Raw genomic sequence first — 288358 nt, 5'->3', positions numbered from 1 at the left:
TTCTTCTAAACTCCAGCGAGTACAAGCCCAATCGACCCAATCTCTCCTCATACGTCATTCCTGCCATCCCAGGTATCAGCCTGGTGAATCTTCGCTGCACTCCTTCCATGGCAAGAACATCCTTCCTCAGATAAGGCGACCAAAACTGCACACAATACTCAAGATGTGGTCTCACCAAGGCCCTGTACAACTGCAGCAAGACATCCTTGTTCCTGTACTCAAACCCTCTCGCTACAAAGGCCAACATACCATTTGCCTTCTTAACCGCCTGCTGCACCTGCATGCTTACCTTCAGCGACTGGTGCACAAGGACACCCAGGTCTCGTTGCACTTCCCCTTCTCCCAATCTATTGCCATTCAGATAATAATCTGCCTTCCTGTTTTTGACACCAAAGCGGATAACCTCACATTTATCCACGTTATACTGCATCTGCCATGCTTCTGCCCAATCACCCAACCTGTCCAAATCATACTGGAGATTCTCGGCATCCTCCTCACAGCACACACGCCCACCCAGCTTTGTGTCGTCTGCAAACTTGGAGATATTACATCTTATTCCCTTATCTAGATCATTAATATATATTGTGAATAGCTGGGGTCCAAGGACCGATCCCTGCGGTACCACACTAGTCACTGCCTGCCACTCGGAAAAAGACCCGTTTATTCCAACTCTTTGCTTTCTGTCTGCTTTGCTTTCTTTCATAAAACCATGCTGAGTCTACTTGACTATATTATGATTTTCTAAATGTCCTGCTACCACTCCTTTAATGATGGACTCCAGCATTTTCCTAATGACAGATGTTAGGCTAACTGGTCGATAGTTGCCTGCTTTCTGTCTCCCTCCAGAAGAATGACCAGTCCATTGATATCGTCCTGTAGTCTGCAGCTTTCTTCTTCATTACCAACCATACGGCCAATTTTTGTATCATCTGCAAACTTCTTAAACATACTGCCTACATTCAAGTCCAAATCATTGCTATATACCACAAAAAGCAAAGGACCCAGTACTGAGCTCTGCGGAACCCCACTGGAAACAGCCTTCCAGTCACAAAAACACCCTTCGACCATTACCCTTTGTTTCCTGCCTCTGAGCCAATTTTGGATCCAACTTGCCACTTTGCCCTGGATCCCATGGGCTTTTAACTTCGTGAGCAGTCTGCCATGCGGGACTTTATCAAAAGCCTTGCTATAATCCATATAGACTGCATCAAACGCACAACCCTCATCGACCCTCCTTGTTACCTCCTCAAAAAATTCAATCAAGTTAGTCAGGCACGACCTTCCCTTAACAAATCCATGCTGACTGTTCCTGATTAATCCGTGTCTTTTTAAATGAAGATTTATTCTGTCCCTCAGGATTTTTTCCAATAATTTTCCCACCACCGAGGTTAGGCTGACTGGCCTGTAATTACTCGGTCTATCCTTTTCTCCCTTTTTAAACTACGGTACCACATTAGCAGTCCTCCAGTCCTCCGGCACCACACCTGTAGCCAGAGAGGATTGGAAAATGATGGTCAGAGCCTCTGCTATTTCCTCTTTTGCTTCTCTTAACGGTCTGGGATACATTTCATCCAGGCCTGGGGATTTATCCACTTTCAAAGATGCTAAATAAACCCCTTAATACTTCCTCTCTCACTATGCTTATTTCATCTAATATTTCACATTCCTCCTCCCTGATTGCAATGTCTGCATCGCCCCTCTCTTTTGTAAAAACAGACGCAAAGTATTCCTTAAGAACCAAACCCATCTCTTCTGCCTCCACACACGGGTTACCTTTATGGTCCCTAATAGGCCCTCCTCTTACTTTAGTTATCCTCTTGCTCTTAATGTATTTATAAAACATCTTTGGGTTTTCCTTGATTTTACTTGCCAATATTTTTTCATCCCCTCTCTTTGCTTTCCTAATTTCCTTTTTAATTTCACCCCTGCGCTTTCTATACGCCTGTAGGGTTTCTGCAGTATTGAACGCTCGGTATCGGTCATAAGCTTCCCTTTTTTTCTTCATCCTACCCTGTATGCCCCTTGACATCCAGGGAGCTCTAGATTTGTTAGTCCCACCCTTTTTCTTTAAGGGAACATACTTGCTCTGAACCCTCACTATCTCCTCTTTGAATGCCTCCCACTGCTCTGACACTGATTTACCTTCAAGTATCTGTCTCCAGTCCACTTTGGCTAAATCACATCTCAGCTTAGTAAAATTGGCCTTTCCCCAATTGAGAACTTTTATTCCTGGTCTATCCTTGTCCTTTTCCATAACTACGCTAAATCTAACTGAATTATGATCACTACCACCAATATGCTCTCCCACTGATACCCTTTCCACCTGCCCAGCTCCATTCCCTAAAACTAGGTCCAGAACCGCCCCCTCTCGTTGGGCTTGCTACATACTGGCTAAAAATGTTCTCCTGAATGCATTTTAAGAATTCTGCTCCCTCTAAACCTTTCCACTAATTTTATCCCAGTTAATATTAGGGAAGTTGAAATCCCAGACTATTACTGCCTTATTTTTGCACGTCTCAGAAATTTGCCGACATATTTGCTCTTCTATCCCCCTCTGACTGTTTGTGGGTCTGTAGTACACTCCCAGCAGTGTAATTGTCCCTTTTTTGCTTTTCAGTTCAACCCAACCCATATGGCCACGTTGGATGATTCTTCTAAGATGTCATCCCTCCTCACAGCTGTAATTGTTTCTTGAATCAATATTGCGATTCCTCCCTCTTTTATCCCCCTGTCTATCTCGTCTGAAAACCCTGTAACCAGGAATGTTGAGCTGCCATTCCTGCCCTTCTTTCAGCCATGTCTCAGTAATAATAGCTATAATATCATGCTCCCACATGTCTATCTGTGCCCTCAGCTCATCTGCTTTATTCCCTAGACTCCTTGCATTGAAGTATATCCCATTTAGCACTGCCAAACTCCCTTCTTGTCTATTTTATGGCCTTTATTTCCTCTGCCTTCCAAACTCGCTTACTAATTTTCTGCCTTCCATTTCCAGCTTTGCTTCTCTCCCTTCTGAATCTACTCTCAAGTTCCCATCCCCCTGCCAAGCTAGTTTAAACCCTCCCCACAGCACCAGCAATCCCCCCCGCAAGGATATTGGTCCCGGTCCTGTTGAGGTGCAGCCCGTCCGGCTTGTACAGGTCCCACCTCCCCCAGAAACGGTCCCAATGCCTCAGGAATCTAAAGCCCTCCCTCCTGCCCCATCTCCAGCCACGCATTCATCTGCTTACCCTCCTATTTCTGTACTCACTAGCACGTGGCACCGGTAGTAATCCGGAGATTACTCCCTTTGAGGTCCTGCTTTTTAATCTCTTGCTCCCTAAAATCTGCCTGCAGGACCTCATCCCTCTTTCTACCTATTTCGTTGGTACCAATATGGACCAAGACCTCTGGCTGTTCACCCTCCCTCCTTAGAATGTCATGCAGCTGCTCAGTGACATCCTTGACTCTGGCACCAGGAAGGCAACATACCATCCTGGAGTCACGTCTGCAACCGCAAAAACGCCTATCTGCTCCCCTAATTATCGAATCTCCTATGACTATTGCTCTTCCGCTCTTCTTCCTCCTATCATGTGCAGCTGAGCCACCCATAGTGCCGTGGACTTTGCTCTGGCTGCACGCCCAAGAGGAAGCATCGCCGCCCCCCCCCACCAGTATTCATAGAAACATAGAAGATAGGAGCAGGAGTAGGCCATTCGGCCCCTCGAGCCTGCTCTGCCATTCAATGAGATCATGGCTGATCATCCAAATTCAGTACCCTGTCCCTGCCTTCTCCCCATATCCCTTGATCCCTTTAGCCTTAAGAAATATATCTAACTCCTTCTTGAATATATTTAATGAATTGACCTCCACTGCCTTCTGCGGTAGAGAATTCCACAGGTTCACCACTCTCTGGGTGAAGTAATTCCTCTTCATCGCTGTCCTAAATGGCTTACCCCTTATCCTTAGACTGTGACCCCTGGTTCTGGACACCCCGACCATCGGGAACATCCTTCCTGCATCTAGTCTGTCTAGTCCTGTTAGAATTTTATAAGTTTCAATGAGATCCCCTCTCATTCTTCGAAACTCCAGCGAGTATAAGCCCAATCGATACAATCTCTTCTCATACGTCATTCCTGCCATCCCAGGTATCAGTCTGGTGAATCTTCGCTGAACTCCTTCCATGGCAAGAACATCCTTCCTCAGATTAGGCGACCAAAACTGCACACAATACTCAAGATGTGGTCTCACCAAGGCCCTGTACAACTGCAGCAAGACATCCTTGTTCCTGTACTCAAACCCTCTCGCTACGAAGGCCAACATACCATTTGCCTTCTTAACCGCCTGCTGCACCTGCATGCTTACCTTCAGCGACTGGTGCACAAGGACACCCAGGTCTCGTTGCACTTCCCCTTCTCCCAATCTATTGCCATTCAGATAATAATCTGCCTTCCTGTTTTTGCCACCAAAGTGGATAACCTCGCATTTATCCACATTATACTGCATCTGCCCAATCACCCAACCTGTCCAAATCATCCTGGAGTTTCTCGGCATCCCCCTCACAGCACACAGGCCCACCCAGCTTTATGTCGTCTGCAAACTTGGAGATAATACATCTAGTTCCCTCGTCTAGATCATTTATATATATATTGTGAATGAATAGCTGGGGTCCTAGCACCGATCCCTGCGGCACCCCACTAGTCACTGTCTGCCACTCGGAAAAAGACCCGTTTATTCCAACTCTTTGCTTCCTGCCTGCCAACCAGTTCGCTATCCAAGACAGTACCTTACCCCCAATCCCATGTGCCTTAACTTTACACGCTAATCTCTTATGCGGGACCTTATCGAAAGCCTTCTGAAAGTTCAAATACTTTCAGAGCTAAAAACCGATTAGCGAGCGAGATGCACTCAGGGGATTCCTGCTCTACTGCCTGGTCCTCCTCTTCTGTCTGGCGGTCACCCATTCCCTCTCTGCCTGCACACTCTTAAGCTGCTGGGTGACCACCTCTTGAAACGTGCTGTCTACGAAGTTCTCAGCCTCACGGATGCACTGCAGTGACTCTAGCCGCTGCTCAAGCTCCGAAACCTGGAGCTCGAGCTGCTGTAGCTGGCGACACTTCCTGCACATGTGGTCGCCCAGGCCACGAGTAGAGTCCAGGACTTCCCACATGGCACAGGATATACATTCTATGGGACTGAGCTGCCCTGCCATGCCTTTACTTTATAGACTATTAACTAAAAACTAGAAACACTTACCAGCTACTCCCCAATCAGCTCCTTCCCTTGTGCTGACGTCACTTTTTAATTTTGACGTCACTCTTCCAAATTCTGCATTTGTTGAGTTGCTCCTGTTCAGGTCCGCTGCCGCTCCTCTCGCGCTCTATGTAGCCCCGCTCCTCTCGCGCTCTATATAGCCCCGCTCCTCTCGCGCTCTATGGAGCCCCGCTCCTCTCGCGCGCTATGTAGCCCCGCTCCTCTCACGCTCTATATAGCCCCGCTCCTCTCACGCTCTATATAGCCCCGCTCCTCTCGCGCTCTATGTAGCCCCGCTCCTCTCGCGCTCTATGTAGCCCCGCTCCTCTCGCGCTCTATATAGCCCCGCTCCTCTCACGCTCTATGTAGCCCCGCTCCTCTCGCGCTCTATATAGCCCCGCTCCTCTCTCGCTCTATATAGCCCCGCTCCTCTCGCGCTCTATATAGCCCCGCTCCTCTCGCGCTCTATATAGCCCCGCTCCTCTCACGCTCTATATAGCCCCGCTCCTCTCGCGCTCTATATAGCCCCGCTCCTCTCGCGCTCTATATAGCCCCGCTCCTCTCGCACTCTATGTAGCCCCGCTCCTCTCACGCTCTATATAGCCCCGCTCCTCTCACGCTCTATATAGCCCCGCTCCTCTCGCGCTCTATATAGCCCCGCTCCTCTCGCGCTCTATGTAGCCCCGCTCCTCTCGCGCTCTATATAGCCCCGCTCCTCTCGCGCTCTATATAGCCCCGCTCCTCTCACGCTCTATATAGCCCCGCTCCTCTCACGCTCTATGTAGCCCCGCTCCTCTCGCGCTCTATATAGCCCCGCTCCTCTCGCGCTCTATGTAGCCCCGCTCCTCTCGCGCTCTATGTAGCCCCGCTCCTCTCACGCTCTATATAGCCCCGCTCCTCTCGCGCTCTATATAGCCCCGCTCCTCTCGCGCTCTATATAGCCCCGCTCCTCTCGCGCTCTATATAGCCCCGCTCCTCTCGCGCTCTATGTAGCCCCGCTCCTCTCACGCTCTATATAGCCCCGCTCCTCTCGCGCTCTATATAGCCCCGCTCCTCTCACGCTCTATTTAGCCCCGCTCCCCTCGCGCTCTATGTAGCCCCGCTCCTCTCGCGCTCTATATAGCCCCGCTCCTCTCGCGCTCTATATAGCCCCGCTCCTCTCGCGCTCTATATAGCCCCGCTCCTCTCGCGCTCTATATAGCCCCGCTCCTCTCGCGCTCTATATAGCCCCGCTCCTCTCGCGCTCTATATAGCCCCGCTCCTCTCGCGCTCTATGTAGCCGCGCTCTATGTAGCCCCGCTCCTCTCGCGCTCTATGTAGCCCCGCTCCTCTCACGCTCTATGTAGCCCCGCTCCTCTCACGCTCTATATAGCCCCGCTCCTCTCGCGCTCTATATAGCCCCGCTCCTCTCGCGCTCTATATAGCCCCGCTCCTCTCGCGCACTATATAGCCCCGCTCCTCTCGCGCTCTATATAGCCCCGCTCCTCTCGCGCTCTATGTAGCCCCGCTCCTCCCGCGCTCTATATAGCCCCGCTCCTCTCGCGCTCTATGTAGCCCCGCTCCTCTCGCGCTCTATATAGCCCCGCTCCTCTCACGCTCTATATAGCCCCGCTCCTCTCGCGCTCTATGTAGCCCCGCTCCTCTCGCGCTCTATATAGCCCCGCTCCTCTCGCGCTCTATATAGCCCCGCTCCTCTCGCGCTCTATGTAGCCCCGCTCCTCTCGCGCTCTATATAGCCCCGCTCCTCTCGCGCTCTATATCGCCCCGCTCCTCTCGCGCTCTATGTAGCCCCGCTCCTCTCACGCTCTATATAGCCCCGCTCCTCTCACGCTCTATATAGCCCCGCTCCTCTCGCGCTCTATATCGCCCCGCTCCTCTCGCGCTCTATATCGCCCCGCTCCTCTCGCGCTCTATATAGCCCCGCTCCTCTCGCGCTCTATATAGCCCCGCTCCTCTCACGCTCTATATAGCCCCGCTCCTCTCGCACTCTATGTAGCCCCGCTCCTCTCACGCTCTATGTAGCCCTGCTCCTCTCGCGCTCTATATAGCCCCGCTCCTCTCGCGCTCTATGTAGCCCCGCTCCTCTCGCGCTCTATATAGCCCCGCTCCTCTCGCGCTCTATATAGCCCCGCTCCTCTCGCGCTCTATATAGCCCCGCTCCTCTCGCGCTCTATATAGCCCCGCTCCTCTCGCGCTCTATGTAGCCCCGCTCCTCTCGCGCTCTATGTAGCCCCGCTCCTCTCGCGCTCTATGTAGCCCCGCTCCTCTCGCGCTCTATATAGCCCCGCTCCTCTCGCGCTCTATATAGCCCCGCTCCTCTCGCGCTCTATGTAGCCCCGCTCCTCTCGCGCTCTATGTAGCCCCGCTCCTCTCGCGCTCTATATAGCCCCGCTCCTCTCGCGCTCTATATAGCCCCGCTCCTCTCGCGCTCTATATAGCCCCGCTCCTCTCGCGCTCTATGTAGCCCCGCTCCTCTCGCGCTCTATGTAGCCCCGCTCCTCTCGCGCTCTATGCAGCCCCGCTCCTCTCGCGCTCTATGCAGCCCCGCTCCTCTCACGCTCTATATAGCCCCGCTCCTCTCGCGCTCTATATAGCCCCGCTCCTCTCGCGCTCTATATAGCCCCGCTCCTCTCACGCTCTATATAGCCCCGCTCCTCTCGCGCTCTATGTAGCCCCGCTCCTCTCACGCTCTATATAGCCCTGCTCCTCTCACGCTCTATATAGCCCCGCTCCTCTCGCGCTCTATGTAGCCCCGCTCCTCTCACGCTCTATATAGCCCTGCTCCTCTCGCGCTCTATGTATCCCCGCTCCTCTCGCGCTCTATATAGCCCCGCTCCTCTCGCGCTCTATATAGCCCCGCTCCTCTCGCGCTCTATGTAGCCCCGCTCCTCTTGCGCTCTATATAGCCCCGCTCCTCTCGCGCTCTATGTAGCCCCGCTGCTCTCGCGCTCTATATAGCCCAGCTCCTCTCGCGCTCTATATAGCCCCGCTCCTCTCGCGCTCTATAGAATTCCATTTATTCTTTTGTCCGATCGCAGCCCTGCCTCCGATCTAGTTTCTTTTCTTTCCAGTTTTGAAGAAGGGTCCAACCCGAAACGTCAACTCAAATTTCTCTCCACGGATGTTGCCTGACCTGCTGAGTTTTTCCAGCATTTTCTGTTGTTATTTCGGATTTCCAACATCTGCAGTATTTTGCTATCCTCTGGGTGAAGAAATTTCCCCTCAAATCCCCTCTAAACCTTCCCCCAATTACTTTAAATCTGTGCCCCCTGGTTTTTGACCCCTCTGCTAAGGGAAATAGGTCCTTTCTATCCACTTTATCTAGGCCCCTCATAATTTTACACACCTCAATAAGGTCTCCCCTCAGCTTCCTCTGTTCCAAGGAAAACAGACCCAGCCTATCCAGTCTTTCCTCATAGCTAAGATTCTCTACTCCCAGCAACATCCTTGTAAATCTCCTCTGTACCCTCTCTAGTGCAATCACATCTTTCCTGTAATGTGGTGACCAGAACTGCACGCAGTACTCTAGCTGAGGCCTAACCAGTGTTTTATACAGTTGAAGCATAACCCCCCCGCTCTTGTATTCTATGCCACGGCTAATAAAGGCAAGCATTCCGTATGCCTTCTTAACCACCTTATCTACCTGGCCTGCTACCTTCAGGGATCTGTGGACATGCACTCCAAGGTCCCTTTGTTCCTCTACACGACTCAGTGTCCTACAATTTAATGTGCATGTGAATGTCTATGGATGTTATTTACATGGACTTCCAGAAGCATTTGATGAAGTCCCACATAAGAGACTGTTAACTAAGGTAGAAGCCCACGGAATTGAGGGCACATTATTGACCTGGTTAGGAAATTGGCTGAGCGACAGGAGACAGAGAGTAGGGATAATGGGCAGGAACTCAAATTGGCAGGAGGTGACTAGTGGTGTCCCGCAGGGATCTGTGTTGGGGCCTCAACTATTCACAATATTTATTAACAACTTAGATGATGGGATAGAAAGTCATATATCCAAATTCACCGATGACACAAAGATAGGCGGCATTGTCGGCAGTGTAGATAAAAGCATAAAATTACAAAGGAATATTGACAGATTAAGTGAATGGGCAAAACTGGCAAATGGATTTCAATGTACTGTAGTCAAATGTGAGGTCATCCACTTTGGACCTAAAAAGGATAGAACAGGGTACTTTCTAAATGGTGAAAGGCTAAAAACAGTGGCGGTCCAAAGAGACTTGGGGGTCCAGACACACAGATCATTAAAATGTCATGAACAGGTACAGAAAATAATCAATAAGGCTAATGGAATGCTGGCCTTTATATCTAGAGGACTAGAATCCAAGGGGGTAGAAGTTATGCTGCAGCTGTACAAAACCCTGGTTAGACCACACCTGGAGCACTGGGAGCAGTTCTGGGCACCACACCTTAGGAAGGATATATTGGCCTTGGAGGGAGTGCAGCGTAGGTTTACCAGAGTGATACCCGGACTCCAAGGGTTAAGTTACGAGGAGAGATTACACAAATTAGGGTTGTATTCCCTAGAATTTAGAAGGTTAAGGGGTGATCTGATCGAAGTTTTCAAGATATTAAGGGGAACAGATAGGGTAGAGAGAGAGAAACTATTTCCGCTGGTTGGGGATTCTAGGACTCTGGGGCATAGTCTAAAAATTAGAGTCAGACCTTTCAGGAGTGAAATTAGGAAACACTTCAACACACAAAGGGTGGTAGAAGTTTGGAACTCTCTTCCGTAGACGGCAATTGATGCTAGATCAATTGTTAATTTTAAATCGAAGATTGATAGCTTTTTGTTAACCAAAGGTATTAAGGGATATGGGCCAAAGGAGTTTGGTCGCAGATCAACCATGATCTCATTGAATGGCGGAACAGGCTCGAGGGGCTGAATGGCCTCCTCCTGTTCCTACATCCTATGTCTGCTCCACTGACACCCAATCCTCTTATTTTGCAGGCTTCTCACCAGTCAGCTAACGGCACCTGTCACTCACAGCTTATTTGGACAGAGACCCAGTGAAAATAAGCAGCAACTGTGGGCTATAAGTAAGGGTTCTGCATGAGGTGAGCTTTTTTAAATTAGTTTTTATGGGATGTGGGCGTCTCTGGCAAGGCCAGCATTTCTTGCCCATCCCTAATTGCCCTTGAGAAGGTGGTGGTGAGCCGCCTTCTTGAACCGCTGCAGTCCGTGTGGTGAAGGTACTCCCACAGTGCTGTTAGGGAGGGAGTTTCAAGATTTTGATCCAGCAACGATGAATGAACTGCGATATATTTCCAAGTCAGGATGGTGTGTGACTTGGAGGGGAACTTGCAGGTGGTGGTGTTCCCATGCGCCTGCTGCCCTTGTCCTTCTAGGTGGAAGAGGTCGCGGGTTTGGGAGGTGCTGCCGAAGAAGCCTTGGCGAGTTGCTGCAGTGCATCTTGTAGATGGTCCACACTGCAGCCACGGTGCGCCGGTGGTGGAGGGAGCGGATGTTTAAGGTGGTGGATGGGGTGCCAATCAAGCGGGCTGCTTTGTCCTGGATGGTGTCGAGCATCTTGAGTGTCGTTGGAGCTGCACTCATCCAGGCAAGTGGAGAGTATTCCATCACACTCCTTACTTGTGCCTTGTAGATGGTGGAAAGGCTTTGGGGAGTCAGGAGGTGAGACACTCGCCGCAGAATACCCAGCCTCTGACCTGCTCTTGTTGCCACAGTATTTATGTGGCTGGTCCAGTTAAGTTTCTGGTCAATGGTGACCCCCAGGATGTTGATAGTGGGGGATTCGGCGATGGTAATTGCGTTGAATGTCAAGGGGAGTGGTTAGACTCTAGCTTGTTGGAGATAGTTATTGCCTGGCACTTGTGTGGTGCGAATGTTACCTGCCACTTATCAGCCCAAGCCTGAACGTCGTCCAGGTCTTGTTGCATGGACTACTTCATTATCTGAGGAGTTGTGAATGGCGCTGAACACTGTGCAGTCATCAGCGAACTTCCCCATTTCTGACCTTATGTTGGAGAGAAGGTCATTGATGAAGCAGCTGAAGATGGTTGGGCCTAGGACACTGAGGAACTCCTGCAGCGATGTCCTGGGGCTGTGATGTTTGATCTTCAACCACCACAACCATCTTCCTTTGTACTAGGTATGACTCCAGCCAGTGGAGCATTTCCCCCCTGATTCCCATTGACTTCAATTTTACTAGGGCTCCTTCATGCCACACTCGGTCAAATGCTGCCTTGATGTCTAGGGCTGTCACTCTCACCTCATCTCTGGAATTCAGCTCCTTTGTCCATGTTTGGACCAAGGCTGTAATGAGGTCGGGAGCCGAGTGGTCTTGGCGTAACCCAAACTGGGCATCAGTGAGCAGGTTATTGGTGAGTAAGTGCCGCTTGATAGCACTGTCGATGACACCTTCCATCACTTTGCTGATGATTGAGAATAGACTGATGGGGCGGTAATTGGCTGGGTTGGATTTGACCTGCTTTTTATGGACAGGACATACCTGGGCAGTTTTCCACATTGTTGGATAGATGCCAGTGTTGTAGCTGTACTGGAACAGCTTGGCTAGAAGCGCGGCTAGTTCTGCAGCACAAGTCTTCAGCACGATAGCCGGGATGTGGTCGGGGCCCATAGCCTTTGTTGTATCCAGTGCACTCAGCCGTTTCTTGATATCACGTGGAGTGAATCGAATTGGCTGAAGACTGGCTTCTGTGGTGGTGGGGACCTCAGGAGTCGGCCGATATGGATCATCCACTCGGCACTTCTGGCTGAAGATGCTTCAGCCTAATCTTTTGCACTCATGTGCTGGGCTCCACCATCATTGAAGATGGAGATATTCATGGAGCCTCCTCCTCCCGTTAGTTGTTTAATGGTCCACCACCATTCAGACTGGATGTGGCAGGACTGCAGAGCTTTGATCTGATCCGTTGATTGTGGGATCGCTTCGCCCTGTCTATAGCATGCTGCTTTTGCTTTTTAGCATGCATGTAGTCCTGTGTTGCAGCTTCCCCAGGTTGGCACCTCATTTTTAGGTACGCCTGGTGCTGCTCCTGGCAAGCACTTCTACACTCCTTATTGAATCAAGGTTGGTCCCCTGGCTTGATGGTAATGGTCGAGTGAGGATTATGCTGGGCCATGAGGTTACAGATTGTGGTGGAATACAATTCTGCTGCTGCTGATGGCCCACAGCGCCTCATGGATGCCCAGTTTTGAGCTGCTAGATCTGTTCTGAATCTAACCCATTTAGCACGATGGTAGTGTCACACAACGCGATGGAGGGTGTCCTCAGTATGAAGATGGGACTTCGTCTCCACAATGACTGTGCGGTGGTCACTGCTCCCAATACTGGCATGGACAGATGTATCTGTGACAGGTAGATTGGTGAGGACGAGGTCAAGTAGGTTTTTCCCTCGTGTTGGTTCTCTCACCACCTGTCACAGGCCCAGACTGATAGTTATGTCCTTCAGGACTCAGCCAGCACGGTCAGTAGTGGTGCTGCCGAGCCACTCTTGGTGATGGACATTGAAGTCTCCCACCCAGAGTACATTATGTGCCCTTGCTACTCTCAGTGCTTCTTAACATGGAGGAATACTGATTCATCAGCTGAGGGAGGGCGGTAGGTGGTAATCAGCAGGAGGTTTCCTTGCCCATGCTTGACCTGAAGCCATGAGACTTCATGGGGTCCGGAGTCAATGTTGAGGATTCCCAGGGCCACTCCTTCCCGACTGTATACCACTGTGCCACCACCCCTGGTGGGTCTGTCCTGCTGGTGGTGATGGAGGAGTTGAGGACATTGGCTGAAAGGTATGATTCTGTGAGTATGACTATGTCAGGCTGTTGCTTGACTAGTCTGTGGGACAGTTCTCCCAATTTTGGCACAAGTCCCCGGATGTTGGTGAGGTGGACTTTGCAGGGTCGACTGGGCCGGGTGTGCCATTGCTGTGTCCGTAGCCGGTGCCAAGGTCGATGCCAGGTTGTCCATCTGGTTTCGTAGCGGTTTGTTATAACTGAGTGGGTTGTTAGAACATTTCAGAGGGCAGTTTAGAGTCAACCACATTGCTGTGGGTCGGGAGTCACATATCGGCCAGACCGGGTAAGGACGGCAGATTTCCTTCCCTAAAGGACATTAGTGAACCAGATGGGTTTTTACGACAATCCGATAGTTTCATGGTCACCATTGCTGATACTAGTAATTATTCCAGATTTATTTAATTAACTGAATTTAAATTCCCCAGCTGCTGTGGTGGGATTTGAACTCGCGTCTCTGGATCATTAGTCCAGGCCTCTGGATTACTAGCCTAGTGACATTACCACTACACTACCGTTCCCTTTGGACGGTCTTAACCTCGCTCCAAACCTACAGCTCAAACTGATCATTAATTAGCTTCTTACTGAGCACAAAAATAAACATTCTCAAAACAAATACACAGCTATACCCCTTTAATCCAAGGGGTAGAGTCTCAGGCCTCATGATTTAGACGCAACTCCCGGATATCTCAACAACTTACATTTATATAGTGCCTTTATCATAGGAAAATGTCCCAAGGTGCTTCACAGGAGTGTTCTCAGACAAAAATTGACACTGAGCTACATGAGCAGATATTAGAATAGGTGACCAAAAGCTTGGTCAGAGAGATAGGCTTTAAGGAGCATCTTAAAAGAGGAGAGAGGTTTAGGGAGGGAATTCCAGAGCTTAGGGCCAAGACAGCTGAAGGCACGGCCACCAATGGTGAAGCGAAGGGAATTGGGGATGCACAAGTGTGCAGAATTGGAGGAGCGAAGAGATCTCGGAGGATTGTAGGGCTGGAGGAGGTTCCAGAGGAGCGAAGAGATCTCGGAGGATTGTAGGGCTGGAGGAGGTTCCAGAGGGGCGAAGAGATCTCGGAGGATTGGAGGGCTGGAGGAGGTTCCAGAGGGGCGAAGAGATCTCTGAGGATTGTAGGGCTGGAGGAGGTTCCAGGGGGGCAAAGAGATCTCGGAGGATTGGAGGGCTGGAGGAGGTTCCAGAGGGGCGAAGAGATCTCGGAGGGTTGTAGGGCTGGAGGAGGTTCCAGAGGGGCGAAGAGATCTTGGAGGATTGTAGGGCTGGAGGAGGTTCCAGAGGGGCGAAGAGATCTCGGAGGATTGTAGGGCTGGAGGAGGTTCCAGAGGGGCGGAGAGATCTCGGAGGATTGTAGGGCTGGAGGAGGTTCCAGAGGGGCGGAGAGATCTCGGAGGATTGTAGGGCTGGAGGAGGTTCCAGAGGAGCGAAGAGATCTCGGAGGATTGTAGGGCTGGAGGAGGTTCCAGAGGAGCGAAGAGATCTCGGAGGATTGGAGGGCTGGAGGAGGTTCCAGAGGGGCGAAGAGATCTCGGAGGATTGTAGGGCTGGAGGAGGTTCCAGAGGAGCGAAGAGATCTCGGAGGATTGTAGGGCTGGAGGAGGTTCCAGAGGAGCGAAGAGATCTCGGAGGATTGTAGGGCTGGAGGAGGTTCCAGAGGAGCGAAGAGATCTCGGAGGATTGGAGGGCTGGAGGAGGTTCCAGAGGAGCGGAGAGATCTCGGAGGATTGTAGGGCTGGAGGAGGTTCCAGAGGGGCGAAGCCACGGAGAGCTATTAACACAAGGTTGAGAGTTTTAAAATGGAGGATTTACTGGACCCGGAGCCAGTGTAGGACAGCGGGCAGTAGATAGGTGAATTTTACTTAGTGCGAGCTAGGATACAGGCAGCAGTGTTTTGGAGGAGCTGAAGTTTGTGGAGGGTAGTAAATGGAAGACTGGCCAGAAGAGCACTTGAACCGTGTGGAGGTAACACAAGCACGGGTGAGGGTTTTAGCAGCAGTGAAGCTGAGGCAGGGGCGGAGTCGGGCGATGTTATGGAGGTGGAAGTAGGCGGTCTTGGTGATGGAGGGGATATGAGGTTGGAAGCTTAGCTTAGGATCATATAGGACATAGAGGTTGCGAACAGTCTGGTTCAGCCTAAGATAGTGGACAGGGAGAGGGATGGAATTGTTTGTGAGGAAACGGAGTTTGTGGCGGGAAATTAAGGTAATGGTTTTGGTCTTCCCAATATTTAATTGGAGAAATTGCGGCTGGATGTTCGACAAGCAGTCTGACTACACAGATGCAGTTGAGAGAGGTGGGCGTGAGGTAGAATTGGCGTTGTCAGCGTACATGTGGAACCTGACATCATATCTTCGGATGATGTCACCGAGGGGCGACGTGTAGATGAGAAATAGGAGAGACCAAGGATAGATCTTGAGGGACTCCAGAGGTAACGATGCGGGGCAGGAAAAGAAGCCATTGCAGGAGATCCCTTGGCTACGATTGTATAGTTAAGGGTGGAACCAGGCGAGGGCAGACCCACCCAGCTGAACAACGGCGGGTTGTTGGAGCAGGATTGTGGGAAACCATGTCAAAGGATGCAGGCATGTTGTGAAGGATGAGGACAGAGGGCAGCAGATTTTAATTAAGGTTGTTTCAGTGCAGTGGCAGGGGCAGCAACATGATTGCAGAGGTTCACACACAGAGTTGCGGGAAAGCTGGGCACAGATTTGGGAGGTGACAACACGTCAAGGACTTTGGAGAGGAAAGGGAGGTTGGAGCTGGTCTTTTGCAAGGCCACAAGGGCCAAGGACAGGGGTGATGACAATAGATTTGAAAGGGTGGGGGACAGTACCCGAGGAGAGGGAAGTAACAACAGAAAATGCTGGAAACACTCAGCAGCATCGAGGAGAGAGAAGCAGAGTTAACGTTTCGGGTCGGGGACCCTCCGTCAGAACGGGGAGAGGGAACCGTTTACAGTATCAGCTAGCATGGGGGGGGGGCCAGGAAAGGAAGTTGGGTGTTCAGCAGTTTAATGGGAATGGGGCCGAAGGAGTAGGAGGTGGGTCTCATGCTCAAGATGAGCTCGGAAAGAGAATGAGGAGATTGGAGAGAAACTGGAGAAAGATGCGAGTTCAGGACTAGTGCAAGGGTGCACCTTGGGGGAAGCTGGGCTTGGAGGGAATGGGATGGATGTGGCAGAGGCAGCTGAATGGATATTCTCCGCCTTAGTGACAAAAAAGTCCATGAGTACCTTGCACTTGCTGTTGGAGGTGATGGTGGAGGGGGACAAGGAGAGGGGTTTCAAGAGACGGTTGATGCTGGGGGGTGTGGGGAGGGGGGGGAAAGCCAGGGTTTATCCTCTGCATTCCAGGTGAGAGGTTTGACAGAGGAGAGCAGGGTCCGATAGTGCTTGATGTGGTCCAGCCAGATCTGGAGATGAATGGCTAAATGTGCACCATTTTGGTTCAAGTCTACGCCCCTTGGACTTAAGGGAGTGAAGGTGGGGGGGTCGTACCATGGGGAACAACCAGGGTGGGAAAGAGTAAGGGTTGTATTGGTGATCAAGGCATCAAAAACAGAGGTGAGGTTGTGATTGAGCAGATCGATAGCTGCAGAAGTATTGTGGCAAATGGGGAACTAAAGGCTAGTCAGTTTGTAAGTGCCGTTGGAGGAGTGTCTTTTCCAGGGGTGGAAGGGGGAATGTGAGGGCTGCAAGAAAGTGATCAGAGATGGCCTTGCCTGTGATTGAGATGATGGGAATCGAGAGATGGCAAGGTCGAGGGGTCGGAGAGTTTATATGGAGGGAGAGGTTAAGGGAGGACAATGAACTCAGGAGAGAGGGCAAGGGGAGTCGAGATGGAGGTTGATACCACCGAAGATGAGAAGTCACTCGGTGCAGTAGTTGAGGGAGGAAAGGAGTGAGGATTTCTCAGTAAACAAAAAAATTGCATTTATATATGGCATTTCACCACCTCAGAATGTTACATACAAGGCTTACATACACAGAATTTACAGCATAGAAACAGACCATTTGGCCCAACGGGTCTGTGCCAGTGTTTAAGCTCCACACAAGCCTCCTCCCACCCCTCTCCACCTAACCCTATCGGCATATCCTTCTTAAATTCAATGCAATACTTTGAAGTGGAGTCACTGTTGTAATATAGGAAACACGGCAACCAATTTGTGCACAGCAAGCTCCCACAAAACAGCAATGTGATAATAATTAATAATTCAACTTTATTGTCATTGCACAAGTACATGAACAACGAAATGTGATCTTGCAAGCTCCCATGACTGGGAGAAGCAAAGCCGCTGCATCTGTGCGCGCCGCCATTCCATTTCCACCATTCCTCCTGTCCGACAATCTTCAGCCCAACGCCCGGGCCTGCTCACCAGCCGCTCCTCCTTCCGTGACCTTCTCACCAACCGCCCCTCTTCGGGGCTCCTTCCGTGACCTTCTGCACCTGGTTTTCCCTGATGGTCACCCCTCCAGGTACTAACCAGGCCTGGCTCTGCTTAGCTTCCAAGCCTTGCCAGTGACCCTGTTTTAGTGATGTTATTTGAGGGATAAATATTAACCAGGACACCGGGGATAACTCCCCTGCTCTTCTTCAAAATAGTGGCCGTGGGATCTTTTATGCCCACCTGAGAGAGCAGACAGGGCCTCGGTTTAACGTCTCATCTGAAAGACGGCAGCTCTGACAGGGCAGCAATCCCTCAGCACTGCACTGGGAGTGTCAGCCTGGATACTGTGCTCAAGTCCCTGGAGTGAAACATAGAAACATAGAAGATAGGAGCAGGAGTAGGCCATTCGGCCCCTCGAGCCTGCTCCACCATTCAATGCGATCATGGCTGATCATCCAAATTCAGTACCCGGTCCCTGCTTTCTCCCCATATCCCTTGATCCCTTTAGCCTTAAGAAACATATCCAACTCCTTCTTGAATATATTTAATGTATTGGCCTCTACTGCCTTCTGTGGCAGAGAATTCCACAGGTTCACCACTCTCTGGGTGAAGAAATTCCTCCTCATTTCTGTCCTAAATGGCCTACCCCTTATCCTTAGACTGTGACCCCTGGTTCTGGACTCCCCGACCATCCGGAACATCCTTCCTGCATCGAGTCTGTCCAGTCCTGTCAGAATTTTATAAGTTTCAATGAGATCCCCTCTCATTCTTCTAAACTCCAGTGAGCACAAGCCCAATCGACCCAATTTCTCCTCATACATCATTCCTGCCATCCCAGGTATCAGCCCGGTGAATCTTCGCTGCACTCCTTCCATGGCAAGAACATCCTTCCTCAGATAAGGCGACCAAAACTGCACACAATACTTGATGGGCCTTCAATAACCACAAAACTAGAAGTTATAGACTTAAACAAGTTGGCTTTTAATCACTAAGATCAGAGCTAACATCTCAACACGCCGACTGGTTCACAGGAATGAGTCATACAGATCCTGGGATCTTTATGTAAGAGAAGTCAGGGGCGGAGCCAAGGGTCAAGACCTGGAACCTCCCAGGTTAGTCGGGAAAGAGGAAGTGAAACTATACACAGTGGGGGAGGGTAATATACATGAGTGCAAAACGAATACAGGATCAAGACAAACAGATTTCATTACATTCACCCCTTCTATAGATTTAGTCCATCGGGTGATGTTTCTTAAAAGTTGGTATAAGTGAGTCTGTCAGGAGGTTTTGCAGTTCTCAGTGATCGGCGCAAAGCCGGTTGGGGTGCCTCTAGGGGAGTGGATTCTGGTTCCTCCGCTGTCCGGGCCTCCGCAGTGTCTTCCAGGTTATCTGCAGTATCCTCCAGGTTAAAGTTGGGTATTGATACCTCTGGGCGTCCTGTCTCTTTGTAGCGTAGGTCTTCATCGGGTAGTCTCCCATCGTTCTCTCCGCTCCCCGAGGGAGCGAGGTCTTTTATGGAAACAGTGTCCTCTCGCCCGTCAGAGTATTCGATATAGGCGTACTGAGGGTTTGCATGGAGGAGCTGTACCTTTTCCACAAGGGGATCCGTTTTATGGCCTCTCACGTGCTTCCGCAATAGTACTGTCCCCGGAGACGTCAGCCACGCGGGTAGAGATATGCCCGAGGTGGATTTCCGGGGGAAAACGAACATCTTTTCGTGAGGGGTAGCGTTAGTGGCAGTACATAACAGAGACCTTATGGAGTGGAGCACGTCTGGGAGGACTTCCTGCCAGCGGGAGGTCGGAAGGCCTTTTGACTTTAAGGCTAACGTGACAGCCTTCCAAACAGTAGCATTCTCCCTTTCCACTTGCCCATTACCCCGGGGGTTGTAGCTAGTGGTTCTGCTAGTGGCTATCCCCTTCGAGAGCAAGAACTGGCGCAGCTTGTCACTCATGAATGACATCCCCCTATCGCTGTATATGTAGTTCGGCATGCCAAACATGCCGAATAGATTACAGAGACACTTGATGACCGTGGCACTGGTCATGTCTGGGCAGGGAATGGCGAAGGGGAAGCGGGAATATTCATCAATGATATTGAGGAAGTATACGTTACGGTCGGCAGAGGGAAGGGGTCCCTTGAAGTCCAGACTTAGGCGCTCGAATGGCCGTGTGGCTTTGATAAGGTGTGCACGGTCAGGCCTGTAGAAACGAGGCTTGCATTCCGCACAGATGCGGCAGGCTCTGGCCATTGCCCTGACCTCCTCGATGGAGTGGGGCAGATTGCGGGACTTTATAAAACGGTATAGTCGGGTGACCCCTGGGTGACAGGTCGTTGTGGAGACCCTGTAATTTGTCGGTATGAATGCTGGCACACATTCCCCGCGATAGGGCGTCTGGGGGTTCATTAAGGGCTCCCGGCCTGTACATAATATCATAGTCGAATGTGGATAGTTCGATCCTCCACCTGAGTATTTTGTCATTCTTGATTTTCCCCCTTTGTTATTAAACATGAAAGCCACCGACCGCTGGTCGGTGAGCAGGGTGAAACGTTTGCCGGCTAGGTAGTGTCTCCAGTGCCGCACTGCCTCCACTATAGCCTGTGCCTCCTTCTCGACAGAAGAGTGCCTGATTTCAGGTCCCTGAAAGGTTCGGGAGAAGAAGGCCACAGGTCTCCCAGCCTGATTGAGGGTCGCAGCTAAGGCAAAGTCTGACGCATCGCTTTCGACTTGAAAGGGAATGCATTCGTCCACTGCACACACTGCAGCCCTTTCAATGTCCTGTTTAATACTGGTGAAAGCCTCCCGAGCTTCAGCTGATAGTGGGAAGGACGTCGAGTTAATGAGGGGTCGGGCCTTATCAGAGTAATTGGGCACCCATTGGGCATAATACGAAAAAAATCCCAGGCACCTTTTTAAAGCTTTGGGATTGTGTGGCAGGGGCAGTTCCTTTAGGGGGCGTAATCGGTCAGGGTCCGGTCCAATTACCCCATCTTCCACCACACAGCCGAGGATACAGAGACGGGTTGTGTTGAAGACACATTTGTCTTCGTTGTAGGTTAGATTCAGCTTTAGGGCAGTTTTTAAAAATCTCGCAAGATTTAGATCGTGGTCTTGCTGGTTGTGCCCGCAGATAGTGATATTGTCCAGATAGGGGTAGGTAGCTTGTAGTTTATTCTCGTCAGCCATGCGGTCCATCTCACGTTGGAAGACCGAGACCCCATTTGTTACCCCGAAGGGCACTCTGAGAAAATGGTAGAGGCGCCCGTTCGCCTCGAAGGCGGTGTATGGGCGGTCCTCCGTTCTAATGGGGAGCTGGTGATACACGGATTTGAGGTCGATAGTCGAGAAGACTCGGTATTGCGCAATCTGGTTGACCATTTCTGATATGCGGGGTAAAGGGTAGGCGTCCAGCTGGGTATAAAGGTTAACAGTCTGGCTGTAGTCAATTACCAACCGTTTCTTTTCGCTACTTTTAACTATGACTACTTGGGCACGTCACGGGCTGGTACTGCATTCAATAATGCCTTTCCGCAGGAGTCTGTCCACTTCCGCCTTGATAAAGTGTCTGTCTTCCGGACTGTACCGTCTACTTTTGGTCGCTATGGGCCTACAGTTCGGAGCGAGATTAGCGAATAAAGAGGGCGGGCTGATTTTTAAGGTTGATAGGCCACAGACTGTGAGTGGCGGCTGGGACCCGCGATATGCTAGCGTGACACTTTCGTGGTGGCACTGGAAGTCCAGGCCCAACATTACATTAACACAGAGTTCTGGCATCACGAGGAGTTTAAAATCCTTGTAGTCCGTGCCTTTTACAGTCAGTGTTACCACACAGTAGCCCAAAATGTCCGAAGTGTGGGGCTTAGCAGCCATAGCAATTCTGCTCCGTGTAGGGGTTACTGTTAATGAGTGCCGCCGTACCAGGCTAGGGTGGATAAAACTCTCGGTACTCCCACAGTCAATTAAACATTTCGTTAAATTCCCGTTTACCTGTATGTCCATCGTGGATTTTGTCAACGGGTGTGGCCTGGATTGATCCACCGTGATCGAAGCCACTGTTGGGCCCTGGGCGGCCGTTGAGTCGGGAAAGGATGGCAGATCCCAAGATGGCGGCCCACACGAGGCGGTGACGGAGTTGGAAATCGGATTCCCCCTGCAGACTTTGCTAAAATGCCCCTTTTTCTTACATTTGAAGCATGTAGCGTCCTTCGCTGGGCATCGTTGTCTGGGGTGCTTGGCCTGGCCGCAGAAGTAGCATTTCAGGCCTCGAGACATTGCCGCTGTAGTAGGACTCCTGGGTGAACTTCTGTGTGGGGACTCCGGCGGCGTAGAGCTGGTCTGAGACCTGGATGGGGAAGATGGCTGATTCCAAGATGGCGGCCCCCTCGGCGCGCACGAGGCGGTGAGGGCCGCATGGCCGGAAGAATAAGAGTCAGAGTTTTTCTGGGCCACGTCCAGCGATCGCGCAGTGGCCACTGCCTTTTTTAAGTCCAGGGCCACCTCCTCCAGCAGTCTCTGCCGGATATAATTCGATTTGAGGCCCGTGATGAAGGAATCGCGGACCAATTTGTCAGAGTACGCGTTGGCCGTCACGGCCTTGCAGTTACAGTCCCGGACCAGGTCCTTTAGGCCCTGTAAGAAATCGTCCATTGATTCCTCTGGTCGCTGCCTGCATGTAGCCAGCAGTTGTCTGGCGTACACTTCGTTTACCGGCCTCTGGTATTGGGCCTTCAGGATAGCGATGGCCTCCGTGTAAGAGGTGGCGTCCCGGATGAACGAATAAATCCGATGACTTACGCGAGTGGTCAGTGACTCAGTTTATCTACCTCGCTAGCGGATAAGGCCCCCGCAAAGAGTTCGAAGCATTTGAGCCAGTGTCCAAATTGATTTGATGCTTCAGCAGAATGTGGATCCAAGTCCAGACGCCCTGGTTTTAGGAGTCGATCCATCCTAGTATTCTTTAGTGATTAAAATTGATGGGCCTTCAGTAACCACAAAACTAGAAGTTATAGACTTAAACAAGTTGGCTTTTAATCACTAAGATCAGAGCTAACATCTCAACACGCCGACTGGTTCACAGGAATGAGTCATACAGATCCTGGGATCTTTATGTAAGAGAAGTCAGGGGCGGAGCCAAGAGCCAAGTCCTGGAACCTCCCAGGTTAGTCGGGAAAGAGGAAGTGAAACTATACACAGTGGGGGAGGGTAATATACATGAGTGCAAAACGAATACAGGATCAAGACAAACAGATTTCATTACAATACTCAAGATGTGGTCTCACCAAGACCCTGTATAACTGCAGCAAGACATCCTTGTTCCTGTACTCAAACCCTCTCGCTATGAAGGCCAACATGCCATTTGCCTTCTTAACCGCCTGCTGTACCTGCATGCTTACCTTCAGCGACTGGTGCACAAGGACGCCGAGGTCTCGTTGCACTTCCCCTTCTCCCAATCTATTGCCATTCAGATAATAATCTGCCTTCCTGTTTTTGCCACCAAAGTGGATAACCTCGCATTTATCCATGTTACAGGAAACTTTGGTTTATCTGGCGGTTGTATGTCCGGAAACCTCGATCTAACAGCAGAAATCAGCAGCCGTTTTGGTTAGGTTTTTTTTCTTCTCCTAGCATTTTTTTAATAGTCAGGCTCTGGAAAGCGTCTCTGTAGCTTAGCAATAGCTTCTGAGACGCTTCCAAGGTACGGGCCGAGTGTTTACAAGCTGTTGCTAAGCAACAGTGTTTGTTGTCAGATGAAAACCTCCGTATCCTTCAACATTAGCGCTGGTCTATCCGGAAGTTTTGATAGATCGGCAGCAGCTCGGTCCCGTCGGTGCCGGATATCGCCAAGTTTCCTGTATATTGCATCTGCCATGCTTTTGCCCAATTACCCAACCTGTCCAAATCATCCTGGAGTTTCTCGGCATCCTTCTCACAGCACACACGCCCACCCAGCTTTGTGTCGTCTGCAAATTTGGAGATATTTCATCTAGTTCCCTTGTCTAGATCATTATTATATATTGTGAATAGCTGGGGCCCAAGGACCGATCCCTGCGGTACCCCACTAGTCACTGCCTGCCACTCGGAAAAAGACCCGTTTATTCCAACTCTTTGCTTTCAGTCTGCCAACCAGTTCTCTATCCAAGTCAATACCTTGCCCCCAATCCCATGTGCCTTAACTTTACACGCTAATCTCTTATGCGGGACCTTATCGAAAGCCTTCTGAAAGTCCAAATACACCACATCCACTGGTTCTCCCTCATCTATTTTACCAGTTACATCCTCAAAAAATTCCAGTAGATTAGTCAAGCACGATTTACCTTTTAGAGTCATAGAGTCATAGAGTTTTACAGCACAGAAAGAGGCCCTTCGGCCCATCATGTCCGCGCCGCCCATCCATCCCTGTCCTGTCTAATCCCATTTTCCAGCATTTGGTCCATAGCCTTGTATGCAATGGCATTTCAAGTGCTCATCCAAGTGCTTCTTGAATGTTGTGAGGGTTCCTGCCTCTACCACCCTTTCAGGCAGTGAGTTCCAGATTCCAACCACCCTCTGGGTGAAAAAGTTCCTCCTCAAATCCCCTCTAAATCTCCTGCCCCTTACCCTGAATCTATGCCCCCTTGTTATTGACCCCCCTACTAAGGGGAAAAGTTCCTCTTTATCTACCCTATCTATGCCCCTCATCATTTTGTACACCTCAATCAGGTCCCCCCTCAGCCTTCTTTGCTCCCAGCTTGTTTAGTCTTTCTTCATAGCTGAGGCGCTCCAACCCAGGTAACATCCTGGTGAATCTTCTCTGCACCCTCTCCAAAGCAATCACATCCTTCCTATAGTGAGGCGACCAGAACTGCACACAGTACTCCAGCTGTGGCCTCACCAGCGTTTTGTACAGCTCCATCATAACCTCCCTGCTCTTATATTCTATGCCTCGGCTAATGAAGGCAAGTATCCCATATGCCTTTTTAACCACCTTGTCTACCTGTTCCGCTGCCTTCAGAGATCTATGTACATGTACCCCAAGGTCCCTCTGACCCTCTGTACTTCCTAGGGTCCTACCACTCATTGTGTATTCCCTTGCCTTATTTGTCCGTCCAAAATGCATCACCTCGCACTTTTCAGGGTTAAATTCCATTTGCCACTTTTCCGCCCATCTGACCAACCCGTTTATATCGTCCTGTAGCCTGAGGCTTTCCTCCTCGCAATTTACCACCCCACCAATTTTCGTGTCATCTGCGAACTTACTGATCATACCTTTTACATTCTCATCCAAATCATTTATGTAGATCACAAACAACAAGGGACCCAGCACCGATCCCTGAGGTACCCCACTGGACACAGGCTTCCAGTCACAAAAGCATCCTTCGACCATCACCCTCTGCCTCCTGCCCCCTGCCACTTTTGTAAATCCATGTTGACTTTGTCCGATCCTGTCACTGTTTTCCAAGTGCTCTGCTATTACATCTTTTATAATGGAGTCTAGCATTTTCCCCACTACCGATGTCAGGCTTACCGGCCTGTAATTCCCCGTTTTCTCTCTACCACCTTTTTTGAATAGTGGGGTAACATTAGCTACCCTCCAATCCATGGGTACTGTTCCAGATTCCATCGAATGCTGGAAGATGATCAGCAAAGCATCAACTATTTCCAGGGCCACTTCCTTAAGTACCCTAGGATGTAGATTATCAGGCCCTGGGGATTTATCGGCCTTCAATCCCATCAATTTCCCGAACGCCATTTCCCTACAAATACTGATTTCTTTCAGTTCCTCCCTTTCATCAGACCCTATGTTCCCCGACATCTCTGGGAGGTTATTTGTGTCCTCCTTTGTGAAGACAGAACCAAAATATATATTTAATTGGTCTGCCATTTCTTTGTTCCCCATTATAAATTCCCCTGATTCTGACTGCAAGGGACCTACGCTTGACTTCACCAATCTTTTTCTCTTCACATATGTATAAAAGCTTTTACAGTCAGTTTTTATGTTTCCTGCAAGCTTACTCTCATATTCTATTTTCCCTTTCTTAATTAATCCCTTTGTCCTCCTTTGTTGAATCCTAAACTGCTCCCAATCCTCAGGATTATTGCTTTTTCTGGCCAATTTATATGTCCTCTCCTTGGATCTTATGCTATCCCTAATTTCCCTTGTTAGCCACGGTTGAGTCACCTTTTTTGTTTTATTTTTATGCCAAACTGGGATGAACAAATTCTGTAGTTGATCCATTCAGTCTTTGAATGTTTGCCATTGCCTATCCACCGTCAACCCTTTGAGTGCCATTCCCCAATCAATCCTACCCAACTCGCGCCTCAGACCATCGTAGTTTCCTTTATTTAAATTGAGGACCCTAGTCTCTGAGTCAACTACTTCATTCTCCATCTTAATGAAGAATTCGATCATATTATGATGGGACTTGAACCCACAACCCTCTGACTCAGAGGCGAGAGCGCTACCCACTGAGCCACAGCTGACACTGTTCTCACCTCGGTTTTCACCCTCCCCTTCCCTTAGTCCCCACTCAACGTCCTCATTGCGAACCACTGTGAGGGGTGCTTTGTACATGGGAGTTGTTTTTGTTATCTGTTATGTGAATGAAAATGGGTCATTGTTTGACTTGTTTGACTCCCACAAGAAATGACCTTGTGTGTTCCTCGTTTATCACTCCCTGTGGGTATAGCGTGCGCTCGCAGGCCCCCCGCCAGTCTACCTGCTCTAACAGAGCACTTGTAGCTGGCGCTACCGTCAGATGCAACCGCAATCCCACCTCCTCCTTCACCCCTCTTCCCTCCGACTGCTCTTCATTCGTTACTTTATTTTGTACATTGTGGTTAAGTTTCTTGCATCAAAAGCCAGGCCCTTCCTAGTCTTCCTGTGCCAGCCACTGCACCAGACTGAGGATGGGTGCAGCAGTGTTCCCACGCTGTTGGCTAGGTGGGGTACGCGCCGTTGGGTGGGTGGGGGGTTGGGGACTGGCTGGAGAAAGACTGTAAACTTGTGTAAAATAAAGCTCCTGGGTCAAACGGTTACCAGGCCACGGTTGCCATGTCCTAGTTCCAAAGATGTGCGGGTTAGGTTGATTGGCTATGATAAATTGACCCTTAGTGTTAGGGGGATTAAATACGTGGGGTTACGGGGATAGGGTGGGATATGTGTTGGGTTACGGGGATCGGGTGGGATATGTGTCGGTGCAGGCTCGATGGGCCGAAATGGCCTCTATCTGCACTGTGGGGTTTCTGTGATTCTGTGATTCCAGTGTCCTACTTATAGCGCCGCCGTGCTGCACTTGTACTTCATCATTCCTCTTCTCCCAGCCAGCCCTTTCCACATAGGAAGTCTCTGGTATGAGTTATGCTATGAATCGGGTACTGCAGCCTAGTGGTAATGTCACTGGGCTAATAATCCAGAGGCCTGGACTAGTAATCCGGAGACATGAGTTCAAATCCCACCACGGCAGCTGGGGAATTTAAATTCAGTTAATTAAATCGGGAATTAAAAAAAAAGCTAGTATCAGTAATGGCGACCATGAAACTACCAGATTGTTGTAAAAACCCATCTGATTCACTAATGAGGAAGGAAATCTACCGCCCTTACCCGGTCTGGCCTATATGTGACTCCAGGCCCACAGCAATGTGGTTGACTCTTAACTGTCCTCTGAAATGGCTCGCCACCACCTTCTCGGGGGCAATTAGGGATGGGCAATAAATGCCAGCCTCGTCAGTGGCGCCCACGTCCTGTGAATTAATTAAAAAAAAAAATTAATTTTCAGCCCGTGTGTTATTCCGACCAGCAGTCCCGATATTTTCCACTCTTCCAAAGGCACGGACTCTTTGCTGGAGGGCGGTTCCATGGGCTGCGCCTGCACTCTGGTACCTCACTGTTGAACATGGAGGCATTACACCCCTATCCAGGTGGACCCTGCCCATACTGGCACGCCTTTCAGCAGGGTGCCACGGACTGGCGATGAAAGCTGACATTTCCTGTAGAGTCTTTCCCCCGTTTGCGTCATTTTAATTTGGGAGAGCTTTAAATTCAACAACAGCAGCTTGCGTTTATTCAGCGCCTTTCAGGTCGGAAAACGTCCCAAGCACTTTACAGGGGGTGTACGCCAAAGAAATGGACGCCAAGCCGAAGGAGGGGATATTCGGAGGGGTGGCGAGCGCAGGGGGGTTTAGGACGGTCTTAAAGGCGAGGTGAGAGAGGTATTGGGGAGGAAATCAAGAGCATTGGGCCAAAGTGGCTGAAGGCACGGCCGCTTCAGTGCTGCCGTTGTTTGCCACACACCTTTTGGCAGGTGGCCAGGACGTGCTGTGAAACCACCGATTTGTTCCTGGCTGGCTGAAGCCATTCTCTCAGTGGAGAGTTTTATGGTCAAATCAACCTTGTGAAGGACACCTTGAACCCCTTTCTCTATTCCTTTCTCGCTGTACGTTACATCTATTCCCTTCCCCATATATTGCACACTGGTTCCTCCTCTCTCCCCCTGCCCCGCCCCGCACCTTTGTGGATCAGGATGAAGGAAAGCTCTTTGCCTTACCCCATCTGTTCATCTCAAACAAACCAGCAGTCCCCACATCATCGTGTTTCTGAAACAATTCCAGGCTTTTTATCTCCACTACATTACATTTTATAGTTCTATCTGAAGATGAACAATAGATGACATTGCTGAGTTCAGCAGGTCTGGTGTTTTGCATTTGCATGGTGCTGTGCACCCACTCACTTCATGTGCTGACATGCCTGTTCACTGGGAATACCCACTCTGTACAGGTAGAACACATGCAGGCTCCAGCCAGTTGTGGTGTCCCACCTGAGGCGAAATGAAAACCACACACAATTACATCCAATTTACAGCATAAACAGGCCATTCGGTCCAACGGGTCCATGCTGGCGTTTATGCTCAACACGAGCCTCCTCCCACCCTCTTCATCTCACCCTCTGTCAACACGAGCCTCCTCCCACCCCTCTTCATCTCACCCTATCAACACGAGCCTCCTCCCACCCCTCTTCATCTAACCCTCTATCAACACGAGCCTCTTCATCTAACCCTCCATCAACACAGGCCTCCTCCCACCCCTCTTCATCTCACCCTATCAACACGAGCCTCCTCCCACCCCTCTTCATCTAACCCTCTATCAACATGAGCCTCCTCCCACCCTCTTCATCTAACCCTCCATCAACACAAGCCTCCTCCCACCCCTCTTCATCTCACCCTATCAACACGAGCCTCCTCCCACCCCTCTTCATCTCATCCTATCAACACGAGCCTCCTCCCGCCCTCTTCATCTCACCCTGCTCATCTCGCCCTGTCAACACGAGCCTCCTCCCACCCTCTTCATCTCACCCTGTCAACACGAGCTTCCTCCCACCCCTCTTCTCTAACCCTCTATTCCTTTCTCCCTCGTGTGTTTATCTAGCCTCCCCTTAAATGTATCTATACTAGTCGCCTCATGTGGTAGTGAGTTCCACTTTCTCACCACTCTCTGGGTAAAGAGGTGTCCCCTGAATTCCCAATTAGATTTATTAGTAACTATCTTATACTTCTGGCCCCTAGTTTTTGAAGTCACTGCTATTAGCCGGCCAATGTCGAGCAGGAGAGCAGCACCAGCGGCTCATCTCCGGCTTTCTTCCTTCTCTTTTTTCATTCCCCCTTCTGTTCTTTTCTCTTCCTCTCCTGAACGCGCTGACTTGCTGTGGAGGGCTCCGCGGGGATCGGCAGCCCCCTCGTACCCCGCCCTAGTGCCTACTCTTCGACTGTCTGCAGGTTGCTCGACAGCCAAGGCCTCACCCGAAGTTCACGCTTTCCAGCAGGGGACTCTGGCCTCTTGCACCGCCCTGATTTTTAATCGCCCCCACCATCGGCTGCCGTGCCTTCAGCTGCCTCGGCCCTAAGCTCTGGAATCCTAAACCTCTCTACCTCTCCTCCTTTAAGACGCTCCTTAAATCTACCTCTTTGACCAAGCTTTTGGTCACCTGTCCTAATAGCTCCTTATGTCAAATTTTGTTTGATAATGCTCCTGTGAAGTGCCGTGGGACAATTTACTTCCTTAAGGCACTATATAAATGCAAGTTGTTGTTGGAGTAAGATGAGGCCATTCAGCCCCATGTGCCCGTTCTGCCATTCAGTGACTGTACCTGCTACTGTTCCATAGCTCTTGATACCCTTACACAACAAAAATCTATCAATCCCAGTCTTGAAAGCGCCGCAGCCTTTTGTGGGAGAGGGTTCCAGATTTCCACGACCCTTTGTGTGAAAAAGCACTTCCCAAAATCACCCCTGGACGGCCTAGCTCTAATTTTAAGGTTATGCCCCATTGTTCTGGACTCCTCCACCCCCACCCCCGGTCACAAGAGCAACTAGTTTCTTTATCTACCCTATCGAATCCTTTTATCATTCGAAACACCTCAATCAGATCACCTCTTAATCGTCTAAGCTCAACAGAATACAAGCCAAGTTTAGAAAGACAGACTTGCATTTCTATAGCGTCTTTCACGACCACCGGATGTCCCAAAGTGCTTTACAGCCAATGAAGTACTTTTTAAGTGTAATCGCAGTTGTAATGAATGAAGTTTATGTAATCTGTCCTTGTAATTTACTGAGAAACACAGAAGATAGGAGCAGGAGTAGGCCATTCGGCCCCTCGAGCCTGCTCCGCCATTCAATGCGATCATGGCTGATCATCCAAGTTCAGTACCCGGTCCCTGCTTTCTCCCCATATCCCTTGATCCCTTTAGCCTTAAGAAATATATCTAACTCCTTCTTGAATATATTTAATGAATTGGCCTCTACTGCCCTCTGTGGTAGAGAATTCCACAGCTTCACCACTCTCTGGCTGAAGAAATTCCTCCTCATTTCTGTCCTAAATGGCTTACCCCTTATCCTTAGACTATGACCCCTGGTTCTGGACTCCCCGACCATCGGGAACATCCTTCCTGCATCCAGTCTGTCCAGTCCTGTTAGAATTTTATAAGTTTCAATGAGATCCCCTCTCATTCTAATAAACTCCAGCGAGTATAAGCCCAATCGACCCAATCTCTCCTCATACATCATTCCTGCCATCCCAGGTATCAGCCTGGTGAATCTTCGCTGCACTCCCTCCATGGCAAGAACATCCTTCCTCAGATAAGGCAACCAAAACTGCACACAATACTCAAGATGTGGTCTCACCAAGGCCCTGTACAACTGCAGCAAGACATCCTTGTTCTTGTACTCAAACCCTCTCGCTACGAAGGCCAACATACCATTTGCCTTCTTAACCGCCTGCTGCACCTGCATGCTTACCTTCAGCGACTGGTGCACAAGGACACCCAGGTCTCGTTGCACTTCCCCTTCTCCCAATCTATTGCCATGCAGATAATAATCTGCCTTCTTGTTTTTGACACCAAAGTGGATAACCTCGCATTTATCCACATTATATTGCATCTGCCATGTTTCTGCCCAATCACCCAACCTGTCCAAATCGTACTGGAGTTTCTCGGCATCCTCCTCACAACACACACGCCCACCCAGCTTTGTGTCGTCTGCAAACTTGGAGATATTACATCTAGTTCCCTCGTCTAGATCATTAATATATATTGTGAACAGCTGGGGTCCTAGGACCGATCCCTGCGATACCCTACTAGTCACTGCCTGCCACTCGGAAAAAGACCCGTTTATTCCAACTCTTTGCTTCCTGTCTGCCAACCAGTTCTTTATCCAAGTCAGTATCTTGCCCCTAATCCCATGTGCCTTAACTTTACACGCTAATCTCTTAGCTAACCCTCTAAGCCCCGGTATCATTCTGGTAAATCTGCGCTGTACCCCCTCCAAAGCCAGTATATCCTTCCTGAGGTCCGGAGTCCAAAACTGAACACACTACTCCAGAACGAAGTTCCCTTTAAGGCCGCGCAGCGCTCCAGAGATCCTGCGCAGCAGACTTGCCAGCTTTTCAATGTAAAACCGTGCGTGCGCGGTATTTTGAATGGCCCGTGCAGCCCCTTAAAGGAGACGCGCGGCACTAAAAAAATGAGTGGGAGCATTGCTCCAGAGGAGGTCTGACCAAGGCTCTGTGTAACTGAAGTCAGTAGATTACGATTAGGAGGAGTGACCTGCTCGCCCAGCCGAGGGATGCTGCTGCTAATTGTCAGTGTCACTGCTGCCCCAACTGGGATCAGCTCACTCAGCACAGATTGGTGCACCGCAGGGATCGGTGCTGGCTCCTTTGCTGTTTGTAGTGTACATTAATGATTTAGATATGAATGTAGGAGTTATGATCAGTAAGTTCGCAGATGACATGAAAATTGGTGGAGTGGTAAATAGCAAGGAGGGAAACCTCAGGCTACAGGACGATAACGTTAGTGGGTGTGATATATAGGCCTCCAAATAGTAATATGGAGGTGAGGGAAGGCATAAAAAGGGAAATTAGAGAAGCGTGCGATAAGAGCACAGCTGTCATCATGGGTGACTTTAATTTACATATTGATTGGACTACCCAAATTAGTAAAAATTCTGAGGAGGAGGAATTCCTGGAATGTTTTCGGGACGGTTATCTGGACCAATATGTCGAGGAGCCGACTCGAGATCAGGCCATTTTAGACTGGGTATTGTGCAATGAGAAGGGACTTATCAGCAATCTTCTTGTACGAGGCCCCTTGGGTCAGAGCGATCATAATATGATCGAGCTCTCAGTCGAGATGGAGAGTGAGGAAATTGAATCAGAGACTAAGGTCCAGAACTTAAATAAAGGGAATTACGAGGGTATGAGACGGGAATTGGGTAAGATTGATTGGGTGGCGTTTCTGGGGGGATTGACAGTGGATAGACAATGGCAAGCATTCAAAGATAGAATGGAAGAATTCCAGAACATGTTTATACCGGTTTGGCATAAAAATAAACCTAAAAAGGTGACTCAACCGTGGATAACGAGGGAAATTAGGGACAGCATAAAATCAAAAAAAAGGGCATATCAACTGGCAAAAAAAAGCACCAGACCGGAAGATTGGGGGCAGTACAGGATACAGCAAAAGAGGACAAAGGGATTAATCAGGAAGGGGAAAATAGAATACGAAAGTAAACTTGCAGCAAACATAAAGACAGACTGCAAAAGCTTTTATCGGTATATCAGGAGGAAAAGACTGGTAAAATCCCAAGTCGGTCCCTTGCAGTCCGATTCGGGAGAATATATAATGGAGAATAAGGAAATGGCAGACCAATTAAACTCATACTTTGGTTCTGTATTCACAAAGGAGGACACAAATAACCTCCCAGGAATATCGGCAAACATAGGGACTAATGAGAGGGAGGAGCTGACAGAAATTAGTATCTCTAGGGATACGGTGTTGGGTAAGTTGAGGGGACTGAAGGCCGACAAATCCCCGGGGCCTGATAAACTACATCCTAGGGTACTTAAGGAGGTGGCCCTGGAGATAGCAGATGCTCTAAGGATCATCTTCCGGAACTCCATTGACTCGGGAACAGTACCCGTGGATTGGAGGGTAGCTAATGTTACCCCAATATTTAAAAAGGGGGGTAGAGAGAAAGCAGGGAATTATAGACCAGTAAGCCTTACATCGGTTGTGGGCAAAATGCTAGAGTCCATTATTAAGGATAAAATAGCGGAGCACTTGACAAATGGGGAAAGGATCGGACAGAGTCAACATGGATTTACAAAGGGTAAATCGTGTTTGACTAATCTGCTGGAATTTTTTGAGGAAGTAACTGGTAAAATAGATGGGGGAGAGCCAGTGGATGTGGTGTACCTTGACTTCCAGAAAGCCTTCGATAAGGTTCCACACAAAAGATTATCATGCAAAATTAAGGCTCATGGGATTGGGGGCAAAGTATTAACGTGGATAGAGAACTGGCTGGCGGATAGAAAACAGAGAGTTGGAATAAACGGCTCGTTTTCGGAGTGGCAGGCAGTGACCAGCGGGGTGCCGCAAGGATCTGTCCTGGGACCCCAGCTGTTCACAATATATATAAATGATCTGGATCAGGGAATTGGATGCAATATTTCCAAATTCGCTGACGACACTAAACTAGGAGGAGGGGTGGGCTCTGATGAGGATGTCAGGAGGCTACAGTGCGATTTGGACAGGTTGGGGGAATGGGCGGATACGTGGCAGATGCACTATAATGTGGATAAATGCGAGGTTATCCACTTTGGGGGTAAAAACAGGAGGGTGGATTATTATCTAAATGGCAATAGATTGGGAGATGGGGAAGTGCAGAGGGACCTGGGTGTTCTTGTGCACCAGTCACTGAAGGAGAGCATGCAGGTGCAACAGGCGATTAAGAAGGCAAATGGTATGTTGGCCTTCATATCAAGGGGGTTCGAGTATAGGAATAGGGATACCTTACTACAGCTGTACAAGGTGCTGGTGAGACCGCATCTGGAGTATTGTGTACAGTTTTGGTCGCCCCATCTGCGGAAGGATGTTCTTGCCATGGAAAGAGTGCAGCGGCGATTCACCAGGCTGATACCTGGAATGGCGGGAATGACCTACGAGGAGAGATTGAATAGTTTGGGCTTGTACTCACTGGAGTTTAGAAGATTGAGAGGGGATCTCATCGAAACATATAAAATTATGGCAGGCCTGGACAGGCTGAATTCAGAGAGAATGTTTCCAATGGCAGGGGAGCACAGAACCAGGGGCCACAGTCTAAAAATAGCGGGCAAATCATTTAAAACAGAGATGAGGAAGAATTTCTTCACTCAAAGAGTGGTGAGCCTGTGGAATTCCCTGCCACAGAGGGCTGTGAAGGCTAATTCAATAAATATTTTCAAGAGAGAATTGGATATATTTCTGAAGGCTAAGGGGATTAAGGGTTACGGAGAAAAGGCGGGGACGGGGTACTGAACTGGTAAGATCAGCTATGATCTCAGACGAAGATCAGCCATGATCTCATTGAATGGCGGAGCAGGCTCGAAGGGCCGAATGGCCTACTCCTGTTCCTATCTCTATGTTTCTATGATATAGACAGGTTGGTTAGATGGGCAGAACAGTGGCAAATGGAATTTAACCCTGAAAAGTGTGAGGTGATGCATTTTGGGAGGACTAACAAGGCAAGGGAATACACAATGAACGGTAGGACCCTAGGAAGGACAGAGGATCAGAGAGACCTTGGTGTGCATGTACATAGATCCCTGAAGGCAGCAGGATAGGTAGATAAGGTGGTTAAAATGGCATATGGGATACTTGCCTTCATTAGCCGAGGCATAGAATATAAGAGCAGGGAGGTTATGATGGAGCTGTACAAAACGCTAGTTAGGCCACAGCTGGAATACTGTGTGCAGTTCTGGTCGCCACATTATAGGAAGGATGTGATTGCATTGGAGAGGGTGCAGAGGAGTTTCACCAGGATGTTACCTGGGCTGGGGTGCTTCAGCTATGAAGAGAGACTGGACAGGCTGGGGTTGTTTTCCTTAGAGCAGAGTAGGCTGAGGGGGGACCTGATTGAGGTGTACAAAATTATGAGAGGCATAGATAGGGTAGATAGAAAGGAACTTTTCCCCTTAGTAGAGGGGTCAATAACCAGGGGACATAGTTTCAAGGTAAGGGGCAGGAGGTTTAGAGGTGATTTGAGGAAAAACTTTTTCACCCAGAGGGTGGTTGGAATCTGGAACTCACTGCCTGAAAGGGTGGTAGAGGCAGGAACCCTCACAACATTCAAGAAGCATTTAGATGAGCACTTGAAACGCCATAGCATACAAGGCTACGGACCAAGTGCTGGAAAATGGGATTAGAATGAATAGGGCTTGATGGCCGGTGCAGACACGATGGGCCGAAGGGCCTCTTTCTGTGCTGTATAACTCAATGACTCTATTGTAACAAGCTGAAGCAGGCCCAAGACCCAGTGGTCACTTAGACACGCAGACTAAAGCTTAAAACAAGTGCGGTTTATTCACCCACAGCAGTTGTGTCTTTAAGTGCAGCGATCAACAAGACAATAACAGGGATTACTTTCCAGCAAACATCTTCTCACTCTCAATTCCTTCCTCTCCCCAACTGAACTTAGTTGCCTGTCTTTTCTGCTTAGAGGCTGGGATTCGTTCCCGATTAAAGGCAATTAAGGTCAACGTTTTCTTAAAGCTATACCACCTTGCCTTGGTCATTCTGACACATTTTATATAACATCTTAAAGTTGTACCCGGATACAAAGTTCTCAAAGGCCTATGCCTTACATATCGTCCCTCTCTGACAGGGTAGATACCGAGAGGTTGTTTCCTCTGGCTGGAAAGTCTAGAACTCGGGGAGCACAGTCTCGGGATAAGGGGTCGGCTGTTTAGACTGAGATGAGGAGGAATTTCTTCACTCCAAGGGTTGTGAATCATTGGAATTCTCTACCCCAGAGGGCTGTGGATGCTCAGTCATTGGGTATATTCAAGGCTAAGATTCAGGAAACTTTCTGGTATCCGGCACTGACGGGACCGAGCTGGTGCCGTACCATCAAAAGTGCCGTAGAAACCAGCGCTAATGTTAAAACATACGGAGCTTTTGAGCTCCGTGTGAATCAACAAACCCTGTCAGCTTCAAAACAGTCGGCCGCAGCTTAAAAGCGTCTCTGTAGCTAAGCAACAGCTTCAGCTAGACCTTGCAGAGCCTGACTGGAAAAGAAAAGCAACGAGAAGTAAAAAAACTTAAAGGAAACGGCTCCTGAATTTTGCCAGTAGATAGAGCTTTCCGGACATTTAACCTCTGGTTAAACGAAAGTTTCCTGTAGATAGGTTTTTGGACGCTAGGGGATTCAAGGGATATGGGGATCGGGCGGGAAGGCGGAGTTGAGGTTGAGGATCAGCCATGATCTTATTGAATGGCGGAGCAGGCTCGAGCACCCCTTTGGCCTACTCCTGCTTCTAATTCTTATGTTCTTATAATCTCATTTGGTTACAAGATCAAGATGGAAGCGGGGACCTTCTGGGCCCTTTGGCTCAGTGCCAAAACCCCTCGGCCATCGGTAGAGCTTGACCTGCTCTCCTGGTCAGGAAGGAAGGCAGTTTGGAATCAAAATGACCTAATGGATGGAGGCATTGAACAGCGTTTTTAAATGTAGACTTTTGGGTCTGTGCTTTGTTTCCCAGTCACCCGACATGGCGGCGGAGGAGGTGTTGGTGGACCAGGTTCATGAGGTACCCAGCCACTACAAGGTGGTACTGGACAGACTGAACGAACAGCGGCAGCAAGAGCAATTTACCGACATCACCCTTATCGTGGACGGTCAGTACTCCCGTACTCGCTTCTCGTGCTTAGGCCTGTTGGAGAACCACGTTCTTTGGTTGGGGGCAGGATGTGGGGTCTTGTGTTCGATCTTTTGTGGTGTAAATAACAAGCGTTATGTAATTTTAAAAAAAAATGATTTATTCAAAACTGCATGAGCAGTAACTTGTGTACTTGCCTACCAATCATCTGGGCTCAGTTGGTGGCGCTCTCGCCCCTGGGTCAGCGGTCATGAGTTCAGGCACATAATTCTCAGTGCAGTACTGAGCGAGTGCTGCATGGTCGGAGGTGCCGTCCTCCTTAAACTGAAGTTCTGTCTGTCCCGGGTGATGTTAAAGAATGGCTGCCTTCCTTCATTCTTGCACTTTCCCAAGAAGATTTGAGAAAGGCCAATGACCTTGCCGAAAATCCTCCCTCACCCCCGTAACCAGTATCACAAGAAACTAACCCTAACCCTCAACCAACATCACCAGAAATTGGTCCAATATCCCCCTCAACATCACCAAAAACTGGCCAAATATCCCCCTCAACCCATATCAGCAGCCTATTTCTTCCCATCCTTCCAGAATACCATCCCGACCATCCTCCCATTGCAGCTTTTAACACTTAGTGGAAGAGACAGACAGGACCCAGTGTAATCGCAGCAGCACTCCCTCAGTACTGCTCTGGGATTCCATCCTAGATTACGTTCTCAGGTCTGTGGAGTGGGACTTGAACCCACCACTCGACTCAGAGAGGTTAGACTGCTCTGCCAACGAAGGCGATATGATGATTGTCATTCACCTCAGCGCTGGGTGTGGGATAAGAACCTAACAACATAAGAAATAGGAGCCGGAGTCGGCCATTTGGCCCCTCGAGTCTGCTCCGCCAGTCATTAAGATCGTGTCAGATCTTCTACCTCAACTCCACTTTCCTGCACTATCCCCATATCCCTTGATTCCCTTAATATCCAAAAATCTATCGATCTCTGTCTTGAATATACTCAACGACTGAGCCTCCACAGCCCTCTGGGGTCGAGAATTCCAAAGATTCACCACCCTCTGAGTGAAGAGATTTCTCCTCATCTCAGTCCTAAATGGCCGACCCCTTATTCTGAGACTGTGACCCCTGGTTCTAGACTCCCCAGCCAGGGGAAACATCCTCCCTGCATCTACCCTGTCAAGCCCTGTAAGAATTTTGTATGTTTCAATGAGATCACCTTTCATTCTTCTAAACTCCAAAGAATATAGGCATAACCAGAAGTGCCGAGTGGATGATCCATATTGGCCTCCTCCTGAGGTCCACACCATCACAGAAGCCAGTCTTCAGCCAATTCGATTCACTCCAGGTGATATCAAGAAATGGCTGAGCGCACTGGTTAAAAAAAGACTATGGGCCCCGACAACATCCCGGCTCTTGTGCTGAAGACTTGTGCTCCAGAACTAGCCGCACCTCTAGCTGTTCCAGTACAGCTACAACACTGGCATCTATCCGACAATGTGGAAAACTGCCCAGGCAGATCCTGTCCCCAGGACATCGCTGCAGCAGTTACTCAGGACAGTGTCCTAGGCCCAACCATCTTTAGCTGCTTCGTCAATGACCTTCCCTCCAAAATAAGGTCAGAAATGGGGATGTTCGCTGATGACTGCACAGTGTTCAGCGCCATTCACAACAACTCTAATAATTAATCAGTCCATGCCCGCATGCAACAAGACCTGGACGACGTTCAGGCTTGGGCTGATAAGTGGCAGGTAACATTCGCGCCACAGAAGTGCCAGGCAATGACAATCTCCAACAAGCGAGAGTCTAACCACCGTCCCTTGACATTCAACGGCATTACCATCGCCGAATCCCCCACCATCAACATCCTGGGGGTCGCCATTGACCAGAAGCTTAACTGGAGCAGCCACATAAATACTGTGGCAACAAGAGCAGGTCAGAGGCTAGGTATTCTGCGGCGAGTGTCTCACTTCCTGACTCCCCAAAGCCTTTCCACCATCTACAAGGCACAAGTCAGGAGTGTGATGGAATACTCTCCACTTGCCTGGATGAGTGCAGCTCCAACAACACTCAAGAAGCTCGACACCATCCAGGACAAAGCAGCCCGCTTGATTGGCACCCCATCCACCACCTTAAACATTCACTCCCTCCACCACCGGCGCACCGTGGCTGCAGTGTGTACCATCTACAAGATGCATTGCAGCAACTCGCCAAGGCTTCTTCGACAGCAAATCCACGACCTCTACCACCTAGAAGGACAAGGGCAGCAGGCGCATGGGAACACCACCACCTCCAAGTTCCCCTCCAAGTCACACACCATCCTGACTTAGAAGTATATCGCCGATCCTTCATCGTTGCTGGGTCAAAATCCTGGAACTCCCTCCCTAACAGCACTGTGGGAGCACCTTCACCACACGGACTGCAGCGGTTCAAGAAGGCGGCTCACCACCACCTTCTCAAGGGGCAATTAGGGATGGGCAATAAATGCTGGCCTTGCCAGTGACGCCCACATCCCATTAATGCATTTTTAAAAAAGTCTACTAAATCTCTCCTCATAGGACAATCCCCCCAATCCCAGGAATCAGTCTGTTAAACCTTCATTGCACTCCCTCTATGGCAAGTATATCGTTCCTTAGGTAAGGAGACCAAAACTGTACACAATACTCCAGGTGTGGTCTCACCAGGGCCCTATATAATTGCAGTAAGATGTCTTTACTCTTATACTCAAATCCTCTTGTAATAAAGGCCAACATACCATTTGCTTTCCTAATTGCTTGTTGTACCTGCATGTTAACTTTCAGTGATTCGTGTACAAGGTCACCCAGGTCCCTCTGAACACCAACATTTCCCAATCTCTCACCATTTAAAAAATACTCTGCTTTTCTATTTTTCCTACCAAAGTGGATAACTTCACATTTCTCCACATTATATTCCATTTGCCATGTTCTTGCCCACTCACTTAGCCTGTCTATATCCGCTTGAAGCCTCTTTGCATCCCCCTCACAACTTACATTCCCACCTTGGATATTTTTGCCCAGAAATTCGGGTCGGGGGCTTCCCGCGGGTGCAAGCCTCCGACCTGCACTTACCTAGCGCGCCGGCCGTTGAGCTGTGGGCCCGCGTTGGATTCCGATCCTGGGCCTGCTCCAACTGCCGGCGCGCAGTGCTTGCGTATCCCAGGGGCGCAGTTAGTTCGAAGCGTCCCCTGGGATCACGTGGGCCATGGAGAGCCAATGGTAGCAGGGAATCTCTATTCATAGATTTGACAGGAAGAGCTGTCAAAACTATGAATACAATTCAGCCCCAAAACATCACTAAAACTTCAAATAATTTTTTTTTTAAATCACATTTTTAAAATAACTATAAATTACATAAAATAACTATTTTAAACAATTTAAATTTTTGAAAAAATTAATTACAGTTTCTAACGGGGCTAAAAATAAACTTACCTTTCTTTAAAGTATTTTAAAAATAATAAACCTGTGGAAAAAATGTTTTAATTTTACTTAATTCACCACTTACCTTGTTAAAAGCAGGCCTTGCGACTGCTTTTTAAAAGTGTAACTCCTGGAGACTTAACCTCCCGGAGAAACCTGTTTAAAAAAAAAAAAAAATGGAAGTTCGATGCGCACGCGCTGCCTCTCCGGCGCACGCGTTCGACCTGTGAAGCCCTTCCTTTAAGGGAACGGAAGTTCCGGTTTCCCGCACATGCACAGTGCATGCACGAAACCGGCATTTTCGTTGGGCCTACGCGTGAGTACCCAGCGTGTACTCACCCGTGGGGACCCGAAGTTCTGGCCCATTACATTTGATCCCCGCATCCAAATCATTGATATAAATTGTGAATAGCTGATCCTTGCGCACCCCACTAGTTCCAGCCTGCCAACCCGAAAATGACCCGGTTATTCCTACTCTGTTTTCTGTCTGTTAACCAATCCTCAATCCGTGCTGGTATATTACCCTCAATCCCATGAGCCCTAATTTTATTTAATAACCTCTTGTTTTGTTTAATACTGTAACCTCTTGCTGCTGCTACTGCTGAGTGATGGCTGCATTTCCCTACTTTATTTCAGTAGTTCATTCGGTGAAGTGATGCGATGCAAAATAAATGTATTTCTTTTAATATTGGACAACTTATGTACTTTTTAAAGTATTCATGGTATTGACAGGGAGCTGGCGCCAGCTAGTACTCCAAGCTTATTTATGGTATTGGTATCCGTGTCCGATAGCAAAAAAAACACATCCCAGCTGATGGGCTTTAATGTATTAGTAAGAAAGAAAGAAATTGCATTGATATAGCGCCTTTCGCAACCTCAAGACATCCCAAAGTGCTTTACTGCCGATGAGTGGAGTCGCTGTTGTAATGTAGGAAACGTGGCAGCTAATTTGCACACAGCAAGCTCCCACAAACAGCATTGTGATGGTGATCTGTTTTAGTAAAGTTGCTTGAGGGATAAATATTGGCCAGGACACCGGGGAGAACTCCACTTCTTCAAATAGTGGCCATGGGATCTTTTACATCCACCTGAGAGGCTTAACGTCTCATCCGAAAGACAGTGCAGCACTCCCTCAGTACTGCACTAAAGTGCCGACCTGGATTTTGTGCTAAAGTCTCTGGAGTGGGACTTGAACCTTCTAACTCCGAGGTGAGCGTGCTACCCACTGAGCCTCACTGCTCGCCCACTGCTCCCACCAGCAGTGCCTAGCAAGCCACTCGGTTGTTGGGGATGGGCGGTAAATGCCGGCCTTGCCAGCAACGCCCCTGTCCCGAGAAACATTTTAAAAAAATAAAATGAAGGGATTTATCTTTGCCACTTCTGTTCTGCAGGTCACCATTTCAAAGCCCACAAAGCCGTCCTTGCCGCCTGCAGCCAGTTCTTCTGCCGCTTTTTCCAGGATTTCAGGGAGGAGCCCTTGGTTGAGATCGAAGGTGAGTTTTCCCAACAGCAGCAACTATTTTGCAGAGATGAGCTGAGGTGTGGAAGGCTATTTGGTCCTCGTGGCTCCTCCCTGCTTCGAGACCCATGATCCCCCCCACCCCAGCACAGCATCCTCTTGAAAGACTTCAGAGCTTTTGCCTTTGCTGCCGACCCGGATCCCATTCCGGGTATTGGGCACTCTCTTGGCGTGATGACGTGCCTCCTGGCATCAGTCCGAAATTTTCTGTTTACCCATTTGCGCAATAAATCATAGAATCATAGACAGTTACAGCACGGAAGGAGGCCATTTCGACCCATCGTGTCCACGCCGGCCAACAAAGAGCCATCCAGCCTAATCCCACTTCCCAGCTCTTGGTCCGTAGCCCTGCAGGTTACAGCATCCCAAGTGCACATCCAAGTACTTTTTAAATGTGGTTAGGGTTCCTGCCTCTACCACCCTTTCAGGCAGTGAGTTCCAGACCCCCACCACCCTCTGGGTGAAGGAATTTTCCCTCAAATCCCCTCTAAACCTTCCACCAATTACTTTAAATCTGTGCCCCCTGGTTTTTGACCCCTCTGCTAAGGGAAGTAGGTCCTTTCTATCCACTTTATCTAGGCCCCTCATAATTTTATACACCTCAAGAAGGTCGCCCCTCAGCCTCCTCTGTTCCAAGGAAAACAGACCCAGCCTACCCAGTCTTTCCTCATAGCTAAGATTCTCTACTCCCAGCAACATCCTTGTAAATCTCCTCTGTACCCTCTCTAGTGCAATCACATCTTTCCTGTAATGTGGTGACCAGAACTGCACGCAGTACTCTAGCTGAGGCCTAACTAGTGGTTTATACAGTTGAAGCATAACCCCCCTGCTCTTGTATGCTATGCCACGGCTAATAAAGGTAAGCATTCCGTATGCCTCCTTAACCACCTTATCTACCTGGCCTGCTACCTTCAGGGATCTGTGGACATGCACTCCAAGGTCCCTTTGTTCCCCTACACTACTCGGTGTCCTACCATTTAATGTGTATTCCCTTTCCTTGTTAGCCCTCCCCAAATGCATTACCTCACACTTCTCCGGATTGAATTCCATTTGCCACTGTTCTGCCCACCTGACCAATTTATTGATATCTTCCTGCAGTCTACAGCTTCCTTCTTCAGTATCAACCACACAGCCGATTTTAGTATCATCTGCAAACTTCTTAATCATACCCCCTATATTCAAGTCTAGATCGTTGATATATACCACAAAAAGCAAGGGACCGAGTACTGAGCCCTGCGGAACCCCACTGGAAACAGCCTTCCAGTCACAAAAACACTCATCAACCATTACCCTCTGCTTCCTGCCTCCGAGCCAGTTTAGAATCCAACTTGACACTTTGCCCTGGATCCCATGGGCTTTTACCTTCGTGACCAGTCTGCCATGTGGAACCTTATCAAAAGCCTTGCTAAAGTCCATATACACTACATCAAACGTACTACCCTCATCTACCCTCCTTGTTACCTCCTCAAAAAATTCATTCAAGTTTGTCGGACACGACCTTCCCTTAACAAATCCACGCTGACTATGCTTGATTAATCTGTGTCTTTCTAAGTGAAGATTTATCCTGTCCTTCAGAATTCTTTCCAATAATTTTCCCACCACCAAGGTTAGGCTGACTGGCCTGTAATTACTCGGTCTATCCTTTTCTCCCTTTTTAAACAAGAGTACCACATTGGCAGTCCTCCTGTCCTCCAGCACCACACCTGAAGCCAGCGAGGATTGGAAAATGATGGTCAGGGCCTTTGCTATTTCCTCTTTTGCTTCGCTTAACAGCCTGGGATACATTTCATCCGGGCCTGGAGATTTATCCACTTTTAAAGCTGCTAAACCCCTTAATACTTTCTCTCTCACTATGTTTATTACATCTAATATTTCACACTCCTCCTCCCTGACAACAATGTCTGCTTCGCCCCTCTCCTTTGTGAAAACAGACGCAAAGTATTCATTAAGAACCCGACCGAAATCTCCCGCCTCCACACACAGATTACCCTCATGATCTCTAATAGGCCCTACCCTTTCTTTAGTTATCCTCTTACTCTTAATATATTTATAAAACATCTAAATGAAAGGGGTTTGATTGGGTAGACGTAGAGAAAATGTCTCCACTTGTGGGGGAGACCAGAACTAGGGGCCATAAATATAAGATAGTCCTTAATAAATCCAACAGGAAACTCAGGAGAAACTTCTTTACCCAGAGAGTGGTGAGAATGTGGAACTCGCTACCACAGGGAGTGGTTGAGGCGAATAGTATAGATGTATTTAAGGGGAAGCTGGATAAACACATGAGGGAGAAAGGAATAGAAGGATATGCTGATAGGGTGAGATGCAGAGGGGTGGGAGGAGGCTGGTGTGGAGCATAAACACCGGCATTGACCAGCTGGGCCGAATGGCCTGTTTCTGTGCTGTACATTCAATGTAATACACGTGCACTTGTATATCTGAAGCATTTAACAACAAACATCATAAGGTGTTTCAGCAGGGGGAGTAGGGGAATTACACAGCAAGCAGAGATTTCGGAGCGTGACCACAGGTAAGGTGGATGAGGGGAGCGTTGAGTTTGGCACGTGTTAGGGTTTGTGTAGGGTGATGTTTGGGAGGCAGGCGATGAGGGAGTGGCGGAGAAGCTGAGCCTGGAGACGGTGACAGCGTGGATGAGGGTTTCTGCAGGGGTGGAAGGCGGCGCTTTCGTGCAATTTCCAGCCGCCATTTTTGGAACAACAGTGGCGAAGGCCTGGGGGCATCTTATCCGCCAACACCCTGGGGCTCCCAATCACCAATCCTGTGCTGACCATCTGCTTGTCCAGCGCCAATGTCTGAATGGGCCTGAATTTCTGCAGCTCGACGTTGGCAAGATCGGAGCCAGCAGTGATGGGTTCCCAGCAGGAATAGTTGGGAATGGATGGCCTTGGTGATGGGTAGGATGTAGGGCTCCAAGCTCTGCTCGCAGTCAACCTAGGCATGCTGTTGTCAGCTGGAAGCAAATGATTTACAGTGGCGGTGGAGGGAGGGCGGTGGCAGTGGAGGGGCTAAGGTGTGAAATATCTGGTGGGAATTGAGCAGGTTGGCTGCTGTCTTGCCAATGGAGCAGTTTCTGGCTCCTCCATGCCTTGGTGCTGGGTAAGCAGGCGGTTGGTGTAGGAAGAGTTGTGTAGTTAAGGCTAGCGGCAGGGACGTGGACTTGGGTCCTGTCATTTTTCACATGGCGACCTACTGTAATTTTCCTGATTAAATTTCACTGCCACATTGTTCACTCCCACTACTAACGTGCTTCCTACGTCCACCTGCAGCTATTCTAATAGGCTGACCAGAGAGAGTTGGGTGAAAGGACCGCATTTCAATTTGAGTCTGACTCAAACCCACAAATACCCAGTGCACTCCGAACAGCACCAATATCAATTGTGCGCTTTGCTGCTTTGTCCATTAATGCACAGCAAGGGATTGAACTGTACCTGCCCTGGGAGTGTTTGATGGGACAGTGTAGAGAGAGCTTTACTCTGTATCTAACCCGTGCTGTACCTGCCCTGGGAGTGTTTGATGGGACAGTGTAGAGGGAGCTTTACTCTGTATCTAACCCATGCTGTACCTGCCCTGGGAGTGTTTGATGGGACAGTGTAGAGGGAGCTTTACTCTGTATCTAACCCGTGCTGTACCTGCCCTGGGAGTGTTTGATGGGACAGTGTAGAGGGAGCTTTACTCTGTATCTAACCCGTGCTGTACCTGCCCTGGGAGTGTTTGATGGGACAGTGTAGAAGGAGCTTTACTCTGTATCTAACCCGTGCTGTACCTGCCCTGGGAGTGTTTGATGGGACAGTGTAGAGGGAGCTTTACTCTGTATCTGACCCGTGCTGTACCTGCCCTGGGAGTGTTTGATGGGACAGTGTAGAGGGAGCTTTACTCTGTATCTAACCCGTGCTGTACCTGCCCTGGGAGTGTTTGATGGGTCAGTGCAGAGGGAGCTTTACTCTGTATCTAACCCGTGCTGTACCTGCCCTGGGAGTGTTTGATGGGACTGTGTAGAGGGAGCTTTACTCTGTATCTAACCCGTGCTGTACCTGCCCTGGGAGTGTTTGATGGGACAGTGTAGAGGGAGCTTTACTCTGTATCTAACCCGTGCTGTACCTGCCCTGGGAGTGTTTGATGGGACAGTGTAGAGGGAGCTTTACTCTGTATCTAACCCGTGCTGTACCTGCCCTGGGAGTGTTTGATGGGACAGTGTAGAGGGAGCTTTACTCTGTATCTAACCCATGCTGTCCCTGCCCTGGGAGTGTTTGATGGGACAGTGTAGAGAGAGCTTTACTCTGTATCTAACCCGTGCTGTACCTGCCCTGGGAGTGTTTGATGGGACAGTGAAGAGGGAGCTTTACTCTGTATCTAACCCGTGCTGTACCTGCCCTGGGAGTGTTTGATGGGACAGTGTAGAGGGAGCTTTACTCTGTATCTAACCTGTGCTGTACCTGCCCTGGGAGTGTTTGATGGGACAGTGTAGAGGTAGCTTTACTCTGTATCTAACCTGTGCTGTACCTGCCCTGGGAGTGTTTGATGGGGACAGTGTAGAGGGAGCTTTACTCTGTATCTAACCTGTGCTGTACCTGCCCTGGGAGTATTTGATGGGACAGTGTAGAGGGAGCTTTACTCTGTATCTAACCCCTGCTGTACCTGCCCTGGGAGTGTTTGATGGGACAGTGTAGAGGGAGCTTTACTCTGTATCTAACCCGTGCTGTACCTGCCCTGGGAGTGTTTGATGGGACAGTGTAGAGGGAGCTTTACTCTGTATCTAACCTGTGCTGTACCTGCCCTGGGAGTGTTTGATGGGACAGTGTAGAGGGAGCTTTACTCTGTATCTAACCTGTGCTGTACCTGCCCTGGGAGTGTTTGATGGGGACAGTGTAGAGAGAGCTTTACTCTGTATCTAACCCGTGCTGTACCTGCCCTGGGAGTATTTGATGGGACAGTGTAGAGGGAGCTTTACTCTGTATCTAACCCGTGCTGTACCTGCAGTAAGTAGAGCACACTCTTACAGTATGCAGGGGCCTTTTACTGTCAGAGTGAGCTGTGAAATATCCACCACACATTGGTGAAAGAAAGAATCCATCAAGACTTGAAATACACAGCGGGTCCGTCAGCTCGTGAATTGGGAAGACACCGGTTAACGGTTCAGCTGCGGGCTCCTTGTAGGAACTGCGTGGCCAATGATTTGAATGACTCTTTTGTTGAGAACCCAAAGCACAGAAAGTAGTGGTTCGGAATGGTTTAGAAGCTTTTTCACCGTAGGGGGAAGGGAAGGCTTCTCGCAGTGCTGATCTCCCAGCTCCATCCCTGATCATCATCAGCCCACCCAAAGCGCCCGTGCCCACACCCTGCCCCATTTGCCCAGTACCACTCCCTTTGTCCACCTCCTGTTGGCCCCTGTCCCTCAGCACATCAAATTCAAAGTCCTTGGAAATATTTATAACTCCTTCCGCAGCCTCAGCACCTTTCCCTGTGCAACATCTCCAGCTCCCTGTCTCAGCCCCTCCGTCTTACACATCATGTACTTTTTAAAAAATTCATTTATGGGCTGTGGGCGTCGCTGGCAAGGCCAGCATTTATTGCCCATCCCTAATTGCCCTAGAGAAGGTGGTGATGGGCTGCCTTCTTGAACCGCTGCAGTCCGTGTGGTGAAGGTACTCCCACAGTGCTGTTAGGGAGGGAGTTCCAGGATTTTGACCCAGCGACGATGAAGGAACGGCCGATATATTTCCATGTCAGGATGGTGTGTGACTTGAAACATAGAAGATAGGAGCAGGAGTAGGCCATTCGGTCCCTCGAGCCTGCTCCACCATTCAATGAGATCATGGCTGATCATCCAAATTCAGTACCCAGTCCCTGCTTTCTCCCCATATCCTTTGATCCCTTTAGCCTTAAGAAACATATCCAACTCCTTCTTGAATATATTTAATGAATTGGCCTCTACTGCCTTCTGTGGTAGAGAATTCCACAGGTTCACCACTCTCTGGGTGAAGAAATTCCTCCTCATCTCTGTCCTAAATGGCTTACCCCTTATCCTTAGACTGTGACCAATGGTTCTGGACTCCCCATTCATCGGGAACATCCTTCCTGCATCTTGTCTGTCTAGTCCTGTTAGAATTTTATAGGGAGGGGAACTTGGAGGTGGTGGTGTTCCCATGCGCCTGCTGCCCTTGTCCTTCTAGGTATTAGAGGTCGCGGGTTTGGGAGGTGCTATCTCCACCCCCCCCCCCACCCCCTCCCCCAACCGCACACACATTCCTCTGCTGGTGGCAGTGCCTTCAGCTGTTTCAGCCATACTGCCTGCAGCTCCCTGTCTAACCCTTCCCCCTTGCACTTTCTCTCCCTCCCTTGTTTCCCTCTCTCTGCAATATTCTCTCTCTCAATAATCCCTCCTATTATCGCTCAGCTTCTGTGAAGCACCTTGGGATGTGAACTGCATTCAACGAACTTGTGCAGTAGACCCCACATAATAGCAGTGGAGGCATACATAAGAGCAGGAGTAGGCATACATAAGAGCAGGAGTGGGCCATATGGCCCCTCGAGCCTGCTCCGCCATTCAATAGAAATTTCAATTAGAAAATCATAATATAGTCAAGCAGAGTCAACATGGTTTTATGAAAGGGAAATCATGTTTGACAAATTTGCTGGAGTTCTTTGAGGATGTAACAAGCAGGGTGGATAAAGAGGAACCAGTGGATGTGGTGTATTTGGATTTCCCGAAGGCATTTGATCAGGTGCCACATAAGGTTACTGCACAAGATAAGAGCTCACAGGGTTGGGGGTAATATATTCGCATGGATAGAGAATTGGCTAACTAACAGAAAACAGAGAGTCGGGATAAATGGGTCATTTCAGGTTGGCAAACTGTAACTAGTGGGGTGCTGCAGGGATCGGTGCTGGGCCTCAACCATTTACAATCTAGATTAATGACTTGGATGAAGGGACCGAGTGTAATGTAGCCAAATTTGCTGATGATGCAAAGATAGGTGGGAAAGCAAATTGTGTGGAGGATGCAAAGAAACTCCAAAGGGATATCGATAGGCTGAGTGGGAAAAAATCTGGCAGATGGAGTTTAATGTGGGAAAATGCAAGGTTATCCACTTTGGTAGGAAAAATAAAAAAGCAAATTATTATTTAAATGGGGAGAGATTACAAAATGCTGAGGTACAGAGGGATCTGGGGGTCCTTGTACATGAATCACAAAGTTAGCATGTAGGTACAGCAAGTAATGAGGAAGGCAAATGGAGTGTTGGCCTTTATTGCAAAGGGAATGGAGTGTAACAGTAGGGAAGTCCTGTTACAACTGTACAGGGCACTGGTGAGACCGCACCTGGAGTACTGCGTACAGGTTTGGTCTCCTTATTTAAGGAAGGATATACTTGCATTGGAGGCAGTTCAGAGAAGGTTCACGAGGTTGATTCTGGAGATGAAGGGGTTGTCTTATGAGGAAAGGTTGAGCAGGTTGGGCCTATTCTCATTGGAGGTTGAAGAATGAGAGGGGATCTTATTGAAACATATAAGATTCTGGAGGGGCTTGACAGGGTAGACGCAGAGAGGATGTTTCCCCTCGTGGGGGAATCTAGAACTAGGGGGCATAATTTCAGAATAAGGGGGCACCCATTTAAAACGGAAATAAGGAGGAATTTCTTCTCTCAGAGGGTCGTGAATCTTTGGAATTCTCTTCCCCAGAGAGCTGTGGAGGCTGGGTCACTGAATATATTTAAGGTGGAGATGGACAGATTTTTGAAAGGTAAGGGAGTCGAGGGTTATGGGGAGCGGGAAGGGAAGTGGAGTTGAGGCCAAGATCAGATCAGCCATGATCTTATTGAATGGCGGAGCAGGCTCGAGGGGCCGAATGACCGACTCCTGCTCCTATGTCTTATGTTCTTATATTAATAAGATCATGGCTGATCTTCAACCTCAACTCCACTTTCCTGCCCAATCCCCACATTCCTTGATTCCGCTAGAGTCCAAAAATCGATCGATCTCAATGACTGAGCATCCACAGCCCTCTGGGGTAGAGAATTCACAATCCTCTGAGTGAAGACATTTCTCCTCATCTCAGTCCTAAATGGCCAACCTGTTAGCCTGAAACTATGACTCCTAGTTCTAGACTCTCCAGCCAGGGGAAACAACCTCTCAGCATCTACCCTGTCAATCCCCCTCAGAATCTTATGGGGGAGAAATTGGGTGGAGCGGCAAACGGGGCGCCAAGCTCGCCTGGGCGCCGGATTTAGCGCAGCGTTTGGAGCAGTAGCGACCGTCGTAAATTCAGCTTGGGCGCCCCAAGAGGGACACGGGGCGAGGCTCAAGGCGCTCGGCGTCCCTCTTAGGGCGCTGAAATTGAATATCGCAACGCAACATGCCGCAGTGCCACACGCTGCGGCACGGCGCGCTGCGGTACTGCAGGCCTTCCTCCCCTTCTTAAGGGGGAGGGGCCTGCACCAGCGCGATCGGAGATCGCGAGTGCCGGCAAAAGAGCCCGGCACTGAGGAGAAGTGCCGGGCTCTCGGGAAACAGCCGGCAATGCCGCGGGGGGCGATCAAGAGGCCGGGGACGGAGGTGCTGGCAGGCGGCCGCCGGAAAAAACGGCCGCCCCGCACCTCCACCTTAATTTGCGCCACAGGAAGGCCCCGTGAACCGGGCGCCATTTGCGAACGGCGCTACAGAGGCGGTCGCTGCCAAATATCTGGATCGGGGCGCTGCGCACACCGATGACGTCATCAGAGGCGGCGCAGCGCAACAGGTTAACGCCGCCATTAGCGCCCCAGCTCAATATCGCGGGAGGCGCAGCCAGTGGCGCTAAAGCCACTGAGTGCCCTCTTTAGGCGCTAACTGGTGGCGCAGCCCACCGAATTTCTAGGCCTTATATGTTTGAATGAGTTCACCGCTCATTCTTCTAAACTCCAGAGACGCCCAATCTACTCAACCTCTTCTTATAGGACAAACCCCTCATCCCAGGGATCAATCCATGAAGTATCACTGAAGAAGCAATTGGAGGTTACAATAGGGAGGCGGCGGGCTCCTTCTCGCTGGGGGAGCTAAGCTGGGGCCCCCGTGGCCTTACACTGCTGTAACCTCCCTGCGTTTCTAAATGCAGGTTATTTGGTAAGAAACTCCGCAGTCTTGAGGCCCAGGGAAAAGAGTGAGTTTGAGCAGGTTGCAATGAGGCTTCATTTGAAGCAGTGTAGAGGTGGCTGTACTGAGTTTTTGACACTGGTTGCTCTGTGGTCTCAGGGGTGAGTAACCTGGCGTTCCGACACCTGATCGAGTTTACCTACACTGCCAAGCTGATGGTGCTGCAGGAAGAGGAGGCGAGCGATGTGTGGAAGGCGGCGGAATACTTGCAGATGGAAGAGGCGATGAAAGCACTCAACAACCGGTAACAAAGCGCTTGCGCTATTTCTCTTCCGTCGTTTACTCTTCCTCCGGAGGCTCGGCTGGGGTACAGGCTCGATGGGCTGAATGGCCTCCTTCTCTGCTGTATCATTCTATGAGTTCAGTGGCTGCTGGCAGCCCTCCTGCTCAGGAAGCCACTCTTGGTGTGTGTGTGATCCCAGCTACTAAAGCCTAGGGTTTTCAGATGGGCACCATTTTAGTGCAGTGGGAAAATCCAGGCTCGTTATAGAATGATACAGCACAGAAGGAGGCCATTCGGCCCATCGTGTCTGTGCCGGGAAAGACTTGCATTTGTGTAGCACCTGATCATATTGCTCAAATGCCCCGCAGTGCTTCCCAGACGTTGAATTATTGTGGAGTGCAGTGACTAGTTATGCAAGCACATGCGGCTACCAATTTACGCATAGGAAGAGCCCACAAGCAGCAGTGGGGTGAATGACCTGTTTTGGTGGTGGTGTTTGAGGAAGGATGTTGGCCCAGGTCATCAGGAGCAGGCTCTGGTTTGAATGGGTCATTCACCTCATTGTTGTTTTAGGGATCCTACAAAAAATCACCGCACTTCAAAGCCATTCACTGGAGATGTTTGAGAGCGGTGATGTGACGCTCCATCAATGCATTCTTCCTTTTCCCTAGCCAAGTCCCATTTTAATTAAAGATATTTATTTGCACTTTCAAGTTTGGCGATATTCTTCCTTCCTCTGCAGTGTTCTTGTGCTGTGTTTCTGTTCCCTGTCCCACTCACTGCCCTGCTGTGTTCCTGTGCTGTGTTACTGTTCCCTGTCCCACTCACTGCCCTGTTCTGTGTTCCTGTGCTGTGTTACTGTTCCCTGTCCCACTCACTGCCCTGTTCTGTGTTCCTGTGCTGTGTTACTGTTCCCTGTCCCACTCACTGCCCTGTTCTGTGTTCCTGTGCTGTGTTACTGTTCCCTGCCCCACTCACTGCCCTGTTCTGTGTTCCTGTGCTGTGTTACTGTTCCCTGTCCCACTCACTGCCCTGCTCTGTGTTCCTGTGCTGTGTTACTGTTCCCTGTCCCACTCACTGCCCTGTTCTGTGTTCCTGTGCTGTGTTACTGTTCCCTGTCCCACTCACTGCCCTGCTCTGTGTTCTTGTGCTGTGTTACTGTTCCCTGTCCCACTCACTGCCCTGCTCTGTGTTCCTGTGCTGTGTTACTGTTCCCAGTCCCACTCACTGCCCTGCTCTGTGTTCCTGTGCTGTGTTACTGTTCCCTGTCCCACTCACTGCCCTGCTCTGTGTTCCTGTGCTGTGTTACTGTTCCCTGTCCCACTCGCTGCCCTGCTCTGTGTTCCTGTGCTGTGTTACTGTTCCCTGTCCCACTCACTGCCCTGTTCTGTGTTCCTGTGCTGTGTTACTGTTCCCTGTCCCACTCACTGCCCTGCTCTGTGTTCTTGTGCTGTGTTACTGTTCCCTGCCCCACTCGCTGCCCTGCTGTGTGTTCCTGTGCTGTGTTACTGTTCCCTGTCCCACTCACTGCCCTGCTCTGTGTTCCTGTGCTGTGTTACTGTTCCCTGTCCCACTCACTGCCCTGCTCTGTGTTCCTGTGCTGTGTTACTGTTCCCTGTCCCACTCACTGCCCTGCTGTGTTCCTGTGCTGTGTTACTGTTCCCTGCCCCACTCACTGCCCTGCTCTGTGTTCCTGTGCTGTGTTACTGTTCCCTGTCCCACTCGCTGCCCTGCTCTGTGTTCCTGTGCTGTGTTACTGTTCCCTGTCCCACTCACTGCCCTGCTGTGTGTTCCTGTGCTGTGTTACTGTTCCCTGTCCCACTCACTGCCCTGCTCTGTGTTCCTGTGCTGTGTTACTGTTCCCTGTCCCACTCACTGCCCTGCTCTGTGTTCTTGTGCTGTGTTACTGTTCCCTGTCCCACTCACTGCCCTGCTGTGTGTTCCTGTGCTGTGTTACTGTTCCCTGTCCCACTCACTGCCCTGCTGTGTGTCCCTGTGCTGTGTTACTGTTCCCTGTCCCACTCACTGCCCTGCTCTGTGTTCCTGTGCTGTGTTACTGTTCCCTGTCCCACTCGCTGCCCTGCTCTGTGTTCTTGTGCTGTGTTACTGTTCCCTGCCCCACTCGCTGCCCTGCTGTGTGTTCCTGTGCTGTGTTACTGTTCCCTGTCCCACTCGCTGCCCTGCTCTGTGTTCCTGTGCTGTGTTACTGTTCCCTGTCCCACTCACTGCCCTGCTGTGTGTTCTTGTGCTGTGTTACTGTTCCCTGTCCCACTCACTGCCCTGCTCTGTGTTCCTGTGCTGTGTTACTGTTCCCTGTCCCACTCGCTGCCCTGCTCTGTGTTCCTGTGCTGTGTTACTGTTCCCTGTCCCACTCACTGCCCTGCTGTGTGTTCTTGTGCTGTGTTACTGTTCCCTGTCCCACTCACTGCCCTGCTGTGTTCCTGTGCTGTGTTACTGTTCCCTGCCCCACTCACTGCCCTGCTCTGTGTTCCTGTGCTGTGTTACTGTTCCCTGTCCCACTCGCTGCCCTGCTCTGTGTTCCTGTGCTGTGTTACTGTTCCCTGTCCCACTCACTGCCCTGCTGTGTGTTCTTGTGCTGTGTTACTGTTCCCTGTCCCACTCACTGCCCTGCTGTGTTCCTGTGCTGTGTTACTGTTCCCTGTCCCACTCACTGCCCTGCTCTGTGTTCCTGTGCTGTGTTACTGTTCCCTGTCCCACTCACTGCCCTGCTCTGTGTTCCTGTGCTGTGTTACTGTTCCCTGTCCCACTCACTGCCCTGCTCTGTGTTCCTGTGCTGTGTTACTGTTCCCTGTCCCACTCACTGCCCTGCTCTGTGTTCCTGTGCTGTGTTACTGTTCCCTGTCCCACTCACTGCCCTGCTGTGTTCCTGTGCTGTGTTACTGTTCCCTGTCCCACTCACTGCCCTGCTCTGTGTTCCTGTGCTGTGTTACTGTTCCCTGTCCCACTCGCTGCCCTGCTCTGTGTTCCTGTGCTGTGTTACTGTTCCCTGTCCCACTCGCTGCCCTGCTCTGTGTTCCTGTGCTGTGTTACTGTTCCCTGTCCCACTCACTGCCCTGCTGTGTGTTCTTGTGCTGTGTTACTGTTCCCTGTCCCACTCACTGCCCTGCTCTGTGTTCCTGTGCTGTGTTACTGTTCCCTGTCCCACTCGCTGCCCTGCTCTGTGTTCCTGTGCTGTGTTACTGTTCCCTGTCCCACTCACTGCCCTGCTGTGTGTTCTTGTGCTGTGTTACTGTTCCCTGTCCCACTCACTGCCCTGCTCTGTGTTCCTGTGCTGTGTTACTGTTCCCTGTCCCACTCACTGCCCTGCTGTGTGTTCCTGTGCTGTGTTACTGTTCCCTGTCCCACTCACTGCCCTGCTCTGTGTTCTTGTGCTGTGTTACTGTTCCCTGTCCCACTCACTGCCCTGCTCTGTGTTCCTGTGCTGTGTTACTGTTCCCTGTCCCACTCGCTGCCCTGCTGTGTGTTCCTGTGCTGTGTTACTGTTCCCTGTCCCACTTGCTGCCCTGCTGTGTGTTCCTGTGCTGTGTTACTGTTCCCTGTCCCACTCACTGCCCTGCTCTGTGTTCCTGTGCTGTGTTACTGTTCCCTGTCCCACTCGCTGCCCTGCTCTGTGTTCCTGTGCTGTGTTACTGTTCCCTGTCCCACTCACTGCCCTGCTGTGTGTTCCTGTGCTGTGTTACTGTTCCCTGTCCCACTCACTGCCCTGCTCTGTGTTCCTGTGCTGTGTTACTGTTCCCTGTCCCACTCACTGCCCTGCTGTGTGTTCCTGTGCTGTGTTACTGTTCCCTGTCCCACTCACTGCCCTGCTCTGTGTTCCTGTGCTGTGTTACTGTTCCCTGTCCCACTCGCTGCCCTGCTCTGTGTTCCTGTGCTGTGTTACTGTTCCCTGTCCCACTCACTGCCCTGCTGTGTGTTCTTGTGCTGTGTTACTGTTCCCTGTCCCACTCACTGCCCTGCTCTGTGTTCCTGTGCTGTGTTACTGTTCCCTGTCCCACTCGCTGCCCTGCTCTGTGTTCCTGTGCTGTGTTACTGTTCCCTGTCCCACTCGCTGCCCTGCTCTGTGTTCCTGTGCTGTGTTACTGTTCCCTGTCCCACTCACTGCCCTGCTGTGTGTTCCTGTGCTGTGTTTCTGTTCCCTGTCCCACTCACTGCCTTGCTCTGTGTTCCTGTGCTGTGTTTCTGTTCCCTGTCCCACTCGCTGCCCTGCTCTGTGTTCCTGTGCTGTGTTACTGTTCCCTGTCCCACTCGCTGCCCTGCTGTGTGTTCCTGTGCTGTGTTACTGTTCCCTGTCCCACTCACTGCCCTGCTGTGTGTTCTTGTGCTGTGTTACTGTTCCCTGTCCCACTCACTGCCCTGCTGTGTTCCTGTGCTGTGTTACTGTTCCCTGTCCCACTCACTGCCCTGCTCTGTGTTCCTGTGCTGTGTTTCTGTTCCCTGTCCCACTCACTGCGCTGCTCTGTGTTCCTGTGCTGTGTTACTGTTCCCTGTCCCACTCACTGCCCTGCTCTGTGTTCCTGTGCTGTGTTTCTGTTCCCTGTCCCACTCGCTGCCCTGCTCTGTGTTCCTGTGCTGTGTTTCTGTTCCCTGTCCCACTCACTGCGCTGCTCTGTGTTCCTGTGCTGAGTTACTGTTCCCTGTCCCACTCACTGCCCTGCTCTGTGTTCCTGTGCTGTGTTACTGTTCCCTGTCCCACTCGCTGCCCTGCTCTGTGTTCCTGTGCTGTGTTACTGTTCCCTGTCCCACTCGCTGCCCTGCTCTGTGTTCCTGTGCTGTGTTACTGTTCCCTGCCCCACTCGCTGCCCTGCTGTGTGTTCCTGTGCTGTGTTTCTGTTCCCTGTCCCACTCACTGCCCTGCTCTGTGTTCTTGTGCTGTGTTACTGTTCCCTGTCCCACTCGCTGCCCTGCTGTGTGTTCCTGTGCTGTGTTACTGTTCCCTGTCCCACTCACTGCCCTGCTGTGTGTCCCTGTGCTGTGTTACTGTTCCCTGTCCCACTCACTGCCCCGCTCTGTGTTCCTGTGCTGTGTTACTGTTCCCTGTCCCACTCACTGCCCTGCTCTGTGTTCCTGTGCTGTGTTACTGTTCCCTGTCCCACTCACTGCCCTGCTGTGTGTCCCTGTGCTGTGTTACTGTTCCCTGTCCCACTCACTGCCCTGCTCTGTGTTCCTGTGCTGTGTTACTGTTCCCTGTCCCACTCACTGCCCTGCTCTGTGTTCCTGTGCTGTGTTACTGTTCCCTGTCCCACTCACTGCCCTGCTCTGTGTTCCTGTGCTGTGTTACTGTTCCCTGTCCCACTCACTGCCCTGCTGTGTGTTCCTGTGCTGTGTTACTGTTCCCTGTCCCACTCACTGCCCTGCTCTGTGTTCCTGTGCTGTGTTACTGTTCCCTGTCCCACTCACTGCCCTGCTCTGTGTTCCTTTGCTGTGTTACTGTTCCCTGTCCCACTCACTGCCCTGCTGTGTGTTCCTGTGCTGTGTTACTGTTCCCTGTCCCACTCACTGCCCTGCTGTGTGTTCCTGTGCTGTGTTACTGTTCCCTGTCCCACTCACTGCCCTGCTCTGTGTTCCTGTGCTGTGTTACTGTTCCCTGTCCCACTCACTGCCCTGCTCTGTGTTCCTGTGCTGTGTTACTGTTCCCTGTCCCACTCACTGCCCTGCTCTGTGTTCCTGTGCTGTGTTACTGTTCCCTGTCCCACTCACTGCCCTGCTCTGAGTTGCTGTGCTGTGTTACTGTTCCCTGTCCCACTCACTGCCCTGCTGTGTTCCTGTGCTGTGTTACTGTTCCCTGTCCCACTCACTGCCCTGCTGTGTGTTCCTGTGCTGTGTTACTGTTCCCTGTCCCACTCGCTGCCCTGCTCTGTGTTCCTGTGCTGTGTTACTGTTCCCTGTCCCACTCACTGCCCTGCTCTGTGTTCCTGTGCTGTGTTACTGTTCCCTGTCCCACTCACTGCCCTGCTGTGTTCCTGTGCTGTGTTACTGTTCCCTGTCCCACTCACTGCCCTGCTCTGTGTTCCTGTGCTGTGTTACTGTTCCCTGTCCCACTCACTGCCCTGCTCTGTGTTCCTGTGCTGTGTTACTGTTCCCTGTCCCACTCACTGCCCTGCTCTGTGTTCCTGTGCTGTGTTACTGTTCCCTGTCCCACTCACTGCCCTGCTCTGTTGTTCAGGAACAATGCAGCTTCACCGACGGCCAAAGCCAAGACATCTGGCAAGAGGAAAGCCAAGAAGTGGACGATAGCGGAAACGTCAAACGTCATTACGGAAACCCTGCCGTCCATCCAGGAGACGGAGACGGTGGAGATCGACCAGGAGAACGTCTTCGCCACGGAAATCGTGGAGATCGACGCGGAGGCGGAGGAGATGGAAGATGAGGCCGCCGCCGCCGCGGTGGAGAACCTGTCGACGGCAGACGAGTCGACGCAGCCGTCTGGCGACGTGGTGGGCTCGGAGCAGCCGGCGGAGTCGGCGCTGGCCCTGCTCGCCGACATCACCAGCAAGTACCAGCAGGACGAGCTGGACAAGGAGCTGGAGAAGGAAGGGGAGCGGGAGCCCGTGGCCCAGCCCCGGGAGGAGACGGAGGCGTCCATGGCGCCGGAGGACGGGATCCACATCGTGGAGGTGTTGGCGCAGGGCGACAAGCTGTTCTGCTGCGAGAAGTGCAATCGCTCCTTCAGACTCTTCTATCACTTCAAGGAGCACCTGAAAGTGCACTCGGGGGAGCACTACGTGTGCCACCTGTGCAGCAAGCAGTACACGCGGGAGAGCGCCTGGAAACAGCACCTGTACACCCACCGCGAGGAGGAGGGCAGGAACAAGAAGCCGCGCTGCGTCCGCAAGGTGCACGTGTGTCAGTACTGCGAGAAACAGTTTGACCACTTCGGACATTTTAAAGAGCATCTTCGAAAGCACACGGGTAAGAGGTGTCGGCGACGCTGGGATCTTAGCCCATATCACAGCATCACTGAATCTTACAGCAGAGAAGGAGGCCATTCGGCCCATCTTGCCTCCCCCGGCTCTTTGAAAGAGCGATCTAATAAATCCCACTCCCCTGCTCTTTCCCCACAGCCCTGCAAATTTTTCATTTTCAAGTATTTATCCAATTCCATTTAGAAAGTTACTATTGAATCTGCTTCCACCGCCCCTTCAGTCAGCGCATTCCAGGTCACAACAACTTGCTGTGTAAATAAAAATGTTGCCAGTTACCTTAAATCTGTGTCCTCTGGTTACCGACCCTCCTGCCACTGGAAACGGTTTCTCCTTATGTACTCTATCAAAACCCCCTGTAAATATTGACCCACTCCCGGGGACCCCCTGTAAATACTGACACACTCCCGGGGACCCCCTGTAAATACTGACACACTCCCGGGACCCCCTGTAAATACTGACCCACTCCCGGGGACCCCCTGTAAATACTGACCCACTCCCGGGGACCCCCTGTAAATACTGACCCACTCCCGGGGACCGCCTGTAAATACTGACCCACTCCCGGGGACCCCCTGTAAATACTGACAGTCTCCCGGGGACCCCCTGTAAATACTGACCCACTCCCGGGGACCCCCTGTAAATACTGACCCACTCCCGGGGACCCCCTGTAAATACTGACCCACTCCCGGGGACCCCCTGTAAATACTGACCCACTCCCGGGGACCCCCTGTAAATACTGACCCACTCCCGGGGACCCCCTGTAAATACTGACCCACTCCCGGGGACCCCCTGTAAATACTGACCCACTCCCGGGGACCCCCTGTAAATACTGACAGTCTCCCGGGGACCCCCTGTAAATACTGACCCACTCCCGGGGACCCCCTGTAAATACTGACCCACTCCCGGGGACCCCCTGTAAATACTGACCCACTCCCGGGGACCCCCTGTAAATACTGACACACTCCCGGGAACCCCCCTGTAAATACTGACCCACTCCCAGGGACCCCCCTGTAAATACTGACCCACTCCCAGGGACCCCCCTGTAAATACTGACCCACTCCCAGGGACCCCCTGTAAATACTGACCCACTCCCGGGGACCCCCTGTAAATACTGACCCACTCCCAGGGACCCCCTGTAAATACTGACCCACTCCCAGGGACCCCCTGCAAATACGACCCACTCCCGGGGACCCCCTGTAAATACTGACCCACTCCCGGGACCCCCTGCAAATACTGACCCACTCCCGGGGACCCCCTGTAAATACTGACCCACTCCCGGGGACCCCCTGTAAATACTGACCCACTCCCGGGGACCCCCTGTAAATACTGACCCACTCCCAGGGACCCCCCTGTAAATACTGACCCACTCCCGGGGATTCCCTGTAAATACTGACACACTCCCGGGGACCCCCTGTAAATACTGACCCACTCCCGGGGACCCCCTGTAAATACTGACCCACTCCCGGGACCCCCTGTAAATACTGACACACTCCCAGGGACCCCCTGTAAATACTGACCCACTCCCGGGGACCCCCTGTAAATACTGACCCACTCCCGGGGACCCCCTGTAAATACTGACCCACTCCCGGGGACCCCCTGTAAATACGACCCACTCCCGGGGACCCCCTGTAAATACTGACCCACTCCCGGGGACCCCCTGTAAATACTGACCCACTCCCGGGGACCCCCTGTAAATACTGACCCACTCCCGGGGACCCCTTGTAAATACTGACCCACTCCCGGGGACCCCCTGTAAATACTGACCCACTCCCGGGGACCCCCTGTAAATACTGACCCACTCCCGGGGACCCCCTGTAAATACTGACCCACTCCCGGGGACCACCTGTAAATACTGACCCACTCCCGGGACCCCCTGTAAATACTGACCCACTCCCACGGACCCCCCTGTAAATACTGACCCACTCCCAGGGACCCCCCTGTAAATACTGACCCACTCCCGGGGACCCCCTGTAAATACTGACACACTCCCGGGGACCCCCTGTAAATACTGACACACTCCCAGGGACCCCCTGTAAATACTGACCCACTCCCCGGGACCCCCTGTAAATACTGACCCACTCCCGGGGACCCCCTGTAAATACTGACCCACTCCCGGGGACCCCCTGTAAATACTGACCCACTCCCGGGGACCCCCTGTAAATACTGACACACTCCCCGGGGACCCCCTGTAAATACTGACACACTCCCGGGGACCCCCTGTAAATACTGACCCACTCCCGGGACCCCCTGTAAATACTGACCCACTCCCGGGGACTCCCTGTAAATACAGACCCACTCCCGGGGACCCCCTGTAAATACTGACCCACTCCCGGGGACCCCCTGTAAATACTGACCCACTCCCGGGGACCCCCTGTAAATACTGACCCACTCCCGGGGACCCCCTGTAAATACTGACCCACTCCCGGGGACCCCCTGTAAATACTGACACACTCCCAGGGACCCCCTGTAAATACTGACCCACTCCCGGGGACCCCCTGTAAATACTGACCCACTCCCGGGACCCCCTGTAAATACTGACACACTCCCGGGACCCCCTGTAAATACTGACCCACTCCCAGGGACCCCCTGTAAATACTGACCCACTCCCGGGGACCCCCTGTAAATACTGACCCACTCCCGGGGACCCCCTGTAAATACTGACCCACTCCCGGGGACCCCCTGTAAATACTGACCCACTCCCAGGGACCCCCTGTAAATACTGACCCACTCCCAGGGACCCCCTGTAAATACTGACCCACTCCCAGGGACCCCCTGTAAATACTGACCCACTCCCAGGGACCCCCTGTAAATACTGACCCACTCCCAGGGACCCCCTGTAAATACGACCCACTCCCGGGGACCCCCTGTAAATGCGACCCACTCCCGGGGACCCCCTGTAGATACTGACCCACTCCCGGGACCCCCTGTAAATACTGACACACTCCCCGGGGACCCCCTGTAAATACTGACACACTCCCGGGGACCCCCTGTAAATACTGACCCACTCCCGGGACCCCCTGTAAATACTGACCCACTCCCGGGGACCCCCTGTAAATACTGACCCACTCCCAGGGACCCCCTGTAAATACGACCCACTCCCGGGGACCCCCTGTAAATGCGACCCACTCCCGGGGACCCCCTGTAAATACTGACCCACTCCCGGGACCCCCTGTAAATACTGACACACTCCCAGGGACCCCCTGTAAATACTGACCCACTCCCGGGTACCCCCTGTAAATACGACCCACTCCCGGGGACCCCCTGTAAATACTGACACACTCCCGGGGACCCCCTGTAAATACTGACCCACTCCCGGGGACCCCCTGTAAATACGACCCACTCCCGGGGACCCCCTGTAAATACTGACCCACTCCCGGGGACCCCCTGTAAATACTGCCCCACTCCCGGGGACCCCCTGTAAATACTGACCCACTCCTGGGGACCCCCTGTAAATACTGACCCACTCCCAGGGTCCCCCTGTAAATACTGACCCACTCCCGGGGATTCCCTGTAAATACTGACACACTCCCGGGGACCCCCTGTAAATACTGACCCACTCCCGGGACCCCCTGTAAATACTGACCCACTCCCACGGACCCCCCTGTAAATACTGACCCACTCCCAGGGACCCCCCTGTAAATACTGACCCACTCCCGGGACCCCCTGTAAATACTGTCCCACTCCCGGGACCCCCTGTAAATACTGACCCACTCCCGGGGACCCCCTGTAAATACTGACACACTCCCGGGGACCCCCTGTAAATACTGACACACTCCCGGGGACCCCCTGTAAATACTGACCCACTCCCCGGGACCCCCTGTAAATACTGACCCACTCCCGGGGACCCCCTGTAAATACTGACCCACTCCCGGGGACCCCCTGTGAATACTGACCCACTCCCGGGGACCCCCTGTAAATACTGACCCACTCCTGGGGACCCCCTGTAAATACTGTCCCACTCCCGGGACCCCCTGTAAATACTGACACACTCCCAGGGACCCCATGTAAATACTGACCCACTCCCGGGGACCCCCTGTAAATACTGACCCACTCCCAGGGACCTCCTGTAAATACTGACCCACTCCCGGGGACACCCTGTAAATACTGACCCACTCCCGGGGACACCCTGTAAATACTGACCCACTCCCAGGGACCTCCTGTAAATACTGACACGCTCCCAGGGACCCTCTGCAAATACTGACCCACTCCCGGGAACCCTTTGTAAATATTGACCCGCTGCCGGGGATCTCCTACGCTACTTTCCAAAGGGCCATGTTAGACACCAGAAGGAACACTCTGATGATTTTGCAGAATTTTATGTTTTATTTTGTGTACAGCAACCGAAGTAGCACAGTAGTAAGTCAACAAATATTGGAAAATTGGGCCATCAGAGGGCTGGAATCAGATGATGGGAACTTCCGGGGATCCTCTCCGATCCTCCAAGCTCCTGAGACCTCCGATTGAAGCAACAACAGCTTGCATTTATATAGCGCTAAAGCGCTCCAGAGGAGCGTTATCAAACCCAAATCGACACCGAGCCAAGAAAAGAAAGACTTGCATTTCTGTGGCGCCTTTCATAACTTCAGAATGTCCCAAAGCGCTTTACAGCCAATGATGTACTTTTAAAGTGCAATCCCTGTTCTAACGTGGCTCAGTGGGCAGCACTCTCGCCTCTGAGTCAGAAGGTTGTGGGTTCAAGTCCCCCTCCAGAGACTTGAGCACAACACTCTAGGCCGACACTCCCCGTGCAGTGCTGAGGGAGCGCCGCACTGTCGTAGGTAAACCGAGGCCCCGTCTGCCCCCTCAGGTGGACGTAAAAGATCCCATGGCACTATTTCAAAGAAGAGCAGGGGAGTTTTCCCCAGTGTCCTGGCCAATATTTATCCCTCAATCAACATCACTGACATGAATCTTGTCATTCATGTGGAAATAACTTATGAAATGATACTGGGCGGCCTGCTGGTGGCGCTGTCCAGGGAGAGTATAAATACTCGGGCACAGGCCCAGCTTGCTCGGGACATTCTTTAACAGGAACTAGTGAAGGACACAACTAGATCTCCATGTTGTGAAACAGTTGATTAAAGCCTTGTTTAATACTCAGACCAAGTGCCTAGTAGTTTTCTTACATCAATTACTAAAACAGATTATCTGGTCATTATCACATTGCTGTTTGTGGGAGCTTGCTGTGTGCAAAATTGGCTGCCGCGTTTCCTACATTACAACAGTGACTCCACTTCAAAATGCAAGTCTCTTTTTTACTGTAAGAAATGTAGACAAAGAAGGAGATATCAGGATGGGTCACTAGCTTCTGATTGATCCTCATTCAGAGGAGGGTAGAGTTACTCGCTGGCGTCATTTCTGTTTCCACCAGTGTAAAATTTATAAAACATTTTATTTTGGGAGGGAGGGCATGACACATGGAATGTTTGACCGGACTACGGCAATGAGGGTATCAGGACATTAAATGGAACAATCTACTCTTTTCCTTCTCCAGGTGAGAAACCCTTTGAGTGCCCGAACTGCCACGAGCGATTTGCCAGGAATAGCACACTGAAGTGCCACCTGGTGGCGTGCCGTACGGGTATGGGCGCAAAGAAAGGAAGGAAGAAGCTGTACGAGTGTCAGGTACAGTGCACCGAGCCACCCAGGCCACTTGCTTCCCTGAAGGCCAGAGTGAACAACAACAACTTTTGTATAGCGCCTTTAACGTAGTAAAACGTCCCAAGTGCTTCACTTTGGAGCGATTATCAAACAAAATTTGACACTGGGCCACATAAGGAGATATTGGGATAGTGGACCAAAAGCTTGGTCAAAGGTTTTAAGGATCATCTTAAAGGAGGTAGAGTGGCGGAGAGGTTTAGGGAGGGAATTCCAGAGTTTAGGGCCTAGGCAGCTGAAGGCACTGCCGCCAGCGGTGGAGCGATGAAAACAGGAGATGCGCAAGAAACCAGAATTGGAGGAGCACAGAGATCTCGGAGCGCTGTAGGGCTGGAGGAGGTTACGGAGCTAGAGAGGAGTGAGGCCATGGAGGGATTTGAAAACAAGGATGAAGGGTGTCGAGTGATTTTTACGTTTGCATGCTATCAGGGGTATTGGGAAATCACTGCCCACATATTCCGATCCACAACTTTTAAAATTTGTTGCTAGGATGTGGGCATCACTGGCAAGGCCAGCATTTATTGCCCATTCTCTAATTGCCCTTGAGAAGGTGGTGGTGAGCCGCCTTCTTGAACCGCTGCAGTCCGTGTGGTGAAGCTACTCCCACAGTGCTGTTAGGGAGGGAGTTCCAGGATTTTAACCCAGCGTCATTGAAGGAACGGCGATATATTTCTAAGTCTGGATAGTGTGTGACTTGGAGGCGGTGGTGTTCCCATGCGCCTGCTGCCCTTGTCCTTCTAGGTGGAAGAGGTTGAGGGTTTGGGAGGTGCTGTCGAAGAAGCCTTGGCGAGTTGCTGCAGTGCATCTTGTAGATGGTACACACTGCAGCCACGGTACGCCGGTGGTGGAGGGAGTGAATGTTTAAGGTGGTGCCAGTCAAGCGGGCTGCTTTGTCCTGGATGGTGTCGAGCTTCTTGAGTGTTGTTGGAGCTGCACTCATCCAGGCAGGTGGAGAGTATTCCATCACACTCCTTACTTGTGCCTTGTAGATGGTGGAAAGGCTTTGGGGAGTCAGGAGGTGAGACACTCACTGCAGAATTCCCGGCCTCTGGCCTGACTTGTGCCTTGTACTAACCCCAGTGTTGTTATTTTCAATCCCAGGTTTGCTCCAGTGTCTTCCCCAGCTGGGACCAGTTCAAGAACCACCTGGCGGTCCACACGGGCGAGAAGCCCAACCACTGCACCGTCTGCGACATGTGGTTCATGCGTGCTGGCGAGCTGCGGCAGCACGTCAAGGAGGTCCACGGCGCCGCTGAGCAGGAGGTGGGCGAGGTGACGGAGATCATGGTGCCCGTGGAGATGATTGACACCGAGGAGATGGAGGGCGAGACCCTCATCGAGCAGGTGACGGTGTAGGTGACCGCCACCGAAGGTGGGGAGGGCGGTTTGAGGCCCAGATCAAATTCTTCCACGCCTGACCGGCCGAATGCAAGCAAGTGCGAGGAGAACTTGCTGACCAACGGTGGAGGGGGTGGCGGGGGTGGGGAGTGGGGGTCGGCAACGGGACAATACAAGGACACAGACAGCAGCCGTGACGGCACCCGTGCCAGCGTGGAGACCGTTTGACAGCCGCATTTCCACCCCCGTCGGACTTTCATGTTTTAAGTTTTTACGATCGATGGCCAATTTCTTTTTTACCTCCCGACTTAAATAGAATTGCAGTTGAAGACTGTGGAATTAAAGTCTTGCCCGAGAGCATCGGGACCTCCGCAGGTTGCTGAGGGCGCGCCCTCCAACCAGGCTGCCATCATTTGGTCCGTGGATGCGCTGGCCCAGGGTTTTATCGGGAGCCGTAAGAGACAGGAACTCGCTTTCCGCCACTGGCTGAAAGTTCCGGCCCTCTGGCTTTGCAAGTCGCAGAGGAGCAGCAATGGACGCACCGTGGATTACGCACGTGGCACTACCGCTGGAACGCCCCCGCCCATGCCCACGCCCCCCCATCGCAGTTAGGACTCGAGTTCACGGTCGTACGCGTACCTGAGGTCTTTGTCACTGTTGACGTCGATAGTCCGTGTTTTATACGTAGCTGGTGCTGTCTGGCTGGCCTGCCAGAAAGTGCTGGTCCGCTGGACCTTTTTTATGGGGGATGTTGGATGCGAAGCGGACAGGAACCCACACATCCTGGAGTTGTTCCAGTCACCCAGCTCCACTTGACTTCTGTAAATGTTCACAATGAATGCACAGCAATTAAATCCATTTTACAGGCCTGTTAATAAAACAGTGGCTGATTCTGGAGACACCACATATGTCGTCTTTCATTAACGTCATTTTACATCGCTGCCTGCACCCACTTTTTCCTCGCCCGCCACCCGATGACTTAGCTGGTGACTAACAGACCAGGAAGGTCCCAGCTCTGTGGGGCTCTCAGCCATGGCTGGGTTAGGGATGCTGCAATTGGTCTCGGCTCCCCCTGCACTAGAAAAGGACAAGATCAGTCAGGGTTCTTACTCCTGATCTCTATCCAGTGACTCCAAATAACAACAACAACTTGTATTTATATAGCGCCTTCAATGTAGTAAAACGTCCCAAGGCACTTCACTGGAGCGCTCTAAAACAAAATTTGACACCGAGCCACATGAGATATTAGGAGAGATGACCAAAAGCTTGATCAAAGAGGTAGGTTTTAAGGTGCGTCTTAATGGTGGAAAGAGCGGTAGAAAGGCGGAGAGGTTTAGCCAGGGAATTCCAAAGGGCCTAGGCAGCTGAAGGCACGGCCACCAATGGTGGAGCGATTAAAATCGGGGATACTCAAGAGGCCAGAATTTGAGGAGTGCAGATATCTTGGAGGGTTGTAGGGCTGGAGGAGGTTACAGAGATAGGGAGGGGCAAGGCCATGGAGGGATTTGAAAACAAGGATGAGAATTTTACAATTGAGGTGTTGCTTAACCGGGAGCCAATGTAGGTCAGCGAGCACAGAGGGTGATGGGTGAACGGGACTTGGTGCGAGTTAGGACACAGGGCAGCAGAGTTTTGGATCACCTCAAGTTTACGGAGGGTGGAATATGGGAGGCCAGCCAGGAGTGCGTTGGAATAGTCAAGTCTGGTGGTAACAAAGGCATGAATGAGGGTTTCAGCAGCAAATGAGCTGAGGCAGGGGCGGAGTCGGGTGATGTCACGGAGGTGGGAATAGGCGGTCTTGGTAATGACGTAGATATGTGGTCGGAAGCTCATTTCACCGTTAAATATGACACCAAGGTTGCGAACAGTGTGGTTCAGCCTCAGACAGATGCTAGGGAGAGCGATGGAGTCAGTGGCTAGGGAACGGAGTTTGTGGCGGGACGAAGACAATGGCTTCGGTCTTCCCAATGTTTAGCTGAAGGAAATTTCTACTCACCCAGTTTAGAGACAGTGGGGGGGTCGAGAGAAGTGATGGTGAGGTAGAGCTGGGTGTCACTGACGCTGTGTTTTCGGATGGTGTCGTCAAGGGGCAACATGTAGATGAGAAATAGGAGGGGGCCAAGGATAGATCCTTGGGGGACACCAGAGGTAACGATGCGTGAGTGGGAAGAGAAGCCGTTGCAGGTGATTCTCTGGCTACGATTAGATAGATAAGAATGGAACCAGGCGAGTGCAGTCCCGCCCAGCTGGACGACGGTGGAGAGGCGTTGGAGAAGGATGGAGTGGTCAACCGTGTCAAAAGCTGCAGACAAGTCAAGAAAGACGAGAAGGGATAGTTTACCTTTTCCACAGTCACATAAGATGTCATTTGTGACGATGATAAGTGCCGTTTCAGTACTGTGAAGTGATTCAAACATGGAGTTCCTGGAAAGATGGGCACGGATTTGGGAGGCTTCTAGAAAGTGCATGAGTGTGGTCATTGAGTTCGTATGTGCCGTATACCGTCTGTTTTTGATGTATCCTGCCACCTAATTTTACTGATGTGTCAAACTCTTTACTGATTTAAGCTCATCAGGGTGAAGAATGTCAGTGCTGGGGAACATATCATTTACCACTTACTGCACCCAGTACCCCCAGGGCAGGTACAGCACGGGTTAGATACAGAGTAAAGCTCCCTTTACACTGTCCCATCAAACACTCCCAGGGCAGGTACAGCACGGGTTAGATACAGAGTAAAACTCCCTCTACACTGTCCCCATCAAACACTCCCAGGGCAGGTACAGCACAGGTTAGATACAGAGTAAAGCTCTATCTACACTGTCCCATCAAACACTCCCAGGGCAGGTACAGCACGGGTTAGATCCAGAGTAAAGCTCCCTCTACAGTGTCCCATCAAACACTCCCAGGGCAGGTACAGCACAGGTTAGATACAGAGTAAAGCTCCCTCTGCACTGTCCCATCAAACACTCCCAGGGCAGGTACAGCACGGGTTAGATACAGAGTAAAGCTCCCTCTACACTGTCCCATCAAACACTCCCAGGGCAGGTACAGCACAGGTTAGATACAGAGTAAAGCTCCCTCTACACTGTCCCATCAAACACTCCCAGGGCAGGTACAGCACAGGTTAGATACAGAGTAAAGCTCCCTCTGCACTGTCCCATCAAACACTCCCAGGGCAGGTACAGCACGGGTTAGATACAGAGTAAAGCTCCCTCTACACTGTCCCATCAAACACTCCCAGGGCAGGTACAGCACAGGTTAGATACAGAGTAAAGCTCCCTCTACACTGTCCCATCAAACACTCCCAGGGCAGGTACAGCACAGGTTAGATACAGAGTAAAGCTCCCTCTGCACTGTCCCATCAAACACTCCCAGGGCAGGTACAGCACGGGTTAGATACAGAGTAAAGCTCCCTCTACACTGTCCCATCAAACACTCCCAGGGCAGGTACAGCACGGGTTAGATCCAGAGTAAGCTCCCTCTACACTGTCGCATCAAACACTCCCAGGGCAGGTACAGCACGGGTTAGATACAGAGTAAAGCTCCCTCTACACTGTCCCATCAAACACTCCCAGGGCAGGTACAGCACGGGTTAGATACAGAGTAAAGCTCCTCTAACTGTCATAAGAAATAGGAGTAGGCCATACTTCCCTTCGAGCCATTCAATAAGATCATGGCTGATCATCGACCTCAACTCCACTTTCCAACCCGTTCTCCATATCTTTTGATTCCCCATGAGTCCAAAAATCTAGCGATCTGAGGCTTGAATGTACTCAAAGACTCTGCATTCACAGCCCTCTGGGGCAGAGAATTCCAAAGATTCACAACCCTCTGAGTGAAGAAATTCCTCCTCATCTCAGTCTTAAATGGCCGACCCCTTATCCTGAGACTATGCCCCCTGGTTCTAGACACTCCAGCCGGGGAAACAACCTCTCAGCATCTACCCTGTCAATCCCCTTCAGAATCTTGTATGTTTCAATGAGATCACCTCTCATTCTTCTAAACTCCAGAGAGTATCGGCCCATTCTACACAATCTCTCCTCATAGGACAGCCCTCTCATCCCAGGAATCAATCTAGTGAACCTTCGTTGCACCCCCTCTAAGGCAAGTATATCCTTCCTTAGATAAGGAGATCAAAATTGCACAGTACTCCAGAGACTGGATTTTCATTCAGGAGTCGGGTAGGAGGCGGGACTACAACTTTCGGGGTTGTAGTCCCGCCTCCATCGAGATGTGGCCAATCCACACAATTTTAACTTGATTGACCTTGTTGAGCCCGCCCAGCGGGCTCAGCAGGCCAATTAAGGGCCACCTGGCAACAGGTGACGTCACAGACTGAAATTTCATATGTCAAGAGGTTTTGACAGATGAAATATCAGTGTTTCACAGCTGTTTGAAGCTGTCAAACACTGACAGTCTTACTTCTAACCTGAGTCCTTCTCCACAGACTCAGTTAGAAATCTCTCCTGCACAGAAAGCTGAAGGCTGTCACTTTTGACAGTTCACAGCCATTCTGCTTTCTGTGCCGGTGAGGTGAGGGACTCCTGAGACCTAAAGGAAGGAAGGCTGTAAAGATAAGAAAAGGTAATTTAAATTTCTTTAAACACACCAAACACACTTCTTACCTTTGCACTCATGCACACATTACTCACTTGAACACCAACATCTCGACCCCTCCAAGTCCTTCAACCCGACGGCCCGCCTCGCTAACTTGGCGTGGTTTGGAGCCGTCGGGAATCCCACACTTCAGCATTAAAAATAGGGATTAGGCTAAAAACTGTCTGTTAACTACCTGTTAACAGGCAGTTAATTGGCACTAATCCCTTCTAGCCTCGGGTAGGCGAGTCCCAGTGCGGGCCTCCTTTGAAACTGGCATGGAGGCGGGATGGGGTCGGGACCCCTGATTTGGGGATTTTTAACCCCCCACATGCCTCCAATCCCGATTCCACGGCCCAATGAAAATCCTGCCCCAGGTGTGGTCTCACCAAGGTCCTGTACAATTGTAGAAAGACTTCCTTACTCTTATACTCCAACCCCCTTGCAATATACTCCATCTGCCACCTTCTTTCCCAATCACTTAACCGGTCTATTTCCCTTTGCGTCCTCCTCACAGCTTACGTTCCCACCTAGCTTTGTATCGTAACAAACTTGCATACATTATACTCGGCCCCATTATCTAAATCATTGATACAGATTGTAAATAGCTGAGGCCCAAGCACTGAAATTTGCGGCATTCCACTAGTTACACCCTGCCAACCCAAAAATAACCTGTTTATTCGTACTCTCTTCTGTCCGTTAACCAATCCTCAATCCATGCTAATATATTACCCCAAATCCCATGAGCCCTAATCTAGTGTAACGACATCTTTTGTGGCACCTTACTGAATGCCTTCTGAAAATCCAAATATACTACATCCACAGGTTCCCCCTTATCTACCTTGATAGTTACACCGTCAGAAAACTCTTATTAGATTTGTCAAATATGATTTCCCTTTCATATAACCATGTTGACTCTGTGTAATCATGACATAATATTCTAAGTGACATGTTACCATGTCCATAATAACAGATATAGCATTTTCCCTACTACTGATGTCAGGCTAACTGGTCTGTAGTTCCCTTTTTTCTCTCTCTCTCCCTCCTTTCTTGAATAGCGGGGTTACATTTGCTACCTTCCAATCCGCTGGGACCGTTCTAGAATCTCAGGAATTTTGGAAGATTACAACCAATGCATCCACTATCTCTGCAGTCATCTCTTTTAGAACCCTAGGATGTAGGCCATCAGGTTCAGGGGATTTGTTGGCTTTTAGTCCCTTTTAATTTCTGCAGTACTTTTTCTTTGCTAATATGAATTACTTTAAGATTCTCACTCTCATGAGACCCTTGGTTCCTCACTATTTCCAGTATATTTTTGTGTCTTCTACAGTGAAGACGGATACAAAATATTTGTTTAACGTCTCTGCCATTTCCTTATTCCCCATTATAATTTATCCTGTCTCAGCCTCTAGGGCATTAGCGACTAAGGCCATATCAGGGAAAAATAGTAAGAAGTTCAAATTAACGGTGCTATATCCAATTGCACGAAATGTTCGTAACAAGATAGATAAACTAATGGCACAGATAGAGATAAATGGGCTTTTGCTACTCTCTTCCTTTATACATACTTGTAGAAGCTCTTACAATCTGTTTTTATATTTCTTGATAGTTTACTCTCATTCTATTTTCTCCCTCTATCAATTTCTTGGTCATTCTTTGCTGATTTTTTAAATCCTCCCAATCTTCAGGCTTACAACTCTTTTTGGCAACATTGTAAGCCTCTTCTTTTAATCTCGTACTGTCCTTTGTCTACAATAGCAAAATACTGCGGATGCTGGAAATCTGAACTATCAACAGAACTGCCTGGCCTGCTGAGTGTTTCCAGCATTTGCTGTCCTTTCTCGAGTTAGCTACGGTTGGACCATTTTTCCAGTGGAGTTTTTAATTCCTCAAGGCAATGTATACTTGCTAAGAATTATGAATTATTTCTTTAAATGTTTGCCATTGGTTATCTACTGTCATATCTTTTAAACTAATTTCCTAATCTACCTTAGCCAACTCGCCCCCATACCTACCTAATTGGTTTTGTTTAAATTTAAGACCCTAGTTTCGGCTTAACCACATCGTTCTCAAACTCAGTTCTATCATATTATGATCACTCTCCCCAGAGGATCCTTTACTGTAAGATTACTAATTAACCCTGTCTCATTACACAATACAAGATCTGAAATAGCCTGTTCCCTGGTTGGTTCCTCAACATATTCTTGAAAACTGTCTCGATGCGTTCCATGAACTCGTCCTCCAAGCTACTTTTGCCAATTTGGTTTGCCCAGTCTACATGAAGATTTAAGTCCCCCACGATTATTGCATTATCCTTGTTACATGCTCCTCCAATTTCCTAATTTATACTCTGTCCAATTGTATAACTACTGTTCGGGGTCTATAAACTACTCCCACCAGTGTTTACCGTCCTTTGTTCATAGAATCATAGAAATGAATGGCACAGAAGGAGGCCATTTGGCCCATCGCATCTGTGTTATTTCTTAGCCCAGAAAATCAGGGTGTAGAATCATTGGGTGGTGCTAATATCCTTTCCCACTACTGCCTTTAGCTCATCCTTTATTATCAGGGCTAACCCAGCTCCTTTTCCATTTTGCTTATCCTTCTAAAAGTCAAGTACCCTGGAATATTTAGTTCCCAACATTGGTCACCCTGCAACCACGTCTCAGTAATGGCTACTAGATCAAACCCATTTATCTCTATTTGTGCCATTAGTTCATCTATCTTGTTACGAATGCTTCATGCATTCAGATATAGCACCTTTAATTTGAACTTCTTACTATTTTCCCCTGATGTGGCCTTAGTGCCCTGTTAAATGCTGTGCCCCTTTCTGACTCAATCTGTTTGATTTTACCCAAATCGCTACTCTGCTCTACTGCCTTGACTTTCCTACTCAGACTTGCAAATTTACCCTTACCTGAACCCTCCCTCCCCCTTATTGGTTTGAAGCCCTATCTACCACCCTAGTTATTCGATTCGCCAGGACACTGCCAGGTTTAACTGGAGTCCGCCCAACGGAACAGCTCCCTCTTTCCCCAGTACTGGTGCCAGTGCCCCATGAGTTGAAACCCCCTGCCTCCCACACCAGTCTTTGAGCCACGCATTTAAACCTTTGTTTGTCTCTATGCCAATTTGGTCATGGCTCAGATAGTAATCCACAGAGGTTCTGCTTTTTAGAAGGATCCTCCACCTCCTGCTCCAAGTTATTCTCCAGCCACGAGGAGATGTCCTTAACCCTGGCATTGGGCAGGCAACGCAGGCTTCAGGACTTCCGGTTGCGGCCGCAGAGAACAATATCTGTCCCTCTGACTATACCACATTTCTTTTCGCTCCCCCCACTTGAATGCCCTCCTGCACCATGGTGTTGTGGTCAATTTTCCCATCCTCCCTGCAGTCTTTGTTCTCATCCACACCGGTAGCAAGCACCTGTTGGACAATGTCAAAGGCTGAGGCTCCTCCCCAGCACTGCATCTGCAGTCCCCTGGTCTGCCTGACTTGCAGTCGCATCCACCTGTCCCTGACCACTAACCAAATCTAAACCACTGACCTAACCTGACATGAATCAATCATTCATGAAAGAAAGACTTATGAAATAATACCGAGCAGCCCGCGGGTGGCGCTGTCCAAGGAGAGTATAAATACTCGGGCACGGGCCCAGCTTGCGCAGGACATTCTTAACAGGAACTAGTGAAGGACACAACTAGACCTCCATGTTGTAAAACAGTTGATTAAAGCTTTGTTTAATGCTTAGACCAAGTGCCTAGTAGTTTTCTTACGTCAAGGGGTGTGACTGCCTCCTGGGTCAAAATGTCCAGGTAACTCTCCCCCTCCCTGGCTTTTTTTAAACTTTGTTTATGGGATCAGGGCAATGCCAGCATTTATTGCCCATCCCTAGTTACCCTTGAGAAGGTGGTGGTGAGCTGCCTTCTTGAACCGCTGCAGTCCGTGTGGTGAAGGTACTCCCACAGTGCTGTTAGGTAGGGAGTTCCAGGATTTTGACCCAGCGACAATGAAGGATCGGCGATATATTTCCAAGTCAGGATGGTGTGTGACTTGGAGGGGAACTTGGAGATGGCGGTATTCCCATGCGCCTGCTGCCCTTGTCCTTCTAGGTGTAAGAGGACGCGGGTTTGGGAGGTGCTGCCGAAGAAGCCTTGGTGAGTTGCTGCAGTGCATCTTGTAGATGGTACACACTGCAGCCACGGTACGCCAGTGGTGGAGGGGGTGAATGTTTAAGGTGGTGGATGGGGTGCCAATCAAGCGAGCTGCTTTGTCCTGGATGGTGTCGATCTTGTGTTGTTGGAGCTGCACTCATCCAGGTAAGTGGAAAGTATTCCATCAGACTCCTTACTTGTGCCTTGTAGATGGTGGAAAAGCTTTGGGGATACAGGAGATGAGACACTTGCCGCAGAATACCTAGCCTCTGACCTGCTCTTGTTGCCACAGTATTTATGTGGCTGGTCCAGTTAAATTTCTGGTTAATGGTGACCCCCAGGATGTTGATAGTGAGAGATTCGGCGATGGTAATGCCATTGAATGTCAAGGGGAGGTGGTTAGACTCTCGCTTGTTGGAGATAGTCATTGCCTGGCACTTCTGTAGCGCGAATGTTACCTGCCACTTATCAGCCCAAACTTGAACGTCGTCCAGGTCTTGTTGCATGCGGGCATGGACTGCTTCATTATCTGAGGAGTTGTGAATGGCGCTGAACACTGTGCAGTCATCAGCGAACATCCCCATTTCTGACCTTATGTTGGAGGGAAGGTCATTGATGAAGCAGCTGAAGATACATCGCAACGTCTGCACTTCAGACTCCAGCTCAGCATCTCTGAGCCGATGTTCCTGGAGTTGCAGGCACTTGCTGCAGATGTGGTTGCCTGGGCTCATGCTGCTCTCCACAAAATCCCACATGCTGCAGTTGCGGCACACCTCTTGCACTGCCATCTCTATCTAACCTTGTTTTATATATGTAATTAATTGAAGTTTTATGTAATTAATTCATTTGGTTTATTTTTAATTTTTTTTTAACTAATTAATTCTATGATTAATTTAGCTAGTTTAAATTATTAATTTAATAAAGTATTAGTTATTGGTTTAATTTCTAGTTTACACCACTCCCCTAGCTTATGAAGCAAAAACATGTATTATTCACCAGCCAATCACCAACCTGCTGTCCTGTGACGTCACCGGGTCCTGGAGTTGTTTACCGCAGCTGACTGGATGCTACTGGAAGCTTTCGTGCTTTTTTAAACCTGGCTCAGCCACAGCCACCTCTGACCATTTCCTTGTATCGCTCTGCCCCCTCCCAACCCTACTTCCTTCTGTGTCCGGCCTGGAATAAACTCTCTCGCAATTCACTTACAACTGCATGTTCAATATCCCAACTGTCTAGCCTTTGGCCCTCCATTCACCATGACATTTCTGCAGCCCCGATCTGCTCAACCATACCCTCGCCTCCAGCTTTGATGCTCTAGTCCCCATTAAAATCCTTGCTCTCACTCACCCTGGCCGTTCCCCTGGTACGGCCCTCATCTCCGCTCCCTTAAGTCCAAGGGACACAGACTTCAATGGATATGGCGGACAACTGGTTTAGCCATTCGGGCTGGACCACATAAAGTACTATCGGGTCCTGCTCTCGTCTGCTCATTATTCCAGGATCATTCTGGAATGCAACGGTAACCCCCGGCTCCTTTTCTCTACTGCAAATTGTCTTCTTAAACCCCTCTCCCCTGTGTGGTAAACCACTGTATTGTATATTGCCACCTCTGGGTGGCGCTGTGTATGGAGGCATGCCTCAGCTGACTCCACCCACCACTGTGTGGGTTTCGTTCAGACTTGTTCAGTCACTCACGAAGAAGCATGGTCTCTTCTTAGCTAATAAAAGCCTTATTCATCTCTTCTTTCGACTCATCATCTCTTCTTCGACTCATCACCTTTTATGAAGTAATTGATAAGCGTATCAATTTTATTAGCTAAAAGTTAAATGGCGACACCTGAGGAGCAACAACAGCAACGGATACAGCAGACATTGCTGAGAGCCCTCAGACCACCACGCCTGGACCTCGACCCTCAAGATGTGGGTGCATCAGCCAAGTTTGAACACTGGCTGAGCTGCTTTGAATCCTTCCTCGCAATCTCACAGGTTACAGAGGAGGATCACAAACTGAAAATTTTGACCGCCCAGGTGAGCCATCAAGTATATATGCTAATCCGGGACTCTAATACGTACGTGGCGGCCCTCGAGCTACTAAAAGGGCAATATACGCGCCCAGTGAACACAATTTACGCCCGACACCTCTTGGGATCCCGCAGGCAGCAACCGGGAGAATCGGTAGGGGCATTTGCACGGGCGCTACTGGCACTCTGCAGAGACTGCGATTGTAAAGCGGTAACGGCTGTGGAGCACGCGCAGGGACTCGCCTGTGATGCCTTCATCAGGGGCCTCCAGTCAGACCACACCCGGCAGAGACTGCTAGAAAGCAAGGAACCCGACCTGAAGACGGCCATTGCCCTTGCGCTCTCGTTAGAGGAGGCCCACCGAAACCTCGAGGCATACCCCCGTAACGGCGCCGAGACATGGCAATCGAAACCGTGGGACACGGGACCGCCGCCCCCGGCACCAACCGCTGCAGCGACCCAACCGAGACAGCAGCCTCCGGTAAGAACTGCTTCGATGCCCAGTAACCAGGCCCAAAAATGCTATTTCTGTGGCCAGTTAAAACATCCCAGAGCGCACTGCCCAGCTAAGACAGCTACCTGCTCGGGCTGCGGGAAGAAAGGCCATTACGCTAACGCCTGCAAGGGGAAGCCAGCCAGCAGCGCAGCGTGCGGGCCGTGGGAGCAGCCATCTTATCCGCCATTTTGTGTACCCCCGGCCGCATGGCATCCGCCGCCATCGTATCCAACGCACTCAACCGCCATTTCGTCACCGGAACCGACCACCGTCTCGGCGGATGACTATAGTGACTCACTAAGCCACATACTGGCCTCCGTGACACTGGATCAAGCCCTCCCTCACCATCTATCCAGCTCCATGATGGATATCGCGGTAAACGGCCGCGCCACCAGTTGCCTGATCGACAGCGGGAGCACAGAGAGTTTCGTCCACCCCGACACGGTACGTAGCCACTCCCTCACGATTCTGCCAACGCACCATCGCATTTCTATGGCGTCCAAGTCCCAGTCAATGGACATCAGCGGCTACTGTGTGGTGACCCTGTCAGTAGGGGGCACTGAATATAAAAAATTTAAACTGCTAGTCCTGCCCCGTCTTTGCGCTGCCGTCCTGCTAGGGTTGGATTTTCAGTGCCACCTTAAGAGTGTCACACTAGCATACGGTGGACCCCTCCCCCCATTCACAGTCTGCAACCAACAACTTTTAAATCGCCCGCTGCAAACCACCTGCAGCCTTTCCACATTAAAAGTCCCCCCCCCTCCCCTGTTCGCTAACCTCACCCGCGACTGTAAACCCATCGCTACCAAAAGCAGGCGGTACAGTGCCGGGGACAGAGCTTTTATCAGCTCTGAGGTGGAGCGGCTCTTGAAGGAGGGCATTATCGAAGGTAGCACTAGCCCCTGGCGAGCCCAGGTTGTAGTCGTTAAAACCACTGCAAAACGCCGCATGGTAATCGACTACAGCCAAACCATAAACCGGTACACCCAGCTGGACGCGTACCCCCTCCCTCGCATATCTGATATGGTCAATCAGATTGCGCAATACAAAGTATTCTCCACCATCGACCTTAAGTCAGCGTACCACCAGCTGCCCATCCGCCATGAGGACCGCCAGTATACTGCCTTCGAGGCAAACGGCCGCCTCTACCACTTCCTTAGGGTCCCCTTCGGCGTCACCAACGGGGTTTCGGTCTTCCAAAGGGAGATGGACCGAATGGTTGACCAGAACGCGCTGCGGGCAACCTTCCCCTATTTGGATAACGTCACCATCTGCGGCCACGACCAGCAGGACCACGACGTTAATCTAGCAAATTTCCTCCGTACGGCCCAACGGCTGAACCTAACGTACAATAAGGAAAAATGTATGTTTCACACCAAGCGCCTGGCCATCCTCGGCTGCGTGGTGGAGAACGGAGTCATCGGGCCCGACCCCGACAGAATGCGCCCCCTAATGGAGCTACCCCTTCCCCACTGCCAAAAAGCACTGAAGAGATGCCTGGGGTTTTTCTCCTACTACGCCCAGTGGGTGCCCCTCTATGCAGACAAAGCCAGGCCCCTCATCAAAGCCACCTCCTTCCCCCTGACACCAGAGGCGTGTGCAGCCTTCACTCTTATCAAGAACGATATCGCGAAGGCCGCAATGCACGCGGTGGATGAGTCCATCCCCTTCCAAGTGGAGAGCGATGCCTCCGACTTCGCCCTAGCCGCGACCCTTAACCAGGCGGGCAGACCCGTGGCCTTTTTCTCAAGGACCCTCCAGGGCCCCGAGACGAGACACTCCTCCGTCGAAAAGGAGGCCCAGGCTATTGTAGAAGCGGTGCGTCACTGGAGGCATTACCTGGCCGGGAAACGATTTACCCTGCTCACTGACCAGCGTTCAGTAGCTTTTATGTTTAATAATAAGCAGAGGGGTAAAATCAAGAACGACAAGATCTTGAGGTGGAGAATCGAACTCTCCACCTACAATTATGATATCTTGTATCGGCCAGGGAAACTCAATGAGCCCCCAGATGCCCTATCACGTGGTACATGCGCCAACGCGCAGAGTGATAGGCTGCATTCCCTCCACAATGACCTCTGCCACCCGGGGGTCACCAGGTTTTTCCATTTTATCAAATCCCGTAACCTGCCCTACTCCATCGAGGAGGTCAGGACCATGACCAAGAGCTGCCAAATCTGCGCCGAGTGCAAACCGCACTTCTATAGGCCGGACAGAGCAAGCCTGATCAAGGCCACCCGCCCCTTCGAACGCCTGAGCGTCGATTTTAAAGGGCCCCTCCCCTCCGCTGACCGCAATGTGTACTTCCTCAACATAGTTGATGAGTACTCCTGTTTCCCCTTTGCCATCCCTTGCCCAGACATAACCAGTACCACGGTCATCAAGTGTCTGAATGACATCTTCGCTCTGTTCGGGTTCCCCAGCTATATACATAGCGACAGGGGCTCATCGTTCATGAGCGACGAACTTCGGCAGTACCTGCTAACAAGAGGTATCGCCACGAGCAGGACCACCAGTTACAACCCCCGAGGGAACGGCCAGGTGGAAAGGGAGAACGCGACGGTTTGGAAGGCAGTCCTCTTAGCACTAAAATCTAAGGGCCTTCCGACCTCCCGCTGGCAGGAGGTCCTCCCTGCAGCGCTCCACTCCATTCGGTCACTGCTTTGTACTGCCACTAATGCGACCCCTCATGAGAAAATGTTCGTTTTCCCCCGGAAGTCTACATCGGGAACCTCGCTACCGGCATGGTTGACTTCTCCTGGGCCCGTCCTACTGCGGAGGCACGTGAGGACGCATAAAACGGACCCCCTGGTCGAGCGGGTGCACCTCCTACACGCCAACCCCCAGTATGCCTGGGTGACATACCCAGACGGGCGGGAGGACACGGTCTCCATACGAGATCTCGCACCCTCGGGTACCCCTGAATTACCACCGTTATCCCCCTTACCACCGTTATCCCCCTTACCACTGTTATCCCCCACCACCCCTCCCAACCCAACCCTTGCAGACGGCATGCCAAAGCCCCAGGAATCTTCGCCAACCACCCAGACACCAGACCCGACGTCGGATGCTGTAACACCACCGCCGCCACCACGACGATCAGGACGTCAGACAAGGCCTCCTGATAGACTTAACTTGTAGTACCCTTCACCCCGCCGGACTTCACATTAAACAAGGGGTGAATGTGGTAAACCACTGTATTGTATATTGCCACCTCTGGGTGGCGCTGTGTATGGAGGCATGCCTCAGCTGACTCCACCCACCACTGTGTGGGTTTCGTTCAGACTTGTTCAGTCACTCACGAAGAAGCATGGTCCCTTCTTAGCTAATAAAAGCCTTATTCATCTCTTCTTTCGACTCATCATCTCTTCTTCGACTCATCACCTTTTATGAAGTAATTGATAAGCGTATCACCCTGTCTCCTCTACCCTCACCTTCAACAACAAGTGCGAAGAGCTCATGGACTTCTTTGTCTCTAAGATTGAGACCATCCGATCAGCTGCCTCTGCCACCTCCCTTCCTTCCCCTAGCTCACCGGGCCAAACTTCCTCTAAGGTTCTGGTCTCCATATTGCAAAAAGGATATAGAGGGACTGGAGAAAGTGCCGCTGGGCGGGGCGGGGGGGAAGACTCCTGGCCAAAGGAGTGGGCGCAGAGGCCAAGAGTTCAGCACCGTGCCGAGCTCGAAATTCATTGAGAGGGGGCCGTAAGGGAATGATCTTTCGGGGTCAGAGAGGAGCAGGGCAGAGGGGATAGTGAAAGCATGACAGTGGGTGAGATTGGAAGGAAGAATGGGGTCAGAGGAAAGTCATGGGGAAGAAGGATCAGGAAAGGCGTTGGTTTCTAAGAGTTGTTGAAGCTGCCGATCCTTGACATTGGATTGCGCTATTCCAATGCAAGTCTTTGCTGTTTTTTTTTAATGGTTCAAATTTGCTGATTACTCATTTAACTGTGGTGAATGAGGAAGCCCTGCGGAGAAAATACCAAATCTGGTTGTGGTCAACCTATGGAACAAGGAGAAATTCAGAACTTCTGTAAATTTAAACTTAACTGCAAGTGAGTAATCTAAAGATTATTGTAATCTTGAAGTTGCGATCTTTGCTCTGGGGCTGTTCACCACTGTCGGACTGGTCACGGGTGCAAGGGATGAATTCTCCTTTATTGTAAACTGTCGAGTTTCCTGAGCTGGAGACGAGCAGGCGGGGCGGGGTGGAAATCAGCCTGTGTTACCCGCTCTAGTTCCTCCTGCTGCGAAGCGCATGGGTGTGGGCATCAGGGGAGGGTGGATCCAGCTCTGGGCTGTACATTCAGTTTAACAGCTTGAAAATGCGCAGCACTTGGGCAACCGTTCACATTCTTTCCAAGTGTCAGCCGTGGCTCGCTCAGTTGGTAGCACTCAGTCAGCAGGGTGAGAGTTCAAGTCCTGCTCCAGAGACTTGAGCACAAAAAAACCTAGGCTGACGGTCTGTTTGTTTGTACGAGAAGGCCTCTCATAACAACAAATGCATAATAGAATGGAAGTAACTTTGCCTAAAACGCTTATGAGGACAGGACCCAAGAGATGCTGGGCCTGGAGACAGTCGAGGGCGTGGAGGAGAGGGAGGGAGGTTGCAGGTCTCCCCAAAGACATGCACTGCAGCATAGCACAGTAAAATACATGTGATGCCAGTTAGTTGTGTTTCAGAGGGTGTATTACATAGAATTTACAGCACAGAAACAGGCCATTCGGCCCAACTGGTCCATATCTTCCACACGAGCCTCCTCCCACTCTACTTCATCTCACCCTATCAGCATATCCTTCTATTCCTTTCTCCCTCATGTATTTATCTAGCTTCCCCTTAAATGTAGCTATGCTAGTCGCCTCAACCACTCCATGTGGTAGCGAGTTCCACTCTCTGGGTAAAGAAATTTCTCCTGAATTCCCTATCGGATTAAATAGTAACTATCTTGTATTTATGACCCCTAATATTGGACTCCCCAAAAGTGGAAACATCTTCTCTCCGTCTATCCTATCGAAGCCCTTCATAAATTTAAAGACCCCTATCAGGTCACCCCTCAGTCTTTTTTTTTTAGAGAGAGAAACACCCCAGCCTGTTCAAACGTTCCTGATGGGATACAACTATCAGTTCTGGTATCATCCTTGTAAATCTATTTTGCACTTTCTCTAGTCCCTCTTTATCCTTTTTGTAATACGGAGACCAGAACGGTGCGCAGTACTCCAATCTTCGAGCCATCTTTCTGAAATGTGTTCTTCTGCTCTCGGAATCATAGAGTTTCACAGCACAGACAGAGGCCATTCGGCTCTCTGAAAGAGCTCTCCACTTAAGTCTTGTCCCCCTGAGAAGGCTGCTTCTCGAATCACTGCGGTGCAGCAGTTTTGTTACAATTGAGTGACTCTTCAGAGGGCAGTTAAGATTCAACCATGTTGGTGTGGGACTGGAGTCACGTATAGGCCCAGAGTGCTACAAAACAAAATTTGACACTGAGCAACATAAGGAGATATTAGGGCAGATGACCAAAAGCTTGGTCAAAGAGGTAGGTTTTAAGGAGCGTCTTAAAGGAGGAGAGAGAGGTAGCAAGGCAGAGAGGTTTAGGCAGGGAATTCCAGAGCTTGGGGCCCAGACAGCTGAAGGCACGGCCGCCAATGGTGGAGCGATTATAATCAGGGATGCTCAAGAGGCCAGAATTAGAGGAACGCAGATACCTCGGGGGGGGGGGGTGGTTTGTGGGGCTGGAGGAGATTACAGAGTTGGGAAGGAACCCCTTTTTGAAATGTAACCCTTTTCAAGCACTAAGGAGTGAGGGGTGTTAGAATTGGCGCTCACCGGCCTGGCCATCTCCTTTCACTGACCCCCACCCCACACCCCCACCGGCCCGGCCTGGCCTGGCCTGGACCTGCGTCTCTCCGAGCCAACTAATACCTCGCTCCTCGGGCAGCGATGTAGGCCTGGGGGAAGGGGTGGTCCCACAGATAATTATTTAATCAGAAGAGCTTGCTTGGGTATAGCAGAAATGAGTCGGGGTTACTTCACTTTAATGCGTGAAGTAGCACACTGTTCCTAGCCCTTGTCAGCTGTGGCTCAGTGGGCCGCACCCTCGCCTCTGTGTCATGAAGGTGGTGGGTTCAAGTCCCACTCAAGGGACTCGAGCACATAATGCTAGGCTGACACTCCAGTAGAGTGCTGCATTGCCGGAGGTGCCGTCTTTCAGATGAGACGTTAAACCGAGGCCCCGCCTGCTCTCTCAGGTGGACGTAGAAGATCCCATGGCACTATTTTGAAGAAGAGCATGGGGAGTCTCCCCGGCGTCCTGGGGCCAATATTTATCCCTCAACCGACATAAAACAGGTTATCTGGTCATTATTACCTTGCTGTTTGTGGGAGCTTGCTGTGCGCAAATTGGCTGCCGCGTTTCCCACATTACAACAGTGACTCCACTTCAAAAAAAATAGTACTTCATTGGCTGTAAAGCACTTTGAGACATCCAGTGGTCGTGAAAGGCGCTATAGAAACGCAAGTCTGTCTTTTCTTTTCTTCAGTTCCCTCCCCTCCCTCTCCCACGGACAAGCTGCCGTCTGAGGCGGTCCTGAGGCCTGGAATTCACGTGCGTTATTTTCTGGAGGTTGACCCTGGAAATGATAACTCATGACATCTAAGGAGGTGTCAGCCGTGGCTCAGTGGGTCGCACTCTCGAGGTGGGAGGGGCTAGGAGTGAGCAGGTGCTGCTGGTTGCTTGATTACTGCAGGGAGTTGGAGTGAGTTTGTAAAAAGTTGGTGGTGGTTTGGTTTTTGGGTTTTAGGGCCTTTTTGGTCCATAACCAGCAGCCAGATGGCTGCTGAGGAGCCCAGATGAATTTAATCAGGGGAGAAAATGTTGGGGGAAGGGAGAATAAAAGGCCTAACGATTTGGGCCGGGACCCCAGGAGGTTTGGAAAAGAAAACACGGTGGTGGTTCAGTGCGAGGATAAGGAGATACGAGCCTGGGATATTATCCAGGTGGTACGCTCATGTGGACTGCGGCGAGGGAAGCTGCTTTGCCTGCTGAATGTTGGGTTCAAGGTGATGGTCAGTGGCTAAGAGGAGGTGGAAAGACTTTTACTGAGTTTGAAGGTTGGAGATAAGTTCTTGCAGGTATTTCTGTTATACTCTGAAGAGTCTCATTCTTAAACCTGCTGGTTTATATTGAGGACGATGTGCTAATAAAAAGTTGGAGTTGTGGGACATTAAAATTTGCTTGGCAGTAAAGAGGAGATACTATCCAGGAACGCGGGTAGCAGATGGAACCCGTTATGTAAAGGTACCGTTCCCAGAGGGGGTGAAGTCATTGCCGTATAGCATGAAATTCGAGACAATGGAAGGAGTGCAGTACTTCCGGGTACTGCATGGTAACCAAGTGAAGGTTTGTTATTATTATCTTGGACACGACCATCTTGTAAGAAGCTGGCCAGATTTGTATTGTTATATCTGCGGCGAGTCTGGACAGATCGCTCGGAGCTGCGAGGCGGAGAGCTGTGGGGTGTGTCACAAAGGCCCCGCCCGCTGTGAGTGTGAGGCAGAAGGAAGCCCCTTGAGTGATGAGGAGATGGGAGCAGGAGCAGGAGGTGTGAGTGGAGCGGCTGGAGGAGCAGAGCAGGCAGAGGACACAGCTGGTGATTGGAAGGAGAAAAGAGCGCAGGAAGAGGCAGAAAATTGCAGAGCAGAGAACAGGATGGAAATGGTGGAAAAGGATGAAGACAGCAGTGGGCAGCAAGGGTCGAGGGCAGAGTCGAGCCATAATATGGCTCAGCTCTCCCTAAAGAATCTGGTGTCTGCGGGGGGAGAGGTGGCAGGAGCGGGGTGCAGAGTAAGTGTATACTCCAAAGAAAGATGGGGAGCCGGACATATCGGGGAGCAGAAGGGGGCAAGACAGGAGAAGGTGCAAGAGGCAGGAGCCTTAAAGGGGCAGCAGGACGGGAGCGGTGAGACAAAGGCGCCAGAAGGGAGCAAGATAGGTGCAGATGCGCCACTGTCCCAGAGAGAGAAGAAACGGGGAGCAAGGGTCAGCGGTGGAGATGAGGCCGAAGGGAGTGGCACTGTTGGAGAAACCGTGATAGCAGGAAGACTCTCTGAGGGAGATTATGGGCTGGATTTTGATTCAGGGGCGGGCTGGGGTTGTGTAATCCGCATTTCGTGTTAGCCACCCGATTCTAAATCGATGTGGGAGATTGATGCGATTTTAACTTAATTGGCCAATTGAGTTCCAACATGTTCCAACATGGCCAATGAGTTTTTCCAGTCTGAAAGTCGCCTCCGATGATGTCATCATTGCTGCTGCATTTAAGGTCTTCGATAAGCCTTGCTTCTTCTGCAGACTGCCAACCTTTTGGCATTTGCAGTGAGGGGGTCCTGGAGGAAGAATGGCCAGTGAATGACCTAGGTCTGCTCCCAGGTTCGATGACGTTGCCCTGTAGGCTTTAGTAGAGGGAGCAAGAGCTCATAAAGAGGTGCTCTTCCCTTCTTCAGGGAGGAAGAAGCTTCCCCAGCAGACCAAGGCTGTGTGGATCCAGGTCACAGAGGAGGTCAACTCATTGTCAGTAACCCACAGAACCTGGCTTCAGTGCAGGAAGAGATTTCATGACCACCTGTGTACTGGAAAAGTGAGTATGAATTTCCCATCACCCTCAATCTGATCCCCATTGCCTTTCCTCACCAGCACTCAGCTTTAGCAATCTCTTCCTCCACATCCCACTTGACACTGACATCCCTGCATCCTTACCCATTCCCTCTCTATGGTCACATTCACCTAACTATCGACAATGCAGCCCTCACACTCCCTATCACTGTGATGCTATGAAAACAACTGACAACACACAGGGAGGGCCCTTGGTCTTGCCGCCTCACTCCATCTTTGTCTCCTTCTAAGCATCAATGCTTGGAATTCTCTACACTCACTCCTTCATTCTCACTCAACCTCCACTTGTCTCCCTCATTGCAGGAAAAGAGAGCTCACAATAAGAGAGAAAGAGCAAGGACAGGAGGAGGGCCACCCTCAGTAGCCCACCTCACCCCCTGGGAGGATGCGGTCCTGGAGATCGTGGGAGTGGAGGACAATGCGCAAGAGGGGGACGGACAGACAGGTGCATCACAGCAAGCTAGTGACAGAATAGTTTTCCATCTCTCTCAATGACATTGCATGAGTCACTGATAATGATTCTGAAGCTCTAACAGATGGACTTATGATCATCTGCAATATGCAATGTGCATGTAACCTTGGCATCGCATCTCTGACTCTTTCCTTTACTCCTCCACAGGATCATCGCAAGCACCCATCCCCACTAGCCAGGAGGAAAAGCCTGAGCATCCAGACTCAGAGGAAGCTGCAACCTCTGAGGGCGCAGCGTCAGCAGAATTCAGCGCACCCAGCACCAGCGCAGACACTCACACCTCGGTGGGACCATCGTGAGATAGAGTAGTGTTGTCACCTGGTGTATCACAGCTCACAAGTGAGCATCAGCAGATTGTGGAGACAGGGACAGCAGTGGAGAGTCCTCGCCGGAGGGCGCAGGACTCTGCCAGCTCGGCTCAGCTGCATGTTGACCCTCTGCCTCTGGGTCCATCCACAAGATCAGTGGTGCTGGAACTCCAGGAACAGATGCAGGAGTGTCTGGCAGGTTTTGTCTCCAGGGTCGCTGCGAGTGTGGAGTGAATGGGCGAGTCCAATGCGAACATGAGCAGAGCCTTTGTGGAGTCATTGGCACATGAACGCATCACCATGGAAAGGATGGCAACCTCCATGGAGGTGATAAGTCGCCAGAGTGCAGAAAACATGGTGAGTGTTCTGAATAGAATGACATCTCTGGAGGAGCGATGGTCATCTATTGAACAGAGAAACCAGACCTTCATGGAAGTTCTTCTGAGTAGGACTGCCAGTGCAGATACGGGTCCCCATGGCCCCCCTGATGTGCAGCAAGGTGCTCTCAAGCCACTTGCAAGCGCTGATGGGGACCTGACCCATGAGAGGGAAGTTGGTGGCAGACATCAAGGAAGTGGGGGCTCCTCTCCAAGCGCTCACACTTCCATGCCACTGCAGAGCCCTCGGTCAGAGCCCCACCAGAGTCCACACCCATCTGAGATTGGCGTCTCAACCCCTGCGCAGCCGCAGGAGCAGCAGACTGTTGACGAGCCCTCACAGGTTCGCAACCCCCAGAGGACGTCCGCCAAAGGTGTCGAGACAGGAGCAGCAGGAAAGTGAGCAAGGGGCCTCCACATCTGTTGAAGCCGCAGGGGAAGCACCACGTAGGAGCATGCATAAGAGAAAGATACTGCACAAATAGTCACAAGGGTAGTCACTTGGGTGAAATTTGATGTTTTATGTTAAAAAGCCATCAGATGATTACTGTAAATAAAAAATCTGATGGCTACTGCTGTAGTTGTGGTGTGTGTCATTTCACGAATGGGACTTCCACATTGAGGGCTTAGGATTACTTGCAATTGTCAGTATGGTGGTCAGATTGGTAGGAATCCGCTGGTACTTGGCCATTGTCAATGCTCGGGTAAGAAGCTGCGAGGCAAAAGTGCTTGATTGGCTAGGCTAAGCAAATCTGGCCAAGATGAGTGCGTTCCTTGAATCCCGGGCAGCAATGTTCTCGTGTACTGCTGCCGCTGGTTGATGGGCCTCTGCAAGATGTTCTTTTTCATCCTCCTCCTCATCTGAGGAGGATATGTGACAAGCCACTTGGTCCTCAGGAATCTGCAAGCCACGACGCGGTGCCATGTTCTGAAGTGCACAGCAAACCATGACGATTCTGGAGACCCTGGCTGCTGAGCACTGCAGGGCTCCACTTGATCTATCCAGGCATCTGAAGCGCATCTTCAGCAAACCGATGGTTTACTCGATTATGGCTCTGGTGGACATGTGGGTGGAGTTGTAGCTCTCCTCAGCTTCGTTGGATGGGCTCCTCAACGGCGTCATTAGTCACGTCTTCAGGGGATAGCCCTTGTCTCCAAGTAGCCATCTGTTAAGTTGGTCTGGTGGACTGAATAGCGGAGGCACACGAGACTGGCGCAGTATGAAGAAGTCATGGCAACTGCCAGGGTACTTGGCACAAACATGCAAAATTTCCTTCTTGTGGTCACACACCAGCTGAACGTTAAGCGAGTGGAAGCCCTTGCGGTTGACAAAAATACCTGGAATGCGATGGGGTGCTTTAAGGGCCACGTGTGTAACGTCCGTGTGTAATTGAGACACGGACTGCAGAAGTTGGTTATAACAGGTGTTTACTGAATGGAGACAAAACTGGAACTACTATACAAAGTTACTACACAGGCTTATATACAGGGGTGGTCACTACTGGTACTGCAGTATACAGGGGCTGCAGTATATAGTTCCTTCTTCAAGGTACATACACTACAATTCCTCCCCTTTTAGCTAAACAGTACATAACATGCGATTAATAATTAAATAACATATTTACAATTACAGTTGCTATATACATTAGCTGAAGTTAATCAATTATAAATTCAGTCTTTGAGGAGGCTTCCTGATTCTGTCCGGATAACGCCTCTTTGGGGTATCAGGTTCTTCTGGCAAAGTTGATTCGGGATCAACGTCGTTGTTTGGTTCGTCTGCTTCCAATATCACCGATTCTGAGGTAGATGCAATTGGTACTTTGGTTTCATCACCAGGTGTATAGGATCGTGGTGTAGATTTGACGTTTTCCAGTGACTCTAGAATCTGGTCAGCATGGCGTCTTACAATGCTCTCTCCAACGTCCACGGTATACATTAGAGGTCCTTGCCATGTGCAGATCGTTCCTGGCTGCCATTTCTCTGTGCAGTAGTCCCGGGCCAAAACTGGTTGACCTATCTTAAAACTCCTGGTCGGCCTTTCATTCATATTCTGAAACTGCCTGTTCTCCACATCTCTTCTGATGTTTGGCTTAACCAAATCCAAGCGGCATCGTAGTCTTCGATTGAAGAACATCATGGCTGGAGTTTGGTTGGTAACCGCATGTGTCGCATTCCGGTAGGCAAACAAGAAGTTATCCACCTTGTGTTGTAGGGGTATGTCTTCATTACACATTGCCTTGATAGCCTTCTTGAATGTTTGAATGAACCTCTCAGCCAATCCATTGGTGGCTGGATGATATGGGGCGGATGTGTAATGCTTAACACCATTGTTCTTTAAGAACCTCCGGAACTCTTCAGACACAAACTGTGGTCCATTGTCGGAGCAAATCTGTTCAGGCAGCCCATTTCTGGCGAATATGGTTCGTAAGACTGTGATAGTTTTTTCTGTGGTGGTTGAGGACATTTTTATTACCTCTGGCCACTTTGAATGTGCATCCACCGCAATTAAAAACATCGAGTCCATAAATGGACCAGCAAAATCAATGTGTACCCTTTGCCATGGAGATGAGGGCCACTCCCATGGCTGTAGAGGGCCTTGTGGTGGGGCATTTTGGACCTTCTGGCATCCTGTACAGCTCTTGGTCATCTCTTCGATTTCTCTATCGATTCCCGGCCACCACACAAACGCTCTGGCTAAGTTCTTCATTTTTACCCCTCCCAGATGACTCTCATGAAGCTCATTGAGCACTCTATCCTTCAATTTGGGTGGAATTACTACTCTGGATCCACACATCAAGGTTCCTCGGCACACTGACAGCTGTTCTCTTCTCGGCGAGAATGCTGGCAACAGTGGTTCGCCATGTGCTGGCCATCCCTTCACCGTTAAATCATAGACCCTGGAGAGTGTCGGGTCATTTCGTGTTTCCTTATCTATATTTGCATTCGTCACAGGTAGACATTCGACAATGGTCGAGTGGAATATCTCCACAGGATCCACTGCAGGTGCTTCTTCCACCGTCGGCAACGGTAGGCGCGACAATCCATCAGCATTCCCATGCTGTTTAGTTCCTTTGTACTCGATGTCATATTGGTGTGCCCCTAGGAAAAGGGATCACCTCTGTAGCCGTTGTGCTGTCATTATCGGGACGCCCTTCTTAGGGTTGAAAATGGAGACAAGAGGTTGATGATCTGTTAGTAGAGTAAATTTCTGTCCGTGCAGGTAGTGATTGAACTTCTTCACCCCCCACACCAGGCTGAGGGCCTCTCTGTCAATCTGGGCATAGTTACGCTCGGCTGCAGTTAACAAGCGTGACGCAAAAGCTATTGGCCTCTCTGAACCATCAAGGGATTTATGTGACAGTACCGCTCCAACGCCGTAGGGAGACGCATCACACGCCAGTCTTATCGGTAGTGATGGGTTGTAGTGAGCCAATACTTCTCTTGAAGTGATCAGGCCTTTACACTTCTGAAAGGCCCGCTTACATTCATCGCTCCATTTCCATGCTACTCCAGTTTGTAGCAGGGCGTTCAGTGGGTGCAGAATTGTGGACAAATTCGGCAAAAACTTATGGTAGTAATTCACCAATCCGAGGAATGACCTCAGTTGCGACACATTTTCAGGCGCTGGAGCCTTAACTACCGCTTCAATTTTGTCAGGGGACTTATGTAACCCCTCTTCATCAATCACGTGGCCACAATACGATATTTGTTTCTTAAAAAACTCGCACTTGGGGCGATTGGCTCGTAGCCCATGTTCTCTTAGTCTAGTGAGCACCTGCTCTAGGTTGGCAAGGTGTTCACTCATTTTCACCCGTCACTAGGATGTCGTCCAAGTAACACTGAGTCCCCGGAATCCCTTGCAGGACTTGTTCCATCGCTCCAATTGCCATATAGCCGGAGCTGATGCAACTCCGAATACCAGTCGATTATACTGGTAAAGACCTTTGTGAGTGTTTATCGTGAGATACTTCCTAGAGGATTCTTCAACCTCCATCTGCAAATATGCTTGCGCTAGGTCAATTTTTGTAAAACGTTTCCCTCCAGATAGTGAGGCGAAAATATCTTCTATCCTCGGAAGAGGATACTGTACTGTGTGAAGGACTGGGTTCACAGTCACCTTGAATTCCCCACAGATGCGAACCTTCCTTGGCTCCTCAGACTTATTGTTTAACGTTTTCTTCATGACAGGAACGATGGGTGTCGCCCACTCGCTCCAGTCTACCTTAGTTAACACGTCTGCATTCTCCAGATTCTCCAGCTCTGCCTCGACGGCTGGTCAAATTGCATACTTGGGAATTGCATTCTCTTCTATTTTTATCGAGGCGGTTACGCCTTTAAGAGTTCCCAGTTCTTGTTGAAATACCTCTTTAGCGTTAGCCAAGATTTTTGACAATTGACCAGGTGTGACGTCGTCATCCTTTTTACCAGCCACAGTCAGTGCCTGAATGGAGTGCCAGTCTAAACTTATCTTTCTGATCCATTCAAGTCCCAATAACGGTGGTCCACCATCTTGCAGTATGTACAGATACAATTTCTGTATTTCCTTGCCGTTGTATTCGACAGGCACCCTTATTTTCCCTCTGGGGTATACTTTCTGCCCCGTATATGTCTTCAAGACAATGGACGTGTCTTTCAAGGGTATGTGTGAGAATAGCCGCTCGTAGTCTCGTTGATTCATGACGGTCAGGGCTGATCCTGTATCCAATTCCCTTTTGACTTGGGACCCTGCTATCATGAGGGTGACCCAAATGGTTCGGTGATCCTCTTTTGTGATTACATTGTGTAGTTTGAGACAGCTTAGTCTCGTGTTCCCGGATTCACTATCGCTCTTCTGGTCTTCGGAACTACTGTCCGTCATCTTTTGTACTTTCCTGTACTTTTCCTTAGTAGTCTTTTTGTTGTCGTTAGTCTTCTTCCCGGACCTGCAAACTCGTGCAATGTGTCCCATCTTTCCGCATTGCCTGCATGTTTTGTCCTTGGACCAGCAGTCCTTCTGGTCATGGGTTGTTCTGCCGCAGCGATAACATTTTTCAAATCCCCGTGTCATTTCATGGGTGCCGTATTCCTGTGGCTTTTGCTGTATTTCCGCAGCTCCCCTTGCTGCTGCTTCGTACGATACTGCCACGCTGAAAGCCTTATCTAGCGTCAGCTCTTTCTCTGAGAGTAACTTCTTCTGGGTTCCTTCACTCAGGAGTCCACAGACAAATTTGTCCCGTAGGGTATCTGCCAGTCCTGCTCCGAACTGGAAGTGCTTTGATAGCTTGCGTAGTTCCGTAAGGTAATCAGCATTGCTCTCATCTTTATGCTGATTTCTCTTGTGGAATTTAAATCTTTCTGCTATCAGCAGCGGTGTAGGATTTAGGTGTTCCTGTAGGATATGAACAATTTCGTTAAAACTCTTCTCCATCGGTTTGACTGGAGTGATCAGGTTCCGCAATAGGCCGTACGTTCTTGCGCCCATTAAGTTTAGTAGTACCGATGCCTTTTTCTCATCGGCTACTTCATTTGCCTTGCAATATACTTCGACTCTTTCCACATACGTGGTCCAGTCTTCTATTGCATTATCGAAGGCAGTGATATTGCCAGTCTTCGGCATCTTGGAGATCTAAGATGGCGCCTCCCGCGCTTTGCCTTCTTCCCCGATTGAACAAAATGGCGCCTCCCGCGCTTTGCCTTCCCCACTGGATTAAGATGGCGCCTCCCGCGCTTTCTGTCTTTTCCGCTGCTGCTAGCGCTGTTGCTGGCATTTTTATGCCTTGATGGCGACGCCCTATGGTCTTCGTGCACTTCCCCCACGCGCTGCTTCCAACGCCGCTCTCCGCGGTCCCCGTGGCAAACTGCAGCTCCTCGTGGCTTTCTGCGCTTCTAATTTCTTTTGTTTTAATTACTGTTCCCGTCGTCAGAGCAGACCCTATGGGACACTTTCCTCCCTCTTCTCGGGTCTGTACGCTGCCCGGCTTCGTAGCACCGGCCGCGCCCTGTGTGCTCCACCCCCTCTCTCTCTCTCTCTCCTCTTCCCGACAACGCTGCTCGGCCCCATTGAAAAGCTACCCGATCGAGCTCTAGCCCGCCGCAGCCCAGGAAGGATCAGTGTACTACCTGCCACCAGCCCGATTAGCTGGAACACCATTGACTGGATAACCAAGCCCAGCTCTCGACAGCCTCTCCTGCAAATCTTCGAATTCGATGAATCAGAGGGCGGTTGCCCACGGTCGACGCCCGTTTCTTTTGTTTGTTTTTTCTTTTTGGATTTCTTTCTTCTGGCCTCGACCTCGAACAACTTCGCTTCAGGGATGGATCCCCGTGAGGTGGTGCAGAACTGTAGGTAAGTTCAGATCTGTTCGTCGCCAGTGTAACGTCCGTGTGTAATTGAGACACGGACTGCAGAAGTTGGCTATAACAGGTGTTTACTGAATGGAGACAAAACTGGAAAGTTACTACACAGGCTTATATACAGGGGTGGTCACTACTGGTACTGCAGTATACAGGGGCTGCAGAATATAGTTCCTTCTTCAAGGTACATACACTACAGTGTGCAGTCAACGATGCCCTGCACCCTTGGAAAGCCTGCCAGATTAGCTAATCCAACCGCACGTGCTGTGACACTTGCTTGATCCTTGGTGAAATGGATGTGATTGTGCGCGATGGCAAAGAGGGCATCGGTTACCTGCGTGATGCAACTGTGTGCGGCCGCCTGGGAAATGCCGCTGATGTCTGCTGCTGATCCCTGGAATGAGCCTCAGGCAAAAAAGTTGAGTGCGGTGGTGACTGGTAAGGGTTGTCCACCTGCTCCTCTGGGCAGCAGGTCCTGCTGTAGCATTGTGCAGATGTCACCCACTACCTCTCGCGAAAGTCGGAGCCGCCTTTGGTACTGCTGCTCAGTCATGTTGAGGTAGCTGACCCTGTGTCTGTAGACCCTGTTTGCGGGGTATCTCCTGCGCTGATGGGCTTCCATGCGCTGGCCCCTTCCGGCCTGTGCAGCTTCAGGTGGTTGAGCAGCAGCTTGGCGCTCCTGTTGGTGCTGCTGGTGTTGGTGCTGCTGGTTTGGTGCTGCTGGTGTTCATGGTTCTGCTGGTGCCACGGCTGGTCTTCGTCCTCATCTAATGTCCAGAAGGGAAGGAAATAAATGGCTCCCATGCTTCTGGTATATGTCTCAGTTGAGGAAGCGCTCAGTGAAAGTGGTGAGAGGGGTTTCCCAGGAGGTCACACTGGAGATGTGTGTCAGGCTCCAAACTTTCACAGCTGTGGTTATGCCTTCTAAAAGTTCCCCCAGACCTGAGACAACAAAGTCCTGCCACCTGCAAATGATGACTGATCAAATCTTCTATTTAATGGTTGGCCTGCAGCTGATAGTCAGCAATCCAGTTGTGCTCCCGCCAGGTTTCACCATCGTGTTTCAGAACAGGCGTGCTTCACGTGGGAAAAGGGTTAAAATCACAAAGGCCTTTCAAAATGGCATTATAGAGGCAATTTAGTGCTTGTTAAGGGCCTTAATGGCCTATCCAGCCTCTTGGAGGTGGGACAGAGACAGAACCATTTGACACGATTTAATGGAAATTGCTTGGAGGCGGGATGGAGGTGGGGTTGGGCCCGCCCGCCAATTTTTGCAATTTTAACCCCCCACACACCTCCAATCCCACCTCAACGGCCTGATGAAAATCGAGCCCTATGTATCTGATGGGGAGCAAGAACAGGAGGTTATAGAAGAGCTCGCGAGTGAGGAGTCAGAGGGGGATAGAGATGTGGAACGGGGGGTAGCATCGTGTGGAAAGGGAAAGGTTAGTGAGGGGCAGAAGGAGGGAGAAGGGGCAGCTCCTCGGCCCAAACTTAATGCAAGGAAGAGGCTGAAACTGCAGGGAACGTTCAAACAGGAGGTGAAAAAGAGCCGGAGGCTGCAGGAGAAAGCAACAGCTGCCCGAAAAGTTGAAAAGGAGCATGTGAGGAGGGAAGGGCCGGAGATTAAATGATGTGGAGATTATCAGGCACAGTTCCCTTATTCAGAGCCATGATTACATTGGTCTCGATTAATGCAAACGGACTGAGTGGTGAGAAGAAATTGCAGCAGTTGTTGCAGTGTTTTAATTAAGGCACGGACTTGTGTCTGCAAGAAACCTTTTGGGATGAGGATATCCTAGAAAGAGTTCAGAAGGTTTGGAAGGGAGAGGTGTTTGCAAGTTGTGCAAACAATAACCGTAGAGGGATGGCTGTTTTGGTGAGTCCGTCCACAAAAGAGAACGTTGCCTTGGTGAACAAAGACACTGAGGGGAGATTTTTACGGCTAAGGGTAAAAGTGGAGGAATTTAATTGTGATCTCTTTAATATCTGTGCACCGAACGACCATTGCAAGCGTCGCGAGTTTTTTCGGGGGTTATTCACTGAAGTGGCAGAGGTGGAAAATCCTTGTATAGTGGGGGATTTTAATGTATTTTTTATCTCGGATGGACATTTCAGCCCAGATGACCTTTAAGGATGATAACTCCAGAGGGATGATTGTAAAAATGATGGCAAATTTAAATGAGACTTATGGAGGGATCAGAACCCCATAAAAAGGGATTTCTCCAGCGCAGGTTGGGTGGGTGATGTTTTAAAACAGAGCCGAATAGATTTTGTTTAATGCAGGAAGGTTTAAATTCTGAGGCGATGGAGATTTATTACAAAAAGTTAAGATCGGTTCAGGGGTGTGGATTTTAAACAATCAATACCTGAAAGAAATTGCTTATAAAGAAGGGATTTTAAATATAATAAAGAATGCTCGGAAGGAACCTTTATTCTTGAAACAAAGAAGAGTTTGGTGGGACAATTTCAAATGTGAGGTAAAAGTTTTTTTGGTACGTTATGGGAAAGAGAGAGCAGTAACTAACTGGCGTCGAGAAGAGAATATAAACAGATGGTTTACGGATATCTGTAAAGCAGTTGACGGAGGGGATAAAGGAGCAGAGACTATGTGGGTGGTTTTAAAGGAAGAGTGGGAATTATTGCAAGCTGAAAAATGCAAGGGGGCCATTCTCTGGGCAAAGGCTAAAGATGCATTGGAGGGAGAACGATGCACTAGATATTTTCTAGAGCAAGAGAAGCTGCGACAAAGATTATCATTAATTGGAGAGTTGAAGGTTGGGGAGAAGATCATTAATGAAAGTGGGGAGATTGTAGAGGCGGCTAGCAGCTTTTATCAAGAGTTATATACAAAAGAAGACATTTCCAATTTGGCAATGGAGAAGGTTAGTGCTTTTATTGAAGAGGGTTTAAAGGAGGATGAGAGAAGCATGTGTGACAAAGAAGTAGGATTGGCGGAAATAAAAGTAGCAATACGTGGAATGAAGGGGGGGAAAAGCCCAGGGTCCGATGGACTAAGTGCAGAATTTTATAAAGAATTTTTCAAGATTTTAAGTCCATTGCTATTCGAGGTTTTTAAGGAGATTAAGTTGAGGGAAGCCTGGCCCCATCTATGAGGAGAGGTATCATAAGCTTAGCTTATATAAAAATAAAGGGGATAGAAGGGATCTGAAGAATTGGAGGCCCATTACATTATTAAATGTGGATTATAAGGTCTTGGCAAATCGTATGAAGGAGGTGATGCCGCAGATAGTTTTGCCCTCGCAGTCCTATGGAGTCATAGGCCGGGACATTGCAGACTCTGTGGTCTCAATCCGAGATGCAATAGAGCTCATGGAAGAGAGTGGGAGGGAAGCTTATGTATTAAAGATAGATTAAGAGAAAGCCTTTGATAGGGTCTGCCAGGAGTTTTTATTGATGGTTTTGGTTTCAGGGAAAATTTCATTGAGTGGATAAGGATTTTTTATTGAAACATATTTAGCTGTGTTACATAGAAGATAGGAGCAGGAGTAGGCCATTCGGCCCTTCGAGCCTGCTCCGCCATTCAACGAGATCATGGCTGATCATCCAAACCCTAGCACCTGGTCCCTACACCGACAGCCATCCCACCCAAGCCCTATCCCCGTAACCCTGTAACCCCACGTATTTAATCCCCCCTAACACTAAGGGTCAATTTTTATCATGGCCAATCAACCTAACACGCACATCTTTGGACTGTGGGAGGAAACCGGAGCACCTGGAGAAAACCCACGCAAACACGGGGAGAATGTGCAAACTCCACACAGACAGTCACCCAAGGCCGGATTTGAACCTGGGTCCCTGGCGCTGTGAGGCAACAGTGCTAACCACTATGCCACCGTGCTGCCCTATGTTTTTTTATCCAAGTATTTTCTGATACAGAGGTCAGTGAGACAGGGTTGTCCCCTGTCCCCATTGCTGTACACATTGGTAGCAGAACCATTAGGTTACATGATGCGAAAGAAACAAGGTGTAGTTGGGATTGTGGTTCCCAGTTCTGGGCGGGTGTCGGTGATACACCAATATGCAGATGACACAACCTTAACATTGGGAAATGGGGAGTCAGTGAGGAAAGCTATGGGAATAGTGGAGGAGTATTGTAGAGCTTCAGGAGCCAGAGTGAAATATAGTAAGTCCCAATGCCTGATTGCAGGAAGGGGTAGGGGAGGAATGGTTGGAGGAAAGTCCCTTTAAGGTGGTGGAGGTTTTGGAAGTTCTGGGGGTGCATATGGGGTGCAAGACAGGGATGAAGTGGATCGATTAAATTGGGAACCGAAGGTTATGAAAATTAAAAAGATTTTGGGAAGATGGGAAAGGAGGTGGTTGAAAGTGCAAGGAAGAGTGACAGTGGTGTCTGCTCTCCTGCTATCTAAGCTATGGTACTTATTGACGGTGGAGAATATTCCTGAGTGGGCGGAAAAGTCCATCCGAGAGGCTTGTGTGAGGTTTTTATGGGAAGGGAAACCAGCCTTGGTTGCTTACAATACCATCATTGGACGGATAAATCAGGGAGGACACAATATCCCAGATATTGATTTGAAGAAAAAAAACCTTAGAATCAAATGGGTGAAGAGATTTCTTCAGAAGTCAAATACAAGTTCATGGAAGAGTTGTTTTGAGTATTTTTTAAAAATGAAGTGGGATAGGAGGGCAGGGGATATTGTATATGGAATACAATAATATGTTTTTGAAATTGATTAAACCGCTCCCTAGGTTTTATAAGGGGGTTGTAGGGACTTGGGCCCAATTTTTAAAAAGTCAGTTTATGCCCAAGGGTGCTGAGGAATTTTTAGAACAGCCCTTATTTTTGAAAGGGTGGGTCAACATTGATATTATTTATAAAAGCTGGTATTATATGTGTGAAAGATGTATTGTATGAGGTAATTCCAGGTTAGTTGCCGGAAGCGGTAGTGAGGGACATGGTGTGAGAGGAGGATCAGGATGTAGAGGAAAAAGCAATAGGGATCATGTATGAGAAGATTGTGAGGGCAATGCCACAGGATTGGATGGAAGAAATAAATGCGGAAATCTCCAAGCTTTCTGCTGGAGAAAGAGGAGGAGTTGGTCCAATTTGACAACTGTAATACTCGAGATTTCTATGAGGTATTTAGAGAATGGAGATTCAAGACACCTGCTGGTCAGGAGTTTTGGCAGAGTATATACCCACAGCTGGACATCAACAGGATATGGAAGGGAGTGTGGGCGAATTTTAAATGACCAGAGTGGATTGAACTGGATTTCAAATTGGCTCATAACCGGATTTTTACCATGATGGTCTTTTTTGAGGATGTAACTGGTAAAATAGATAAGGGAGAACCAGTGGCTGTGGTGTATCTGGACTTTCAGAAGGCCTTCGATAAGGTCCCGCATAAGAGATTAACGTGTAAAGTTAAGGCACATGGGATTGGGGGCAAGGTATTGACTTGGCTAGAGAACTGGTTGGCGGACAGAAAGCAGAGAGTAGGAATTAACAGGTCTTTTTCCGAGTGGCAGGCAGTGACTAGTGGGGTACCGCAGGGATCGGTCCTTGGACCCCAGCTATTCACAATATACATTCATGATCTAGATAAGGGAACTAGATGTAATATCTCCAAGTTTGCAGACGACACAAAGCTGGGTGGGCGTGTGTGCTGCGAGGAGGATACCGAGAAACTCCAAGATGATTTGGACAGGTTGGGTGATTGGGCAGAAACATGGCAGATGCAATATAACGTGGATAAATGTGAGGTTATCCACTTTGGTGGCAAAAACAGGAAGGCAGATTATTATCTAAATGGCAATAGATTGGGAGAAGGGGAAGTGCAATGAGACCTGGGTGTCCTTGTGCACCAGTCGTTGAAGGTAAGCATGCAGGTGCAGCAGGCGATTAAGAAGGCAAATGGTATGTTGGCCTTCGGAGCGAGAGGGTTTGAGTACAGGAACAAGGATGTCTTGCTGCAGTTGTACAGGACTTTGGTGAGACCACATCTTGAGTATTGTGTGCAGTTTTGGTCATCTTATCTGAGGAAGGACGTTCTTGCCATGGAAGGAGTGCAGCGAAGATTCACCAGGCTGATACCTGGGATGGCAGGAATGACGTATGAGGAGAGATTGGGTCGATTGGACTTGTACTCGCTGGAGGTTAGAAGAATGAGAGGTGATCTCATTGAAACTTATAAAATTCTGACAGGACTGGACAGAATAGAAGCAGGAAGGATGTTCCCGATGGTTGGGGAGTCCAGAACCAGGGGTCACAGTGTAAGGATAAAGGGTAGGCCATTTAGTACAGAAATGAGGAGGAATTTCTTCACCCAGAGAGTGGTGAACCTGTGGAACTCTCTACCACAGAAGGCGGTGGAGGCCAATTCATTAAATATATTCAAGAAGGAGTTGGATATATTTCTTAAGGCTAAAGGGATCAAGGGATATGGGGAGAAGGCAGGGACCGGGTACTGAATTTGGATGATCAGCCATGATCGCATTGAATGGCGGAGCAGGCTCGAGGGGCCGAATGGCCTACTCCTGCTCCTATCTTCTATGTTTCTATGTTTGTGTAAGATTGGATGAGTGGAGGGGGCAACTTGCCCAGTGTGTGGGACAGGGGTGAGACTCTCTCCCATTTACTGGTGTTAGGCCCGCTGTTAAAGGATTTTCAGTACTATGTTCGACAGTTGTGTGAGGTTTTTTTGCTGGGTGGGGACCGAAGAGCAGGAATGGGAATCCCGTGGGACTCAATTTTGAGATGGGGATTGCAGGAGAGTCTGCCCGAGTCTAGCGGAGCGGCAATTAATTTAATGTTCAGTTTGGCTAGACTTGTGATTGTGCAAAGAAGGAATGCTCTGTTTTTTAAGGGGAGGAGAATAAACCTAAAAAAGTATTTTAAATGAAGCTAAAAGATCATTACAAGGCTCTGTGGATGTTTTATTCAGAAAGGAATTTAAAGATAGTATTTTATGATCAATTTTTAAAGTACAATCGATTAATATATGTTACAGGAGACAAATTAAACTTCAGGTTTTGACATTAATGTGGTGGAGGAATGGCTGTGCAGAGTGGCGGAATGGATTTGTATGATACAATGGAATGATCGCGATGTTGTAAATGTTCTTAATCTTCAATAAATAACATATTAAAAAAAAGTGGGTAGCACCCTCGCCTCTGAGTCAGAATGTTGTGGGTTCAAGTCCCACTCCAGATACTTGAGCACAAAATCCAGGTTGACATTCCCAGTGCAGTGCTGAGGGAGCGCTGCACTGTTGGAGGTGCCGTCTTTCAGATGAGACATTAAACCCAGGCCCCGTCTGCTCTCTCAGGTGGATGTAAAAGATCCCACGGCATTATTCGAAAAAGAGCAGGGGAGTTCTCCCCGGTGTCCTGGCTAATATTTATCTCTCAACCAACATCACTAAAACAGATTATCTGCTCATTATCTCATTGCTGTTTGTGGGAGCTTGCTGTGTGCAAATTGGCTGCTGCGTTTCCTACATTACAACAGTGACCACACTTCAAAAAAGTACCTCATTGGCCGTAAAGCACTGTAAAGTCTTGAGGTGGCGAAAGGCGCTATATAAATGCAAGTTATTTTTTAAACTCAGTTTCCCCCCCCCCCGCCCCTCCCAGCTTAGATGATGGACACCATGCTGCAGTTTCATGACATGTTGTCTAAGCCTTAAAATGTGTTAAAATATAGTGACATGTTAATCCCTGTGACTGACCGGTGTGGAATAAACAAATTTAACACATACTCAACTTCCTTTAGCCACCAACTGCTAAAAGAAGTCTTGTCACCAAGGGTGCTGTGGGAAACAGACATGCAATTGACCAGATGGGAAGCGTGGGGATGGAAGTTGGAAGGTGCGGTTGAACGGGGTTTGCAGCAGTTTGGAAGAGTGAGGCCATGGATCCATTTAGAAACAATTTGAAGTAGGGGGGTGGGGGGAGACGGTGGGGGAAACCTGCAAATGAAAAAAAGCCTCAGCTCACTCTATACTGTCCCCAGTTCCACATCATCCTTTGTCTCATTCATCCAACTACATTTTATGGAGCAAGCTGGCGGCTTGTGCGGTGAGCACGGACTCAGTGCGTAATTTCAAGAGAGAGCTGGAGCTGGTTGGGGCAGAGATTGCATCAAAGGTACCAAACAGTATAGGTCATGGTCGATGTGATCTCCTGGACTAGTTCTGATCGCCAAGAGAGATCGGAAAGGAATCTTTCCGCTCCCCCCCGCCCCCAATTGGCCTTGGATTTTTGATCTGGCTTTCCGCCTCTCCCAGGAGACCACAGGGCACCGAGGAAGTGGGGGGTGTAAGCGAGCCTCTTGATGCATCACAATGGTATGGGACAAGCAAGAGGCAGCAGCTGGTCTTTTCCTGTCCAACATTTTTGTATGTTCGTATTTGCTTCCCCCTTTTCTCGTCTTTTGGTTTGTGTGGGCCTCTCCCCTCCCTTCACCCCATTTGCACTTTTTTTTAAGCTATGTCTCTCCCATCATCACGTCACGGGATCTTTTAGTTCATCGAGCAGTTTTCTATTAAGTCACTCTGGAAGTTATTCAACCCATTGACTCCCTCTCTGTGATTTCAGTATCTCTGTTTCTTCCCCCGCCTTTGTTTCTTCCCTATTTCTTTTAATATTACTGCAAGGAGGGAACGGTAGCGTAGTGGTAATGTCACTGGGCTAGTAATCCTAGAGGCCTAGAATTATGATCCAGTAGACGTGAGTTCAAATCCCACCACAGCAGTTGGGGAATTTAAATTCTGGAATAAAAAGCTAGTATCAGTAATGGCAACCATGAAACTACTGGATTGTCATAAAACCCATCTGGTTCACTAATGCCCTTTAAGGAAGGAAATCTGCTGCTCTTTCGGGAAGGAAATGTGTTGTCAGTTACCCAGTCTGGTCTATATGTGGTTCCAGGCCACACAGCAATGTGGTTGACTCTTTACTGCTCTCTGAAATGACCTAACAAGCCACTCAGTATTGAACTGCTAGGGAAATACCTCTTGGTTTAAGAAGGTGGCTCACCACCATCTTTCCAAGGGCAGTTAGGGATGGGCAATAAATGCTGACTTTGCCAGCAACGCCGCATCTAATGAATAAATTACATAGGATATATGACACAGAAACAGGCCATTTGGCCCAATGAGCCTCCTCCTGTTTTTCTTCATCTAAATCAATCAGCATAACCCTCTATTCCCTTTTCCCTCATGGTTGTCCAGCCTCCCCTTAAATGCATCTATACTATTCGCTTCAACCACTCCCTGTGGGAGCGAGTTCCACATTCTCACCACTCTCTGGGTAAAAAGGTTTCTTCTGAATTCCCTATTGGATTTCTTGGTGACTATCTTATATTGATGGCCTCTAGTTATGCTCTTCCCCACAAGTGGAAACACTCTCTCTGTATCCACTCTATCAAAACCTTTCATAATTTTAAAGACCTCTATTAGGTCACCCGCCAGCCTTCTCTTTTCAAGCCTGTTCATCCTTTCCTGATGTGTATACCCTCGCATTTCTGGTATCATCCTTGTAAATCTTCTCTGCACCCTCTCCAGTGTCTCTATATCCTTTTTATAATATGGCGACCAGAACTGAATGCAGTACTCGAAGTGTGGTCCAACCAAGTTTCGATACAGGTTTAGCATAACTTCACTACTTTTCAATTCTATCCCTCCAGTGCTTGGTTTGCTTTTTTTATGGCCTTGCTAACCTGTGGTGCAACTTTTAGTGATTTGTGTATTTGTACTCCGAGATCCCTTTGTTCCTCTACCCCACCTAGACTCGCACCCTCCTAGTGATAAGTGACCTCCCTATTCTTCCTACCAAAATGTAATACCTCACATTTATCTGTGTTGAACTTCATTTGCCAATTATATGCCCAATCTGCAAGTTTATTAATGTCCTCCTGTAATTTGTTGCAGTCCTCCTCAGTATTGACTATCACCCCCAATTTGGTGTCATCCGCAAATTTAGAAATTGTTTTTGATTCCAAAGTCTAAATCGTTAATATAAATTGTGAACAACAGTGGCCTCAGCACTGATCCTTGTGGAACACCACTACCCACCTTCTGCCACTGTGAATAGTTACCCTTTACCCCTACTCTCTGCTTTCTGTCTTGAAGCAAGCCAGCCACTTGTCCCCTGACTCCGCATTCCCTGACCTTGTTCATCAGTCTATTATGGGGTACCTTATCAAAGGCCTTTTGAAAATCTAGATAAATGACATCTACTGCATTACCATTGTCTACTTTTTCTGATACCTCTTCGAAAAATTCAATGAGGTTGGTCAAGCAAGACTTTCCCTTTTGAAATCCACGCTGACTATTCATTACTATGCTTTTGCTTTCTAGATGTTCTTCTATTTTCTCCTTTTAGTAGGGGCTCATTCCAACAAAGGATTGCCCAGCTATTAGTCCTCAGTTCAGAAAAGCACCAGAAAACATTAACCCATCTTTTCTCTTGACAGATTCTCACCAATCTGCTGTTCAGACTGAACTGATGCAAATGAAAATCTCCGTCATCTGCCGCCTGCAAGGCTGATGCATGAAATGAGTTTGGGCAGTCTCGGCCTGGTGGGCATGGGTCCACAGCACAAGCCTTTTTTATTCGTTCATGGGATGTGGGCGTCGCTGGAAAGGCCAGCATTTATTGCTCATCCCTGATCGCCCTTGATGAGGTGGTGGTGAGCCGCCTTCTGGAACCGCTGCAGTCCGTGTGGTGAAGGTGCTCCCACAGTGCTGTTAGGGAGGGAGTTCCAGGATTTTGACCCAGCGACGATGAAGGAACGGCGATTATATTTCCAAGTCAGGATGGTGTGTGACTTGGAGGGGAACTTGGAGGTGGTGGTATTCCCATGCGCCTGCTGCCCTTGTCCTTCTAGGTGGTAGAGGTCACAGGTTTGGGAGGTGCTGCCGAAGAAGCCTTGGCGAGTTGCTGCAGTGCATCTTGTAGATGGTACACACTGCAGCCACGGTGCGCCGGTGGTGGAGGGAGTGAATGTTTCAGGTGGTGGATGGGGTGCGAATCAAGCGGGCTGCTTTGTCCTGGATGGTGTCGAGCTTCTTGAGTGTTGTTGGAGCTGCGCTCATCCAGGCAAGTGGAGAGTATTCCATCGCACTCCTGACTTCTACCTTGTAGATGGTGGAAAGGCTTTGGGGAGTCAGGAGGTGAGACACTCGCCACAGAATAGTCAGTATCTGACCTGCTCTTGCATCCACAGTATTTATGTGGCTGGTCCAGTTAAGTTTCTGGTCAATGGTGACCCCCCCAGGATGTTGATGGTGGGGGATTCGGCAATGGTAATACCATTGAATGTCAATGGGTGGTGGTTAGACTCTCGCTTGTTGGAGATAGTCATTGCCTGGTACTTCTGTGGCGCGAATGTTAGCTGCCACTTATCAGCCCAAGCCTGAACTTCGTCAATGTCTTGCTGCATGTGGGCATGGACTGCTTCATTAGCTGAGTTGTGAATGGCGCTGAACACTGCAGTCATCAGCGAACATCCCCATTTCTGACCTTACGATGGAGGGAAGGTCATTGATGAAGCAGCTGAAGATGGTTGGGCCTAAGACGCTGCCCTGAGGAACTCTTGCAGCGATGTCCTGAGGCTGTGATGATTGACCATCAACCACCACAACCATTTTCCTTTGTGCTAGGTATGACTCCAGCCAGTGGAGAGTTTTCCCCCTGATTCCCATTGACTTCAGTTTTACTAGAGCTCCTTGAGGCCACACTCGGTCAAATGCTGCCTTGATGTCAAGGGCAGTCACTCTCACCTCACCTCTAGAATTCCAGAAACCAGCACTCAAAGGCCACAGAGAAATGAAATGATACAGTGGCGCAATAAGAGATGCTGGTCCAAGTTCAGGCTGAGGCACATTGTTGGGCAGAACTGAAGGAGCTTTACCTTGCTCTTAAAATGTGCTACAGTGTAGAGGGAGCTTTACTCTGTATCTAACCCGTGCTGTACCTGCCCTGGGAGTGTTTGATGGGACTGTGTAAAGGGAGCTTTACTCTGTATCTTACCCGTGCTGTACCTGCCCTGAGAGTGTTTGATGGGGCAGTGTAGAAGGAGCTTTACTCTGCATCTAACCAGTGCTGTACCTGCCCTGGGAGTGTTTGATGGGACAGTGCAGAGGGAGCTTTACTCTGTATCTAACCCGTGCTGTACCTGCCCTGGGAGTGTTTGATGGGACAGTGTAGAGGGAGCTTTACTCTGTATCTAACCTGTGCTGTACCTGCCCTGGGAGTGTTTGATGGGACAGTGTAGAGGGAGCTTTACTCTGTATCTAACCCATGCTGTACCTGCCCTGGGAGTGTTTGATGGGGCAGTGTAGAGGGAGCTTTACTCTGTATCTAATCCGTGCTGTACCTGCCCTGGGAGTGTTTGATGGGGCAGTGTAGAGGGAGCTTTACTCTGTATCTAATCCATGCTGTACCTGCCCTGGGAGTGTTTGATGCAGCCACTGAAATGGAAAGTGTTGTGTCAGAAGGTGCAGAGGCTGGTGGACATTCTGAGGACAATATTGTAGCCTACTGCATCATCTCTGATTCTCAATATATGCTATGGTTTATGCCCCTCTTATCTAGTAGGTATAGAAATATCTCTGATCCTGCTCAACATAAATGGACTTCCTGTTGCCTACTAAATTCAGTGATTTTGAGCAACAGTTGTCGCGGGTTTCACAGGAAGTGAAGAAACACTTTGAGCAACTTCTGTATTTCAGTGTCAAGAGACAAAAAGCAGCGAGGGAGAAGGACGGAACACTGAAGAGTTGCCGATGAATTCTCTCTACGTTTGGCTTTCTGCAGTCCTGCTGTCGGTCTCGGTGCAGGGTTTTAGTAGGTGCTTTCTAATAACAACTGTTCAAATTCATTTTGTTATCACCTAATTGTCCCCTTCTTGATTACCTCACCTTCTCTCCTACTTTTTGTTTCCAACCCTGGTGCTGTCCATCCTGATGTGCCTTGCCCTTCGCCTCGTGGTCTCTCAACCCAAGAAAACGTTTCGCTTGACAAGCAAACATCAAAGCTGGCTAACATTGCTTCACTAAAGCTACCAAAGCCGTACCAGCATAGCCCCCCAAGTAGGACGTAGCACACAGAAGCTAGTGGGAGTTTTCAGGGTGTGAGGGGAGAAGCAGACCGCTGCAGTCACTGCTAGGTTTTAGGGGGACACAGTGGCCGTCAAATAATGGTGAGGCGAATGGCGCTCAGCGTTATTTATGTGCAAATGCTACAGCAACTGAAGGCGAAGGGCAGATGTGCGGTTAAACGCGGAAATCCAAATGTTGCTGCTTCGTGAAAACGGCACCCTGCCGCCTCAGTCACCATTGCAAAGCGTTGAACGGCGTGAAGTCCAAAGATGTGCAGGTTAGGTTGATTTGGCTATGATAAATTGACCCTTAGTGTTAGGGGATTAAATACGTGGGGTTACGGGGATAGGGTGGGATATGTGTCGGTGCAGGCTCGATGGGCCGAAATGGCCTCTATCTGCACTGTAGATTCTGTGATTCTGTGATTTGCGCAGTAGCGTCGAACTAAACTCACCACAGAACGTTAAGTCTTGTCCATTTCAGTCTAAATACCCTTTTAGCAATGTGATAAGTGTTACTTCAGGTTTTAATTGTTGGTGATTTAAAAAATGTTTTAAAATGTTTTTGCTTTTCCTCTCCTTTTTTTCCCTTTCTCTTAATCCAAACTTTCTTTCCCTCTCTTGATTTGCCATTGAATTCACTCACACTGTCCTTCTCAGTCCTTCCGCTGTGAATTTTACAATCCTCCAATCTAATTGCGTGAGGGGATACACAGTTGCTTGCCTTGTTCGCTCAGCTCCCAGATGCCCGGTTTTTCGCGCTGCGCCGTGATCAGCTCGCACTTTCAGCAACATGGCCACAAAAAAATGTAAAAACCTAATCTTCAGACACTCCGGGTCTCCTGACACTGCGGAGAGAGTTCAGAAACTCTCACACACGTTACCAGCGCCAGAAAACGTCGGACCAAACCCACTCTTCAATCAAACCAAGCAGCATAATTATAAAAACTACAGACACCTGCAATCTAACCAAGGGAACAGATGATAGTTACAAACCCCCTGAACCCCTGGATTAGATTCCAGCCGGTAACTCACTCCCGGATATCTGTTATTTTATATAAACCTCCAAACCCCTGGATTAGATTCCAGCTGGTAACTCACTACCGGATATCTGTTATTTTATATAAACCTCCAAACCCCTGGATTAGATTCCAGCCTGTAACTCACTCCCGGATATCTGTTATTTTATATAAACCTCCAAACCCCTGGATTAGATTCCAGCTGGTAACTCACTACCGGATATCTGTTATTTTATATAAACCTCCAAACCCCTGGATTAGATTCCAGCCTGTAACTCACTCCCGGATATCTGTTATTTTATATAAACCTCCGAACCCCTGGATTAGATTCCAGCCTGTAACTCACTCCCGGATATCTGTTATTTTATATAAACCTCCAAACCCCTGGATTAGATTCCAGCCTGTAACTCACTCCCGGATATCTGTTATTTTATATAAACCTCCAAACCCCTGGATTAGATTCCAGCCGGTAACTCACTCCCGGATATTTGTTATTTTATATAAACCTCCAAACCCCTGGATTAGAGTCCAGCCGGTAACTCACTCCCGGATATTTGTTATTTTATATAAACCTCCAAACCCCTGGATTAGATTCCAGCCGGTAACTCACTCCCGGATATCTGTTATTTTATATAAACCTCCAAACCCCTGGATTAGATTCCAGCCTGTAACTCACTCCCGGATATCTGTTATTTTATATAAACCTCCAAACCCCTGGATTAGATTCCAGCTGGTAACTCACCCCCGGATATCTGTTATTTTATATAAACCTCCAAACCCCTGGATTAGATTCCAGCCTGTAACTCACTCCCGGATATCTGTTATTTTATATAAACCTCCGAACCCCTGGATTAGAGTCCAGCCTGTAACTCACTCCCGGATATCTGTTATTTTATATAAACCTCCGAACCCCTGGATTAGATTCCAGCCTGTAACTCACTCCCGGATATCTGTTATTTTATATAAACCTCCAAACCCCTGGATTAGATTCCAGCCGGTAACTCACTCCCGGATATCTGTTATTTTATATAAACCTCCAAACCCCTGGATTAGATTCCAGCCTGTAACTCACTCCCGGATATCTGTTATTTTATATAAACCTCCAAACCCCTGGATTAGATTCCAGCCGGTAACTCACTCCCGGATATCTGTTATTTTATATAAACCTCCAAACCCCTGGATTAGAGTCCAGCCTGTAACTCACTCCCGGATATCTGTTATTTTATATAAACCTCCAAACCCCTGGATTAGATTCCAGCCGGTAACTCACTCCCGGATATCTGTTATTTTATATAAACCTCCGAACCCCTGGATTAGATTCCAGCCGGTAACTCACTCCCGGATATCTGTTATTTTATATAAACCTCCGAACCCCTGGATTAGAGTCCAGCCTGTAACTCACTCCCGGATATCTGTTATTTTATATAAACCTCCAAACCCCTGGATTAGATTCCAGCCGGTAACTCACTCCCGGATATCTGTTATTTTATATAAACCTCCAAACCCCTGGATTAGATTCCAGCCGGTAACTCACTCCCGGATATCTGTTATTTTATATAAACCTCCAAACTCCTGGATTAGATTCCAGCCTGTAACTTTTTTTAAATTAGTTTATGGGATGTGGGCGTCGCTGGCAAGGCCAGCATTTATTGCCCATCCCTAATTGCCCTCGAGAAGGTGGTGGTGAGCCACCTTCTTGAACCGCTGCAGTCCGTGTGGTGAAGGTGCTCCCACAGTGCTGTTAGGGAGGGAGTTCCAGGATTTTAACCCAGCGACGATGAAGGATCGGCGATATACTTCTAAGTCAGGATGGTGTGTGACTTGGAGGGGCACTTGGAGGTGGTGGTGTTCCCATGCGCCTGCTGCCCTTGTCCTTCTAGGTGGAAGAGGTCGCGGGTTTGGGAAGCCTTGGCGAGTTGCTGCAGTGCATCTTGTAGATGGTACACACTGCAGCCATGGTACGCCGGTGGTGGAGGGAGTGGATGTTTAAGGTGGTGGATGGGGTGCCAATCAAGCGGGCTGCTTTGTCCTGGATGGTGTCGAGCTTCTCGAGTGTTGTTGGAGCTGCACTCATCCAGGCAAGTGGAGAGTATTCCATCACACTCCTGACTTGTGCCTGTAGATGGTGGAAAGGCTTTGGGGAGTCAGGAGGTGGGACACTCGCCGCAGAATACCTAGCCTCTGACCTGCTCTTGTTGCCACAGTATTTATGTGGCTGGTTCAGTCCCGGGTATCTGCTTTTCTATATATAAACCCCCTGAACCCCTCGATCAGATTCCAGCCTGTAACTCACTCCCGGGTATCCATTATTATTCTATATATAAACCCCCTGAACCCCTCAATCAGATTCCAGCCTGTAACTCATTCCCGGGTATCTATTATTATTCTATATATAAACCCCCTGGACCCCTCGATCAGATTCCAGCCTGTAACTCATTCCCGGGTATCTATTATTATTCTATATATAAACCCCCTGAACCCCTCAATCAGATTCCAGCCTGTAACTCATTCCCGGGTATCTATTATTATTCTATATATAAACCCCCTGAACCCCTCGATCAGATTCCAGCCTGTAACTCACTCCCGGGTATCTATTATTCTATATATAAACCCCCTGAACCCCTCGATCAGATTCCAGCCTGTAACTCACTCCCGGGTATCTATTATTATTCTATATATAAACCCCCTGAACCCCTCGATTAGATTCCAGCCTGTAACTCACTCCCGGGTATCTATTATTCTATATATAAACCCCTCGATCAGAGTCCAGCCTGTAACTCACTCCCGGGTATCCATTATTCTATATATATACCACCCAAACCCCTCGATTAGATTCCAGCCTGTAACATAAGAAGTAAAAGCAGGAGTAGGCCATACGGCCCCTCGAGCCTGCTGAGCATGAAGGACAACCACACTTACCTGTGCCTGGTGGAGTACGAGAAATGGCACGATGATCAACATCTGTTCCAGAATGAGACATGGCTGCAGGTGGTACATGGTAAGAAGCCATTCCCACATTCTCCAGAGTACCGAGGTTGTACAGTGAGCGTGTAACAGTTTCTGTGAACTTTTTGTTTATTGTATTTCATGTAATTTGCACGTGCTGATTCTGTTGGGTGCATTCTGACGTTCAGTACTGAAAGCCAACAAACCGAGTGTTGTGTGTGTGTGTGTGTCATTATACCTTCACCAAGGGAACGCAGCAGGGTTTGTGAACAGACGTCACTGGACCAGAAACTTCATAAGAACATAAGAATTAGGAGCAGGAGTCGGCCATTCGGCCCCTCGAGCCTGCTTCGCCATTCAGTAAGATCATGGCTGATCATCGACCTCAACTCCACCTTCCCGCACTATCCCCATATCCCTTGATTCCCCTAGAGTCCAGAAATCTATCGATCTCAGCCTTGAATATACTCAAAGACTCAGCATTCACAGCCCTCTGGGGCAGAGAATTCCAAAGATCCACCACCCTCTGAGTGAAGAAATTCCTCCTCATCTCGGTCTTAAATGGCCGACCCCTTATCCTGAGACTATGCCCCCTAGTTCTAGACACTCCAGCCAGGGGGAACAGCCTCTCAGCATTTACCCTGTCAATCCCCCTCAGAATCTTGTATGTTTCAGTGAGATCACCTCTCATTCTTCTAAACTCCAGAGAGTATCGGCCCAATCTACACAATCTCTCCTCATAGGACAGCCCTCTCATCCCAGGAATCAATCTAGTGAACCTTCGTTACACCGCCTCCAAGGCAAGTAGATCCTTCCTTAGATAAGGAGACCAAAACTGTGCACAGTACTCCAGGTGTGGTCTCACCAAGGCCCTGGACAATTGTAGCAAGACGTCCTTACTCTTATACTACAACCCTCTTGCAATAAAGGCCAACATGCCATTTGCCTTCCTTATTGCTTGCTGTACCTGCATGCTAGCTTTCTGTGTTTCTTGCATGAGGACACCCAAATCTCTCTGAACAGCAACATTTGAAAGTTCCTCACCATTTAAAAAATATTCTGATTTTTCTATTCTTCCTACCAAAGTGAATAACCTCACATTTCCCTACATTATACTCCATCTGCCACCTTACTGCCCACTCACTTAGTCTACCTATATCCCTTTGCAGACGCTTTGTATTCTCCTCACAGCTTACTGTCCCATCTAGCTTTGTATCATCAGCAAACTTGGATACATTACACTCGGTCCCTTCATCTAGGTCATTAATATAGATTGTAAATAGCCGAGGCCCCAACACTGATCCTTGCGGCATCCCACTAGTTACAGCCTGCCAACCTGAAAAAGATCCGTTTATCCCTACTCTCTGTTTTCTGTCCGTTAATCAATCCTCTATCCATGCTACTATATTATCCCCAACCCCATGAGCCCTAATCTTGTGTAATAACCTTTTATGTGGCACCTTATTGAATGCCTTTCAGAACTCCAAATATACTACATCCACTGGTTCCCCTTTATCTACCCTGCTGGTTACATCCTCAAAAAACTCTAATAAATTTGTCAAATACGATTTCCCTTTCATAAAACCATGTTGACTCTGCCTAATCATGTTATGATTTTCTAAGTGACTTGATACCACTTCCTTAACAATGGATTCTAGCATTTTCTTGATGACTGATGTCAGGCTAACTGGCCTGTAGATCCCTGTTTTTTCTCTCCCTCCTTTCTCACTCCCAGGTATCCATTATTCTATATATAACTGTGGTGATTATTCTTTATGTTTAGTAAGAAGTATTGTGATTGGTTGTTTGTTTCCTGCCTTGGGATATATGCTGTAATCTCATTGGTAGTTGATGTCATGTGATTTGTGGTGGCCATCTTAAATTCAGTTATTTCCAGCCTTTAGTTGGGACTGGGTGTTGAAGATGTGCTACAGGATTTTTAAGTTAATAAAGCCTAGATTAGAAAGGCAAATCTATTCTTTATTTCAATTTATTAACTTTATGTCAGAATGGAGCGATATCTTCAACCAGAACGATTCAATGCTGACCCTAATTCTGCAGGAGTGGATGATAAATGGAAACATTGGCATTGTACATTTAAAAACTTTTTGGGCGTGTTGGATCAAGAGTCTCTAAATAAGCTGAATATGCTGATCAACTACATTGCTCCGGATGTGTATAAGTATATTTTGGACTGTAAAACTTACGAAGTGGCTATTTCTACATTGGAAAAGATTTTTGTTAAACCAAAGAATGAGGTATTTGCACGTCACCTTCTATCTGCCCGTAGGCAGCAGGTGGGAGAATCTTTGGATACTTATTTACAAGCACTTCGGTGCCTTAGTGTTAACTGTAATTATAAGGCCGTGACGGCTGAAGAATATAAGGAAGAATCGGTACGGGATGCTTTTATTAATGGATTACTGTCCAGATCAATTCATCAGCGGTTGTTAGAAAATAAGACTTTGGATCTTAAGAGTGCTTTTGAGCGAGCTTCTACATTGGATGTGGCTCAGAGAAGTTTGGATTCTTATGCTCTTTTTAATCGGCCTGTGACTGTGGTTTCGGCAGTTCCGGATGAAAAGGAATTATGTGGACTTAATAGGAGTGGTTTACTAGATTCTGAAACAGTTTCTACTTCAGCGGCTGTTGCCTCTAGGATTCAGAAGTGTTATTTTTGTGGGAACGTCCGGCACCCTCGTCTGAAGTGTCCTGCTCGGGAGGCTGTGTGTAGTAAATGCGGCAAGAGAGGTCATTACGCTCGTGTGTGTAAATCATCAGGTTCAATTACCTCCTCTGTGACTATTCAGCCTTTAGATAGGGCGTTTATTGCATCAATTTCTGCTGCATTTGCTCATGGCCTAAACAAAGCTATAGTTACGGCCCAAGTTAATGGGTTGGAAGTGAAGGCCCTTATAGATACGGGCAGTACCGAGAGTTTTATAAGTCTTCAGTTTGCAAAGGAGAAGCATTTGAAAATTTCGCCTGTTTCCTATCAGGTGTGTATGGCTCAGACGACTCTCACCTCACAAGTAGCTGGTTGTTGCCTTGTGAAATTGATTCTTCTAGGTAATACGTATACTGATATATGCCTATCTGTGTTGCCTAATCTCTGTGCGGATATTTTGATTGGTCATGATGTGCTTCAGTTACACGAGTCTCTCAGTCTTTCATTTGGCGGGACTAAGCCACCTTTATCTATTTGTGGATTAACCTCTTTATCCATTTCTCCATTATCACTTTTTTCCAATTTGATGCCGGATTGTAAGCCAATTGCTACCAAGTCAAGAAGGTATAGCAGTCAGGATAGAGAATTTATTAATTCTGAAGTTCAACGTCTCTTATTGGAAGGAATCATTGAACCTAGTTGTTCGCCTTGGCGGGCACAGGTAGTTGTCACGACTAACGAGAGACATAAGAAACGAATGGTGATAGATTATTCCCAAACTATTAATAGGTATACTCAATTAGATGCGTACCCTTTGCCTAAGATTGATGAGCTTATCAATAAAGTATCTCAGTATAAGGTTTTTAGCACTATTGACCTAAAGAGTGCTTATCATCAGATTCCTATTGTTAAGAAGGATCAACCATATACGGCCTTTGAGGCTGGTGGAAAGCTGTATCAGTTTTGCCGAATACCATTTGGTGTTACTAATGGTGTTGCTTGTTTTCAACGGGCAATGGATGCTTTTATAAGTGATAACTCTCTCTCTGACACCTTTTCATACTTAGATGACATCACGGTGTGTGGCAAATCAAGGGTGGAGCATGATTCTAATTTAGAAAGATTCCTTCAAGCTGCGGAAAAAGTTGGTTTAACTTTCAATAAAGAGAAGTGTACCTTTTCGACCACTGAGGTAAATCTACTGGGGTACATTATCTCGGGAAACAAGATTAACCCAGACCCAGAACGTCTGCGACCATTGATTGATTTACCTTGTCCTACTAATTCTAAGGCTTTGCAAAGAGTTGTTGGACTGTTTTCTTACTATTCTAATTGGATTGCAAATTTTTCACAGAAGATCCGGCCTCTTATTCGGGTTACGACATATCCTCTATCATGGGAGGCCAGGACGTGTTTTGATAATTTTAAAAAGGATATCCTTGGAGCAGTTGTGCATTCTATTGATGAGCAGGTTCCTTTTGTGATTGAGACGGACGCTTCTGATTTTGCAATTGGGGCTACTCTGAACCAAAATGGAAGACCTGTGGCCTTTTTCTCACGTACCTTGAACAATAGTGAAAAAAGGCATTCTTCAATAGAGAAAGAGGCGTATGCAATAGTAGAAGCACTGCATAAATGGAGACATTATTTATCGGGGCGACATTTTACGTTGGTAACTGATCAAAAGTCTGTGTCCTTTATGTTTGATGTCAAACATTTTGGAAAGATTAAGAATGATAAAATAATGAGGTGGAGGATTGAGTTGGCATGTTACCATTTTGATATAGTTTATCGTCCGGGGAAGGATAATGTTGCTGCTGATGCGCTGTCGAGGGCTTATTGTTCTGTGATTCACGGAGATACGCTTATTAATCTTCACAATGCCTTATGCCATCCTGGGGTTACGAGGATGATACACTTCGTACGCAGTAAGAATTTGCCCTTTTGAGTTGAAGACGTCAAGCGGATGACTTCATCATGTTCTATCTGTGCTCGGTGTAAACCGAATTTCTTTAAGCCTCAACGAGCTCATCTTATAAAGGCTACTTCTCCTTTTGAACGTTTGAGCGTCGATTTCAAGGGGCCTCTTCCTTCAACTACTCAAAACCGATATATATTTACTGTTGTGGATGAGTTTTCAAGGTTCCCTTTTGCTTTTCCTTGTGCAGATGTATCAGCTGCTACAGTTATCAAATGTCTGACTCAACTTTTTGTCATCTTTGGGATGCCTGCGTATATCCATTCGGATCAGGGAAGTTCTTTTATGTCTTCCCAGTTGAAGGAATACCTTCAGAGTCGGGGAATTTCTACTAGCAGAACTACCCCGTATAATCTCCAGGGTAATGGACAGTGCGAACGATACAATGGGGTGATCTGGAAGGCAGTTATGTTGGCGTTGACATCCCGGAACCTTAAGAATACACAGTGGGAAATGGTACTGCCTGATGCCCTGCATTCCATTAGATCATTGCTTTCAACGGCTACTAATGTGACCCCCCATGAAAGGCTCTTTAACTATCCGCGGAGATCTACTATGGGATATTCGGTACCTTCATGGCTTACTATGCAGGGACCTGTGCTGCTTCAACGCCATGTTAGATTGTCAAAATATGATCCTTTAGTGGAGGAGGTGGAGCTGTTGGAGGCAAATTCCCAATATGCTCATATTCGATTCCAAGATGGGAAAGAAAGCACCGTTTCAATTAAAGACTTGGCTCCTAGTGGTGGCCAGCCCTTTTCTGAGGATATTAACAATAGTCATGATTCAGATAATGTGGATGCTGTTACAGATACTACGAATATTTCCAATCCGACTGCAGATAATTATACTTCTATTAGTCAGCCCTCGATGGATGTTCATGACCGTCCCAGTTTACCTCCTGATGGGATTTCTAATCCGGAAACCGTTGAAAATCAGGATATGGATAGCCTTCCTGCAGAAGATACTTCTGTGTCTCCTGGTGTGGGAGGGCAAGGAATTTCACCAAGGTTGAGAAGGTCGACACGAACAAGATATCCGGTCGACCGATTGAAAATTGACTTTTAAATTGATAGTAATGTTTTAAAATTGTTGAAATATTATATTATATTGTTTTAGTTGAGAGATACTTAATACTTATGTGCAATGTTACTATTTGTTGTTGCTCACTTAGTATTGTGTCATGTTGAATAGTTTTATTTTGTCTGTGCATAGTTTTAGTTGTAAATAATTAATTATAAATTGTAAAGGTTATTTAGGTTGGAGTATATTTTAAAAGGAGGGGTGAATGTGGTGATTATTCTTTATGTTTAGTAAGAAGTATTGTGATTGGTTGTTTGTTTCCTGCCTTGGGATATATGCTGTAATCTCATTGGTAGTTGATGTCATGTGATTTGTGGTGGCCATCTTAAATTCAGTTATTTCCAGCCTTTAGTTGGGACTGGGTGTTGAAGATGTGCTACAGGATTTTTAAGTTAATAAAGCTTAGATTAGAAAGGCAAATCTATTCTTTATTTCAATAACCCCCCCACCCCGAACCCCTCGATTAAATTACAGCCTGTAACTCACTCCCGGGTATCAGTTATTCTATTTATAAACCACCCGAATCCCTTGATTAGATTCCAGTCTCTAACTCACTCCCGGGTGTCCATTATTCAGTATAAAAACCACCTAAACCCCTCAATTAGATTCCAGCCTCTATCTCACTCCTGGGTATTCATTATTCTATGTATAAACCCCTGAAACCCTCGAATAGTATCCAGCCTGTAACTCACTCCCGGGGTATCTGTTATTCTATATATAAACGCCCCAAACCCCTCGATTTGATTCCAGCCTGAAACTCATTCCCGGGTGTCCATTATTCTATATGTAAACCCCCTAAACCCCTCGATTAGATTCCAGTCTGTAACTCACTCCCGGGTAGCCATTATTCCATATATAAACCCCCTGAACCCCTCGATTGGATTCCAGCCTGTCTTCTTAGGCAGTCCCTTGGTACTGAGGATGACTTGCTTCCACACTAAAAATGAGTTCTCAGGTGACTGATGAGTCCAATGCGGGACCTACAGTCTCTGTCACAGGTGGGGCAGACGATGGTTGAAGGGACGGGTGGGTGGGGTGCTTGGGTTGACGTGCGCTCCTTCTGCTGTTTGCGCTTGGCTTCCGCTTGCTCCTGGTGAAGAGACTCGAGGTGTTCGGCACCTTCCCGGATGCTTCTCCTCCACTTTGTGCGGTCTTGGGCCAGGGATTCCCAGGTGTCGGTGGGGATGTTGCACTTTTTCAAGGAGGCTTTGAGGGTGTCCTTGAAGTGTTTCCTCTGCCCACCTGAGACTCTCTTGCCGTGTCAGAGCTCCGAGTAGAGCACTTGTTTTGGGAGTCTCGTATTGGGCATGCGGACAATGTGACACGTCCATCGGAGCTGATCAAGCATGGTCAAAGCTTCGATGCTGGGGATATTGGCCTGAGCGAGAACAATGACGTTGGTGCGCCTATCCTGCCAATGGATTTACAGGATCTTGTGGAGGCAGCGTTGGTGGTACCTCTCCAGTGCTTTGAGGTGCCTGCTGTACATGGTCCATGTCTCTGAGGCATACAGGAGGGCGGGTATCGCTACTGCTCTGTAGACCATGAGCTTGGTGCTGGGTCTGAGGTCCTGGTCTTCAAACACTCTCTTCCTCAGGCGACCGAAGGCTGCACTGGCACACTAAAGGCGGTGTTGGACTTCATCATCGACGTCTGCCCTTGTTGACAGTAGGCTCCCGAGGTATGGAAAGTGGTCCACGTTGTCCAAGGCCTCATCGTGGATTTTGATCATCGGGGGGCATTACTGTGGTGGGGCAGGTTGGTAGAGGACCTTTGGCTTACGGATGTTTAGTGTAAGGCCCATGCTCTCGTACGCTTCAGTGAAGGTGTTGACAATGGTTTGGAGTTCGACCTCAGAGTGTGCGCAGAAGCAAGCGTCGTCTGCGTACTGTAATTCGACGACAGAGGATGGGACGACCTTGGATCTGGACTGGGGTCGACGGAGGTTGAACAGTTTCCCGGTTGTTCTGTAAATTAGCTCCACTCCAGCGGGGTTTATATATAGAATAATGGATATCCGGGATTCCAGCCTGTAACTCGCTCCCGGCTATCCATTATTCTATATAACTCCCCCGAACCCCTCGATTAGATTCCAGCCTGTAACTCACTCCCGGGGTATCCGTTATTCTATATATAAACTCCCCGAACCCCTTGATTAGATTCCAGCCTGTAACTTTCTCCTGGGTATCCATTATTCTATATATAAACCCCCCTGAACCCGATTAGATTCCAGTCTGTAACTCACGGGTTTCCATTATTATTCTATATATAAACCCCCTGACCCCTGGATTAGATTCCAGCCTGCAACTCACTCCCGGGTATCCATTATTCTAGATATAAACCCCCCGAACCCCTGGATTAGATTCCAGCCTGTAACTCACTCCACACTGTCCGATGTCGATGTGTAAACCATCTCAATCTGGCCGTGTGATGTTATATCTGTTGTCACTATATCACAGACTCTGTATATTGTCTGGCAGTGTGTTTTTGAAACACTGATATCTGCCCCCGTGCTGTTCTAATGTTGTCTCTCTCGCCCCACAGAGTTTTATGCTAATGGTTGGACAGTGAGCGGCGCGGATGCAGTGACTGCTGAGGAAGGGGGGTCCGCTGTCTTGCCGTGCAGTTTCACCCACCCATACCCTGATCGCACGGTCACCGGCACTGTGATATGGTACAAAGGTGACTCAGGGTCTCACAGGGTTATTTTTAACTGTACATATTCTGTTCTGGGCCATTCACGGGCCGAGCTGTGTGAGAGTGTGAGGCAGCAGGACCGCGGGAATCGATTCAGGTTCGTGGGGAACCTCAGCAACATCGATGTCTCGATAATGATGGAGCGGCTGAGCCAGGCGGACAGCGGTGAATATCGGTGTCGTGTGGAGCTCAATATTGGCAGTTTTCAAACACCACGGATAACGAGTCTGAGTCTGAGTGTGAGAGGTGAGGAACAATGTTCAGGGGCTGTAGCTGCTCCGATAGCTCAATGAGTAAAGGCTCCACCTGGTCCGGTGTGTCTCGGGGTTGATCCCTGCCCCGGGCGCTCTTAGTTGATCTGAAGCAGGAGGCAGTAAAAAGTAAAGAGAGTAGAGACTGGCATTTATAAAGCGCTCCATCACGTGTCTCCGAAACATCCCACAGTGTTTCACGTACACTCACTGATTTGACGTGTTACAAGCTCGCGTCAGTGATTCTGGGCTAAAGAGCACAAAAACATCACGGGGGATTCCAGCTCCAAGATTTCTACCAAGGGACCCCTGCTTTATAGGCATTGGCTGAGGACATGGTGGAGCTACTCCCTCCCCAGCCCCCATTGGCTGAGGACCTGGTGGAGCTACTCCCTCCCCAACCCCCATTGGCTGAGGACCTGGTGGAGCTACTCCCTCCCCAGCCCCCATTGGCTGAGGACATGGTGGAGCTACTCCCTCCCCAGCCCCCATTGGCTGAGGACCTGGTGGAGCTACTCCCTCCCCAGCCCCCATTGGCTGAGGACCTGGTGGAGCTACTCCCTCCCCAGCCCCCATTGGCTGAGGACCTGGTGGAGCTACTCCCTCCCCAGCCCCCATTGGCTGAGGACCTGGTGGAGCTACACCCTCCCCAGCCCCCATTGGCTGAGGACATGGTGGAGCTACTCCCTCCCCAGCCCCCATTGGCTGAGGACATGGTGGAGCTACTCCCTCCCCTGCCCCCATTGGCTGAGGACCTGGTGGAGCTACTCCCTCCCCAGCCCCCATTGGCTGAGGACATGGTGGAGCTACTCCCTCCCCAGCCCCCATTGGCTGAGGACATGGTGGAGCTACTCCCTCCCCAGCCCCCATTGGCTGAGGACATGGTGGAGCTACTCCCTCCCCAGCCCCCATTGGCTGAGGACATGGTGGAGCTACTCCCTCCTCAGCCCCCATTGGCTGAGGACATGGTGGAGCTCCTCCCTCCCCAGCCCCCATTGGCTGAGGACCTGGTGGGTGTAAGATCTTATTGATCTCTGAGTTCTTGGACAAGACACCAATAGGCAGCAGCCAGTATGTTTGAGCAATAGATCAAGATTTATTAAGCATACAGCGTAACATACTTAATATTAGGCGATAGTTTAATGAGTAGCTCACAGTAGCTCGGGGAGGTTTGCTAGCACTGTTGGGGGGGGGGGTTTAAACTAACTTGGCAGGGGGATGGGATACAGAGGGGAGCTGAAATAGGGGGTGATGTGCTGCCAATTATAGAGGAAAAAACAAGTCAGCTTGGTAGACAGGGCAAACATATAAGGGCAAGGCTGGATGGCATCTATTTTAATGCAAGGAGTCTTGCAAGTAAGGTGGATGAACTGAAGGTGTTGATAAACACATGGGAGTATGATATTGTTGCTATCACGGAGACATGGTTGAGGGAGGGGCAAGACTGGCAGCTCAATATTCCGGGGTACAGAATCTTCAGGCGAGACAGAGGGGGAGGTATAAGAGGAGGGGGTGTCGCAATATTAATTAAGGAGTCAATTACTGCAGTAAGGAGGGATGATATATTAGCAGGTTCCTCTAATGAGGCCATATGGGTGGAGCTTAAAAACAAAAAGGGGGCAAGCACTTTGCTGGGAGTGTACTATAGGCCTCCAAACAGTCAGGGGGAGATAGAGGAACAGATATGTAGGCAAATCTCAGAGGAATGTGCAAATAATAGGGTAATAATAATGGGGGATTTCAACTTCCCCAATATTAACTGGGATAGTCAGAGTGTGAAAGGCTCAGAGGGTGTAGAATTCTTAAAGTGCACCCAGGAGAGCTTTTTGAGCCAGCATGTAGAAAGTCCTACAAGAGAGGGGGTGGTACTGGACCTAATTCTAGGGAATGTGGCCGGCCAAGTGGAAAAAGTGCTAGTAGGTGAGCACTTTGGTGACAGTGACCATAATATGGTAAGATTTAAGGTGGTCATAGAGTCATAGAGTCATAGAGTTTTACAGCACAGAAAGAGGCCCTTCGGCCCATCGTGTCTGCGCCGCCCATCCATCCCTGTCCAGTCTAATCCCATTTTCCAGCATTTGGTCCATAGCCTTGTATGCAATGGCATTTCAAGTGCTCATCCAAATGCTTCTTGAATGTTGTGAGGGTTCCTGCCTCCACCACCCTTTCAGGCATTGAGTTCCACATTCCAACCACCCTCTGGGTGAAAAAGTTCCTCCTCAAATCCCCTCTAAATCTCCTGCCCCTTACCCTGAATCTATGCCCCCTTGTTATTGACCCCCCCACTAAGGGGAAAAGTTCCTCTTTATCTACCCTATCTATGCCCCTCATTATTTTGTACACCTCAATCAGGTCCCCCCTCCGCCTTCTCTGCTCCAAGGAAAACAACTCCAGCCTGTCCAGCCTCTCTTCATAGCTGTGTCGCTCCATCCCAGGTAACATCCTGGTGAATCTTCTCTGCACCCTCTCCAAAGCAATCACATCCTTCCTATAGTGAGGCGACCAGAACTGCACACAGTACTCCAGCTGTGGCCTCACCAGCGTTTTGTACAGCTCCATCATAACCTCCCTGCTCTTATATTCTATGCCTCGGCTAATGAAGGCAAGTATCCCATATGCCTTTTTAACCACCTTATCTACCTGCTCCGCTGCCTTCAGGGATCTATGTACATGTACACCAAGGTCCCTCTGACCCTCTGTACTTCCTAGGGTCCTACCACTCATTGTGTATTCCCTTGCCTTATTTGTCCGTCCAAAATGCATCACCTCGCACTTTTCAGGGTTAAATTCCATTTGCCACTTTTCCGCCCATCTGACCAACCCGTTTATATCGTCCTGTAGCCGGAGGCTTTCCTCCTCGCAATTTACCACCCCACCAATTTTCGTGTCATCTGCGAACTTACTGATCATACCTTTTACATTCTCATCCAAATCATTTATGTAGATCACAAACAATAAGGGACCCAGCACCGATCCCTGAGGTACCCCACTGGACACAGGCTTCCAGTCACAAAAGCAACCTTCGACCATCACCCTCTGCCTCCTGCCACTCAGCCAGTTTAGGATCCAACGCGCCAAGGCACCCTGGATCCCATGGGCTCTTACCTTCTTGACCAGTCTCCTATGCGGGACTTTGTCAAAAGCTTTACTGAAGTCCATGTAAACCACATCCACAGCATTTCCCTCATCCACCCCACTAGTCACCCCTCGAAAAATTCGATCAGATTTGTTAGACATGATTTACCCTTGACAAAGCCATGCTGACTATCCCCGATTAATCCTTGCCTCTCCAAGTGGAGATTAATTTTGTCCCTCAGAATTTTTTCCAATAATTTCCCCACCACAGATGTTAGACTCACTGGCCTGTAATTCCCTGGTTTATCCCTGCTACCCTTCTTGAATAATGGTACGACGTTAGCTGTTCTCCAGTCCTCTGGTACATCCCCTGTGGCCAGAGAGGTTCTGAAAATTAGTGTCAGAGCCCCTGCAATCTCCTCCCTTGCCTCCCACAGCAGCCTGGGATACATCTCGTCCGGGCCTGGGGATTTATCCACTTTTTGGCCCGCTAAAACCGCTAGCACCTCCTCCCTCTCGATGCTAATATGTTCAAGTATGTCACAGTCCCCTTGCCCGATTTCTATGTCTGCATCGTCTTTCTCCATAGTGAACACAGATGCAAAAAATTCATTTAAAACCCCGCCTACATCCTCTGGCTCTACACACAGATTGCCACTTTGGCCCCTAATGGGCCCTACCCTTTCCCTGGTTATCCTCTTGCCCTTAATATACTTATAAAACATCTTAGGATTTTCCTTTATTTTGCTCGCCAGTGTTATTTCATGGCCCCTCCTCGCCCTCCTAATTTCTTTTTTAAGTATGCCCCTGCACTTTTTATACTCCTCTAGGGCTTCTTCTGTCTTTAGTCTTTTGTAACTGCCAAAAGCCCCCCTTTTATTTCTAATGCATTTTTGTATATCCCTTGTCATCCAAGGTTCCCTTTGCTTGTTGGTCCCACCCTTGACCTTTACAGGAACATGTTGGCGTTGTACTCTCTCTATTTCCCTTCTGAAAGTCTCCCACTGTTTTGATGTGGATTTTCCTGTAAGCAGCTGCTCCCAGTCCACTTTGGCCAGATCCTGCCTTATCATATTAAAATCGGCCTTCCCCCAATTTAGAACCCTTATTTCCGGGCCGTCTTTGTCTTTTTCCATGACCACCTTAAATCTCACCGAATTATGGTCACTGTCGCCAAAATGCTCTCCTACTGACACTTCCACCACTTGCCCGGCTACATTCCCCAGAATTAGGTCCAGTACCGCCCCCTCTCTTGTAGGACTTTCTACATGTTGGCTCAAAAAGCTCTCCTGGATGCACTTTAAGAATTCTGCACCCTCTAAGCCTTTCACACTCTGACTGTCCCAATTTATATTGGGGAAGTTGAAATCCCCCACTATTATTACCCTATTATTTTCGCACTTCTCTGAGATTTGCCTACATATCTGTTCCTCTATCTCCCCCTGACTGTTTGGGGGCCTATAGTACACTCCCAGCAAAGTGCTTGCCCCCTTTTTGTTTTTAAGTTCTACCCATATGGCCTCATTAGAGGAACCCGCTAATATATCATCCCTCCTTACAGCAGTAATTGACTCCTTAATTCATATTGCAACACCCCCTCCCCTTTTACACCCCCCTCTGTCTCGCCTGAAGATTCTATACCCCGGAATATTGAGCTGCCAGTCCTGACCCTCCCTCAACCATGTCTCCGTGATAGCAACAATATCGTACTCCCATGTGTTCAACAACAACTTCAGTTCATCCACCTTATTTGCAAGACTCCTTGCATTAAAATAAATGCCTTCCAGCCCTGCCATATTCTCTTTTGCCTTCACATATTTGCTCTGCCTTCCCAGCTGACTTGTTTTTCCCTCTGTATTTGGCCGTAAATCACCCCCTACTATAGCTCCACTCTGTACCCCAACCCCCTGCCAAGTTAGTTTAAACCCTCCCCAGCAGTGCTAGCAAACCTCCCCGCAAGGATATTGGTTCCCCCCTGGTTCAGGTGTAAACCGTCCGACTTGTACAAGTCCCACCTTTCCCAGAAGCAGACCCAGTGATCCAGGAAACTAAAGCCCTCCCCCCTGCACCATCCCTTTAGCCACGCATTCATCTGTTCTATCTTCCTATTCCTATACTTACTAGCACGTGGCACCGGGAGTAATCCAGAGATTACAACCTTTGAGGTCCTGCTCCTTAATCCTTCACCTAGCTCCCTAAATTCTTGCTGCAGGACCTCATCCCTCTTTTTACCTATGTCGTTGGTACCAATGTGGACCACGACCACTGGCTGTTCTCCCTCCCCCTCCAGAATGCCCTGCAGCCGCTCAGTGACATCCTTGACCCTGGCACCAGGGAGGCAACAAACCATCCTGGATTCACGTCTACGGCCACAGAAACGCCTATCTGTTCCCCTTACTATAGAATCCCCTACCACTATTGCTCTCCCACTCTTTTTCCCCCCTTCCTGGGCAGCAGGAGCACCCCCAGTGCCAGGAAGTTGGCCGCTGCTGCCTTCCCCTGGTGAGTCATCCCCCTCAACAGTATCCAAAGCGGTATACTTGTTTGAAAGGGGGATGTCCGCAGGGGTTCCCTGCACTACCTGCCTGCCTTTGTTGCTCCGCCTGATGGTCACCCCCTGTGCTGCCCTACCCTGAGGCGTGCACAACTCGCTAAACGTGTTATCCACGAGCCTTTCAGCATCGCGCATGCTCCAAAATTCATCCACCCGCAGCTCGAGCGCCGCAATGCGGTCTACAAGTAGCTGCAGCTGGATGCATTTCCCGCACACATGGTCGTCAGGGACACTGGCAGCATCCCTGACTTCCCACATAGAGCAGGAGGAGCAGAGCACGGGTCTGAACTCTCCTGCCATGACTTACCCCTTTAATTACTTTAAAAATTTATTCAATACCCCAGTTACAGGTATGCTCTAGGGCGCTTTATTTACCAACTATCCCCACTACACCACAGAAATTTAACACCACAGAATTCAAGCTTGTATTGAAAAAAGAGAAATACTCACCAACCAATCACCTACCTGCTCCCTGGTGACGTCACACACTGCTTACTTTTTACCTCTCTCCCCGCTGCTGAGTTGGTCGGGCCTCGCCTCTCTCCGGTTTTTATACCGGTCTCACCACACTGCTCCCGACTGGTCTCGGGCCTCGCTGGTCGCCGGGTTTTCTCCCGAGCTGCTCCCGCTGGTCCCGACTGGTCTCGGGCCTCGCCTCTCTCCGGTTTTTATACCGGTCTCACCACACTGTCATGGAAAAGGACAGGGATGGGCCGGAAATAAAGGTTCTAAATTGGGGGAAGGCCGATTTTAATAGGATAAGGCAGGATCTGGCCAAAATGGACTGGGATCAGCTACTTGTAGGAAAATCCGCATCAGAGCAATGGGAGGCTTTCAGAAGGGAGATTGGGATCATACAATGGCAACATGTTCCCGTAAAGGTCAAGGGTGGTTCCACAAACCACAGGGAACCTTGGATGTCAGGGGATATACGAGAATGGATTAGGAAAAAAAGGAGGGCTTTTGGCAGATACAAAAGGCTAAAGACGGAGGAAGCCCTAGAGGAGTACAAAAAGTGCAGGGGGATACTTAAAAAAGAAATGAGGAGATCAAGGAGGGGCCATGAAATAACACTGGCGAGCAAAATAAAGGAAAATCCTAAGATGTTTTATAAGTATATTAAGGGTAAGAGGATAACTAGGGAAAAAATAGGGCCCATTAGGGACAAAAGTGGCAATCTGTGTGTGGAGCCGGAAGATGTAGGAGGGGTTCTAAATGAATTTTTTGCATCTGTTTTCACTATGGAGAAGGACGATGTAGACATAGAAATAGGGCGGGGGGACTGTGATATGCTTGAACATATTCACATCGAGAGGGAGGAGGTATTGGCGGTTTTAGCTGGCCTAAAAATGGATAAATCCCCAGGCCCGGATGAAATGTATCCCAGGCTGCTGTGTGAGGCAAAGGAAGAGATTGCGGGGGCTCTAACACATATATTCAGGACCTCTCTGGCCACAGGGGATGTGCCAGAGGACTGGAGAACCGCTAATGTAGTACCATTATTCAAGAAGGGAAGTAGGGAAAAACCGGGGAACTACAGGCCAGTGAGCCTAACATCAGTGGTAGGAAAATTATTGGAAAACATTCTGAGGGACAAAATTTGTCTCCACTTGGAGAGGCAAGGATTAATCAGGGATAGTCAACATGGCTTTGTCAAGGGAAGATCATGTCTGACTAATTTGATTGAATTTTTTGAGGGGGTGACTAGGTGTGTGGATGAGGGTAACGCAGTGGATGTGGTATATATGGATTTCAGTAAGGCCTTCGATAAAGTCCCGCACAGGAGACTGGTCAAGAAGGTAAGAGCCCATGGAATCCAGGGTGCCTTGGCACATTGGATACAAAACTGGCTTAGTGACAGAAGGCAGAGGGTGATGGTTGAAGGTTGTTTTTGTGACTGGAAACCTGTGGCCAGTGGGGTACCACAGGGATCGGTGCTGGGTCCCTTGCTGTTTGTGGTCTACATTAATGACTTGGATATGAATGTGAAAGGTATGATCAGTAAGTTCGCGGATGATACAAAAATTGGTAGGGTGGTAAATTGCGAGGAGGGTAGCCTCAGTCTGCAGGACGATATAGATGGGTTGGTCAGATGGGCGGAACAGTGGCAAATGGAATTTAACCCGGAAAAGTGCGAGGTGATGCACTTTGGGGGGACTAACAAGGCAAGGGAATACACAATGAATGGTAAGACCCTAGGCAAGACGGAGGGTCAGAGGGATCTGGGTGTGCAAGTACACAGATCCCTGAAGGCGGCGGAACAGGTGGATAAGGTGGTAAAAAAGGCATATGGGATACTTGCCTTCATTAGCCGAGGCATTGAATATAAGAGCAAGGAGGTTATGATGGAACTGTATAAAACACTGGTTAGGCCACAACTGGAATACTGTGTGCAGTTCTGGTCGCCACACTACAGGAAGGATGTGATCGCGTTGGAGAGGGTGCAGAGGAGGTTCACCAGGATGTTACCGGGGCTGGAGCGCTTCAGCTATGAAGAGAGACTGGGCAGATTGGGTTTGTTTTCCTTGGAGCAGAGGAGGCTGAGGGGGGACATGATTGAGGTGTACAAAATTATGAGGGGCATAGATAGGATGGATGCTGAGGAGCTTTTTCCCTTAGTAGAGGGGTCAATAACTAGGGGGCATAGATTCAAGGTAAAGGGCGGGAGGTTTAGAGGGGATTTGAGGAAGAACTTTTTCACCCAGAGGGTGGTTGGAGTCTGGAACTCACTGCCTGAAAGGGTTGTGGAGGCAGGAACCCTCACAACATTTAAGAAGCATTTGGATGAGCACTTGAAATGCCATAGCATACAAGGCTACGGACCAAATGCTGGAATATGGGATTAGATCAGACAGGGCTTGATGGCCGGCGCGGACACGATGGGCCGAAGGGCCTCTATCCGTGCTGTATAACTCTATGACTCTATGACAGCCCTTGGTCTGTGGAACCTCTCGGACACAAATGATGTCGTCTTCAGTCTGTTCCTTTGTCCTCGCAGTACGTCTGTGTGAAGTTGTTCTTTGAGTATCGAGGTTTTAACCCTTCCTTATCAAAAGTTAGTTTGGCCAGTGACCATATATGGTTTTTAACAAAATCACCTTTTATAATTGGTTCTAATGGCCAAAATACCATTGTCACTCAGACATTGTCATCCCGCCTTTCCAGTATTTTTCCACCAACTTTGCCATGTTCAGTGTTATTTTGTTTATAGTTTTGTTAAGCGAATTCTAAGTTCTATACAGCATTATAATATGTTATTTAATGATTTAACCTTCACTCGCAGTCTGTGGCTGTTTGTTGTCAAAACTGCTTTTGACTGTGCAGCTACATTTTGAACAAGTTTTCTAGTTACCCAGGAGTAATTATGGGTAATATTATTTGGTCAATGGCTACACTTGAAGTTATACATATATGATTCTCATCTACTAAATATCTAAATATCAGCCTTTCGTACATGGGACTGCTACCTCCCCAGCCCCCATTGGCTGAGGACATAAGAACATAAGAAGTAGGAGCAGGAGTAGGCCATACGGCCCCTCGGGCCTGCTCCACCATTCAATAGGATCATGGCTGATCCGAATCTAGACTCACGTCCACTTCCCTGCCCGCTCCCCGTAACCCCTAATTCCCTTATCTGCTAGGAAACTGTCTATCTCCATTTTAAATTTATTTAATGTTGCAGCTTCCGCAGCTCTCTGGGGTAGCAAATTCCATAGATTTACTACCCTCTGAGTGAAGAAGTTTCTCCTCATCTCAGTTTTGAAAGGGCATGGTGGGCTCCTACCTCCCCAGCCCCCATTGGCTGAGGACATGGTGGGGCTGCTGTGCGCAAATTGGCTGCCGCGTTTCCTACATTACAACACTGCCAACAGTCGTTGTTTAGGCTCATACATGAGGAAGGAGTCTTTGGGCCAAGTGTTGGAGTGCAGTCAGTGCCTAACAAGAGTCAACGGTCGTGTAAAGTCAGAAAGAAAATGGGTAAGAAACATGCTCCATGTATGGTGCTGATATAGCTAAGCATGAGGTTGAAAGAGACTCAAAGCTCAACAAGTCCCACCAATGCAGTGCAGCAATCAACTGAACCAGTAGAGTGTTGGACAATGTTCCCTCTCATTTTTTTTTGGGTGCGCGGCCCCTTCACGGTTAACTTACATTGAAAAAGGCTGCGTGGGACCACACCTTATAGGAATCATTGGTGTTGAAATACGTAGCCAAAACAGTAGAGAATGAGTCAGGAAGTTGTGACCAAACTGTACAGTTCACAGAATCACAGAATCTACAGTGCAGATAGAGGCCATTTCGGCCCATCGAGCCTGCACCGACACATATCCCACCCTATCCCCGTAACCCCACGTATTTAATCCCCTAACACTAAGGGTCAATTTATCATAGCCAAATCAACCTAACCTGCACATCTTTGGACTGTGGGAGGAAACCGGAGCACCCGGAGGAAACCCACGCAGACACAGGGAGAATGTGCAAACTCCACACAGACAGTCGCCCGAGGCCAGATTTGAACCCGGGTCCCTGGCGCTGTGAGGCAACAGTGCTAACCACTATGCCACCGTGCCCCCCAGTTATCTGAAAGAAAGAGAGAACGTGCTTTTCTATAGCACCTTTCACAACCTCAGGATGTTCCAAAGCGCTTTACAGCCAATGAAGTACTTTTGGAGTGTAGTTAAAAATTTTTTTTTTTTTCGTTCCTGGTTTGAGGGCGTTGCTGGCAAGGCCAGCATTTATTGCCCATCCCTAATTGCCCTCGAAAAGGTGATGGTGATCCGCCTTCTTGAACCGCTACAGTCCGTGTGGTGAAGGTGCTCCCACAGTGCTGTTAGGGAGGGAGTTCCAGGATTTTGACCCAGCAACGATGAAGGATCGGCGATATACTTCCAAGTCAGGATGGTGTGTGACTTGGAGGGGAACTTGGAGGTGGTGGTGTTCCCATGCACCTGCTGTCCTTGTCCTTCTAGGTGGAAGAGGTCGCTGGTTTGGGAGGTGCTGCCGAAGAAGCCTTGGCGAGTTGCTGCAGTGCATTTTGTAGATGGTACACACTGCAGCCACGGTGCGTCGGTGGTGAATGTTTAAGGTGGTGGATGGGGTGCCAATCAAGCGGGTTGCTTTGTTCTGGATAGTGTCGAGCTTCTTGAGTGTTGTTGGAGCTGCACTCATCCAGGCAAGTGGAGAGTATTCCATCACACTCCTGACTTGTCCTTGTAGATGGTGGAAAGGAGCTAGGAGGTGAGACACTCGCTGCAGAATACTTAGCCTCTGACCTGCTCTTGTTGCCACAGTATTTATGTGGCTGGTCCAGTTAAGTTTCTGGTCAATGGTGACCCCCAGGATGCTGATAATAGGGGATTCGGCGATGGTAATGCTGCTGAATGTCAAGGGGAGGTGGTTAGACTCTCCCTTGTTGGAGATAGTCATTGCCTGGCACTTGTGTAGCGCGAATGTTACCTGACACTTATCAGCCCAAGCCTTAATGTTGTCCAGGTCTTGTTGCATGTGGGCATGGACTGCTTCATTATCTGAGGAGTTGTGAATGGCGCTGAACACTGTGCAGTAATCAGCAAACATCCCCATTTCTGACCTTATGATGGAGGGAAGGTCATTGATGAAGCAGCTGAAGATGGTTGGGCCTAGGACACTGCCCTGAGGAACTCCTGCAGCGATGTCCTGGGGCTGTGATCACTGCAACCATCTTCCTTTGTGCTAGGCATGACTCCAGCCAGTGGAGCATTTTCCCCCCGATTCCCATTGACTTCAGTTCACATTGCTGTTTGTGGGAACTTGTGTGCAAATTGGCTGCCGCGTTTCCTACATTACTACAACAGTGACTACACTTCAAAAAGTACTTCATTGACTGTAAAGCACTTTGGAACGTCCGTTGGTTGTGAAAGGTGCTATATAAATGCAAGTCATTTTTTTTAGTGCCTTGGGATCTTTTCCGTCCACCTGAGAGGGCAGACGGAGCCTGAGTTTAACGTCTCCTCTGAAAGACGGCACCTCTGACAGTGCAGCACTCCCTCAGTACTGTACTGGGAGTGTCAGCCTGGATTTTGTGCTCGAGTCTCTGGAGTGGGACTTGAACCCACGACCTTCTGACTCAGAGGCGAGAGTGCTGCCCACTGGGCCACAGCTGACACACATGATCAGACCGCACCTTGAGTGCTGGCCATTGAGAGAGAAGAGAGACATTCAAGTACTGGAGGTCGTGCAGAGAAGAGTCACTTGGCTGATTCCCTCCCCCAGTGTCGGGGTCTGAGCCCTGAGGAGAGACAGGTGAGATTTGGGATTTTCAGTCTGCACAGGAGGTGTCTGAGAGGTGACCAGAAAGAGGTTTGAAAGATTGTAAGTGGCGTGGAAAAAATTAATCCGGCGTACTTATTTAAATCAAACCGTGCGAGTGGCACCAGGGTCACGGGTTGAAAGTGGTGAAAAGTAATGTTCGAACTGATCTCAGGAGGTTCTCCTTCACGCAGAGAGTGAAAGGAGGGGTGGGGGGCGGGGGACATTTTGATCAGGGTGAATGCTGCAGGAGAATATAACAGCCTCTTTGGAACAGCCCTGGTGAGATACGTGAGTGGAGATTTTAAGCATTCATTCTATTGTAAAGTTGAGAAACACTTAACCAATTCAATCTAAAAATTATGCAGGCTGATCTGACACATTCTGTTGTCTGTCCTTTCCTCAGCTGCTAGTGGAAGTGTCTCAGTGATGAATGGGACCGAGGGAGCGTCGGTTACCCTGCCCTGTATGTTCACACAGCCCAGCGACCACACCACCCTGAGCACCGTTACATGGATGAGGAAGGAGCCCTACCAACATGTAGTCACATTTAGAGCCCAATCAAACGGATCTTGGACAACTGTAAACGGTGGAAATCGGTACGAGCTAGTCGGGAACCCAAAGGAGGGAAACGCCTCAACCAGGATAAACCAGCTGAGGGTGAAGGACACCCACACTTACCTGTGTCTGGTGGAGTACAAGCAATGGCAAGATTATCAACATCTGATCCAGAGTGAGACACGGCTGCAGGTGGTACATGGTAAGAAACCATTCCCACATTCTCCAGTGTATCGAGGTTGTGCAGTGAGGGTGTAACAGTTTATTGTGGAGCGTAAACACTGGCATGGGCCTAATGGCCGGTTTGTACAGTCATAGGGCGCTAACGGGGCGCAAAGCAACTCGCGCCTGGGTGCGGTGCCGCCAACGCCTCCTGTGAAATTCAGCGGGAGGTTAGTGGCGACGCTGACCGTTAGCGTCCGCTCGCGCCCCGGCCGCAATCTTCGGTAGCGCCCCCTGACTTACCGCCGGACGCTATGACCGACGGGGTCAGGGGGGCTTACCTGCGGCCGGGGCGGCGCTATTTAAAGGCGAGGAGCTGGGCGGCCATTTTTGTTGCTGGCCACCTGCCTGCGCTGCCGTCCTCGGCATCCTTACCCACCCCCCCCTTAAGAAGGGGAGGAAGGCCTGCAATACTGCGTGGCGCTGCGACACATAGTGCCACGATATTCCCTCGCAGCACCCCAAGGGGGAAGCGGGGCACTTCCAGTAGCGCCCCGCTTCCCTCTTGGGGCGCTACCACTCGATTTCAGTCGCGGGGACGCAGCTTTTAGAGCCCTGGTGAAGTTAGCGCCCCAAAAGGGGCGCGACTCATTTTTTTCCCTATAGAGTCATAAAGGCACAGAAGGAGGACATTACATAGAAACATAGAAGATAGGAGCAGGAGTAGGCCATTCGGCCCCTCGAGCCTGCTCCGCCATTCAATGAGATCATGGCTGATCATCCAAACTCAGTACCCTGTCCCTGCTTTCTCCCCATATCCCTTGATCCCTTTAGCCTTAAGAAATATATCTAACTCCTTCTTGAATATATTTAATGAATTGGCCTCCACTGCCCTGTGTGGTAGAGAATTCCACTGGTTCACCACGCTCTGGGTGAAGAAATTCCTCCTCATCTCAGTCCTAAATGGCTTACCCCTTATCCTTAGACTGTGACCCCTGGTTCTGGACTCCCCCGCCATCGGGAACATCCTTCCTGCATCTAGTCTGTCTAGTCCTGTTAGAATTTTATAAGTTTCAATGAGATCCCCTCTCATTCTTCTAAACTCTAGCGAATATAAGCCGAATCGACCCAATCTCTCCTCATACGTCATTCCTACCATCCCAGGTATCAGCCTGGTGAATCTTCGCTGCACTCCCTCCATGGCAAGAACATCCTTTTTCAGATAAGGCGACCAAAACTGCACACAATACTCAAGGTGTGGTCTCACCAAGGCCCTGTACAACTGCAGCAAGACATCCTTGCTCCTGTACTCGAATCCTCTCGCTACGAAGGCCAACATACCATTTACCTTCTTAACCGCCTGCTGCACCTGCATCCTTACCTTCAGCGATTGGTGCACAAGGACACCCAGGTCTCGTTGCACTTCCCCTTTTCCCAAATGTCCCATTCGGCCCATCGAGTTCGCGCCGTCTCTCTGTAGAGCAATCTAGTCAGTCCCATTCCCCCGTTCTACCCCCGTAGCCCTGCAAGTTTATTTCCCTCAAGCACCTATCCAGTCTCCCCTTGAAAACATTGAGGCCTAGAAATTCGGTGGGCTGCGCCACCAGTTAGCACCTAAAGAGGGCACTCAGTGGCTTTAGCGCCACTGGCCACGCCTCCCACGATATTTAGCTGGGGCGCTAATGGCGGCGTTAGCCTGTTGCGCTGCGCCGCCACCGATGACGTCATCGGTGTGCGCAGCGCCCCGCTACTGCCCCAATCGTGATATTTGGTAGCGCCCGCCTCTGTATAGCGCCATTCGCAAATCGCGCCCGGTTCACGGGGCCTACCTGTGGCGGGAGTGGCGCAAATTAAGGTGGCGGTGCGGGGTGGCCATTTTTTTCGGCGGACGCCTGCCAGCACCTCCGTCCCCGGCCTCCTGATCGCCCCCCGTGGCAGTGCCGGCTGTTTTCCGAGAGCCCGGCACTTCTCCTTGGTGCCGAGCTCTTTTGCCGGCACTCGCGATCTCCGATCGCGCTGGTGCAGGCCCCTCCCCCTTAAGAATGGGAGGAAGGCCTGCAGTACCGCAGTGCGCCGTGCCGCAGCGTGTGGCACTGCGGCACCTTGCGCTGCGATATTCAGTTTCAGTGCCCTAAGAGGGACGCGGAGCGCCTCGAGCAGCGCCCCGTGTCCCTCTTGGGGCGCACAAGCTGAATTTCCGGCGGTCGCAACTGCTCCAATCACAGCGGTAATTCCGGCGCCCAGACGAGCTGGGCGCCCTGTTTGTGGCTCCACCGAATTTCTCCCCCCGAGTGTCTCCACTTCCACCACTTCCGTCGACAGTGAATTCCAGTCATCACATTTGCTGTGTAAAAAAGTTTTTCCTCACATCCCCCCTGTATCTCTTGCCCAAAACCTTAAATCTGTGTCCCCTAGTCCTTGTACCATCAACTAGTGGGAACAGCCTTTCCCCGTCTAGCCTATCCAAACCCGTCATAATCTTGTACACCTCTATCAAGTCACCCCTCAACCTCCTTTGCTCTAATGAAAACAAATCCAGCTTCTCCAACCTGTCCTTTGTAGCTAATATCCCCCATCCCTGGAACCATTCTGGTAAATCTCCTCTGCACCCTCTGAAGGGCCTTCACATCCTTCCTAAAGTGTGGTGACCAGAACTGGACGCAATACTCCAGTTGTGGCCTAACCAGCGTTTTATAAAGGTTCAGCATAACTCCTCTACTTTTGTACTCAATACCTCTATTTATGAAGCCCAAGATCCCATATGCTTTGCTAACCACTCGCTCAATATGTCCTGCCACCTTCAGGGACCTATGCACATTAACTCCCAGGTCCCTCTGTCCCTGCACACTCTTTAAAACTGTGCCATTAAGTGTTCCTTCTGCCAAAATGCATCACCTCACACTTCTCTGTATTAAATTCCATCTGCCACTTGTCTGCCCATTCTGCTAGCCTTTCTATGTCATAGAGTCATAGAGTTTTACAGCACAGAAAGAGGCCCTTCGGCCCATCGTGACTGCGCCGTCCATCAATCCCTGTCCAGTCTAATCCCATTTTCCAGCATTTGGTCCATAGCCTTGTATGCAATGGCATTTCAAGTGCTCATCCAAATGCTTCTTGAATGTTGTGAGGGTTCCTGCCTCTACCACCCTTTCAGGCAGAGAGTTCCAGATTCCAACCACCCTCTGGGTGAAAAAGTTCCTCCTCAAATCCCCTCTAAATCTCCTGCCCCTTACCTTGAATCTATGCCCCCTTGTTATTGACCCCCCTACTAAGGGGAAAAGTTCCTCTTTCTCTACCCTATCTATGCCCCTCATCATTTTGTACACCTCAATCAGGTCCCCCCTCAGCCTTCTTTGCTCCAATGAAAGCAACCCCAGCCTGTTTAGTCTTTCTTCATAGCTGAGGCGCTCCATCCCAGGTAACATCCTGGTGAATCTTCTCTGCACCCTCTCTAAAGCAATCACATCCTTCCTATAGTGAGGCGACCAGAACTGCACACAGTACTCCAGCTGTGGCCTCACCAGCGTTTTGTGCAGCTCCATCATAACCTCCCTGCTCTTATATTCTATGCCTCGGCTAATGAAGGCAAGTATCCCATATGCCTTTTTAACCACCTTATCTACCTGTTCCGCTGCCTTCAGGGATCTATGTACATGCACACCAAGGTCCCTCTGACCCTCTGTACTTCCTAGGGTCCTACCACTCATTGTGTACTCCCTTGCCTTATTTGTCCGTCCAAAATGCATCACCTCGCACTTTTCAGGGTTAAATTCCATTTGCCACTTTTCCGCCCATCTGACCAACTCGTTTATATCTTCCTGTAGCCTGAGGCTTTCCTCCTCACAATTTACCACCCCACCAATTTTCGTGTCATCTGTGAACTTACTGATCATACCTTTTACATTCTCATCCAAATCATTTATGTAGATCACAAACAACAAGGGACCCAGCACCGATCCCTGAGGTACCCCACTGGACACAGGCTTCCAGTCACAAAAGCAACCTTCGACCATCACCCTCTGCCTCCCGCCACTCAGCCAGTTTAGGATCCAGCGCGCCAAGGCACCCTGGATCCCATGGGCTATTACCTTCTTGACCAGTCTCCTATGCGGGACTTTGTCAAAAGCTTTACTGAAGTCCATGTAAACCACATCCACAGCATTTCCCTCATCCACCCCCCTAGTCACCCCCTCGAAAAATTCAATCAGATTTGTCAGACATGATTTACCCTTGACAAAGCCATGCTGACTATCCCCGATTAATCCTTGCCTCTCCAAGTGGAGACTAATTTTGTCCCTCAGAATTTTTTCCAATAATTTCCCTACCACAGATGTTAGGCTCACTGGCCTGTAATTCCCTGGTTTATCCCTGCTACGCTTCTTGTATAATGGTACTACATTAGCTGTTCTCCAGTCCTCTGGTACATCCCCTGTGGCCAGAGAGGTTCTGAAAATTTGTGTCAGAGCCCCTGCAATCTCCTCCTTTGCCTCCCACAGCAGCCTGGGATACATCTCGCCCGGGCCTGGGGATTTATCCACTTTTTGGCCTGCTAAAACCGCTAGCACCTCCTCCCTCTCGATGCTAATATGTTCAAGTATGTCACAGTCCCCTTGCCCGATTTCTATGTCTGCATCGTCTCTCTCCATAGTGAACACAGATGCAAAAAATTCATTTAAAACCCCGCCTACATCATCTGGCTCTACACACAGATTTCCACTTTGGTCCCTAATGGGCCCTACCCTTTCCCTGGTTATCCTCTTGCCCTTAATATACTTATAAAACATCTTAGGATTTTCCTTTATTTTGCTCGCCAGTGTTATTTCATGGCCCCTCCTCGCCCTCCTAATTTCTTTTTTAAGTATGCCCCTGCACTTTTTATACTCCTCTAGGGCTTCCTCCGTCTTTAGTCTTTTGTAACTGCCAAAAGCCCCCCTTTTTTTCCTAATGCATTTTTGTATATCCCTTGTCATCCAAGGTTCCCTTTGCTTGTTGGTCCCACCCTTGACCTTTACAGGAACATGTTGGCGTTGCACTCTCTCTATTTCCCCTCTGAAAGCCTCCCACTGCTTTGATGTGGATTTTCCTCTAAGTAGCTGCTCCCAGTCCACTTTGGCCAGATCCTGCCTTATCATATTAAGATCGGCCATCCCCCAATTTAGAACCCTTATTTCCGGGCCGTCATTGTCTTTTTCCATGACCACCTTAAATCTCACCGAATTATGGTCACTGTCGCCAAAATGCTCTCCTACTGACACTTCCACCACTTGCCCGGCTACATTCCCTAGAATTAGGTCCAGTACCGCCCCCTCTCTTGTAGGACTTTCTACATGTTGACTCAAAAAGCTCTCCTGGATGCACTTTAAGAATTCTGCACCCTCTAAGCCTTTCACACTCTGACTATCCCAATTAATATTGGGGAAGTTGAAATCCCCCACTATTATTACCCTATTATTTTCGCACTTCTCTGAGATTTGCCTACATATCTGTTCCTCTATCTCCCCCTGACTGTTTGGGGGCCTATAGTACACTCCCAGCAAGGTGCTTGCCCCCTTTTTGTTTTTAAGTTCTACCCTTATGGCCTCATTAGAGGAACCCGCTAATATATCATCCCTCCTTACAGCAGTAATCGACTCCTTAATTAATATTGCAACACCCCCTCCCCTTCTACACCCCCCTCTGTCTCTCCTGAAGATTCTATACCCCGGAATATTGAGCTGCCAGTCCTGACCCTCCCTCAACCATGTCTCCGTGATAGCAACAATATCATACTCCCATGTGTTCAACAACAACTTCAGTTCATCCACTTTATTTGCAAGACTCCTTGCATTAAAATAAATGCCTTCCAGCCCTGCCATATTCCCTTTTGCCCTCACATATTTTCTCTGCCTTCCCAGCTGACTTGTTTTTTCCTCTGTATTTGGCTGTAAATCACCCCCTACTATAGCTCCACTCTGTATCCCATCCCCCTGCCAAGTTAGTTTAAACCCCCCCCAGCAGTGCTAGCAAACCTCCCCGCAAGGATATTGGTCCCCCTCTGGTTCAGGTGTAGACCGTCCGATTTGTACAAGTCCCACCTTTCCCAGAAGCAGGCCCAGTGATCCAGGAAACTAAAGCCCTCCCCCCTGCACCATCCCTTTAGCCACGCATTCATCTGTTCTATCTTCCTATTTCTATACCCACTAGCACGTGGCACCGGGAGTAATCCAGAGATTACAACCTTTGAGGTCCTGCTCGTTAATCTTCCACCTAGCTCCCTAAATTCTTGCTGCAGGACCTCATCCCTCTTTTTACCTATGTCGTTGGTACCAATGTGGACCACGACCTCTGCCTGTTCACGCTCCCCCTCCAGAATGCCCTGCAGCCGCTCAGTGACATCCTTGACCCTGGCACCAGGGAGGCAACAAACCATCCTGGATTCACGTCTACGGCCACAGAAACGCCTATCTGTTCCCCTTACTATAGAATCCCCTACCACTATTGCTCTCCCACTCTTTTTCCTCCCTTCCTGGGCAGCAGGAGCACCCCCAGTGCCAGGAAGTTGGCTGCTGCTGCCTTCCCCTGGTGAGTCATCCCCCTCAACAGTATCCAAATCGGTATACCTGTTTGAGAGGGAATGGTCACAGGGGTCTCCTGCACTACCTGCCTGCTTCTATTGCTCCGCCTGGTGGTCACCCATTTCCTTTCTTCCTGTGCAACCCTTCCCTGCGGTGTGACCAACTCACTAAACGTGCTATCCACGACCCTCTCAGCATCGTGAATGCTCAACAACCCATCCACCTGTCCTGTTGCAGTCGATTGGTATCATCCTCACTGTTTGCCACACCCCCAAGTTTGGTGTCATCGGCAAATTTAGAAATTTAGAAATTCTACTCTGTATTCCAATATCCAGGTCATTTATATATATAAAAAAAAACAGTGGCCCCAGCACTGATCCTTGGGGAACACCACTGTCTACCATCCTCCAGTCTGAAAAACAGCCATTTACCACAACTCGCAGTTTTCTGTACTTAAGCCAATTCCTTATCCAAGCTGCCACTGACCCACCTATTCCATGAGCCTCAATTTTGTTAACCAGCCTTCTATGTGGTACTTTGTTAAACGCCTTCCAAAAATCCATGTAGACAACATCCATTGCATTCCCTTCATCGGTCCTCTCTGTTACTTCATCAAAAAATTCAATTTGATTAGTCAAACACGATCTGCCTTTTACAAATCCGTGTTGGCTCTCCTTAATTAGCTTAAACCTCTCCAAGTGCCCGTTAATTTTTTTCTTGATTATTGTTTTTAAAACTTTACCCATCACTGATGTTAAACTGACCGGCCTGTAGTTAGTAGGATTGTCCTTACAACCTGTCTTGGACAATGGTGTCACATTTGCCACTTTCCAATCTTCAGGCACCTCCCCCGCATCTAGGGAAGATTGGAAAATTATGGCAAGCTCTTCCACTATCTCCTCCCCCAATTCCCTCAGAAACCTGGGATGCAAGCCATCTGGACCAGGCGACTTGTCCACTCTAAGCATACCCAGCCTTTCTAGTACATCCTGTCTAGCAATTTTCACCCCTTCCATTGCTTCCACCTTTTCCACTTCTACCAATATTTTGTCAGCATCCACCTCCTTAGTAAACACTGATACAAAGTACTCTGAGTATTCTAGCCTTGCCCTCTGTCTCTAAGCATATAACACCTTCTTTGTCCCTAATAGGCCCCACCCCGCCCCTTACTACCGCTTACTGTTTACATGCCGGTGGAAGATTTTTCAATGTAATTCTATGTAACCCTGCCACATGTTCCACTGGAGAAGCAGTGGGACCTAAAGGCCCTTTGTGAACCAGGCCCTTCCACTTATTTCCATGACAGATCCTAAAAGCACCCCCACATAGCTACCTGTACGTAGTACAGGAAAGAAAGATCTTGCAGTGACGTAGCACCTCACACATCCTCAGGACGTCCCAACAGAACCAATGAATTACTTTTGAAGTGTAGTAACATTTGTATGTAGGCAAACGCAGCAGGGGTGACAGTTGGCCAGGACAGCAGGAGAATTCCCTGCTCTCCTTCGAAAAGTGCCGTGGGATCTTTTGCATCCTCCCGATCAGGAAGTCGTGGGCTCGGTTTAACATCTCATCCGAAAGACGACACTTCTGATAATGTAGCACTCCTGTTCAGTACAGTATTGAAGGTTCAGGTCTAGATTACGTGTTCAAATTATGTAGTGGGGCTTGAACCTGTGACCTTGTGACAGAGGCAAGTGTGCCACCGACTGAGCCAAGCTGGGCAGTGGCTCAATGGTGAACATACCCTGGGTTTGAGGCGTTGCGTATTAACAGTGTTCTTGCTATTTTGCAGAGAAGGACCCAAACCTCACCGCCATAATGACGCTGGTCACTCTAATGCTGATGCTACTGCTCATCCTCTTGATCCTCTTCATCATCTTCAGGAAGAAAGGAGGTGGGTTCTGCATAGGATGAGGCCAAATAAAACAATATGTTTCTGTGTTTGAAGCAACAACATATGATTACCCTGGATTATTTTTTCCTCGCCAATTTTTTCCGCTTCCCCGCCTTTTCTTTTTGGGGGGGTGCGGCCTGTTCCACAAGCGTCGGGCATCCCCTCGTACCCCACGCAATTGGCTATTTTTCAAGGAGGAGCTTTTATGGTGTCAGTAGGCTTTCAAGTGTAGGGGGCTTCACAGCCAAGCCCATTCAAACCCATTGTATAGAACTCCAATGGACTAAACCCCTTCCCATTCACCCCCACTGTAAAAAAATCTCAGTGGACTAAACCCCTTCCCATTCACCGCCATTGTATAGAATCCCAATGGGCCAAGCCTTTTCCACTCACCCCCACTGTATATAATCCCAATGCAACTGTAGGGAAACTGTAATCCAACCAAAAGGGACTGATTTCCTTGCGTCATTTCAGTATTTAAATTAATAGACAGTTTGTGACATAAAGGGGCTGGAGATGGTGGCAAATATAATCTGGGTAAGGGAGCACAGTGTAGGGGTGTTGTGGTTATTTTATTCTAATGCTGGCCTCCCCTTCAACCCTCTGCAGCTGGTTGCAGTGCTCAGGCACTCATCTGTATTGGGGCAGCCCCTAATGAAAACATTTTTCAGGGCCTTATGATCCTTGTGCAATTATCTTGCTAAAGGTCCCGTAGGGTGACAGTTACAACGTCCTAAGACACGTCCTTGTGCTGGAATGACACCTGGGAAAGAGCCCATGTAAACAAGTTAGCTTTTCTAGGAGATTTACCAGAATGGTTCCAGGGATGAGGGACTTCAGTTATGTGGAGAGATTGGAGAAGCTGGCGTTGTTCTCCTTGGAGCAGGGAAGGTTAATGGGAGATTTAATAGCGGTGCTCAAAATCATGAAGGGTTTGATAGAGTAAATAAGGAGAAACTGTTTCCAATGGCGGGGGGGGGGGGGGCGGGGGTCAGTAACCAGAGGACACAGACTTAAGGTAATTGGCAAAAGAGCCAGAGGCGACATGAGAATTTGTTTTACGCAGCGAGTTGTTGTGATCTGGAATGCGCTGCCTGAAAGGGCGGTGGAAACAGATTCAATAATAACTTTCAAAAGGGAATTGGATAAATACTTGAAAAGGAAAAATTTACAGGGCTATGGGGAAAGAGCAGGGGAGTGGGACTAATTGGATAACTCTTTCAAAGAGCCGGCACAGGCACGATGGGCCGAATGGCCTCCTTGTGTGCCGTAAACTTCTCTGATTCTTCTGAACTGAACAGTGAAAGATGAACAAGCACTTTAATAGAATCAGAGAAAGGGGAGTGGGCAAGACCAATTCAAAAGAACAGACACAGACAGAAGTAGCAGTAGAACGATTTATTTGGCAGTAAGAGTTACGTTACTCTTCACTCAGTGTTGGATGGGGGTCCCGCTGCTGGTGATCTGTTTTGGTCAATGATTGATATTGGATTGGGCTATGTAGGGCAGTCTTGAGCAAGAGAATTTAGGTATCGTATATAAAACCCTAGAAGTATCCCAATCTAATTCTGTGATGTATATATATTGACGAAAGGGGATGGTTTCACCTCAGCCCTTCCAGTAATAGAGGCTACGTATTACATTTGTCAATACAATATTATTGACACATTAAAGGCACTGTGCAGGATTTAGCATGCACTTCACACCCACTCCATTGTATAGAATTTCAATGGGCTAAATCGTTCACATTCACTCTTGGAACTTAGAATGATATGGTGTACATGGGCTATGGAAGGAGATTAAATGGGTGGGTAGAGTCCATGATAGGGGAGAGTGTTCATGGGCTGGGGGAAGAGATTAAATGGGTGGGTAGAGTCCGAGATAGGGTAGAGTGTACATGGGGTGTGGGAGGAGATTAAATGGGCGGGGAGAGTCCATGATAGGGGAGAGTGTACATGGGCTGTGGGAGGAGATTAAATGGGCGGGGAGAGTGTACACGGGCTGTGGGAGGAGATTAAATGGCTGGGTAGAGTCCATGATAGGGGAGAGTGTACATGGGCTGTGGGAGGAGATTAAATGGGTGGGTAGATTCCATGATAGGGGGGAGTGTACATTGGCTGTGGGAGGAGATTAAATGGGTGGGTAGAGTCCGTGATAGGGGAGAGTGTACATGGGCTGTGGGAGGAGATTAAATGGGTGGGTAGAGTCCGTGATAGGGGAGAGTGTACATGGGCTGTGGGAGGACATTAAATGGGTGGCTAGAGTCCATGATAGGGGAGAGTGTACATGGGCTGTGGGAGGAGATGAAATGGGTGGGTAGAGTCCATGATAGGGGAGAGTGTACATGGGCTGGGGGAGGAGATTGAATGGGTGGGTAGAGTCCATGATAGGGGAGAGTGTACATGGGCTGTGGGAGGAGATTAAATGGGTGGGTAGAGTCCATGATAGGGGAGAGTGTACATGGGCTGTGGGAGGAGATTAAATGGGTGGGTAGAGTCCATGATAGGGGAGAGTGTACATGGGCTGTGGGAGGAGATTAAATGGGTGGGTAGAGTCTGTGATAGGGGAGAGTGTACAGGGGCAGTGGGGGGAGATTAAATAGTGGGTAGAGTCCATGATAGGGTAGAGTGTACACGGGCTGTGGGAGGAGATTAAATGGGTGGGTAAAGTCCATGATAGGGGAGAGTGTACATGGGCTGTGGGAGGAGATTAAATGGGTGGGTAGAGTCGATGATAGGGGAGAGTGTACATGGGCTGTGGGAGGAGATTAAATGGGTGGGTAGAGTCGATGATAGGGGAGAGTGTACATGGGCTGTGGGAGGAGATTAAATGGGAGGGTTCAGCCCATGATAGGAGAGAGTGTACATGGGCTGTGGGAGGAGATTAAATGGGTGGGTAGAGCCTATGACCGGGGAGAGTGTACATGGGTTGTGGGAGGAGATTAAATGGGTGGGTAGAGTCCATGATAGGGGAGAGTGTACATGGGCTGTGGGAGGAGATTAAATGGGTGGGTAGAGCCCATGATAGGGGAGAGTGTACATGGGCTGTGGGAGGAGATTAAATGGGTGGGTAGAGTCTGTGATTGGGGAGAGTGTACATGGAGCTGTGGGAGGAGATTAAATGGGTCGGTAGAGTCCATGATAGGGGAGAGTGTACATGGGCTGTGGGAGGAGATTAAGTGAGTGGGTAGAGTCCGTGATAGGGGACAGTGTACATGGGCTGTGGGAGGAGATTAAATGGGTGGGTAGAGCCTACGATAGGGGAGAGTGTACATGGGCTGTGGGAGGAGATTAAATGGGTGGGTAGAGCCCATGATAGGGGAGAGTGTACATGGGCTGTGGCAGGAGATTAAATGGGTGGGTAGAGTCTGTGATTGGGGAGAGTGTACATGGGCTGTGGGAGGAGATTAAATGGGTCGGTAGAGTCCATGATAGGGGAGAGTGTAAATGGGCTGTGGGAGGAGATTAAATGGGTAGGTAGAGTCCGTGATAGGGGAGAGTGTACATGGGCTGTGGGAGGAGATTAAATGGGTGGGCAGAGCCCATGATAGGGGAGAGTGTACATGGGCTGTGGGAGGAGATTAAATGGGTGGGTAGTGTCCGTGATAGGGTAGAGTATACATGGGCTATGGGAGGAGATTAAATGGGTGGGTAGAGTCCATGATAGGGTAGAGTGTACATGGGCTGTGGGAGGAGATTAAATGGGTGGGTAGGGTCCATGATAGGGTAGAGTGTACATGGGCTGTGGGTGGAGATTAAATGGGTGGATGGAGTCCATGATAGGGGAGAGTATACATGGGCTGTGGGAGGAGATTAAATGGGTGGGTAGAGTCTGTGATAGGGTAGAGTGTACATGGGCTGTGGGAGGAGATTAAATGGGTGGGTAGAGTCCATGATAGGGTAGAGTGTACATGGGCTGTGGGAGGAGATTAAATGGGTCGATGGAGTCCATGATAGGGTAGAGTGTACACGTGCTGTGGGAGGAGATTAATTGGGTGGGTAGAGTCCATGATAGGGGCGAGTGTACATGGGCTGTGGGACGAGATTAAATGGGTCGATGGAGTCCATGATAGGGTAGAGTGTACACGTGCTGTGGGAGGAGATTGAATGGGTGGGTAGAGTCCATGATAGGGGAGAGTGTACATGGGCTGAGGGAGGAGATTAAATGGGTGAGTAGAGCCCATGATAGCAGAGAGTGTACATGGGCTGTGGGAGGAGATTAAATGGGTGGGTAGAGTCCATGATAGGGGAGAGTGTACATGGGCTGTGGGAGGAGATTAAATGGGTGGGTAGAGTCCATGATAGGGTAGAGTGTACATGGGCTGTGGGAGGAGATTAAATGGGTGGGTAGAGTCCATGAGAGGGGCGAGTGTACATGGGCTGTGGGAGGAGATTAAATGGGTGGGTAGAGTTTGTGATTGGGGAGAGTGTACATGGGCCGTGGGAGGAGATTAAATGGGTGGGTACTCACCTATATGAATCCAAGGTTAAATTCCTCCTCTATGCAGACGACCTGGTTCTGCTGTCACCAGCTAAGGAGGGTCTACAGCAGAACCTGGATCTGCTGGAGTCGTACTGCCAGACTTGGGCCCTGACAATAAATCCCCAAAAAACCAAAGTCCTTGTGTTCCAGCAAAGATCCAGACATCAGGCACCCAAAATAAATTTCACACTAGGAACAAACAAAATTGAACAAACCACTAACTACACATACTTGGGCTTAAAAATCAGTTCTACGGGAAATTTCAAACTGACTGTGAATGAACTGAAAGAGAAAGCAAGAAGGGCTTTCTATGCCATTAAAAAATCAATCCAAATAGAAATCCCAGTTAGCATTTGGCTCAAAATTTTCAAATCAGTAATTGAACCAATTGCACTCTATGGCAGTGAGGTGTGGGGACCGCTAACACAACAAGAATTTGCAAAATGGGACAAACACCCAACTGAGATCCTACATGCAGAATTCTGTAAAAGTATCCTCCGGTCTCAAAGGAAAACCGTAAACAATGCATGCAGGGCAGAACTAGGCCAATATCCATTAATAATCACTATCCAAAAAAGAGCCACCAAATTTTGGAAACACCTAGAAATGAGCAACCCCCAATGCTATCATTACGAAGCCCTGAAATGCCAAGAGAGGACCATAAAGAAGAATACCCTCAGTCAACTAGTCCTGGGACTCAGTGAAGCAACTACTAACAATAACCAGCCCCAGGACAGTGACAGCGTAACACAAAGAATTCGACCCAACACAATTGTCGCTAAGCAAAAGGAAAAATATCTGTCATTGTTGAGTCTGTGTTTTCCCAATTGTAGTTCTGCTGAATAACTGGACACAGACAACAGAATACTTAAACAGGTCTTTAGTAGTTGAGGGTCAGGGCTGAACTGAAATACAAACTGCTCCACAGTGTTTATATACCGGTGTGGTTACCACCGGTACTACAATATACAGGAGCCATCAGAAAGTAGTTCATCACCTTAAGGTAGTCTCTTAAGGTGGTACAGGTTACATGCACTACAATTCCTCCCCTTTTAGCTTAACAGTGTACACCCCAATTTAAACATAACATGGATAACATATATACAACTTTCATACAAAACTGTTCAAAGATTCAGTCTCTGAGGAGGCCTCCTGATCCAGGCCGGATAACGCCTTTCAGGGGTCTCTGGTTCTCGTTGCTGAGGTGACTCATCCATTTGATCTCTTATGGATTGAACATCATCATGTACATTCGAGTCTGAGGTAGATGCTACAGGCTCAATAACTTCTTCAACTGGTGTCTCTGCCGTAGACATGGGGTCGACCCTTGTTCTCGATTCCACAAGTTGGTCAGCATGACGTCGTATTACGTTCTCACCAACGTCTACCGTGTACATCAAGGGTCCCTGTCGGGCACGAATTGTTCCGGATTGCCATTTATCATTCCTATAGTCCCTGGCCAACACTGGTTGTCCTATTTCGAAACTCCGAGTGACCTTGTTATTTACGTGCTGGAATTGTTTGTTTTCGACTTCCCTACGCACATTGGGTTTTAACAAATCCAACCGGGACCGCAACCTCCTGTTAAAGAACATTATGGCAGGGCTTTCATTTGTCACTGCATGCGTGGCGTTCCAATATGCCATCAGGAAATTGTCCACCTTGTGTTGTAGTGGAATATAGTCTTCGCTCATGGCCTTTATCGCCTTTTTGAACGTTTGTACAAATCTCTCAGCCAACCCATTGGTAGCCGGATGATATGGGGCAGATGTATAGTGTTTCACCCCATTCTTCTTCATGAATTTCTGGAATTCTTCTGACACGAACTGTGGTCCGTTGTCTGAACATATTTGTTCCGGCAACCCATTCCTTGCAAATATGGTTCTTAGGACTGCGATCGTCTTTTCAGAGGTAGTGGTCGACATCTTAATCACTTCTGGCCATTTAGAATGTGCGTCTACCACTATCAAAAACATGGAATCCATGAATGGACCTGCAAAGTCGATATGCACACGTTGCCATGGGGTTGAAGGCCATTCCCACGGATGCAGCGGTGCAATTGGAGGTGCATTTTGAACTTTTTGGCACCCTGAGCAGCTTTTAGTCAGATCCTTTATTTGTTTGTCGATACCTGGCCACCACACATAAGCCCTAGCAAGGCCTTTCATCTTGACTCCCCCCAGATGACCTTCATGTAGTTCCTTCAGAACTCTCTCCCTTAATTTAGGAGGAATAATCACTCTTGTTCCATACATCAATGTTCCTTGACAGACGGACAGCTGCTCTCGTCTGGCTGAGAATGCAGGTAACAATGGTTCGCCATGTGTTGGCCATCCCTTCATTGTCAAATCGTAGACCCGAGACAGTGTCGGGTCATTTCTGGTCTCTCTCTCAATACTCGCATTGGTGACTGGTAAGCATTCGATGATGGTCGAGTGAAATATCTCGACAGGGTCAACTGCCGGTGCCTCTTCCGCTGTAGGTAGTGGCAGGCGTGACAGCCCATCAGCATTACCATGTTGCTTTGTACCTTTGAATTCGATCTCAATTGATGTGCCCCTAGGAAAAGGGACCATCTCTGAAGCCTCTGCGCCGTCATAACTGGAACACCCTTCTTAGGGTTAAAAATGGAAACCAACGGCTGGTGATCTGTCAGCAGCGTAAACCTTTGGCCTTGCAGGTAATGGTTAAATTTCTTAACTCCCCACACGAGGCTGAGAGCCTCCCTATCTATCTGAGCATAGTTGCGCTCAGCGGAGGTCAATGATCTGGATGCGAATGCGACTGGCCTTTCCAAGCCATTTGGCAACTTATGTGAGAGCACTGCCCTGATACCATATGGAGAAGCATCACAAGCTAAACGAATAGGCAGCGTTGGGTTAAAGTGAGCCAACACTTCCTTAGAGGTGATCAGTGCCTTGCTTTTTTGAAAAGCCCGCTTACAGTCCTCGCTCCACTTCCATGGTACTCCCATTTGCAAAAGAGTGTTCAGCGGGTGTAACACCGTGGATAAATTGGGAAGAAACTTGTGGTAATAGTTAATCAACCCAAGGAACGACCTCAACTAGGATACATTTTCCGGAGCGGGAGCTTTCACAACAGCTTCGATCTTGTCAGGTGACTTATGAAGCCCCTCCTGGTCAATGACGTGACCGCAGTACGAGATTCGCTTCTGAAAGAACTCACATTTCTGGCGATTAACTCGGAGTCCATATTCTTTCAATCTGGTGAGCACCTGCTCCAAATTCGCGAGGTGTTCCTTATCATCATCTCCTGTAATCAGAATATCGTCCAGGTAGCATTGTGTGCCTGGAATTCCCTGTAATACCTGCTCCATGGCCCTTTGCCAAATCGCTGGAGCCGATGCCACTCCAAAAACCAGTCTATTATACCGATATAAGCCCTTATGTGTGTTGATCGTGAGATACTGACGTGACGCTTCATCAACTTCCATCTGTAAGTACGCCTGCGCCAGGTCTATCTTGGTGAAGTGTTTCCCGCCAGACAGCGAAGCGAAGATATCCTCAATCCGCGGAAGCGGATATTGCACCGCGTGAAGAACCGGATTAACAGTGATCTTGAAATCGCCACAGATGCGAACCTTCCCAGGTTCCCCCGGCTTGTTGCTCAACGAACGCTTCATGACGGGAACAATGGGCGTGGCCCATTCGCTCCAGTCCACCTTTGACAGTACTCCTGAACGTTCTAGCCCTTCCAGCTCTGCTTCCACAGCAGGTCGTATCGCATAAGGTATCGGTCTGGCTTTAAAAAATTTTGGGTTTGCATGTTCTTCAACCTTAATGTTTGCCGTAATTCCTTTCAGTGTTCCCAGTCCCTGTTGGAACACCTCCTTAGCATCGTCCAATATTTTGGACAGTCGTTTAGGTTTGACGTCGTCCTCTTTACAGGAATCTACAGTTAGTGCTTGTAAGGAATGCCAGTCCATATTTATTCTCCGGATCCATTCCCATCCCAGTAGTGGTGGACCTCCCTCAGGTAACACATACAAGTCCATTCCCTGACTTTCTTTACCATTGTAGACCACCTTTACCTTTATCTTTCTGATGGGGTATACTCTTTGCCCCGTGTATGTTTTCAATACAATCTCCGTATCCCTCAGGGGAATGTGTGAGAATAACCTTTTGTACTCTTGCTTATTCATGACCGTCAATGCCGATCCAGTGTCCAATTCCATCTTCACTTGGACTCCTGCTATCCGAAGCATGACCCAGATAGTTTGGTGGTCTGCTGTGTTACCCACATTATGTATTTTTAGACAACCCAGTTCCTTACTGCTGGAGTCTGAATCCGTCTTTTGTTCATCCGAACTGTTCTCTGTCACCTTGTGTACTTTCTTGTACTTCTCCTGCGGCGACTTTTTGTTGTTGGTCTTCTTTCCTGACCGGCATACTTTCGCTATGTGACCAAGTCTGCCACATTTCCTGCATTCTTTATCTTTGAACCAGCACTGGTTCTGATCATGCGTTGTCCTTCCGCAATGATAACACTTTACTGCACCCAATGCCATTTCATTGGTGCTGAATTCCGATGGCCTTTGCTGCATTTCCGCAGTTCCTCGTGCTGCTGCCTCGTGCGATGCTGCAATGCTGAAAGCTTTGTCCAGCGTAAGATCCTTTTCCTCTAGCAGTCGCTTCTGGGTTCCTTCCTTTAGTAGCCCACACACGCACTTATCTCTCAGAGCGTCTGCTAGTCCTGTACCGAACTGACAGTACTTTGATAACTTGCGCAGTTCGATTAAGAATTCAGCGTTCCTTTCCTCTTTAAGCTGAATTCTTTTGTAAAATTTAAATCGTTCCGCTATCAGCAGCGGCATGGGGTTTAAATGCTCTTGCAGGATAGTAACAATCTCCGTGAAACTCTTTCCTACCAGTTTATCTGGTGTTACAAGGTGCCTTAATAACCCGTACGTCTTCGCACCCATCGAGTTTAATATGGTTAGTGCTTTCTTATCCGCCGGTACCTCATTCGCTGTACAGTAAACTTCAACGCGTTCCACATAAGTGGCCCAATCTTCTACATCGCTATCAAAAGCAGTGATGTTACCCGTTTTTGGCATTTTGTTGAGTTTCCTTTATTTTATTTATTTTCCAAAATGGCGGCTTCCCGCGCTTGGCGGCTTTTCCCGCGCTTGTCTTCTTCCCCCGCCGACTAAAATGGCGATTACCGCGCTGTTGCCGTTCTCGCCTCCCAGCGGTGCTTTATTTCCCCCGACGCTGCTGCTCTTGTTCCCCGCCGCTCCCGCGGTCCTCGTGGACATTAACGCTGTTCTGGCTGCTGCGCGTCTCTGCCCCGATTGCAGTCCGGCCCCTTACACCGGCTGCGGTTGTGTTCTCCGCCCTTTTCTTCGGTTTCCCTCCCCTTCTCCCACTGACAACTCGGCCGACTTTCTCTCCGTGTCGCTAGATCGGGCTTACCCGCCGCTGTCGTAGAAGGGATGATCACTGCCTGTTGCTGATGGTGGACTTCGTGGCCAGCAAATCCAACCCGGGTTCTCGATGCCTCCCGTGCGATGCGGTGCTCAGTAGGATGATGAGGGCGGATGCCCCTTTTCGACGCTCGTTCTGAGGACGAAGCTTCCTTGGATGCAAAACTGCCGCTAGGTACGATCAGACTCGTCGCCACTGTTGAGTCTGTGTTTTCCCAATTGTAGTTATGCTGAATAACTGGACACAGACAACAGAATACTTAAACAGGTCTTTAGTAGTTGAGGGTCAGGGCTGAACTGAAATACAAACTGCTCCACAGTGTTTATATACCGGTGTGGTTACCACCGGTACTACAATATACAGGAGCCATCAGAAAGTAGTTCATCACCTTAAGGTAGTCTCTTAAGGTGGTACAGGTTACATACACTACAGTCATATTGGGCAGAAACAACAAAAACCCAAAGCAAACTCAATTGCTACTTGGCCCTAAACAGACAATACAACATGGCTGATTACCTGAGCATAGCAAACTGAGAAAAACTTTGACAATGTACAGACTTAGTGAACATAACCTGGCGATCAAAAAAGGTAGACATAGACAGACCCGTCTACCAAGAGAGGACAGGATATGCTCTCACTGCAGTCAGGGAGTGGTGGAGACAGAGATGCACTTCCTCACAGCTTGTAGAAAATATCAGGGCATAAGGGAGAATTTCTACCCAAAATTCACAAAAATATGCCCGGAATTCAGAAATTTGAATGACGACCAAAAACTCCCATACCTACTAGGGGAAGAGAGAAATTGCGTAACACTAGCGGCACACTATGTTACAGCTTGCCATAAACAGAGGGACAACCACTAAATATAAGAAAAGAGTATATATAAATTATATGAAAGTATATTTATACACTCAGGGATATATCTGTTTATACACTGTATGGATAGATCTGTATTTTTGTGAACAAACATGAATGTTTTCCGATGCTTTGGCAACATAAGATGTAACTTGTCATGCCAATAAAGCGATTTGAATTGAATTGAATTGAGTGTACATGGGCTGTGGGAGGAGATTAAATGGCTGGGTAGAGTCTGTGATTGGGGAGAGTGTACATGGGCTGTGGGAGGAGATTAAATGGGTGGGTAGAGTCCGTGATAGGGGGGAGTGTACATGGGCTGTGAGAGCAGATTAAATGGGTGGGTAGAGTCTATGATAGGGGAGAGTGTACATGGGCTGTGGGAGGAGATTAAATGGGTGGGTAGAGCCCATGATAGGGGAGAGTGTACATGGGCTGTGGGAGGAGATTAAATGGGTGGGTAGAGTCTGTGATTGGGGAGAGTGTACATGGGCTGTGGGAGGAGATTAAATGGGTGGGTAGCGTCTGTGATAGGGGAGAGTGTACATGGGCTGTGGGAGGAGATTACATGGGTGGGTAGAGCCTATGATAGGGGAGAGTGTACATGGGCTGTGGGAGGAGATTAAATGGGTGGGTAGAGTCCGTGATAGGGGAGAGTGTACATGGGCTGTGGGAGGAGATTAAATGGGTGGGTAGAGTCTATGATAGGGGAGAGTGTACATGGGCTGTGGGAGGAGATTAAATGTGTGGGTAGAGTCCATGATAGGGGAGTGTGTACATGGGCTGGGGGAGGAGATTAAATGGGTGGGTAGAGTCCATGATAGGGGAGAGTGTACATGGGCTGTGGGAAGAGATTCAATGGGTGGGTAGAGTCCGTGATAGGGGAGAGTGTACATGGGCTGTGGGAGGAGATTAAATGGGTGGGTAGAGTCCTTGATAGGGGAGAGTGTACATGGGCTGTGGGAGGAGATTCAATGGGTGGGTAGAGTCCATGATAGGGGAGAGTGTACATGGGCTGTGGGAGGAGATTAAATGGGTGGGTAGAGTCTGTGATAGGGGAGAGTGTACATGGGCTGTGGGAGGAGATTAAATGGGTGGGTAGAGTCCATGACAGGGGAGAGTGTACATGGGCTGTGGGAGGAGATTAAATGGGTGGGTAGAGTCTGTGATAGGGGAGTGTGTACATGGACTGTGGGAGGAGATTAAATGGGTGGGTAGAGTCCGTGATAGGGGAGAGTGTACATGGGCTGTGGGAGGAGATTAAATGGGTGGGTAGGGTCTATGACAGGGGAGAGTGTACATGGGCTGTGGGAGGAGATTAAATGGGTGGGTAGAGTCTGTGATAGAGGAGAGTGTACATGGGCTGTGGCTTTGATTAAAACATATTTCCTGCTCTTTCTAATGCACCCGATGAGGATTTCAGTTATTAATCTAAATTTTTACTAATTGTTTTATCTCTTTAGGGTGTTCTTGTCTAATGGGGTGCCTCAGATGTACAAAAAGGTAGGATAATTGTCTGTTAATAAACATGGGGCAGCATAGCGTCTCTGCTCTGAGTTGAATTGAACATCTCTTTCGCACAGACCGAGTGCAGCATGCTGGTGATGTTTAACTGCTAACATGGTTTGTCTTTTAAAGGCTGCTGCCCCCCCGTCACTCGCTGTGATCTAAATAGGCCCTCAGGTGAATCACAGGTTAGTTGTTACTGAGTTAAATTTGCAGATTGCCAGATGCTTGTAAATCTCCGACTGCAGATCCACCTGTGAACTCCCTTCCCCAAATTAACCTGTATTTCACCTGAGTGTAACTATGACCGTCTTGCTCATGTTTGATACTTTGGACACTTTCAGATGTAATGAATGCTTGCTGGGGGGAAAGAATTTCCTAGATCGAAATGTCATCACTTGCAATGAATGTTTGAGTATACAGGAAACTTTGTGCTATCCGGCACCGACGGGACCGAGCTGTTGCCGTTCCCTCAAAACTGCCGGACACTCCAGCGCTAATGTTGAAACATACGGAGATTTTGAGCTCCGTATCTGGCAACAAACCCTGTAACAGCTTCTAAACAGTCGGCCGTACCTTGCAAGCGTCTCTGTAGCATCTCTGTAGCTTAGCAACAGCTTCAGCGAAACCTTGCAGAGCTTGACTGTTGAGAAAAAAGCAACGAAAAGAAAAAAAACCTAACGAAATGGCTCCTGATTTTTGCCAGTGGCTCGAGCATTCCGGACAGTTAACCTCCGGATAAACCAAAGTTTCCTGTAATATGGAAGTATCTCATTTTATGTTAATAGTCTTGGATCCCATTATTTTCTCCCTTCCCCTCCAAGGAGCTGAATTTCCACTGGTTGGGGAGAGGGTCTCCTGATCGTCCACCATTTTCCAGACTGTGCATTGACAAGCTATTCAACTGTGCCAAGTCTAGAATGTGCATTGACAAGCTATTCAACTGTGCCAAGTCTAGACTGAGCATTGGCAGGCTATTCAACTGTACCAAGTCTAGACTGAGCATTGGCAGGCTATTCAACTGTGCCAAGTCTAGACTGTGCATTGTCAAGCTATTCAACTGTGCCAAGTCTAGACTGAGCATTGGCAGGCTATTCAGCTGTGCCAAGTCTAGACTGAGCATTGGCAAGCTATTCAACTGTGCCAAGTCTAGACTGAGCATTGGCAGGCTATTCAACTGTGCCAAGACTAGACTGTGCATTGTCAAGCTATTCAACTGTGCCAAGTCTAGACTGAGCGTTGGCAGGCTATTCAACTGTGCCAAGTCTAGACTGAGCATTGGCAGGCTATTCAACTGTGCCAAGTCTAGACTGTGCATTGTCAAGCTATTCAACTGTGCCAAGTCTAGACTGAGCATTGGCAAGCTATTCAACTGTGCCAAGTCTAAACTGAGCATTGGCAGGCTATTCAACCGTGCCAAGTCTAGACTGTGCGTTGTCAAGCCATTCAACTGTGCCAAGTCTAGACTGAGCATTGGCAAGCTATTCAACTGTGCCAAGTCTAGACTGAGCATTGGCAAGCTATTCAACTGTGCCAAGTCTAGACTGTGCATTGTCAAGCTATTCAACTGTGCCAAGTCTAGACTGTGCATTGTCAAGCTATTCAACTGTGCCAATTTAGACTGAGCATTGGCAGGCTATTCAACTGTGCCAAGTCTAGACTGTGCATTGTCAAGCTATTCAACTGTGCCAAGTCTAGACTGAGCATTGGCAGGCTATTCAACTGTGCCAAGTCTAGACTGTGCATTGTCAAGCTATTCAACTGTGCCAAGTCTAGACTGAGCATTGGCAGGCTATTCAACTGTGCCAAGTCTAGACTGAGCATTGGCAGGCGATTCAACTGTGCCAAGTCTAGACTGTGCATTCTCAAGCTATTCAACTGTGCCAAGTCTAGACTGTGCATTGTCAAGCTATTCAACTGTGCCAAGTCTAGACTGAGCATTGGCAGGCTATTCAACTGTGCCAAGTCTAGACTGAGCATTGGCAGGCTATTCAACTGTGCCAAGTCTAGACTGAGCATTGGCAGGCTGTTCAACTATGCCAAGTCTAGTCTGTGCATTGACAAGCTGTTCAACTGTGCCAAGTCTAGACTGAGCATTGGCAAGCTATTCAACTGTGCCAAGTCTAGACTGAGCATTGGCAAGCTATTCAACTGTGCCAAGTCTAGACTGAGCATTGACAGGCTATTCAACTGTGCCAAGTCTAGACTGAGCATTGGCAGGCTATTCAACTGTGCCAAGTCTAGACTGAGCATTGACAGGCTACTCAACTGTGCCTAGTCTAGACTGAGCATTGGCAGGCTATTCAACTGTGCCAAGTCTAGACTGAGCATTGACAGGATATTCAACTGTGCCAAGTCTAGACTGAGCATTGGCAAGCTATTCAACTGTGCCAAGTCTAGACTGAGCATTGGCAGGCTATTCAACTGTGCCAAGTCTAGACTGAGCATTGGCAAGCTATTCAACTGTGCCAAGTCTAGACTGAGCATTGTCAAGCTATTCAACTGTGCCAAGTCTAGACTGAGCATTGTCAAGCTATTCAACTGTGCCAAGTCTAGACTGAGCATTGGCAAGCTATTCAACTGTGCCAAGTCTAGACTGTGCATTGTCAAGCTATTCAACTATGCCAAGTCTAGACTGTGCATTGTCAAGCTATTCAACTGTGCCAAGTCTAGACTGAGCATTGGCAAGCGATTCAACTGTGCCAAGTCTAGACTGAGCATTGTCAAGCTATTCAACTGTGCCAAGTCTAGACTGAGCATTGTCAAGCTATTCAACTGTGCCAAGTCTAGACTGAGCATTGGCAAGCTATTCAACTGTGCCAAGTCTAGACTGTGCATTGTCAAGCTATTCAACTATGCCAAGTCTAGACTGTGCATTGTCAAGCTATTCAACTATGCCAAGTCTAGACTGTGCATTGTCAAGCTATTCAACTGTGCCAAGTCTAGACTGTGCATTGTCAAGCTATTCAACTGTGCCAAATCTAGACTGTGCATTGTCAAGCTATTCAACTGTGCCAAGTCTAGACTGAGCATTGGCAGGCTATTCAACTATGCCAAGTCTAGACTGTGCATTGTCAAGCTATTCAACTATGCCAAGTCTAGGCTGTGCATTGTCAAGCTATTCAACTATGCCAAGTCTAGACTGTGCATTGTCAAGCTATTCAACTGTGCCAAGTCTAGACTGAGCATTGGCAGGCTATTCAACTATGCCAAGTCTAGACTGAGCATTGTCAAGCTATTCAACTGTACCAAGTCTAGACTGAGCATTGGCAGGCTATTCAACTGTGCCAAGTCTAGACTGAGCATTGGCAAGCTATTCAACTGTGCCAAGTCTAGACTGAGCATTGACAAGCTATTCAACTGTGCCAAGTCTAGACTGTGCATTGACAAGCTATTCAACTGTGCCAAGTCTAGACTGTGCTTTGACAAGCTATTCAACTGTGCCAAGTCTAGACTGAGCATTGTCAAGCTATTCAACTATGCCAAGTCTAGACTGAGCATTGGCAAGCTATTCAACTGTGCCAAGTCTAGACTGTGCATTGTCAAGCTATTCAACTGTGCCAAGTCTAGACTGAGCATTGACAAGCTATTCAACTGTGCGAAGTCTAGACTGAGCATTGGCAGGCTATTCAACTGTGCCAAGTCTAGACTGTGCATTGTCAAGCTATTCAACTGTGCCAAGTCTAGACTGAGCATTGACAAGCTATTCAACTGTGCCAAGTCTAGACTGAGCATTGGCAGGCTATTGAACTGTGCCAACTCTAGACTGTGCATTGTCAAGCTATTCAACTGTGCCAAGTCTAGACTGAGCATTGGCAAGCTATTCAACTGTGCCAAGTCTAGACTGAGCATTGGCAAGCTATTCAACTGTGCCAAGTCTAGACTGAGCATTGACAAGCTATTCAACTGTGCCAAGTCTAGACTGTGCATTGTCAAGCTATTCAACTGTGCCAAGTCTAGACTGAGCATTGGCAGGCTATTCAACTGTGCCAAGCCTAGACTGAGCATTGGCAGGCTATTCAACTGTGCCAAGTCTAGACTGAGCATTGGCAAGCTATTCAAATGTGCCAAGTCAAGACCGGGCATTGGCAGGCTATTCAACCGTGCCAAGTCTAGACTGAGCATTGTCAAGCTATTCAACTGTGCCAAGTCTAGACTGAGCATTGACAAGCTATTCAACTCTGCCAAGGCTAGACTGAGCATTGGCAAGCTATTCAACTGTGCCAAGTCTAGACTGAGCATTGGCAGGCTATTCAACTGTGCCAAGTCCAGACTGAGCATTGGCAGGCTATTCAACTGTGCCAAGTCTAGACTGAGCATTGACAACCTATTCAACAGTGCCAAGTCCAGACTGAGCATTGGCAGGCTATTCAACTGTGCCAAGTCCAGACTGTGCATTGTCAAGCTATTCAACTGTGCCAAGTCTAGACTGAGCATTGACAAGCTATTCAACTGTGCCAAGTCTAGACTGAGCATTGACAAGCTATTCAACTGTGCCAAGTCTAGACTGTGCATTGTCAAGCTATTCAACTGTGCCAAGTCTAGACTGAGCATTGGCAGGCTATTCAACTGTGCCAAGTCTAGACTGAGCATTGGCAGGCTATTCAACTGTGCCAAGTCTAGACTGAGCATTGACAAGCTATTCAACTCTGCCAAGTCTAGACTGAGCATTGGCAAGCTATTCAACTGTGCCAAGTCTAGACTGAGCATTGGCAGGCTATTCAACCATGCCAAGTCCAGACTGAGCATTGGCAGGTATTCAACTGTGCCAAGTCTAGACTGAGCATTGGCAGGCTATTCAACTGTGCCAACTCTAGACTGAGCATTGGCAGGCTATTCAACTGCGCCAAGTCTAGACTGAGCATTGGCAGGCTATTCAACTATGCCAAGTCTAGACTGTGCATTGGCAGGCTATTCAACTGTGCCAAGTCTAGACTGAGCATTGACAAGCTATTCAACTGTGCCAAGTCTACACTGTGCATTGACAAGCTATTCAACTGTGCCAAGTCTAGACTGAGCATTGACAAGCTATTCAACTGTGCCAAGTCTAGACTGAGCATTGACAAGCTATTCAACTGTGCCAAGTCTAGACTGTGCATTGACAAGCTGTTCAACTGTGCCAAGTCTAGACTGAGCATTGGCAGGCTATTGAACTGTGCCAAGTCTAGACTGTGCATTGTCAAGCTATTCAACTGTGCCAAGTCTAGACTGAGCATTGGCAAGCTATTGAACTGTGCCAAGTCTAGACTGAGCATTGGCAAGCTATTCAACTGTGCCAAGTCTAGACTGTGCATTGACAAACTATTCAACTGTGCCAAGTCTAGACTGAGCATTGACACGCTATTCAACTGTGCCAAGTCTAGACTGTGCATTGACAAGCTATTCAACTGTGCCAAGTCTAGACTGAGCATTGACAAGCTATTCAAGTGTGCCAAGTCTAGACTGAGCATTGACAAGCTATTCAACTGTGCCAAGTCAACACTGGGCATTGGCAGGCTATTCAACTATGCCAAGTCTAGACTGAGCGTTGTCAAGCTATTCAACTGTGCCAAGTCTAGACTGAGCATTGACAAGCTATTCAACTGTGCCAAGTCTAGACTGAGCATTGGCAGGCTATTCAACTGTGCCAAGTCTAGACTGAGCATTGACAGGCTATTCAACTGTGCCAATTCTAGACTGAGCATTGGCAGGCTATTCAACTGTGCCAAGTCCAGACTGTGCATTGTCCAGCTATTCAACTGTGCCAAGTCTAGACTGAGCATTGACAAGCTATTCAACTGTGCCAAGTCTAGACTGTGCATTGACAAGCTATTCAACTGTGCCAAGTCTAGACTGAGAATTGGCAGGCTATTCAACTGTGCCAAGTCTAGACTGAGCATTGGCAGGCTATTCAACTGTGCCAAGTCTAGACTGAGCATTGGCAGGCTATTCAACTGCGCCAAGTCTAGACTGAGCATTGGCAGGCTATTCAACTATGCCAAGTCTAGACTGTGCATTGGCAGGCTATTCAACTGTGCCAAGTCTAGACTGAGCATTGACAAGCTATTCAACTGTGCCAAGTCTACACTGTGCATTGACAAGCTATTCAACTGTGCCAAGTCTAGACTGAGCATTGACAAGCTATTCAACTGTGCCAAGTCTAGACTGAGCATTGACAAGCTATTCAACTGTGCCAAGTCTAGACTGTGCATTGACAAGCTGTTCAACTGTGCCAAGTCTAGACTGAGCATTGGCAGGCTATTGAACTGTGCCAAGTCTAGACTGTGCATTGTCAAGCTATTCAACTGTGCCAAGTCTAGACTGAGCATTGGCAAGCTATTGAACTGTGCCAAGTCTAGACTGAGCATTGGCAAGCTATTCAACTGTGCCAAGTCTAGACTGTGCATTGACAAACTATTCAACTGTGCCAAGTCTAGACTGAGCATTGACACGCTATTCAACTGTGCCAAGTCTAGACTGTGCATTGACAAGCTATTCAACTGTGCCAAGTCTAGACTGAGCATTGACAAGCTATTCAAGTGTGCCAAGTCTAGACTGAGCATTGACAAGCTATTCAACTGTGCCAAGTCAACACTGGGCATTGGCAGGCTATTCAACTATGCCAAGTCTAGACTGAGCGTTGTCAAGCTATTCAACTGTGCCAAGTCTAGACTGAGCATTGACAAGCTATTCAACTGTGCCAAGTCTAGACTGAGCATTGGCAGGCTATTCAACTGTGCCAAGTCTAGACTGAGCATTGACAGGCTATTCAACTGTGCCAATTCTAGACTGAGCATTGGCAGGCTATTCAACTGTGCCAAGTCCAGACTGTGCATTGTCCAGCTATTCAACTGTGCCAAGTCTAGACTGAGCATTGACAAGCTATTCAACTGTGCCAAGTCTAGACTGTGCATTGACAAGCTATTCAACTGTGCCAAGTCTAGACTGAGAATTGGCAGGCTATTCAACTGTGCCAAGTCTAGACTGAGCATTGGCAGGCTATTCAACTGTGCCAAGTCTAGACTGAGCATTGGCAGGCTATTCAACTGTGCCAAGTCTAGACTGAGCATTGGCAAGCTATTCAACTGTGCCAAGTCTAGACTGAGCATTGGCAAGCTATTCAAATGTGCCAAGTCGAGACTGAGCATTGGCAGGCTATTGAACTGTACCAAGTCTAGACTGAGCATTGGCAGGCTATTCAACTGTGCCAAGTCTAGACTGAGCATTGGCAGGCTATTCAACTATGCCAAGTCTAGACTGTGCATTGTCAAGCTATTCAACTATGCCAAGTCTAGACTGTGCATTATCAAGCTATTCAACTAGGCCAAATCTAGACTGAGCATTGACAAGCTATTCAACTGTGCCAAGTCTAGACTGAGCATTGGCAAGCTATTCAACTGTGCCAAGTCTAGACTGAGCATTGTCAAGCTATTCAACTGTGCCAAGTCTAGACTGAGCATTGACAAGCTATTCAACTCTGCCAAGTCTAGACTGAGCATTGGCAAGCTATTCAACTGTGCCAAGTCTAGACTGAGCATTGGCAGGCTATTCAACTATGCCAAGTCTAGTCTGTGCATTGACAAGCTGTTCAACTGTGCCAAGTCTAGACTGATCATTGGCAGGCTATTCCACTGTGCCAAGTCTAGACTGAGCATTGGCAGGCTATTCAGCTGTGCCAAGTCCAGACTGAGCATTGACAGGCTATTCAACTGTGCAAGTCTAGACTGAGCATTGGCAAGCTATTCAACTGTGCCAAGTCCAGACCGAGCATTGGCAGGCTATTCAACTGTGCCAAGTCTAGACTGAGCATTGACAGGATATTCAACTGTGCCAAGTCTAGACTGAGCATTGGCAGGCTATTCAACTGTGCCAAGTCTAGACTGAGCATTGGCAGGCTATTCAACTGCGCCAAGTCTAGACTGAGCATTGGCAGGCTATTCAACTATGCCAAGTCTAGACTGTGCATTGTCAAGCTATTCAACTATGCCAAGTCTAGACTGTGCATTGTCAAGCTATTCAACTATGGCAAGTCTAGACTGTGCATTGTCTATCTATTCAACTGTGCCAAGTCTAGACTGAGCATTGGCAAGCTATTCAACTGTGCCAAGTCTAGACTGAGCATTGTCAAGCTGTTCAACTATGCCAAGTCTAGACTGAGCATTGGCAAGCTATTCAACTGTGCCAAGTCTAGACTGTGCATTGTCAAGCTATTCAACTGTGCCAAATCTAGACTGAGCATTGACAAGCTATTCAACTGTGCGAAGTCTGGACTAAGCATTGGCAGGCTATTCAACTGTGCCAAGTCTAGACTGTGCATTGTCAAGCTATTCAACTGTGCCAAGTCTAGACTGAGCATTGGCAGGCTATTCAACTGTGCCAAGTCTAGACTGAGCATTGGCAAGCTATTCAACTGTGCCAAGTCAAGACTGGGCATTGGCAGGCTATTCAACTATGCCAAGTCTAGACTGAGCATTGTCAAGCTATTCAACTGTGCCAAGTCTAGACTGAGCATTGACAAGCTATTGAACTCTGCCAAGTCTAGACTGAGCATTGGCAAGCTATTCAACTGTGCCAAGTCTAGACTGAGCATTGGCAGGCTATTCAACTGTGCCAAGTCTAGCCTGTGCATTGACAAGCTGTTCAACTGTGCCAAGTGTAGACTGAGCATTGGCAGGCTCCTCAACTGTGCCAGGTCTAGACTGAGCATTGACAGGCTATTCAACTGTGCCAAGTCTAGACTGAGCATTGGCAGGCTATTCAACTGTGCCAAGTCTAGACTGAGCATTGACAGGCTATTCAACTGTGCCAAGTCTAGACTGTGCATTGTCAAGCTATTCAACTGTGCCAAGTCTAGACTGAGCATTGGCAAGCTATTCAACTGTGCCAAGTCTAGACTGAGCATTGGCAAGCTATTCAACTGTGCCAAGTCTAGACTGAGCATTGACAAGCTATTCAACTGTGCCAAGTCTAGACTGTGCATTGTCAAGCTATTCAACTGTGCCAAGTCTAGACTGAGCATTGGCAGGCTATTCAACTGTGCCAAGTCTAGACTGAGCATTGGCAGGTAATTCAACTGTGCCAAGTCTAGACTGAGCATTGGCAAGCTATTCAACTGTGCCAAGTCTAGACTGAGCATTGGCAGGCAATTCAACTATGCCAAGTCTAGACTGAGCATTGTCAAGCTATTCAACTGTGCCAAGTCTTGACTGAGCATTGACAAGCTATTCAATTCTGCCAAGTCTAGACTGAGCATTGGCAAGCTATTCAACTGTGCGAAGTCAAGACAGAGCATTGGCAGGCTATTCAACTGTGCCAAGTCTAGACTGAGCATTGGCAGGCTATTCAACTGTGCCAAGACTAGACTGAGAATTAGCAGGCTATTCAACTATGCCAAGTCTAGACTGAGCATTGGCAGGCTATTCAACTGTGCCAAGTCTAGACTGAGCATTGACAGGATATTCAACTGTGCCAAGTCTAGACTGAGCATTGGCAAGCTATTCAACTGTGCCAAGTCTAGGCTGAGCATTGGCAGGCTATTCAACTGTGCGAAGTCTGGACTGAGCATTGGCAGGCTATTCAACTGTGCCAAGTATAGACTGAGCATTGGCAGGCTATTCAACTGTGCCAAGGCTAGACTGTGCATTGTCAAGCTATTCAACTGTGTCAAGTCTACACTGAGCATTATCAAGCTATTCAACTGTGCCAAGTCTAGACTGAGCATTGGCAGGCTATTCAACTGTGCCAAGTCTAGACTGAGCATTGGCAGGCTATTGAACTGTGCCAAGTCTAGACTGAGCATTGGAAGCTATTCAACTGTGCCAAGTCTAGACTGAGCATTGGCAGGCTATTCAACTATGCCAAGTCTAGACTGAGCATTGTCAAGCTATTCAACTGTGCCAAGTCTAGACTGTGCATTGTCAAGCTATTCAACTGTGCCAAATCTAGACTGAGCATTGACAAGCTATTCAACTGTGCAAAGTCTAGACTAAGCATTGGCAGGCTATTCAACTGTGCCAAGTCCAGACTGAGCATTGACAGGCTATTCTACTGTGCCAAGTCTGGACTGAGCATTGGCAGGCTATTCAACTGTGCCAAGTCTAGACTGTGCATTGTCAAGCTATTCAACTGTGCCAAGTCTAGACTGAGCATTGACAAGCTATTCAACTGTGCCAAGTCTAGACTGAGCATTGGCAGGCTATTGAACTGTGCCAAGTCGAGACTGTGCATTGTCAAGCTGTTCAACTGTGCCAAGTCTAGACTGAGCATTGGCAAGCTATTCAACTGTGCCAAGTCTAGACTGAGCATTGGCAAGCTATTCAACTGTGCCAAGTCTAGACTGTGCATTGTCAAGCTATTCAACTGTGCCAAGTCTAGACTGAGCATTGGCAGGCTATTCAACTGTGCCAAGTCTAGACTGAGCATTGGCAGGCTATTCAACTGTGCCAAGTCTAGACTGAGCATTGGCAAGCTATTCAACTGTGCCAAGTCAAGACTGGGCATTGGCAGGCTATTCAACTATGCCAAGTCTAGACAGAGCATTGTCAAGCTATTCAACTGTGCCAAGTCTAGACTGAGCATTGACAAGCTATTGAACTCTGCCAAGTCTAGACTGAGCATTGGCAAGCTATTCAACTGTGCCAAGTCTAGACTGAGCATTGGCAGGCTATTCAACTGTGCCAAGTCTAGCCTGTGCATTGACAAGCTGTTCAACTGTGCCAAGTGCAGACTGAGCATTGGCAGGCTACTCAACTGTGCCAAGTCTAGACTGAGCATTGACAGGCTATTCAACTGTGCCAAGTCTAGACTGAGCATTGGCAGGCTATTCAACTGTGCCAAGTCTCGACTGAGCATTGACAGGCTATTCAACTGTGCCAAGTCGAGACTGTGCATTGTCAAGCTGTTCAACTGTGCCAAGTCTAGACTGAGCATTGGCAAGCTATTCAACTGTGCCAAGTCTAGACTGAGCATTGGCAAGCTATTCAACTGTGCCAAGTCTAGACTGAGCATTGACAAGCTATTCAACTGTGCCAAGTCTAGACTGTGCATTGTCAAGCTATTCAACTGTGCCAAGTCTAGACTGAGCATTGGCAGGCTATTCAACTGTGCCAAGTCTAGACTGAGCATTGGCAGGCTATTCAACTGTGCCAAGTCTAGACTGAGCATTGGCAAGCTATTCAACTGTGCCAAGTCTAGACTGAGCATTGGCAGGCTATTCAACTATGCCAAGTCTAGACTGAGCATTGTCAAGCTATTCAACTGTGCCAAGTCTTGACTGAGCATTGACAAGCTATTCAATTCTGCCAAGTCTAGACTGAGCATTGGCAAGCTATTCAACTGTGCGAAGTCAAGACAGAGCATTGGCAGGCTATTCAACTGTGCCAAGTCTAGACTGAGCATTGGCAGGCTATTCAACTGTGCCAAGACTAGACTGAGAATTAGCAGGCTATTCAACTATGCCAAGTCTAGACTGAGCATTGGCAGGCTATTCAACTGTGCCAAGTCTAGACTGAGCATTGACAGGATATTCAACTGTGCCAAGTCTAGACTGAGCATTGGCAAGCTATTCAACTGTGCCAAGTCTAGGCTGAGCATTGGCAGGCTATTCAACTGTGCGAAGTCTGGACTGAGCATTGGCAGGCTATTCAACTGTGCCAAGTATAGACTGAGCATTGGCAGGCTATTCAACTGTGCCAAGGCTAGACTGTGCATTGTCAAGCTATTCAACTGTGCCAAGTCTACACTGAGCATTATCAAGCTATTCAACTGTGCCAAGTCTAGACTGAGCATTGGCAGGCTATTCAACTGTGCCAAGTCTCGACTGAGCATTGGCAGGCTATTGAACTGTGCCAAGTCTAGACTGTGCATTGTCAAGCTATTCAACTGTGCCAAGTCTAGACTGAGCATTGGCAAGCTATTCAACTGTGCCAAGTCTAGACTGAGCATTGGCAAGCTATTCAACTGTGCCAAGTCTAGACTGAGCATTGACAAGCTATTCAACTGTGCCAAGTCTAGACTGTGCATTGTCAAGCTATTCAACTGTGCCAAGTCTAGACTGAGCATTGGCAGGCTATTCAACTGTGCCAAGTCTAGACTGAGCATTGGCAGGCTATTCAACTGTGCCAAGTCTAGACTGAGCATTGGCAAGCTATTCAACTGTGCCAAGTCTAGACTGAGCATTGGCAGGCTATTCAACTTTGACAAGTCTAGACTGAGCATTGTCAAGCTATTCAACTGTGCCAAGTCGAGACTGAGCATTGGCAGGCTATTGAACTGTACCAAGTCTAGACTGAGCATTGGCAGGCTATTCAACTGTGCCAAGTCTAGACTGAGCATTGGCAGGCTATTCAACTATGCCAAGTCTAGACTGTGCATTGTCAAGCTATTCAACTATGCCAAGTCTAGACTGTGCATTATCAAGCTATTCAACTAGGCCAAATCTAGACTGAGCATTGACAAGCTATTCAACTGTGCCAAGTCTAGACTGAGCATTGGCAAGCTATTCAACTGTGCCAAGTCTAGACTGAGCATTGTCAAGCTATTCAACTGTGCCAAGTCTAGACTGAGCATTGACAAGCTATTCAACTCTGCCAAGTCTAGACTGAGCATTGGCAAGCTATTCAACTGTGCCAAGTCTAGACTGAGCATTGGCAGGCTATTCAACTATGCCAAGTCTAGTCTGTGCATTGACAAGCTGTTCAACTGTGCCAAGTCTAGACTGATCATTGGCAGGCTATTCTACTGTGCCAAGTCTAGACTGAGCATTGGCAGGCTATTCAGCTGTGCCAAGTCCAGACTGAGCATTGACAGGCTATTCAACTGTGCAAGTCTAGACTGAGCATTGGCAAGCTATTCAACTGTGCCAAGTCCAGACCGAGCATTGGCAGGCTATTCAACTGTGCCAAGTCTAGACTGAGCATTGACAGGATATTCAACTGTGCCAAGTCTAGACTGAGCATTGGCAGGCTATTCAACTGTGCCAAGTCTAGACTGAGCATTGGCAGGCTATTCAACTGCGCCAAGTCTAGACTGAGCATTGGCAGGCTATTCAACTATGCCAAGTCTAGACTGTGCATTGTCAAGCTATTCAACTATGCCAAGTCTAGACTGTGCATTGTCAAGCTATTCAACTATGGCAAGTCTAGACTGTGCATTGTCTATCTATTCAACTGTGCCAAGTCTAGACTGAGCATTGGCAAGCTATTCAACTGTGCCAAGTCTAGACTGAGCATTGTCAAGCTGTTCAACTATGCCAAGTCTAGACTGAGCATTGGCAAGCTATTCAACTGTGCCAAGTCTAGACTGTGCATTGTCAAGCTATTCAACTGTGCCAAATCTAGACTGAGCATTGACAAGCTATTCAACTGTGCGAAGTCTGGACTAAGCATTGGCAGGCTATTCAACTGTGCCAAGTCTAGACTGTGCATTGTCAAGCTATTCAACTGTGCCAAGTCTAGACTGAGCATTGGCAGGCTATTCAACTGTGCCAAGTCTAGACTGAGCATTGGCAAGCTATTCAACTGTGCCAAGTCAAGACTGGGCATTGGCAGGCTATTCAACTATGCCAAGTCTAGACTGAGCATTGTCAAGCTATTCAACTGTGCCAAGTCTAGACTGAGCATTGACAAGCTATTGAACTCTGCCAAGTCTAGACTGAGCATTGGCAAGCTATTCAACTGTGCCAAGTCTAGACTGAGCATTGGCAGGCTATTCAACTGTGCCAAGTCTAGCCTGTGCATTGACAAGCTGTTCAACTGTGCCAAGTGTAGACTGAGCATTGGCAGGCTCCTCAACTGTGCCAGGTCTAGACTGAGCATTGACAGGCTATTCAACTGTGCCAAGTCTAGACTGAGCATTGGCAGGCTATTCAACTGTGCCAAGTCTAGACTGAGCATTGACAGGCTATTCAACTGTGCCAAGTCTAGACTGTGCATTGTCAAGCTATTCAACTGTGCCAAGTCTAGACTGAGCATTGGCAAGCTATTCAACTGTGCCAAGTCTAGACTGAGCATTGGCAAGCTATTCAACTGTGCCAAGTCTAGACTGAGCATTGACAAGCTATTCAACTGTGCCAAGTCTAGACTGTGCATTGTCAAGCTATTCAACTGTGCCAAGTCTAGACTGAGCATTGGCAGGCTATTCAACTGTGCCAAGTCTAGACTGAGCATTGGCAGGTAATTCAACTGTGCCAAGTCTAGACTGAGCATTGGCAAGCTATTCAACTGTGCCAAGTCTAGACTGAGCATTGGCAGGCAATTCAACTATGCCAAGTCTAGACTGAGCATTGTCAAGCTATTCAACTGTGCCAAGTCTTGACTGAGCATTGACAAGCTATTCAATTCTGCCAAGTCTAGACTGAGCATTGGCAAGCTATTCAACTGTGCGAAGTCAAGACAGAGCATTGGCAGGCTATTCAACTGTGCCAAGTCTAGACTGAGCATTGGCAGGCTATTCAACTGTGCCAAGACTAGACTGAGAATTAGCAGGCTATTCAACTATGCCAAGTCTAGACTGAGCATTGGCAGGCTATTCAACTGTGCCAAGTCTAGACTGAGCATTGACAGGATATTCAACTGTGCCAAGTCTAGACTGAGCATTGGCAAGCTATTCAACTGTGCCAAGTCTAGGCTGAGCATTGGCAGGCTATTCAACTGTGCGAAGTCTGGACTGAGCATTGGCAGGCTATTCAACTGTGCCAAGTATAGACTGAGCATTGGCAGGCTATTCAACTGTGCCAAGGCTAGACTGTGCATTGTCAAGCTATTCAACTGTGTCAAGTCTACACTGAGCATTATCAAGCTATTCAACTGTGCCAAGTCTAGACTGAGCATTGGCAGGCTATTCAACTGTGCCAAGTCTAGACTGAGCATTGGCAGGCTATTGAACTGTGCCAAGTCTAGACTGAGCATTGGAAGCTATTCAACTGTGCCAAGTCTAGACTGAGCATTGGCAGGCTATTCAACTATGCCAAGTCTAGACTGAGCATTGTCAAGCTATTCAACTGTGCCAAGTCTAGACTGTGCATTGTCAAGCTATTCAACTGTGCCAAATCTAGACTGAGCATTGACAAGCTATTCAACTGTGCAAAGTCTAGACTAAGCATTGGCAGGCTATTCAACTGTGCCAAGTCCAGACTGAGCATTGACAGGCTATTCTACTGTGCCAAGTCTGGACTGAGCATTGGCAGGCTATTCAACTGTGCCAAGTCTAGACTGTGCATTGTCAAGCTATTCAACTGTGCCAAGTCTAGACTGAGCATTGACAAGCTATTCAACTGTGCCAAGTCTAGACTGAGCATTGGCAGGCTATTGAACTGTGCCAAGTCGAGACTGTGCATTGTCAAGCTGTTCAACTGTGCCAAGTCTAGACTGAGCATTGGCAAGCTATTCAACTGTGCCAAGTCTAGACTGAGCATTGGCAAGCTATTCAACTGTGCCAAGTCTAGACTGTGCATTGTCAAGCTATTCAACTGTGCCAAGTCTAGACTGAGCATTGGCAGGCTATTCAACTGTGCCAAGTCTAGACTGAGCATTGGCAGGCTATTCAACTGTGCCAAGTCTAGACTGAGCATTGGCAAGCTATTCAACTGTGCCAAGTCAAGACTGGGCATTGGCAGGCTATTCAACTATGCCAAGTCTAGACAGAGCATTGTCAAGCTATTCAACTGTGCCAAGTCTAGACTGAGCATTGACAAGCTATTGAACTCTGCCAAGTCTAGACTGAGCATTGGCAAGCTATTCAACTGTGCCAAGTCTAGACTGAGCATTGGCAGGCTATTCAACTGTGCCAAGTCTAGCCTGTGCATTGACAAGCTGTTCAACTGTGCCAAGTGCAGACTGAGCATTGGCAGGCTACTCAACTGTGCCAAGTCTAGACTGAGCATTGACAGGCTATTCAACTGTGCCAAGTCTAGACTGAGCATTGGCAGGCTATTCAACTGTGCCAAGTCTCGACTGAGCATTGACAGGCTATTCAACTGTGCCAAGTCGAGACTGTGCATTGTCAAGCTGTTCAACTGTGCCAAGTCTAGACTGAGCATTGGCAAGCTATTCAACTGTGCCAAGTCTAGACTGAGCATTGGCAAGCTATTCAACTGTGCCAAGTCTAGACTGAGCATTGACAAGCTATTCAACTGTGCCAAGTCTAGACTGTGCATTGTCAAGCTATTCAACTGTGCCAAGTCTAGACTGAGCATTGGCAGGCTATTCAACTGTGCCAAGTCTAGACTGAGCATTGGCAGGCTATTCAACTGTGCCAAGTCTAGACTGAGCATTGGCAAGCTATTCAACTGTGCCAAGTCTAGACTGAGCATTGGCAGGCTATTCAACTATGCCAAGTCTAGACTGAGCATTGTCAAGCTATTCAACTGTGCCAAGTCTTGACTGAGCATTGACAAGCTATTCAATTCTGCCAAGTCTAGACTGAGCATTGGCAAGCTATTCAACTGTGCGAAGTCAAGACAGAGCATTGGCAGGCTATTCAACTGTGCCAAGTCTAGACTGAGCATTGGCAGGCTATTCAACTGTGCCAAGACTAGACTGAGAATTAGCAGGCTATTCAACTATGCCAAGTCTAGACTGAGCATTGGCAGGCTATTCAACTGTGCCAAGTCTAGACTGAGCATTGACAGGATATTCAACTGTGCCAAGTCTAGACTGAGCATTGGCAAGCTATTCAACTGTGCCAAGTCTAGGCTGAGCATTGGCAGGCTATTCAACTGTGCGAAGTCTGGACTGAGCATTGGCAGGCTATTCAACTGTGCCAAGTATAGACTGAGCATTGGCAGGCTATTCAACTGTGCCAAGGCTAGACTGTGCATTGTCAAGCTATTCAACTGTGCCAAGTCTACACTGAGCATTATCAAGCTATTCAACTGTGCCAAGTCTAGACTGAGCATTGGCAGGCTATTCAACTGTGCCAAGTCTCGACTGAGCATTGGCAGGCTATTGAACTGTGCCAAGTCTAGACTGTGCATTGTCAAGCTATTCAACTGTGCCAAGTCTAGACTGAGCATTGGCAAGCTATTCAACTGTGCCAAGTCTAGACTGAGCATTGGCAAGCTATTCAACTGTGCCAAGTCTAGACTGAGCATTGACAAGCTATTCAACTGTGCCAAGTCTAGACTGTGCATTGTCAAGCTATTCAACTGTGCCAAGTCTAGACTGAGCATTGGCAGGCTATTCAACTGTGCCAAGTCTAGACTGAGCATTGGCAGGCTATTCAACTGTGCCAAGTCTAGACTGAGCATTGGCAAGCTATTCAACTGTGCCAAGTCTAGACTGAGCATTGGCAGGCTATTCAACTTTGACAAGTCTAGACTGAGCATTGTCAAGCTATTCAACTGTGCCAAGTCGAGACTGAGCATTGACAAGCTATTCAACTCTGCCAAGTCTAGACTGAGCATTGGCAAGCTATTCAACTGTGCCAAGTCTAGACTGAGCATTGGCAGGCTATTCAACTATGCCAAGTCTAGTCTGTGCATTGACAAGCTGTTCAACTGTGCCATGTCTAGACTGAGCATTGGCAAGCTATTCTACTGTGCCAAGTCTAGACTGAGCATTGGCAGGCTATTCAGCTGTGCCAAGTCTAGACTGAGCATTGACAGGCTATTCAACGGTGCCAAGTCTAGACTGAGCATTGGCAGGCTATTCAACTGTGCCAAGTCTAGGCTGAGCATTGGCAGGCTATTCAACTGTGCCATGTCTAGACTGAGCATTGACAGGATATTCAACTGTGCCAAGTCTAGACTGAGCATTGGCAAGCAAATCAACTGTGCCAAGTCGAGACTGAGCATTGGCAAGCTATTCAACTGTGCCAAGTCTAGACTGAGCATTGGCAAGCTATTCAACTGTGCCAAGTCTAGACTGAGCATTGACAAGCTATTCAACTGTGCCAAGTCTAGACTGTGCATTGTCAAGCTATTCAACTGTGCCAAGTCTAGACTGAGCATTGGCAGGCTATTCAACTGTGCCAAGTCCAGACTGAGCATTGGCAGGCTATTCAACTGTGCCAAGTCTAGACTGAGCATTGGCAAGCTATTCAACTGTGCCAAGTCAAGACTGGGCATTGGCAGGCTATTCAACTATGCCAAGTCTAGACTGAGCATTGTCAAGCTATTCAACTGTGCCAAGTCTAGACTGAGCATTGACAAGCTATTGAACTCTGCCAACTCTAGACTGAGCATTGGCAAGCTATTCAACTGTGCCAAGTCTAGACTGAGCATTGGCAGGCTATTCAACTGTGCCAAGTCTAGCCTGTGCATTGACAAGCTGTTCAACTGTGCCAAGTGTAGACTGAGCATTGGCAGGCTACTCAACTGTGCCAAGTCTAGACTGAGCATTGACAGGCTATTCAACTGTGCCAAGTCTAGACTGAGCATTGGCAGGCTATTCAACTGTGCCAAGTCTAGACTGAGCATTGACAGGCTATTCAACTGTGCCAAGTCTAGACTGTGCATTGTCAAGCTATTCAACTGTGCCAAGTCTAGACTGAGCATTGGCAAGCTATTCAACTGTGCCAAGTCTAGACTGAGCATTGGCAAGCTATTCAACTGTGCCAAGTCTAGACTGAGCATTGACAAGCTATTCAACTGTGCCAAGTCTAGACTGTGCATTGTCAAGCTATTCAACTGTGCCAAGTCTAGACTGAGCATTGGCAGGCTATTCAACTGTGCCAAGTCTAGACTGAGCATTGGCAGGCTATTCAACTGTGCCAAGTCTAGACTGAGCATTGGCAAGCTATTCAACTGTGCCAAGTCTAGACTGAGCATTGGCAGGCTATTCAACTATGCCAAGTCTAGACTGAGCATTGTCAAGCTATTCAACTGTGCCAAGTCTTGACTGAGCATTGACAAGCTATTCAACTCTGCCAAGTCTAGACTGAGCATTGGCAAGCTATTCAACTGTGCGAAGTCAAGACAGAGCATTGGCAGGCTATTCAACTGTGCCAAGTCTAGACTGAGCATTGGCAGGCTATTCAACTGTGCCAAGACTAGACTGAGCATTAGCAGGCTATTCAACTATGCCAAGTCTAGACTGAGCATTGGCAGGCTATTCAACTGTGCCAAGTCTAGACTGAGCATTGACAGGATATTCAACTGTGCCAAGTCTAGACTGAGCATTGGCAAGCTATTCAACTGTGCCAAGTCTAGGCTGAGCATTGGCAGGCTATTCAACTGTGCGAAGTCTGGACTGAGCATTGGCAGGCTATTCAACTGTGCCAAGTATAGACAGAGCATTGGCAGGCTATTCAACTGTGCCAAGGCTAGACTGTGCATTGTCAAGCTATTCAACTGTGCCAAGTCTACACTGAGCATTATCAAGCTATTCAACTGTGCCAAGTCTAGACTGAGCATTGGCAGGCTATTCAACTGTGCCAAGTCTAGACTGAGCATTGGCAGGCTATTGAACTGTGCCAAGTCTAGACTGTGCATTGTCAAGCTATTCAACTGTGCCAGGTCTAGACTGAGCATTGGCAAGCTATTCAACTGTGCCAAGTCTAGACTGAGCATTGGCAAGCTATTCAACTGTGCCAAGTCTAGACTGAGCATTGACAAGCTATTCAACTGTGCCAAGTCTAGACTGTGCATTGTCAAGCTATTCAACTGTGCCAAGTCTAGACTGAGCATTGGCAGGCTATTCAACTGTGCCAAGTCTAGACTGAGCATTGGCAGGCTATTCAACTGTGCCAAGTCTAGACTGAGCATTGGCAAGCTATTCAACTGTGCCAAGTCTAGACTGAGCATTGGCAGGCTATTCAACTATGACAAGTCTAGACTGAGCATTGTCAAGCTATTCAACTGTGCCAAGTCGAGACTGAGCATTGACAAGCTATTCAACTCTGCCAAGTCTAGACTGAGCATTGGCAAGCTATTCAACTGTGCCAAGTCTAGACTGAGCATTGGCAGGTTATTCAACTATGCCAAGTCTAGACTGAGCATTGGCAGGCTATTCAGCTGTGCCAAGTCTAGACTGAGCATTGACAGGCTATTCAACTGTGCCAAGTCTAGACTGAGCATTGCCAGGCTATTCAACTGTGCCAAGTCTAGACTGAGCATTGACTGGCTATTCAACTGTGCCAAGTCGAGACTGTGCATTGACATGCTATTCAACTGTGCCAAGTCTAGACTGTGCATTGGCCGGCTATTCAACTGTGCCAAGTCTAAACTGAGCATTGGCAGGCTATTTAACTGAGCCAAGTCTAGACAGAGCATTGGCAGGCTGTTGAACTGTGCCAAGTCTAGACTGAGCATTGGCAGGCTATTCAACTGTGCCAAGTCTAGACTGTGCATTGACAAGCTATTCAACTGTGCCAAGTCTAGACTGAGCATTCTCAAGCTATTCAACTGTGCCAAGTCTAGACTGAGCATTGACAAGCTATTCAACTGTGCCAAGTCTAGACTGTGCATTGACAAGCTATTCAACTGTGCCAAGTCCAGACTGAGCATTGACAAGGTATTCAACTGTGCCAAGTCCAGACTGTGCATTGACAAGCTATTCAACTGTGCCAAGTCTAGACTGAGCATTGTCAAGCTATTCAACTGTGCCAAGTCTAGACTGAGCATTGAGAAGCTATTCAACCGTGCCAAGTCTAGACTGTGCATTGACAAGCTATTCAACGGTGCCAAGTCTAGACTGAGCATTGGCAGGCTATTCAACTGTGCCAAGTCTAGACTGAGCATTGGCAAGCTATTCAACTGTGCCAAGTCTAGACTGAGCATTGTCAAGCTATTCAACTGTGCCAAGTCTAGACTGAGCATTGTCAAGCTATTCAACTGTGCCAAGTCTAGACTGAGCATTGGCAAGCTATTCAACTGTGCCAAGTCTAGACTGTGCATTGTCAAGCTATTCAACTATGCCAAGTCTAGACTGTGCATTGTCAAGCTATTCAACTCTGCCAAGCCTAGACTGCGCATTGTCAAGCTATTCAACTGTGCCAAGTCTAGACTGTGCATTGTCAAGCTATTCAACGGTGCCAAGTCTAGACTGTGCATTGTCAAGCTATTCAACTGTGCCAAGTCTAGACTGAGCATTGGCAGGCTATTCAACTATGCCAAGTCTAGACTGTGCTTTGTCAAGCTATTCAACTATGCCAAGTCTAGACTGTGCATTGTCAAGCAATTCAACTGTGCCAAGTCTAGACTGAGCATTGGCAGGCTATTCAACTGTGCCAAGTCTAGACTGAGCACTGACAAGCTATTCAACTGTGCCAAGTCCAGACTAAGCATTGGCAGGCTATTCAACTGTGCCAAGTCTAGACTGAGCATTGGCAGGCTATTCAACTGTGCCAAGTCTTGACTGAGCATTGACAAGCTATTCAACAGTGCCAAGCCCAGACTGTGCAGTGACAAGCTATTCAACTGTGGCAAGTCTAGACTGAGCATTGGCAAGCTATTCAACTGTGCCAAGTCTAGACTGAGCATTGGCAGGCTATTCAACTATGCCAAGTCTAGACTGAGCATTGTCAAGCTATTCAACTGTGCCAAGTCTTGACTCAGCATTGACAAGCTATTCAATTCTGCCAAGTCTAGACTGAGCATTGGCAAGCTATTCAACTGTGCGAAGTCAAGACAGAGCATTGGCAGGCTATTCAACTGTGCCAAGTCTAGACTGAGCATTGGCAGGCTATTCAACTGTGCCAAGACTAGACTGAGAATTAGCAGGCTATTCAACTATGCCAAGTCTAGACTGAGCATTGGCAGGCTATTCAACTGTGCCAAGTCTAGACTGAGCATTGACAGGATATTCAACTGTGCCAAGTCTAGACTGAGCATTGGCAAGCTATTCAACTGTGCCAAGTCTAGGCTGAGCATTGGCAGGCTATTCAACTGTGCGAAGTATAGACTGAGCATTGGCAGGCTATTCAACTGTGCCAAGGCTAGACTGTGCATTGTCAAGCTATTCAACTGTGCCAAGTCTACACTGAGCATTATCAAGCTATTCAACTGTGCCAAGTCTAGACTGAGCATTGGCAGGCTATTCAACTGTGCCAAGTCTCGACTGAGCATTGGCAGGCTATTGAACTGTGCCAAGTCTAGACTGTGCATTGTCAAGCTATTCAACTGTGCCAAGTCTAGACTGAGCATTGGCAAGCTATTCAACTGTGCCAAGTCTAGACTGAGCATTGGCAAGCTATTCAACTGTGCCAAGTCTAGACTGAGCATTGACAAGCTATTCAACTGTGCCAAGTCTAGACTGTGCATTGTCAAGCTATTCAACTGTGCCAAGTCTAGACTGAGCATTGGCAGGCTATTCAACTGTGCCAAGTCTAGACTGAGCATTGGCAGGCTATTCAACTGTGCCAAGTCTAGACTGAGCATTGGCAAGCTATTCAACTGTGCCAAGTCTAGACTGAGCATTGGCAGGCTATTCAACTATGACAAGTCTAGACTGAGCATTGTTAAGCTATTCAACTGTGCCAAGTCGAGACTGAGCATTGACAAGCTATTCAACTCTGCCAAGTCTAGACTGAGCATTGGCAAGCTATTCAACTGTGCCAAGTCTAGACTGAGCATTGGCAGGCTATTCAACTATGCCAAGTCTAGTCTGTGCATTGACAAGCTGTTCAACTGTGCCAAGTCTAGACTGAGCATTGGCAGGCTATTCAACTGTGCCAAGTCTAGACTGAGCATTGGCAGGCTATTGAACTGTGCCAAGTCTAGACTGTGCATTGTCAAGCTATTCAACTGTGCCAGGTCTAGACTGAGCATTGGCAAGCTATTCAACTGTGCCAAGTCTAGACTGAGCATTGGCAAGCTATTCAACTGTGCCAAGTCTAGACTGAGCATTGACAAGCTATTCAACTGTGCCAAGTCTAGACTGTGCATTGTCAAGCTATTCAACTGTGCCAAGTCTAGACTGAGCATTGGCAGGCTATTCAACTGTGCCAAGTCTAGACTGAGCATTGGCAGGCTATTCAACTGTGCCAAGTCTAGACTGAGCATTGGCAAGCTATTCAACTGTGCCAAGTCTAGACTGAGCATTGGCAGGCTATTCAACTATGACAAGTCTAGACTGAGCATTGTCAAGCTATTCAACTGTGCCAAGTCGAGACTGAGCATTGACAAGCTATTCAACTCTGCCAAGTCTAGACTGAGCATTGGCAAGCTATTCAACTGTGCCAAGTCTAGACTGAGCATTGGCAGGTTATTCAACTATGACAAGACTTGTCTGTGCATTGACAAGCTGTTCAACTGTGCCATGTCTAGACTGAGCATTGGCAAGCTATTCTACTGTGCCAAGTCTAGACTGAGCATTGGCAGGCTATTCAGCTGTGCCAAGTCTAGACTGAGCATTGACAGGCTATTCAACTGTGCCAAGTCTAGACTGAGCATTGCCAGGCTATTCAACTGTGCCAAGTCTAGACTGAGCATTGACTGGCTATTCAACTGTGCCAAGTCGAGACTGTGCATTGACATGCTATTCAACTGTGCCAAGTCTAGACTGTGCATTGGCCGGCTATTCAACTGTGCCAAGTCTAAACTGAGCATTGGCAGGCTATTTAACTGAGCCAAGTCTAGACAGAGCATTGGCAGGCTGTTGAACTGTGCCAAGTCTAGACTGAGCATTGGCAGGCTATTCAACTGTGCCAAGTCTAGACTGTGCATTGACAAGCTATTCAACTGTGCCAAGTCTAGACTGAGCATTCTCAAGCTATTCAACTGTGCCAAGTCTAGACTGAGCATTGACAAGCTATTCAACTGTGCCAAGTCTAGACTGTGCATTGACAAGCTATTCAACTGTGCCAAGTCCAGACTGAGCATTGACAAGGTATTCAACTGTGCCAAGTCCAGACTGTGCATTGACAAGCTATTCAACTGTGCCAAGTCTAGACTGAGCATTGTCAAGCTATTCAACTGTGCCAAGTCTAGACTGAGCATTGAGAAGCTATTCAACCGTGCCAAGTCTAGACTGTGCATTGACAAGCTATTCAACGGTGCCAAGTCTAGACTGAGCATTGGCAGGCTATTCAACTGTGCCAAGTCTAGACTGAGCATTGGCAAGCTATTCAACTGTGCCAAGTCTAGACTGAGCATTGTCAAGCTATTCAACTGTGCCAAGTCTAGACTGAGCATTGTCAAGCTATTCAACTGTGCCAAGTCTAGACTGAGCATTGTCAAGCTATTCAACTGTGCCAAGTCTAGACTGTGCATTGTCAAGCTATTCAACTATGCCAAGTCTAGACTGTGCATTGTCAAGCTATTCAACTATGCCAAGCCTAGACTGCGCATTGTCAAGCTATTCAACTGTGCCAAGTCTAGACTGTGCATTGTCAAGCTATTCAACGGTGCCAAGTCTAGACTGTGCATTGTCAAGCTATTCAACTGTGCCAAGTCTAGACTGAGCATTGGCAGGCTATTCAACTATGCCAAGTCTAGACTGTGCTTTGTCAAGCTATTCAACTATGCCAAGTCTAGACTGTGCATTGTCAAGCAATTCAACTGTGCCAAGTCTAGACTGAGCATTGGCAGGCTATTCAACTGTGCCAAGTCTAGACTGAGCACTGACAAGCTATTCAACTGTGCCAAGTCCAGACTGAGCATTGGCAGGCTATTCAACTGTGCCAAGTCTAGACTGAGCATTGGCAGGCTATTCAACTGTGCCAAGTCTTGACTGAGCATTGACAAGCTATTCAACAGTGCCAAGCCCAGACTGTGCAGTGACAAGCTATTCAACTGTGGCAAGTCTAGACTGAGCATTGGCAAGCTATTCAACTGTGCCAAGTCTAGACTGAGCATTGGCAGGCTATTCAACTATGCCAAGTCTAGACTGAGCATTGTCAAGCTATTCAACTGTGCCAAGTCTTGACTCAGCATTGACAAGCTATTCAATTCTGCCAAGTCTAGACTGAGCATTGGCAAGCTATTCAACTGTGCGAAGTCAAGACAGAGCATTGGCAGGCTATTCAACTGTGCCAAGTCTAGACTGAGCATTGGCAGGCTATTCAACTGTGCCAAGACTAGACTGAGAATTAGCAGGCTATTCAACTATGCCAAGTCTAGACTGAGCATTGGCAGGCTATTCAACTGTGCCAAGTCTAGACTGAGCATTGACAGGATATTCAACTGTGCCAAGTCTAGACTGAGCATTGGCAAGCTATTCAACTGTGCCAAGTCTAGGCTGAGCATTGGCAGGCTATTCAACTGTGCGAAGTATAGACTGAGCATTGGCAGGCTATTCAACTGTGCCAAGGCTAGACTGTGCATTGTCAAGCTATTCAACTGTGCCAAGTCTACACTGAGCATTATCAAGCTATTCAACTGCGCCAAGTCTAGACTGAGCATTGGCAGGCTATTCAACTGTGCCAAGTCTCGACTGAGCATTGGCAGGCTATTGAACTGTGCCAAGTCTAGACTGTGCATTGTCAAGCTATTCAACTGTGCCAAGTCTAGACTGAGCATTGGCAAGCTATTCAACTGTGCCAAGTCTAGACTGAGCATTGGCAAGCTATTCAACTGTGCCAAGTCTAGACTGAGCATTGGCAGGCTATTCAACTGTGCCAAGTCTAGACTGAGCATTGGCAGGCTATTGAACTGTGCCAAGTCTAGACTGAGCATTGGAAGCTATTCAACTGTGCCAAGTCTAGACTGAGCATTGGCAGGCTATTCAACTATGCCAAGTCTAGACTGAGCATTGTCAAGCTATTCAACTGTGCCAAGTCTAGACTGTGCATTGTCAAGCTATTCAACTGTGCCAAATCTAGACTGAGCATTGACAAGCTATTCAACTGTGCAAAGTCTAGACTAAGCATTGGCAGGCTATTCAACTGTGCCAAGTCCAGACTGAGCATTGACAGGCTATTCTACTGTGCCAAGTCTGGACTGAGCATTGGCAGGCTATTCAACTGTGCCAAGTCTAGACTGTGCATTGTCAAGCTATTCAACTGTGCCAAGTCTAGACTGAGCATTGACAAGCTATTCAACTGTGCCAAGTCTAGACTGAGCATTGGCAGGCTATTGAACTGTGCCAAGTCGAGACTGTGCATTGTCAAGCTGTTCAACTGTGCCAAGTCTAGACTGAGCATTGGCAAGCTATTCAACTGTGCCAAGTCTAGACTGAGCATTGGCAAGCTATTCAACTGTGCCAAGTCTAGACTGTGCATTGTCAAGCTATTCAACTGTGCCAAGTCTAGACTGAGCATTGGCAGGCTATTCAACTGTGCCAAGTCTAGACTGAGCATTGGCAGGCTATTCAACTGTGCCAAGTCTAGACTGAGCATTGGCAAGCTATTCAACTGTGCCAAGTCAAGACTGGGCATTGGCAGGCTATTCAACTATGCCAAGTCTAGACAGAGCATTGTCAAGCTATTCAACTGTGCCAAGTCTAGACTGAGCATTGACAAGCTATTGAACTCTGCCAAGTCTAGACTGAGCATTGGCAAGCTATTCAACTGTGCCAAGTCTAGACTGAGCATTGGCAGGCTATTCAACTGTGCCAAGTCTAGCCTGTGCATTGACAAGCTGTTCAACTGTGCCAAGTGCAGACTGAGCATTGGCAGGCTACTCAACTGTGCCAAGTCTAGACTGAGCATTGACAGGCTATTCAACTGTGCCAAGTCTAGACTGAGCATTGGCAGGCTATTCAACTGTGCCAAGTCTCGACTGAGCATTGACAGGCTATTCAACTGTGCCAAGTCGAGACTGTGCATTGTCAAGCTGTTCAACTGTGCCAAGTCTAGACTGAGCATTGGCAAGCTATTCAACTGTGCCAAGTCTAGACTGAGCATTGGCAAGCTATTCAACTGTGCCAAGTCTAGACTGAGCATTGACAAGCTATTCAACTGTGCCAAGTCTAGACTGTGCATTGTCAAGCTATTCAACTGTGCCAAGTCTAGACTGAGCATTGGCAGGCTATTCAACTGTGCCAAGTCTAGACTGAGCATTGGCAGGCTATTCAACTGTGCCAAGTCTAGACTGAGCATTGGCAAGCTATTCAACTGTGCCAAGTCTAGACTGAGCATTGGCAGGCTATTCAACTATGCCAAGTCTAGACTGAGCATTGTCAAGCTATTCAACTGTGCCAAGTCTTGACTGAGCATTGACAAGCTATTCAATTCTGCCAAGTCTAGACTGAGCATTGGCAAGCTATTCAACTGTGCGAAGTCAAGACAGAGCATTGGCAGGCTATTCAACTGTGCCAAGTCTAGACTGAGCATTGGCAGGCTATTCAACTGTGCCAAGACTAGACTGAGAATTAGCAGGCTATTCAACTATGCCAAGTCTAGACTGAGCATTGGCAGGCTATTCAACTGTGCCAAGTCTAGACTGAGCATTGACAGGATATTCAACTGTGCCAAGTCTAGACTGAGCATTGGCAAGCTATTCAACTGTGCCAAGTCTAGGCTGAGCATTGGCAGGCTATTCAACTGTGCGAAGTCTGGACTGAGCATTGGCAGGCTATTCAACTGTGCCAAGTATAGACTGAGCATTGGCAGGCTATTCAACTGTGCCAAGGCTAGACTGTGCATTGTCAAGCTATTCAACTGTGCCAAGTCTACACTGAGCATTATCAAGCTATTCAACTGTGCCAAGTCTAGACTGAGCATTGGCAGGCTATTCAACTGTGCCAAGTCTCGACTGAGCATTGGCAGGCTATTGAACTGTGCCAAGTCTAGACTGTGCATTGTCAAGCTATTCAACTGTGCCAAGTCTAGACTGAGCATTGGCAAGCTATTCAACTGTGCCAAGTCTAGACTGAGCATTGGCAAGCTATTCAACTGTGCCAAGTCTAGACTGAGCATTGACAAGCTATTCAACTGTGCCAAGTCTAGACTGTGCATTGTCAAGCTATTCAACTGTGCCAAGTCTAGACTGAGCATTGGCAGGCTATTCAACTGTGCCAAGTCTAGACTGAGCATTGGCAGGCTATTCAACTGTGCCAAGTCTAGACTGAGCATTGGCAAGCTATTCAACTGTGCCAAGTCTAGACTGAGCATTGGCAGGCTATTCAACTTTGACAAGTCTAGACTGAGCATTGTCAAGCTATTCAACTGTGCCAAGTCGAGACTGAGCATTGACAAGCTATTCAACTCTGCCAAGTCTAGACTGAGCATTGGCAAGCTATTCAACTGTGCCAAGTCTAGACTGAGCATTGGCAGGCTATTCAACTATGCCAAGTCTAGTCTGTGCATTGACAAGCTGTTCAACTGTGCCATGTCTAGACTGAGCATTGGCAAGCTATTCTACTGTGCCAAGTCTAGACTGAGCATTGGCAGGCTATTCAGCTGTGCCAAGTCTAGACTGAGCATTGACAGGCTATTCAACGGTGCCAAGTCTAGACTGAGCATTGGCAGGCTATTCAACTGTGCCAAGTCTAGGCTGAGCATTGGCAGGCTATTCAACTGTGCCATGTCTAGACTGAGCATTGACAGGATATTCAACTGTGCCAAGTCTAGACTGAGCATTGGCAAGCAAATCAACTGTGCCAAGTCGAGACTGAGCATTGGCAAGCTATTCAACTGTGCCAAGTCTAGACTGAGCATTGGCAAGCTATTCAACTGTGCCAAGTCTAGACTGAGCATTGACAAGCTATTCAACTGTGCCAAGTCTAGACTGTGCATTGTCAAGCTATTCAACTGTGCCAAGTCTAGACTGAGCATTGGCAGGCTATTCAACTGTGCCAAGTCCAGACTGAGCATTGGCAGGCTATTCAACTGTGCCAAGTCTAGACTGAGCATTGGCAAGCTATTCAACTGTGCCAAGTCAAGACTGGGCATTGGCAGGCTATTCAACTATGCCAAGTCTAGACTGAGCATTGTCAAGCTATTCAACTGTGCCAAGTCTAGACTGAGCATTGACAAGCTATTGAACTCTGCCAACTCTAGACTGAGCATTGGCAAGCTATTCAACTGTGCCAAGTCTAGACTGAGCATTGGCAGGCTATTCAACTGTGCCAAGTCTAGCCTGTGCATTGACAAGCTGTTCAACTGTGCCAAGTGTAGACTGAGCATTGGCAGGCTACTCAACTGTGCCAAGTCTAGACTGAGCATTGACAGGCTATTCAACTGTGCCAAGTCTAGACTGAGCATTGGCAGGCTATTCAACTGTGCCAAGTCTAGACTGAGCATTGACAGGCTATTCAACTGTGCCAAGTCTAGACTGTGCATTGTCAAGCTATTCAACTGTGCCAAGTCTAGACTGAGCATTGGCAAGCTATTCAACTGTGCCAAGTCTAGACTGAGCATTGGCAAGCTATTCAACTGTGCCAAGTCTAGACTGAGCATTGACAAGCTATTCAACTGTGCCAAGTCTAGACTGTGCATTGTCAAGCTATTCAACTGTGCCAAGTCTAGACTGAGCATTGGCAGGCTATTCAACTGTGCCAAGTCTAGACTGAGCATTGGCAGGCTATTCAACTGTGCCAAGTCTAGACTGAGCATTGGCAAGCTATTCAACTGTGCCAAGTCTAGACTGAGCATTGGCAGGCTATTCAACTATGCCAAGTCTAGACTGAGCATTGTCAAGCTATTCAACTGTGCCAAGTCTTGACTGAGCATTGACAAGCTATTCAACTCTGCCAAGTCTAGACTGAGCATTGGCAAGCTATTCAACTGTGCGAAGTCAAGACAGAGCATTGGCAGGCTATTCAACTGTGCCAAGTCTAGACTGAGCATTGGCAGGCTATTCAACTGTGCCAAGACTAGACTGAGCATTAGCAGGCTATTCAACTATGCCAAGTCTAGACTGAGCATTGGCAGGCTATTCAACTGTGCCAAGTCTAGACTGAGCATTGACAGGATATTCAACTGTGCCAAGTCTAGACTGAGCATTGGCAAGCTATTCAACTGTGCCAAGTCTAGGCTGAGCATTGGCAGGCTATTCAACTGTGCGAAGTCTGGACTGAGCATTGGCAGGCTATTCAACTGTGCCAAGTATAGACAGAGCATTGGCAGGCTATTCAACTGTGCCAAGGCTAGACTGTGCATTGTCAAGCTATTCAACTGTGCCAAGTCTACACTGAGCATTATCAAGCTATTCAACTGTGCCAAGTCTAGACTGAGCATTGGCAGGCTATTCAACTGTGCCAAGTCTAGACTGAGCATTGGCAGGCTATTGAACTGTGCCAAGTCTAGACTGTGCATTGTCAAGCTATTCAACTGTGCCAGGTCTAGACTGAGCATTGGCAAGCTATTCAACTGTGCCAAGTCTAGACTGAGCATTGGCAAGCTATTCAACTGTGCCAAGTCTAGACTGAGCATTGACAAGCTATTCAACTGTGCCAAGTCTAGACTGTGCATTGTCAAGCTATTCAACTGTGCCAAGTCTAGACTGAGCATTGGCAGGCTATTCAACTGTGCCAAGTCTAGACTGAGCATTGGCAGGCTATTCAACTGTGCCAAGTCTAGACTGAGCATTGGCAAGCTATTCAACTGTGCCAAGTCTAGACTGAGCATTGGCAGGCTATTCAACTATGACAAGTCTAGACTGAGCATTGTCAAGCTATTCAACTGTGCCAAGTCGAGACTGAGCATTGACAAGCTATTCAACTCTGCCAAGTCTAGACTGAGCATTGGCAAGCTATTCAACTGTGCCAAGTCTAGACTGAGCATTGGCAGGTTATTCAACTATGCCAAGTCTAGTCTGTGCATTGACAAGCTGTTCAACTGTGCCATGTCTAGACTGAGCATTGGCAAGCTATTCTACTGTGCCAAGTCTAGACTGAGCATTGGCAGGCTATTCAGCTGTGCCAAGTCTAGACTGAGCATTGACAGGCTATTCAACTGTGCCAAGTCTAGACTGAGCATTGCCAGGCTATTCAACTGTGCCAAGTCTAGACTGAGCATTGACTGGCTATTCAACTGTGCCAAGTCGAGACTGTGCATTGACATGCTATTCAACTGTGCCAAGTCTAGACTGTGCATTGGCCGGCTATTCAACTGTGCCAAGTCTAAACTGAGCATTGGCAGGCTATTTAACTGAGCCAAGTCTAGACAGAGCATTGGCAGGCTGTTGAACTGTGCCAAGTCTAGACTGAGCATTGGCAGGCTATTCAACTGTGCCAAGTCTAGACTGTGCATTGACAAGCTATTCAACTGTGCCAAGTCTAGACTGAGCATTCTCAAGCTATTCAACTGTGCCAAGTCTAGACTGAGCATTGGCAGGCTATTCAACTGTGCCAAGTCTAGACTGAGCATTGGCAAGCTATTCAACTGTGCCAAGTCTAGACTGAGCATTGGCAGGCTATTGAACTGTGCCAAGTCTAGACTGTGCATTGTCAAGCTATTCAACTGTGCCAAGTCTAGACTGAGCATTGGCAGGCTATTCAACTGTGCCAAGTCTAGACTGAGCATTGGCAAGCTATTCAACTGTGCCAAGTCTAGACTGAGCATTGGCAGGCTATTCAACTATGACAAGTCTAGACTGAGCATTGTCAAGCTATTCAACTGTGCCAAGTCGAGACTGAGCATTGACAAGCTATTCAACTCTGCCAAGTCTAGACTGAGCATTGGCAAGCTATTCAACTGTGCCAAGTCTAGACTGAGCATTGGCAGGTTATTCAACTATGCCAAGTCTAGTCTGTGCATTGACAAGCTGTTCAACTGTGCCATGTCTAGACTGAGCATTGGCAAGCTATTCTACTGTGCCAAGTCTAGACTGAGCATTGGCAGGCTATTCAGCTGTGCCAAGTCTAGACTGAGCATTGACAGGCTATTCAACTGTGCCAAGTCTAGACTGAGCATTGCCAGGCTATTCAACTGTGCCAAGTCTAGACTGAGCATTGACTGGCTATTCAACTGTGCCAAGTCGAGACTGTGCATTGACATGCTATTCAACTGTGCCAAGTCTAGACTGTGCATTGGCCGGCTATTCAACTGTGCCAAGTCTAAACTGAGCATTGGCAGGCTATTTAACTGAGCCAAGTCTAGACAGAGCATTGGCAGGCTGTTGAACTGTGCCAAGTCTAGACTGAGCATTGGCAGGCTATTCAACTGTGCCAAGTCTAGACTGTGCATTGACAAGCTATTCAACTGTGCCAAGTCTAGACTGAGCATTCTCAAGCTATTCAACTGTGCCAAGTCTAGACTGAGCATTGGCAGGCTATTCAACTGTGCCAAGTCTCGACTGAGCATTGGCAGGCTATTGAACTGTGCCAAGTCTAGACTGTGCATTGTCAAGCTATTCAACTGTGCCAAGTCTAGACTGAGCATTGGCAGGCTATTCAACTGTGCCAAGTCTCGACTGAGCATTGGCAGGCTATTGAACTGTGCCAAGTCTAGACTGTGCATTGTCAAGCTATTCAACTGTGCCAAGTCTAGACTGAGCATTGGCAAGCTATTCAACTGTGCCAAGTCTAGACTGAGCATTGGCAAGCTATTCAACTGTGCCAAGTCTAGACTGAGCATTGACAAGCTATTCAACTGTGCCAAGTCTAGACTGTGCATTGTCAAGCTATTCAACTGTGCCAAGTCTAGACTGAGCATTGGCAGGCTATTCAACTGTGCCAAGTCTAGACTGAGCATTGGCAGGCTATTCAACTGTGCCAAGTCTAGACTGAGCATTGGCAAGCTATTCAACTGTGCCAAGTCTAGACTGAGCATTGGCAGGCTATTCAACTATGACAAGTCTAGACTGAGCATTGTTAAGCTATTCAACTGTGCCAAGTCGAGACTGAGCATTGACAAGCTATTCAACTCTGCCAAGTCTAGACTGAGCATTGGCAAGCTATTCAACTGTGCCAAGTCTAGACTGAGCATTGGCAGGCTATTCAACTATGCCAAGTCTAGTCTGTGCATTGACAAGCTGTTCAACTGTGCCAAGTCTAGACTGAGCATTGGCAGGCTATTCAACTGTGCCAAGTCTAGACTGAGCATTGGCAGGCTATTGAACTGTGCCAAGTCTAGACTGTGCATTGTCAAGCTATTCAACTGTGCCAGGTCTAGACTGAGCATTGGCAAGCTATTCAACTGTGCCAAGTCTAGACTGAGCATTGGCAAGCTATTCAACTGTGCCAAGTCTAGACTGAGCATTGACAAGCTATTCAACTGTGCCAAGTCTAGACTGTGCATTGTCAAGCTATTCAACTGTGCCAAGTCTAGACTGAGCATTGGCAGGCTATTCAACTGTGCCAAGTCTAGACTGAGCATTGGCAGGCTATTCAACTGTGCCAAGTCTAGACTGAGCATTGGCAAGCTATTCAACTGTGCCAAGTCTAGACTGAGCATTGGCAGGCTATTCAACTATGACAAGTCTAGACTGAGCATTGTCAAGCTATTCAACTGTGCCAAGTCGAGACTGAGCATTGACAAGCTATTCAACTCTGCCAAGTCTAGACTGAGCATTGGCAAGCTATTCAACTGTGCCAAGTCTAGACTGAGCATTGGCAGGTTATTCAACTATGACAAGACTTGTCTGTGCATTGACAAGCTGTTCAACTGTGCCATGTCTAGACTGAGCATTGGCAAGCTATTCTACTGTGCCAAGTCTAGACTGAGCATTGGCAGGCTATTCAGCTGTGCCAAGTCTAGACTGAGCATTGACAGGCTATTCAACTGTGCCAAGTCTAGACTGAGCATTGCCAGGCTATTCAACTGTGCCAAGTCTAGACTGAGCATTGACTGGCTATTCAACTGTGCCAAGTCGAGACTGTGCATTGACATGCTATTCAACTGTGCCAAGTCTAGACTGTGCATTGGCCGGCTATTCAACTGTGCCAAGTCTAAACTGAGCATTGGCAGGCTATTTAACTGAGCCAAGTCTAGACAGAGCATTGGCAGGCTGTTGAACTGTGCCAAGTCTAGACTGAGCATTGGCAGGCTATTCAACTGTGCCAAGTCTAGACTGTGCATTGACAAGCTATTCAACTGTGCCAAGTCTAGACTGAGCATTCTCAAGCTATTCAACTGTGCCAAGTCTAGACTGAGCATTGACAAGCTATTCAACTGTGCCAAGTCTAGACTGTGCATTGACAAGCTATTCAACTGTGCCAAGTCCAGACTGAGCATTGACAAGGTATTCAACTGTGCCAAGTCCAGACTGTGCATTGACAAGCTATTCAACTGTGCCAAGTCTAGACTGAGCATTGTCAAGCTATTCAACTGTGCCAAGTCTAGACTGAGCATTGAGAAGCTATTCAACCGTGCCAAGTCTAGACTGTGCATTGACAAGCTATTCAACGGTGCCAAGTCTAGACTGAGCATTGGCAGGCTATTCAACTGTGCCAAGTCTAGACTGAGCATTGGCAAGCTATTCAACTGTGCCAAGTCTAGACTGAGCATTGTCAAGCTATTCAACTGTGCCAAGTCTAGACTGAGCATTGTCAAGCTATTCAACTGTGCCAAGTCTAGACTGAGCATTGTCAAGCTATTCAACTGTGCCAAGTCTAGACTGTGCATTGTCAAGCTATTCAACTATGCCAAGTCTAGACTGTGCATTGTCAAGCTATTCAACTATGCCAAGCCTAGACTGCGCATTGTCAAGCTATTCAACTGTGCCAAGTCTAGACTGTGCATTGTCAAGCTATTCAACGGTGCCAAGTCTAGACTGTGCATTGTCAAGCTATTCAACTGTGCCAAGTCTAGACTGAGCATTGGCAGGCTATTCAACTATGCCAAGTCTAGACTGTGCTTTGTCAAGCTATTCAACTATGCCAAGTCTAGACTGTGCATTGTCAAGCAATTCAACTGTGCCAAGTCTAGACTGAGCATTGGCAGGCTATTCAACTGTGCCAAGTCTAGACTGAGCACTGACAAGCTATTCAACTGTGCCAAGTCCAGACTGAGCATTGGCAGGCTATTCAACTGTGCCAAGTCTAGACTGAGCATTGGCAGGCTATTCAACTGTGCCAAGTCTTGACTGAGCATTGACAAGCTATTCAACAGTGCCAAGCCCAGACTGTGCAGTGACAAGCTATTCAACTGTGGCAAGTCTAGACTGAGCATTGGCAAGCTATTCAACTGTGCCAAGTCTAGACTGAGCATTGGCAGGCTATTCAACTATGCCAAGTCTAGACTGAGCATTGTCAAGCTATTCAACTGTGCCAAGTCTTGACTCAGCATTGACAAGCTATTCAATTCTGCCAAGTCTAGACTGAGCATTGGCAAGCTATTCAACTGTGCGAAGTCAAGACAGAGCATTGGCAGGCTATTCAACTGTGCCAAGTCTAGACTGAGCATTGGCAGGCTATTCAACTGTGCCAAGACTAGACTGAGAATTAGCAGGCTATTCAACTATGCCAAGTCTAGACTGAGCATTGGCAGGCTATTCAACTGTGCCAAGTCTAGACTGAGCATTGACAGGATATTCAACTGTGCCAAGTCTAGACTGAGCATTGGCAAGCTATTCAACTGTGCCAAGTCTAGGCTGAGCATTGGCAGGCTATTCAACTGTGCGAAGTATAGACTGAGCATTGGCAGGCTATTCAACTGTGCCAAGGCTAGACTGTGCATTGTCAAGCTATTCAACTGTGCCAAGTCTACACTGAGCATTATCAAGCTATTCAACTGCGCCAAGTCTAGACTGAGCATTGGCAGGCTATTCAACTGTGCCAAGTCTCGACTGAGCATTGGCAGGCTATTGAACTGTGCCAAGTCTAGACTGTGCATTGTCAAGCTATTCAACTGTGCCAAGTCTAGACTGAGCATTGGCAAGCTATTCAACTGTGCCAAGTCTAGACTGAGCATTGGCAAGCTATTCAACTGTGCCAAGTCTAGACTGAGCATTGGCAGGCTATTCAACTGTGCCAAGTCTAGACTGAGCATTGGCAGGCTATTGAACTGTGCCAAGTCTAGACTGAGCATTGGAAGCTATTCAACTGTGCCAAGTCTAGACTGAGCATTGGCAGGCTATTCAACTATGCCAAGTCTAGACTGAGCATTGTCAAGCTATTCAACTGTGCCAAGTCTAGACTGTGCATTGTCAAGCTATTCAACTGTGCCAAATCTAGACTGAGCATTGACAAGCTATTCAACTGTGCAAAGTCTAGACTAAGCATTGGCAGGCTATTCAACTGTGCCAAGTCCAGACTGAGCATTGACAGGCTATTCTACTGTGCCAAGTCTGGACTGAGCATTGGCAGGCTATTCAACTGTGCCAAGTCTAGACTGTGCATTGTCAAGCTATTCAACTGTGCCAAGTCTAGACTGAGCATTGACAAGCTATTCAACTGTGCCAAGTCTAGACTGAGCATTGGCAGGCTATTGAACTGTGCCAAGTCGAGACTGTGCATTGTCAAGCTGTTCAACTGTGCCAAGTCTAGACTGAGCATTGGCAAGCTATTCAACTGTGCCAAGTCTAGACTGAGCATTGGCAAGCTATTCAACTGTGCCAAGTCTAGACTGTGCATTGTCAAGCTATTCAACTGTGCCAAGTCTAGACTGAGCATTGGCAGGCTATTCAACTGTGCCAAGTCTAGACTGAGCATTGGCAGGCTATTCAACTGTGCCAAGTCTAGACTGAGCATTGGCAAGCTATTCAACTGTGCCAAGTCAAGACTGGGCATTGGCAGGCTATTCAACTATGCCAAGTCTAGACAGAGCATTGTCAAGCTATTCAACTGTGCCAAGTCTAGACTGAGCATTGACAAGCTATTGAACTCTGCCAAGTCTAGACTGAGCATTGGCAAGCTATTCAACTGTGCCAAGTCTAGACTGAGCATTGGCAGGCTATTCAACTGTGCCAAGTCTAGCCTGTGCATTGACAAGCTGTTCAACTGTGCCAAGTGCAGACTGAGCATTGGCAGGCTACTCAACTGTGCCAAGTCTAGACTGAGCATTGACAGGCTATTCAACTGTGCCAAGTCTAGACTGAGCATTGGCAGGCTATTCAACTGTGCCAAGTCTCGACTGAGCATTGACAGGCTATTCAACTGTGCCAAGTCGAGACTGTGCATTGTCAAGCTGTTCAACTGTGCCAAGTCTAGACTGAGCATTGGCAAGCTATTCAACTGTGCCAAGTCTAGACTGAGCATTGGCAAGCTATTCAACTGTGCCAAGTCTAGACTGAGCATTGACAAGCTATTCAACTGTGCCAAGTCTAGACTGTGCATTGTCAAGCTATTCAACTGTGCCAAGTCTAGACTGAGCATTGGCAGGCTATTCAACTGTGCCAAGTCTAGACTGAGCATTGGCAGGCTATTCAACTGTGCCAAGTCTAGACTGAGCATTGGCAAGCTATTCAACTGTGCCAAGTCTAGACTGAGCATTGGCAGGCTATTCAACTATGCCAAGTCTAGACTGAGCATTGTCAAGCTATTCAACTGTGCCAAGTCTTGACTGAGCATTGACAAGCTATTCAATTCTGCCAAGTCTAGACTGAGCATTGGCAAGCTATTCAACTGTGCGAAGTCAAGACAGAGCATTGGCAGGCTATTCAACTGTGCCAAGTCTAGACTGAGCATTGGCAGGCTATTCAACTGTGCCAAGACTAGACTGAGAATTAGCAGGCTATTCAACTATGCCAAGTCTAGACTGAGCATTGGCAGGCTATTCAACTGTGCCAAGTCTAGACTGAGCATTGACAGGATATTCAACTGTGCCAAGTCTAGACTGAGCATTGGCAAGCTATTCAACTGTGCCAAGTCTAGGCTGAGCATTGGCAGGCTATTCAACTGTGCGAAGTCTGGACTGAGCATTGGCAGGCTATTCAACTGTGCCAAGTATAGACTGAGCATTGGCAGGCTATTCAACTGTGCCAAGGCTAGACTGTGCATTGTCAAGCTATTCAACTGTGCCAAGTCTACACTGAGCATTATCAAGCTATTCAACTGTGCCAAGTCTAGACTGAGCATTGGCAGGCTATTCAACTGTGCCAAGTCTCGACTGAGCATTGGCAGGCTATTGAACTGTGCCAAGTCTAGACTGTGCATTGTCAAGCTATTCAACTGTGCCAAGTCTAGACTGAGCATTGGCAAGCTATTCAACTGTGCCAAGTCTAGACTGAGCATTGGCAAGCTATTCAACTGTGCCAAGTCTAGACTGAGCATTGACAAGCTATTCAACTGTGCCAAGTCTAGACTGTGCATTGTCAAGCTATTCAACTGTGCCAAGTCTAGACTGAGCATTGGCAGGCTATTCAACTGTGCCAAGTCTAGACTGAGCATTGGCAGGCTATTCAACTGTGCCAAGTCTAGACTGAGCATTGGCAAGCTATTCAACTGTGCCAAGTCTAGACTGAGCATTGGCAGGCTATTCAACTTTGACAAGTCTAGACTGAGCATTGTCAAGCTATTCAACTGTGCCAAGTCGAGACTGAGCATTGACAAGCTATTCAACTCTGCCAAGTCTAGACTGAGCATTGGCAAGCTATTCAACTGTGCCAAGTCTAGACTGAGCATTGGCAGGCTATTCAACTATGCCAAGTCTAGTCTGTGCATTGACAAGCTGTTCAACTGTGCCATGTCTAGACTGAGCATTGGCAAGCTATTCTACTGTGCCAAGTCTAGACTGAGCATTGGCAGGCTATTCAGCTGTGCCAAGTCTAGACTGAGCATTGACAGGCTATTCAACGGTGCCAAGTCTAGACTGAGCATTGGCAGGCTATTCAACTGTGCCAAGTCTAGGCTGAGCATTGGCAGGCTATTCAACTGTGCCATGTCTAGACTGAGCATTGACAGGATATTCAACTGTGCCAAGTCTAGACTGAGCATTGGCAAGCAAATCAACTGTGCCAAGTCGAGACTGAGCATTGGCAAGCTATTCAACTGTGCCAAGTCTAGACTGAGCATTGGCAAGCTATTCAACTGTGCCAAGTCTAGACTGAGCATTGACAAGCTATTCAACTGTGCCAAGTCTAGACTGTGCATTGTCAAGCTATTCAACTGTGCCAAGTCTAGACTGAGCATTGGCAGGCTATTCAACTGTGCCAAGTCCAGACTGAGCATTGGCAGGCTATTCAACTGTGCCAAGTCTAGACTGAGCATTGGCAAGCTATTCAACTGTGCCAAGTCAAGACTGGGCATTGGCAGGCTATTCAACTATGCCAAGTCTAGACTGAGCATTGTCAAGCTATTCAACTGTGCCAAGTCTAGACTGAGCATTGACAAGCTATTGAACTCTGCCAACTCTAGACTGAGCATTGGCAAGCTATTCAACTGTGCCAAGTCTAGACTGAGCATTGGCAGGCTATTCAACTGTGCCAAGTCTAGCCTGTGCATTGACAAGCTGTTCAACTGTGCCAAGTGTAGACTGAGCATTGGCAGGCTACTCAACTGTGCCAAGTCTAGACTGAGCATTGACAGGCTATTCAACTGTGCCAAGTCTAGACTGAGCATTGGCAGGCTATTCAACTGTGCCAAGTCTAGACTGAGCATTGACAGGCTATTCAACTGTGCCAAGTCTAGACTGTGCATTGTCAAGCTATTCAACTGTGCCAAGTCTAGACTGAGCATTGGCAAGCTATTCAACTGTGCCAAGTCTAGACTGAGCATTGGCAAGCTATTCAACTGTGCCAAGTCTAGACTGAGCATTGACAAGCTATTCAACTGTGCCAAGTCTAGACTGTGCATTGTCAAGCTATTCAACTGTGCCAAGTCTAGACTGAGCATTGGCAGGCTATTCAACTGTGCCAAGTCTAGACTGAGCATTGGCAGGCTATTCAACTGTGCCAAGTCTAGACTGAGCATTGGCAAGCTATTCAACTGTGCCAAGTCTAGACTGAGCATTGGCAGGCTATTCAACTATGCCAAGTCTAGACTGAGCATTGTCAAGCTATTCAACTGTGCCAAGTCTTGACTGAGCATTGACAAGCTATTCAACTCTGCCAAGTCTAGACTGAGCATTGGCAAGCTATTCAACTGTGCGAAGTCAAGACAGAGCATTGGCAGGCTATTCAACTGTGCCAAGTCTAGACTGAGCATTGGCAGGCTATTCAACTGTGCCAAGACTAGACTGAGCATTAGCAGGCTATTCAACTATGCCAAGTCTAGACTGAGCATTGGCAGGCTATTCAACTGTGCCAAGTCTAGACTGAGCATTGACAGGATATTCAACTGTGCCAAGTCTAGACTGAGCATTGGCAAGCTATTCAACTGTGCCAAGTCTAGGCTGAGCATTGGCAGGCTATTCAACTGTGCGAAGTCTGGACTGAGCATTGGCAGGCTATTCAACTGTGCCAAGTATAGACAGAGCATTGGCAGGCTATTCAACTGTGCCAAGGCTAGACTGTGCATTGTCAAGCTATTCAACTGTGCCAAGTCTACACTGAGCATTATCAAGCTATTCAACTGTGCCAAGTCTAGACTGAGCATTGGCAGGCTATTCAACTGTGCCAAGTCTAGACTGAGCATTGGCAGGCTATTGAACTGTGCCAAGTCTAGACTGTGCATTGTCAAGCTATTCAACTGTGCCAGGTCTAGACTGAGCATTGGCAAGCTATTCAACTGTGCCAAGTCTAGACTGAGCATTGGCAAGCTATTCAACTGTGCCAAGTCTAGACTGAGCATTGACAAGCTATTCAACTGTGCCAAGTCTAGACTGTGCATTGTCAAGCTATTCAACTGTGCCAAGTCTAGACTGAGCATTGGCAGGCTATTCAACTGTGCCAAGTCTAGACTGAGCATTGGCAGGCTATTCAACTGTGCCAAGTCTAGACTGAGCATTGGCAAGCTATTCAACTGTGCCAAGTCTAGACTGAGCATTGGCAGGCTATTCAACTATGACAAGTCTAGACTGAGCATTGTCAAGCTATTCAACTGTGCCAAGTCGAGACTGAGCATTGACAAGCTATTCAACTCTGCCAAGTCTAGACTGAGCATTGGCAAGCTATTCAACTGTGCCAAGTCTAGACTGAGCATTGGCAGGTTATTCAACTATGCCAAGTCTAGTCTGTGCATTGACAAGCTGTTCAACTGTGCCATGTCTAGACTGAGCATTGGCAAGCTATTCTACTGTGCCAAGTCTAGACTGAGCATTGGCAGGCTATTCAGCTGTGCCAAGTCTAGACTGAGCATTGACAGGCTATTCAACTGTGCCAAGTCTAGACTGAGCATTGCCAGGCTATTCAACTGTGCCAAGTCTAGACTGAGCATTGACTGGCTATTCAACTGTGCCAAGTCGAGACTGTGCATTGACATGCTATTCAACTGTGCCAAGTCTAGACTGTGCATTGGCCGGCTATTCAACTGTGCCAAGTCTAAACTGAGCATTGGCAGGCTATTTAACTGAGCCAAGTCTAGACAGAGCATTGGCAGGCTGTTGAACTGTGCCAAGTCTAGACTGAGCATTGGCAGGCTATTCAACTGTGCCAAGTCTAGACTGTGCATTGACAAGCTATTCAACTGTGCCAAGTCTAGACTGAGCATTCTCAAGCTATTCAACTGTGCCAAGTCTAGACTGAGCATTGGCAGGCTATTCAACTGTGCCAAGTCTAGACTGAGCATTGGCAAGCTATTCAACTGTGCCAAGTCTAGACTGAGCATTGGCAGGCTATTGAACTGTGCCAAGTCTAGACTGTGCATTGTCAAGCTATTCAACTGTGCCAAGTCTAGACTGAGCATTGGCAGGCTATTCAACTGTGCCAAGTCTAGACTGAGCATTGGCAAGCTATTCAACTGTGCCAAGTCTAGACTGAGCATTGGCAGGCTATTCAACTATGACAAGTCTAGACTGAGCATTGTCAAGCTATTCAACTGTGCCAAGTCGAGACTGAGCATTGACAAGCTATTCAACTCTGCCAAGTCTAGACTGAGCATTGGCAAGCTATTCAACTGTGCCAAGTCTAGACTGAGCATTGGCAGGTTATTCAACTATGCCAAGTCTAGTCTGTGCATTGACAAGCTGTTCAACTGTGCCATGTCTAGACTGAGCATTGGCAAGCTATTCTACTGTGCCAAGTCTAGACTGAGCATTGGCAGGCTATTCAGCTGTGCCAAGTCTAGACTGAGCATTGACAGGCTATTCAACTGTGCCAAGTCTAGACTGAGCATTGCCAGGCTATTCAACTGTGCCAAGTCTAGACTGAGCATTGACTGGCTATTCAACTGTGCCAAGTCGAGACTGTGCATTGACATGCTATTCAACTGTGCCAAGTCTAGACTGTGCATTGGCCGGCTATTCAACTGTGCCAAGTCTAAACTGAGCATTGGCAGGCTATTTAACTGAGCCAAGTCTAGACAGAGCATTGGCAGGCTGTTGAACTGTGCCAAGTCTAGACTGAGCATTGGCAGGCTATTCAACTGTGCCAAGTCTAGACTGTGCATTGACAAGCTATTCAACTGTGCCAAGTCTAGACTGAGCATTCTCAAGCTATTCAACTGTGCCAAGTCTAGACTGAGCATTGACAAGCTATTCAACTGTGCCAAGTCTAGACTGTGCATTGACAAGCTATTCAACTGTGCCAAGTCCAGACTGAGCATTGACAAGGTATTCAACTGTGCCAAGTCCAGACTGTGCATTGACAAGCTATTCAACTGTGCCAAGTCTAGACTGAGCATTGTCAAGCTATTCAACTGTGCCAAGTCTAGACTGAGCATTGAGAAGCTATTCAACCGTGCCAAGTCTAGACTGTGCATTGACAAGCTATTCAACGGTGCCAAGTCTAGACTGAGCATTGGCAGGCTATTCAACTGTGCCAAGTCTAGACTGAGCATTGGCAAGCTATTCAACTGTGCCAAGTCTAGACTGAGCATTGTCAAGCTATTCAACTGTGCCAAGTCTAGACTGAGCATTGTCAAGCTATTCAACTGTGCCAAGTCTAGACTGAGCATTGGCAAGCTATTCAACTGTGCCAAATCTAGACTGTGCATTGTCAAGCTATTCAACTATGCCAAGTCTAGACTGTGCATTGTCAAGCTATTCAACTATGCCAAGCCTAGACTGCGCATTGTCAAGCTATTCAACTGTGCCAAGTCTAGACTGTGCATTGTCAAGCTATTCAACGGTGCCAAGTCTAGACTGTGCATTGTCAAGCTATTCAACTGTGCCAAGTCTAGACTGAGCATTGGCAGGCTATTCAACTATGCCAAGTCTAGACTGTGCTTTGTCAAGCTATTCAACTATGCCAAGTCTAGACTGTGCATTGTCAAGCAATTCAACTGTGCCAAGTCTAGACTGAGCATTGGCAGGCTATTCAACTGTGCCAAGTCTAGACTGAGCACTGACAAGCTATTCAACTGTGCCAAGTCCAGACTGAGCATTGGCAGGCTATTCAACTGTGCCAAGTCTAGACTGAGCATTGGCAGGCTATTCAACTGTGCCAAGTCTTGACTGAGCATTGACAAGCTATTCAACAGTGCCAAGCCCAGACTGTGCAGTGACAAGCTATTCAACTGTGGCAAGTCTAGACTGAGCATTGGCAAGCTATTCAACTGTGCCAAGTCTAGACTGAGCATTGGCAGGCTATTCAACTATGCCAAGTCTAGACTGAGCATTGTCAAGCTATTCAACTGTGCCAAGTCTTGACTCAGCATTGACAAGCTATTCAATTCTGCCAAGTCTAGACTGAGCATTGGCAAGCTATTCAACTGTGCGAAGTCAAGACAGAGCATTGGCAGGCTATTCAACTGTGCCAAGTCTAGACTGAGCATTGGCAGGCTATTCAACTGTGCCAAGACTAGACTGAGAATTAGCAGGCTATTCAACTATGCCAAGTCTAGACTGAGCATTGGCAGGCTATTCAACTGTGCCAAGTCTAGACTGAGCATTGACAGGATATTCAACTGTGCCAAGTCTAGACTGAGCATTGGCAAGCTATTCAACTGTGCCAAGTCTAGGCTGAGCATTGGCAGGCTATTCAACTGTGCGAAGTATAGACTGAGCATTGGCAGGCTATTCAACTGTGCCAAGGCTAGACTGTGCATTGTCAAGCTATTCAACTGTGCCAAGTCTACACTGAGCATTATCAAGCTATTCAACTGTGCCAAGTCTAGACTGAGCATTGGCAGGCTATTCAACTGTGCCAAGTCTCGACTGAGCATTGGCAGGCTATTGAACTGTGCCAAGTCTAGACTGTGCATTGTCAAGCTATTCAACTGTGCCAAGTCTAGACTGAGCATTGGCAAGCTATTCAACTGTGCCAAGTCTAGACTGAGCATTGGCAAGCTATTCAACTGTGCCAAGTCTAGACTGAGCATTGACAAGCTATTCAACTGTGCCAAGTCTAGACTGTGCATTGTCAAGCTATTCAACTGTGCCAAGTCTAGACTGAGCATTGGCAGGCTATTCAACTGTGCCAAGTCTAGACTGAGCATTGGCAGGCTATTCAACTGTGCCAAGTCTAGACTGAGCATTGGCAAGCTATTCAACTGTGCCAAGTCTAGACTGAGCATTGGCAGGCTATTCAACTATGACAAGTCTAGACTGAGCATTGTTAAGCTATTCAACTGTGCCAAGTCGAGACTGAGCATTGACAAGCTATTCAACTCTGCCAAGTCTAGACTGAGCATTGGCAAGCTATTCAACTGTGCCAAGTCTAGACTGAGCATTGGCAGGCTATTCAACTATGCCAAGTCTAGTCTGTGCATTGACAATCTGTTCAACTGTGCCAAGTCTAGACTGAGCATTGGCAGGCTATTCAACTGTGCCAAGTCTAGACTGAGCATTGGCAGGCTATTGAACTGTGCCAAGTCTAGACTGTGCATTGTCAAGTTATTCAACTGTGCCAGGTCTAGACTGAGCATTGGCAAGCTATTCAACTGTGCCAAGTCTAGACTGAGCATTGGCAAGCTATTCAACTGTGCCAAGTCTAGACTGAGCATTGACAAGCTATTCAACTGTGCCAAGTCTAGACTGTGCATTGTCAAGCTATTCAACTGTGCCAAGTCTAGACTGAGCATTGGCAGGCTATTCAACTGTGCCAAGTCTAGACTGAGCATTGGCAGGCTATTCAACTGTGCCAAGTCTAGACTGAGCATTGGCAAGCTATTCAACTGTGCCAAGTCTAGACTGAGCATTGGCAGGCTATTCAACTATGACAAGTCTAGACTGAGCATTGTCAAGCTATTCAACTGTGCCAAGTCGAGACTGAGCATTGACAAGCTATTCAACTCTGCCAAGTCTAGACTGAGCATTGGCAAGCTATTCAACTGTGCCAAGTCTAGACTGAGCATTGGCAGGTTATTCAACTATGCCAAGTCTAGTCTGTGCATTGACAAGCTGTTCAACTGTGCCATGTCTAGACTGAGCATTGGCAAGCTATTCTACTGTGCCAAGTCTAGACTGAGCATTGGCAGGCTATTCAGCTGTGCCAAGTCTAGACTGAGCATTGACAGGCTATTCAACTGTGCCAAGTCTAGACTGAGCATTGCCAGGCTATTCAACTGTGCCAAGTCTAGACTGAGCATTGACTGGCTATTCAACTGTGCCAAGTCGAGACTGTGCATTGACATGCTATTCAACTGTGCCAAGTCTAGACTGTGCATTGGCCGGCTATTCAACTGTGCCAAGTCTAAACTGAGCATTGGCAGGCTATTTAACTGAGCCAAGTCTAGACAGAGCATTGGCAGGCTGTTGAACTGTGCCAAGTCTAGACTGAGCATTGGCAGGCTATTCAACTGTGCCAAGTCTAGACTGTGCATTGACAAGCTATTCAACTGTGCCAAGTCTAGACTGAGCATTCTCAAGCTATTCAACTGTGCCAAGTCTAGACTGAGCATTGACAAGCTATTCAACTGTGCCAAGTCTAGACTGTGCATTGACAAGCTATTCAACTGTGCCAAGTCCAGACTGAGCATTGACAAGGTATTCAACTGTGCCAAGTCCAGACTGTGCATTGACAAGCTATTCAACTGTGCCAAGTCTAGACTGAGCATTGTCAAGCTATTCAACTGTGCCAAGTCTAGACTGAGCATTGAGAAGCTATTCAACCGTGCCAAGTCTAGACTGTGCATTGACAAGCTATTCAACGGTGCCAAGTCTAGACTGAGCATTGGCAGGCTATTCAACTGTGCCAAGTCTAGACTGAGCATTGGCAAGCTATTCAACTGTGCCAAGTCTAGACTGAGCATTGTCAAGCTATTCAACTGTGCCAAGTCTAGACTGAGCATTGTCAAGCTATTCAACTGTGCCAAGTCTAGACTGAGCATTGTCAAGCTATTCAACTGTGCCAAGTCTAGACTGTGCATTGTCAAGCTATTCAACTATGCCAAGTCTAGACTGTGCATTGTCAAGCTATTCAACTATGCCAAGCCTAGACTGCGCATTGTCAAGCTATTCAACTGTGCCAAGTCTAGACTGTGCATTGTCAAGCTATTCAACGGTGCCAAGTCTAGACTGTGCATTGTCAAGCTATTCAACTGTGCCAAGTCTAGACTGAGCATTGGCAGGCTATTCAACTATGCCAAGTCTAGACTGTGCTTTGTCAAGCTATTCAACTATGCCAAGTCTAGACTGTGCATTGTCAAGCAATTCAACTGTGCCAAGTCTAGACTGAGCATTGGCAGGCTATTCAACTGTGCCAAGTCTAGACTGAGCACTGACAAGCTATTCAACTGTGCCAAGTCCAGACTGAGCATTGGCAGGCTATTCAACTGTGCCAAGTCTAGACTGAGCATTGGCAGGCTATTCAACTGTGCCAAGTCTTGACTGAGCATTGACAAGCTATTCAACAGTGCCAAGCCCAGACTGTGCAGTGACAAGCTATTCAACTGTGGCAAGTCTAGACTGAGCATTGGCAAGCTATTCAACTGTGCCAAGTCTAGACTGAGCATTGGCAGGCTATTCAACTATGCCAAGTCTAGACTGAGCATTGTCAAGCTATTCAACTGTGCCAAGTCTTGACTCAGCATTGACAAGCTATTCAATTCTGCCAAGTCTAGACTGAGCATTGGCAAGCTATTCAACTGTGCGAAGTCAAGACAGAGCATTGGCAGGCTATTCAACTGTGCCAAGTCTAGACTGAGCATTGGCAGGCTATTCAACTGTGCCAAGACTAGACTGAGAATTAGCAGGCTATTCAACTATGCCAAGTCTAGACTGAGCATTGGCAGGCTATTCAACTGTGCCAAGTCTAGACTGAGCATTGACAGGATATTCAACTGTGCCAAGTCTAGACTGAGCATTGGCAAGCTATTCAACTGTGCCAAGTCTAGGCTGAGCATTGGCAGGCTATTCAACTGTGCGAAGTATAGACTGAGCATTGGCAGGCTATTCAACTGTGCCAAGGCTAGACTGTGCATTGTCAAGCTATTCAACTGTGCCAAGTCTACACTGAGCATTATCAAGCTATTCAACTGTGCCAAGTCTAGACTGAGCATTGGCAGGCTATTCAACTGTGCCAAGTCTCGACTGAGCATTGGCAGGCTATTGAACTGTGCCAAGTCTAGACTGTGCATTGTCAAGCTATTCAACTGTGCCAAGTCTAGACTGAGCATTGGCAAGCTATTCAACTGTGCCAAGTCTAGACTGAGCATTGGCAAGCTATTCAACTGTGCCAAGTCTAGACTGAGCATTGACAAGCTATTCAACTGTGCCAAGTCTAGACTGTGCATTGTCAAGCTATTCAACTGTGCCAAGTCTAGACTGAGCATTGGCAGGCTATTCAACTGTGCCAAGTCTAGACTGAGCATTGGCAGGCTATTCAACTGTGCCAAGTCTAGACTGAGCATTGGCAAGCTATTCAACTGTGCCAAGTCTAGACTGAGCATTGGCAGGCTATTCAACTATGACAAGTCTAGACTGAGCATTGTTAAGCTATTCAACTGTGCCAAGTCGAGACTGAGCATTGACAAGCTATTCAACTCTGCCAAGTCTAGACTGAGCATTGGCAAGCTATTCAACTGTGCCAAGTCTAGACTGAGCATTGGCAGGCTATTCAACTATGCCAAGTCTAGTCTGTGCATTGACAAGCTGTTCAACTGTGCCATGTCTAGACTGAGCATTGGCAAGCTATTCTACTGTGCCAAGTCTAGACTGAGCATTGGCAGGCTATTCAGCTGTGCCAAGTCTAGACTGAGCATTGACAGGCTATTCAACGGTGCCAAGTCTAGACTGAGCATTGGCAGGCTATTCAACTGTGCCAAGTCTAGGCTGAGCATTGGCAGGCTATTCAACTGTGCCAAGTCTAGACTGAGCATTGACAGGATATTCAACTGTGCCAAGTCTAGACTGAGCATTGGCAAGCAAATCAACTGTGCCAAGTCGAGACTGAGCATTGGCAAGCTATTCAACTGTGCCAAGTCTAGACTGAGCATTGGCAAGCTATTCAACTTTGCCAAGTCTAGACTGAGCATTGACAAGCTATTCAACTGTGCCAAGTCTAGACTGTGCATTGTCAAGCTATTCAACTGTGCCAAGTCTAGACTGAGCATTGGCAGGCTATTCAACTGTGCCAAGTCCAGACTGAGCATTGGCAGGCTATTCAACTGTGCCAAGTCTAGACTGAGCATTGGCAAGCTATTCAACTGTGCCAAGTCAAGACTGGGCATTGGCAGGCTATTCAACTATGCCAAGTCCAGACTGAGCATTGTCAAGCTATTCAACTGTGCCAAGTCTAGACTGAGCATTGACAAGCTATTGAACTCTGCCAAGTCTAGACTGAGCATTGGCAAGCTATTCAACTGTGCCAAGTCTAGACTGAGCATTGGCAGGCTATTCAACTGTGCCAAGTCTAGCCTGTGCATTGACAAGCTGTTCAACTGTGCCAAGTGTAGACTGAGCATTGGCAGGCTACTCAACTGTGCCAAGTCTAGACTGAGCATTGACAGGCTATTCAACTGTGCCAAGTCTAGACTGAGCATTGGCAGGCTATTCAACTGTGCCAAGTCTAGACTGAGCATTGACAGGCTATTCAACTGTGCCAAGTCTAGACTGTGCATTGTCAAGCTATTCAACTGTGCCAAGTCTAGACTGAGCATTGGCAAGCTATTCAACTGTGCCAAGTCTAGACTGAGCATTGGCAAGCTATTCAACTGTGCCAAGTCTAGACTGAGCATTGACAAGCTATTCAACTGTGCCAAGTCTAGACTGTGCATTGTCAAGCTATTCAACTGTGCCAAGTCTAGACTGAGCATTGGCAGGCTATTCAACTGTGCCAAGTCTAGACTGAGCATTGGCAGGCTATTCAACTGTGCCAAGTCTAGACTGAGCATTGGCAAGCTATTCAACTGTGCCAAGTCTAGACTGAGCATTGGCAGGCTATTCAACTATGCCAAGTGTAGACTGAGCATTGTCAAGCTATTCAACTGTGCCAAGTCTTGACTGAGCATTGACAAGCTATTCAACTCTGCCAAGTCTAGACTGAGCATTGGCAAGCTATTCAACTGTGCGAAGTCAAGACAGAGCATTGGCAGGCTATTCAACTGTGCCAAGTCTAGACTGAGCATTGGCAGGCTATTCAACTGTGCCAAGACTAGACTGAGCATTAGCAGGCTATTCAACTATGCCAAGTCTAGACTGAGCATTGGCAGGCTATTCAACTGTGCCAAGTCTAGACTGAGCATTGACAGGATATTCAACTGTGCCAAGTCTAGACTGAGCATTGGCAAGCTATTCAACTGTGCCAAGTCTAGGCTGAGCATTGGCAGGCTATTCAACTGTGCGAAGTCTGGACTGAGCATTGGCAGGCTATTCAACTGTGCCAAGTATAGACTGAGCATTGGCAGGCTATTCAACTGTGCCAAGGCTAGACTGTGCATTGTCAAGCTATTCAACTGTGCCAAGTCTACACTGAGCATTATCAAGCTATTCAACTGTGCCAAGTCTAGACTGAGCATTGGCAGGCTATTCAACTGTGCCAAGTCTAGACTGAGCATTGGCAGGCTATTGAACTGTGCCAAGTCTAGACTGTGCATTGTCAAGCTATTCAACTGTGCCAGGTCTAGACTGAGCATTGGCAAGCTATTCAACTGTGCCAAGTCTAGACTGAGCATTGGCAAGCTATTCAACTGTGCCAAGTCTAGACTGAGCATTGACAAGCTATTCAACTGTGCCAAGTCTAGACTGTGCATTGTCAAGCTATTCAACTGTGCCAAGTCTAGACTGAGCATTGGCAGGCTATTCAACTGTGCCAAGTCTAGACTGAGCATTGGCAAGCTATTCAACTGTGCCAAGTCTAGACTGAGCATTGGCAAGCTATTCAACTGTGCCAAGTCTAGACTGAGCATTGGCAGGCTATTCAACTATGACAAGTCTAGACTGAGCATTGTCAAGCTATTCAACTGTGCCAAGTCGAGACTGAGCATTGACAAGCTATTCAACTCTGCCAAGTCTAGACTGAGCATTGGCAAGCTATTCAACTGTGCCAAGTCTAGACTGAGCATTGGCAGGCTATTCAACTATGCCAAGTCTAGTCTGTGCATTGACAAGCTGTTCAACTGTGCCATGTCTAGACTGAGCATTGGCAAGCTATTCTACTGTGCCAAGTCTAGACTGAGCATTGGCAGGCTATTCAGCTGTGCCAAGTCTAGACTGAGCATTGACAGGCTATTCAACTGTGCCAAGTCTAGACTGAGCATTGCCAGGCTATTCAACTGTGCCAAGTCTAGACTGAGCATTGACTGGCTATTCAACTGTGCCAAGTCGAGACTGTGCATTGACATGCTATTCAACTGTGCCAAGTCTAGACTGTGCATTGGCCGGCTATTCAACTGTGCCAAGTCTAAACTGAGCATTGGCAGGCTATTTAACTGAGCCAAGTCTAGACAGAGCATTGGCAGGCTGTTCAACTGTGCCAAGTCTAGACTGAGCATTGGCAGGCTATTCAACTGTGCCAAGTCTAGACTGTGCATTGACAAGCTATTCAACTGTGCCAAGTCTAGACTGAGCATTCTCAAGCTATTCAACTGTGCCAAGTCTAGACTGAGCATTGACAAGCTATTCAACTGTGCCAAGTCTAGACTGTGCATTGACAAGCTATTCAACTGTGCCAAGTCCAGACTGAGCATTGACAAGGTATTCAACTGTGCCAAGTCCAGACTGTGCATTGACAAGCTATTCAACTGTGCCAAGTCTAGACTGAGCATTGTCAAGCTATTCAACTGTGCCAAGTCTAGACTGAGCATTGAGAAGCTATTCAACCGTGCCAAGTCTAGACTGTGCATTGACAAGCTATTCAACGGTGCCAAGTCTAGACTGAGCATTGGCAGGCTATTCAACTGTGCCAAGTCTAGACTGAGCATTGGCAAGCTATTCAACTGTGCCAAGTCTAGACTGAGCATTGTCAAGCTATTCAACTGTGCCAAGTCTAGACTGAGCATTGTCAAGCTAATCAACTGTGCCAAGTCTAGACTGAGCATTGGTAAGCTATTCAACTGTGCCAAGTCTAGACTGTGCATTGTCAAGCTATTCAACTATGCCAAGTCTGGACTGTGCATTGTCAAGCTATTCAACTATGCCAAGCCTAGACTGCGCATTGTCAAGCTATTCAACTGTGCCAAGTCTAGACTGTGCATTGTCAAGCTATTCAACGGTGCCAAGTCTAGACTGTGCATTGTCAAGCTATTCAACTGTGCCAAGTCTAGACTGAGCATTGGCAGGCTATTCAACTATGCCAAGTCTAGACTGTGCTTTGTCAAGCTATTCAACTATGCCAAGTCTAGACTGTGCATTGTCAAGCAATTCAACTGTGCCAAGTCTAGACTGAGCATTGGCAGGCTATTCAACTGTGCCAATTCTAGACTGAGCACTGACAAGCTATTCAACTGTGCCAAGTCCAGACTGAGCATTGGCAGGCTATTCAACTGTGCCAAGTCTACACTGAGCATTGGCAGGCTATTCAACTATGCCAAGTCCAGACTGTGCATTGGCAAGCTATTCAACTGTGCCAAGTCTAGACTGAGCATTGGCCGGCTATTCAACTGTGCCAAGTCTAGACAGTGCATTGACAAGCTATTCAACTGTGCCAAGTCTAGACTGAGCATTGTCAAGCTATTCAACTGTGCCAAGTCTAGACTGAGCATTGACAAGCTATTCAACTGTGCCAAGTCTACACTGTGCATTGACAAGCTATTCAACTGTGCCAAGTCTAGACTGAGCATTGACAAGCTATTCAACTGTGCCAAGTCTAGACTGAGCATTGGCAGGCTATTCAACTGTGCCAAGTCTAGACTGTGCATTGACAAGCTATACAACTGTGCCAAGTCTAGACTGAGCATTGACAAGCGATTCAACTGTGCCAAGTCGAGACTGAGCATTGACAAGCTATTCAACTGTGCCAAGTCTAGACTGTGCATTGACAAGCTATTCAACTGTGCCAAGTCTAGACTGTGCTTTGACAAGCTAGTCAACTGTGCCAAGTCTAGACTGTGCATTGACAAGCTATTCAACTGTGCCAAGTCTAGACTGAGCATTGACAAGCTATTCAAATGTGCCAAGTATAGACTGAGCATTGGCAGGCTATTCAACTGTGCCAAGTCTAGACTGTGCATTGACAAGCTATTCAACTGTGCCAAGTCTAGACTGAGCATTGACAAGCTATTCAACTGTGCCAAGTCTAGACTGTGCATTGACAAGCTATTCAACTGTGCCACGTCTAGACTGAGCATTGACAAGCTATTCAACTGTGCCAAGTCTTGACTGAGCATTGGCAGGCTATTCAACTGTGCCAAGTCTAGACTGTGCATTGACAAGCTATTCAACTGTGCCAAGTCTAGACTGAGCATTGACAAGCTATTCAACTGTGCCAAGTCTAGACTGAGCATTGACAGGCTATTCAACTGTGCCAAGTCTAGACTGAGCATTGGCAGGCTATTCAACTGTGTCAAGTCTAGACTGTGCATTGTCAAGCTATTCAACTGTGCCAAGTCTAGACTGAGCATTGACAAGCTATTCAACTGTGCCAAGTCTAGACTGAGCATTGACAGGCTCTTCAACTGTGCCAAGTCTAGACTGTGCATTGTCAAGCTATTCAACTGTGCCAAGTCTAGACTGAGCATTGGCAGGCTATTCAACTGTGCCAAGTCTAGACTGAGCATTGGCAGGCTATTCAACTGTGCCAAGTCTAGACTGAGCATTGGCAAGCTATTCAACTGTGCCAATTCTAGACTGAGCATTGGCAAGCTATTCAACTGTGCCAAGTCTAGACTGAGCATTGGCAGGCTATTCAACTGTGCCAAGTCTAGACTGAGCATTGGCAGGCTATTCAACTGTGCCAAGTCTAGACTGAGCATTGGCAGGCTATTCAACTATGCCAAGTCTAGACTGTGCATTGTCAAGCTATTCAACTATGCCAAGTCTAGACTGTGCATTGTCAAGCTATTCAACTATGCCAAGTCTAGACTGTGCATTGTCAAGCTATTCAACTGTGCCAAGTCCAGACTGAGCATTGGCAAGCTATTCAGCTGTGGCAAGTCTAGACTGAGCATTGTCAAGCTATTCAACTATGCCAAGTCTAGACTGAGCATTGACAAGCTATTCAACTGTGCCAAGTCTAGACTGAGCATTGGCAAGCTATTCAACTGTGCCAAGTCTAGACTGAGCATTGGCAGGCTATTCAACTGTGCCAAGTCTAGACTGAGCATTGACAGGCTATTCAACTGTGCCAAGTCTAGTCTGAGCATTGGCAGGCTATTCAACTGTGCCAAGTCTAGACTGTGCATTGTCAAGCTATTCAACTGTGCCAAGTCTAGACTGAGCATTGACAAGCTATTCAACTGTGCCAAGTCTAGACTGAGCATTGGCATCCTATTCAAATGTGCCAAGTCTAGACTGAGCATTGTCAAGCTATTCAACTGTGCCAAGTCTAGACTGAGCATTGGCAAGCTATCCAACTGTGCCAAGTCTAGACTGTGCATTGACAAGCTATTCAACTGTGCCACGTCTAGACTGAGCATTGACAAGCTATTCAACTGTGCCAAGTCTTGACTGAGCATTGGCAGGCTATTCAACTGTGCCAAGTCTAGACTGTGCATTGACAAGCTATTCAACTGTGCCAAGTCTAGACTGAGCATTGACAAGCTATTCAACTGTGCCAAGTCTAGACTGAGCATTGACAGGCTATTCAACTGTGCCAAGTCTAGACTGAGCATTGGCAGGCTATTCAACTCTGTCAAGTCTAGACTGTGCATTGTCAAGCTATTCAACTGTGCCAAGTCTAGACTGAGCATTGACAAGCTATTCAACTGTGCCAAGTCTAGACTGAACATTGACAGGCTATTCAACCGTGCCAAGTCTAGACTGTGCATTGTCAAGCTATTCAACTGTGCCAAGTCTAGACTGAGCATTGGCAGGCTATTCAACTGTGCCAAGTCTCGACTGAGCATTGGCAGGCTATTCAACTGTGCCAAGTCTAGACTGAGCATTGGCAAGCTATTCAACTGTGCCAAGTCTAGACTGAGCATTGTCAAGCTATTCAACTGTGCCAAGTCTAGACTGAGCATTGTCAAGCTATTCAACGGTGCCAAGTCTAGACTGAGCATTGGCAGGCTATTCAACTGTGCCAAGTCTAGACTGAGCATTGGCAAGCTATTCAACTGTGCCAAGTCTAGACTGAGCATTGTCAAGCTATTCAACTGTGCCAAGTCTAGACTGAGCATTGTCAAGCTATTCAACTGTGCCAAGTCTAGACTGAGCATTGGCAAGCTATTCAACTGTGCCAAGTCTAGACTGTGCATTGTCAAGCTATTCAACTATGCCAAGTCTAGACTGTGCATTGTCAAGCTATTCAACTATGCCAAGCCTAGACTGCGCATTGTCAAGCTATTCAACTGTGCCAAGTCTAGACTGTGCATTGTCAAGCTATTCAACGGTGCCAAGTCTAGACTGTGCATTGTCAAGCTATTCAACTGTGCCAAGTCTAGACTGAGCATTGGCAGGCTATTCAACTATGCCAAGTCTAGACTGTGCTTTGTCAAGCTATTCAACTATGCCAAGTCTAGACTGTGCATTGTCAAGCAATTCAACTGTGCCAAGTCTAGACTGAGCATTGGCAGGCTATTCAACTGTGCCAAGTCTAGACTGAGCACTGACAAGCTATTCAACTGTGCCAAGTCCAGACTGAGCATTGGCAGGCTATTCAACTGTGCCAAGTCTAGACTGAGCATTGGCAGGCTATTCAACTGTGCCAAGTCTTGACTGAGCATTGACAAGCTATTCAACAGTGCCAAGCCCAGACTGTGCATTGGCAAGCTATTCAACTGTGCCAAGTCTAGACTGAGCATTGGCAGGCTATTCAACTGTGCCAAGTCTACACTGAGCATTGGCAGGCTATTCAACTATGCCAAGTCCAGACTGTGCATTGGCAAGCTATTCAACTGTGCCAAGTCTAGACTGAGTATTGGCAGGCTATTCAACTGTGCCAAGTCTAGACAGTGCATTGACAAGCTATTCAACTGTGCCAAGTCTAGACTGAGCATTGTCAAGCTATTCAACTGTGCCAAGTCTAGACTGAGCATTGACAAGCTATTCAACTGTGCCAAGTCTACACTGTGCATTGACAAGCTATTCAACTGTGCCAAGTCTAGACTGAGCATTGACAAGCTATTCAACTGTGCCAAGTCTAGACTGAGCATTGGCAGGCTATTCAACTGTGCCAAGTCTAGACTGTGCATTGACAAGCTATACAACTGTGCCAAGTCTAGACTGAGCATTGACAAGCGATTCAACTGTGCCAAGTCGAGACTGAGCATTGACAAGCTATTCAACTGTGCCAAGTCTAGACTGTGCATTGACAAGCTATTCAACTGTGCCAAGTCTAGACTGTGCTTTGACAAGCTATTCAACTGTGCCAAGTCTAGACTGTGCATTGACAAGCTATTCAACTGTGCCAAGTCTAGACTGAGCATTGACAAGCTATTCAAATGTGCCAAGTATAGACTGAGCATTGGCAGGCTATTCAACTGTGCCAAGTCTAGACTGTGCATTGACAAGCTATTCAACTGTGCCAAGTCTAGACTGAGCATTGACAAGCTATTCAACTGTGCCAAGTCTAGACTGTGCATTGACAAGCTATTCAACTGTGCCACGTCTAGACTGAGCATTGACAAGCTATTCAACTGTGCCAAGTCTTGACTGAGCATTGGCAGGCTATTCAACTGTGCCAAGTCTAGACTGAGCATTGGCAGGCTATTCAACTGTGCCAAGTCTAGACTGAGCATTGGCAAGCTATTCAACTGTGCCAATTCTAGACTGAGCATTGGCAAGCTATTCAACTGTGCCAAGTCTAGACTGAGCATTGGCAGGCTATTCAACTGTGCCAAGTCTAGACTGAGCATTGGCAGGCTATTCAACTGTGCCAAGTCTAGACTGAGCATTGGCAGGCTATTCAACTATGCCAAGTCTAGACTGTGCATTATCAAGCTATTCAACTATGCCAAGTCTAGACTGTGCATTGTCAAGCTATTCAACTATGCCAAGTCTAGACTGTGCATTGTCAAGCTATTCAACTGTGCCAAGTCCAGACTGAGCATTGGCAAGCTATTCAGCTGTGGCAAGTCTAGACTGAGCATTGTCAAGCTATTCAACTATGCCAAGTCTAGACTGAGCATTGACAAGCTATTCAACTGTGCCAAGTCTAGACTGAGCATTGGCAAGCTATTCAACTGTGCCAAGTCTAGACTGAGCATTGGCAGGCTATTCAACTGTGCCAAGTCTAGACTGAGCATTGACAGGCTATTCAACTGTGCCAAGTCTAGTCTGAGCATTGGCAGGCTATTCAACTGTGCCAAGTCTAGACTGTGCATTGTCAAGCTATTCAACTGTGCCAAGTCTAGGATGAGCATTGACAAGCTATTCAACTGTGCCAAGTCTAGACTGAGCATTGGCATCCTATTCAAATGTGCCAAGTCTAGACTGAGCATTGTCAAGCTATTCAACTGTGCCAAGTCTAGACTGAGCATTGGCAAGCTATCCAACTGTGCCAAGTCTAGACTGTGCATTGACAAGCTATTCAACTGTGCCACGTCTAGACTGAGCATTGACAAGCTATTCAACTGTGCCAAGTCTTGACTGAGCATTGGCAGGCTATTCAACTGTGCCAAGTCTAGACTGTGCATTGACAAGCTATTCAACTGTGCCAAGTCTAGACTGAGCATTGACAAGCTATTCAACTGTGCCAAGTCTAGACTGAGCATTGACAGGCTATTCAACTGTGCCAAGTCTAGACTGAGCATTGGCAGGCTATTCAACTGTGTCAAGTCTAGACTGTGCATTGTCAAGCTATTTAACTGTGCCAAGTCTAGACTGAGCATTGACAAGCTATTCAACTGTGCCAAGTCTAGACTGAGCATTGACAGGCTATTCAACCGTGCCAAGTCTAGACTGTGCATTGTCAAGCTATTCAACTGTGCCAAGTCTAGACTGAGCATTGGCAGGCTATTCAACTGTGCCAAGTCTCGACTGAGCATTGGCAGGCTATTCAACTGTGCCAAGTCTAGACTGAGCATTGGCAAGCTATTCAACTGTGCCAATTCTAGACTGAGCATTGGCAAGCTATTCAACTGTGCCAAGTCTAGACTGAGCATTGTCAAGCTATTCAACTGTGCCAAGTCTAGACTGAGCATTGACAGGCTATTCAACTGTGCCAAGTCTAGTCTGAGCATTGGCAGGCTATTCAACTGTGCCAAGTCTAGACTGTGCATTGTCAAGCTATTCAACTGTGCCAAGTATAGACTGAGCATTGACAAGCTATTCAACTGTGCCAAGTCTAGACTGAGCATTGGCATCCTATTCAAATGTGCCAAGTCGAGACTGAGCATTGTCAAGCTATTCAACTGTGCCAAGTCTAGACTGAGCATTGGCAAGCTATCCAACTGTGCCAAGTCTAGACTGAGCATTGGCAAGCTATTCAACTGTGCCAAGTCTAGACTGAGCATTGACAAGCTATTCAACTGTGCCAAATCTAGACTGTGCATTGTCAAGCTATTCAACTGTGCCAAGTCTAGACTGAGCACTGGCAGGCTATTCAACTGTGCCAAGTCGAGACTGAGCATTGGCAGGCTATTCAATTGTGCCAAGTCTAGACTGAGCATTGGCAAGCTATTCAACTGTGCCAAGTCTAGACTGAGCATTGGCAGGTTATTCAACTATGCCAAGTCTAGACTGAGCATTGTCAAGCTATTCAACTGTGCCAAGTCTAGACTGAGCATTGACAAGCTATTCAACTCTGCCAAGTCTAGACTGAGCATTGGCAAACTATTCAACTGTGCCAAGTCGAGACTGAGCATTGGCAGGCTATTCAACTATGCCAAGTCTAGACTGAGCATTGACAGGATATTCAACTGTGCCAAGTCTGGACTGTGCATTGTCAAGCTATTCAACTATGCCAAGTCTAGACTGAGCATTGGCAAGCTATTCAACTGTGCCAAGTCTAGACTGAGCATTGGCAGGCTATTCAACTGTGCCAAGTCTAGACAGAGCATTGGCAGGCTATTCAACTGTGCCAAGTCTAGACTGAGCATTGCCAATCTATTCAACTGTGCCAAGTCTAGACTGAGCATTGACAAGCTATTCAACTGTGCCAAGTCTAGACTGAGCATTGGCAGGCTATTCAACTGTGCCAAGTCTAGACTGAGCATTGGCAGGCTATTCAACTGTGCCAAGTCTAGACTGTGCATTGTCAAGCTATTCAACTGTGCCAAGTCTAGACTGAGCATTGGCAGGCTATTCAACTGTGCCAAGTCTAGACTGAGCATTGGCAGGCTATTCAACTGTGCCAAGTCTAGACTGAGCATTGGCAAGCTATTCAACTGTGCCAATTCTAGACTGAGCATTGGCAAGCTATTCAACTGTGCCAAGTCTAGACTGAGCATTGGCAGGCTATTCAACTGTGCCAAGTCTAGACTGAGCATTGGCAGGCTATTCAACTGTGCCAAGTCTAGACTGAGCATTGGCAGGCTATTCAACTATGCCAAGTCTAGACTGTGCATTGTCAAGCTATTCAACTATGCCAAGTCTAGACTGTGCATTGTCAAGCTATTCAACTATGCCAAGTCTAGACTGTGCATTGTCAAGCTATTCAACTGTGCCAAGTCCAGACTGAGCATTGGCAAGCTATTCAGCTGTGGCAAGTCTAGACTGAGCATTGTCAAGCTATTCAACTATGCCAAGTCTAGACTGAGCATTGACAAGCTGTTCAACTGTGCCAAATCTAGACTGAGCATTGGCAAGCTATTCAACTGTGCCAAGTCTAGACTGAGCATTGGCAGGCTATTCAACTGTGCCAAGTCTAGACTGAGCATTGACAGGCTATTCAACTGTGCCAAGTCTAGTCTGAGCATTGGCAGGCTATTCAACTGTGCCAAGTCTAGACTGTGCATTGTCAAGCTATTCAACTGTGCCAAGTCTAGACTGAACATTGACAAGCTATTCAACTGTGCCAAGTCTAGACTGAGCATTGGCATCCTATTCAAATGTGCCAAGTCTAGACTGAGCATTGTCAAGCTATTCAACTGTGCCAAGTCTAGACTGAGCATTGGCAAGCTATCCAACTGTGCCAAGTCTAGACTGAGCATTGGCAAGCTATTCAACTGTGCCAAGTCTAGACTGAGCATTGACAAGCTATTCAACTGTGCCAAATCTAGACTGTGCATTGTCAAGCTATTCAACTGTGCCAAGTCTAGACTGAGCACTGGCAGGCAATTCAACTGTGCCAAGTCGAGACTGAGCATTGGCAGGCTATTCAACTGTGCCAAGTCTAGACTGAGCATTGGCAAGCTATTCAACTGTGCCAAGTCTAGACTGAGCATTGGCAGGTTATTCAACTATGCCAAGTCTAGACTGAGCATTGTCAAGCTATTCAACTGTGCCAAGTCTAGACTGAGCATTGACAAGCTATTCAACTCTGCCAAGTCTAGACTGAGCATTGGCAAGCTATTCAACTGTGCCAAGTCGAGACTGAGCATTGGCAGGCTATTCAACTATGCCAAATCTAGACTGAGCATTGACAGGCTATTCAACTGTGCCAAGTCTAGACTGTGCATTGTCAAGCTATTCAACTATGCCAAGTCTAGACTGAGCATTGGCAAGCTATTCAACTGTGCCAGGTCTAGACTGAGCATTGGCAGGCTATTCAACTGTGCCAAGTCTAGACAGAGCATTGGCAGGCTATTCAACTGTGCCAAGTCTAGACTGAGCATTGCCAATCTATTCAACTGTGCCAAGTCTAGACTGAGCATTGACAAGCTATTCAACTGTTCCAAGTCTAGACTGAGCATTGGCAGGCTATTCAACTGTGCCAAGTCTAGACTGAGCATTGGCAGGCTATTCAACTGTGCCAAGTCTAGACTGAGCATTGGCAAGCTATTCAACTGTGCCAAGTCAAGACTGGGCATTGGCAGGCTATTCAACTGTGCCAAGTCTAGACTGAGCATTGCCAATCTATTCAACTGTGCCAAGTCTAGACTGAGCATTGACAAGCTATTCAACTGTTCCAAGTCTAGACTGAGCATTGGCAGGCTATTCAACTGTGCCAAGTCTAGACTGAGCATTGGCAGGCTATTCAACTGTGCCAAGTCTAGACTGAGCATTGGCAAGCTATTCAACTGTGCCAAGTCAAGACTGGGCATTGGCAGGCTATTAACTATGCCAATTCTAGACTGAGCATTGTCAAGCTATTCAACTGTGCCAAGTCTAGACTGAGCATTGGCAAGCTATTCAACTGTGCCAAGTCCAGACTGAGCATTGACAAGCTATTCAACTGTGCCAAGTCTAGACTGAGCATTGGCAGGCTATTCAACTGTGCCAAGTCTAGACTGAGCAGTGGCAGGCTATTCAACTGTGCCAAGTCTAGACTGAGCATTGGCAGGCTATTCAACTGTGCCAAGTCGAGACTGAGCATTGGCAAGCTATTCAACTGTGCCAAGTCTAGACTGAGCATTGGCAGGCTATTCAACTATGCGAAGTCTAGACTGAGCATTGTCAAGCTATTCAACTGTGCCAAGTCTAGACTGAGCATTGACAAGCTATTCAACTCTGCCAAGTCTAGACTGAGCATTGGCAAGCTATTCAACTGTGCCAAGTCTAGACTGAGCATTGGCAGGCTTTTCAACTGTGCCAAGTCTAGACTGAGCATTGGCAGGCTATTCAACTGTGCCAAGTCTAGACTGAGCATTGGCAGGTTATTCAACGGTGCCAAGTCTAGACTGAGCATTGGCAGGCTATTCAACTATGCCAAGTCTAGACTGACCATTGGCAGGCTATTCAACTGTGCCAAGTCTAGACTGAGCATTGACAGGATATTCAACTGTGCCAAGTCTAGACTGAGCATTGGCAGGCTATTCAACTGTGCCAAGTCTAGACTGAGCATTGACAGGATATTCAACTGTGCCAAGTCTAGACTGAGCATTGGCAAGCTATTCAACTGTGCCAAGTCTAGACTGAGCATTGGCAGGCTATTGAACTGTGCCAAGTCTAGACTGTGCATTGTCAAGCTATTCAACTGTGCCAAGTCTAGACTGAGCATTGGTAAGCTATTCAACTGTGCCAAGTCGAGACTGAGCATTGGCAAGCTATTCAACTGTGCCAAGTCTAGACTGAGCATTGACAAGCTATTCAACTGTGCCAAGTCTAGACTGTGCATTGTCAAGCTATTCAACTGTGCCAAGTCTAGACTGAGCATTGGCAGGCTATTCAACTGTGCCAAGTCTAGACTGAGCATTGGCAGGCTATTCAACTGTGCCAAGTCTAGACTGAGCATTGGCAAGCTATTCAACTGTGCCAAGTCTAGACTGAGCATTGTCAAGCTATTCAACTGTGCCAAGTCTAGACTGAGCATTGACAAGCTATTCAACTCTGCCAAGTCTAGACTGAGCATTGGCAAGCTATTGAACTGTGCCAAGTCTAGACTGAGCATTGGCAGGCTATTCAACTGTGCCAAGTCTAGACTGAGCAGTGGCAGGCTATTCAACTGTGCCAAGTCTAGACTGAGCATTGGCAGGCTATTCAACTGTGCCAAGTCGAGACTGAGCATTGGCAAGCTATTCAACTGTGCCAAGTCTAGACTGAGCATTGGCAGGCTATTCAACTATGCCAAGTCTAGACTGAGCATTGTCAAGCTATTCAACTGTGCCAAGTCTAGACTGAGCATTGACAAGCTATTCAACTCTGCCAAGTCTAGACTGAGCATTGGCAAGCTATTCAACTGTGCCAAGTCTAGACTGAGCATTGGCAGGCTTTTCAACTGTGCCAAGTCTAGACTGAGCATTGGCAGGCTATTCAACTGTGCCAAGTCTAGACTGAGCATTGGCAGGTTATTCAACGGTGCCAAGTCTAGACTGAGCATTGGCAGGCTATTCAACTATGCCAAGTCTAGACTGACCATTGGCAGGCTATTCAACTGTGCCAAGTCTAGACTGAGCATTGACAGGATATTCAACTGTGCCAAGTCTAGACTGAGCATTGGCAGGCTATTCAACTGTGCCAAGTCTAGACTGAGCATTGACAGGATATTCAACTGTGCCAAGTCTAGACTGAGCATTGGCAAGCTATTCAACTGTGCCAAGTCTAGACTGAGCATTGGCTGGCTATTGAACTGTGCCAAGTCTAGACTGAACATTGGCAGGCTATTCAACTGTGCCAAGTCTAGACTGAGCATTGGCAGGCTATTCAACTATGCCAAGTCTAGACTGTGCATTGTCAAGCTATTCAGCTGTGCCAAGTCTAGACTGAGCATTGACAAGCTATTCAACTGTGCCAAGTCTAGACTGAGCATTGGCAGGCTATTGAACTGTGCCAAGTCGAGACTGTGCATTGTCAAGCTATTCAACTGTGCCAAGTCTAGACTGAGCATTGGTAAGCTATTCAACTGTGCCAAGTCGAGACTGAGCATTGGCAAGCTATTCAACTGTGCCAAGTCTAGACTGAGCATTGACAAGCTATTCAACTGTGCCAAGTCTAGACTGAGCATTGACAGGATATTCAACTGTGCCAAGTCTAGACTGAGCATTGGCAGGCTATTCAACTGTGCCAAGTCTAGACTGAGCATTGACAGGATATTCAACTGTGCCAAGTCTAGACTGAGCATTGGCAAGCTATTCAACTGTGCCAAGTCTAGACTGAGCATTGGCTGGCTATTCAACTGTGCCAAGTCTAGACTGAACATTGGCAGGCTATTCAACTGTGCCAAGTCTAGACTGAGCATTGGCAGGCTATTCAACTATGCCAAGTCTAGACTGTGCATTGTCAAGCTATTCAGCTGTGCCAAGTCTAGACTGAGCATTGACAAGCTATTCAACTGTGCCAAGTCTAGACTGAGCATTGGCAGGCTATTGAATTGTGCCAAGTCGAGACTGTGCATTGTCAAGCTATTCAACTGTGCCAAGTCTAGACTGAGCATTGGTAAGCTATTCAACTGTGCCAAGTCGAGACTGAGCATTGGCAAGCTATTCAACTGTGCCAAGTCTAGACTGAGCATTGACAAGCTATTCAACTGTGCCAAGTCTAGACTGTGCATTGTCAAGCTATTCAACTGTGCCAAGTCTAGACTGAGCATTGGCAGGCTATTCAACTGTGCCAAGTCTAGACTGAGCATTGGCAGGCTATTCAACTGTGCCAAGTCTAGACTGAGCATTGGCAAGCTATTCAACTGTGCCAAGTCTAGACTGAGCATTGTCAAGCTATTCAACTGTGCCAAGTCTAGACTGAGCATTGACAAGCTATTCAACTCTGCCAAGTCTAGACTGAGCATTGGCAAGCTATTGAACTGTGCCAAGTCTAGACTGAGCATTGGCAGGCTACTCAACTGTGCCAAGTCTAGACTGAGGATTGACAGGCTATTCAACTGTGCCAAGTCCAGACTGAGCATTGGCAGGCTATTCAACTGTGCCAAGTCTAGACTGAGCATTGACAGTCTATTCAACTGTGCCAAGTCTAGACTGAGCATTGGCAGGCTATGCAACAGTGCCAAGTCTAGACTGAGCTTTGACAGGATATTCAACTCTGCCAAGTCTAGACTGTGCATTGTCAAGCTATTCAACTATGCCAAGTCTAGACTGTGCATTGTCAAGCTATTCAACTTTGCCAAGTCTAGACTGTGCATTGTCAAGCTATTCAACTGTGCCAAGTCTAGACTGAGCATTGGCAAGCTATTCAACTGTGCCAAGTCTAGACTGAGCATTACCAGGCTATTCAACTGTGCCAAGTCTAGACTGAGCATTGACAAGCTTTTCAACTGTGCCAAGTCCAGACTGAGCATTGGCAGGCTATTCAACAGTGCCAAGTCTAGACTGAGCATTGACAAGCTATTCAACTGTGCCAAGTCTGGACTGTGCATTGACAAGCTATTCAACTGTGCCAAGTCTAGACTGAGCATTGACAAGCTATTCAACTGTGCCAAGTCTAGACTGTGCATTGACAAGCTATTCAGCTGTGCCAAGTCTAGACTGAGCATTGGCAGGCTATTCAACTGTGCCAAGTCTAGAATGAGCATTGGCAGGCTATTCAACTGTGCCAAGTCTTGACTGTGCATTGACAAGCTATTCAACTATGCCAATTCTAGACTGTGCATTGTCAAGCTATTCAACTGTGCCAAGTCTAGCCTGTGCATTTTCAAGCTATTCAACTGTGCCAAGTCTAGACTGAGCATTGGCAAGCTATTCAACTGTGCCAAGTCTAGACTGAGCATTGGCAGGCTATTCAACTGTGCCAAGTCTAGAATGAGCATTGGCAGGCTATTCAACTGTGCCAAGTCTAGACTGTGCATTGACAAGCTATTCAACTGTGCCAATTCTAGACTGTGCATTGTCAAGCTATTCAACTATGCCAAGTCTAGCCTGTGCATTTTCAAGCTATTCAACTGTGCCAAGTCTAGACTGAGCATTGGCAAGCTATTCAACTGTGCCAAGTCTAGACGGAGCATTGGCAGGCTATTCAACCATGCCAAGTCTAGACTGAGCATTGTCAAGCTATTCAACTATGCCAAGTCTAGACTGAGCATTGGCAGGCTATTCAACTGTGCCAAGTCTAGACTGAGCATTGGCAGGCTATTCAACTGTGCCAAGTCTAGACTGTGCATTGACAAGCTATTCAACTGTGCCAAGTCTAGACTGAGCATTGACGAGCTATTCAGCTGTGCCAAGTCTAGACTGAGCATTGGCAGGATATTCAACTGTGCCAAGTCTAGACTGTGCATTGACAAGCTATTCAACTGTGCCAAGTCTAGACTGTGCATTGACAAGGTATTCAACTGTGCCAAGTCTAGACTGAGCATTGACAAGCTATTCAACTGTGCCAAGTCTAGACTGTGCATTGACAAGCTATTCAACTGTGCCAAGTCGAGACTGAGCATTGGCAGGCGATTCAACTGTGCTAAGTCTAGACTGAGCATTGTCAAGCTATTCAACTGTGCCAAGTCGAGACTGAGCATTGACAAGCTATTCAACTGTGCCAAGTCTAGACTGTGCATTGACAAGCTGTTCAACTGTGCCAAGTCTAGACTGAGCATTGACAAGCTATTCAACTGTGCCAAGTCTAGACTGAGCATTGACAGGCTAATCAACTGTGCCAAGTCTAGACTGAGCATTGACAAGCTACTCAACTGTGCCAAGTCTAGACTGAGCATTGGCAGGCTATTCAACTGTGCGAAGTCTAGACTGTGCATTGACAAGCTAGTCAACTGTGCCAAGTCTAGACTGAGCATTTACAAGCTATTCAACTGTGCCAAGTCTAGACTGAGCATTGGCAGGCTATTCAACTGTGCCAAGTCTAGACTGAGCATTGGCAGGCTATTCAACTGTGCCAAGTCTAGACTCTGCATTGACAAGCTATTCAAGTGTGCCAAGTCTAGACTGAGCATTGTCAAGCTATTCAACTGTGCCAAGTCTAGACTGTGCATTGACAAGCTATTCAACTGTGCCAAGTCTAGACTGAGCATTGGCAGGCTATTCAACTGTGCCAAGTCTAGACTGAGCATTGACAAGCTATTCAACTGTGCCAAGTCTAGACTGAGCATTGGCAGGGCATTCAACTGTGCCAATTCTAGACTGAGCATTGGCAGGCTATTCAACTGTGCCAAGTCTAGACTGAGCATTGACAAGCTATTCAACTGTACCAAGTCTAGACTGAGCATTGTCAAGCTATTCAACTATGCCAAGTCTGGACTGTGCATTGTCAAGCTATTCAACTGTGCCAAGTCTAGACTGAGCATTGGCAGGCTATTCAACTGTGCCATGTCTAGACTGAGCATTGTCAAGATATTCAACTGTGCCAAGTCTAGACTGAGCATTGGCAGGCTATTCAACTGTGCCAAGTCTAGACTGAGCATTGTCAAGCTACTCAACTGTGCCAAGTCTAGACTGAGCATTGGCAGGCGATTCAACTGTGGCAATTCTAGACTGTGCATTGTCAAGCTATTCAATGTGCCAAGTCTAGACTGTGCATTGTCAAGCTATTCAACTGTGCCAAGTCTAGCCTGAGCATTGGCAGGCTATTCAACTATGCCAAGTCTAGACTGTGCATTGTCAGCTATTCAACTGTGCCAAGTCTAGACTGTGCATTGTCAAGCTATTCAACTGTGCCAAGTCTAGACTGTGCATTGTCAAGCTGTTCAACTGTGCCAAGTCTAGACTGTGCATTGTCAAGCTATTCAACTGTGCCAAGTCTAGACTGAGCATTGGCAGGCTATTCAACTGTGCCAAGTCTAGACTGAGCATTGGCAGGCTATTCAACTGTGCCAAGTCTAGACTGAGCATTGGCAGGCTATTCAACTGTGCCAAGTGTAGACTGAGCATTGACAAGCTATTCAACTGTGCCAAGTCTAGACTGAGCATTGGCAGGCTATTCAACTGTGCCAAGTCTAGACTGAGCATTGGCAGGCTATTCAACCGTGCCAAGTCTAGACTGAGCATTGACAAGCTATTTAACTGTGCCAAGTCTAGACTGAGCATTGGCAGGCTATTCAACTGTGCCAAGTCTAGACTGAGCATTGACAAGCTATTCAACTGTGCCAAGTGTAGACTGAGCATTGACAAGCTATTCAACTGTGCCAAGTCTGGACTGAGCATTGGCAGGCTATTCAACTGTGCCAAGTCTAGACTGAGCATTGGCCGGCTATTCAACTGTGCCAAGTCTAGACTGAGCATTGGCAGGCTATTCAACTGTGCCAAGTCTAGAGTGAGCATTGACAAGCTATTCAACTGTGCCAAGTCTAGCCTGAGCATTGGCAGGCTATTCAACTATGCCAAGTCTAGACTGTGCATTGTCAGCTATTCAACTGTGCCAAGTCTAGACTGTGCATTGTCAAGCTTTTCAACTGTGCCAAGTCTAGACTGTGCATTGTCAAGCTATTCAACTGTGCCAAGTCTAGACTGAGCATTGGCAGGCTATTCAACTGTGCCAAGTCTAGACTGAGCATTGACAAGCTATTCAACTGTGCCAAGTCTAGACTGTGCATTGTCAAGCTATTCAACTGTGCCAAGTCTAGACTGAGCATTGGCAGGCTATTCAACTGTGCCAAGTCTAGACTGAGCATTGACAAGCTATTCAACTGTGCCAAGTCTAGACTGAGCATTGACAAGCTATTCAACTGTGCCAAGTCTAGACTGAGCATTGGCAGGCTATTCAATTGTGCCAAGTCTAGACTGAGCATTGACAAGCTATTCAACTGTGCCAAGTCTAGACTGAGCATTGGCAGGCTTTTCAACTGTGCCAAGTCTAGACTGAGCATTGGCAGGCTATTCAACTGTGCCAAGTCTAGACTGAGCATTGACAAGCTATTCAACTGTGCCAAGTCTAGACTGAGCATTGGCAGGCTATTCAACTGTGCCAAATCTAGACTGAGCATTGACAAGCTATTCAACTGTGCCAAGTCTAGACTGAGCATTGACAAGCTATCCAACTGTGCCAAGTCTAGACTGAGCATTGGCACGCTATTCAACTGTGCCAAGTCTAGACTGAGCATTGACAAGCTATTCAACTGTGCCAAGTCTAGACTGAGCATTGACAAGCTATTAAACTGTGCCAAGTCTAGACTGAGCATTGGCAGGCTATTCAACTGTGCCAAGTCTAGACTGAGCATTGACAAGCTATTCAACTGTGCCAAGTCTAGACTGAGCATTGGCAGGCTATTCAACTGTGCCAAGTCTAGACTGAGCATTGGCAGGCTATTCAACTGTGCCAAGTCTAGACTGTGCATTGACAAGCTATTCAACTGTGCCAAGTCCAGACTGAGCATTGACAAGCTATTCAACTGTGCCAAGTCTAGACTGTGCATTGACAAGCTATTCAACTGTGCCAAGTCTAGACTGAGCATTGACAAGCTATTCAACTGTGCCAAGTCTAGACTGTGCATTGACAAGCTATTCAACTGTGCCAAGTGTACACTGAGCATTGGCAGGCTGTTCAACTGTGCCAATTCTAGACTGTGCATTGACAAGCTATTCAACTGTGCCAAGTCTAGACTGTGCATTGACAAGCTATTCAACTGTGCCAAGTGTAGAATGAGCATTGACAAGCTATTCAGTGAGCATTGACAAGCTATTCCACTGTGCCAAGTCTAGACTGAGCATTGGCAGGCTATTCAACTGTGCCAAGTCTAGACTGTGCATTGACAAGCTATTCAACTGTGCCAAGTCCAGACTGAGCATTGACAAGCTATTCAACTGTGCCAAGTCTAGACTGTGCATTGACAAGCTATTCAACTGTGCCAAGTCTAGACTGTGCATTGACAAGCTATTCAACTGTGCCAAGTCTAGACTGAGCATTGACAAGCTATTCAACTGTGCCAAGTCTAGACTGTGCATTGACAAGCTATTCAACTGTGCCAAGTGTACACTGAGCATTGGCAGGCTGTTCAACTGTGCCAATTCTAGACTGTGCATTGACAAGCTATTCAACTGTGCCAAGTCTAGACTGTGCATTGACAAGCTATTCAACTGTGCCAAGTGTAGAATGAGCATTGACAAGCTATTCAGTGAGCATTGACAAGCTATTCCACTGTGCCAAGTCTAGACTGAGCATTGGCAGGCTATTCAACTGTGCCAAGTCTAGACTGTGCATTGACAAGCTATTCAACTGTGCCAAGTCCAGACTGAGCATTGACAAGCTATTCAACTGTGCCAAGTCTAGACTGAGCATTGGCAGGCTATTCAACTGTGCCAAGTGTAGACTGAGCATTGACAAGCTATTCAACTGTGCCAAGTCTAGACTGAGCATTGTCAAGCTTTTCAACTGTGCCAAGTCTAGACTGTGCATTGTCAAGCTATTCAACTGTGCCAAGTCTAGACTGAGCATTGGCAGGCTATTCAACTGTGCCAAGTCTAGACTGAGCATTGACAAGCTATTCAACTGTGCCAAGTCTAGACTGTGCATTGTCAAGCTATTCAACTGTGCCAAGTCTAGACTGAGCATTGGCAGGCTATTCAACTGTGCCAAGTCTAGACTGAGCATTGACAAGCTATTCAACTGTGCCAAGTCTAGACTGAGCATTGACAAGCTATTCAACTGTGCCAAGTCTAGACTGAGCATTGGCAGGCTATTCAATTGTGCCAAGTCTAGACTGAGCATTGACAAGCTATTCAACTGTGCCAAGTCTAGACTGAGCATTGGCAGGCTTTTCAACTGTGCCAAGTCTAGACTGAGCATTGGCAGGCTATTCAACTGTGCCAAGTCTAGACTGAGCATTGACAAGCTATTCAACTGTGCCAAGTCTAGACTGAGCATTGGCAGGCTATTCAACTGTGCCAAATCTAGACTGAGCATTGACAAGCTATTCAACTGTGCCAAGTCTAGACTGAGCATTGACAAGCTATCCAACTGTGCCAAGTCTAGACTGAGCATTGGCACGCTATTCAACTGTGCCAAGTCTAGACTGAGCATTGACAAGCTATTCAACTGTGCCAAGTCTAGACTGAGCATTGACAAGCTATTAAACTGTGCCAAGTCTAGACTGAGCATTGGCAGGCTATTCAACTGTGCCAAGTCTAGACTGAGCATTGACAAGCTATTCAACTGTGCCAAGTCTAGACTGAGCATTGGCAGGCTATTCAACTGTGCCAAGTCTAGACTGAGCATTGGCAGGCTATTCAACTGTGCCAAGTCTAGACTGTGCATTGACAAGCTATTCAACTGTGCCAAGTCCAGACTGAGCATTGACAAGCTATTCAACTGTGCCAAGTCTAGACTGTGCATTGACAAGCTATTCAACTGTGCCAAGTCTAGACTGAGCATTGACAAGCTATTCAACTGTGCCAAGTCTAGACTGTGCATTGACAAGCTATTCAACTGTGCCAAGTGTACACTGAGCATTGGCAGGCTGTTCAACTGTGCCAATTCTAGACTGTGCATTGACAAGCTATTCAACTGTGCCAAGTCTAGACTGTGCATTGACAAGCTATTCAACTGTGCCAAGTGTAGAATGAGCATTGACAAGCTATTCAGTGAGCATTGACAAGCTATTCCACTGTGCCAAGTCTAGACTGAGCATTGGCAGGCTATTCAACTGTGCCAAGTCTAGACTGTGCATTGACAAGCTATTCAACTGTGCCAAGTCCAGACTGAGCATTGACAAGCTATTCAACTGTGCCAAGTCTAGACTGAGCATTGGCAGGCTATTCAACTGTGCCAAGTGTAGACTGAGCATTGACAAGCTATTCAACTGTGCCAAGTCTAGACTGAGCATTGGCAGGCTATTCAACTGTGCCAAGTCTAGACTGAGCATTGGCAGGCTATTCAACTGTGCCAAGTCTAGACTGAGCATTGCCAAGCTATTTAACTGTACCAAGTCTAGACTGAGCATTGGCAGGCTATTCAACTATGCCAAGTCTAGACTGAGCATTGTCAAGCTATTCAACTGTGCCAAGTGTAGACTGAGCATTGACAAGCTATTCAACTGTGCGAAGTCTAGACTGAGCATTGGCAGGCTATTCAACTGTGCCAAGTCTAGACTGAGCATTGACAAGCTATTCAACTGTGCCAAGTCTAGACTGAGCATTGGCAGGGTATTCAACTGTGCCAAGGCTAGAATGAGCATTGACAAGCTATTCAACTGTACCAAGTCTAGACTGTGCATTGTCAAGCTATTCAACTATGCCAAGTCTAGACTGAGCATTGTCAAGCTATTCAACTATGCCAAGTCTGGACTGTGCATTGTCAAGCTATTCAACTGTGCCAAGTCTAGACTGAGCATTGGCAGGCTATTCAACTGTGCCAAGTCTAGACTGAGCATTAGCAGGCTATTCAACTGTGCCAAGTCGAGACTGAGCATTGTCAAGCTATTCAACTGTGCCAAGTCTAGACTGAGCATTGGCAGGCTATTCAACTGTGCCAAGTCTAGACTGAGCATTGTCAAGCTCTTCAACTGTGCCAAGTCTAGACTGAGCATTGGCAGGCTATTCAACTGTGGCAATTCTAGACTGTGCATTGTCAAGCTATTCAACTGTGCCACGTCTAGCCTGAGCATTGGCAGGCTATTCAGCTATGCCAAGTCTAGACTGTGCATTGTCAGCTATTCAACTGTGCCAAGTCTAGACTGTGCATTGTCAAGCTATTCAACTGTGCCAAGTCTAGACTGTGCATTGTCAAGCTATTCAACTGTGCCAAGTCTAGACTGTGCATTGTCAAGCTATTCAACTGTGCCAAGTCTAGACTGAGCATTGGCAGGCTATTCAGCTGTGCCAAGTCTAGACTGAGCATTGGCAGGCTATTCAACTGTGCCAAGTCTAGACTGAGCATTGGCAGGCTATTCAACTGTGCCAAGTGTAGACTGAGCATTGACAAGCTATTCAACTGTGCCAAGTCTAGACTGACCATTGGCAGGCTATTCAACTGTGCCAAGTCTAGACTGAGCATTGGCAGGCTATTCAACTGTGCCAAGTCTAGACTGAGCATTGACAAGCTATTTAACTGTGCCAAGTCTAGACTGAGCATTGGCAGGCTATTCAACTGTGCCAAGTCTAGACTGAGCATTGACAAGCTATTCAACTGTGCCAAGTCTAGCCTGAGCATTGGCAGGCTATTCAACTGTGCCAAGTCTAGACTGAGCATTGGCAGGCTATTCAACTGTGCCAAGTCTAGACTGAGCATTGACAAGCTATTTAACTGTGCCAAGTCTAGACTGTGCATTGTCAAGCTATTCAACTATGCCAAGTCTAGACTGTGCATTGTCAGCTATTCAACTGTGCCAAGTCTAGACTGTGCATTGTCAAGCTATTCAACTGTGCCAGGTCTAGACTGTGCATTGTCAAGCTATTCAAATGTGCCAAGTCTAGACTGTGCATTTTCAAGCTATTCAACTGTGCCAAGTCTAGACTGAGCATTGGCAGGCTATTCAACTGTGCCATGTCTAGACTGAGCATTGGCAGGCTATTCAACTGTGCCAAGTCTAGACTGAGCATTGGCAGGCTATTCAACTGTGCCAAGTGTAGACTGAGCATTGAGAAGCTATTCAACTGTGCCAAGTCTAGACTGAGCATTGGCAGGCTATTCAACTGTGCCAAGTCTAGACTGAGCATTGGCAGGCTATTCAACTGTGCCAAGTCTAGACTGAGCATTGGCAGGCTATTCAACTGTGCCAAGTCTAGACTGTGCATTGACAAGCTATTCAACTGTGCCAAGTCTAGACTGAGCATTGTCAAGCTATTCAACTGTGCCAAGTCTAGACTGAGCATTGACAAGCTATTCAACTGTGCCAAGTCTAGACTGTGCATTGACAAGCTATTCAACTGTGCCAAGTCTAGACTGAGCATTGACAAGCTATTCAACTGTGTCAAGTCTAGACTGTGCATTGACAAGCTATTCAACTGTGCCAAGTGTACACTGAGCATTGGCAGGCTGTTCAACTGTGCCAATTCTAGACTGTGCATTGACAAGCTATTCAACTGTGCCAAGTCTAGACTGTGCATTGACAAGCTATTCAACTGTGCCAAGTGTAGAATGAGCATTGACAAGCTATTCAGTGAGCATTGACAAGCTATTCCACTGTGCCAAGTCTAGACTGAGCATTGGCAGGCTATTCAACTGTGCCAAGTCTAGACTGAGCATTGACAAGCTATTCAACTGTGCCAAGTCTGGACTGAGCATTGGCAGGCTATTCAACTGTGCCAAGTCTAGACTGAGCATTGGCCGGCTATTCAACTGTGCCAAGTCTAGACTGAGCATTGGCAGGCTATTCAACTGTGCCAAGTCTAGAGTGAGCATTGACAAGCTATTCAACTGTGCCAAGTCTAGCCTGAGCATTGGCAGGCTATTCAACTATGCCAAGTCTAGACTGTGCATTGTCAGCTATTCAACTGTGCCAAGTCTAGACTGTGCATTGTCAAGCTTTTCAACTGTGCCAAGTCTAGACTGTGCATTGTCAAGCTATTCAACTGTGCCAAGTCTAGACTGAGCATTGGCAGGCTATTCAACTGTGCCAAGTCTAGACTGAGCATTGACAAGCTATTCAACTGTGCCAAGTCTAGACTGTGCATTGTCAAGCTATTCAACTGTGCCAAGTCTAGACTGAGCATTGGCAGGCTATTCAACTGTGCCAAGTCTAGACTGAGCATTGACAAGCTATTCAACTGTGCCAAGTCTAGACTGAGCATTGACAAGCTATTCAACTGTGCCAAGTCTAGACTGAGCATTGGCAGGCTATTCAATTGTGCCAAGTCTAGACTGAGCATTGACAAGCTATTCAACTGTGCCAAGTCTAGACTGAGCATTGGCAGGCTTTTCAACTGTGCCAAGTCTAGACTGAGCATTGGCAGGCTATTCAACTGTGCCAAGTCTAGACTGAGCATTGACAAGCTATTCAACTGTGCCAAGTCTAGACTGAGCATTGGCAGGCTATTCAACTGTGCCAAATCTAGACTGAGCATTGACAAGCTATTCAACTGTGCCAAGTCTAGACTGAGCATTGACAAGCTATCCAACTGTGCCAAGTCTAGACTGAGCATTGGCACGCTATTCAACTGTGCCAAGTCTAGACTGAGCATTGACAAGCTATTCAACTGTGCCAAGTCTAGACTGAGCATTGACAAGCTATTAAACTGTGCCAAGTCTAGACTGAGCATTGGCAGGCTATTCAACTGTGCCAAGTCTAGACTGAGCATTGACAAGCTATTCAACTGTGCCAAGTCTAGACTGAGCATTGGCAGGCTATTCAACTGTGCCAAGTCTAGACTGAGCATTGGCAGGCTATTCAACTGTGCCAAGTCTAGACTGTGCATTGACAAGCTATTCAACTGTGCCAAGTCCAGACTGAGCATTGACAAGCTATTCAACTGTGCCAAGTCTAGACTGTGCATTGACAAGCTATTCAACTGTGCCAAGTCTAGACTGAGCATTGACAAGCTATTCAACTGTGCCAAGTCTAGACTGTGCATTGACAAGCTATTCAACTGTGCCAAGTGTACACTGAGCATTGGCAGGCTGTTCAACTGTGCCAATTCTAGACTGTGCATTGACAAGCTATTCAACTGTGCCAAGTCTAGACTGTGCATTGACAAGCTATTCAACTGTGCCAAGTGTAGAATGAGCATTGACAAGCTATTCAGTGAGCATTGACAAGCTATTCCACTGTGCCAAGTCTAGACTGAGCATTGGCAGGCTATTCAACTGTGCCAAGTCTAGACTGTGCATTGACAAGCTATTCAACTGTGCCAAGTCCAGACTGAGCATTGACAAGCTATTCAACTGTGCCAAGTCTAGACTGAGCATTGGCAGGCTATTCAACTGTGCCAAGTGTAGACTGAGCATTGACAAGCTATTCAACTGTGCCAAGTCTAGACTGAGCATTGGCAGGCTATTCAACTGTGCCAAGTCTAGACTGAGCATTGGCAGGCTATTCAACTGTGCCAAGTCTAGACTGAGCATTGCCAAGCTATTTAACTGTGCCAAGTCTAGACTGAGCATTGGCAGGCTATTCAACTATGCCAAGTCTAGACTGAGCATTGTCAAGCTATTCAACTGTGCCAAGTGTAGACTGAGCATTGACAAGCTATTCAACTGTGCCAAGTCTAGACTGAGCATTGGCAGGCTATTCAACTGTGCCAAGTCTAGACTGAGCATTGACAAGCTATTCAACTGTGCCAAGTCTAGACTGAGCATTGGCAGGGTATTCAACTGTGCCAAGGCTAGAATGAGCATTGACAAGCTATTCAACTGTACCAAGTCTAGACTGTGCATTGTCAAGCTATTCAACTATGCCAAGTCTAGACTGAGCATTGTCAAGCTATTCAACTATGCCAAGTCTGGACTGTGCATTGTCAAGCTATTCAACTGTGCCAAGTCTAGACTGAGCATTGGCAGGCTATTCAACTGTGCCAAGTCTAGACTGAGCATTAGCAGGCTATTCAACTGTGCCAAGTCGAGACTGAGCATTGTCAAGCTATTCAACTGTGCCAAGTCTAGACTGAGCATTGGCAGGCTATTCAACTGTGCCAAGTCTAGACTGAGCATTGTCAAGCTCTTCAACTGTGCCAAGTCTAGACTGAGCATTGGCAGGCTATTCAACTGTGGCAATTCTAGACTGTGCATTGTCAAGCTATTCAACTGTGCCACGTCTAGCCTGAGCATTGGCAGGCTATTCAGCTATGCCAAGTCTAGACTGTGCATTGTCAGCTATTCAACTGTGCCAAGTCTAGACTGTGCATTGTCAAGCTATTCAACTGTGCCAAGTCTAGACTGTGCATTGTCAAGCTATTCAACTGTGCCAAGTCTAGACTGTGCATTGTCAAGCTATTCAACTGTGCCAAGTCTAGACTGAGCATTGGCAGGCTATTCAACTGTGCCAAGTCTAGACTGAGCATTGGCAGGCTATTCAACTGTGCCAAGTCTAGACTGAGCATTGGCAGGCTATTCAACTGTGCCAAGTGTAGACTGAGCATTGACAAGCTATTCAACTGTGCCAAGTCTAGACTGACCATTGGCAGGCTATTCAACTGTGCCAAGTCTAGACTGAGCATTGGCAGGCTATTCAACTGTGCCAAGTCTAGACTGAGCATTGACAAGCTATTTAACTGTGCCAAGTCTAGACTGAGCATTGGCAGGCTATTCAACTGTGCCAAGTCTAGACTGAGCATTGACAAGCTATTCAACTGTGCCAAGTCTAGCCTGAGCATTGGCAGGCTATTCAACTGTGCCAAGTCTAGACTGAGCATTGGCAGGCTATTCAACTGTGCCAAGTCTAGACTGAGCATTGACAAGCTATTCAACTGTACCAAGTCTAGACTGTGCATTGTCAAGCTATTCAACTATGCCAAGTCTAGACTGAGCATTGTCAAGCTATTCAACTATGCCAAGTCTGGACTGTGCATTGTCAAGCTATTCAACTGTGCCAAGTCTAGACTGAGCATTGGCAGGCTATTCAACTGTGCCAAGTCTAGACTGAGCATTAGCAGGCTATTCAACTGTGCCAAGTCGAGACTGAGCATTGTCAAGCTATTCAACTGTGCCAAGTCTAGACTGAGCATTGGCAGGCTATTCAACTGTGCCAAGTCTAGACTGAGCATTGTCAAGCTCTTCAACTGTGCCAAGTCTAGACTGAGCATTGGCAGGCTATTCAACTGTGGCAATTCTAGACTGTGCATTGTCAAGCTATTCAATGTGCCAAGTCTAGACTGTGCATTGTCAAGCTATTCAACTGTGCCACGTCTAGCCTGAGCATTGGCAGGCTATTCAACTATGCCAAGTCTAGACTGTGCATTGTCAGCTATTCAACTGTGCCAAGTCTAGACTGTGCATTGTCAAGCTATTCAACTGTGCCAAGTCTAGACTGTGCATTGTCAAGCTATTCAACTGTGCCAAGTCTAGACTGTGCATTGTCAAGCTATTCAACTGTGCCAAGTCTAGACTGAGCATTGGCAGGCTATTCAACTGTGCCAAGTCTAGACTGAGCATTGGCAGGCTATTCAACTGTGCCAAGTCTAGACTGAGCATTGGCAGGCTATTCAACTGTGCCAAGTGTAGACTGAGCATTGACAAGCTATTCAACTGTGCCAAGTCTAGACTGACCATTGGCAGGCTATTCAACTGTGCCAAGTCTAGACTGAGCATTGGCAGGCTATTCAACTGTGCCAAGTCTAGACTGAGCATTGACAAGCTATTTAACTGTGCCAAGTCTAGACTGAGCATTGGCAGGCTATTCAACTGTGCCAAGTCTAGACTGAGCATTGACAAGCTATTCAACTGTGCCAAGTCTAGCCTGAGCATTGGCAGGCTATTCAACTATGCCAAGTCTAGACTGTGCATTGTCAGCTATTCAACTGTGCCAAGTCTAGACTGTGCATTGTCAAGCTATTCAACTGTGCCAAGTCTAGACTGTGCATTGTCAAGCTATTCAAATGTGCCAAGTCTAGACTGTGCATTTTCAAGCTATTCAACTGTGCCAAGTCTAGACTGAGCATTGGCAGGCTATTCAACTGTGCCAAGTCTAGACTGAGCATTGGCAGGCTATTCAACTGTGCCAAGTCTAAACTGAGCATTGGCAGGCTATTCAACTGTGCCAAGTGTAGACTGAGCATTGACAAGCTATTCAACTGTGCCAAGTCTAGACTGAGCATTGGCAGGCTATTCAACTGTGCCAAGTCTAGACTGAGCATTGGCAGGCTATTCAACTGTGCCAAGTCTAGACTGAGCATTGGCAGGCTATTCAACTGTGCCAAGTCTAGACTGAGCATTGGCAGGCTATTCAACTGTGCCAAGTGTAGACTGAGCATTGACAAGCTATTCAACTGTGCCAAGTCTAGACTGAGCATTGGCAGGCTATTCAACTGTGCCAAGTCTAGACTGAGCATTGGCAGGCTATTCAACTGTGCCAAGTCTAGACTGAGCATTGACAAGCTATTTAACTGTGCCAAGTCTAGACTGAGCATTGGCATGCTATTCAACTGTGCCAAGTCTAGACTGAGCATTGACAAGCTATTCAACTGTGCCAAGTGTAGACTGAGCATTGACAAGCTATTCAACTGTGCCAAGTCTAGACTGAGCATTGGTAGGCTATTCAACTGTGCCAAGTCTAGACTGAGCATTGGCAGGCTATTCAACTGTGCCAAGTCTAGACTGAGCATTGGCAGGCTATTCAACTGTGCCAAGTCTAGCCTGAGCATTGGCAGGCTATTCAACTATGCCAAGTCTAGACTGTGCATTGTCAGCTATTCAACTGTGCCAAGTCTAGACTGTGCATTGTCAAGCTATTCAACTGTGCCAAGTCTAGACTGTGCATTGTCAAGCTATTCAACTGTGCCAAGTCTAGACTGTGCCTTTTCAAGCTATTCAACTGTGCCAAGTCTAGACTGAGCATTGGCAGGCTATTCAACTGTGCCAAGTCTAGACTGAGCATTGGCAGGCTATTCAACTGTGCCAAGTCTAGACTGAGCATTGGCAGGCTATTCAACTGTGCCAAGTGTAGACTGAGCATTGACAAGCTATTCAACTGTGCCAAGTCTAGACTGAGCATTGGCAGGCTATTCAACTGTGCCAAGTCTAGACTGAGCATTGGCAGGCTATTCAACTGTGCCAAGTCTAGACTGAGCATTGACAAGCTATTTAACTTTGCCAAGTCTAGACTGAGCATTGGCAGGCTATTCAACTGTGCCAAGTCTAGACTGAGCATTGACAAGCTATTCAACTGTGCCAAGTGTAGACTGAGCATTGACAAGCTATTCAACTGTGCCAAGTCTAGACTGAGCATTGGCAGGCTATTCAACTGTGCCAAGTCTAGACTGAGCATTGGCAGGCTATTCAACTGTGCCAAGTCTAGACTGAGCATTGGCAGGCTATTCAACTGTGCCAAGTCTAGACTGAGCATTGACAAGCTATTCAACTGTGCCAAGTCTAGACTGAGCATTGGCAGGGTATTCAACTGTGCCAAGTCTAGACTGAGCATTGGCAGGCTATTCAACTGTGCCAAGGCTAGACTGAGCATTGACAAGCTATTCAACTGTACCAAGTCTAGACTGTGCATTGTCAAGCTATTCAACTATGCCAAGTCTAGACTGAGCATTGTCAAGCTATTCAACAATGCCAAGTCTGGACTGTGCATTGTCAAGCTATTCAACTGTGCCAAGTCTAGACTGAGCATTGGCAGGCTATTCAACTGTGCCAAGTCTAGACTGAGCATTAGCAGGCTATTCAACTGTGCCAAGTCTAGACTGAGCATTGTCAAGCTATTCAACTGTGCCAAGTCTAGACTGAGCATTGGCAGGCTATTCAACTGTGCCAAGTCTAGACTGAGCATTGTCAAGCTATTCAACTATGCCACGTCTAGACTGTGCATTGTCAAGCTATTCAACTATGCCAAGTCTAGACTGTGCATTGTCAAGCTATTCAACTGTGCCATGTCTAGACTGAGCATTGGCAGGCTATTCAACTGTGCCAAGTCTAGACTGAGCATTGGCAGGCTATTCTACTGTGCCAAGTCTAGACTGAGCATTGACAAGCTGTTCAACTGTGCCAAGTCTAGACTGTGCATTGTCAAGCTATTCAACTGTGCCAAGTCTAGACCGTGCATCGTCAAGCTATTGAACTATGCCAAGTCTAGACTGTGCATTGTCAAGCTATTCAACTATGCCAAGTCTAGACTGTGCATTGTCAAGCTATTCAACTGTGCCAAGTCTAGACTGAGCATTGTCAAGCTATTCAACTATGCCAAGTCTAGACTGTGCATTGTCAAGCTGTTCAACTGTGCCAAGTCTAGACTGAGCATTGGCAGGCTATTCAACTGTGCCAAGTCTAGACTGAGCATTGGCAGGCTATTCAACTGTGCCAAGTCTAGACTGAGCATTGGCAGGCTATTCAACTGTGCCAAGCCTAGACTGAGCATTGTCAAGCTATTCAACTGTGCCAAGTCTAGACTGTGCATTGTCAAGCTATTCAACTGTGCCAAATCTAGACTGAGCATTGGCAGGCTATTCAACTGTGCCAAGTCTAGACTGAGCATTGACAAGCTATTCAACTGTGCCAAGTCTAAACTGAGCATTGTGAAGCTATTCAACTGTGCCAAGTCTAGACTGAGCATTGGCAGGGTATTCAACTGTGCCAAGGCTAGAATGAGCATTGACAAGCTATTCAACTGTACCAAGTCTAGACTGTGCATTGTCAAGCTATTCAACTATGCCAAGTCTAGACTGAGCATTGTCAAGCTATTCAACTATGCCAAGTCTGGACTGTGCATTGTCAAGCTATTCAACTGTGCCAAGTCTAGACTGAGCATTGGCAGGCTATTCAACTGTGCCAAGTCTAGACTGAGCATTAGCAGGCTATTCAACTGTGCCAAGTCGAGACTGAGCATTGTCAAGCTATTCAACTGTGCCAAGTCTAGACTGAGCATTGGCAGGCTATTCAACTGTGCCAAGTCTAGACTGAGCATTGTCAAGCTCTTCAACTGTGCCAAGTCTAGACTGAGCATTGGCAGGCTATTCAACTGTGGCAATTCTAGACTGTGCATTGTCAAGCTATTCAACTGTGCCACGTCTAGCCTGAGCATTGGCAGGCTATTCAGCTATGCCAAGTCTAGACTGTGCATTGTCAGCTATTCAACTGTGCCAAGTCTAGACTGTGCATTGTCAAGCTATTCAACTGTGCCAAGTCTAGACTGTGCATTGTCAAGCTATTCAACTGTGCCAAGTCTAGACTGTGCATTGTCAAGCTATTCAACTGTGCCAAGTCTAGACTGAGCATTGGCAGGCTATTCAACTGTGCCAAGTCTAGACTGAGCATTGGCAGGCTATTCAACTGTGCCAAGTCTAGACTGAGCATTGGCAGGCTATTCAACTGTGCCAAGTGTAGACTGAGCATTGACAAGCTATTCAACTGTGCCAAGTCTAGACTGACCATTGGCAGGCTATTCAACTGTGCCAAGTCTAGACTGAGCATTGGCAGGCTATTCAACTGTGCCAAGTCTAGACTGAGCATTGACAAGCTATTTAACTGTGCCAAGTCTAGACTGAGCATTGGCAGGCTATTCAACTGTGCCAAGTCTAGACTGAGCATTGACAAGCTATTCAACTGTGCCAAGTCTAGCCTGAGCATTGGCAGGCTATTCAACTGTGCCAAGTCTAGACTGAGCATTGGCAGGCTATTCAACTGTGCCAAGTCTAGACTGAGCATTGACAAGCTATTTAACTGTGCCAAGTCTAGACTGTGCATTGTCAAGCTATTCAACTATGCCAAGTCTAGACTGTGCATTGTCAGCTATTCAACTGTGCCAAGTCTAGACTGTGCATTGTCAAGCTATTCAACTGTGCCAGGTCTAGACTGTGCATTGTCAAGCTATTCAAATGTGCCAAGTCTAGACTGTGCATTTTCAAGCTATTCAACTGTGCCAAGTCTAGACTGAGCATTGGCAGGCTATTCAACTGTGCCAAGTCTAGACTGAGCATTGGCAGGCTATTCAACTGTGCCAAGTCTAGACTGAGCATTGGCAGGCTATTCAACTGTGCCAAGTGTAGACTGAGCATTGACAAGCTATTCAACTGTGCCAAGTCTAGACTGAGCATTGGCAGGCTATTCAACTGTGCCAAGTCTAGACTGAGCATTGGCAGGCTATTCAACTGTGCCAAGTCTAGACTGAGCATTGGCAGGCTATTCAACTGTGCCAAGTCTAGACTGAGCATTGGCAGGCTATTCAACTGTGCCAAGTCTAGACTGTGCATTGACAAGCTATTCAACTGTGCCAAATCTAGACTGAGCATTGTCAAGCTATTCAACTGTGCCAAGTCTAGACTGAGCATTGACAAGCTATTCAACTGTGCCAAGTCTAGACTGTGCATTGACAAGCTATTCAACTGTGCCAAGTCTAGACTGAGCATTGACAAGCTATTCAACTGTGTCAAGTCTAGACTGTGCATTGACAAGCTATTCAACTGTGCCAATTCTAGACTGTGCATTGACAAGCTATTCAACTGTGCCAAGTCTAGACTGTGCATTGACAAGCTATTCAACTGTGCCAAGTGTAGAATGAGCATTGACAAGCTATTCAGTGAGCATTGACAAGCTATTCCACTGTGCCAAGTCTAGACTGAGCATTGGCAGGCTATTCAACTGTGCCAAGTCTAGACTGTGCATTGACAAGCTATTCAACTGTGCCAAGTCCAGACTGAGCATTGACAAGCTATTCAACTGTGCCAAGTCTAGACTGAGCATTGGCAGGCTATTCAACTGTGCCAAGTGTAGACTGAGCATTGACAAGCTATTCAACTGTGCCAAGTCTAGACTGAGCATTGACAAGCTATTCAACTGTGCCAAGTCTAGACTGAGCATTGGCAGGGTATTCAACTGTGCCAAGGCTAGAATGAGCATTGACAAGCTATTCAACTGTACCAAGTCTAGACTGTGCATTGTCAAGCTATTCAACTATGCCAAGTCTAGACTGAGCATTGTCAAGCTATTCAACTATGCCAAGTCTGGACTGTGCATTGTCAAGCTATTCAACTGTGCCAAGTCTAGACTGAGCATTGGCAGGCTATTCAACTGTGCCAAGTCTAGACTGAGCATTGGCAGGCTATTCAACTGTGCCAAGTCGAGACTGAGCATTGTCAAGCTATTCAACTGTGCCAAGTCTAGACTGAGCATTGGCAGGCTATTCAACTGTGCCAAGTCTAGACTGAGCATTGTCAAGCTCTTCAACTGTGCCAAGTCTAGACTGAGCATTGGCAGGCTATTCAACTGTGGCAATTCTAGACTGTGCATTGTCAAGCTATTCAATGTGCCAAGTCTAGACTGTGCATTGTCAAGCTATTCAACTGTGCCACGTCTAGCCTGAGCATTGGCAGGCTATTCAACTATGCCAAGTCTAGACTGTGCATTGTCAGCTATTCAACTGTGCCAAGTCTAGACTGTGCATTGTCAAACTATTCAACTGTGCCAAGTCTAGACTGTGCATTGTCAAGCTATTCAACTGTGCCAAGTCTAGACTGTGCATTGTCAAGCTATTCAACTGTGCCAAGTCTAGACTGAGCATTGGCAGGCTATTCAACTGTGCCAAGTCTAGACTGAGCATTGGCAGGCTATTCAACTGTGCCAAGTCTAGACTGAGCATTGGCAGGCTATTCAACTGTGCCAAGTGTAGACTGAGCATTGACAAGCTATTCAACTGTGCCAAGTCTAGACTGACCATTGGCAGGCTATTCAACTGTGCCAAGTCTAGACTGAGCATTGGCAGGCTATTCAACTGTGCCAAGTCTAGACTGAGCATTGACAAGCTATTTAACTGTGCCAAGTCTAGACTGAGCATTGGCAGGCTATTCAACTGTGCCAAGTCTAGACTGAGCATTGACAAGCTATTCAACTGTGCCAAGTCTAGCCTGAGCATTGGCAGGCTATTCAACTATGCCAAGTCTAGACTGTGCATTGTCAGCTATTCAACTGTGCCAAGTCTAGACTGTGCATTGTCAAGCTATTCAACTGTGCCAAGTCTAGACTGTGCATTGTCAAGCTATTCAAATGTGCCAAGTCTAGACTGTGCATTTTCAAGCTATTCAACTGTGCCAAGTCTAGACTGAGCATTGGCAGGCTATTCAACTGTGCCAAGTCTAGACTGAGCATTGGCAGGCTATTCAACTGTGCCAAGTCTAGACTGAGCATTGGCAGGCTATTCAACTGTGCCAAGTGTAGACTGAGCATTGACAAGCTATTCAACTGTGCCAAGTCTAGACTGAGCATTGGCAGGCTATTCAACTGTGCCAAGTCTAGACTGAGCATTGGCAGGCTATTCAACTGTGCCAAGTCTAGACTGAGCATTGGCAGGCTATTCAACTGTGCCAAGTCTAGACTGAGCATTGGCAGGCTATTCAACTGTGCCAAGTGTAGACTGAGCATTGACAAGCTATTCAACTGTGCCAAGTCTAGACTGAGCATTGGCAGGCTATTCAACTGTGCCAAGTCTAGACTGAGCATTGGCAGGCTATTCAACTGTGCCAAGTCTAGACTGAGCATTGACAAGCTATTTAACTGTGCCAAGTCTAGACTGAGCATTGGCATGCTATTCAACTGTGCCAAGTCTAGACTGAGCATTGACAAGCTATTCAACTGTGCCAAGTGTAGACTGAGCATTGACAAGCTATTCAACTGTGCCAAGTCTAGACTGAGCATTGGTAGGCTATTCAACTGTGCCAAGTCTAGACTGAGCATTGGCAGGCTATTCAACTGTGCCAAGTCTAGACTGAGCATTGGCAGGCTATTCAACTGTGCCAAGTCTAGCCTGAGCATTGGCAGGCTATTCAACTATGCCAAGTCTAGACTGTGCATTGTCAGCTATTCAACTGTGCCAAGTCTAGACTGTGCATTGTCAAGCTATTCAACTGTGCCAAGTCTAGACTGTGCATTGTCAAGCTATTCAACTGTGCCAAGTCTAGACTGTGCCTTTTCAAGCTATTCAACTGTGCCAAGTCTAGACTGAGCATTGGCAGGCTATTCAACTGTGCCAAGTCTAGACTGAGCATTGGCAGGCTATTCAACTGTGCCAAGTCTAGACTGAGCATTGGCAGGCTATTCAACTGTGCCAAGTGTAGACTGAGCATTGACAAGCTATTCAACTGTGCCAAGTCTAGACTGAGCATTGGCAGGCTATTCAACTGTGCCAAGTCTAGACTGAGCATTGGCAGGCTATTCAACTGTGCCAAGTCTAGACTGAGCATTGACAAGCTATTTAACTTTGCCAAGTCTAGACTGAGCATTGGCAGGCTATTCAACTGTGCCAAGTCTAGACTGAGCATTGACAAGCTATTCAACTGTGCCAAGTGTAGACTGAGCATTGACAAGCTATTCAACTGTGCCAAGTCTAGACTGAGCATTGGCAGGCTATTCAACTGTGCCAAGTCTAGACTGAGCATTGGCAGGCTATTCAACTGTGCCAAGTCTAGACTGAGCATTGGCAGGCTATTCAACTGTGCCAAGTCTAGACTGAGCATTGACAAGCTATTCAACTGTGCCAAGTCTAGACTGAGCATTGGCAGGGTATTCAACTGTGCCAAGTCTAGACTGAGCATTGGCAGGCTATTCAACTGTGCCAAGGCTAGACTGAGCATTGACAAGCTATTCAACTGTACCAAGTCTAGACTGTGCATTGTCAAGCTATTCAACTATGCCAAGTCTAGACTGAGCATTGTCAAGCTATTCAACAATGCCAAGTCTGGACTGTGCATTGTCAAGCTATTCAACTGTGCCAAGTCTAGACTGAGCATTGGCAGGCTATTCAACTGTGCCAAGTCTAGACTGAGCATTGTCAAGCTATTCAACTATGCCACGTCTAGACTGTGCATTGTCAAGCTATTCAACTATGCCAAGTCTAGACTGTGCATTGTCAAGCTATTCAACTGTGCCATGTCTAGACTGAGCATTGGCAGGCTATTCAACTGTGCCAAGTCTAGACTGAGCATTGGCAGTCTATTCTACTGTGCCAAGTCTAGACTGAGCATTGACAAGCTGTTCAACTGTGCCAAGTCTAGACTGTGCATTGTCAAGCTATTCAACTGTGCCAAGTCTAGACCGTGCATCGTCAAGCTATTGAACTATGCCAAGTCTAGACTGTGCATTGTCAAGCTATTCAACTATGCCAAGTCTAGACTGTGCATTGTCAAGCTATTCAACTGTGCCAAGTCTAGACTGAGCATTGTCAAGCTATTCAACTATGCCAAGTCTAGACTGTGCATTGTCAAGCTATTCAACTGTGCCAAGTCTAGACTGAGCATTGGCAGGCTATTCAACTGTGCCAAGTCTAGACTGAGCATTGGCAGGCTATTCAACTGTGCCAAGTCTAGACTGAGCATTTTCAAGCTATTCAACTATGCCAAGTCTAGACTGAGCATTGGCAGGCTATTCAACTGTGCCAAGTCTAGACTGAGCATTGGCAGGCTATTCAATTGTGCCAAGCCTAGACTGAGCATTGTCAAGCTATTCAACTGTGCCAAGTCTAGACTGTGCATTGTCAAGCTATTCAACTGTGCCAAATCTAGACTGAGCATTGGCAGGCTATTCAACTGTGCCAAGTCTAGACTGAGCATTGACAAGCTATTCAACTGTGCCAAGTCTAAACTGAGCATTGTGAAGCTATTCAACTGTGCCAAGTCTAGACTGAGCATTGGCAGGCTATTCAACTGTGCCAAGTCTAGACTGTGCATTGTCAAGCTATTCAACTGTGCCAGGTCTAGACTGAGCATTGACAAGCTATTCAACTATGCCAAGTCTAGACTGTGCATTGTCAAGCTATTCAACTATGCCAAGTCTAGAGTGTGCATTGTCAAGCTATTCAACTATGCCAAGTCTAGACTGTGCATTGTCAAGCTATTCAACTATGCCAAGTCTAGACTGTGCATTGTCAAGCTATTTAACTGTGCCAAGTCTAGACTGAGCATTGTCAAGCTATTCAACTGTGCCAAGTCTAGAATGAGCATTGGCAGGCTATTCAACTGTGCCAAGTCTAGACTGAGCATTGTCAAGCTATTCAACTGTGCCAAGTCTAGACTGTGCACTGTCAAGCTATTCAACTGTGCCAAGTCTAGACTGAGCATTGGCAGGCTATTCAACTGTGCCAAGTCTAGACTGAGCATTGGCAGGCTATTCAACTGTGCCAAGTCTAGACTGAGCATTGGCAGGCTATTCAACTGTGCCAAGTCTAGACTGAGCATTGGCAGGGCATTCAACTGTGCCAAGTCTAGACTGAGCATTGGCAAGCTATTCAACTATGCCAAGTCTAGACTGAGCATTGGCAGGCTATTCAACTGTGCCAAGTCTAGACTGAGCATTGGCAGGCTATTTAACTGTGCCAAGTCTAGACTGAGCATTGGCAGGCTATTCAACTGTGCCAAGTCTAGACTGAGCATTGTCAAGCTGTTCAATTTTGCCGAGCCTGTTTGTGTCCACATCCGCACACGTGCTCTTTCTCGTAGGGGTCGATCGATTAACTGTGTTAATCACCCTCGGAAATCTGTTCTCTGAATAACGTGAGCAGGACGTTGATATGTACAGATACTTTCTCACATTACTGTCATCTAGGATTATGCCTCTGAATATTTGTGTTTCATTTTCTTTTCAGGAATGATCCGCGTTCAGCCAGCACTGCCGGGACCCAGCGGTCCGCACCAGGTAACGTCTGCACTCCAATTAACTGATCAAATGCCTTTCAGTGCACCAGGGAGAGCTTAACGGGTATCTACGAATAGAAATACAGGACAGCTATTCAGGGGTAGATTCTCACCTTCACTGCCTGGGTGATAACCGATGGGACAGATTGACCGCCCCTTCATAGAACCCGTTCGAGTTTGATTCTATTGAACTCAAAGGAATGAAAATCAGGTGGGTTCTATCAAGGCCGGGTGATCTGATTCACGAGATTATTGCCCAAACAGTGAAGGTGAAAATCCTCCCCTCAATTGCTGGCTCTGGATGGTTTCATAGACTATGACCATTTCAGATTACTTGAATCCCGTGGCTGAATTAATTAATTAATTAATTAAATTTATTTAATTATAAGTTGTGAGTTCCTCACGATGCTCTCTCAGTGCGGCCACCCTGTAACCAGAGATTATTCTAGAAGCCTGGGTAGAAATATCAATGTAATTACTGTAGAAATTACTATTTTTACATTATTGCTTGTTCATTTTATGTGCTGTCTTTTTATGTCTTTTATTTATTTTATATCTGCTTCATTTATATTTAAAGTATGTATGGGTGTATATGTCGGTATGTGTTTTTTTGTGATGGCGCCGATGAAGATGGCTGCCATCCTTGCGAGCTCCGTGCGTACCAGGCAGCTAAGTGTTCCTGGTGCTTGGTGCTCTCAGCTCGTCAAGTAAAAAGCACTTCACTGACTAGATTACACTTCATGTATTTAGTTATGTGACCAATAAAATTGAAATTGAATTGAATTACTGACTGAAACTCTCTTGTAGGTGTCTGCTATCATTCACCATCAGCCCGCATGCTTCGGCACAGAGTAGGGAAGAGAGTTCAGCTGGTTGTCAGTCACTCCAAGTGATTCCCAGTAGTGGTTGGGGGAGGGGTGGGGAAAGCAGCATTAAACCGAGGCTAGGCTCACCATCTCCTGCTTTAACCCATTCTTTCTCGGGATCTGATCATTGGGGAACTCCTCCCCTCCCTCAGTCTTCCCTTCCCTTCCAGGCTTATAAACCCCCAAGTTTGGAGCTGCCCAACCGTTACATCTTGATTTACTTCAGTTTTTACAGAGGAAGGTGAAAGTGGTACTTGGAGGGAGGGAGGGAGGGAGAGAGGGGCTGGAAGAGCCACTACTGGAGAGAAATATTCAAAACCGCACTGTGCTAAAAAGGTTAACAAGATTTTTGGAATGCACCCCAGAATACTGGGGGAGATGGAAGACATTGGGGGTACTAATCATCGTTTTCCAAAAATGTCACCATTCCTTTTAATATCCCACCCAGTCTAATCCCACTCCCTATACCCTTTAATATCCCACCCAGTCTAATCCCACTCTCCTGCTCACTCCCCGTACCCTTTAATATCCCACCCAGTCTGATCCCACTCCTGCTCCGTCCCCATACCCTTTAATATCCCACCCAGTCTAATCTCACTCTCCTGCTCACTCTCCATAACCTACAATATCCCACCCAGTCTAATCTCACTCTCCTGCTCACTCCCCGTACCCTTTAATATCCCACCCAGTCTGATCCCACTCTCCTGCTCACTCCCCGTACCCTTTAATATCCCACCCAGTCTGATCCCACTCTCCTGCTCCGTCCCCATACCCTTTAATATCCCACCCAGTCTAATCTCACTCTCCTGCTCACTCTCCATAACCTACAATATCCCACCCAGTCTAATCTCACTCTCCTGCTCACTCCCCGTACCCTTTAATATCCCACCCAGTCTGATCCCACTCTCCCCCTCCCTCTCCATAACCTACAATATCCCATCCAGTCTAATCCCACTCTCCTGCTCACTCTCCAGACCCTACAATATCTCGCCCAGTCCAATCCCACTCTCCTGCTCACTCCCATACCCTTTAATATCCCACCCAGTCTATCCCACTCTCCTCGCTCTCCATACCCTTTAATATCCCACCCAGTCTAATCCCATTCTCTCGCTCACCCCCCGCACCCTTTAATATCCCACCCAGTCTAATCCCACTCTCCTGCTCAGTCCCCATACCCTACAATATCCCACCCAGTTTATCCCACTCTCCTTATTGAACCAGGGTTGGTCCCCTGGCTTGATGGTAATGGTAGAGTGAGGGATATGCCCAGCCCTGGGGTTACAGATTGTGGCGGAATACAATTCTGCTGCTGCTGATGGCCCACAGCGCCTCATGGATGCCCAGTTTAGAGCAGCTAGATCTGTTCTGAATCTATCCCATTTAGCACGGTGGTAGTGCCACACAACACGATGGAGGGTGTCCTCAGTGTGAAGATAGGACTTCAACTCCACAATGACTGTGCGGTGGTCACTGCTACCAATACTGCCATGGACAGATGCATCTGCGACGGGTAGTTTGGTGAGGACGCGGTCAAGTAGGTTTTTCCCTCGTGTTGGTTCTCTCACCACCTGTCGCAGGCCCAGACTGGCAGGTATGTCCTTCAGGACTTGGCCAGCTCGGTCAGTAGTGGTGCTAGTGAGCCACTCTTGGTGATGGACACTGAAGTTCCCCACCAAGAGTACATTCTGTGCACTGTGCTACTCTCAGTGCTTCTTCCAAGTGGTGTTCAACATGGAGGAGTACTGATTCATCAGTTGAGGGAGGGCGGTAGGTGGGAATCAGCAGGAGGTTTCCTTGCCCATGCTTGACCTGAAGTCATGAGACTTCATGGGGTCTGGAATCAATGTTGAGGATTCCCAGGGCCACTCCTTCCCAACTGTATACCACTGTCCACCACCCCTGATGGGTCTGTCCTGCCGGTGGGACAGGACATACCCAGGGATGGTGATGGAGGAGTCTGGGACATTGGCTGAAAGGTATGATTTTGTGAGTATGACTATGGACAACTATTAGGCATTTGGTCGAAGCGTTAAACAAAGCTTTAATCAACTGTTTTACAACATGGAGGTCTAGTTGTGTACTTCACTAGTTCCTGTTAAGAATGTCCTGCGCAAGCTGGGCCCGTGCCTTTATACTCTCCCTGGACAGCGCCACCCGCAGGTCGCTCAGTATTATTTCATAAGTCTTTCTTTCATGAATGACTGATTCATATCAACTATGTCAGGCTATTGCTTGACTAGTCTGTGGGACAGCTCTCCTAATTGTAGCACAAGTTCCCAGATGTTGGTGAGGAGGACTTTGCAGGGTCAACTGGGCTGGGTGAGCCGTTGTCGTGTCCGTAACCGGTGCCGGGTTGTCTGTCCAATTTTATTCTTATTTGTTACAACTGAGTGGCTTGCTAGGCCATTTCAGAGAGCTGTTAAGAGTCGACTTCTGGAGTCAGATTTCCTTCCCTAAAGGGCAGTAGTGAACCAGATGAGTTTTTACAACAATCCCATAGTTTCATGGTTACCGTTATTGATACTAGTTTTTTATTCCAGATTTATTTAGTTAACTGAATTTAAATTCCCAGCTGCAGTGGTGGGATTTGAACGCACATCTCTGGATCATTAGTCCAGGTCTCTGGATTACTAGCTCAGTAACGTTACCATTATGCTACCGTTCCCTTAATTAAGGAAGACCAGCATGGATTTGTTAAAGGCAAATCGTGTTTAACTAACTTCGAGTTTTTTGATGAGGTAACAGAGAGGGTTGATGAGGGCAATGCGGTTGACGTGGTGTACATGGACTTCCAAAAGGTGTTCGACAAAGCGCCACATAATAGGCTTACCAGCAAAGTTGAAGGCCATGGAGTAAAAGGGACAGTGGCAACACGGATACAAAATTGGCTAAGTGACAGGAAACAGAGAGTAATGGTGAACAGTTGTTTTTCGGACTGGAGGAAGGTACACAGTGGTGTTCCCCAGGGGTTGGTACTAGGACCACTGCTTTTCTTGATATATATTAATGACTTGGACTTGGGTGTACTGGGCACAATTTCAAAATTTGCAGATGACACAGAACTTGGAAGTACAGGTAGACTATCCTTTATCCGAAAACCTCGGGACCAGCCGAGTTTCGGATAAAGGAGAATTTCGGATTTCAGAAGGGGGGTCCGCGGGGGGGTCGGCGGGGGGTCGTGCGCACGACTTACGCTGACGCTCAGCGTAAGTCAGTCGGGGTCGGGGCCGGCGGGGTACGCGGGGGGGGTCGGCGGTTGTCGGGGCTGGCGGGGTCCGCGGGGGGGTCGGCGGTTGTCGGGGCTGGCGGGGTCGGGGCCGGCGGGGTCCGCGGGGGTGTCGGCGGTTGTCGGGGCTGGCGGGGTCGGCGGTTGTCGGGGCCGGCGGGGTCCGCGGGGGGGTCGGTGGTTGTCGGGGCTGGCGGGGTCCGCGGGGGGGTCGGCGGTTGTCGGGGCTGGCGGGGTCGGCGGTTGTCGGGGCCGGCGGGGTCCGCGGGGGGGTCGGTGGTTGTCGGGGCTGGCGGGGTCGGCGGTTGTCGGGGCCGGCGGGGTCCGCAGGGGGGTCGGCGGTTGTCGGGGCTGGCGGGGTCGGCGGTTGTCGGGGCTGGCGGGGTCAGCGGGGGGGTCGGCGGGGGGTCGTGCGCACGACTTACCTTTTATCCGAACTTCCGCAACCGGAACCCTCTAACAACCGAAGGTTTTTTCGTTCAGCGTAAGTCGTACGCACGACTTACGCTGAACGAAAAAACCTTCGGTTTTTAGAGGGTTTCGGTTTTCGGAAGTCCGGATAAAGGGTAGTCTACCTGTATAGTGAACAGTGAGGAGGATAGTGATAGACTTCAGAAGGACATAGACAGGCTGGTGAAATGGGCGGACACGTGGCAGATGATATTGAAAGTGCGAAGTGATACATTTTGGTAGGAAGAACGAGGAGAGGTAATATAAACGAAAGGGTACAATCTTAAAGGGGGCACATGAACAGAGAGACCTGGGGGTATATGTGCACAAATAATTGAAGGTGGCAGGGCAGGTTGAGGAAGGGGTTAAAAAAGCATACGGGATCCTGGGCTTCATAAATAGAGGCTTAGAGTACAAAAGCAAGGAAGTTATGATGAATCTTTATAAAACACTGGTTCGGCCTCAACTGGAGTATTGTGTCCAATTCTGGGCACCACACTTTAGGAAGGATGTGATGGCCTTAGAGAGGGTGTAGAAAAGATTTATGAGAATGATTCCAGGGATGAGGGACTTCAGTTACATGGATAGACTGGGGAAGCTGGGTTGTTCGCCTTAGAGCAGAGAAGATTGAGAGGAGATTTGCTAGAGGTGTTCAAAATCATGAGGGGTCTGGACAGAGTAGAGAGAGAGAAACTGTTCCCATTGGTGCAAGGGTCGAGAACCAGAGGACACAGATTTAAGGTGATTGGCAGAAGAACCAAAGGCAACATGAGGAAAATCTTTTTTACGCAGCAAGTGGTTAGGATCTGGAATGCACTGCCTGAAAGGGCGGTGGAGGCAGACTCAATCGTGGCTTTCAAAAGGGAATTGGATAAATACCTGAAGGAAAAACATTGGCAGGGCTACGGGGAAAGGGCGGGGGAGTGGAACGAGCTGAAGTGCTCTTGCAGAGAGCCGGCACGGGCTCAACGGGCCGAATGGCCTCCTTCTGTGCTGTAACCATTCTATGATTCTAGGACAGAATTCAGATATGCCACAGACCTGTATTTATTACTGCATCTAATCCAAAGGCCTGGACTAATAATCCAGAAAACCCAAGTTCAAATCCCACCATGGGAGTTTGAGAATTTGAGATCTGTTAATAAAGAAGGCCGGAAATGAAAATTTGGTATCGGTAAAAGTGACCATGAAGCTGTCAGATTGTGGTCAAAACCTGACTTGTTGACTAACGTCCTTGAGTGAAGGAAACCCGCTGTTTAAAATAAAACAAAAAAGGTGACCCAACCGTGGCTAACAAGGAAAATTAGGGATAGCATAAGGTCCAAGGAGAGGGCATATAAATTGGCCAGAAAAAGCAATAATCCTGAGGATTGGGAGCAGTTTAGGATTCAACAAAGGAGGGCAAAGGGATTAATTAAGAAAGGGAAAATAGAATATGAGAGTAAGCTTGCAGGGAACATAAAAACTGACTGTAAAAGCTTTTATAGATATGTGAAGAGAAAAAGATTGGTGAAGTCAAGCGTACGTCCCTTGCAGTCAGAATCGGGGGAATTTATAATGGGGAAAAAAGAAATGGCAGACCAACTAAATACATATTTTGGTTCTGTCTTCACAAAGGAGGACATAAATAACCTCACAGAGATGCCGGGGAACATAGGGTCTGATGAATGGGTGGAACTGTAAGACATCAGTATTTGTAGGGAAATGGTGTTAGGGAAATTGATGGGACTGAAGGCCGATAAATCCCCAGGGCCTGATAATCTACATCCCAGGGTACTTAAGGAAGTGGCCCTAGAAATAGTAGATGCATTGCTGGTCATCTTCCAGAACTCGATAGACTCTGGAACGGTACCCATGGATTGGCGGGTAGCTAATGTTACCCCACTATTCAAAAAAGGTGGTAGAGAAAAGGCGGGGAATTATAGACCGGTAAGCTTGACATCGGTAGTGGGGAAAAAGCTAGAGTCCATTATAAAAGATGTAATAGCAGAGCACTTGGAAAGCAGTGACTGGATCGGACAAAGTCAACATGGATTTACAAAAGGTAAATCATGCTTGACTAATCTACTGGAATTTTTTGAGAATGTAACTGGTAAAATAGATAAGGGAGAACCAGTGGATGTGGTGTATTTGGACTTTCAGAAGGCTTTCGATAAGGTCCCGCATAAGAGATTAGCGTGCAAAATTAAGGCACATGGGATTGGGGGCAAGGTATTGACTTGGATAGAGAACTGGTTGGCAGACAGAAAGCAAAGAGTTGGAATAAACGGGTCGTTTTCCGAGTGGCAGGCAGTGACTAGTGGGGTACCGCAAGGATCGGTCCTAGGACCCCAGCTGTTCACAATATATATTAATGATCTGGACGAGTGAATTGGATGTAATATCTCCAAATTTGCAGACGACACAAAGCTGGGTGGGAGGGTATGCTGTGAGGAGGATGTCGTGAAACTCCAGCATGATTTGGACAGGTTGGGTGATTGGGCAGAAACATGGCAAATGCACTATAATGTGGATAAATGTGAGGTTATCCACTTTGGTGGCAAAAACAGGAAGGCAGATTATTATTTGAATGGCAATAGATTGGGAGAAGGGGAAGTGCAAAGAGACCTGGGTGTTCTTGTGCACCAGTCACTGAAGGTAAGCATGCAGGTGCAGCAGGCGGTTAAGAAGGCAAATGGTATGTTGGCCTTCATAGCAAGAGGGTTTGAGTACAGGAACAAGGATGTCTTGCTGCAGTTGTACAGGGCCTTGGTGAGACCGCACCTTGAGTATTCTGTGCAGTTTTGGTCGCCTTACCTGAGGAAGGACGTTCTTGCCATGGAAGGAGTGCAGCGAAGATTCACCAGGCTGATACCTGGGATGGCAGGAATGACGTATGAGGAGAGATTGTGTCGATTGGGCTTATACTCACTGGAGTTTAGAAGATTGAGAGGGGATCTCATCGAAACCTATAAAATTCTGTCAGGCCTGGACAGACTAGATGCAGGAAGGATGTTTCTGATGGCCGGGGAGTCCAGAACCAGGGGTCATAGTCTAAGGATAAGGGGTAAGCCATTTAGGACTGAAATGAGGAGGAATTTCTTCACCCAGAGAGTGGTGAACCTGTGGAATTCTCTGACACAGAGGGCGGTGGAGGCCAGTTCATTAAGTATATTCAAGAAAGAGTTGGATATATTTCTTAAGGCTAAAGGGATCAAGGGATATGGGGAGAAGGCAGGGACAGGGTACTGAATTTGGATGATCAGCCATGATCTCATTGAATGGCGGAGCAGGCTCGAAGGGCCGAATGGCCTACTCCTGCTCCTATCTTCTATGTTTCAATATCCTTACCCGGTCTGGCCCACATGTGACTGCAGTCCAACTTCAGTGTGGTTGACTCTCTTAACCGCCATCTGAAGTGGCCAAGTGAGCCACTCGGTTGTATCAGCCCACTCGCAGTGTCCCGGGTGAGGTTGTATCAGCCCACTCGCAGTGTCCCGGGTGGTGATGTATCAGCCCACTCGCAGTGTCCCGGGTGAGGTTGTATCAGCCCGCTCGCAGTGTCCCGGGTGGTGATGTATCAGCCCACTCGCAGTGTCCCGGGTGAGGTTGTATCAGCCCACTCGCAGTGTCCCGGGTGATGTATCAGCCCGCTCGCAGTGTCCCGAGTGGTGATGTATCAACCCGCTCGCAGTGTCCCGGGTGAGGTTGTATCAGCCCGCTCGCAGTGTCCCGGGTGGTGATGTATCAGCCCGCTCGCAGTGTCCTGGGTGAGGTTGTATCAGCCCGCTCGCAGTGTCCCGGGTGATGATGTATCAGCCCGCTCGCAGTGTCCCGGGTGAGGTTGTATCAGCCCACTCGCAGTGTCCCGGGTGGTGATGTATCAGCCCGCTCGCAGTGTCCCGGGTGGTGATGTATCAGCCCGCTCGCAGTGTCCCGGGTGAGGTTGTATCAGCCCGCTCGCAGTGTCCTGGGTGAGGTTGTATCAGCCCGCTCGCAGTGTCCCGGGTGAGGTTGTATCAGCCCGCTCGCAGTGCCCCGGGTGAGGTTGTATCAGCCCGCTCGCAGTGTCCCGGGTGGTGATGTATCAGCTCGCTCGCAGTGTCCCGGGTGGTGATGTATCAGCCCGCTCGCAGTGTCCCGGGTGAGGTTGTATCAGCCCGCTCGCAGTGTCCCAGGTGAGGTTGTATCAGCCCGCTCGCAGTGTCCTGGGTGAGGTTGTATCAGCCCGCTCGCAGTGTCCCAGGTGAGGTTGTATCAGCCCGCTCGCAGTGCCCCAGGTGAGGTTGTATCAGCCCGCTCGCAGTGTCCCGGGTGGTGATGTATCAGCTCGCTCGCAGTGTCCCGGGTGGTGATGTATCAGCCCGCTCGCAGTGTCCCGGGTGGTGATGTATCAGCTCGCTCGCAGTGTCCCGGGTGAGGTTGTATCAGCCCGCTCGCAGTGTCCCGGGTGGTGATGTATCAGCCCGCTCGCAGTGTCCCGGGTGGTGATGTATCAGCCCACTCGCAGTGTCCCGGGTGGTGATGTATCAGCCCACTCGCAGTGTCCCGGGTGGTGATGTATCAGCCCGCTCGCAGTGTCCCGGGTGAGGTTGTATCAGCCCACTCGCAGTGTCCCGGGTGGTGATGTATCAGCCCGCTCGCAGTGTCCCAGGTGGTGATGTATCAGCCCGCTCGCAGTGTCCCGGGTGGTGATGTATCAGCCCGCTCGCAGTGTCCCGGGTGGTGATGTATCAGCCCACTCGCAGTGTCCCGGGTGGTGATGTATCAGCCCGCTCGCAGTGTCCCGGGTGGTGATATATCAGCCCGCTCGCAGTGTCCCGGGTGGTTATGTATCAGCCCACACGCAGTGTCCCGAGTGGTGATGTATCAGCCCGCTCGCAGTGTCCCGGGTGAGCTTGTATCAGCCCGCTCGCAGTGTCCCGGGTGGTGATGTATCAGCCCGCTCGCAGTGTCCCGAGTGTTGATCTATCAGCCCGCTCGCAGTGTCCCGGGTGAGGGTGTATCAGCCCGCTCGCAGTGTCCCGGGTGGTGATGTATCAGCCCGCTCGCAGTGTCCCGGGTGGTGATGTATCAGCCCGCTCGCAGTGTCCCGAGTGGTGATGTATCAGCCCGCTCGCATTGTCCCGAGTGGTGATGTATCAGCCCGCTCGCAGTGTCCCGGGTGAGGGTGTATCAGCCCGCTCGCAGTGTCCCGGGTGAGTTTGTATCAGCCCGCTCGCAGTGTCCCGGGTGGTGATGTATCAGCCCGCTCGCAGTGTCCTGGGTGGTGATGTATCAGCCCGCTCGCAGTGTCCCGGGTGAGTTTGTATCAGACCGCTCGCAGTGTCCCGGGTGGTGATGTATCAGCCCGCTCGCAGTGTCCTGGGTGGTGATGTATCAGCCCGCTCGCAGTGTCCCGGGTGAGTTTGTATCAGCCCGCTCGCAGTGTCCCGGGTGGTGATGTATTAGCCCGCTCGCAGTGTCCCGGGTGGTGATGTATCAGCCCGCTCGCAGTGTCCCGGGTGGTGATGTATCAGCCCGCTCGCAGTGTCCCGGGTGGTGATGTATCAGCCCGCTCGCAGTGTCCCGGGTGGTGATGTATCAGCCCGCTCGCAGTGTCCTGGGTGGTGATATATCAGCCCGCTCGCAGTGTCCCGGGTGGTGATGTATCAGCCCGCTCGCAGTGTCCCGGGTGAGGTTGTATCAGCCCGCTCGCAGTGTCCCGGGTGGTGATGTATCAGCCCGCTCGCAGTGTCCCGAGTGGTGATGTATCAGCCCGCTCGCAGTGTCCCGAGTGTTGATCTATCAGCCCGCTCGCAGTGTCCCGGGTGAGGGTGTATCAGCCCGCTCGCAGTGTCCCGAGTGGTGATGTATCAGCCCGCTCGCAGTGTCCCGGGTGGTGATGTATCAGCCCGCTCGCAGTGTCCCGGGTGGTGATGTATCAGCCCGCTCGCAGTGTCCCGGGTGGTGATGTATCAGCCCGCTCGCAGTGTCCCAGGTGGTGATGTATCAGCCCGCTCGCAGTGTCCCGGGTGAGTTTGTATCAGCCCGCTCGCAGTGTCCCGGGTGGTGATGTATCAGCCCGCTCGCAGTGTCCTGGGTGAGTTTGTATCAGACCGCTCGCAGTGTCCCGGGTGGTGATGTATCAGCCCGCTCGCAGTGTCCTGGGTGGTGATGAATCAGCCCGCTCGCAGTGTCCCGGGTGAGTTTGTATCAGACCGCTCGCAGTGTCCCGGGTGGTGATGTATCAGCCCGCTCGCAGTGTCCTGGGTGGTGATGTATCAGCCCGCTCGCAGTGTCCCGGGTGAGTTTGTATCAGCCCGCTCGCAGTGTCCCGGGTGAGGGTGTATCAGCCCGCTCGCAGTGTCCCGAGTGGTGATGTATCAGCCCGCTCGCAGTGTCCCGGGTGGTGATGTATCAGCCCGCTCGCAGTGTCCTGGGTGGTGATGTATCAGCCCGCTCGCAGTGTCCCGGGTGAGTTTGTATCAGCCCGCTCGCAGTGTCCCGGGTGAGGTTGTATCAGCCCGCTCGCAGTGTCCTGGGTGGTGATGTATCAGCCCGCTCGCAGTGTCCCGGGTGGTGATGTATCAGCCCGCTCGCAGTGTCCCGGTTGAGTTTGTATCAGACCGCTCGCAGTGTCCTGGGTGGTGATGTATCAGCCCGCTCGCAGTGTCCTGGGTGGTGATGTATCAGCCCGCTCGCAGTGTCCTGGGTGGTGATGTATCAGCCCGCTCGCAGTGTCCCGGGTGGTGATGTATCAGCCCGCTCGCAGTGTCCCGGGTGGTGATGTATTAGCCCGCTCGCAGTGTCCCGGGTGGTGATGTATCAGCCCGCTCGCAGTGTCCCGGGTGAGGTTGTATCAACCCGCTCGCAGTGTCCCGGGTGATGTTGCAGTGTGCTTGTCCCAAGGTCCACTGTCACCGAGAGTTTGACATTCCCGGTGCTCAGGCAGCGCACGGTCCTGGCCCTCTGCTGTGGTGAGTCCGACACCTGTAAAAGAAAAGAAAGAAAGACTTGCATTTCTATAGCGCCTTCCACAACCTCAGGACTTCTCAAAGCGCTTTACAGCCAATGAAGTACTTTTTGGAGTGTAGTCACTGTTGAAGTGTAGGAAATGCGGCAGGCAGTTTACGCACAGCAAGCTCCCACAAATAGCAATGTGATAATGACCAGATCATCTGTTTCTTAGTGATGTTGTTTGAGGGATAAATATTGGCCCAGGACACCGGGGAGAACTCCCCTGCTCTTCTTTGAAATAGTAGCCGTGGGATCTTTCACGTCCCCCTAAGAGAGCAGACGGGGCCTCGGTTTAACATCTCATCCGAAAGACGGCACCTCTGACAGTGTGGCACTCCCTCAGTACTGCACTGGGAGTGTCGGCTGAGATTTATGTGCTCGAGTCTCTGGAGTGGGACTTGAACTCACCACATTCTGACGCAGAGGCGAGGGTGCTACCCACTGAGCCACAGCTGACAGTCGAGGATGAATATGCAGGAGTGACTGGCACCGTTTCACACCTTGTTGCTGTTTGTGTTACAGTGCAAGACGATCCCTGTACCTACGCCAACATAGAGTTTGACAGCATCAGAAAAGGTAAACGGCTGCACCTTAACACTTCAGAGCTTTTATCTATTCTGCATTCAGACTGTGTCCCCCAACCAACAGAACCTTTTGTCTTGGTTACAGCAGGTGGCAAGAGATTCACATTCAGTGCTTCAGCGGACCATGAGTGAATGCCTCCTTTCGTATATAAAACAATTTGTTCCAAATCTCTCCACTCCCCCCACCTTTGTCCTTGAGGGTTGATTTATTGCCGGGTTTTGTAACCTGACCAGGGAGTGTTCGATGCTGCAATGGGCGACGGTTCCATTCCCCAGGGGTCACGTCACTCCAGCCATCAGAAAGTCATCCCAAATGGGAGGTCCCAGTCCAGTTTCGAGTGGCCATGGACTCACCACAAGTAGTTGCTTCATAATGTGGGTCCCAGTGTAAGATCTCAATGATCGCTGAGTTCTTGGACAAGACACCAATAGGCAGCAGCCAGTATGTTTGAGCAATAGATCAAGATTTATTAAGCTACAGCGTAACATACTTAACAACAGGCGATAGTTTAAGGAGCAGCTCGCAGCCCTTGGTCTCTGGAGCCTCTCGGACACAGGTGACATCATCTTCAGTCTGTTCCTTTGTTCTCGCAGTAGGTCTGTGTAAAGTTGTTCTTTGAGTATCGAGGTTTTAATGCTTTCCTGATCAAAAGTTCGTTTGGCCAGTGTCCATATATGGTCTTTAACAAAATCACCTTTTTTAATTGGTTCTAATGGTCAAAATACCATTGTCACTCAGACTAAGGGTAGCATCTTGGCCCCTCCTGACTCAGTAATTTTCCAACAATTCTACCCTGTTCAGTGTTATCTTGTTTGTAGTTCTTTACACCATTGGAATTGACCATCTCTCTCTCATTTTTAGCTTTCCTGGTACAAGCAGTGTTAAGCATGTAATGTCCGTGTGTAATTGAGACACGCACTGCAGAAGTTGGTTATAACAGGTGTTTACTGAATGGAGACAAAACTGGAACTACTATACAAAGTTACTACACAGGCTTATATACAGGGGTGGTCACTACTGGTACTGCATTATACAGGGGCTGCAGAATATAGTTCCTTCTTCAAGGTACATACACTACAATTCCTCCCCTTTTAGCTAAACAGTACATAACATTCGATTAATAATTAAACAACATATTTACAATTACAGTTGCTATATACATTAGCTGAAGTTAATCAATTATAAATTCAGTCTTTGAGGAGGCTTCCTGATTCTGTCCGGATAACGCCTCTTTGGGGTATCAGGTTCTTCTGGCAAAGTTGATTCAGGATCAACGTCGTTGTTTGGTTCGTCTGCTTCCAATATCACCGATTCTGAGGTAGATGCAATTGGTACTTCGGTTTCATCACCAGGTGTATAGGATCGTGGTGTAGATTTGACGTTTTCCAGTGACTCTAGAATCTGGTCAGCATGGCATCTTACAATGCTCTCTCCAACATCCACGGTATACATTAGAGGTCCTTGCCGTGTGCAGATCGTTCCTGGCTGCCATTTCTCTGTGCGGTAGTCCCGGGCCAAAACTGGTTGACCTATCTTGAAACTCCTGGTTGGCCTTTCATTCATATTCTGAAACTGCCTGTTCTCCACATCTCTTCTGATGTTTGGCTTAACCAAATCCAAGCGGCATCTTAGTCTTCGATTGAAGAACATCATGGCTGGAGTTTGGTTGGTAACCGCATGTGTCGCATTCCGGTAGGCAAACAAGAAGTTATCCACCTTGTGTTGTAGGGGTATGTCTTCATTACACATTGCCTTGATAGCCTTCTTGAATGTTTGAACGAACCTCTCAGCCAATCCATTGGTGGCTGGATGATATGGGGCGGATGTGTAATGCTTAACACCATTGTTCTTTAAGAACCTCCGGAACTCTTCAGACACAAACTGTGATCCATTGTCGGAGCAAATCTGTTCAGGCAGCCCATTTCTGGCGAATATGGTTCGTAAGACTGTGATCGTTTTTTCTGTGGTGGTTGAGGACATTTTTATTACCTCTGGCCACTTTGAATGTGCATCCACCGCAATTAAAAACATCGAGTCCATAAATGGACCAGCAAAATCAATGTGTACCCTTTGCCATGGAGATGAGGGCCACTCCCATGGATGTAGAGGGCCTTGTGGTGGGGCGTTTTGGACCTTCTGGCATCCTGTACAGCTCTTGGTCATCTCTTCGATTTCTCTATCGATTCCCGGCCACCACACAAACGCTCTGGCTAAGTTCTTCATTTTTACCCCTCCCAGATGACCCTCATGAAGCTCATTGAGCACTCTATCCTTCAATTTGGGTGGAATTACTACTCTGGATCCACACATCAAGGTTCCTCGGCACACTGACAGCTGTTCTCTTCTCGGCGAGAATGCTGGCAACAGTGGTTCGCCATGTGCTGGCCATCCCTTCACCGTTAAATCATAGACCCTGGAGAGTGTCGGGTCAATTCGTGTTTCCTTTTCTATGTTTGCATTCGTCACAGGTAGACATTCGACTATGGTCGAGTGGAATATCTCCACAGGATCCACTGCAGGTGCTTCTTCCACCGTCGGCAACGGTAGGCGCGACAATCCATCAGCATTCCCATGCTGTTTAGTTCCTTTGTACTCGATGTCATATTGGTGTGCCCCTAGGAAAAGGGACCACCTCTGTAGCCGTTGTGCTGTCATTATCGGTGTTGTGTATGTAATATGTGTGCTACTTTGAACCTATGGACAGGACTGCACTACTTGTTGGGCGTAGTGATACGCAGTACCACTCCTGGCCATAGGGGTATAAATAGTACTGTGGGTACTGATCCCCCTCAGTTCCCGCCTGTGGGCATGAAGTAAAGACCTATGTATAGTCCCTACCTCCAACCAGTAAAGACCTGTTTGAGTTATACGTTTAAGTCTTTGTGTTAATTGTTCAATACAATACACATACTTAACACTGGCGACGAGTCGGTTCGAACCCTGCGGCAGTTATTCCACAGCGGCTTCGTCCAAAGACAGGACGTTGAAGAGAGGTTCCAATCCTCAACACCCCACTGAAAACTGAAGGGCAGCAGAAATCCTGACAGCTTCCAGCGACTGGAAGCGACAGGCATTAGGACCCTGAAGCCTCCATCAACGACTGAAAACGGGAGGACAGAAGACATCCTGCAGCTTTTTCAACCTCGGTGGTGGGTAAGCCAAGCAGCGTTGGCTGCAAAGACAGGGCTGGGGGAAGTCGGAGGTAGAAGGGCAATCGATCGAAATCCCTGATAAGGGCCGCACTCGGGCTGGAAGGCGCAGCGTCGGCAGACACTGAGGGCGCGAGCGGGTAAGCCAGAGCCCGGGAGGGAGCGAGCAAGAGCCGCCGAGCGGGTGAGCCAGAGGCCGGGAGCCGCTTCAAGCGGGAGGCGCTTAGCGGGCCAGCGATCGCACCGGTGATAAGGGCTGAGAACCGTTTCGGGCGGGCGGCGCACCAGCGATCGCACAGGAGATAAGAGCCGCAGTCGGGCTGAAAGTCAGCGACGAGAAGCGCAGGAAAACCGCCATTGAAGTGGGCGGGGAGAGCGAGAAGCGCGGGAAAGCCGCCATTTTTCACGGGAAAACCGCTGGGGAAGAAGGCAGAAGCGGGAAAACCGCCATTTTGTGGGCGGAGGACGACGGCAAGAGCGGGAAGCCGCCATCTTGGATAACAGTAAAAAAAAAAAAATCTGAGAAATTGCAAATCTGATAAAGTACTACAATGCCTAAACACGGGAATATTAGCAACTTTGATAGTGACATCGAAGATTGGGCCATATATGTTGAACGAGTTAAAAATTATTGTAAGGCCAATAAAATTCGTGAGGCTGATAAAGCACTAACATTATTAAATTTAATGGGTGCGAAGACATACGGGCAATTGAAACACCTGTTATCACCAGATGAACCGGCGGATAAGACGTTCGATGAGATTGTTACTGTCCTGAAAGATCATCTAAACCCCACGCCGCTGATGCTAGCGGAACGATTTAAATTTTACGACAGAAGGCAGCTACAGCATGAAAGCAATGCTGATTATTTGCTGGAATTGCGTAAATTAGCGAAATATTGCCAGTTTGGAACGGGATTGACAGAGGCACTTCGAGACAAATTTGTGTGTGGTTTATTTAAACAGGATACACAAAAGCGACTGCTCGAGGAGAATGAGCTGACGCTTGAGAAGGCGGTCACTATGGCAGCAGCACACGAAGCCGCAGCGAGAGGCACGGCAGTAATGCAGCTACGGTCACCGGAGCTCAGTGCACACAAATTGGGTGTGAGTTCTGGCAAATGTTATCGTTGTGGAAAGACAACGCATGATCAGAACCAGTGTTGGTTTAAAAACCAAGAATGTAGAACTTGTGGTAGGCTTGGACATATAGCTAGAGTATGCAGGTCAGGGAAGAAGACCAGCAACAAGAAGTCACCGCAAGGAAAATACGCAAAGGTACACAAGGTGACCGAACAGGAGTCCGATTCAGACGCTAGCAGTAATGAACTGGCTAGCTTAAGCTGTAATGAACTGGCTAGCTTAAGAGTACTCAACGCTGGTAAGGGTGCAGACCTCCAGACAATTTGGGTCACTCTTCAGATAGAAGGAGTCCAAGTAAAACTGGAATTGGACACTGGATCGGCATTGACGGTCATAAATAAGAAAGATTACGGAAAGTTATTCCAGCATATTCCCCTACAGGATACGGGGATTATATTGAAAACATACACGGGGCAAAGAGTGTACCCCATCGGGAAAATAGAGGTTGCAGTGGTCCACAAGGGCGAAGACAGTCAAATAATGGACTTATATGTGATATCTGAAGGAGGTCCTCCACTACTAGGACGGGAGTGGATTAGGAAAATGAATATGGACTGGCATTTCCTACAAACAATAACGAGTGAGAACTCGGTGAAGATAGTCGGCCCAGACTCTGGAACGGATGATGGTAAGCCCAACTCAGGTGCAAAAGACAAAGTTTCAGCACAGAATTCCACTGAGCAACAACAACATAGTTTAACTGTGGATTCTGAGTCTGGCAAGTCTACTGATGTGCCCATTTCTGAGGGACACCGGGCTCGAACTCAACTCCATTTCAAACTACAACAGCAATTAGAACAAATGCTTCGCCGTTTTGAGCAAGAGTTGAATGCAACGAAAGAGTTCTTTGATATAGAGTTGGAGAATCTGGAAAGACAACAGAAGCAGCTGATGGAGAAAATGGAGCAGGAGCACACAAAACGTCTGATGTCAGAGGAGTTAACGGTCAGCCAACTCCTGCATATGCTGAAGGACAGGACTCTGAAATGGGAAAAACTTGAACATGAACTTCAATATTCAAACGAAAGGGGTTTGGAGCTCTCAAAGGTTATTGGAAGAGCTGAGGTGGCAACACAGACTGAGATGACTGCAACAGAGCAGCCCTTGGATGCCAAAAGTACGCTGACTCACGTCAACGTAGAACAACAGACCGCTGAAACAGCTGCTCCGGTAGAGGGATTGCATAGTCCGATCAATCAATCTCCAAAGGAAGTTGAAGTATTAAAATCACAAATGAGGTCACTAGTAAACGACTTGCTGAAAGCCCAGAAAAAGCTGGATGCAGAGGTACACATGAAGAAGTCTCTTCAGGAAAGATGTCTGGATTTGGAACAAGAGCTGGCTAACGTCCAGCTGGGTATGGAGGAAATAGACGACCCTCTCACTGGTCTAGCTCAGGACGACACCGAATATTACGATGTCCTGTCCTGCCCAGCTTGTAACTTCGACTCCCAAAGTGCAGAAATCATGGAGGAGCACCAAAAGTCTACGGAACATCGGGAGAAGCTGGCTCTACGACGGAAACAGGAGGAAGAGAAGGAGGAACTGCGCATGCAGCTGGCAGCTGTGGCAGCTGACAATGGAGCCCAGAGAGTCTCCAAGAAGCAGAAAAGGAAAAGTAAAAACAGAAGATGACCCATCTGAACCATTATCACCTCTACCAGATCACACACGTGGTCCCTCCGAACGGAGCCAATTCAGTTCGGAAGTTCAAACTGTTAAATCCATGGAAGGACTATTGAATGAGTCACTCCAGCAACGTGAACCGACTACACCACAGAGATTGAATCTGTGAACTGTTTTCCGCAGAGACTGAATCTGTGATCTGTTTTGACATGAAGTTATCTATGTATCTATGTTATTCTGTTATGTAAACCTGAAGTTATATATGTATATATGTTATTACGTTATGTTAAATGGGGAGATGACTGTAAAGCTAGGAAGGGAGGAATGTTGTGTATGTAATATGTGTGCTACTTTGAACCTATGGACAGGACTGCACTACTTGTTGGGCGTAGTGATACGCAGTACCACTCCTGGCCATAGGGGTATAAATAGTACTGTGGGTACTGATCCCCCTCAGTTCCCGCCTGTGGGCATGAAGTAAAGACCTATGTATAGTCCCTACCTCCAACCAGTAAAGACCTGTTTGAGTTATACGTTTAAGTCTTTGTGTTAATTGTTCAATACAATACACATACTTAACAATCGGGACGCCCTTCTTAGGGTTGAAAATGGAGACAAGAGGTTGATGATCAGTTAGTAGAGTAAATTTCTGTCCGTGCAGGTAGTGATTGAACTTCTTCACCCCCCACACCAGGCTGAGGGCCTCTCTGTCAATCTGGGCGTAGTTACGCTCGGCTGCAGTTAACGAGGGTGACGCAAAAGCTATCGGCCTCTCTGAACCATCAAGGGATTTATGTGACAGTACCGCTCCAACGCCGTAGGGAGACGCATCACACGCCAGTCTTATCGGTAGTGATGGGTTGTAGTGAGCCAATACTTGTCTTGAAGTGATCAGGCCTTTACACTTCTGAAAGGCCCGCTTACATTCATCGCTCCATTTCCATGCTACTCCAGTTTGTAGCAGGGTGTTCAGTGGGTGCAGAATTGTGGACAAATTCGGCAAAAACTTATGGTAGTAATTCACCAATCCGAGGAATGATCTCAGTTGCGACACATTTTCAGGCGCTGGAGCCTTAACTACCGCTTCAATTTTGTCAGGGGACTTATGTAACCCCTCTTCATCAATCACGTGGCCACAATACGATATTTGTTTCTTAAAAAACTCGCACTTGGGGCGATTGGCTCGTAGCCCATGTTCTCTTAGTCTAGTGAGCACCTGCTCTAGGTTGGCAAGGTGTTCACTGTCATTTTCACCTGTCACTAGGATGTCGTCCAAGTAACACTGAGTCCCCGGAATCCCTTGCAGAACTTGTTCCATCGCTCTTTGCCATATACCCGGAGCTGATGCTACTCCAAATACCAGTCGATTATACTGGTAAAGACCTTTGTGAGTGTTTATCGTGAGATACTTCCTAGAGGATTCTTCAACCTCCATCTGCAAATATGTTTGTGCTAGGTCAATTTTTGTGAAACGCTTCCCTCCAGATAGTGAGGCGAAAATATCTTCTATCCTGTGAAGGACTGGGTTCACAGTCACCTTGAAGTCCCCACAGATGCGAACCTTCCTTGGCTCCTCAGACTTATTGTTTAACGTTTTCTTCATGACAGGAACAATGGGTGTCGCCCACTCACTCCAGTCTACCTTAGATAACACACCTGCATTCTCCAGATTCTCCAGCTCTGCCTCGACGGCTGGGCGAATTGCATACGGTACCGGTCTTGCTTTGAAAAACTTGGGAATTGCATTCTCTTCTATTTTTATCGAGGCGGTTACGCCTTTAAGAGTTCCCAGTTCTTGTTGAAATACCTCTTTAGCGTTAGCTAAGATTTTTGACAATCGTCCAGGTGTGACGTCGTCATCCTTTTTACCAGCCACAGTCAGTGCCTGAATGGAGTGCCAGTCTAAACTTATCTTTCTGATCCATTCACGTCCCAATAACGGTGGTCCACCATCTTGCAGTATGTACAGATACAATTTCTGTATTTCCTTGCTGTTGTATTCGACAGGCACCCTTATTTTCCCTCTGGGGTATACTTTCTGCCCCGTATATGTCTTCAAGACAATGGACGTGTCTTTCAAGGGTATGTGTGAGAATAGCCGCTCGTAGTCTCGTCGATTCATGACGGTCAGGGCTGATCCTGTATCCAATTCCATTTTGACTTGGGACCCTGCTATCGTGAGGGTGACCCAAATGATTCGGTGATCCTCTTTTGCGATTACGTTGTGTAGTTTGAGACAGCTTAGTCTCTTGTTCCCGGATTCACTATCGCTCTTCTGGTCTTCGGAACTACTGTCGGTCATCTTTTGTACTTTCCTGTACTGTTCCTTAGTAGTCTTTTTGTTGTCGTTAGTCTTCTTCCCGGACCTGCAAACTCGTGCAAAGTGTCCCATCTTTCCGCATTGCCTGCATGTTTTGTCCTTGAACCAGCTGTCCTTCTGGTCATGGGTTGTTCTGCCGCAGCGATAACATTTTTCAAATCCCCGTGTCATTTCATGGGTGCCGTATTCCTGTGGCTTTTGCTGTATTTCCGCAGCTCCCCTTGCTGCTGCTTCGTACGATACTGCCACGCTGAAAGCCTTATCTAGCGTCAGCTCTTTCTCTGAGAGTAACCTCTTCTGGGTTCCTTCACTCAGGAGTCTACAGACAAATTTGTCCCGTAGGGTATCTGCCAGTCCTGCTCCGAACTGGCAATGCTTTGATAGCTTGCGTAGTTCCGTAAGGTAATCAGCATTGCTCTCATCTTTATGCTGATTTCTCTTGTGGAATTTAAATCTTTCTGCTATCAGCAGCGGTGTAGGATTTAGGTGTTCCTGTAGGATATCAACAATTTCGTTAAAACTCTTCGCCATCGGTTTGACTGGAGTGATCAGGTTCCGCAATAGGCCGTACGTTCTTGCGCCCATTAAGTTTAGTAGTACCGATGCCTTTTTCTCATCGGCTACTTCATTTGCCTTGCAATATACTTCGACTCTTTCCACATACGTGGTCCAGTCTTCTATTGCATTATCGAAGGCAGTGATATTGCCAGTCTTCGGCATCTTGGAGATCTAAGATGGCGCCTCCCGTGCTTTGCCTTCTTCTCCGATTGAACAAAATGGCGCCTCCCGCGCTTTGCCTTCTTCCCCGCTGGATTAAGATGGCGCCTCCCGCGCTTTCTGCCTTTTCCGCTGCTGCCAGCGCTGTTGCTGGCGTTTTTATGCCTTGATGGCGACGCCCTATGGTCTTCGCGCGCTTCCCCCCGCGCTGCTGCCAACGCTGCTTTCCGCGGTCCCCGTGGCAAACTGCAGCTCCTCGCGGCTTTCTGCGCTTCTAATTTCTTTTTCTTTTATTGCTGTTCCCGTCGTCAGAGCAGACCCTATGGGACACTTCCCTCCCTCTTCTCGGGTCTGTACGCTGCCTGGCTTCGTAGCACCGGCCGCGCCCTGTGTGCTCCACCCTCTCTCTCTCTCTCCTCTTCCCGACAACGCTGCTCGGCCCTGTTGAAAAGCCACCCGATCGAGCTGTAGCCCGCCACAGCCCAGGAAGGATCAGTGTACTACCTGCCACCAGCCCGATTAGCTGGAACACCATAGACTGGATAACCAAGCCCAGCTCTCGACAACCTCTCCTGCAAATCTTCGAATTCGCTGAATCAGAGGGCGGTTGCCCACGGTCAACGTCCGTTTCTTCTGTTTGTTTTTTTTTCTTTTTGGATTTCTTCCTTCTGGCTTCGACCTCTAATAACTTCGCTTCAGGGATGGATCCCCATGAGGTGGTGCAGAACTGTAGGTAAGTTCGGATCTGTTCGTCGCCAATGTAATGTCCGTGTGTAATTGAGAGACGGACTGCAGAAGTTGGTTATAACAGGTGTTTACTGAATGGAGACAAAACTGGAACTACTATACAAAGTTACTACACAGGCTTATATACAGGGGTGGTCACTACTGGTACTGCAGTATACAGGGGCTGCAGAATATAGTTCCTTCTTCAAGGTACATACACTACAAAGCGATCTCTAATTAAGCTTAGCATTATAATATGTTATTTAACAATTTAACCTTTACGCGCAGCCTGTGGCTGTTTGTTATCAGAGCTTAGTCAAAACTGCTCACTGTCCTCGCGGCTACATTCGAACAGTCTTTAACATTTCCATACCCACAGGGAATCATGGGTAAGATTAGTTGGTCAATGGCTACACTTGAATTTATACATTTATGATTCCCATCTATTAAAGACCTCTAAATACCAGCCTTTTGTACAGTCCCCATCTCGAGGATGAAATGTTTTAAACATTGATTCCTTGACTATGTCAATCTATTCTTTGACAAGTGTTATGGCAAATTGGTGTCCTCTAATTGAGGGGAACTGAGCGCTTCCCAAAGGAGGTTTTATCCCCCTTTTCATTGTAGGCCTTGGTGCGAACTATGACACTCCCAGGGGCCGGCTCTTTACTATTGTCATGGCTGAGGGATATCCCGGGGTCTCCCCAACCAACATGACGGCCGTGCTGATATGCCTTTTCATCCAGTGCATCCCAGTCTATCATATACAAATATGATTCTCATCTACTAAAGAACACTAAACACCAGTCTTTTGTACAGCAGCCAGCATCTCGCCCTGTGTCATGACACCACAATGACGGGCAACTGAAAAGCTACATTGCTTCAATTAGGATAGAGTGCGATCAATGGGAGAGATGAAAACGCTGGTGAATGGAACGCTTTCCCATTTCAGCATCAAACACACCCAGGGCAGGTACAGCACGGGTTAGATACAGAGTAAAGCTCCCTCTACACTGTCCCATCAAACACTCCCAGGGCAGGTACAGCACAGCTTAGATCCAGAGTAAAGCTCCCTCTACACTGTCCTATCAAACACTCCCAGGACAGGTACAGCATGGGTTAGATACAGAGTAAAGCTCCCTCTACACTGTCCCATCAAACACTGCCAGGGCAGGTAGAACACGGGTTAGATACAGAGTAAAGCTCTCTCTACACTATCCCATCAAACACTCCCAGGTCAGGTACAGCATGGGTTAGATACAGAGTAAGCTCCCTCTACACTGTCCCATCAAACACTCCCAGGACAGATACAGCATGGGTTAGATACAGAGTAAAGCTCTCTCTGCACTGTCCCATCAAACACTCCCAGGTCAGGTACAGCATGGGATAGATACAGAGTAAAGCTCCCTCTACACTGTCCCATCAAACACTCCCAGGGCAGGTACAGCACAGGTTAGATAAAGAGTAAAGCTCCCTCTACACTGTCCCATCAAACACTCCCAGGTCAGGTACAGCACGGGTTAGATACAAAGTAAAGCTCCCTCTACACTGTCCCATCAAACACTCCCGGGGCAGGCACAGCACGGGTTAGATCCAGAGTAAAGCTCCCTCTACACTGTCCCATCAAACACTCCCAGGGCAGGTACAGCACGGGTTAGATACAGAGTAAAGCTCCCTCTACACTGTCCCATCAAACACTCCCAGGGCAGGTACAGCATGGGTTAGATACAGAGTAAAGCTCCCTCTACACTGTCCCATCAAACACTCCCAGGGCAGGTACAACACGGGTTAGATACAGAGTAAAGCTCCCTCTACACTGTCCCATCAAACACTCCCAGGGCAGGTACAGCACGGGTTAGATACAGAGTAAAGCTCCCTCTACACTGTCCCATCAAACACTCCCAGGGCAGGTACAGCACGGGTTAGATACAGAGTAAAGCTCCCTCTACACTGTCCCATCAAACACTCCCGGGGCAGGCACAGCACGAGTTAGATCCAGAGTAAAGCTCCCTCTACACTGTCCCATCAAACACTCCCAGGGCAGGTACAGCACAGGTTAGATACAGAGTAAAGCTCCCTCTACACTGTCCCATCAAACACTCCCAGGGCAGGTACAGCACAGGTAAGATACAGAGTAAAGCTCCCTCTACACTGTCCCATCAAACACTCCCAGGGCAGGTACAGCACAGGTAAGATACAGAGTAAAGCTCCCTCTACACTGTCCCATCAAACACTCCCAGGGCAGGTACAGCACAGGTAAGATCAGAGTAAAGCTCCCTCTACACTGTCCCATCAAACACTCCCAGGGCAGGTACAGCACGGGTTAGATACAGAGTAAAGCTCCCTCTACACTGTCCCATCAAACACTCCCAGGGCAGGTACAGCACGGGTTAGATACAGAGTAAAGCTCCCTCTACACTGTGTCCCAATAGCCCCCAGCAGCACATCTGGGCTCGTTCATAAGCTTTGTTTCTCTGAGGGTTTCTGGTGATATTTCTGGTGAACTAACAGTGGCCCCTGCTGTGGGGAGGCGGGCACCATTTAAGGGTGAACATGTCGGGGAGTGTTCCACTTCAGAGTTGTGACCAAATGAAAGTCTGTGGTCTGTTGACTTAATTGCTGTCCCCTTAAATTCGGTCAATTTACAGGGCAGCTGGGGCGTGCTACCAGCTGGCGGAGGTGTAAGTTGGGGTGAGGCCCTCTTACACCAAGTTTCCAGCCCATTGGACCAGCCTGGGGGTGGGGCTGGAGGAATATAGGAACAGGAGTCGGCCATTCAGTCCCTCGAGCCTGCTCCGCCATTCAATCAGGCCATGGCTGATCTGTACCTCAACTCCATTCACCTGCCTTTGCACCATAGCCTGTTCTAAAAAGGGGAGAGGGCATAAACCCGGCAACTACAGGCCAGGCAGCCTAACGTCGGTGGTGGGGAAACGTTTAGAGACAATAATCCCGGACAACATTAATTGGCATGTGGAAAAGTATGGGCTAATTAATGAAAGCCAGCACGGATTTTTTTTAAAGGGAAATAGTGTTTGACAAACTTGATTTGAATTTTTTGATCCATTTCTTAAAGGCCATCTTCCTCACTGGAGCTGGTCGCAAATCAATCGGTCGCTGAAGAGAATGTGAGCTTTCTGGAAAAGGGACTGTTGGATTGCTGATTCAATTAACATCAGTCCAACCTGTTACTTCGTTAGTCAAAAGTCCATGCAAATTGATTCGATTCTGCATTAATAGACAGTTAACAAGAGTCCATCGGACTCTATTCTAATACAAGCTGTAATTCAGCAGTCGATTACAAACTCATGCACGGACACTCGACTAGGTTCTGATGAGTCTCCTGTATTTTTTTGTCATACATATTTGATTGTTTTTTTTTGTAACTTCTACAGTTCACTGGTCGACAAGTTTCAGTTCGTGACCCTTTGGTCATCAAGTTTAACTTTGCTGGTCGCTTTAGGACCCTGCAGTTATCGAACAGCTTGCTAAACCTGATGGATTCTCGGGCTCTGAGCTGACTGATAATCCTGTTCCATTGTCTGAAGGGTATAGGCAGTGGTTCACTGTCTTTCATTGCACAGGTCTCTGCCAGAATGCCTTTCCTGTTTGTTAGCAAGATCAGAAACTTCTGCTTCCTGTTTGTTAGAATCACAGAATGAGACAGCACGGAAGGAGGCCATTCGGCCCATTCGTGCCTGTGCCGGCTCTTTGAAAGAGTTATCCAATTAGTCCCACTCCCCCCTGCTCTGTCCCCATAGCCCTGTAAATATTTCCTTTTCAAGCATTTATTCAATTCCCTTTTGAAAGTTACCATTGAATCTGCTTCCACCGCCCTTTCAGGCAGCGCATTCCAGCTGCATAATTTTTTTTTTTTAAGTCCTCATGTCACCTCTGGTTCTGTTGCCAATCACCTTAAATCTGTGCCCTCTGGTTACCGACCCTTCTGCCAGTGGAAACATTCTTACTTCCTCGATCAAAACCGGTCATGATTTTGAACACTTCTATCAAATCTCCTCTTAACCTTCTCTGCCCTGAGTAGAACAGCCCCAGCTTCTCCAGTCTCTCCACATAACTGAAGTCTCTCATCCCTGGAACCATTCCAGTAAATCTCCTCTGCACCCTCTCCAAGGCCTTGACATCCTTCCTAAAGTGCGGTGCCCAGAATTGGACCCAATACTCCAGTTGAGGCCGATCCAGTGATTTATAAAGGTTCATCATAACTTCCTTGCTTTTGTACTCCATGCCTCCATTAATAAAGCCAAGGATCTCGTCTGCTTTTTTAACAGCCTTCTCAACTTGTGTTGTCACCTTCAAAGATTTGTGCACATACACCCCCAGGTCTCTCTGTTCCTGCACCCCTTTTAAATTTGTACCATTTAGTTCATTTTGCCTCTCCTCATTCTTCCTACCAAAATGTATCACTTCTCACTTTTGTTGGGATTGTCTGCAAAGCTGACCTGGATGTCCAGGCTGGTGAAGATACTCTCAAGGGCACAGGGAGTTGGGTCTCACCTTTTGGAAGTGAAGTACAGGGAGCCTTAGAAAAATCTAGCGTAAGAAAGCCGACCTCCCAACTACCCACCTCCTAAACTTCAGCTCATCCAAAACTCTGCTGCCCCATGTCCTAACTCGCACCCAGTCCCGTTCACCCATCGCCCGCTGTGCTCACTGCCCCGTGTCCTAACTCACACCCAGTCCCGTTCACCCATCGCCCCCTGTGCTCACTGCCCCGTGTCCTAACTTGCACCAAGTTCCGTTCACCCATCGCCCCCTGTGCTCACTGCCCCGTGTCCTAACTCGCACCAAGTCCCGTTCACCCATCGCCCCCTGTGCTCGCTGCCCCGTGTCCTAACTCGCACCAAGTCCCGTTCACCCATCGCCCCCTGTGCTCGCTACCCCGTGTCCTAACTCGCACCAAGTCCCGTTCACCCATCGTCCCCTGTGCTCGCTGCCCCGTGTCCTAACTCGCACCAAGTCCCGTTCACCCATCGCCCCCTGTGCTCGCTGCCCCGTGTCCTAACTCGCACCAAGTCCCGTTCACCCATCACCCCCTGTGCTCACTGCCCCGTGTCCTAACTCGCACCAAGTCCCGTTCACCCATCGCCCCCTGTGCTCACTGCCCCGTGTCCTAACTCGCACCAAGTCCTGTTCACCCATCGCCCCCTGTGCTCACTGCCCCGTGTCCTAACTCGCACCAAGTCCCGTTCACCCATCGCCCCCTGTGCTCGCTGCCCCGTGTCCTAACTCGCACCCAGTCCCGTTCACCCATCACCCCCTGTGCTCACTGCCCCGTGTCCTAACTCGCACCCAGTCCCGTTCACCCATCACCCCCTGTGCTCACTGCCCCCGTGTCCTAACTCGCACCCAGTCCCGTTCACCCATCACCCCCTGTGCTCGCTGCCCCGTGTCCTAACTCACACCCAGTCCCGTTCACCCATCACCCCCTGTGCTCGCTGCCCCGTGTCCTAACTCGCACCCAGTCCCGTTCACCCATCACCCCCTGTGCTCACTGCCCCGTGTCCTAACTCGCACCAAGTCCTGTTCACCCATCGCCCCCTGTGCTCACTGCCCCGTGTCCTAACTCGCACCAAGTCCCGTTCACCCGTCGCCCCCTGTGCTCACTGCCCCGTGTCCTAACTCGCACCCAGTCCCGTTCACCCATCGCCCCCTGTGCTCACTGCCCCATGTCCTAACTCGCACCAAGTCCCGTTCACCCATCGCCCCCTGTGCTCACTGCCCCGTGTCCTAACTCGCACCAAGTCCCGTTCACCCATCGCCCCCTGTGCTCGCTGACCTACATTGGCTCCCAGTCCAGCGATGCCTCGATTTTAAAATTCTCATCCTTGTTTTCTAATGCCTCCATGGCCTCGCCCCTCCCTATCTCTGTAACCTCCTCCAACGCTGGCCTCTTGTGCATCCCCCACTTCTTTCGCCCCACCATTGCCGATCGTCTGGGCCCTAAGCTCTGGAATTCCCTCCCTAAACCTTTCCACCTCTCTCACCTTTAAGACGCTCCTCCAAACCTACTTCTTTGACCAAGCGTTTGGTCACCTGTCCGAATATGTGGCGCGGTGTCAAATTTATAACTGGTTACGCGCCTGTGCAGCGCCTTGGGACGTTTTACTACATTAAAGGTGCTATGTAAATGCAAATTGCTGGTGTGCTGTAAGATTCGGGTAAAGAAGTAAGGCAAGTTTAGTGCCGTTTCAGAGAGGATACTGTTTGTGTTACAGCTCAGCCTGATTCCTGTACTTATGCCAGCATAGTGCTCGACGACAGCCAAAAAGGTAAACGGCCTCAAACCGATGCTCAAGGTATTTAATATATTTTTCTACATTTAGTCATATTTCTCAAAATGTTTAAAATTCGGCCTCCCGGCTAACGGAACCTTCTCTTTCGGTTTAAGGTGGGAAGAAACCGACAGTCGCCGATTCAGAAGAGAGTGAATCAATTCTTACTTACAAAATACTGTTCCTGATGATCTCCGCGCCTCCCCTCCCTCCCCGCAGTACCTCGGCCGCCGCGGCCATTCTCCCCTGTGCGAGCCCGAGGCAGTCGGGGCCCGGTGATTTGTCGCCCTGATATTCGGGTCGGCAACTCCAGTTGGATGTATTCCTGGTGGTTTCATCACATGACCTCCAAACCTTCCCCCCTCCCCCCACGCTCCCGCCATTGATCGTCCAATACGCCCATCCTCGCGCGGCGCCGGGTTTCCCGCACCAATCGGAAAGCCAGCACGCTCTCCGTTACCCCATTGAACGATTCTTGACTGTCAAACAGCATTTTTACCCAGCACCGCCCCCCCCTCCGCACAATCTCACCCAATACATTTAAAACTCATTGACAAAAGCGTTTGAAGAAAATGAGGAAACAAAACGCACAATTGTTTTTTTTTTAATGTCTCTATGATTTTTGTTCTCCTGGAGTTGTTGGCAGCAGTGTCCTGGAGATTAATAGAAAGAAAGAAAGAATTGCATTTCTGCAGCACCTTTCACCACCTGATCACGTCCCAAAACGCTTTACAGACAATGTAGTCACACTGTCGGAAACGTGGCAGCCAATCTGCGCACAGCAAGCTCCCACAGACCGATAATCTGTTTTTTGTGATGTTGGCCAGAACACCTGGGCAGAACCCCGCTGCTCTGCTTCGAAATAGTGGCCGCGGGATCTTTTACATCCGCCTGAGAGAGCAGACGGGGCCTCGGTTTAACGTCTCATCCGAAAGACGGCACCTCCGACAGTGCGGCACTCCCTCAGCACTGCACTGGGAGTGTCGGCCTAGATTTTATGCTCAAAATGGCGCGGGACTCGAGCCCACGGCCTTCTGACTCGGAGGCGAGGGTGCTGCCCGCGGTCAACACCCTTTAATTAATCTTTCATTCCTGGGGATGATCCTGGAAGGCTGGCAAACCCTACCTCTTATGCAGGCGGACACCTGAGGCCTGCGTGCGGTCCGAACGGGGATATGCGGGGTGGAGAGGTGAAGGTGACGGGGGGAAGGTGGCGGGGGAGTGCCTGGCGAGCCAGGAGGATGAACACCGACCGTGCATGACGCTGGTTAATACAATGGAGCTGTGGAGTGCCCGAGTGCCACAGACAGGCGCTGAAAGGGAAGGCCCGTTCAAAAAATAAATGTTTAAATAATTCTCGGGAGAGTCCTGGGTGAGCCCAGTCTCTGTTAAATGACCACACTACTGAAGGGCCTGCCTTTGTTCAGGCCTCCATCGCTTTAATTAAAGTGAGAGGCCCCACAGCTTGACAGGAAAAAGGGCAATGTTCGACCATCCATTCTAACCTTCTTTGCCCGCTGCTGCCTGGCGGGATATTACCGGGGCTACATGTGCTGCCCACTGGAACCACCTCCCTTTCCTGTACCTGCCCTCACAGTGAAGGGGCTGATGCCGGGGTAAATGCCCCCCTTTCCTGTACTTGCCCCTCACAGTGAAGGGGCTGATGCCGGGGTAAATGCCCCCCTTTTCTGTACTTGCCCCTCACAGTGAAGGGGCTGATGCCGGGGTAAATGCCCCCCTTTCCTGTACTTGCCCTCACAGTGAAGGGACTGATGCCGGGGTAAATGCCCCCCTTTCCAGTACTTCCCCCTCACAGTGAAGGGGCTGATGCCGGAGTAAATGCCCCCCTTTTCTGTACTTGCCCCTCACAGTGAAGGGGCTGATGCCGGGGTAAATGCCCCCCTTTCCTGTACCTGCCCCTCACAGTGAAGGGGCTGATGCCGGGGTAAATGCCCCCCTTTCCTGTACTTGCCCCTCACAGTGGAGGGGCTGATGCTGGGGTAAATGCCCCCCTTTCCTGTACTTGCCCCTCACAGTGAAGGGGCTGATGTCAGGGTAAATGCCCCCCTTTCCTGTACCTGCCCTCACAGTGAAGGGGCTGATGCCGGGGTAAATGCCCCCCTTTCCTGTACTTGCCCTCACAGTGAAGGGGCTAATGTCGGGGTAAATGCCCTCCTTTCTTGTACTTGCCCCTCACACTGACGTTCTTCCTATGATTGTAATCCGCGCTGACCCCTGTTCCCTTTGTTTCAGATGTAATCTATGCAGCTGTTGTGAGCACACAGTAGGAATGATCATTGACAGTAAGTACTGAACCTGGGGAGTCAAGGCTGCACCATTTCTCCACTTCAATCTGAGAGAGCATCACCGCACTCACCAGCTCTTAAGCTTAACATACCCTTTAAAAAAAAAAATATTTGTCCTGGGGTTGCGAGTGACACTGGCATGGCCGGCATTCATTGCCCATCCCATTTACCCGGGAAGAAGGTGGTGGTGGGCGTCCTGCTGTGTAATAATTGTTTTCCGAGTGGCAGGCAGTGACTAGTGGGGTACCGCAGGGATCGGTCCTTGGACCCCAGTTATTCACAATATATATTAATGATGATCTAGACGAGGGAACTAGATGTAATATCTCCAAGTTTGCAGACGACACAAAGCTGGGTGGGTGTGTGTGCTGTGAGGAGGATGCAGAGAAACTCCAGTATGATTTGGACAGGTTGGGTGATTGGGCAGAAGCATGGCAGATACAGTGTACAGGAAACCTTCGATTAACCGGCCCCTAAATAACCGGAAATGTCTGTTAACCGGCAAAATTCAGGAGTAGGTTCAGGTAACTTTTATTACTTTTATTAGTCCATTTGTTGCTGTGCAAGCGTGTGGCTGCAGCTGTTGCTAAGCTACAGAGACGCTTGCAACTTGTGGACATTGTTCTGAAGCTGTTGCTAAGCAACAGGGTTTGTTGCTTTATACGGAGCTCTGTATCTTTTGCTATAGCGTTCGGTTATCCGGAATTTTTGATGAACCGGCACCACGTCGGTCCCGTCCGTGCCGGATACCAGAAAGTTTCCTGTGATGTGGATAAATGCGAGGTTATCCACTTTGGTGGCAAAGACAGGAAGGCAGATTATTATCTGAACGGCAATAGATTGGGAGAAGGGGAAGTGCAACGAGACCTGGGTGTCCTTGTGCACCAGTTGCTGAAGGTAAGCATGCAGGTGTAGCAGGCGGTTAAGAAGTCAAATGGTATGTTGGCCTTCGTAGCGAGAGGGTTTGAGTACAGGAACAAGGATGTCTTGCTGCAGTTGTACAGGGCCTTGGTGAGACCACATCTTGAGTATTGTGTGCAGTTTTGGTCGCCTTATCTGAGGAAGGATGTTCTTGCCATGGAGGGAGTGCAGCGAAGATTCACCAGACTGATACCTGGGATGGCAGGAATGATGTATGAAGAGAGATTGGGTCGATTAGGCTTATATTCGCTAGAGTTTAGAAGAATGAGAGGGGATCTCATTGAAACTTATAAAATTCTAACAGGACTAGACAGACTAGATGCAGGAAGGATGTTCCCGATGGCCGGGGAGTCCAGAACCAGTGGTCACAGTCTAAGGATAAGGGGTAAGCCATTTAGGACAGAGATGAGGAGGAGTTTCTTCACCCAGAGAGTGGTGAACCTGTGGAATTCTCTACCACAGAAGGCAGTGGAGGCCAATTCATTAAATATATTCAAGAAGAAGTTAGATATATTTCTTAAGGCTAAAGGGAACAAGGGATATGGGGAGAAGGCAGGGACCGGGTACTGAATTTGGATGATCAGCCATGATCTCATTGAATGGGGAGCAGGCTCGAGGGGCCAAATGGCCCACTCCTGCTCCTATCTTCTATGTTTTCTATGTTTAACAACAAAGGCTTGCTGGACCATGTTAGAAGGCATTACGGAAAAGAAAGACTTGTATTTATACAGCCCCTTTCATGACCTCAGGATGTCCCAAAGTGCTTTACAGCTAATTACATACTTACTTTGGAAGTGTAGTCAATGTTGTAATGTAGGAATTTGCGCACAGCAAGGTCCCACAAACAGCGACGTGATAATGACCAGATCATCTGTTTTAGTGATGTTGATTGAGAGGTAAATATTGGTCAGGACACCGGGGAGAATTCCCCTGCTCTTTGAAATAGTGCCATGGGATCTTTTACAACCTGAGAGAGGAGACGGGGCCTCGGTTTAACATCCCATCTGAAAGACAGCACCTCTGACAGTGCAGCGCTCCCTCAGCACTGCACTGGGAGTGTCGGCTTAGATTTTTGTGCTCAAGTGTCTGGAGTGGGACTTGAACCCACGACGTTCATGACTCAGAGGCAAGCGTGCTGCCCACTGAGCCACGGCTAAAGTGACAACCATTAAGAGTTCACCATGTTGTGTGGGACCGGAGCCACATATAGGCCAGATCGAGGTTCCCTTCTCCGAAGAGCATCAGTGAACCAGTTGGGTTGTTACAATAATCCAACAACTTTTCAACTCGGGAGCTTCGGGTTGCTGGTTTGGTTACAGCAATCACCACAACATGCACCCAGACCAGCCCAGAGTACACCGGCTGGAGTCTGAGCTGGCAGGAGAGTCCCCATGGATTGTGAAGGGTAGGTCATGTCTGACTAATTTAATGGAATATTTTGAGGTTGTCATTAACAAGGTGAACAGGGGAGTGTCTATGGATACTCTTCCGATTAGGCACTTTACAGCCTTCCGGACTCAATATCGAGTTCAACAATTTCAGATCATAACCTCGGCCACTATTACATCTTTACATATATATTTTATCCACACCTTTGTTTTGGCCCTTCCCCCCCTTTTTCTCTCTCCCACATGGCAGCTGTCTCCCATTCTGCCAGCGCATTTCACACCTAATCTCGAGCCGTCTTTTGTCTCCACTAGTCCGATCACCATCTCGTCTGGTTTTGAATACCTCTTAATGTCTCTTCACTTCTCTTTTGTTCTTTTATCCCCCATTTCACAGCCCCCAAACTGGCCTTTTAATCTGTTTCATTTCCTGTGTTTTTTCAGTCCTGACGAAGGGTTTCGACCTGAAACGTTGACTCTATTTCTCTTTCCACGGATGTTGCCTGGCCTGCTGAGTTTTTCCAGCATTTTCTGTTGTTATTTGGAGTGTCTATGGATGTTGTCTATATGCATAAGAACATAAGAATATAAGAATATAAGAATTAGCAGCAGGAGTCGGCCATTCGACCCTTCAAGCCTGCTCCGCCATTCAAAAAGATCATGGCTGATCTTCTACCTCAGTGCAAGAAATGAGAGCACATGGAATTCCAAAGTATTTATGGTACAGGCACAGGCCACTTGGCCCAACTAGTCCATGCCGTTTTATGCTCCACACGAGCCTCCTCCCACCCCTCTTCATCTAACCTTGTAACATGGGTCAGTAATTGGTGGGGAGGAAGGAGACACAAAGGGAACCTTCTGATTGGCGGGATGTGACAAGTGGTGTTCCCCAGGAATCTGCACTGGCTTTTCACCATGTATATCAATGACTTGGATGAAGGAATAGAGAGTTGTCTATCCATGATTGCAGATGACATGAGGTTAGGGGCACAGTAAGTTGTGTAGATGGGAGCCGGAAGCTGCAAAGGGACGTGGACAGATTTAGTGAGTGGGCAAAACTGTGGCAGATGCAGTTCAACGTGGGGAAGTGTGAGGTCATCTACTCTGGATCTGAGAAAGACAAATTGGAATATTTTCTTAATGGTGGGAGACTAGGAGCTGTGGTGGAGCAAAAGGATTTGGGTATCCATGTACACGAGAGTAATCAAAGAGGCTGACGTAATAAAACTCACTACACACTTGGTGTGAGTATAAAGCAAGGCTTTAATCAACTTGTTTCAAAACATGGAGGTCTAGTTATCTTTCACTAGTTCCTGTTTACACAATATCCTGGGCAAGCTGGGCCCACGCCCGAGTATTTATACTCCTTGGACGGCGCCACCAGCTGGCCGTCCAGTGTTATTTCATGAGTCTTTCTTCATGGATCATAAGATTCATAACAGAGGCTGATGGGATGTTGGCCTTTATCTCGAGGCGGCTGGATTACAAAGGGGAGGAGGCGATGCTCCAGTTGTACCGAGCCTTGGTCAGACCCCGTCTGGAGTAACTGCGTCCAGTTCTGGGCCCCACCCCTCAGGAAGGATAGATTGGCCTCGGAGGGGGCGCAGCACAGATTCACCAGAACGATGCCAGAGTTCAAGGGTTACATTGAGGTCAGATTACAAACATTTTGCTCGTATTCCCTTGAGGTTAGAAGTTTGAGGTGCTTCAGATGATAAAAAGATTCGATAGGGTTAGATAGAGAGAAACGGTTTCCACTGGTGGGGGAATCCAGAACAAGGAGGAATATCAGAGCTAGCCCCGTTTAGGAGTGAAATTAGGAAGAACTTTTACACACAAAGAGTAGTGGAAATCTGAAACTCTCTCCCCCAAAAAGCTGTGCATGCTGGGGGCCAATTGAAAATTTCAGAACTGAGCTCGGTAGATTTTTGTTAGACAAGGGTATTAAGGGTTAGGGTATCGAGGCAGGTAGGCGGAGTTAATATACAGATCAGCCATGATCTAATTGAATGGCGGAGCTGATTTGAGGGGCTGAATGGCCTTTTCCTGTTCCTATGTTAGTTCATTATCCTGTTCTCAGTTACTTTTTATTCACTGTATCTACAGGTCAACCTGAGGAATGAGGCATTCACAAGGCACCTTCCACACCTGAGACATTGCAAAGGAACAGAAGGGCCAGCGGTGCCACTGGAACCTGCAGCACTGTCACCAAACCAAGCCGTGCCATCACTGAACCAGTCCAAACCAACCCGCGCCATCACTGAACCAGTCCAAACCAAGCCGTGCCATCACTGAACCAGTCCAAACCAAGCCGTGCCATCACTGAACCAGTCCAAACCAAGCCGTGCCATCACTGAACCAGTCCAAACCAACCCGCGCCATCACTGAACCAGTCCAAACCAAGCCGTGCCATCACTGAACCAGTCCAAACCAAGCCGTGCCATCACTGAACCAGTCCAAACCAACCCGTGCCATCACTGAACAAGTCCAAACCAACCCGCGCCATCACTGAACCAGTCCAAACCAACCCGTGCCATCACTGAACCAGTCCAAACCAACCCGTGCCATCACTGAACCAGTCCAAACCAAGCCGTGCCATCACTGAACCAGTCCAAACCAACCTGTGCCATCACTGAACCAGTCCAAACCAAGCCGTGCCATCACTGAACCAGTCCAAACCAAGCCGTGCCATCACTGAACCAGTCCAAACCAACCTGTGCCATCACTGAACCAGTCCAAACCAAGCCGTGCCATCACTGAACCAGTCTAAACCAAGCCGTGCCATCACTGAACCAGTCCAAACCAAGCTGTGCCATCACTGAACCAGTCCAAACCAAGCCGTGCCATCACTGAACCAGTCTAAACCAAGCCGTGCCATCACTGAACCAGTCCAAACCAACCTGTGCCATCACTGAACCAGTCCAAACCAAGCCGTGCCATCACTGAACCAGTCCAAACCAACCTGTGCCATCACTGAACCAGTCCAAACCAAGCCGTGCCATCACTGAACCAGTCTAAACCAAGCCGTGCCATCACTGAACCAGTCCAAACCAAGCTGTGCCATCACTGAACCAGTCCAAACCAAGCCGTGCCATCACTGAACCAGTCTAAACCAAGCCGTGCCATCACTGAACCAGTCCAAACCAAGCCGTGCCATCACTGAACTAACCAAGCCGTGCCATCACTGAACCAGTCCAAACCAAGCCGTGCCATCACTGAACCAGTCCAAACCAAGCCGTGCCATCACTGAACCTGTCTAAACCAACCCGTGCCATCACTGAACCAGTCCAAACCAAGCCGTGCCATCACTGAACCAGTCTAAACCAACCCGTGCCATCACTGAACCAGTCTAAACCAAGCCGTGCCATCACTGAACCAGTCTAAACCAATCCAGGAAAATCAGCACCATGATCTATCTGATGTAAAGCACCATCACCCTCCCCACTCATCACCCCATCTCTAACCTCCCTTCTGTAAGGTCCTCAAATGTGATCTGGCCTCCGCTCTGTGCCCGTCTCTCCTGAAACTTGCTGTCGGAATGCCTCCAGTCTGGTTTCCTCCCTTCTCACCCACAGAGAACGCCATGGCTGAAGCTGCAAATGATGTCCTCTGCGTTATCCCTCCTTGTTCTCTCTGCAGTATTTGACACCACTGACCATGCCATCTTCTTTCATCGCCTCTCCTCTGTCCAGTTTCGTGGGACTGCCCTGGCTTGGTTCCACTTCTACCCATCCAGACACCGGCACAGACAGCAGGTCTCCAGCAATGGCTTCACGTCCCTCCCTCGCACTTCCACCTCCGGAGTCACTCCAAGGATCCATCCTTTGGCTCCATATTATCTATATGCTTTTTTAAAAAAAAATATTAATTTGGGATGTGGGCATCGCTGGCAAGGCCAGCATTTATTGCCCATCCCTAATTGCCCCTTGAGAAGGTGGTGGTGAGCCGCCTTCTTGAACCGCTGCAGTCCGTGTGGTGAAGGTACTCCCACGGTGCTGTTAGGGAGGGAGTTCCAGGATTTTGACCCAGCGACGATGAAGGAACGGCGATATATTTCCAAGTCAGGATGGTGTGTGACTTGGAGGGGAACTGGGAGGTGGTGGTGTTCCCGTGCGCCTGCTGCCCTTGTCCTTCTAGGTGGAAGAGGTCGCTGTCTCTACTGCTGTCTCTCTGCAATAGCCTCCATCTGCAACCAGCTCTACCTCTTCATTTCTGTTGATCCCATTTAAGCGATTCAATAGAGTAGATACAGAGAAACGATTTCCTCTGCTGGGGGAATCCCAGAACAAGGGGCACAATCTTATAAATAGAGCTAGGCCATTCAAGAATGAAATCAGGAAGCTCTTTTTCACACAAGGGCCAATCCCCCTGGGCCAGATCCCTTTTCAATTCACTGAAATTAGCCCTCTTCCGGTAGAGTATCTTCACCGTTGATTTTTTTTCCTTGACCTTTTCCAAAGCTACTCTAAACCTGATGATACTGTGATCACTGTTCCCCAAATCCTCTCCCACTGAAACGTGCTCCACTTGCCCCACTTCATTCCCCAGAACTCGATCCAGCGCTGCTCCCTTCCTCGTTGGGCTGGAAACACGCTGATCAAGAAAGTTCCCTTGTACACATTTCAGGAATTCCTCCCGCTCTTTGCCCTTTACATGGTTACTATCCCAGTCTATATTAGGATAACTGAAGTCTCCCATTATCACTACTCCAAAGCTCCTGCATGTTTCTGCAATGTGCTCCTCTATCTCCTTCCCACTATTTGGTGGCCTATAGTATACACCCAGCAGCGTAATACCTCCTCTATTGTTCCTTAATTCCAAACAAATAGATTCTGTCTTTAAACCCTCAAGCACATCATCCCTTTCTAGTGCTGTAACAGCATCTTTGATCAATACTGCCACCCCGCCCTCCTTTTTTTCCTTCCCTATCTTTCCTGAATACCTTGTAGCCAGGAATCTTAAGTGCCCAATCCTCCCCTTCTTTGAGCCAGGTCTCTGTTGTTGCCAGTATATCATAGTCCCATGTGGTGGACGAGCCTGCAGCTCACCAACCTTATTTACTGCACATGCACTCCAAACCCATCTTGGACCGTCTCGCATTTGCCCGCTGTCTGATCCCTCCTATAGGTGGACGTCCTCCAGATTGCACTCCCCCCGCGAAGTCGGTGCCCTCGTGGTGAGAATGGAGTGGCGGTACAGATCAGCCGTGATCTGATTGACAGGCGGGACAGGCTCGACGGGCTGAATGGCCTCCTCCTGTTCCTATATCATCAATTTATTCAAACCATTTGTGACATCATCGAACCAATGCTGTTATCACTGAAGTGATCCAAACTGATCCATGTCATCAACAAGCCCAGCGTGCCACGAAATAACCATTTAAATGAGTCTGTTAAGCAACCAGTCCAAACTAATCCATGCTATGACTGAACTAAACCAATCTAAACCATCAACAATCCAATCCAAATCAACCTAACTGCTCAGTACCATCAGCTACACCGCCAGCTAACCAAACCAAACACAAGACAAACAATCTGACCACTTTGTGGTCACTTTTACAGATTTTTTTTAAAAACGGAGTTGAAATTCTCAAACTGCAATAGTGGGATTTAGAACTCCTGTTCTCTGGTACATAGCCAGTACACCACCATACTCGTTTGTGGATTGTGTATGTGTGTGCACATGTGCATGTCTGTGTGTGTGTGTGTGTGTGTGTGCTGTAATAAAGCTCACTACGCACTTGGTTTGAGTATAAAGCAAGGCTTTAATCAACTTGTTTCAAAACATGGAGGTCTAGTTACCTTTCACTCGTTCCTGTTTACAAAATGTCCTGGGCAAGCTGGGCCCACGCCCGAGTAATTATACTCCTTGGACGGCGCCACCAGCTGGCCGTCCAGTGTTATTTCATGAGTCTTTCTCCATGGATCATAAGATTCATAACTGTGTTTGTGTGCGCGTGTATTTGAGTGTGGTGTTTGTGTGGTTCTGTGTGTGTGTGTGTGTGTGTGTGTGTGTGTGTGTGTGTGTGTGTGAGACTGAGTACAGATGGTTTGTTGTCTGCGGTGCACAGATTAACACAGATTCGAGCTGCAGTCCAGGCTCATCTCAGCCCCCTGAACGTTCTGCCGAGTGGCGGAGCAGTCTCGATGTGCTGAATGGCCTCGCCCTGTCCCTATGCACCTATTGATTCACAGATAAGCCTGAAACATCACCCAGGGAGCGGGAGGCCTCTGCTGAGTGCGGGACCAGCGGTGCTTCCTGATCGAAGTGATAAATCCTTGGGAACGACAGCAGAAGCCAGACGTGAGATGGTGAAAGGACTCACTCCGGGGGAGGCAGAGAGACCCGGGCTGTCCATTGTCGATCATTGGGACCCCCTCAAGCTGCTGAAGATAAGAGTGACACAGGACAACAGTGGGGCCTCTGAGGAGGAGGATACGGAGACCGTGGGGCAAAAGTGTAAAGCACACACTGGCTCCATTAGCCACAGCAGACTTTGTAAATAAACATCATTGTACGACATGCTGTGTGTGTGGCTTTCCTCGCACTATGAGTGAGTGCATGCCGTGCACACCTAGCTGTTACAAGCCAGCCTCACGGAGGCTTTGTGTCAGGTGCCCTGTCAGCTGCTGGACATCGCTGGCTTTTCGAAGTGTAAGCTATTCCCATCTTTCAGTTCATGGGCTGGTGCTTAACTAGCCGGCAAACTACTGTCCTGGGTCCTCACTCTGTGCGGGGAGGCCAGGGGTTAGTGACTGAGCTCTCCAGCCCCTCTCACTGAAACTCTTACCAGCAGCAGCAACGCTAGTGCTTTTAGACAGCGTCAGCACCAATGGGAAACGTACTCACAGCTGAAGGTAAGTCTGGGGGAGCAATCTGGCTATGGTTCTCTACAGATCTGTGACTTCAGTAAAACAAAAATAACCTCCCAGAGGTGTCGGGGAACATAGGGTCCAATGATAGGGAGGAACTGAATGAAATCAGTATTTGTAGGGAAATGGTATTAGGGAAATTGATGGGATTGAAGGCCGATAAATCCCCAGGGCCTGATAATCTACATCCTAGGGTACTTAAGGGAGTGGCCCTAGAAATAGTAGATGCATTGCTGGTCATCTTCCAAAATTCTATAGACTCTGGAACAGTTCCCATGGATTGGAGGATAGCTAATGTAACCCCACTATTTAAAAAAGGTGATAGAGAAAAAACGGGGAATTCTAGACCGGTAAGCCTGACATCGGTAGTGGGGAAAATGCTAGAGTCCATTATAAAAGATGTAATAGCAGAGCACTTGGAAAACAGTGACAGGATCGGACAAAGTCAACATGGATTTACAAAAGGTAAATCATGCTTGACTAATCTGGAATTTTTTGAGGATGTAACTGGTAGAATAGATAAGGGAGAACCAGTGGATGTGGTGTATTTGGACTTTCAGAAGGCTTTTGATAAGGTCCCGCATAAGAGACTAGCGTGCAAAGTTAAAGCACATGGGATTGGGGGTAAGGTACTGACTTGGATAGAAAACTGGTTGGCAGACAGGAAGCAAAGAATTGGAATAAACGGGTCTTTTTCCGAGTGGCAGGCAGTGACGAGTGGGGTACCGCAGGGATCGGTGCTAGGATCCCAGTTATTCACAATATATATTAATGATCTAGACGAGGGAACTAGATGTAATATCTCCAAGTTTGCAGACGACACAAAGCTGTGTGGGTGTGTGTGCTGTGAGGAGGATGCAGAGAAACTCCAGGATGATTTGGACAGGTTGGGTGATTGGGCAGAAGCATGGCAGATGCAATATAATGTGGATAAATGCGAGGTTATCCACTTTGGTGGGAAAAACAGGAAGGCAGATTATTATCTGAACTGCAATAGATTGGGAGAAGGGGAAGCGCAACGAGACCTGGGTATCCTTGTGCACCAGTCGCTGAAGGTAAGCATGCAGGTGCAGCAGGCGCTTAAGAAGGCAAATGGTATGTTGGCCTTCATAGCGAGAGGATTCGAGTACAGGAGCAAGGATGTCTTGCTGCAGTTGTACAAGGCCTTGGTGAGACCACACCTTGAGTATTGTGTGCAGTTTTGGTCGCCTTATCTGAGGAAGGATGTTCTAGCCATGGAGGGAGTGCAGCGAAGATTCACCAGACTGATACCTGGGATGGCAGGAATGACGTATGAAGAGAGATTGGGTCAATTAGACATATTCACTAGAGTTGAGAAGAATGAGAGGGGATCTCATTGAAACTTATAAAACTCTAACAGGACTAGACAGACTAGATGCAGGAAGGCTGTTCCTGATGGTGGGGGAGTCCAGAACCAGGGGTCACAGTCTAAGGATAAGGGGTAAGCCATTTAGGGCAGAGATGAGGAGGAATTTCTTCACCCAGAGAGTGGTGAACCTGTGGAATTCTCTACCACAGAAGACAGTGGAGGCCAATTCATTAAATATATTGAAGAAGGAGTTAGATATATTTCTTAAGGCTAAAGGGATCAAGGGATATGGGGAGAATGCAGGGACAGGGTACTGAATTTGGATGATCAGCCATGATCGCATTGAATGACGGAGCAGGCTCGAGTGGTCGAATGGCCTACTCCTGCTCCTATCTTCTATGTTTCTAACATGTTTGGGCCCTGTCGCTTGTGTCAGCCATGGCTCAGTGGGCAGCACTCTCGCCTCGGAGTCAGGAGGTCGTGGGTTCAAGTCCCCATTCCAGGGACTTGAGCAGATAATCCAGGCTGACTCTCCAGTGCAGTGCTGAGGGAGTGCGGCACTGTCAGAGATGCCGTCTTTCAGATGAAACGTTAAACCAAGGCCCCGCTCTACCCTCTCAGGTGGATATAAAAGATCCCAAGGACACTACTCTAGCAGGGGAGTTCTCCCCACCCCTGGGCCCTCAACTAACATCCCTAAAAACAGATTCTTGTCATTATCTCTTTGCTGTTTTTGAGCTCTTGCTGTGCACAGATTAACACAGATTCGAGCTGCAGTTCAGGCTCGTCTCAGCCCCCTGAACGTTCTGCCGCGTGGCGGAGCAGGCTCGATGGGCTGAATGGCCTCGCCCTGTCCCTATGAATCGGGATGATTCACGGATAAGCCTGAAACATCACACAGGGAGCGGGAGGCCGCTGCTGAGTGCAGGACCAGCGGTTCCTGATTGGGGACGGCAACAGAAGCCACACACGAGATGGTGAAAGGACTCACACCGGGGTAGGCAGCAGCAGTAGCAGCAGCGTTGGTTTTAAAGCACTTTGAGATGTCCTGAGATTGTGAAAAAAGTGCTGTATAAATGCAAGTTCACTCTTTCTATGAGGTGTCTGGTGCTTGTCCACAGAACAGTCACCGCACTGCACAAGTACTTCCGTGTATGTGCTGCACCCGGGACGTTTCTGGGACACCTGATACGGTACTTTAGGAATGTGTCTCTTTCCCTTTAACCCTCCTCGTTCCGGTGCTGATGAAGGCACGGCCCTCCCCCCATTCCACGATCTCCAGCTCCCTCACAGGTGGCACTGGTGATAAGAAGATAAGAAATAGGAGCAGGAATCGGCCACTTGGCCCCTCGCGCCTGCTCCGCCATTCAATGAGATCATGGCTGATCTTGGGCTCGAAGCCACTTCCCCGCCCGCTCCCCATAACCCTTCATTCCCTTATCTTGCAAAGATCTGTCTATCTCCACCTTAAATGTATTTAATGACCCAGCCTCCACGGCTCTCTGGGGCAGAGAATTCCACAGATTTACGACCCTCTGAGAGAAGAAATTCCTCCTCATCTCAGTTCTAAAAGGGGTTGCAGGGTAAGTAGAGTTGCCAGCTCTGATTGCATGTGTTCCTGGACAGGTCCTCACATGACCAGCCGCCCCACCCAGTCAAACAGCCTTTTCATTTTCTCCTTCTCCAATATTTTTAGAACTAATTAACAAAAGTCATAAAAAGCATGCATTTTGTTCAATGTCCCTGTGATTTCTCTCCCCGGGTGTTGCTCACAGCAGTGTCCAGGCAATTAATCTCCAATTCCTGGAAACTCCAGGCCAACCCTGGAGGGCTGGCGACTCTCAGGGTAAGGGAGCTGCCTGCGGTGCTCCCAGAGGGGCTCCACTGATTTCAGTGGGAACGGTTTGGTTTGGAGCAGCATGTTAGGACAACCCGGAGCTCGCTGAGACACAGCATGACCTGCACACTCGGCTGGTATTGCTTTTCCTCAGCGTGAAGCAGACACAGATGCTGGAGAGTCTAGAACCAGGGGTCACAGCCTCAGAATAAGGGGTCAGTCATTTAGGACCGAGATGAGGAGAAATTTCTTGACTCAGAGGGTGGTGAATCTTTGGAATTCTCTACCCCAGAGGGCTGTGAATGTTGAGTCTTTGAGTATATTCAAGACAGAGAGCGATAGATTTTTGGACTATTGGGGAATCAAGGGATATGGAGTTGAGTTCGATGATCAGCCATGATCTTATTGAATGGCAGAGCAGGCTCGAAGGGTTGAATGGTCTACTCCTGCTCCTAATTCTTATGTTCTTATGTTCACAGGACGGTACAGGAGATGCTACAGCCTCGTTGCCATTGGGTGGGTGGTCTGAAAATGCAGCCGAAAGTTGTTGAAGTGAGCTGTTAAAAGACAGAAGAATGTCGATGAAATCAAATGGATTCTTTCCATGATATCTGAGAGGCTATACCTATCAGGAAAGATTGAAGAGGCTGGGGCTCTTTTCTCTAGAAAAGAAAAGGTTGAGGGGCGACCTGATAGAGGTCTTTAATATTTACAAAAGGGTTTGATAGGGTAGACGTAGAGAAGATGTTCCCACTTGTGGCGGAGACCAGAACTAGTGGCCATAAATATAAGATAGTCACTAATAAATCCAATAGGGAATTCAGGAGAAACTTCTTCACCCAGAGAGTGGTGAGAATGTGGAACTCACTACCACAGGGAGTGGTTGAGGCGAATAGTATAGGTGCATTCAAGGGGAAGCTCGATAAAGACATGAGGGAGAAAGGAATAGAAGGATATGTTGATGAGGTGAGATGAAGAGGGTGGGAGGAGGCTCGTGTTGATAGAGGGTTAGATGAAGAGTGGTGGGAGGAGGCTCGTGTTGATAGAGGGTTAGATGAAGAGTGGTGGGAGGAGGCTCGTGTTGATAGAGGGTTAGTTGAAGAGGGTGGGAGGAGGCTCGTGTTGATAGAGGGTTAGATGAAGAGTGGTGGGAGGAGGCTCGTGTTGATAGAGGGTTAGTTGAAGAGGGTGGGAGGAGGCTCGTGTTGATAGAGGGTGAGATGAAGAGGGTGGGAGGAGGCTCGTGTTGATAGAGGGTGAGATGAAGAGGGTGGGAGGAGGCTCGTGTTGATAGAGGGTGAGATGAAGAGTGGTGGGAGGAGGCTCGTGTTGATAGAGGGTGAGATGAAGAGGGTGGGAGGAGGCTCGTGTTGATAGAGGGTTAGATGAAGAGGGTGGGAGGAGGCTCGTGTTGATAGAGGGTGAGATGAAGAGGGTGGGAGGAGGCTCGTGTTGATAGAGGGTTAGATGAAGAGGGGTGGGAGGAGGCTCGTGTTGATGAGGTGAGATGAAGAGGGTGGGAGGAGGCTCGTGTTGATAGAGGGTGAGATGAAGAGGGTGGGAGGAGGCTCGTGTTGATAGAGGGTTAGATGAGGGGTGGGAGGAGGCTCGTGTTGATGTGAGATGAAGAGGGTGGGAGGAGGCTCGTGTTGATGAGGTTAGATGAAGAGGGGCGGGAGGAGGCTCGTGTTGATAGAGGGTGAGATGAAGAGGGGTGGGAGGAGGCTCATGTTGATAGGGTGAGATGAAGAGGGGTGGGAGGAGGCTCGTGTTGATAGAGGGTGAAGAGGGGTGGGAGGAGGCTCGTGTTGATAGAGTTAGATGAAGAGGGTGGGAGGAGGCTCGTGTTGATAGAGGGTGAGATGAAGAGGGGTGGGAGGAGGCTCGTGTTGATAGAGGGTGAGATGAAGAGGGGTGGGATGAGGCTCTAGTTGATAGAGGGTGAGATGAAGAGGGGTGGGAGGAGACTGGTGTGGAGCATAAACACCGGCACGGACCAGTTGGGCCGAATGGCCTGTTTCTGTGCTGTAAATTCGATGTAATATGAATCTATGTCATGCTGGAGTGTGGGCTCTGGTGGAAGGTCGGGCACCTTTGGAAGGATGGGTATATTGATTGGACGCAATTATTGAAATACAGCGCCACCGTGTGGCTACAGTGGGCACTGTGGTGCTTGCCATCTCCAATCACGACACTGCCTAGTAGCTGAAATCAGGTATCACACTATAATGAAGAGCAGTGACCCACAGTTCATTTATTGTGTGTGTATCTATATATTGCCCCTCCCTTGAGATGGTGGTGGGCCGCCTTCTTGAACCGCTGCAATCAATGCGGTGTTATTTGCAGCAGCTTTGCTAGGGTGCTTCAGAGGGCAGCTAAGCTTCAACCACGTTGGTGTGGGACTGGAGTCACGTAGAGGCCCAGAGCGGGTAAGGACGGCAGGCTTCCTTCCCTAAAGGGACATTAGTGAACAGCTTCGCGATCACTTTTACTGGTACCAGCTTTTTATCTCCACCTCCGATCTCAACCCCTTCACTGCTTTTGAAAGTCGAGAATTAATTTCTGCCCAAGTAAGATTACAAGCTACTGAAAGATGATCCAGGATTGAAGAATTGGGAGATCGGAATTAAACAAACGGAGTTGGCATTAGGGAGCCTCCGGATTTCTGTGCACAATACTCTTATGTTTCAAAACATATACACTTAATTACATCAGAAATAAATAAGAACATGTTCCCATTGAATGTGGAATTAAATGCCAGTTACAAGGAATGAGAGAAGAGAAAGCGAGCGAGAGAGAGCTGGACAGAGAAACAGCGAAAGGGAGAGAAACAGGGAAAGAGACAGACAGAGGCAGAGAGAAATGGAAAGAGACATAGAGAGAATCAGGGAGGACAGACAGACAGAGACAGAGAATCAGAGAGACAGACAGAAAGAGGCAGAGAGAATCAGAGAGACAGACAGAAAGAGACAGAGAGAGAATCAGAGAGACAGACAGAAAGAGGCAGAGAGAGAATCAGAGAGACAGACAGAAAGAGGCAGAGAGACAGAGAGAATCAGAGAGAGACAGAAAGAGACAGAGAGAGAATCAGAGAGACAGACAGAAAGAGACAGAGAGAATCAGAGAGACAGACAGAAAGAGGCAGAGAGACAGAGAGAATCAGAGAGAGACAGAAAGCAACAGAGAGAGAATCAGAGAGACAGACAGAAAGAGACAGAGAGAATCAGAGAGACAGACAGAAAGAGGCAGAGAGACAGAGAGAATCAGAGAGAGACAGAAAGAGACAGGGAAAGAGACAGAGCGATTATTTGCTGCTCTTAATGCTCTGTCCCATCGCTGTCCTGCAGCACCGGGCGTTCCACATCTCAGGATCTCTCCAGTGTGCTGAGCGAGCTGATCCCAGTCTGGAAGCAGTAGGGGGAGGCAGCACTGGGCTTCAGTGCTGCCAAGAGAAGACAGGATATGCTCTCACTGCAGTCTGGGAGTAGTTGAGACAGAGATGCACTTCCTCACAGCCTGTGGAAAATATCAGGACATCAGGGAGAATTTCTACCAAAAATTCTCCCAAATATGCCCTGAATTCAGAAATCTGAATGACAACCAAAAACTCCCTTTCCTACTGGGGGAGGAGAGAAGCTGTGTAACACTGGCGGCACACTATGTTACAGCTTGCCATGAACAGAGGGACAACCAATAAACTAAGACAAGAATATATACAAACAAGGCGAATGTATATTTATAAACTGTATGAATAGAACCGCGTTTATGTGTTCAACCATAAATGTATTTTGATGCTTTGGCAACATAAGATGTACCTTATCATGCCAATAAAGCGATTTGAATTGTGAATTGTGAATTGTGATAGTCCAGTGATGGGTGGAAGGACGAGGTGGCGAGCACGGGATCGGGCACGGCTGTGATGCCTCCCACAGCTGAACAGCCAGCAGGCACCCACTGCCTGGGCTCAGGCATGAGGAAGGGCCAGTTGTGTGAGATCTGGGAGAGCAGCTGGCGCTCAGAACTCACGCCCAGAACCGATCAGCACCTCCCTGAAAGAAGGGGTGAAAACAGTTGGGGAAAATAAGATCATGGAGGTTCCTGTAGATGTGCGAATGATTTCAGCAGGGCAGGACATGAGCTGTGTACGGAGAGTCAAGTGAATTCAACAAACAAGCAACCAACAGCCGCTAATGCAGGACAATCTCACTCAGAAAGGCCACAGGGGAATGGGATGGAAAATGTCACAACAGTACAGCAGAGGGCAGTCTTCTCTGTTTGATGGGACAGTGTAGAGGGAGCTTTACTCTGTATCTAACCCATGCTGTACCTGCCCTGGGAGTGTTTGATGGGACATTGTAGAGGGAGCTTTACTCTGTATCTAAGCTGTGCTGTACCTGCCCTGAGTGTGATTGATGGGACAGTGTAGAGGGAGATTTACTCTGTATTTAACCCGTGCTGTACCTGCCCTGGGAGTGTTTGATGGGACAGTGTAGAGGGAGCTTTACTCTGTATCTAAGCTGTGCTGTACCTGCCCTGAGTGTGTTTGATGGGACAGTGTAGAGGGAGCTTTACTCTGTATCTAACCCGTGCTGTACCTGCCCTGGGAGTGTTTGATGGGACAGTGTAGAGGGGGCTTTACTCTGTATCTAAGCTGTGCTGTACCTGCCCTGGGAGTGTTTGATGGGGCAGTGTAGAGGGAGCTTTACTCTGTATCTGACCCATGCTGTACCTGCCCTGGGAGTGTTTGATGGGACAGTGTAGAGGGAGCGTTACTCTGTATCTAACCCGTGTTGTACCTGCCCTGCGAGTGTTTGATGGGGCAGTGTAGAGGGAGCTTTACTCTGTATCTGACCCATGCTGTACCTGCCCTGGGAGTGTTTGATGGGACAGTGTAGAGGGAGCGTTACTCTGTATCTAACCCGTGCTGTACCTGCCCTGGGAGTGTTTGATGGGACAGTGTAGAGGGAGCTTTACTCTGTATCTAACCCGTGCTTTACCTGCCCTGGGAGTGTTTGATGGGACAATGTAGAGGGAGCTTTACTCTGTATCTAACCCGTGCTGTACCTGCCCTGGGAGTGTTTGTTGGGACAGTGTAGAGGGAGCTTTACTCTGTATCAAATCGTGCTGTACCTGCCCTGGGAGTGTTTTTTGGGACAGTGTAGAGGGGTTTGGAGTTTGGAAGGACGCTGCAGTCGCCCAGTGAACTACATGGATTTTCTCGCAGAAGTTTGTGAATTGAAGGAGAAAGTGATTGGGACGACCGTCCCCAGGAGCCCCTGGCTCGAGGGAGGCACTGGTAGTTGGGGGGGGGGGGGACGGGGGGAGAAAGCAGGGCATTCACCCTGTGGCCTGCTGTTAATGTGGGGTCGAGGCAGGCTGCAGATTGAGCAGAGAATAACAAGCCTTTAATAGACTGAAAGGAACCCTTTGAGATGAGGAGTGGGACACAGGGCCCTATTGTACTGTGTTGGAGATGGGTCGCGCCAGACTGGAATGTGCAGGCACATTTCCACACACACGGTTTGACCTCATGCATGTAACCAGTGCACGAGCTGCTCTCCCCGGGCTTACTCGGTGCAGAGGCCCCAACACCATGTCGCGTCTGCCACCACCAGCCCTTCATTCTCTCTTTACACAGTGACTTTCACAACCTCAGGACGTCCCAAAGCGTTTCCCAGCCAATTAATTACTTTTATGAACATAAGAAATAGGAGCAGGAGTCGGCCATTCGGCCCCTCGAGCCTGCTCCGCCATTCAATAAGTTCATGGCTGATCTTCTACCTCATCTCCACTTTCCTGCACTATCCCCATATCCTTTGATTCCCTTAATATTCAAAAATCTATCGCTCTCTGTCTTGAATATACTCAACGACTGAGCCTCCACAGCCCTCTGGGGCAGAGAATTCCAAAGATTCACCACCCTCTGAGTGAAGAAATTTCTCCTTATCTCAGTCCTAAATGGCCGACCCCTTATTCTGAGACTGTTTCCCCTGGTTCTAGACTCCCCAGCCAGGGGAAACATCCTCCCTGCATCTACCTTGTCAAGCCCTGTAAGAATTTTGTATGTTTCAATGAGATCACCTCTCATTCTTCTAATCTCTAGAGAATATCGGCCTAGTCTACTCAATCTCTCCTCATAGGACAATCCCCCCCATCCCAGGAACCAGCCTGGTGAACCTTCGTTGCACTCCCTCTATGGCAAGTATATCCTTCCTTAGGTAAGGAGACCAAAACTGCACACAACACTCCAGGTGTGGTCTACTTTGAAGTGTAGTCACTTGTAATGTAGGAAATTGCACATAGCAAGATCCCACAAACTGATCATGACCAGATCATCTGTTTTTTGTCATGTTGTTCGAGGGATAACTATTGGTGAGGACACCAGGGATAACTCCCCTGCTCTTTTTAATAGTGCCTTGGGATCTTTTACCTCCTCCTGAGTGGACAGACGGGGCCTCGGTTTAACGTCACACCCGAAAGACGGCACCTCCGACAGTGCAGCACTCCCTCAGTACTGCGCTGGAGTGTCAGCCTGGATTTGTGCTCATGTCTCTGGAGTGGGGACTTGAACCCACAACCTGCTGATTCTGTGGTGAGAGCGCTCCCCAACCGAGCCACGGCTGACACCTTGATCATTGTACAATATACTCCTTGTGTGGCCTTCTTAATCTACCTCCCTTCAAATTCCTCCCCCAGCCCCCTCACTGACTGACCTGTGCCTACCAATACTTCACTCTGGTGTCCTGTAGTTCGACCTACCTATTCCCCTCCCTCCCCCCCACCACCCCCCCCCCGCCTGGCACCACCCTGGTTTGGAAGGGGTGAGTCGATAATTGCTCTGCTGGGAGTTTTTGCAGCCCCCCAGTGTCCACGGCCTTTTTGGGAGGAATGTGAGTTCAGATTTCCACTAACCTTTGTGTGAAGAAGTGCTTCCTGAGGTCACCCCTGAACAGCCTGGCTCTAATTTTAAGATTGTGCTCCCCTCGTTCTTTACTGAGTTAGTGTCGGAGCGGGGCGCAATGAGGATTGTGTGGGAGGAGCAAGAGTTCGTGTCACAGAATCATAGAATGATGCAGCACAGAAGGAGGCCATTTGGAGGGACTATTTGACAGAGCTCTCCAATTAGTCCCACTCCCCCGCTCTTTCCCCCATAGCCCTACAAATTTTACCACTTCAAGTATTTATCCAATTCCCTTTTGAAAGTTATTATTGAATCTGCTTCCACCACCAGTGCATTCCAGATCACAACAACTCACGTCAAAAAATGCTTCCTCATGTCGCCTCTGGTTCTTTTCACAATCACCGTCAATCTGTGTCCTCTGGTTACTGACCCTTCTGCCAGTGGAAACAGTTTCTCCTTATTTACTCCATCAAAACCCTTCATGATTTTGAACACCTCGATTAAATCTCTAAACATACAGCAATATACAGTGTACCACTCTAGAATGACATGTTATTGATTGTAGTGGCGCTTCTTAGTTTCCAAACAGGCAGGCCACTGAGCTGTGGGGTTTTTAACAACGAGTAGACGCGTGTCGA

The 288358-nt window shown here is 48.4% G+C and overlaps 2 protein-coding genes across 6 annotated transcripts in view; both read left to right on the top strand.

Annotated features, from left to right (window-relative positions):
• The window catches only part of zbtb35 (zinc finger and BTB domain containing 35), a 73724-nt gene extending 8734 nt beyond the window's left edge, over positions 1–64990 (top strand). For 2 of the 5 annotated variants that reach the window (XM_085969580.1, XM_085969662.1), the window contains exons 2-8: positions 10202–10308; positions 36475–36610; positions 41418–41519; positions 50792–50936; positions 57100–57845; positions 63351–63481; positions 64616–64990. In XM_085969580.1, the coding sequence (XP_085825706.1) occupies positions 36484–36610; positions 41418–41519; positions 50792–50936; positions 57100–57845; positions 63351–63481; positions 64616–64870 (1506 nt within the window). In that variant the 5' untranslated portion in view covers positions 10202–10308; positions 36475–36483 and the 3' untranslated portion in view covers positions 64871–64990. The remainder of the gene's footprint in view (positions 1–10201; positions 10309–36474; positions 36611–41417; positions 41520–50791; positions 50937–57099; positions 57846–63350; positions 63482–64615) is intronic. The other 3 variants (XM_085969750.1, XM_085969828.1, XM_085969908.1) reach the window with 2 other exon arrangements.
• Positions 64991–104849: 39859 nt separating this feature from the next.
• Positions 104850–277302, top strand: LOC147123942 (sialic acid-binding Ig-like lectin 12). The gene is made up of 10 exons (XM_085968745.1): positions 104850–105112; positions 117604–118002; positions 130331–130684; positions 138994–139095; positions 151343–151382; positions 238042–238091; positions 250133–250186; positions 266112–266192; positions 268422–268471; positions 272887–277302. The coding sequence occupies exons 1-9, from the start codon at positions 105052–105054 to the stop codon at positions 268454–268456; spliced, it is 1176 nt and encodes a 391-aa protein (XP_085824871.1). The 5' UTR covers positions 104850–105051; the 3' UTR covers positions 268457–268471; positions 272887–277302.
• The last annotated feature ends 11056 nt before the right edge of the window (positions 277303–288358 follow it).

Source organism: Somniosus microcephalus, chromosome 1, assembly GCF_052327205.1.
Source record: "Somniosus microcephalus isolate GS21.2 chromosome 1, FLI_Smic_1.0, whole genome shotgun sequence".
Classification (NCBI taxonomy): Eukaryota; Metazoa; Chordata; class Chondrichthyes; order Squaliformes; family Somniosidae; genus Somniosus; species Somniosus microcephalus.
Note: the sequence above shows the minus strand (reverse complement) of the source record. Positions and strands in the feature narration are given on the sequence as shown.

What these genes read in the sequence shown, in the direction of transcription:
- LOC147123942 (XM_085968745.1), top strand. Translation starts at nt 105,052, where the DNA reads ATGAATTCTCTCTACGTTTGGCTTTCTGCAGTCCTGCTGTCGGTCTCG. An exon ending in GGTCTCGGTGCAGGGTTTTA is followed by an intron (nt 105,113 to 117,603) that starts GTAGGTGCTTTC and finishes CTCGCCCCACAG; the next exon opens with AGTTTTATGCTAATGGTTGG. An exon ending in ACGGCTGCAGGTGGTACATG is followed by an intron (nt 130,685 to 138,993) that starts GTAAGAAACCAT and finishes GCTATTTTGCAG; the next exon opens with AGAAGGACCCAAACCTCACC.